Here is a 282,584-nt window from a genome sequence, read left to right as displayed (position 1 = left end):
ATCTTGATGCCACATTCTTTTTTCTATAGCCTAGCTTCTAGGATTATTTGTTCAGCATATAGATTGAATAAATAAAGGGAAAGAATACAATCCTGACACACACCTTTTCCACTTTTAAACCACACAGTGTCCCCTCGCCCTGTTCAAATGACTGCCTCTTGATCCATGTACAGATTCTGCATGAGCGCCACCAACTGTTTTGGAATTCTCATTCTTCACAACGTTATCCATGATTTGTTATGATCCACACTGTCAAATGCCTTCACGTAGCTGATAAAACACAGGTAAACATCTCTTTGGTATCTTTGTTTTCAGCCAAGATCCGTCTGTTATCAGCAATGATATCCCTTGTTCCACGTCTTCTTCTGAACATCCAGCTTAAATTTTGGCAGTTCTCTATCAATGTATGACCGCAGCAGTTTTTGAATTATTTGAGCAAAATTTTGCTGGCATATTAATGATATTATTTGATAATTTCCACATTCTATTTGATCACCTTTTTTTCTAAATAATTTTATTTGTGCTTTAAGTGAAAGTTTACAAATCAAGCCAGCCTCTCACATACAAACTTATACACACCTTACTACATACTCCCATTTACTCTCCCCCTAATGAGTCAGCCCGCTCCCTCCTTCCAGTCTCTCCTTTCGTGACCACTTTGCCAGTTTCTAAGCCAGCTACCCTCCCATCTCCCCTCCAGGCAGGAGATGCCAACATAGTCTCAAGTGTCCACATGGTGCAAGTAGCTCACTCCTCATCAGCATCTCTCTCCAGCCCATTGTCCAGTCCAAACCATGTCTAATGAGTTGGCTTCCGGAATGGTTCCTGTCCTGGGCCAACAGAAGTTTTGGGGGCCCTGACCACCAGGGACCTTCTAGTCTCAGTCAGACCATTAAGTCTGGTCTTTTTATGAGAATTTGGGGGTCTGCATCCTACTGTTCTCCTGCTTCCTCAGGGGTTCTCTGTTGTGTACCCTGTCAGGGCAGTCATCAGTTGTGGCCTGGCACCATTTAGTTCTTCCAGTCTCAGGATGATGTAGTCTCTAGTTCATGTAGCCCTTTCTGTCTCTTGGGCTCATAAGTTCTTTGTAAGCTTGGTGTTCTTCATTCTCCTTTGATCCAGGTGGGTTGAGACTCATTGATGCATCTTAGATGGCCACTTGCTCACGTTTAAGACCCCAGACCCCACACTTCAAAGTGGGATGCAGAATGTTTTCTTAATAGATTTTATTTTGCCAATTGACGTAGATGTCCCTTGAAGCCATAGTCCCCAAACCCCTGCCCCTGCTTTGCTGACCTTCGAAGCATTCAGTTTATTCAGGAAACTGCCTTTGGTTTAGTCCAGTTGTGTTGACCTCCCCCTGTATTGAATGTTGTCCTTCCCTGCACTTAAAGTAGGTCTTATCTACTATATAATCAGTAAATAACCCTCTCCCACCCTCCCTCCCTCCCACCTCTCGTAACCACAAAAGAATGTGTTCTTCTCAGTTTAAACTATTTCTCAAGATCTTATAATAGTGGTCTTATACAATATTTGTCCTTTTGCAACTGACTAATTTCTCTCAGCATAATGCCTTCCAGGTTGCTCCATGTTATGAAATGTTTCACAGATTCATCACTGTTCTTTATTGATGTGTAGTATTCCATTGTGTGAATATACCATAATTTATTTATCCATTCATCCGTTGATGGGCGCCTTAGTTGCTTCCATCTTTTTTCTATTGTAAACAGTGCTGCAATAAACATGGGTGTGCATGTATCTGTTCACGTAAAGGCTCTTATTTCTCTAGGATATATTCCAAGGAGTGCGATTGCTGAGTTGTATGGTAGTTCTATTTCTAGCTTTTTAAGGAAGCGCCAAATCGATTTCCAAATTGGTTGTACCATTTTACATTCCCACCAGCAGTGTATAAGTGTTCCAATCTCTCCATATCCTCTCCAACATTTATTATGTTGTGTTTTTTGGATTAATGCCAGCCTTGTTGGAGATGGAATCTCATGGTAGTTTTAATTTGCGTTTCTCTAATGGCTAATGCTCAAGAGCATTTCCTCATCTATCTGCTAGCCGCCTGAATGTCTCCTTTAGTGAAGTGCCTGTTCATATCCTTTGCCCGATTTTTTAAAATAATTTTTATTGTGCTTTAAGTGAAAGTTTACAAATCAAGTGAGTCTCTCACACAAAAACCGATATACACCTTGCTGCACACTCCCGATTACTCTCTCCCTCCTCTCTCTCTTTTTGTGTCCATTTCGCCGGCTTCTAGCCCCCTCCACCCTCTCATCTCCCCTCCAGGCAGGAGATGCCAACATAGACTCAAGTGTCCACCTGATCCAAAAAGCTCACTCCTCACCAGCATCCCTCTCCAACACATTGTCCAGGCCAATCCATGTCTGAAGAGTTGGCTTCAGGAATGGTTCCTGTCCTGGGGCAACAGAAGGTCTGGGGGCCATGACTACCGGAGTCCTTCCAGCCTCAGTCAGACCATTAAGTCTGGTCTTATGAGAATCTGGGGTCTGCATCCCACTGCTCTCCTGCTCCCTCAGGGGTTCTCTGTTGTGTTCCCTGTCAGGGCAGTCATCGGTTGTAGCCGCCTTTGCCCAATTTTTAATTGGGTCATTTGTCTTTTTGTGGCTGAGTTTTAGCAGAATCATATAGATTTTAGAGATCAGGCGCTGGTCGGAGATGTTGTAGCTGAAAATTTTTTCCCAGTCTGTAGGTGGTCTTTTTACTCTTTTGGTGAAGTCTTTAGATGAGCATAGGTGTTTGATTTTTAGGAGTTCCCAGTTATCTGGTTTCTCTTCATCATTTTTAGTAATGTTTTGTATTCAGTTTATGCCTTGTATTAGTCCTCCTAACATTGTCCCAATTTTTTCTTCCAAGATCTTTATTGTTTTAGACTTTAGATCTTTGATCCATTTGGAGTTAATTTTTATACATGGTGTGAGGTATGGGTCCTGTTTCATTTTCTTGCAAATGGATATCCAGTTATGTCAGCACCATTTGTTAAAAAGACTATCTTTTCCCCAATTAACTGACACTGGGCCTTTGTCAAATATCAGCTGCTCATATGTGGATGGATTTATATACGGGTTCTCAATTCTGTTCCATCAGTCTATGTATTTGTTGTTGTACCAGTACCAGGCTATTTTGACTACTGTGGCTGTATAATATGTTCTAAAATCAGGTAGAGTGAGGCCTCCCACTTTCTTCTTCTTTTTCAGTAATGCTTTACTTGTCCGGGGCTTCTTTCCCTTATATATGAAGTTGGTGATTTGTTTCTCCATCAACATTAAAAAATGTCGTTGGAATTTGGATCGGAAGTACATTGTATATATAGATGGCTTTTGGTAGAATAGACATTTTTACAATGTTCAGTCTGCCTATCCATGAGCAAGGTATGTTTTTCCACTTATGTAGGTCCTTTTTAGTTTCCTGCAGTAGTACCTTGCAGTTTTCTTTGCACAGGTCTTTTACATCTTTGGTAAGATTAATTCCTAAGTATTTTATCTTCTTGGGGGCTACTGTGAATGGTACTGATTTGGTGATTTCCTCTTCGATGTTCTTTTTGTTGATGTAGAAGTATCCAACTGATTTTTGTATGTTTATCTTGTAACCTGAAACTCTGCCAAACTCTTCTGTTAGTTTCAGTAGTTTTCTTGAGGATTCCTTAGGGTTTTCTGTGTATAAGACCATGTTGTCTGCAAATAGAGATAATTTTACTTCTTCCTTGCCAATCCAGATGCCCTTTATTTCTTTCTCTAGCGTACTTGCTCTGGCTAGGACTTTCAGCGCAATGTTGAATAAGAGCGGTGATAAAGCGCATCCTTGCCTCGTTCCCGTTCTCAAGGGAAATGCTTTCAGGCTGTCTCCATTTTGGATGATGCTGGCTGTTGGCTTTGTATAAATGCCCTTTATTATGTTGAGGAATTTTCCTTCTATTCCTATTTTGTTGAGAGTTTTAATCATGAGTAGGTATTGGACTTTGTCAAATGCCTTTTCTGCATCAATTGATAAGATCATGTGGTTTTTGTCTTTTGTTTTATTTATATGGCGAATTGCATTAATGGTTTTTTTAATATTGAACCAACCTTGCATACCTGGTATAAATCCCACTTGGTCATGATGGATTATTTATTTATTTTTTTGATATGTTGTTGAATTCTATTGGCTAGAATTTTGTTGAGGATTTTTGCATCTATGTTCATGAGGGATATAGGTCTGTAATTTTCTCTTTTGTTGTATCTTTACCTGGTTTTGGTATCAGGGAGATTCTGGCTTCATAGAATGAGTTAGGTAGTATTCCACCCTTTTCTATGCTTTGAAATACCTTTACTAGTAGTGGTGTTAACTCTTCTCTGAAAGGTTGGTAGATTGATTGCCTCTTTTTGATGGACATGAATATGAATCTTTTCCAGTCGGTTGGCTAAGTAACTTTCAAATTTCCTGATATAGACAAGTAAACACATCTGCTTGTTGAAGCATTTCAGTTGGTTCTCCATCAATTCCTGCAACCTTGCTTTTCACCAATGTCTTTAGCAGAGCTTGTACTTCTTCCTTCATTGCCAGTGGTTCTTGATCATATGCTACCTCCTGAAATGGTTAAGCATCAACCAATTTTTGGGGGGGTATAGTGGCTCTATGTATTCCTTCCATCTTCCTTTGATGTTTCTGCATCATTCAACTTTTGCCCATAGAATCCTTTAATATTGCAACTTGAGGCTTGAATTTTTTCTTCAGTTCTTTCAGCTTGAGAAATGCTGGTTGTTTTTCCTTTTGTCAGTTTGTCATACTGTGATGGCTTGTGTGTTGCTATGACGCTGGAAGCTATGCCACCAGTATTTTACATATCAGTAGGGTCACCCATGGTGGACAGCTTTCAGTGGAGCTTCCAGACTAAGACAGGCTAGGAAAAAGGTCTAGGAGAAATTTTTAGTGTATTACAGCAAGTGGTGATCTTAAAAGCTCCTAGTCCCCTAAGTTAGTCTCAATTTCTAATAAAGGCTGCTAGCTCCCTGATTAGATTTATTGTATACAGTGATCTTTTACTGAATGTTTGATAAATTAACCTGATAAACTACTAGTGGTCTAATAATTTTCATTGGAAAAATTATCTATTGTTCTCTTACTCAGTAAGTTATACAATTTTTTTTCTTTAATCACAACATCCAGGAATACATTAAAACAGAAATTAAGGTCATACTTCATTCTCTTTAAGTTGAACCTTCTCAGAAATTAAAGAAACTGCCCATTATAAGTGAAACAAACATTTCTTTGACCAAAATCAGTCAATTGGCAAGTCTTATTATTTGCTAACCCAAGTTTTGCATTTCTAGTTAAAAATTTCTTCAGATTCTTCTAATGCTAGTATTAGCCCTAATTACCAAAGTCACACATCTAGAACATTCATTCTCCTTTCTTCCTGGGGACCAGGTTTAAGGAAGAGAGAGAGAAAGGGAGAGAAAGAGGATGAGAGAGGGAGAGAGAGCACTTAAACCTGTGGCTTAAATTTTTTTGGTATCTTTCTTTTTTTTAACGGCAGCCTAATGGACCACTCCAAATAGGTCTCTGTACCTTTCTTAAATACAGACCCAGCTGTGTTCCCTGGTGTGCAAAAAAGACACTGTAGTGAGTAGAAAATACCATGTGAGTGGAATTTTCATTTAAAGGAGCTTAAAAATTGTGATGAGTAATAAAGATTTAAACAATTAGGAATTTGTAGGTCGTTAAAACCAAATTTAGAATCAAGTGAAGGGCTTGGGAAATAAGCAAAAGAAACATTGAATATTTAACCAAACAATCTCGGAAAAGGTCATTTTCAGATGCTGTCTTTGTTCATCCTGGAGAGGCACTGGGGGTCAGCCTGTCCATGATGTGGGAGGTTGGGTGTAAAGAAAAGCTCTCAGTCTTTTGCTGCTCACAAGAGTCATTTCTTGGGGACTGAGGACAGTTTATTCTAAAAGTGAAACATGGGGAGGGCTAGGGGAGAAGCGTGCAGCCAAGGGACTGAATAAGTGCACATTGCTCTCACAGGCTAGAATAACCTACGGGGGCAATGGTTTTCCAAGTTTCTAATAGGGCCAGGTTAAAGATGTTAAAGTCGCAGCAGCTGTAGCTACTTACTGAAGCTGGCACCGTGTCCTTGGACAAATAAATGCACACCTGAATTAAGGATGCTGGGTTGAGTTTGTCAAGAATCGCTCCCTCCCACCCCAGGATTTTAATAAATCATGGCAGAAGAAACCTTGATGCCCGATAACAGGGAACAGGCTAACTTAACATTGGCTCATCCCATCCACACGTGAATATTAGTCAAGCATTAAAAATTATATTTATGTGAAATATTATTCAGCTATAAAGAAAAATGAAGTTCTGACATGCTATGATATGGGTGAACCTTGAAAACATTATGCTAAATGAAATAAGGCAGAGGCAAAAGGACAAATATGATCCCTCTTATGTGAAATGACTGTAATAACTAAATCCATCTAGACAAAAGAAAATTGGGGGTGACCAGGGGGTGGGTGAGGGGAGAATAGGGAAGAAAAATCATTATAGTGTCTACTTGCAATTGGTGAAGTGTATTTTATATCCATGATTTCTCAATAAAGATTTTAAAAAATTTGCATATGTAAGTGATTTTTACTGACATGGAAAATATTTATGATGTAATGTTAACTGAAAAAAATTGTGATGCAAAATTAGTGTGTGGGGTATGAGCTCAGCTTGAAAGTTATACACGTAGAAAAAAAAGACTAGAGGGAAATACAACAGAATGTCAGCCAGACTCTCTTATCCTGGAGACAGTGATTAAATAAATACTCAGGCTATGGACTCAGGTTGCCTGGGACCAAAGCCTACCTGCTCTGCTAGCTGAGGCAAGTTACTGCAAGTCTCTGTGTTTCCGTTTCCCCGTACATTAATATACATAATAGTGCTCACCTCATAGGTTTGTTGTGAACATTATAACATACATATTGCACTCAGAACAGTGCCTAGCACATGATATTATCATCTCTGGAAGGGTGGAATCGTGATGATTTTAATTTACTTGTCTATATTTACTAAGGGAACCCAGGTGATTCAATGGTTAAGTGCATGGCTGTTAACCGAAAGGTTGGCGGTTCGAATCCACCAGCTGTCATGCCGGAGAAAAGATGTGGCAGTCTGCTAGCATAAAGATTCACAGACGTGGAAACCCTATGGGGTGGTTCTACTCTGTCCTAAAGGGTCGCTATGACTTGGAATTGACTCAGTGGCAATGGGTTTATATTTACTAAAGCAGTCCCTGGGTAGCACAAATCGTTAAGCGTTTAACTCCTTACGAAAGCCAATTCTTGGGAACTGAGGACAACTTATTCCAAAAGTCAGACTTGAGGTGAGAGGGAGCAAGGGGAGAAGAGTGCAGATGAGGTTGAAAGGTTGGCGGTTTGAACCCACCCAGAGGCACCTTGGAAGAAAGTCCTGGCAATCTGCTTCTGAAAGGTCACAGCCTTTAGTTAGTTGATTCGATGGCAACTAACAACAATAACAATACATTTATGAATATTTTTTCCAATAAATATATATTGTTTTGATACTTAAAGAAAACTATATATGTATGTATATTATAAAGTATACATTTATAGAAAATTACCTGTGTTTATATATTTTATATTAGTTCTCTAATGCTGCTTAACTAGTTACCTTAACATAAAACAATAATAAATATTTATTACCTCATAGTTTCTGTGCGTCAGGAACCTCTTAGCTGGGTGAGTCTGGTTCAAGGTCTCTCATGAAGTTGCAGTCAAGATGTTGGCCAGGCTACAGTCACCCGAAGCTGAAGCCCAATATGAGTCATTCACATAGCTGGCTGGTGCTGGCCGTTGACAGGAGGCCTCAGTTCCTTACCACATAAACCTCTTCATAGTGCCATTTGAACATCCTTACAACATGGCAGCTGGCTTCTTCTCATGTGAGTGATTCAAGAGAGCCAGGTGGAAGCCTCATGGATTTTTATGGTCTAGGAAGTCACTAACTGTCATTTCCACAATATCCTATTGCTTACACAGACCAACCCTATTCAATGTAGAAGAAAACTACACAAGGGTATAGATACCAGGAAGCAAGGATTAGGGACCATCTTGGAGGCTGGGTACCGCATATATGTAAATATGTCTGTATATGTCTGTGTATGTGTGAACATATATTTTTCCCTGAGCTGAAGCTGTACCTAGCGTCCCCGTATACATGCTCTTGTCTTGTTTATTCTGTTGAAGCAGCCCTTGGATCTCAACCTCTCTTTGGTTGCCTGGCACTTTGTCCCGGTAACCCCTTCCTTTCTCCCTCCTTCCTCCCATCTCTCACTTCTCCCTTCCTTCCTCCAAGAGATATTTGTTGTGTACCTATTAAGTGCCAGTGAATCACTTCTGTCTACTCCTTTGACCCTCTAGTCCTTCCTGCTCCCTGCCCTCCTTTAGGGTCCCCAACACCAGACCTTGTGTACTTGGCCGACTCAGCCTTCATATGAGTGCCTAAGGTTCTGCCTCCAGGCCTGCCTATTCCCAGGTGGCCCAAGCTCTTGTCCCTATCACACCCTCCTCGTGGTGGCCAAATCCCAGCCCTGTTCCTGCTGGACCTTGGAGCCCTGGGAAAGCCTAGCTTGCTGCAGGTTCCTTGTCATGCTAACACATCACTGCTTCCTGTCCAACTTAACTAGCAGCTGAGTCTGAGTGTGGTGCTCAGTATAATGGCTTAGAAATCAGAGAAAAACATGCCCGGAACAGCTTGAGAGGGACCAGTTAGCTTCCTGAAAATACAAACGTAAACCCAAGAGCCTAATATTTTATTCTGAGGTTCTTATTTTCCTATAACTATAAATCTCCAACGTTTAATAAAAACTCAGCTTGAGTAGCTTTCCACAGTCATTAGCAATCAGCCACTAATAAATACACAGTTTGGGAGGCACTTACGGGTTCACCAAAGGGAACAGCAGACCTACATATAGATCAGCCTCAGCCTCTTCTCAGCCCAGCAGAGAGGCTTCTAAAGTGCCTAATGCAAAAGCAGAGAAGCAAAACTGAACAGAAGAACCTAAAAGAGACTGAGAGGACCCCCCTCTGTGCTCCCTTGGCCCCGTGATCTTATCCTTTTTTGTAGCGATTATTACACTGTATTACAATTGTCAGGTCCCATGTGGTACAAACAGTGTGTGCTTGTCTGCTAACTGAAAGGTTGGTGGTTTGAACCCATCCAGTGCCACAGTGGAAGAAAGGCCTGGCTATCTGCTTACATAATAATCCCAGCCAAGAAAACCCTTTTGAGTGGGTCTACCCTGTAACACATTGGGTGGCACGCACTGGGACTTACTTGATGTATTGCAATCGTCAGCTAACTTGTCTCTAACCCCCTCTAGACGGGCAGCCACTGGATGGAGGAGAATATACTTGGTGCGTTGTTGATTCACAAGCATGCTGGAGCCAGAGTTGTAGGCTCTGGGAAGGTGTCCTCAGGTCTGGTGTTTTGCCTTTATTTATTTATTTTTTTAATTTTGGGATAATGTATTGTTAGGTGATGGGAAAGGGGAGGAAGGGGCGAGTTGCTACAGTTTTAAAAATATTTGAAACCATTGATCTAGAGGTTGTCTTAGGTTTCTTCCAGCACTAAACCTCAGAAACTACAAGAGGGAGAAAAGGAGCAGAGAGGGTTAAATGGCACAGGCATGGGCAGTGCCTAGTCGGATGCTCAGCACATGGGCGAGCATGACTCTGAAAGGGAGAAAGAAAAGAATGGGTATACCTGTTAGGATACGTTTGGCAGGAAACACAAATGCAGTTGAGCTGTAGTGTTGGTGAAGAATATTGACTATATTGTGGACTGCTGGAAGAATGAACAAATCAGTCTTAGAAGAGAAACAACAGGAAAGCTCCTCAGAAGCGAGGATGGCAAGGCTTCAGCTCACTCACTTTGGACACATCGTAAGGAAAGACTGATTGCTAGAAAAGGACATCATGTTTGGCAAAGTGCCAACAAAACTAGGGAAACCCTGCATGAAATTGGTTAACACAATAGCCACAACAATGGGCTCAAACAGCAATGATCACGAACACGGTGCAGGTTCTGTCACATACAAGGTTGCCATGAGTCCGAGCCAACTCGATGGCAATTAACAACAGTACAAGGAAGGGGTTCGTTTCCCCCTCTTTGGAAGTCTGGAGGTAGGCAGGCAGTCCTGGGCTCCTGCAGTGGCCCTGCTCTGTGAAGTTCTCAGGCACCCAGGCTCTATCCAGCTCCCTGCTCTGCCATCCCTAGGGTGTGGCTCTCATCTTCATGGTCTAGAGCTCTATCACACCCGTACTTCAGGCAGCCATTGGAGGAAGGGACAAAGAAAGTAGGCAGGCCGGCAGCCTTTGAGGGAAGGTTTCTTGAAGCTGGCATACATCGCTTCATCATCAATGAGGGCTTAGTCTTATGGCTACACCTAGATGCTAGGGAGCCTGAGAGGTGCGGTCTTTGTTCCACGGATGCCATGTTCCCAGCTAAAACATGGAGCTTCTCCACTTCTAATGCTGAGGGTAAAGGGGAGACCGGGAGCTGAAGGATAAGCAGCAGTGTCTGCCACATGGAGAACGACAGATTGCCTATAATCCATGCCTCAGGGCCCCTCCCTCTCCACTGAGTCTCTTTCTCACCCTCAAGTATATTAGCATTTATACTGTGTGTGACAATTGACAAAGAGATTTCACGTATATGATTCATTTTCCATTTATTGAATTTTTATTATAACAGTATTAAAATAATGCATCTTCCTTGTTAAATTAATTAACGTAAGGCTAATGTCTCCGATGATAGCTGCTTCCAAGCTCGGGCCCTTTCCAACCCCCACGAGCTGACTACTGTCATTGGCTTGGTGTGCATTCTGCCAAGTCTTTTTCTGTCAGGGCTGCCTTAAAGAGTTGCTGCTAGCCTTGGGAAGATGCCTGGAATCCTTGTAAAAGGGACTCAGAACCCTGCGCCTAGCAAAAATTAACCAAAGAATCCAAGCACGACTGAGAGGATCCCCCTCTGTTCTCCCTTGGCCCCATGTACCTACCTCTTTTGGTAGCAATTATTACGTTGTATTGCAATTGTTAGAGCCCTGAAGGCACAGTGGCTAAGATGGTGACTGCTAAACAGAAGGTTGGCAGTTTAAATCCACCAGCTGCTCCTTGGAAAACCTATGGGGCAGTTCTACTCCATCCCATAGGGTCGCTCTGAGTCAGAATCAACTCAACGGCAACGGGTTTGGTTTATTGTAGTTGTCGGGTGCCTGGATGGTGCAAGCGGTTTGTGCTCATCTATTAACTGAAAAGTTGGCAGTTCAAAACCACCCCGTGGCACAGTGGAAGATACGACTGCCAGACAACATTCCCTCCACACCTGTTCCTTGTCGCTTTCTCCCAACTCACCCGGCCTGCAGGAAATCTTCACATGGTCCCACCAGCTCAATGCTCTGGCCCTATTGCTCCGACCGAAGCAGGCTTTTGACCATGGTTTTCATTTCTCCTTCTTAGATCAGGTCTCTTAACAGGTAACTGCTAGGGTAACACATTCTCCCCAGCCCCATCTCAACCTGTGCTCCAAGCCTCCTTTCCCGTGCACAGCTGCCCACCACCTGGACAAACTGGGATGTCCATCTCATATGGACACTGTCTAATAGCAGCAACAGTTACTGTTTGCCATGTGCCAGGGACTGCTTTCTGTGCTTTAAAACTGCTAACTCTTCCACTGCTTTGAGAGGCACAGTTAATGAGCACAGCTTTATTAACAATGCCGGGTTCGCATATGGGAGGATGCTGATGTCTGTCCCTTGTAGCAACCTGTTATGGATTAAATTGTGTCCCCCAAAATATGTGTTGGAATCCTAACCCCTATACCTGTGGATGTAATCCTGTTTGGGAATAGGGTTTTCTTGGTTATGTTAATGAGGCCATATCAGTGTAGAAAGCATCCTAAACCCAATCATTTCTGAGTTATAAAAAAGAGCAGATTAAACACAGAGGCACTTGGGGAAGACAGATGCCTTGTGGGGATCACCAAGGAGCCAAGGAATGGCCAAGGCTGCCTATGAGGACTGAGTCAGCATCGCTGAGACCCTGCCTCCAGAACTGTGAGAAAATAAATTTCTGTTCTTTAAAGCCATCCCCTTGTGACTGTTACAGCAGCACTATGTGACTAACACATACCCAACCCCTATTCTGAACCATTTTTTTTTTTTTTTTATTCTGAACCAGTCCTGGTTGAATCAGTAGGTAAGCAAGGACCTTTAACCCCAGCAGCAGGAGCATTTGGCGTAGTCTAGCGCCTTTTCTGTGCCAGGCACCAGGCCATGGTCTGGGTTTGCAGAGATGAATAAAATGCGGTCCCTGGCCCAAAGAAGTCTGGAGACCAGTGGAGAAGAGGATGATCTAAAAGCCTGTACACCTGTTCTCCTTCTCTGTACAAGGCACGGATTTTCCACGTGCCAGTGGAGTTGGGACCACATAACGGGGACTTGTTTGTGTTGACATAGCACACACTTCAGCTCTTTGGTGCATCTTTAAAGTCATCCTTGAATACCTCTGTTTGTTGACAGATTGGTTAAGAACCAACCCAAGAAAAACTAGGTAAATACTGTGAGCATGGAGAACCTTGCTCTAGCTAAAATTCAAGTTTACCCAAATGAGCAGCCACGAGTACCCCTGCTTTGAAGCTCCTACAGAATGCGCCAATGTGAAATGGCAATTTTGAAAAAAAAGCAAAAAATGTCAAAGTCGCGTTGAAACCATTTCCAAACTCTTTTAGTTTAGAATGATAGACTTTATTTTGGTCTGAGTTATTTTAGTAACAATGACATCAAAGCAATTTGTTCTTAGATCAATTCAGTGGAGAAAAAGAGCCATCAAATTATTGAGAGATTGCTTTTTAAAATTTTTTTAAACTGCTTTAACTTTTTTAAAGCTACCCATTAGCTTTATGCTAATATCCTAGAAATGAGTCCTTAGATTCTGCATTCCCCCAAACAATTTGTGACGCATTTATTAGGAACTCAGACTGTATTTTCTGGTGCAAATAGCTAAAATAAATGGAATTAATTTAAATGGTCACCAGTCCTGAAGAGACAGGTCAGATAGTGGTTAAGAGTACAGTTTCTGGCACTATCTGCCAGGATTCAAATCCATCCTCTGCTACTTAATACCTGTGTGATCTTTGGCAAGCTACTTAACCTCTCTGTGCTTGTCTCTCCATCCATAAAATGAGATTAATAGTACTTATAGGATTGGAGCCCTGGTGGCACAGTGGTTAAGCACTCAGCTGCTAACCAAAAGGTCAGCAATTCTGTCCTATTGGGTCTCTATGAGCTGGAATCAAGCAGGCAATGGATATGGCACTTCATAGGATTGTTATGAAGATCAGAGGAACTAATGAACATAAACCCAAAACCAGTTGCCGTCAAGTCAATTCTGGCTCACGATGACCGTATGTGTTTCAGAGTAGAACTGCACTCCATGGTGTTTTCATGGCTGTGACCTTTCAGAAGCAGCTCTCCGGGCCTTTCTTCCGAGCCGCCTCTGGGTGGGTTCAAACATGAACCTTCCGCTTAATAACCCAGCGCTTAACCGTTTGCACCACCCAGGAAATAAAGCACCCGGAACCGTTCTGGCACAGAGTGAGGAGTGCTCTATAAGTAATAGATGTTATCACTGATTGGACACTTACTGTGTGCCACAGTGGCCACCACAATAGACTCACACATACCAACAATCATGAAGATGGCACAGGCCTGGGCAATGTTTTGTTTTGTACTTAAGGTCACCAAGAGTCAGAGCCAACTCAGTGGCAACTAACGACAGCAATGTACCTACTATGCCTGGTATGTACATCACTGAATTTACACCCCCAAACTCACCTCTGAGCAAGTATTATTACCCCTAGCTTGTAGATAAGGAGCTTATAAGTTTCATCAATTGAAATCATACACACAGTGCTTGCAACCAAAGCTTAGCCTATTGCTCCTCTTCACTACATATTAGCCTCCTACAGTAGAGCTGTGAGAAGCAAGAAGTGCCACACGAGCTATTAAATGTACAACAGTGTGATGTTGCAGGGTACCTGCCAGTAGCCAGCGTGGATAGAGCATGAGCCAAAAAAGAGCAAAGAGCAGGAATAATGCTGGAGAGATGGGCTGGCTTTGCCTTTGTATGCCATGAATGCATGCTTGGGAGCAGAGAAGAGCCACGGAAGGCTTTTCAGGAGGTGAGAGTTGTGATCATTTGTGCGCTTTACAAAGACTACCATAGACTAGGGGGTAGGGAAAGGGTAAAGGGAGGGAGACCAGTTTCAGGCCCTTGTAATAACCCAGGTGAAGGATAATAAGTGTTTGAGCCAGCGTGGAAAATGTGGATATAAAGAACAGAGGTCCTTGATATATTAAACAAGTAGAAACAATATGACTTAATCACTTATTATCTGGTGGGCATGAGGGAGAAGGTGAGGATGGTGCCCAGATTTCTGGCTTGGCCAAGTGGCTGGATGGATAGTACTGCCAGTCATCAAGATCAAGAGCACATATAAAAGACAATAGGTTTCCACCACTGACTGCTCTCACAGGGATCACAATAGAGGGTTCCAGACAGAGCCGGAGAAAAACGTAGAACAATATTCAAATTCACACAAAAAAGACCAGACTTCCTGGTCTGAGAGAGACTGGAGACAACCCTGAGACTATGGCCCCTGGACACTCTGCCAACTCAGAAATGAAGCCACTTCTGAAGTCCACCTTTCAGTCAAAGATTAGACAGACCTATAAAACAAACAGTAATACACATGAGGAATGTGCTTCTTTGTTTAACCAAGTAAAAAAAAAAAAAAGTACAGGAGACCAAATGGGCAACACCTGCTCATAAACAAAGACAAGAAGGTAAGAAGGGACAGGAAACCTGCATGAATGGACATGGGGAACCCAGGTGTAAAGGGGAAGGGGGACAATGCTGATACATTGCGGGGATTGCAACCAATGTTGTGAAGCAATTTGTGTATAAATTTTTTAATGAGAAACTAATTTGTGCTGTAAACTTTCACCTAAAACACAACAAAATTAAAAAAACTTCAGGTGGATCTTATCAAGCTTCTATTAGTGTTGGTAATAAGACTAGAATTTTCCCCAGTTAGTGAAATAAAATAAAAGCCTTATTTTCTAAATAATAATAATAATAAAAAGACAGCGAGAATAGGTTTGAAAGAGAAGGCAATGAGTCCAGTTTTGAAGGAATTGAATTTCTTCAAATTCTTGTACCTCTGAGATTCTGGGTAGAACCATCCAGAAGGCCATTAAACATACAGGTCCGCAACTCAGGTCTCCAGCCTACCCTGGAATTACAGTTTTGAGATGGTAGCACAGGTCACGAGAACAGTGTCTAGAGAGAGAAGAGATGAAGGACAGGGCCCTGGGGAACGAACTCTACATTTGGGAACAGGCCCGAGGCAGACACGCTCTGAGATGAACTGATTTGCAATGAGGAATTGCAGTTGTTGCTAACTTTGAAAGAGTTTTGGCAGGTTTCAGTCCTTTTTCAATTCCACACACGGACCAAAATACCAGTGCTGCTGTGTAGAACAGTATCTGTCAGAATCATTTGCTCTTAGAGGACAACCATTATTAGAGGGTGAGAAATAGACTATTTACCCATGTCTATTTATTTATTTATTTTTTATGGGGACTCGATGGCACTGGGTATGGGGAGGATCCACCAGCTGCTCCTTGGAATCCCTATGGGGGAGTTCTACTCTGTCCTCTAGCATCGCTGTGAGTTGAAATCGACTTGACGGTTTGAGTTTTGTTTTGGTTTTATAGGGAGGATGGAGCCCTGATGGTGCAGTGGTTAAGAGCTCAGCTGCTAACCAAAAGGTCAGCATGTTCGAATCCAGCCATTCCATGGGAACCCTATGGGGCAGTTCCACTCTGTCCTATATGGTTACAATGAGCCGGAATTGACTCGATGGCAGCATGTTTGTTTGTTTTTGGTTTATGGGAAGAATGGAAATCTAGATACCAGTTGGCTTTTGTCTTGTGTGAAGTTTCTCAGCATTGACTCAAGTATGTAATTTAGAACCTTACATACAACTTCCTTTATTTTCAGAGAGACTCGACATCACTGAAATAAACTTTCTTCTTTCCAGAATGTGAAAGCGCAGTGCTCTCAGACCCACCCACACTCCGGTTTTTCCTACCCTCTCTTAAAATCCTTTAGAAGGTTGTCTTTTTTTTCCCTTCCCTTTCTTTCATTTCTGTCTTTCCCAGCACTGTTAAGAATAGCATAATTTGGAGGGTTTTTGTTTTGTTTTGTTTTGTTTCTTTTTGGTCTATGTAAGTGGTCTGTGGGTTTATTTCATTCCAGATGTTTTTCACTAACTTGTCTTTTGAAAGAAACCCAGAATTATATTTTCAGCATAATTTGGGCCTTCCAGATAAAACAAATGTCCTAATTGTCTGTGGGTTCATAAGTGACTAGTCCTTGCTTGGGAGTGGTGAGAACAGAAGACATGGAGGCAAACAGGGCAGGTTCTGGGGACAGAGTGAGACCTCCAGGCCTGACCTTCTGGGGAGGCCGGACTCATCTTCCCCTTCTCTCTTTCTTCTTCACTTCTCGGCCATCCTAGTTCTGTCTTGCTGTTCCTCACCTGAGTAACCCACTTCTGTTCCATGAAACATATTGCTTAGGTGTTCTGTGGAATTTCTTCAGCATCCTTTTCCCCCCAGGAGCTAGACTGATGGAATGATTTATACCAAGATAACACCATAACATATCACCCCTCTGGTTAATACATTATTGGGATCTTTAATACCTTAACATGGTGCCTCTCAACACTGACTACACTTTAGAGTCTTCTAAAGAACTTATTAAATACAGATTTCCAAACCCCACTCCAGCTCTGCGGATTACTGTTATTGTTAGCTACCGTCGAGTTGGCTGCAACTCAGGGCAACCGCATGTACAACAGAACAACACAATGCCTGGTCCGGTGCCATCTTCATGATCGTTGACATGTTTGAGTCCATTATTGTGGCCATTGTGTATTTTGAGTGCCTTCTAACCTAGGGGGCTCATCTTCCAGCACAATATTGAATGATGTTTTGTTGTGATTCTTAGGGCTTTCATTGGCTAATTTTCTGAAGTAGATCACCAGGCATTTCTTCCTAGTCTGTCTTAGCCTGGAAGCTCCGCTAAAACCTGTTCACCATGGCTGACCCTGCTGGTATTTGATATGCTGGTGGCATGGTCTCCAGCATCACAGCAACACATAAGCCCCCACAGTATGGCAAACTGAAAGACAGGTAGTGGGATCTGGGAGTAATGTCTTGGAAATTGGACTTTTAAAAATTAATTTCTATTCTTAATCATAAAGGTAGCACATATTCATAGTTTTTGTTGTTGCTGTTAATGTAAACAGTATAGAAAAGTTTAAAATTAAGAGTAGAAAATTCCCTTCTCTTAGGTGTTCCAATTTCAAGGGCAAACACTGTTAACAGTTTTAAGTATCTCGTTTCAGACATTGCCTATGTGTATATTGCCAGATCATATATGCTTACGTTTTACCCAAAAGTGATCAGATTATCACGCTGTTCTGCCACTAGGAGCTCTAGTGACGCAGTGGTTAAGCCCTTGGCTGCTAACCTAAAATTTGGTAGTTTGAACCCACCAGCCACTCTGCAGGAGAAAGATGTGACACTGTGCTTGTGTAAAGATTACAGCCTTGGAAACCCTACGGGGCAATTCTATTCTGTCCTAAAATGTCATTATGAATCAGAATCAGCTAGACAGTAACGGGCTTTGGGTTCTGCCATTAGCTTTTTTTTATTTCCAATAAAATTGGAGAACTTTCCACATCACTCAGACCAACTTCATTTTTCCTAATATTTACATCACATTTCACCGTCTGGATGTGTCTTGGATCTCTGTTGACTGTGATGCTCAGGTGGTTGGGGAAACATTGAGTGGAAAGGGGGAGTATGCTGTCACTTTATAGAGATTGCAACTAGGGTCACATAATAATATGTGTGTGAATTTTTGTATGAGAAATTAACTTGAGCTTTGAACTTTCACCTAAAGCACAATTAAAAAAGAATTCTGCCTTGTATTATCCAGCAATTTGGTTGCAAATAAAAACCGTTTCCGGTTAACTTAAGCAGAAAAGGAATCAATGTGAGGAGCAGTGGGTAACTCATAGAATTAATGGGCAGGCAGGAGGCCCAGCTAGAGCAGGACCCAAAGAGGCACAGTTAAGAAGTTGCCTTGGGAGCCACCATCTTAGGAGTGGTACTCTCGCTGCACTTTCTGGCCACCTCAGATAATCCCTAACTGATCTTGTTCTTTGGCCTGTCACCCTAAAGGGTTAAAGTTTTAGCAACCAGACAGTAGAAAGAGGGAATATCTTCCCCTTGTCTTTGTTTCCATAGTGGGAGGTGGACCTCCTTCCACTTATATTGATGCTTGTGGTGGTCAATTTTATGTGTCAACTCAGCTAGACTATCATTCCCAGTAGTTTGGCCAAGTACTAGACTAGTTATTGTTCCATAATGCAATCTAATGCGATGTATTATAATTATTGTCCATAATGTAATGTAAAGGTGTAATGTAATATAATCAATCAGTTGAAAGGAGAGGTTCCTCAGGATATGTTCTGCCTCCAGACCATAAATAAGATATTGTGGCAGAATTCGTTCTCACTCTTTTTCTCTCTCTCTCCACTTTGCACTCTTCACCTGACCTATGAATCTTGGGATGCAAGCCTACAGGAGCCTCCAGCCTGATCTGTGGATTTGGGACTTGCCAGCCCCCACAGTTGGGTGAGCTAATCCTTTGAAGCAAATCTCTCTCTGCTTATGTATAATATATACATCACTGGTTCTGTTTCTCTAGAGAATCTGATTAAGACAATGCTTCCCCCAAATAAAAATTATACCTACAACTGGACAGCCATATGCAAGAGGTTATTTAAATTGAAACACGGATCTAAATATAAGAGTGAAAACTATGAAACTTCCAGAAGAAAGCAAAAATTAAGAATATCCAGATGCTAAGCAGCCAATGAAAAACACGTTGCATTGGGCAAATCTGCTGCAAAGGACCTCTTTAAAGTTTTGAAAAGCAAAGATGTCACCTTGAAGACTACTAAGGTGTGCCTGATCCAAGCTATGGCGTTTTCAATCACCTCATATGCATGCGAAGGCTGATCAATGATTAAGGAAGACAAAGAAGTGACGCCTCTAAATAATGGTGTTGGTGAAGACTATTGGATATACCATGGACTGCCAAAACAACGAACAGATCTGTCTTGGAAGAAGTACAGCCAGAATGCTCCTTAGAAGCCAGCATGGTGAGACTATGTCTCACATACTTTGGACATGTTATCAGGAGGGATCAGTTCCCTGGAGAAGGACATCATGCTGGGTAAAGTAGAGGGTCAGTAAAAAAGAGGAAGACCCTCAAAGAGCTGGACTGACACAGTGGCTGCAACAATGGGCTCAAACATAGCAATGATTGTGAGGATGGTGCAGGACCGGGCAGTGCTTTATTCTGTTGTGCATAGGGTCGCTATGAGTTGGACTGACTTGATGGTACCTAACAACAACAAGAAAGCAGCCAAAGTGACAAATGTCCACATGACTCCACCACCTACTAGCCATGTGACCTTGGTAAAATGGGGAAGAGGTCAATACTCATCCCTTGAGACAGCTGCATGAATTCAGCAGAAACAAATGTCAAACCTTAGCCCAGGGCTTGACGCTCCCTTCCCCCGCTCCTGTGCAGCGATGTTCTGAGCCTAACTTGAGGTTTGAGCATTCCTGATGGGTTCCTGGGTATGTATAGTATGGTTGTGACACTCCCAGCCCCACATCTATCTGCACGGAATGGGGTCTGAGAGGGCACAGATCATTTTGGCATCTCTTGGTTTTGCAGCTTTGAGAACCCGGAGATTCAGCTTCCTGTACAGGTTATGGGTTGCAGTAAGGAGCACCTGCTCAGGCACAGACTTGAGAGAGGAGATTATGGGGAGCCTCTCCTGGAACACCTCCAGGAGCTCCCTAAAACATCGAGGGTATGACTTAGGTGGGGGAGTGATGGAGGCCCTTGTCAGCTGGTGGGGACACAAGCCAGTGATACGTGCTAACGTGCATTCATTGTTGCTCTCGATGATGGGGCCTGAAAGCGTGTGATATACACATACATCCTGTCAATGGATTCTCCTTACATCCCTTTGAGGTGGACACAGCAAGTTCTAGCAGGCCTGTTGTTTCCCCTGGATTAAGAAACTGACATAGAAAAGGCTTTCTGACGGTCACTCAGCTCAGGCCTGTGGGCTCATTTTCCCAATCCTGAGCCCAGTATCCTCTCCACCATCCAACACTTTCCCTTTCAGAATATTCTTAGCTAAGGATGGGCAACATAAATAAACGCCCGGCCATTTCCCCACGTTCCCACACAGATTCACTGCAGATGGTAGCGCCCTTTCTCTGAACACAGAGTGGAAAGAGCGTGTCAGCTTCAATCGTCATGGAACAGCGGGAACTAGCTTTGCAGGTTCTGGAATGACTTCAGGGACGATGGGCAGCCTATGCCCGCCGTCAGGACACCCATAGCGATGGAAAGTCAGGGCTGCCACTCCAGGGCCTGGGGGAAGGGCTTCTGCTGTGCCAGGGAACAGGTGTTTGGACTCAGTCACCCAGGGTGAGTGTCGTCTGCTGCAGGAACTGGATGGAAACTCTGAGCACATATTAGTAGGTCAGGATCCTTCCTGGCGTGAAGGCCGAGGCCAATGCGGTGGGGGCAGGGGGGAGGGTTGGTGGAGTGGAGGCTGCCTATGAGGCTGGTCTGAATTGTCCATGCATTTATTGAGCCAAGGAAGAGGGACAAAAATAGACCCAGGAAATAAAAAGAGGTCAGTCACCAAGAAAAGTAGGCTCTTGTGTCAGGCTGGGAGACCGTAGTAGAACTTAGAGGGCCTGCGGTGCGTGGTCAATAGCCAGGGGGTTGAGGACTAAAATGACCAGCCTCTGCCATAGTGCTACGGTGCCTAGCAGAGGGGAGGCGGTCAACAGCCACTTGTTGAAATCATTAAGTAATGAATGTTCAGCAACCAAGGGCAGTCTTTTGAGGGTGGGGGAGGCTCCTAAAAAGGGTTGCAGTAGGCAGGGTGGGGCAGGAAAGTCTATGTGACTGAACCCCTTGGGCACCCCTTAAACCCCAGAGTCATGACTTCTCTGCCTCTGAGCTGCAGGGGCCTGGACTGCACTTCACTCTGCCATCAGGGAGCATCAGGCCCCCACGAAGTGGGTAAATCCCCAGGGAGCCTTCGTTTGTCAGCCAAAAAAGAAAAAGTAGGCACTTGCCTAATTTTGTGAAATTTTAACTCCCAAATTGCCTAGAAAAAAACTAAAAAAAAAAAAAAAAACAGGTTGACCTTAATTGATTGATTTAGATTTTAACATTTAGGAAACAATTTATATACATGCAGGGACAGCTTGTACAAATTAACAAATGCTTATCGCTTGTGAAAGTTGATTACTGTTTTGGCCCAATGAAGTGCATTCATTTTGAAGTGTAGGCAACTCTCCTTATCTGGTGTGTGACCTTGGCCGCCTGGTCCCAGTGAGCCCTCCCGTCACCTGCCGGGTGGGTGCACAGAAACAGACGGAAGCACCAGTCCCATCTCCTTTTCTGGCTGCCTGGGGCTCCAGGAGCCACCCACCTCTCTGGCCTGTAGTGGGTCCTCTGCCTTCAACAGCTTTGTTAGCCCTCACGGATGCCCCCTTAGCTGATGGGGCCCAGTTCCCACTCAAGTTTCCTTGCTTTCTTGACTTCTGTGGGATGGCACCACTTGGGGTCCTGTCAGCCAGGCCCACCTTGGAAAGGGGATTGTCTCGCATTTCACCGTAGCTTCCTTTTTTCTTCCTTCCTTCCATATAAAATGAGATACGTCTTAGTTACCTGGGGTGCTGCCATGACACAAATATCACAAGTAGGTGGCCTTAAAGAAAAGAAATTAATTTTCTCACAGCTCTGGAGGCTAAAAGTCCAAATCCTGGTCTCGGCCATGTCAATTCCTTCCTTGTTGGTAGATACAGTTATTCTTTGGTTCCTTGGCAATCCTTATCTGGCATCTGTCTTCCCCCCAAGTATGCCTGTATCTGTGTCTAATCTATTTTCTTTTTTATAATTCAGAGTGATTAAGTTTAGAACCCACCCTACTCAGGTATGGTCTAATTAACATAACAAAGAAAACCCTATTTCCAGACAGGATCACATCCACACAGGTATAGGGGCTAGGATTCCAACACATATTTTTTTGCGAGAGGGGAGGCACAATGTAATTCATAACAAGGTGATGGGACTGGACCAACTCCAAAATTGCTTCCTGCTCTGCCTGCCCCCTGTGGTCAGAACGATGATGACCATTGAGACATTTAGGCAGGGGCCTCTCTGTTGAAACCACTAAGGGAGCGTGTAGTACCTCCACATGCTGTCTCTAGACAGGGTTAGAAAGCCAAGGAAACCAGACAGGAAGGCATGGAGAATAAAGGCAGGTATTCAAGGGCCAACTTGCCATCTGAGGGCATGCAAATCAGACATGGGCTGTTTGCGAAGGGATTTGTGGAAGATTTGTCATCCTGTTTTCTCAGGCTTACAAACAGCTCACTGTTCTCAGAAAACAGCAGCTGCTTCTGGGGAAAAGTCAGTGTTTGGGTGTGGCAATGTAGGGACGCTAGAGTTCATCAGTAGGCATGAGGCTTTCCTCTGACAAGGACAGGGGATATCCAGCAGGAATGCGTGTATCAGTTTTCTGTTGCTGCTATAACAAATTACCACAAACTTTGCATTCCCACTGCTGTTGAGTCCATTCTGACTCATCATGACCCCATGTGTTACAGAGTAGAATTCTGCCCCATAGCGTTTTCTTGGATGTAACCTTTTTTTTTTTTTTGCATGAAACAAACATTTATTTAACTTTAATAGTAAATACACATCTTGGGCGTAATCTTTATGGAAGTAGATTGCCAAGCCTTTCTTCCATGGCATTGATGGGAGGGTTCAAACTACCAACCTTTAGGCTGGCAGTTGAGCGCAAACTGTTGGAGCCACCCAGGGATCTTACCACGAACTTAAATGACTTAAAACAACATAATGTGTTACAATACAGTTCTGTAGGTCAGAAGTCGCACACATCAGCAGGCCTGATGCCTTTCTGGAGACTATGGGGGAGGATCCGTTTCCTTGCTCACTTGGTTGTTGGCAGAATTTGGTTCCACGAGGTTATAGGGCTGAAGTCTCAGTTTCCTTGCAGACAGTCAGCTGGGGGCTACCCTTAGCATCTAGAGGCCTCTCTCTGGGTCTCATGCATAGCCCACTACATCTCAGAACCAGAACAGGAAGCTTCTTGAGCTGCCATCTCTCAGATCTTCTGTTGTTACATCTCTCTCTCTGACTACACCTGGGAAAGGTTTCTGCTCGTAAGGACTTATGTGATTAGATTGGACCTGCTAGGATAACCTAGTATAGTCTATTTCAGGAGTCTTAAGGGAACTCTAAAAGCCCAGGTGGCGCAGTGGTTAAGCACTTGGCTGCTAACCAGAAGGTCTGTGGTTCGAACCCACCAGTCTCTCTGCAGGGAAAGCTGTGGCAGTCTGCTTCTGTAAAGGTTTACAGCCTTGGAAACCCTATAGCGCAGTTTACTCTGTCCTACAGTGTTGCCATGAGTCGGAATCAACTTGACGGCAATGGGTTTGGTTTTGATTTGGAAAGGAGTCCCTAGGTGGCCCAAACAGTTCAAGCACCTGGCTATTAACCAAAAGGTTGGTGGGTCCAATCCACCCAGAGGCACCTTGGAAGAGAGGCTTGGTGATCTGCTTCAGAAAGGCCACAGCCTTGAAAACCCTATGGTGTACAGTTCTATTCTGACTCACATGGGGTCGCCATGAGTAGGAGTTGATTAGATGGCAACTAACAGCAACAGCAACTGTAATCATGGAGTCCCTGGGTGGTGCAAACATTTGAGTCCACCAGAGGTGCCTGGGAAGAAAGTCTATAGGTTGCCATGAGTAGGAATCAACTCAACGGCACTGGAAAAAAAAAAAAAAAAAAGCCTTAATCACATCGGCAAAGTGTCTTTTGCAATGGAAGGTACCATAGTCACAGGCTCTGGGGACCACGGCATGGCTATCTTTGGGGACCATTATTCTGCCCACCACTGTCAGGATAGGCTATGTGACCTCCTGATTGTCCGCTAAATCTTACGCGGAGACAGCAAAGCTTTAACAGGAGACTCTCACCTCCTGTGCACGTTGTGGAAGAGAGCTACATGGACTGTTGCAAGCCAATGCCAGCTGGTCGTTGTGCAAAGGAAGGCATGAACGGGCTCAGTCACAGGCACTTTGTGGTCAAGCACCAGGTAATTAATGTTCGCATGGCTTCGAGAAGTGCGATTATGTAGACTAGCTCGTAAAGCATTTCTACAGTATCTGACACACGTGAAACCCACTCGACCTGCTTTTCCTGTTCCACCTTTTCCAGGCACTCAGGACCATTATGGAACTTTATTTACTGCCAGTTCCCCACCTCCCTCCATCAGGGTGGCTTGGTTTCCTTGTAGCCTCTGACCTACAGGCTGAACCCAGAAAGGCAGTGTTTACAAGCCTCCTTGCATTTACACTTGCTGTTTCCTCTGCTTACAATGCCCAGTCCCTTCCAGCTCCCCTCAAGGGCCTAGCAACTCCTCCCTCCCATTCTTCTAGCCCCTCTCTACTCGAAGTATATCTGAGGACCACGTGGGACCACGTCACTGACAGCTTGTGAAAAATGCAGAATTCGAGGCCCCATCCCAGACCTACTTTTTAACAAGCTCTCAGGGGATTCATAGTACTTTAAAGTTTGAGCAGCTCTGGGCCTGCCAGGGTGAAGCCCTTTCTGACTGCACCTCAGACACAAATAAATAAATGCTTCTCCACTCTCATGAAGTGAGGGTAAACACTAAACCAGACTAGTTGCCATTGAGTCGATTCTGACTCATAGAGACACCATGTGTCGCAGAGTAGAACTTTTTGGAAACATATCACCAGTCCTTTCTTCTAGGGTGTCTCTGGGTGGGTTCAAACCACCAACCTTTAGGTTAGTAGTCCAGCACTCAGCTGTTTGCACCACCCAGGGAAGTGAGTATAACTGGAAACTAAACGCGACTTTTCTTGCTGTCTAAAATGTTCAGCAGAGGCCTCAAAGGCAGAGAACGAAAGGGTAGCTGCTGAGAAGCCCTACCTCCAGAAGGGGTGCCAAGACTCTATAAAGGAGAAGCTAATGGAATGTAAAGCTTCCTCTGCCAGCATTAGCCCTTCACTCACTTTCAGAGTAGGAAGGTGTAGGGATGGATTCTATGGAGCGGGCTGACAGGCCTGGGCATTCCCACCGCCTCCACCACCCCTCCATGGAGGGGTTCCAGTGCTTCCCCCTTGCCTCAGAGTAAGTAAGAAGAGCTTCAGGCAGAGCCTTCCTGTGCTTTTTTGCGTTTGGGAAAACCTGAGGACTGGTCTGTGGAGTCGTGGCTGCCTAGGGTCTAAGACACCCTGTCCCAGAGGGCAGTGGGTGAAGGTACGTGGTTCTGTGGACCAGAGACAGTTCATCTGAAATTCAAATTTAGCTGGGCATTCTGTATTTTATCTGGCAACCCTACGTTGGGAGATTTGCAGCAGAATTCCATGGCTTCTCCAAGTCCACAGAAACACCTCAAAGAGAAGGTAGCTATAGAAACCCAATGCCAGGTCACGACTGAAACAAATAAGATCCTTTTCCTCCTTTAGTCTTGTCCCTTCAACTTCCCCACTACCACACTACCCACCAGAAAGCCTAGCTACTGAGTGGGAGGTGGGAGAAGGTAGAGTTTGGGAGGGCGAGGTGACCACACCCTCTCTACCATCGCAGGCTTCCCAGCGTGAGGAGGTGGAGAAGCTTTAACTTTAAATGAAATTTAGCATTTTGATTATTATCTGGGGCAGACATACACTTACCGTTCTTGTGACTCAAAGGGACCTATGTTGCCTGCCCAGGACACCATGCAGGGGTGGGGAAAGACTAGACCCCGGAGTCAGGTTGAAAAAAACAACATACAGGTGTTCTATGATTGCACCTGCTAAGTGGAGCTTGTTCATAAAGTGATTTCTTGTTTGCACATCCATCTCTCTCACTGGAGTCTTATCATTCATCTCTGGGTCCCTAGTGCCTGGTCTACATCGTAGATGCTCATCAAATATCCGTGTGGTGAATGTTGAAATCTTCAGTGAATCAATTTATTTATTTATTTTTTGCCTGTAGGACCTATGAAAACAGTCTTTTTAGCATTGTATAATTGTGTTGGCTAATTTTATGTGCCAGCTAGGCTAGGCTATGATTCCCAGTGGTTTGGCCAAATGCTAGACTAGTTACTGCTCTATAATGTAATGTAATATAATCCCCTTCTATTATGTAATCCAAAGTGATCAATCAATCAGTTCAAAGGCGAGTTTCCTTAGGGTATGTTCTGCCTCTAGACTATAAACAGGTATTTTGGCAGAACTTGCTCTCTCTCCACTCTGCACTCTTCCTGTTGACTGACCAGCAGAAGTCTCCAGACTGCCACCTGACCTACAGATTTTGGACTTCCCAACCCCACAGTTTTGTGAGCCAGCAGGAGTTTCTAGTCTGCCACCTGACGTATTGAATTTTTACTTGCCAGCTCTCACAATCGTGTTAATCAATCCCTTGAAGTAAATCTCTCTCTATTTATATGTACATGTATCTCACTGCCCCCACATGTCTGTCAATTTGTTGTGCTGTGGGGGTTTTTATGTTGCTGTGATACTGGAAGCTATGCCACCAGTATTCAGATACCAAAAGGGTCACCCATGGCAGACAGGTTTCAGATGAGCTTCCAGACTCAGACAGACTAGGAAGAAGGACCCGGCAGTCTACTTCTGAAAACGATTAGCCAGTGAAAACCTTATGAATATAAGAACATTGTCTGATATAGTGCCAGAAGATGAGCCCCCCAGGTTGGAATGCACTCAAAAGATGACTGAGGAAGAGCTGCCTCCTCAAAGTAGAGTCGACCTTAATAACGTGGTTGGAATCAAGCTTTCGAGACCTTCATTTGCGGATGTGGCATGACTCAAAATGAGAAGAAACAGCTGCAAACATCCATTAATAATCGGAACCTGGAATGTACGAAGTATGAATCTAGGAAACTTGGAAATCATCAAAAATGAGAAGAAACATATAAACATTGATATTCTAGGCATTAAGGAGCTGAAATGGACTGATATTGGCCATTTTGAATTGGACAATCATATGGTTCACTATGCCGGGAACGACAACTTAAAGAGAAATGGTGTTGCATTCATTGTCAAAAAGAACATTTCAAGATCTATGCTGAAGTACAACGCTGTCAGTGATAGGATAATATCCATATGCCTACAAGGAAGACCAGTTAAACGATTATTATTCAAATTTACGTACCAGCCACTAAAGCCAAAGATGAAGAAATGGAAGATTTTTATCAGCTTTTGCAGTCTGAAATTGATCAAACATGCAATCAGAATGCATTGGTAATTACTGGTGATTGGAATGTAAAAGTTGGAAACAAAGAAGAAGGATCGGTAGTCGGAAAACATGGCCTTGGTGATGGAAACGATACCGGAGATCGCATGATAGAATTCTGTAAGACCAATGACTTCATTGTAAATACCTTTTTTCACCAACATAAACGGTGACTATACACATGAACCTTACCAGATGGAACACACAGGAATCAAATCAACTACATCTGTGGAAAGAGACCATGGAAAAGCTCAATAGCATCAATCAGAACAAGGCCGAGGGCTGGTTGTGGAACAGGCCTTCAATTGCTCATATGCAAGTTCAAGTTGAAAATGAAGAAAATTAGAACAAGTCCACAAGAGCCAAAGTACGACCTTGAGTATATCCCACTTGAATTTAGAGACCATCTGAAGAAACAGATTTTGACACGTTGGACACTTATGACCAAAGACCAGACAAGTTGTGGAATGTCATCAAGGACATTACATACGAAGAAAGCAAGAAGTCATTAGAAAGGTAGGAAAGAAACAACCAAAATGGATGTCAGAAGAGACTCTGAAACTTGCTATTGAACATCGAGCAGCTAAAGCAAAAGGAAGAAATGATGAAGTAAAAGAACTGAACAGAAGATTTCAAAGGGTGGCTCTAGAAGACAAAGTAAAGTATTATAATGACATGTGCAAAGAGCTGGAGATACAAAACCAAAAGGGAAAAACACACTCACCATTTCTCAAGCTGAAAGAATTGAAGAAAAAATTCAAGCCTCGAGTTGCAATAGTGAAGGATCCTATATAGAAGATATTAAACAATGCAGGAAGCATCAAAAGAAGATGGAAGGAATACACAGTCATTATACCAAAAAGAATTGGTTGACGTTCAACCATTTGAAGAGGTAGCATATGATTAGGAAACAATGGTACTGAAGGAAGAAGTCCAAGCTGTACTGAAGGCAGTGGAGAAAAACAAGGCTCCAGGAACTGATGGAATACCAATTGAGATGTTTCAACAAACAGATGCAGCACTGGAGGTGCTCACTTGTCTATGCCAAGAAATTTGGAAGAGAGCTACCTGGCCAACCGACTGGAAGAGATCCATATTTATGCCTGTTCCCAAGAAAGGTGATCCAAATGAATGTGGAAATTATCCAATTATCATTAATATCACAGGCAAGTAAAATTTTGCTGAAGATCATTCTAAAGCGGCTGCAGCAGTATATTGCCAGAAACTGCCAGAAATTCAGGCCAGATTCAAAAGAGGTCGTGGAACCAGGGATATCATTGCTGATGTCAGATGGATCCTGGCTGAAAGCAGAGAATACCAGAAGGATGTTTACCTGTGTTTTATTGACTATGCAAAGACATTCGACTGTGTGGATCATAAATTATTCATAACATTGCAAAGAATAGGAATTCCAGGACACTTAATTGTGCTCATGAGGAACCAGTACATAGATCAAGAGGCAGCTGTTTGGACAGAACAAGGAGATACTGAGCGGTTAAAAGTCAGGAAAGGTATATATCAGGGTTGTATCCTTTCACCAAAACTATTCAATCAGTATAAAAAAAAATCAACCCGTATACTGAGCAAATAATCTGAGAAACTGGATTATATGAAAAACAAGGCATCGGGATGGAAGGAAGACTCATTAACAACCTGAGTTACGCAGATGACACAACCTTGCTTGCTGAAAGTGAAGAGGACTTGAAGCACCAACTGATGAAGCACATACAGCCTTCAGTATGGATTACACCTCAACATAAAGAAAACAAAAATCCTCACAAATGGACCAATAAGCAACATCATGATAAATGGAGAAAAGATTGAAGTTGTCAAGGATTTAATTTTACTTGGATCCACAATCAACAGCCATGGAAGCAGCAATCAAGAAATCAAAAGATGCATTGCATTGGGTAAATCTGCTGCAAACGACCTCTTTGAAGTGTTGAAAAGCAAAGATGTCACCTTGAGGACTAAAGTAGGCCTGACCCAAGCCATGGTATTTTCAATTGCAACATATTCATGCGAAAGCTGGACAATGAATAACAAAGACTGAAGAAGAATTGACTCCTTTGAATTGTGATGTTCAGGAAGAATATTGAATATACCGTGGACTGCCAAAAGAATGAACAAATCTGTCTTGGAAGAAGTACAACCAGAATGCTCCTTAGAAGCAAGGATGGTGAGACTGCATGTTATATACTTTGGACATGTTGTCAGGAGGGATCAGTCTCTGGAGAAGGACATCATGCTTGGTAAAGTACAGGGTCAGCAGAAACGAGGAAGACCCTCAACGAGATGGATTGACCCTGTGGCTGCAACAATGGGCTCAGGCATAACAATGATTGTGAGGATGGTGCAGGACCGGGCAGTGTTTCGTTCTATGGTACATAGGGTTGTTATGAGTTGGAACCGACTCAACAGTACCTAACAACAACAACAAAAAACAATATCTCACTGGTTCTGTTTCTCCAGAGAACCCTAAGACAACAACCCTTCTCAAAGATACGTTAGCTGTGGACAGCATTCTTGTTACAAAACACGCCAGTTGTGATAAGGGAGAAAAACGAACAAATTTGGAATCTTCTCTAGAATATTTCCAAGCACTTAACATTCACAGTATGTGCTGGTTAATTTTGTGTCAATTTGGCTAGACTGTGATTCTCAGTTGTCTACCAAATGCTAATCTGGTTGCTGTCATAGAGTAGTTATATGTGATTAAATCAGTTGGCCTTGTGTACAGCAGATCACCTGCCATAATGTAATATAACTACCTTATATCCAATGTAATATAATGCAATTATTTTCCAGGATGTAGTACAACATACCCATCTTCCATAATGGAATCTAATGTGATGTAATTGATTAATTGGTTGAGGTCATGTGAGTGTGGGTGGATCCTAAACCTAATCACTTCCGAGTTATAAAAAGACATGAATAGACACAGAGACACACACACACAGTGTGTGTTGACAGGGGGTGTGGGGAGATAGACATCATGTGAGGAATAAGACTCTCTTAGCCTGTAGAACTATGAGAAAATACATTTCCATCTTTAAAGATCCCCACTTGTGGTATTTGTGTTACAGCAGTACTCAGTGACCAAAACATACTAGGTGCGCATCCAGGTTTATCGGAGCCTGAAGCATATACGACCTTAGGCCCTCTCTAAGAAAAATATCAAATTATGAAGAAAAAATTAAGTTTAAATGTGAGTATTAATTTAGAAGAAGAAATCACAGCAAATTAAAAAAAATTAAATTCTAACAAATACTATTGACATTATAAAATACAATATTTTTATTGGTTAACTGTTGGATACATTACCATAATACCCTTTCCTTCTACTTTTTTTTTTTTTTTCGCTTTTTCCTCCCTACAATTTTTGGGCAAAGTCCTGGTAGTAGTGACTCATTGTTAGTTTTATGTCATCTTTGTTGATGTCAATATTTTGTGGTTGAACTACCAAGAATGTAATCTTTTTTTTCAATATGTTTATGTGATCCACTCAGCTCATTAAATAGGGTTATTCAAACAATTTATTTATGCTAGAAATTTATCTTTTCCTCTTAATGATGTGCTGCTTTTGATATGATCTGATTCTTACAATCTTTGTTTCTCTTATCATTTTCATTATTTGTATTTTGGGGTTTTATGATTCTTTTCCTTAACTTCATGCTTTGGTCATCAAACATTTTTAACTTCTGTTGTGGTAGAAGAAGAGAGTTTTTGACATTCTGATGCTTCTTCGGTTTTTATCTTTCATTTTTTTCCCCTTCCGAAGCTTCCACTAGAATGCTTCCTTCTCAACACACTTGAATTTTTTATAATCAATAATTCTGAAAAACATATGCAAAATTAATTAAAAATAAAGACATTCTTAAGACAAATTCAAATACATTTAAAAATTATTGTGAAGTGTTATGCTGAGTTTCATATGTGTAATCGGTACTCTTGTGCCAAACAGATTCATCTATTGCTGAATATGTGCAGGGGTTTCATCGCGCTGGAATCCTTTCTTCCTGGGGTTCTGCTGTCTTGGTGGTAATTTGGTACACAGTTTCATCTGAAACCCCCAAGCTTCATCAGGACAGAAGGGTCAGATATGCTAAGGGGTGAATATTCAATTGAGACAATAAACTTGCGAAGGCATCACATGGGCAGTGGAATCTCCCTTCCTTTACAGAGCAAACTGCAGATACTATATTAGGTGAATAAGCATCCAACTTCCAAATTAAGACTTGGAGTAAATTGGTATAATCTTTTCGGAAAGCAGTTTGTCAAAGTGTATTGAAAGCTTTAAAAATACTTATGGACTGTCCTCAAAACATACAAGTACTCGTATATTTTGACTTTGTCCTTTGACTTTGGGGTATTAATCTTAAGGAATACTCCTAAACATGAAAAGAAAAGCGTTATGCACAAAGATGTTAACAATATACTTCTAATAAAAACCTAGGAATGACCTGCTCTAAAAATAAATGATTGGTTCTCTAAATTATAAAACGCCTCCTTGATGAGATATTATTATTACTGAAGCTTATAAAAACTTTGCTAACTGGTGCAAAATGGCTCTTACAAGCACATGAAAAAATGTTCAACATCATTAGCCATTAAAACTAAAACCAAACCAGTTGCTGTCGAGTCGATTTCGACTCATAGCCTTAACCATTCAAACCAAACCAAACCCACTGCCATCGAGTCGATTCCGACTCATAGAGACCGTATAGGGCAGACTAGAACTGCCCCATAGAGTTTCCAAGGAGCCCCTGGCAGATTTGAACTGCCGACCTCTCGGTTAGCAGCTGTAGCATTTTACCACTACCCTACCAGGGTTTCCACTGCATTAGCCGTTAGGCAGATGTAAACGAAAGCCACAGTGAGATATCACTTCATCCTCATTAGAACAGCAATGATAACAAAAATGAAAAAAACGAACAAACAAACAGAAAATAACAGGTGTGGTGAGGCTGTGGAACTGAAACCCTCATCCATTGCTGGTGGGAATGTAAAATGGTACAGTCATTGCGGAAAACAGTTATGCAGTTCTTCAAAAAGTTGAACATAGAACTACCATATAATCCAGCAATTCCGGTCCTAGGTATGTACCCGGAAGAATGCAAATAGAAGTCTGTACACCAGTGTTAATTGCAGCATTTTTTAAATAGTAGTCAAAAGGTAGCAATGACTGAAATGTCCATCGACAGATGACTGGATAGACAAAATGTGATATACACACACAATGGGATATTACACACCGATAAAGAAAAATGAAGTTCTGCCGCATGCTACAGCATAAATGAACCTTAAGAACATTGTGCTCAGTGAAATGAGTCAATTGCAAAAGGACAAATACTGTTAGGATTTCCCTTATATAAAATAAGCAAATGTATAGAAACCAAAGATTATTAGTGGTTACCAGTGATGGGAGGGAGGGTGGAATGGGAAGTTTTTATTTGAGGGGTATTGAGTTTATGTTAGTGACAGTGGAATATTTTGGAAAATAGGATAATGGTGGCATAATAAGAAAAATGTAATCAACACCTTTGAATTGTAAAAGTGGAAGTTGTATTGGCAAATGTTTTCTTGTGTGTATTTTCACCACAATAAAAGGAAAAAAAGGTTCTTACCTAATGTTAAGCAAAAAAAAGAAAGAAAGGGAGGGAGGGAGGGAGGAAAGAAAGAAAAAGAAAGAGGGAGAAAGAAAAAGGAAAAAGCAAGATACGAAACTATATATACCCTTTGATCTCAGCTAGATTGTAATAATCCCTATGCTCAGAAAACCCTGGAATATACATTATTTTAAAATGCACACCCTATGTGTAAGTGCACTGAACATCTTCCCATGTCAATGAATATAGATCTTTGACATTTTTAAAAATAATGTTTTATTGTTTACAGTTTTTAGTGAATGTTTACACAGCAAATTAGGTTCTCATTCAACAATTTCTACACAAATTGTTCAGTGACATTGGTTACATCCTTCACAACGCATGAACATTCTCATTATTTCCATTCTGGTTGTCCCATTTCCAGTCACCTGATTTCCTTGACCCTTTACCTTCTCCTCCTTGCTTTAATCCTTGGCCATTTGGTCTTATGTAAATGATTTTTTAAAGAAGCGTAGTACTCACAGGTGATATTCTTTATTTTGTGAGCCAGTCTGTTACTTAGCTGAAAGGTGACCTCAGGAGATAGCTTTGGTTCACGGTTTGAAGAGTATCTCAGGGCAATAGTCTTGAGGAGTCCTCTAGTCTCGACCAGTCCAGTAAGTCTGGACTTTTTAAGAATTTGAGTTCTGTTCTGTATTTTTCTCCCATTTTATCAGGATCTCTCTATTATGGCCCTGATCAAAATGATTGGTAGTGGTAGCTGGGCACCATCTAGTTCTTCTGGTCTCAGGGTAGATGGGGCCGTGGTTCATGTAGACAGTACTATAGACTAGTTTCTTCTTTGAGTCTTGAGTTTCCTTCTTTCTCTTTTGCTCCAGATAGGTAGGAACCAATAGTTGTGTCTTAGATGGCCACTTGCAAGCTTTTAAGACTCCAGACACTGCTCACCAAACTGGGATGTGGAACACAAACTTTATGAACTATATTATGCCAATTGACCAAGTTGTCCCGTGAGATTATGGCCCTGAGCCTTCAAACCCAGAAAACCAATCCATGAGGTGTTTGGTTATGTCTAAGAAGTATCCATAACTGTGCCCCCTATGTGCTTTATTGTATATATGAATATATGTGCATGGACACACATACATACATATAATGCCTATGTAAACCCACTGCCGTCGAGTCAATTCTGACTCATAGTGACCCTATACGACAGAGTAAAACTGCCCTGTAGACTTTCCAAGGAGTGCCTGGCAGATTCGAACTGTTGACCCCTTGGTTAGTGGCCGTAGCACTTAACCACTACAACACCAGGGTTTCCATAATATATTTCCATATTACCTATATATACATGCATATATACCAAGTGTACATACCTATGCCCATACGTGCATACATACATAAATATATACCCACACGTATATTTTTTGGTTGCTATTGTTGCAAAATTATATATGTTGTGGCATTTACCAAAATGTCCTTTTTTCTTGTATACATCTTAGTGACACGATTTACCTTGATCAAGCTGTGCTCACTTCACGCATATTCGGTGTTACCTTTCCCATCATCAAAAATAACAAGTGTCTACAATCTAAATAGTGATTTTCCCCTACCAATCCCTGGTAATCATCAATGAGTGTTGGTGTCTGTATATGTATCTATTCTTGTCTTTTTATAAAAGTGAGATCGCACAGTGTTTGACCGTTTGTGATTGACTTGTTTCACTCAGCATAATATTCTCCAGATTCATCCATGTTATGAAATGTTTTGGAGACTCATCATTCTTTATGGCTGCATAGTATTCCATTGTATGTATGTACCACATTTTGTTTAACCATTCATCTGTTAATGTGTACTTAGCTTGTTTCCATCTGTTTACTATTGTGAATGGGTTTGCATATGCCTCTCGTGTCTCTTCTATTAGATCTCTAGGGTGTATACCTAGAAGTGGAATTGCTGGATCATAACGTAGTTCTATTTCTAGTTTTTTTAGGAAGCGCCAAAGTGTTTTCCATAGTATTGTACCATTTTACAATTTCACCAGCAGTGGATAAGTGTTCCAGTCTCCCCACATCCTTGCCAACATTTATTATTTTCTGTTTTCTTCTTTTTTTTAATCAGTGCCATTTTAGCTGGAACAATATGGTATCTCATTGTAGTTTTGATGGGCATCTCTCTAATAACTAAAGATCATGAGCATCTTTCATGTGTTTGTTGGTCACTTGACTGTCCTCTTTGGTGAAGTGTCTGTTCATGTCTTTTTCCCATTTTTTAATTGGATTGTTTGTCTTTCCATTGTTCAGTTGTTGAAATTTTCTGTATATTTTAGAGATGAGACCCTTATTGGACATTACTCCTAAAGATTTTTTTGCAGTCTCTAGGGCGTTTTTAAACTTTTTTTATAAAGTCTTTTGATGAGCTGTAAAAATAGCTTGGGGCAATGTCTGACTTCCTCTAACCTCACAAATGGGAAGGAGAATCAAGATCAACAGCCCAAAGCTGATTCCTGTGAGGTAGAGGTCAGACATCCCTTCTCTCTCCACCATTTTAACCAACTGTGACACCAATTGTCCCTAACATGGCACTCTCTACTTCTCTGCCGGGTTCAATAATTCATTGCAATGGCCACACAGAACTCACAGGCCATATTCACAATTATGTAGTTTATTAGGGAAGCGACAGGTTACAATTCAGGCTCTGGAACCCTCAGGGATACAGTTCTTCCATCAGGACAACCTCTTCCCAGCCATGCTTGCAGGCTCTCTGGCCCTAGGCCTCTGCCCAAAGGCACTCAGCTTTCTCTCTCCATTGGCTGGGAATCCCACTGTGCTGTCTCCTGCTATCTGGTCTCTGCTGCTGGGTCTCTCCTGCTGGGTCTGTCCTGCCAGGTCTCTCCTGCCTCCAATTCTCAGCATCTTCAGGCTTACAGCTCGCTCTCTTTCTCTTGGTTTCCTGCTTCCAGGAGCTTCTCAGGGCAAGGATCTCAGGTCCAAAGGATGCGCTGGTTCCTGGTTGTTCTTCCTTTGTAGTAGTAGGATTCTTTTCTTCTTTCTTGCTTTTGGGGTGACTCATTATAAGCCCAGTGGGATGGCAAAACTAACCAATCCCCTTGGTGGGCCACAATTATCCTATCACACAGTTCTGCCCAATCATTTGAGTGGAAGTTACAAGACCAAGTCTAGAAAGGCCACACAAAAGCGATCTATGGCACTGCATGAGCATAAATATTTAATTTTTATAAGGTCCCAGTTATCTAATTTGTCTTGCGCAGTTTGTGCATTTGTAGTTGTGTTCGATCATCTTTTTTTTTTTTTTTTAAATTAGATCCCGTAGTTTTGTCCCTATGTTTTCTTCGAAGAATTTTATAGCCTTAGCTTTAACATTTAGACCTTTGATCCATTTTGCATTAGTTTTGTGTATGGTGTGAAGTATGGGTACTATTTCATTTTTCTGCAAGTGGAATTCAATTTTACCAGCACCATTGGTTAAAGAGACTGTTTCTTCCCCCAGTGAATGGATTTTGACCCCTTGTCAAAAATCCATTGTCCATAGATGGATGGATTTATTTCTGGGTTCTCAACTTTATTCCACTGGTCTATGTGTCTATCATTGAACCAGTAACAGGCCATTTTGATTACTGTAGCTGTATAGTATGTTTTGAGATTGGGGAGTATGAGACCTCTTACTTTGATCTTCAATATTGCTTTGGCTAATTGGAGCCTCTTTCCTTTCTGTATAAAGTTGGTGATTAGTTTTCCATTTTAGTAAAAAATGTTGTTGGAATTTGGATCAGGATTGCATTGTATCTGTAGGTCACTTTGGGTAGTATCGACATTTTTACAATATTAAGTCTTCCAATCCATGTGCATGGAAGGTCCTTCCATTTCTATAGGTCTCTTTTAGTCTCCTGTAGTAGTGTTTTATAGTTTTCATTGTGTAAGTCTTTTGCATCCCTGGTTAGGTTTATTCCCAGGTATTTCATCATTTTGGTGGCCACTGTAAATGGTATTGTTTTCTTGATTCCTTTTTCAGAATTCTTTTTGTTAGTATGACGGAACCCAATTGATTTTTGTGTGTTCATCTTGTACCCTGCAACATTGCTGAATTCTATTAGATCCAGTAGCTTGCTTGTGGAATCTTTGGAATTTTCTATGTATAGGATTATGTCATCGGCGAATAGAGACGGTTTCACTTCTTCCTTTCTGATTTGGATATCCTTTATTTCTCTTTGTTGCCTCACTGCTTTGGCTATTCATTATTACACTAATGAATAGGAGTGGTGATAATGGGCATCCTTGTCCCATTCTCAAGAGAAAGATTCTCAGTCTTTCTCCACTGAGAATAATGCTGGCTGTTGGTTTGCATATATTCTCTTAATTATGCTGAGGAATTTCCCTTCTAGTCCTATTTTGCTGAGAGTTTTTATCAGGAAAGGGTGTTGAATTTTATCAAATGTCTTTTCTGCATCGATAGTGATGATCGTGTGATTATTTTCCTTTTTTTTTTTTTAATGTGGTGAATTACACTGATTGATTTCTAATGGTGAGCCACCCTTGCATTCCTGGTATGAATCCCACTTTATCGTAATGTATAATCTTCTTAATATGTTGTTCAATTCTGTTCAGTAGAATTTTGTTGAGAATTTCTGTATTTCTATTCATGAAAAACTGGACTATATGAAGAATGGGACATCAGGATTGGAGGAAGACTCATTAACAACCTGTGTTATGCAGATGACACAACCTTACTTGCTGAAAGTGAAGAGGATTTGCAGCATTTACTGATAAAGATCAGAAACCAAAGCCTTCAGTATGGATTACACCTCAACATAAAGAAAACAAAAATCCTCACGACTGGACCAATAAGCCATGCATTGAAAAATGGAGAAAATATTGAAGTTGTCAAGGATTTCATTTTACTTGGATCCACGATCAACATCCATGGAAACAGCAGTCAAGAAATCAAAAGGCACGTTGCATTGGGCAAATGTGCTCCAAAAAACCTCTTTAAAGTGTTGAAAAGCGAAGATGTCACCTTGAAGACTAAGGTGCGCCTGACTCAAGCCATGGTGTTTTCAATTGCCTCGTATGCATGTGAAAGCTGGATGATGAATAAGGAAGGCCAAAGAAGAAATGATGCCTTTGAATTGTGATGCTGGCAAAGAACACTGAATATGCCATGGACAGACAGAAGAATGAACAAATCTGTCTTGGAAGCAGTACAACAAGAATGCTCCTTAGAAGCAAGGATGGCGTTATCAGAAAGGATCAGGCCCTGGAGGAGGACATCATGCTTGGTACAGTACAGGGTCAGCGGAAAAAAGCAAGAGCCTCAACGAGAAGGATTGATACAGTGGCTGCAACAATGGACTGAAGCAAAACAACGATTGTGAGGATGATGCAGAACCGAAGGACCAAACAGTGTTTCATTCTGTTGTACACAGGGTCTCTATGAGCCAGAATTGACTTGATGGCACCTAGCAATAACAGATTCATGAAGGATATTGGTCTGTAATTTTTCTTTTTTGTGATGTCTTTACCTGGCTTTGGTATCAGGGTGATATTGGCTTCATAGAATGAGTTAGAGAGTGTTCCTTCCTCTTCTATGTTTTAGAAGAGTTTCAGTAGAATTGGTATCAACTGTTCTCTGAATGTTTGGTAGAATTCTCCAGTGAAGCCATCTGGTCTGGGGCTTTTTTCTGTTGGGAATATTTTGCAGCCATTTTCAATCTCTTCTTTTGTAATGGGTCTTTTTAGATTTTCTACTATTTGTGTCAATTTAGGGAGGCAGGGTGTTTCTAGGAATTTGTCCATTTCTTCTAGGTTTTCAAATTTATTGGAGTACAGTTTTTCATAGTATTCTGTTGTGATCCTCTTTATCTCAATTGGATCTATTGTAACATCTCCAATTTCATTTTTTTTTATAGATATACTAACTTTTAATTGTGATTTAAGTGAAAGTTTATAGAGCAAATTAGTTTCTCATTAAACAGCCAGTACACAAATCGTTCTGTGACATTGGTTGCCAACACTGTGATGTGTCAACACTCTCCCCATCTCCACCCCAGGCTCCCTGCCTCCATTCTTCCAGTCCTCCTGTCCTTTCCTGTCTTCTCATCCTTGCTTTTGGGCTAGTGTGCCCATTAGTCTCACACACATGATTGAACCATGAAGCCCATTCCTCATGTGTGTTATTCTTGGCCCCATAGACCCATCCAATCTTTGGTTGAAGGGTACGTTCTATACATGTTTGTTAGGTCCAGTTGGTTAATAGTGTTATTTTGGTCTTCTATGTCTTCATTGATTTTCTTTCTAGTTGTTCTATCATCGAAAAAGATGTATTAAAATCACTTAGTGTTATAGTAGATCTGTCTATTTCTGTCTTTAATTCTGGTAGTTTGCTTTATAAATTTTTGAGCTCTAGTGTTAGGTGTGGAAACATTTATAATTGTTATGTCTTCTTGCCGAATTGACCTTTTTATGATTATGTAATGTTCTTCTTTGTCTCTTACAATGGATTTTGACTTAAAGTGTATTTTGTCAGATATTAATATTGCCACTCTTGCTCTCTTTTTGTTACCATTTGCTTGGTATGTTTTTCTTCCATCCTTTGATTTTTAACCTATTTATGTCCTTGTACCTAAGGATGTTTCTTGTAGACAACATATTGATGGGATATATATATATAAATATATATATATATATAAATTCTGCCTCCTGGAACATTTAATCCATTAACATTCAGTGTGATTAGTGATAGGGAAGAATATACTGCAGCCATTTTGTTATAGTTTTTTGTAATGTTAATGGTTTCTTTGTTCTTTACTTTCTGTAACAGGTTTTTTTTTGTTTATGGATTTTATTTTTCCTTTCATTTAGCATTTTTATTTTTGTGTTTACTGAGCCTTTTTGTTTTTCTTTATTTTGGTGTTTAGATTTATTAATTTTCTTTATGGTTACCTTAAGGTTTACATTTAACATTTTACACTTAAAACAATCTGTTATATCTTGAAATTGCCTTAACTTCCTCACCATATGGAAGTTTTATATCTACACCACTAATTCCCCCTTTTGTTTGATGTTGTTGCCTATTACAAGTTTTTATTCTGGATTCCCTGTAATCAATTTTTCAGCTTTATTTTACTATTGTGATGTCTTTACCTGGCTTGGTAACAGGGTGATGCTGTCATGTGTCTTTATCAGGTTGTTGTCTGATGTTGTCGGTTTTCTACCTGAAGGACTCCTTTTAATACTTCTTGTAGGTCTGGTTTGATGGTTACACATTCCCTTAATTTCTGCTTATCTGATAATGTCCTCATTTTGCCCTCATTTTTGAATGATAGTTTTGCTGGATATCTAATTCTTGGTTGACAGCTCTTTTCATTCTTTGTATATGTCATCCCATTGCCTTCTTACCTGCATAGTTTCTGATGAGAAATCAGGGTGTATCGTTATCGAGACCACTTTATAGGTGACATTTTGCTTTTCACGTGCTGCCCTCAAAATTGTTTCTTTGTCTTTGGTTCTGGAAAGTTTGATTTTGATATATCTTAGTGAATTTCTCTTGAGGTCTGTTCTATATGCAGTTCATTGAGCTTTTTGGATGAAAATCTTCTTGTCTTTCATGATACTTGGGGAATTTTCTGCCATTATTTCTTCAAAAATTCTCTCTGTATTTTTTTTCTCTTCCTCTTCTGGGATTCCTAATATGCATATATTATTCCTCTTGATGGTGTCCCGCAGAACTTGTAGGCTTTCTTCATTTTCCTTCAATCTTTTTTGCTGTTTGTCATCATACAGATTAATATCAAGATTTTTGTTCTCTATGTCACTTCTTATTCTTCCTTCCATTGTTTCAATTCTACTTCTGTGTCCTTTCTGTTCTTTTATTGTTAAGCTTCTGAATTTCTAGTTGTTATTTTGTAAGGATTCTACTTCTTTATTGAGTTTGTCATTTTGGTCTTGCATTTTTTTCCCTGAATTCTTCTAGACTTTTTCCCCATGTTTTCCTTATATCTTTTAGGAGAGTTAATACTAGTTTTTTTTGATGTCTTTGTCAGGTGATTCCATCAGATGTTCTTCTTCAGAGAGATTTTCTGTCCCTTTATTTTGTTTGCTTGAGCCATTTTTTCCTGTCTCTTCATATGATTTGTAATTGGCTGCTGTCTTCAAGACATTAAGGTTTTATTTATTGATAAACTTCTTTACTGAATGTATGTTTGGTTTTTCCTTATTTTTATTTTTGTTTTCCTTTGCTGTATCAGTAGCTTAGCATCTTCCCTTTATCTTTAGATTATGTCCTTTCCTTTGTATTATTTTAGTTGTTGTTTTGTGATATTGGTCTAAGTATGACTTTGGTGTTGCTGGCTGGCTGGGTGTGATTTCCTCCCTATACATTATTTTTAACAGTTGCATAGCATTCCATTGTATGCATAAAACAAAATTTAACCAATCCCCTATTTTAAGACATTTAAAAAATTTAAGTTGTTCCCAGAGCCCTGTTGGAGCAGTGGAGAAGAGCTATGGCTGCTACCAAAAGGTCAGCAGTTCATATTCACTGGCTGCTCCTTGGAAACTCTATGGGGCAGTTTTATCTCTGTCCTATAGGTTTGCTATGAGTTGGAATCAACTCAATGGAATTTTTTTTGGTGTTGTTTCTAGTCTTTTCCGGTTTTAAGTTCACCACAATGAATGATCTTTCACATCAATCCTTAGCCAGTTCTCCAATTATTTTCTCAGGATAAATTCTGAGAAGTGGGACTGCTGGGTTAAAGGCATTTTTAGGGCTTTTGAAACTTATTGCTCAAGGACCTTCCAGAGAGACCATAAATTTACACTCCAGACAGCAGTGTAGGAGTGTATCTCCATTCCCTGTCACCTTTGCCAGCACTGACTCATCAATTCACTTTAAAAATAATAAAATAACCTAAGAAAATATACCTGCAACAGATTTGAAACCTTAATAAAGTTTTAATTGTTGTTGTTAGGTGCTGTCAAGTCAATTTCAACTCATAATGACCTTACGTGACAGAGTAGAACTGCCCCATAGGGTTTTCTAGGATGTGATCTTTACGGGAGTAGATTGCCAGGCCTTTCTCCCATGGAGCTGCTGGGTAAGTTTGAGGTGCCAACCTTTTGGTTAGCAGCTGAGTACTTAACCGTTGTGCCACCAGATCTCTTGACAGTGTTCATATTAGCTAATATTTACTGAACAGTTACCGTGTCTCAGGTACTGTTATATAAGTTAATTGATGTAATCCTCCAGGTAATTCTGTAAGGTAGGTACCATTATTGGCCCATTTCACACGTGAGAAAATTGAGCACAGGGATGCTAAATAACCTGTCCAAGGTAACAGCTCCTGATAATGAGGGAATGAGCTAGAGATGAACCCAAGCGCTGGCCTTTACCAAATTGCACTATTTCTCTGTTGAGGATTCTCAGTAGGAGAACACCCAGTGGAACCTTCCAGTTTCAGATTTACCAAGGAACCAGAAACCCCTCTACTCCATATTTAAGGTTGGGCCTCAGTTTATGCAGAGGCCCCAAAAGCAGAGAACCATTTACAAGATGCCAGGAATCCACATCCTAGGGCAATACTTTTTTTTATACAGGACATGCTGAGAATATACACCTGGCCTGCCAGCTGTAGCCCACCAGCCTCCCCTGCTGAAGAGTCACAAGGAAGAGGGTCACTTTGGATAGAGCTGTGTAGTATCATGTGCCCACCTACCTTGGGCAAGGTGATTAACCCCTCCTGGTTTGCCTGGGACTGTCCCAGTTTTAGCAATGGAAGTCCTGCATCCCAGGAAACCTGTAAGTTTCAGGCAAACCTGGACATTTAGTCACCTTAACCTCAGGGGTGTGTTCTGGTGATTTTTCTCACCTCAAGGCAAGTGTGAGAGGCTTTGGGGCTCTACCCTGTAGCCACAGGCCTGGGGCAGAACTAACTCCTGTGTACCAGACACCCAGAGGACCCATGCCAGGTGGAGCAGCTGTGCTCCTTCCCCTCACCCCATCCTTCCGGGTCTGACCTCAGAGGCATCAGAAACCCAGCTAGTGAACATGGGACCTGGGAGTGGGGCCAGGAGAGAGGAGAAGCCAGCCACCACAGACCTCCCCCCACCCACTACAGCTTCTCAGCCTGAAGTAGGCCTTAGTTTGGGGCGGGGGGGAGAAGTTTCGATATTTTAGTCACTGAACTGAGACTTGAAAGGGCCCAGAAGCACTGTGGGCTCTGCTGGAGATGTCCCCCAGGGATGGGGAAGAATGATTCCAGAGGGAAGTGGGAAAACTGAAGCTGATTTGTGATTGCACAATGCTGAGTCCAGCCCTTTTAATAGCAGGGTTACGTGGACTAGCCACTGTGGGCCCGACTCAGTGCCTCCCAGGCACTGGTGGAACCATAGTTGCTCTCACTTCTACCGCCTAAGGGGCTGGGTGGAGGCAGGGGCCCAGAGGATTTTCTGCTGAGAACCCAGGGCCCCTCTGCCCACCAAGTCCTGGCAGGAGCCTTTCCCTACCCTAGATGCCCCAAACGGAGCTCCCTAGCTCTCCAAACTGCCAGAGCCCAATGTTTCCCTCCCCCAAGCAACATTACTGAAAGATAGCTTTTGTTGATATATGCAAGGCACTTGAAAAAAAAAATGTGATTTTTATCACATTTAATAGGTCCTTTATATGCATTGCCTTATTTTGTCATTATAATTTACCTGTGAGGTAAGTATTATTCTCATTCTCATTTTACAGAGGCTTAGAGAGGTTAAGGAACTTGCCCAGCTATTAAGTGGAACTTGAACTCTGCTCTGCCTCCATGCAAAGTCCACGCCCAGCTCATAGCTCTTCACGTCCTCCGAGCTCTTAGACAGTCGTGCCTCCCAGCTCCCCACCAGGCACCTGGAGGGACATCTTCCTGCTGAAGCTTTGGCGGATTTGCTGCATTTCCACTATTCTCTCTTGAAACTTGGGATGTATTTTTGCATGGAAACAATATGATGAAGGGTTGCTTTGAGTCCACTGTGGTTACTTATTGGTTAAGTTGGCCTTTGTGACTTGGTCTGGGGTTCAAACCATACTTTATCATGTGATTTCCCTGAAACACTCACACACACACACACACACACACAGGGTTCTAAATAGCCAAAGTCCAAACACACTGTTAGAATTCAGCTTTTTTTTTTGAGTTAGGAAAAGTCAGCCTGTAAACTATTTAATTTTGTATGACAAGAAAAATAAGCTGGGTTCTTTAATTTTACTGTTTGGATTGGTTGGTTTAAATATAACTAGAAGGAGTGGGGCTGCTCTGCAGTTTGCTCTTCTTTGTAAGCACATCATCTATTCGAATGATTAATTCTCTTCCGAGAGTTTGTGAACGGTCTGATGAAAAGTATATGGTGTCGTAAGTAAAGACTGGATAAGGAGGAGTCAGGTGATATGAGCCTAGTCCTGCCCTTGCTCTTAACTAGTCAGGTGATGTCATGGATTGAATTGTGTCCCCCCAAAATATGTGTCAACTTGGGTAGGCCATGATTCCCAGTATTGTGTGATTATTCACCATTTTGTTATCTGATGTGATTTCCTATGTGCTGTAAATCCTCTCTATGATGTTAATGAGATGGGATTAGTGGCAGTTATGTTAATGAGGCAGGACTCAATCTACAAGATCAGATTGTGTCTTAAGACAATCTCTTTTGAGATATAAAATAGAGAAGTGAGCAGAGAGACATGGGGACTTCATACCACCAAGAAGGCAGCACTGGGAGCAGAGTGCATCCTTTGGACTTGGGGTTCCTGCGGGGAGAAACTTTTAGACCAAGGGAAGATTGATGAGAAGGACTTTCCTATAGAGCCAACAGAGAGAGTAAGCCTTCGCCTGGAGTTGATACCCTGAATTCGGACTTCCAGCTTACTAGACTGCAAGAGAATAAACTTCTCTGTGTTAAAGCCATCCACTTGTGGTATTTCTGTTACAGCAGCCCTAGATAACTAAGACAGGTGACCTTGGGTAAGTCACTTCACCTCCCCAGACATCTACCCCTCAATCCGTAAAGTCAGAGGGCCTACACTGGAGCCTGCCCTCTTGTTCTCAGATTCCATGAAATAAAAAACACCCTCAGGTGCAGAATAACAGATGGGGTTTCTGCTCAGAAGTCCCTTTTCTTTTCATTCCCCTTTGTGACTATTTTCTTTCTCGGTAGTGATGGCCTTCCTTGAGTGGTAACAGAAGAAAAAAAGAGAAAGTTAGATTCTTTTGCGTTAAATGGAGCATTTAATGATGATAGATAAGCAGAAAAGATGCACGATGAGCCCTTTCTCACTTTGGCTGTTTGGCTAATCGATCACCAGACCCTGGCATCCAAGTGACAGCCTGCATTGAGAAGGGCGGAACTTGGCTGTCCTGTCGTCCAGCTGTGAGGGCTTGAAAGGGAAGCTATGGGGGGAATGTCTTTCATTTCCCCCTGGAACCGGGGGAATGTTCAGCTTAGTGTTGCCAACTGTGTAATGTGGGATCGCCTCTAAAAGAAGCCTGTTTCCTTGGAAGTCTTTCAGGCCGCAGTCTTCCCCTTGGCACCTCCCACCCGCTTGGAACAAAGCCTGATGTCACGCCTCGATGCCTCCCAGCCAGCATGGGAAAGACAGCCATTTAATCATGGGGAGAGGCCTGGGTACATCCTCAGTAGCTTTTTTTTTTAAGTTATGATTTGATTTGTCTATTTGTTTTTGCCCCACCTCTTGGCACCAACATGGCTGAGAGCCAGGACCCATACGACAAAATGCTGCTGGAAAAAAAACAGAGGTAGAGGAAAATCTCCCCAAGGAACACAGGGACAGAATATCAAGATCGCGTAAAAGAAGAACATAGTTGTTATGGCTGAAATTCAAATACAAACCCACTGCTGTTGTTGATTCTGACTCACAGCAACACTGTAGGACAGAGTAGAACTGCTTTCCAACTGGTTTCCAAGGCTATAAATCTTTATGGAAGCAGACTGCTACATCTTTCTCCTGAGGAGGGGCTGGTGGATTCGAACCACTGACCTTTTGGTTAGCAGCCTAGTGCTTTAACCACTGTGCCACCAGGGTTCTGAAATCCAAATATAGCTAGCTAAATTTTTTCCAGTGTCAAAGTAAAGAAACCCTATAGGACAGGGTAGAACTGTCTCGTAGGATTTCCGAGGCTGAAATCTTCATGGAAGCAGACTGCCACATCTTTCCCCCATGGAGCAGCTGGTGAGTTCAAACTGCTGACTGGTTGGCAGCTGAGTGCTTAACCCTCTGCACCACTAGAGCTCCTAAAAAATGGGCTACACAGGTAATTTCGTAATTATTAGTATTAAGGAGAAGGAAAGGGCTCCAGTTGTTACAAGCAATGTTACTTTGTTGATGAATAAGCATGTCTATTAATAAACGTCTATTAAACACTCAGCATGTGCTGGGTACCCTTGTGAGGTAATTGAAGACAAGCTCAGTGTCAGAGGGGGGCTGGGTGAAGGAACATGTGTGTACCTACTTTATGTCAGACACTGTGCAAAGTACCATCTCACTTAACCCTCATATTACAAACACTCATGTCAGACATTATTTTTTTTTTAAAAATAATTTTTATTGTGCTTTATGTGAAAGTTTACAAATCAAGTCAGCCTCTCACACAAAAACCCATATACACCTTGCTACACACTCCCAATTACTCTCCCCCTAATAAGACAGCCTGCTCTCTCCCTCCACTTTCTCTTTTTGTGTCCTTTTTGCCAGCTTCTAACCCCCTCCACCCTCTCATCTCCCCTCTAGGCAGGAGATGACAACATAGTCTCAAGTGTCCACCTGATCCAAGAAGCTCACTCCTCACCAGCATCCCTCTCCAACCCATTGTCCAGTCCAATCCATGTCTGAAGAGTTGGCTTCAGGAATGGTTCCTGTCCTGGGCCAACAGAAGGTCTGGGGGCCATGACCACAGGAGTCCTTCCAGTCTCAGTCAGACCATTAAGTCTGGTCTTACGAGAATTTGGGGTCTGCATCCCACTGCTCTCCTGCTCCCTCAGGGGTTCTCTGTTGTGTTCCCTGTCAGGGCAGTCATCGGTTTTAGCTGGGCACCATCTAGTTCTTCTGGTCTCAGGATGATGTAGTCGCTGGTTCATGTGGCCCTTTCTCAGACATTATTATCTCTCTTTTACAGATAAGAAAACAGACTCTCAGAGGTGATATAATTTTCCCAAGTTCCCATGGGTGGTAATTATTGAAGTCGGGACTCAAATCAAGGGCCATTCCCTTTTTTATATAGTGCGATACTGTTGGTCTTACAAGAAATCAGCCAAATGCTCCTTAGAAAGGAGGACAGTGAGACCACGACTCACTTACTTTGGACACGTCATCAGGAAAGACCAGTCACTAGAAAAGCACATCATATTTGGTCAGCAAAAATGAGGGAAAGCCTCAGTGAGATGGACTGACACAATGGCTACAATGAGGGCCTCAAACATACCAACGATCATGAAGATGGCGCAGGACCCGTTATACATAAAGTCATCGTGACTCAATGGCAACTAATAATAACACTATTGTCTTCCTTGAATCCATTATCCTTCCCTCCTCTTTTCCTAACAGAACCTCAACTTTATTTGGTTATGTGCCCATTGCCGTTGAGTCAATTCTGACTCATAAAGACCCTATAGCACAAAGTAGAACTGCCTATAGGGTTCCCAAGGCTGTAATCTTTACGTAAACAGGCTGCCACATCTTTCTGCTACAGAGTGGCTGGGGGGTTTGAACTGCCGACCTTTGAGTTAGCAGCCAAGTGTTTAACTACTGTGCTACCAGGGCTCCTTAGTTATTTACCATTCGTCAAAATAGCTCCTATGGGTCAAGGGATATTGAGCCTGAGGCAAAAGGAAAAGTTAGTAATAACTATTCTATCTTTATTTAAAAATTTGATATTTTGTTCATCATGGATTTTTTTTAAATTAATGTTTATTGTGCTTTAAGTGGAAGTTTACAAATCAGGTCAGTCTCTCATACAAAAATTTACATACTCCTTGCCATACACTCCTAATTGCTCTCCCTCCAATGAGGCAGCACAGTTCATCCCTCCATTCTCTCTCCTCGTGTCCATTCGGGTAGCTTCTGGCCTCATCTGGCCTCTCATCCCCCCTCCAGACAGGAGATGCCAACATAGTCTCATGTGTCCACTTGATCCAATAAGCTCGTTCTTCACCAGTATCATTTTCCATCCCCTATTCCAGTCCAATCCCTGTCTGAAGAGTTAGCTTTGGGAATGGTTCCTGTCTTGGGCTAACAGGAGGTCTGGGGACCATGGCTTCTGGGGTCCCTCCAGTCCTAGTCTGACCATTAAGTCTGGCCTTTTTACAAGAATTTCATCATAGATTTTTTTGCATTAATTTTCATTTTTAAAATAGTGCATTAAATATTATTTATCGAGACTTTTGGCACCTCATTAAATTTTACACCCTCGTTGAATGCCTCACTCCCACCCCCTAGTCCAAGCCCTGTTTTTACTCTTCCATCCTCAGCTATTTCTCTTCGTGGTTGTAAGGTGCCTGCCACAATTCCAGGCACAACAACGTCAAACAGAAACAAAAGAATATTTCTCCTGTGCACCTTTTTCATCAACAAGGACAGCTCTCCCCAGAAGTCCCCTAGCTGACTGTCCTCATTGGCCGGGATAGTTCCACATGCAAGTGTCTAAAATAAATACTGACAAAGGGAGCCAAGTGCCCATGCTTGTCTTGGGGCAACAGAGGTCTGTACCTGGGGAGAGTGTCACCTTCTCTGAGCACATGGCCTTATGGAGTTTGGACACCTAGTCAAGCTCAGAGCTTTTCCCCAAGGAACATATGCTATATAGAGTTCAAAACCAGTAACACTAATCTATGGTTTTTTTTGTTTTTTTTTTTTTATGGTGTTAGAACTCAGGAGAGTTGTCTTCTTTGAGGAGCAATGTGGGGGGTAGTGAATGGAAGGGGGCACAAGGGTGGCCTCTGAGATGCAAGTAGTGTTTTATTTCCCAGTGTTCACCACCAAGCTGTGTGCTTATGATCTGCTCACTTTCCTCTGTATGTTATACTCTTGCTACTCAAAGTGTGGTCCATGGACCAGCAGCATCAGCATCACCTTAGTGCTTATTGGAAATTCAGAATCTCATGTCCCACCTCCAGCCCTATAGAATCAGAGTCTGCTTTTTAACAAGATCACAGGAAAGTTTGAGAAACACTATGTTACACTTTGTTATGAACTGAATTATGTTCGGCCCTTGTACCTGTAAATGTGACCTTGTATGGGGAGAGTTTTTCTTTAGTATGTCAGTGAGGTCATACAGCATAGGGTGGGGCCTAAGCCTAACACTTTCTGAGTGGCATCTAATAAAGGGGAGTACAGACACAGAGATTCAGACACTCAGGAGGAAGAGGTCTTGTGAAGGCCCTTCCCAAGCCAAGGATAACCAAGGAATGCCCAGGAACACCCGGAATGCCCAGGGCAACAGACAAGGAAAGATTCTCCCCTAGAGCTGACACCCTGATTTGGACTTCTAGACTTCAAAACTGGGAGACAATAAATTTCTGTTCTTTGATGCCACTACTTGTGGTATTTTTTTGTTACAGCAGCCATAGGGAACTAAGACACATTTCAATTTGCTTTTACAGAAAATATCAGGGACTTGCCAGCAATGAAGAAGGTAGGGAGAGAATGGATTTGGATAGGAAACTAAAAGTCATAGCTTTATAGCTGATCCATGTGGTGACCCTCAAACTAAATTAGAAGCTCTTTGTGGCTGTGGGCTATGTCTAAATTCCCTTCTATTCTCCACAGGACTTATAAAGTGGGTATTTACCAACCTGTCTTAGTTTCTTAGTGCTGCTGTAACAAAAACACAAGTGAGTGGCTTTCACAAACAAATTAATTTTCTCACAGTTTGAGGCTAGAATTCCAAAATCAGGGTGCTGCCTCTGGGGGAAGGCTTTCTCTGTCCGCTCTGGGGGAAAACTCTTGTCTGCTTTTCCAGTGTTCTTTCTGGTGTTCCTTGGACATCTTGTGACATCTATGTTTCCCCATTTGTGCTTGCTTCTTTCTGTGCCTATTCTGCTCTTTTTATATCTCAAAAGTGATTGGTTTAAGACCTAACCAACACTGGTATGGACTCATTAACATAACAAAGAAAACCCTCTTCCCAGATGGGATTATATCCACCAGCACAGAGGTTAGGATTTACAACACATATTTCGGGGGGACACAATTCAATCCATAACACGATCCCTAAAAAAAAAAACTAAACCCATTGCCTTCCTGTTGGTATCGACTCATGACGACCTCACGTGTTACAGAGCAGAACTCCTGCATAGGGCTTCCTGGCTGTAACCTTCATGGGCACAGATCGCCAGGCAGGCCTTTCTTCCAAGGCTTCGCTGGGTGTGTTCAAACCACCCACTCTGAGGTTAGTAGTGGAACACCAACAGCTTGCACCACCTAGAGACACTTAATAATTTTTCTACGATTTCCCTCCCTGTCTTCACCTCTTCTTTTTTGTTCTTTCCTTCCCCCTCACAATCTATTTTTCTGGGCTTCTTCAGGGGCTCAGGGAGCGCCTGGGGTCAGGAACACACTGGATGCTGACCTGGCTGTGTGGCAGGACTGAGGACGTGGGGAATGAGATGGCAGTTTCCCGTGAAATGTGACTCCCGTTCCTTTGAAAGCAGCAGAGTTCTCCAGAGACTTTGGCGAAGTGGTAAGAAGCCTCAGGCCTCACTTAACCCATCCCTTTGAGTGTAACCAAGCGCTCACACATCCCAGCTGGATCCATCAGAGGGAAAACAGAGCTCCAGCCCCTGGTGAGGGGGCAGTGGTGGTTCAGTGGTAGAGTCCTCGCCTTCCACGTAGGAGATCTGGGTTCAATTCCCGGCCAAACCACCTCAAGTGCAGCCATCGCCCAGCTGTCAGTGGAGGCTTCTGTGACGCTATCATGCCGAACAGGTTTCAGCGGAGCTTCCAGACTTAGGCAGGGTAAGAAGAAAGTCCTGGCAACCTACTTCTGAAAAGCTAGCTAGGGAAAGCCCTGTGAGCACAATGGTCCGATCTTGTGGCCCACGGGGTCGCCATAAGTCAGGGGTGACTTGATGGCAGCTGGCAAAGACCCTGGTTAAAAGGCTTTTGCCCAGGGCTGATGGGGTGGGTGTGAGCCTATGGAGAGGGGTGTGTGGCGCCGTTTGTGGCTTATACAAATGAGGGGAAAACACTTAAAATAAACATCAACCTAACCATGATTCCACGGTAAGGATAGCAGTTCTGCCAGAGTATAGGTTTTGCCAGAAGAAACATAAACTGGGATTCTAAACTCTAGAAACGTAGGCATTTTACTCCTTTTGCTTAAGATAAAAATGCTCCTTATGCTTCCTGCCTACAATCGGAGCTCTCTCAGACCCCATTTGGGCCCCCACCTGCTGTCACTCAAGAGCCCCTACAACAGCAGGAGCAAATAGTTCAGTCTGGTGGAGTCTTCGCATGGAATTGCCCCGACCTCCGGTCCACCTCCCTCTACCACTTTCAAGGACCCTTGTGGCCCACCGGATAATCTCCCTATTTTAAGGCCAGCTGATTACCAGTCTGAATTCCATCTACAACCTTGATTTCCCTTTGTCCTGTAACTTACCATATTCACAGGTTCTGGGGATTAGGAGTGGACCTGGCTTTGGGCGGCCATAGTGCCTACCACACCCTGTCTTTTTCCTTTCCCCAGTCTATGGCTTTCCACTCTCAGTCTATCTTCCTCATTGGCATGAGTCTTAGTTACCTAGTGGGGCTGCAACACAAATACTACAAGTGGGTGACTTTAAAAAAACAGAAATTTACTTTCTCACAGTTCTGGAAGCTAAAAGTCCAAATCAGGTTTTCAGCCATGTTGATTCCTTTCTCGTCAGTAGCCTTGATGCTTCTTGGTTCTTTGGCTTACAGGTGACCCTCACATTGTGTGTGTCTTTACCCATGTGTGCCTGTGTATCTATTCTAGTTCTTTTATAAATTTAGGAACAACCTATATTGGTACACCCTCATTAACATAATAAAAGAAAAACCATATTTCTAAACAAGATCATGTCCACAGGTACCAAAATAAAAAACCCATTGCCGTCGACTCTGACTCACAGCTAGATCCTACAGGACAGAGCAGAACTGTCCTGTAGGGTTTCCAAGGCTACAGTCTTTGCGGAAGCAGACCGTTACATCTTTCTCCTGGGAAGTGGCTGGTGGGTTCAAGCCACTGACCTTTTGGTTAGCAGCCGAGTGCTTCAGCACTGCACCACCAGGGCTCCTTTTCCACCAGGGGGAAAGCATTTCAATCCAGAACAGCATGGTTTCTGCCTGCTGTTTTTCTTAGCTGCTTCATAGTAACCATGAAGGGAAGCTGCTGCAAAAAGGAGGGAGAGAACAAAGGGGAAGGAGAAAGAGGTTAGACAATTCCCATAGCCTCCCTGTTTATGATTTTACATTTTGAAACTTCCTTATCTCCACATTTGTTTAACAAACACTACTGTGCTTTACATACTTGAAGATTCAATAGAGATTATAACATTTGGAGAAAAAAACAAAACGAAAACTTGAGAAAATTGTAGATATTATTCCCATTGAGCAGGGACAACAATTGAGGTCCTAGGAAAAGGCTTTTTAGAAAGAGACTAGAAGAGAGAGCGGTTCTCTTTGCATGTCCTTTCACTTTTATATCTGAAATCTATGTTCTGGACTGGACTGATCATCCAAACCAACAAGCTCATTGCCATTGAGTGGATTCCAACCCCTAGCGACCCTATAGGACAGAGGAGAACTGCCCCACAAGGCTTCCAAACCTGTAGATCTTTCCGGAAGCAGACTGCCACATCTTTCTCCCGCAGAGTGGCTGGGGGGTTCTAACAGCCAACCTTTCCGTTAGCATCCCCGTGCTTAACCACTGCTTTCCCAGGGCTCCTTACTAATTGCCAAGACCCTTAACTTGCACCGTAAAGCCTTCCCTCTGCTCCACGCTCAGAGGTCAGGACCTCCTTTCCTTTGGGGTGGCGAGGCCTCTGGGCTCTGGCCGACTTTGCCCCACACATTCCTTCTGCAGCCTTTCTCCCTCCTGCTGGGTGCCGAGAGCTGCAAACAAGAACTCAGGCAGATTGCTGAGGGAGGATCCTGGCCAGGAAACCGTTGCCATCTGGTCTCGTACCCACATCTTTTCAGTAAATTTCTCTCAAGCATATGTACATATACAAATACGCCTTCTGTTGAAGACAATGAAATAATCTTTCCGCATGGAGGCTGGGGAAAATTTGCTGAACCATGAAATTGAAGCAATGCTTTCAGTCAAGGGCATTTTTCATGGAGTAAAGATCCTGTTATCACCACCACTGAGCAGGTCAGGACTCGGATATTCAGCAGGTTGAGCGGCCCCTGGAAGCATAATTCTGGGCTGAGAAGTCCTGATGGAACACGCTCCTCTCTCGTGTCAGCTCCTGGGACAGGGCTTCCCTAGCTACAGAGGCTCCACAGCCACCCATCACGTCTCCCTGTTTCGTTTTCCGCACAGTCCATCCACTCTCCGATTGCCTGATGTATTTGTTTACATGTCTGTCTCCCCTAGGAATGTAAGTGCCACAAAGGCAGGGATTTCTGCCCGTTTTGTTTCCTGACGTATCCCCAGCACCTAGGCCTTAGTGGATGTTCAATACAGACTGTATGAAGTCCTGGGTGGAGCAAATAGTTAAGCGCTTGGCTATCAACTAAAGGTTGGAGGTCTGAATCCACCAAAGGCTCCTTGGAACAAAGGCCTGGTGATCTACTTCCCAAAAGATCACAGCCATTGAAAAACCCTATGGAGCGTGCAATTCTATTTTGGCACACACGGGGTCGCCATGAGTTGGAATTGACTTGATGGCAACTGGCTAAATACAAACTGCATCACCCTGACTGTGAGTAAACCCTGTCTTTGTTCTGGACCTATCAGTCACTGCACCTGCCCTGCCCACAGGGATGGCACCTGCCCGTTGGGCCATTTTACCCCAAGAGTGGCTGTCTGACCCAAGCTCTGGTGCCACTCAGAGGCACCTCAACTTCTGGTCTGTCGGCTTTTCCCTCTGGCTTTGCTAGTTAGAGGTGACCTTGAAGGGACCTAGGCAAGCCCAAGTCACAGTGGACAGAAACCACGAGAAAGCAGAGGAAGCTAGCTCCTGCCAGGAGCTGGGGAGACAGAGAAGAGGGGCTGGGATTCCGTCCTTTGTGGTGCACAGTCAGTGAGAGACAACCAACCAGCCCCTTATAATCCAGTGCAATGAGTGTTCCCAAAGGGTCTGTCCCGGACCACTGAGGGGCACAGAGGAGCAAACGGCTTTCTTCCTGGGACCAATCCAAGAAGGCTTCCAGAGCAGAAGCTTGAAGAAGTGGGGGTCTGCGAGGGAATTTGTGAAGAGTGCTTTAGAGCCAGGGAGCTGAGTTCAAATCCCTTGTGCCTGCTACTCTGCTAACCTTGACTGTGCTTTCTGAGGGGGAGTGATCACAGCCTCTATGCTGTCAGGATTACAGGACTAACAGTGATGTCAGCAAAAAGACTTCGCTCCTGGCATGCAGGAGGCCCTGACTGGTGCAAATGGTTAGCACTAACCAAAAAGTTGGCAGTTCAAGCCCACCCAGAGGCACCTTGGATGAAAGGCCTGGCGATCTACTTATGAAAAACCAGCCACTGGAAAGCCTATGGAGCATAGATCGACTGACATGCATGGGGTCACCATTAGCTGGAACCACCTTGACGGCAGCTGGTTGTCCGGGCACTCACTTGCTGGTAGCTCTTACTCCAGGTGTGGGGGCAACACGTTTCCTGTCTTCTGTCCGACTTCCATCCCCTCCCTATTGCCTTGTGTGGGTTCAAATTCTCACCCTGGCCTGGGCTTGCACTTCAGCGCTTCACAGTTAAGTCTGATATGCCACAGCCAGGGCTCTGCCTGGTACCCCAACCAGTGTGACCTCTGACCAGCGGCCCAGGCTGCCCACTGCCTGTTTTCTTGCCTTTATCAACTGGACCTGGATCCTAGCAGCCCCCTTGGGCTTGCAGAAACCTAGCTGGGATGCTGGTAAAGCCCATCCAGCTCTGCTTGTCCTGTGGCCCGCCCCACTGATTGAAGTCCACATCCCAACCCCGAGCCAGGCTGGGTCTGGGGGACAGGGTAGATGGGCAGACTGAAGAAATGAGCATTCGGGTGACAGCCCATGATAGAATCTCCAGCTGCCAGTCTCTGCTGCTTTGGGGAAGTCACCCACGCTTGGTCCCCACCTTCTTCCCTCCCTTTATTCTGCTCAGGGTTCTGGGAGGAGGATTCATGAGCTCACGTCTCAGAAATGCTTTGAAGATGAGAAACACTAAGCATTTTCCCAACAGCCCTCAATTTACTTTGTCAGAATTCTTTCTGGGTTGTCAAGCCTTTGTAGTTATTTTTATAAATAGCAATCACTGGCTGCTTCCATTTTTACCCAGGAAAACTCCACCTCCAGCTGTAACTGGCTACCATCCTACAGCAGACAAGCCTCAGGGCTGGATTGGCCCGTTTCTCCTCACCAGCCCTTTCTTCCACGTCCCTCCCACTACTGCAGACCCCACCCTTGCTCTACTGTGTGTGTCCAGTGTGGACTCTTTCCTGTCACCCAGCCGCTGGTCTGACCCAACCACTCTTCTTCTTCACACAAAGCCCCAGTTGTCCAATATGGCACACGAGGTCCTCCGAACTCATCTGCCCAGCCACATCCCTGTCTCGTTCCCTACCATGTCCAGTGCTCAGACATCCTAAACCACTGCTGTTCCCTAAAGTGCCAGGCTAGGTCAAGCCTCAAGGCCAGGAGGGAAGCAGCTCATGGAAAATAGAGACTGAGTCTGGCAGTGGGCCTGCGCCGGTGTGGTAGAGACAAGAGACTCTCTGACTGATCGGTGTGTTTTAAAATAATATTTTAAAAATGCATGGGGAATAATATAATGAACCAACTAGCTTAAGAAGTGAAATGTTACCCTTATATCAACCTTTCCATTTACCTTCTAGCCTCCCCCGACCCGCACCACCCTCCCACCAGAGAAAATCACTATCTTAAATTTGGTGTCTAGTATTTCTAGAATAGTCTTTGGGTGGTGCAAAACTTGGCTGCTGACCAGAAGGTTGGAGGTCTGAGTCCACCCAAAGGTGCCTTGGAAGGGTTTTGGAGATCTACTTCCGAAAAATTAGCCATCAAACACTCTATGGAGCACAGTTCTACTCTGACACACCTGAGGTTGCTGTAAGTCAGAATCAACTCGACGAAACTGTTATTTTTATTTTTAAATACCTAAGTATTTAAAAAAAGGAAAAGAGGGAGACCCTCAATGAGATGGATTGACACAGTGGCTGCAACAATGGGCTCAAGCATAACAACAATTGATTGTAAGGATGGTGCAGGTCCAGCAGTATTTCGTTCTGTGGTACACAGGGTTGCTATGAGTTGGAACTGATTCAATGGCACCTAACAACAACAACAAGTAATATATAGTATTGTTTTGTGTGTTTTCAGGCTTTATATAAATGCTAGCTTTCTGTATGTATCTTTATGAAATTTACCCATTGACATTTTAGTCACATGTTCAACAAACTAATCCTTGCTTTCTTGCTGATTCTGGTAACATCTTATTATCACAGTCTTAACAAGAGTCATGTCAGCCAGTGATATACCAAGGGGAGAGGGTGAAGGGAAAGGCCCAGACAATGTCAGTTTTATCACTGACATTGTTTGGAGTTGCTGGTGCATGTGGGTAATAAAAAGTACACCAGTTTTTAGTGGTTTTATTATTGTTTTAAAAATTCTCTTCAGACAACGCACCCCTTATTGCCTGCATGCAGGGCAGACCGCTGTCTCCATCCCCATCCCTCGGCACGCCACTGATGCCAACACATTTCCCTTTTTAAAAATTGTAGAAAAGGGATGCATTCAGAGAAAATGTTCGGAGAACCCACCACACCACCTGTTCTGCCTCCTCTCAGCCCTCACCTGTCAGACTTGTCCCTGCCCAGGTCTTTGCTTCCAAAGATCTCTTCTCCTTGAACGCCCTTCAGCTTGTCTCCTTCCCCTCATGGCCTGGAGAGCACCCATTTGTCTTTCAAAGCCCAGCTCCAGCTTTGGCTTCTATGCAATGCCTTCATCTGTGCCCCCAGGGGCACAGACCTCCAGCCCAGAGGGCCCTGGGGCGCCATTCCTGGGAGGCAGCATTGGAGAGAGTCCATGCTTCAAGCCAGACAAACCTGGTCTCAAAATCTAGCTCCACTTCGTACTACCAAATTACTTCTCTTCTCTGAGCCTGATTCCTCACCTGTAAAATGGCGAGAACAATATCCACCTCATAGTATGGTGGTCAGGATTGACTGATTTATATGTGTGTGTGCAGGGGGAAGAGGGGCTCTCGCTTGCTGTTCTCAGGATGGCGTCTTTGAGGGGAGCTGGTGTGGTCCCCTGTCTCTCCTGGTTGGGCTTGGCCTCCTCTGGCTGCTGGGGTCCCTTTGCCTGGGGTGGGCTGTCTTGTGGCGAAGCCATGGTAGGATAGCCCCTGAACCCTACTGCCCCACAAAACTCACGGTCACTGCTTGGGCATGCCAGCTGCTGCACCTCAGACTCCCTCCAGCCCCACAACCTCTCTCCAGCCCAGAAATATGCTTCTTGCAGGCACCCACAATTGCAAGGGATGATTCTCTTGACTGGGGAAGGGAGAGCCAAGATATTCCCCAAACAGTGCTCTGCTCAACTGTGGGGGATTCCAGCCCTTTGCTTATGTAGCCTGAGGTGGTGGGAAGGCTGAGGTGTTGGCTGGGTCTACTGGAGTTGAGGTGAGCCCTTTAGTCCAGTTATTCAAAATTTTTGACATTTTTCTTTTGCAACAGCTTTCCCTAAGATTAGCTGGATGACCCTACTAGCCATCACCAAAGGCTGCTGGTGCCCAATGGACCAAAGGCTGCCTAAAAGTTCAAAGGGGTTGTAGTATGGAGCAGGGTTTGAGCCAGGAATCACCAATCATTAGCTTTCAACAACTATCTTTAAGTGGCCACAATTGTACTCACCTCTAGCAATTAAAAATCAGATCCAGAGCCGTATCTAACAGGAAACAGGCCTTTAGTGAGCATTTTCCACATTTCATAACAGTGCTAGATGCTATAGGAAAGACGGGCGCATGTTAGAGTGGAAAATCCACCAAACATGGATGCCTGTTCTGCTGCCAACTTGCCATGTGTTTTTAGATGAATTATTTTGCTTTCCTCAGCCTCAGTTTTCTCATCCATAAAATGGGCGGTAACGTGTACTGTTTATGTGATTTGTACAACTACAAAGAAGAAACTCAAGACTTAGACTAGATGATCTTAGATCTCTTCGGGGTCTAAAGTCACTAAGAGGCTTAGCTCCTATCTCTGTGTCGCTTTACATACTCTTTGTTTGTTTTTATTTATTCAATCATTTCTTTGTTTCTTCTTTCTTTTTTAAATTGAGCATTAGGTGAAGGTTTACAGAACAAATTAGATTCCCATTCAATAGTTTGTACACAGTGTTTCCTGGCCTTGGTTTCATTCTCCACAACGTGTCAGCTCTCCCCTCATTTCTACCCTGGCTTCCCTGTTTCCTGACTTTCTACCCCTTCCTCCCTTCTCATCTGTGCTTTTGGGCAAATATTGCCCTTTTTGTCTTGTATAATTGATTGTTCTAAGAAGCACATTCCTCTCAGGCGTTATTGTTTATTCTATGGGTTTGTCTATTGTTTGGCTGGAAGGTGTTCTCTGGGACTGGCTTCAGTTCAAGGTCAGAAGGGTGTCTTAAGGCCATACCGTTGGGGGTTCCTCTGGTATCTGTCAAACCAGTAACTGATCTTTTTGTGAATTTGGATTTTGTTCTATACTTTTCTCCTGCTCTGTCCAGGACCTCTACTGTGACCCCGGTCAGAGTGGTTGGTAGTAGTAGCCGGGGCGCCATCTAGTTCTTCTGGTCTCAGGCTAGTGGAGGCTGTGGTTTGTGTGGGCCATTTGTCTTTCAGATTAATTGCTTCCTTGAGCCTTCCAGGTCAGAAAGGTGTCTTAGGGCCCTAGTCTTGGGGGTTCCTCCAGTCTCTGTCAGACCAGTAACTTTTTTGTGAATTTGACTTTTCTACATTTTTCTCCTGCTCTGTCCAGGACCCTCTGCTGTGATCCCAGTCAGAGCCATTGGTTGTGGTAACTGGGCACCATCTAGTTCCTCTGGTCTTGGGGTCATGCAGACTGTGTTTCATATGGTCCATCAGTCCTTTGGACTAATTGCTCCCCTGAGTCTTTGGTTTTCTTCACTCTTCTTTGCTCTGGATGGGAAGAAATCAATAGTTGTGTTGTAGATGGCTGCTCATAAGCTTTTAAGACCCCAGACGCTATTCACCAAAGTAGGATGCAGAACAATGTCTTTATGAATTATGTTGTGCCAATTGATATAGGTGCCTCCTGAGTCATGGTCCTTTGCCTTTGAGCCCAGGAACTTGATCCCATGAAGTGTTTGCTTACGTCTAAGAGGTTCCCCTGACTGTGGCCCTTGTGTGCTCTACTGTCTATATTAATATGAGGAGCACCTACAGTCATATATGTAGAAATATCCACCGCCACACCTGTATCTGCTGGTGGGTGTGCTCCCTTACACTCTCGCACACAACTTGGCATATTTATCTACCTGTGTATCAATGCGAATCCTGGAACACTTAATTGTGCTCGTGAGGAATCTGTACATGGATTAACAGGCAGTCGGTCTAACAGAACAAGGGGATACCGCATGGTTTACAGCTAGGAAAGGTATGCGTCTGGGTTGTATCCTTCCACCATACCTATTCAATCTGTATGCTGAGCAAATAATTCGAGAAGCTGGACTATATGAAGAAGAACAGGGCATCAGGATTGGAAGAAGACTCATTAACGACCTGTGTTATGCAGGTGACACAACCTTGCTTGCTGAAAGTGAAGAGGACTTGAAGCACTTACTAATGAAGATCAAAGACCACAGCCTTCAGTATGGATTATACCTCAACATAAAGAAAACAAAAATCCTCACAAATGGACCAATAAGCAACATCATGACAAACAGAGAAAAGGCTGAGGTTGTCAAGGATTTCATTTTATTTGTATTTGCAATCAACACCCAGGGAAGCAGTAATCAAGAAATCAAAAGATGCATTGCACTGGGCAAATTGGCTGCAAAAGACCACCTTAAAGTGTTGACAAGCAAAGATGTCACCTTCAGGACTAAAATGTGCCTGACCAAAGCCATGGTGTTTTCCATTGCCTCATATGCATGTGAAAGCTGAACAATGAATAAGAAAGCCTGAAGAAGAATTGATGCCTTCAAATTGTGGTGTTGGTGAAGAATATTGAATATACCATGGACTGCCAAAAGGATAAATAAGTCTCTCTTGGAAGAAGTGCAGCCAGAATGCTCCTTAGAAGCAAGGATGGGGAGACTATGTTTCACATACTTTAAACATATCAGGAGGGATCAGTCCCTGCAGAAGGAGGACATCATGCTTGGTAAAACAGAGGGTCAGTGAAAAAGAGGAATACCCTCAACCAGATGGATTGACACAGTGGCTGCAACAATGGGCTCAAGCACAGCAAAAACTGTGAGGATGGTACAGGGCCAGGCAGCGTTTCATTCTGTTGTGCACAGGGTTGCTATGAGTTGGAACTGACTTAATGGCACCTAACAACAACAACATGCATCCATTCATAAATTATTGTATGTTAATACTATTTTTGCAGGATTGTCTTTGCTATAGTAGTTACCATAGTTGCCCTTGATTCTTGTGTTCCTCTCAGTGTCTTCTTTCGCCTTGGTCACATTGGGCTGGCTTCTCCCATATTGCCTTTCCCTTCACCAATTTTAACATGTGTCCTCTATCTATTTGGTAATTTTCCCTCTGTCCCCCTCCCATCCCTGGTCACCATCAAATAGTTTTTTTTTCCTACGTGTAAACTTTTTGTTGTTACTTTATAATGGTGGACTCATACAAAATTTGTCATTTTGTGATTAACTTATTTCACTCAGCATAATGTCCTCCAAATTCATCCGTGTTGTGAAACGTTTTGCAGATTTGTCATTATTTTTTATCATTGCATAGTGTTCCATTGTGTGTGTGTGTACCACAGTTTATAAATCCATTTATCTGTGGGTGGGCACTTAGGTTGTTTCCATCTTTTTGCTATGGTGAACAATGCTGCAATCAACATGCGTGTGTATATGTCCATTCGTTCTATGGTATTTCTATTTCTGGATCATACGGTATTTCTATTTCTAGATTTTGAGGAAGCGCCATACCATTTTTCATAGGGGTTGTACCATTTTACATTCCCACCAGCAGTGCATAGGTGTTCTAATCGCCCCACAACCTCATCAACATTTGTTATTTTCTGATTAGTGCCAGTAATATCGGGGTGAGATGGTATCTGATTGTAGTTTTGATTTTCATCTCATTGTAGTTTTGATTTGGAGCTCTCTCATTGCTAATGATCTTGAGCATATCTTTACATTTGTTAGCTGCCTGAATGTCTTCTTTGGTGAAGTGTCTGTTCATATCCTTTACCCATTGTCTTAGGCTGGGTTCTCTAGAGAAGCAAAACCAGTAAAGTGTATAAACATATATAGAAAGAGATTTACATCAAGGAAACGGCCCACCCGATTGTAGAGGCTGGAACATCCGAAGTCCTGGATTAGGATAGAGGCTTCTCCTGATTCACGTAGCCCCAAGGGCTGGTGAACCCAAGATCAGCAGGTCAGAGAGCAGGGCTCTTGCTCACAGGCTGTGAAGGTCAAGAAATTCCAAGATGAGCAGGTAAGCTGGTAGCTCAAGTCCCAAGAACTGGAGGGCAGATGAACAGGAGGCAGCTGCAGGATTCAGACAGGGCAAAAGCCAGAAAGTTCCCTTGCATTCTCCTTCAGCTGACTGGCTACTCACAGCAGATCCCATCATGGGGGTGATCACATATAAACATTGAGAATTGAGAATCATGGCCCAGCCAAGTTGACACACAATCTTAACCATAACGCCCATTTTTAATTGGAATGTTTGTCTTTTAATTTTTGAAGTATTGAAGTGGTCTCTAAATTTTAGAGATTAGACCCTTTCCAGATATGCCATAGCCAATTTTTTTTTTCCTAATCCGTAGGTTCTCGTTTTACCCTTTTGGTGAAATCTTTTGTTGAGCGTAAGTGTTTAATTTTTAGGAGGTTCCATTTATCTAGTTCATCTTCTGCTTTGTGTACATTTTAAGTTTGGTATTCTATTTATGCCATATATTAGGGCCCCTAATGTCCCTGTTTTTTTCCTCCATGGTTTTTTTTTTAATGTCCCTGTTTTTTTCCTCCATGATCTTTATAGTTTTAGGTTTTAATATTTAAGTCTTTGAGCCATTTTCAGCTAGTTTTTGTGTATAGTGTGAGGTATGGGTCCTGTTTCATTTTTTTACAGATAGATATCCATTTTTTTTTAAAACCAGTTTTACCAGCACCATTTGTTGAAGAGACTGTCTTTCCCATTTAATGGACTTGGTCCCTTCTTGAAGATCAGCTGTCCACACAGCTGTCCATAAGAGGATGGATTTACATCTGGGATCTCAATTCTGTTCCATTGGTCTACATGTCTGTTGTTATACCAGTACCAGGCTGTTCTGACTACCGTGGCTGTATAGTAGGTTCTGAAATCAGGTAGTGTGAGGCCTCCTCCTTTGTTCTTCTTTAATAATGCTTTACTTATTCAGGGCCTCTTTCCCTTCCATATAAAGTTAGTGATTAGTTTTTCCATCTCATTGAAGAATACTGTTTGGGATTTGGATAGGGATTCATTTTATCTATATATCGCTTTGGCTAATATTTGACATTTTCACAATGTTAAGTCTTCCTATCCAAGAGCATGGTATTTTTTTCCATTTATGTAGGTCTCTTTTGGTTCCTTGTAGTAGGTCTCTTAGTTTTCTTTGTGAAATCTTTTATGTCTCTGGTTAGATTTATACCTAAGGATTTTACCTTTTGGGGGGCTATTTTAAATGGTATTTTTCTGATTTCATTTTCAAAGTTCTCTTTGTTGATGTAGAGGAATCCAACTGATTTTTGTATGTTGATCTTGTATCCTGCCACCTTGCTGAATCCTTCCATTAGTTCCAGTAGCTTTCTAATGGGATCTTTGGGATTTTCTATGTATAGGATCATATTATCTGTGTATAGGGATAGTTTTACTTCTTCCTTACCAATTTGGAAGCTCTTTATTTCCTTTAATTGCTTTATTGCTCTAGCTAGGACTTCCAAAACAATGTTGAATAAGAGTGGTAATAAAGGGCATCTTCGTCTGGTTCCTTTTCTCAAGGAGGAATCCTTTCAGCCTTTCTCTGTTGAGGATAATGTTGCCTGTTGGTTTTGAATAAATGCCCTTTATACGGGAATTTTCCTTCTTGCCATTTTGCTTAGATTTTTTACAAGGAACGGGTGTTGGACTTTATCAAATGCCTTTTTTTGCATCGATTAAGACAATCATGCGGTTCTTTTTCTTTGTTTTATTTATGTGGCAGATTAAGTTGATTTCCTAATGTTGCACCATCCCTTGCCTGCCTGGTATGAATCCCACTTGGTCATGATGTATTATTTTTTGATATGCTCTTGAGTTCTATTGGCTAGAATTTTGTGTCTATATTCATGAAGGATATTGGTTTGTAGTTTTCTTTTTTAATAATGTCTTTGCCTGGCTTTGGTATCAGGGTTAAGCTGGCTTCCTGGAATGAATTCAGGAGTATTCCTTCCTTTTCTGTGTTCTGGAATAGTTTGAATAGAATTGGTTTCAACTCTTCTCTGAATGTTTTGGTAGAATTCTCCAGTGAAACTGGACCTTTTTTCTTTGGGAGGTTTTTGTTTTTTTTTTTCTTTTTTAATGACCCCTTCAATTTCTTCTTTTGGTATGGGTTTGTTCAAATTTTCTACCTCAGTTTGTGTTATTTTAGGTAGGTAGTATGTTTCTAGAAATTTCTCCATTTCCTCTAGGTTTCCAAATTTGCTGAAGCACAATTCTTTCATGGTATTTTGTTATGATCCTTTTTATTTCAGTTAGTTCTGTAGTAATGTCACCCATCTTATTTCTTAATCAGGTTATTTGCATCTTTTCCTGTTTTTTTTTTTTTGTCAATTTGGCCACTGATTTGTTGATTTTATTCGTCCTTTCAAAGAACCAACTCTTAGCCTTGTTCATTCTTTCTATTGTTTTTCTGTTGTTTCATTTATTTCTGCTGTAATTTTTATTGTTTTTTTTTCTGGCAACTGCAGGGTTCTTTTGCTGCTCTTTTTCTAATTGTTTGAGTTGCAGGGTTAATGTTTTGATTTTTGCTTCTTCTTCTTTTTTAATCTGTGCATTTATTTTTATAAAATGACCCCTGACCACTGCTTTGGCTGTGTCCCAAAGGTTTTGGTATGTTGTGTTTTCATTCTTGTTTGATTCTAAGAATTTATTTAAATTTCATCTTTAATTTTTTCTGTTACCCAGTAGTTTTTAAGCAGGGTGTTTGTCGTGGATTGAACTGTGTCCCCCAAAAATATGTGTATCAATTTGGCTAGGCCATGATTCCCAGTATTGTGTGATTGTCCACCATTTTGTCATCTGATGTGATTTTCCTATGTGTTGTAAATCCTACCCCTATGATGTTAATGAGATGGGATAGTTGGCAGTTATGTTAATGAAATAGGACTCAGTCTACAAGATTGGATTGTGTCTTGAGCTAATCTCTTTTGAAATATAAAAGAGAGAAGTGAGCAGAGGAATGGGGGACCTCATACCACCAAGAAAGCAGCTCCAGGAGCAGAGCGCATCCTTTGGATCCAGAGTTCCTGCACAGAGAAACTCCTAGTCCAGGGAAAGATTGATGACAAGGACCTTCCTTGAGAGCCAACAGAGAAAGCCTTCCCCTGGAGCTGACACCCTGTATTTGGACTTCTAGCCTACTAGAGTGTGAGAGAACAAACTTCTGTTTGTTAAAGCCATCCACTTGTGGTATTTCTGTTACAGCAGCACTAAATGATTGAGACAGTGTTATTCAGTTCAATGTATCAATTTTTTTCCCTTGTTCTTCCTGATACTGATCTCTACTTTTATAGCGTGGTGATCAGAGAGGATGCTTTGCGTTATTTTGATGTTTTTGAATTGTTGAAGCTTGTTTTGTGGCCTAAAATGTGGTCTATTCTGGAGAATGATCCATGAGTATGAGAAGAATGTGTACTTTGCCACTGTTGGGTGGAGGGTTCTGTATATATCCATGTGTTCAAGTTGTTTGTTGTATTTAGATCTTCTGTGTCTTTGTTGGGTTTCTTTCTAATTGTTCTGTCCTTCACTGAGAGAGATTTGTTAAATTCTTCTAGTATTATTGTGGAAGTGTTTATTTCTCTTTTCACTGCTGTTACAGTTTGCTTTATGTATTTTTTTTGCACTCTGTCATTGGGTGTGTCTGTATTTATTATGGTTATGTCCTCTTGTTGGACTGATCCTTTAATCATTATGAATGTCCTTCCTTGTCTTTTATGGTGGATTTTGCCTTCAAGTCTATTTTATCAAAGTTTAATATTCCCATCCCTGATCTTTTTTGTTATTATTTGCTTGATATATCTATTTCCATCCCTTAAGTTTTAGTTTATTTATACCTTTGTGTCTAAGATGTGTCTCTTGCAGACAGCATATCGATGGGTCATGTTTTTTAAAATCCATTCTGCCACCGTCCATCTCTTTACTGGTACATTTAGGCTTTTTACATTCAGTGTGATTATTGATAGGCGTGAGTTTATTGCTGTCATTTTGTTATGCTTTTTTTTTTTATGTGGTGTTGGTAGTTTCTTTTTTATGCTTAATTTTCTGTGCTGAGTTCTTTTCAATTGCAGATTTTTTTTCATTTCCTTCATTGTTTTTGGTTTTGCGTGTGCTGAGTCTTTATGATTTTCTTCTGTTATATTTTAATGAGTAGGTTTGTTAACTTTCTTTGTGGTTACCCTGAAATTTACCTTTGCCTTCTTAAGTTTAAAGCAGTCATTTACTTCTTGATTTCACCTTGACTTCCTCTCCATATGGAAGTTCTAACCCTATACCCTTTATTGCCCCTTTATAATTTGAAGTGATCAACAGTTAGAGATGGACGTATCTGGTTTCCTGTCTTTTAGATTCATTTTATTTTTGAGAATTCTTTATTTGGGTTGATATCTGGCTGGTGTTCTTGTGTGTTTTAATCTCAGGTTGTTGTCTGGTGTTGTTAGCTTTTTGTCCAAAAGACTCCCTGTAACATTTCTTATAAAGTTGGCCCAGTTTTTACAAATCCTGTTAATTTCTAGTTATTTGGAAATGTCCTAATTTCACCATCATATCTGAGGGATAATTTTGCTGGATATATAATACTTGGTTGGTAGAAAAAAGTTTTTTTCTTTTAATGTTTTATATATGTCATTCCATTGCCTTCTTGCCTGCATGGTTTCTGCTGAATAACCAGAGCTCAGCCTTACTGATGTCCCTTTGTAGGTGAGCTTTCATTTTTCCAAGCTGTATTCAGGATTCTTTGTCTTTGGTTTTGGAGATTTTGAATATGCTATGTCTTGGTGTTCTTCTTTTGCGATCTTTCTTATATGGGGTTCGTTGTGCTTCTTGGATGATTATCATCTCATCTTTCATGACATTAGGGAAGTTTTCTGTCAGCAAATCTTCAGCAATTACCTCTGCACTTTTTGTTGTCTCCTCCCCTTCTGGGATTCTGATCACGTGTAAGTTGCTCCCCTTGATAGAGTCCAACATAACTCTTAAAAACCAAACCAAACCCATTGCCGTCAAGTCAATTCCAACTCATAACAACCTAAAGGCTTTCTTAATTTTTCTTTTTTTTTTTTTTTTGATGTTCCTTGAACAGTTTAGCGTCAGGGGATTTGTCTTCTATTTTGCTGATCCTGTCTTCCATTGTTTCATTTCTACTCCTATGACTTTCCATTGAGTTGTCTATTTCTGAAATTTTATTGTTAATGTTTTAGTCATCTAGTGCTGCTGTAACAGAAATACCACAAGCGGATGGCTTTAACAAAGAGTAGTTTATTCTCTCACAGTCCAGTGGGCTAGAAGTCTGAATTCAGGGTACTGTATCCAGGGGAAGGCTTTCTCTGTTGGCTCTGGAGGAAGGTCACCAAGATGCATCAGTCTTCTCTTGGCCTGGGAGCATCTTAGTGCAGGAAACTCAGGTCCAAAGGATGCGCTCTACTCCCGGCACTGTTTTTTTGGTGTTATGAGGTCCCCATGTCTCCCTGATCACTTCTATTCTTTTATACCTTAAAAGAGGTTGGCTTAAGACACTATCTAGTCTTGTAGATCTCATTAATATAACTGCCACTAATCCATCTTATTACATCATAGTGATAGGATTTACAACACATAGAAAAATGACATCAGATGATAAAATGGTAGACAGTCATACAATCATACAAGGGAATCATGACCTAGCCAAACTGACAGATATTTTGTGGAGACACAATTCAATTCATGACAGTAAAGCTCCTGGATTTTTAGTTGCTGTTTCTGTAGGGTTTCCAATTGTTTATTTATTTTGTCATTTTGTTCATATATCGTTTTTCTGAATTTTCTAACGCTTTGTCTCTGCTTTCCTTCATTTTGTCTATTTTCCTTAGTTTTGTCTATGTTTTCCTTGCTTCCTTTGAGGGCCCTATACTTAAGTCTTTTGAATTCCTTATCAGGTAGGTCCACTACCTTTTCTTCCTCAGGGAGGTTTTCTTTTCTTTTCGTCACTTGCTGGGGTCATCTTGTCCTGCTTCTTTAGGTGGTTGCTACTATCTGTTGTCTCTGGGACATTAAGTAGTTATTATATTTATTTTTAATTGTGTAATTATTTGCTGGGTCCTGTTTTTTTGTTTTGTTTTGATGATACTAGCAGGCATGGCTGGTGTGATGCTCTGGTTGCTGGACTGGCCGTGCTGGAGTGCTCCCTATCTGTCTCTGGATGGGTGAGGTGGTGGGTAGGTTCAGGAGCTTGGGTCTCTGTTTACTGGTCTTGCAGGGTGGCTGAGGGTGGGTTGGTTGGGCTTTGGCCTCTGTCTCTCTTTAGTTCTGTGGTACAGGAGTGGGTAGTGGTGCTCTCTGTGTAGGCAGAACACCCAGTGTGGTGGGTGAGACCATGGTCATCACCTCACCAGTTTGGGGTGTGGATGGCAAGGGGGTGGCAGGCAGACACACATGGAGTCATGTTTCCTCCACCTCTTTCTGGGTACAGGGAGAGAGTAAGGAATGGCAGGTTGATGGGTGCTCAGTTGCACTGCATCCACCTGTTGGTGGGCGGGGAGAGAGAGGAAAGAGCAGCAGGTGGATGGGTGTGCATTCGTGCTGCTTCCATCTCACACTGGGCAGGGGAGGGAGGAAAGGCCGGGGGTGGGGGTGGTGTGTGTGTAGTTGCAGTGTCTCTGCCTCTCCCTGGGAGGGGTGAGGGAGGGAGGCGCGCAGGGCAGATGTGCTTACAGTTGTACCACTCCCAACTCACTCCAGATGGGGGGAGGGAGGAAGGGGTGGCGTGGGGGCTGTGCATGCAGCCATGCTGCTTCTGCCCAGTCCCATTTGTCGAGTGGGTGGGGGGGGGGTAGTGAAAGGGTCTGGGTGAGGTAGTGGGGAAGAGGAGAGGCTTATGTTGTGGTCACCTGGTCAGGCAAGGCAGTCAGGGTACAGGACCCTCTGCCACCTCCAATCAGGAAGATGGGGTGAGGCGAGTGTGTCCCTCCAGCTAGGATATGCAAGTACCGTGGCACCTTGCGTCCACTTCAGCCAGTGAACGGGAGCTCTCCCTGCTTGAGTGTAAGAAGGGGAGCCACCCATGGTCCAGCTGGGTGGGAGACCTCCCACCAAAACTCCAAGGGTCCACTGCCTCATGTGTGTCACTCACCCTGAGGTCAAGGGCCACCGCTCCTGAGTATCTGTGGTTCTGGATCCTGGCGTCCTCCTTGCTTCTGCTTCTCTCTGGGTGTGTCTATAGAGCTTCTCTGTCCCTTTGGGAAAGTTGTGAAGTTGCCTTCCTGTTTTCTTCACCTGGGGTCACTGCTGGCTTTGTTCCAAGATGGCCACTTGGGGCTGGAATAGCTGGTTGAACTCCTCCGTCCCATGATACTCCTCATTTGCTGTGTTCACTTACTTTTTCCTTCCATTTGGTGTTCGGTTCAGTTTTTAGACCTTCTTTTTTGATGTTCAGGGTTCCGGATTGTTATCTGCTCCTGTTTTGCTTGGTTTTTTGGGTGTTTGGTGCAGTGGGATGTTATGGTGCATGTGACTAAGCCGCCATCTTGGCTCCACCCTCCTTTGCATATTCTTAGGGAGACAAAACAAATGTGAGGGAAACAAAAAAGCATAAGTACCAAGCTGTGGCACAATGACTCTGAGTATGTAGGGGGCCAGAGAAGGGAGGAGAGGGTCTGTGCTCTGCAAGAGAAGGGCTGTGGGCTCAAAGTGAAGAAGCAGTTCTTATAAGGGGCTCTGTGAGACAGAAGCACAAGCAGACTTCCTCAGGGGCTCAGATGACACACTGTGTCACTATGGCCTGGGCGTGCATGTGTGTGCATATGTACATACACGTGTGCATGTGAGTGTGTGTGATCCTGTAGTGGGGGAATGGTTCAAGATTAAAAACATACAGGAAACATACCTACCAGATGCAATGTGTGGACCTTGCCTTTTTGGAACAACTGGGAAAATTTGAATACAGATTGGGTATTACATGACAATAAGGAACTCATGATAATTTTGGTAGATGTGATAATGTTATTCTTGGTGTGTAAGAAAATGTCCTTATTTTTTAAAGATACGTACTGAAATCATTTAGCAATGTGGTGTCTGAGAATTTTTTTTTCACAAAATAAAAAACAGATGAAGCGAATATGGAAAAATGGTAATCATTATTAATTCTATGTGGTATTTGGGTATTTATCGTACTATTTCTATCATTAGGATATTACCATGAGACAAAAGTCACTTGAGTATTTAAGACAAAGGGACTTGGATATACAGTATTTCTTATGCAGGTGATGGGAAATTGAGAAGCCAAACAGAGAAATTAGAGGTTGGCCACCACCCACCATGGTTTGGAGGGGCCGAGCAAGAAGGTGCTGTCACAGGAGAGCGCTGGGGTCACTTAGCAAAGCAGAAACCACAGCAGGCCTTCTAGGCAAGGTGGAGCCACACTGCTGTGGGGATATAACCCAAGGAAGAAAGGGAGGGAAACACATTGGCTTTTCTCTTCCTCCCACCCTGCAGTCTCCTGCCAGTGTTTTCCCTTGACAAACCCAATCTAAAGTCCAAATGAAACCATCAGAGTTTGGCCCCCTGCAATGCAGAGCAGGGGAGGGCACGTGGAATGGACCCAGTGCAGACAGGCCCAGGGCCTGCACACTATTCTCACTACATTCGTGCATGTTTAAAAGAGCATAGTTTGCAGGCCAGTATCTCACCCCACTAAGGCTTGCCATGGAGACTCCCTGCTGCCCCACCAGACTCAGACAATGGGGCTTTCTGGGAGATTGGCCATTAGTTCAATTTCACAACAGCTGCTAGTAACTCAACCACCTTTCTGGCAAGTGAACCAAGAACATTTCTCTGTAAGCACTGCCTGCTGACAAAGACCCAAAAAGAATCAACTGCTGTCACTGAAGTGCCCCCAGCCATTGCAGATCCCTCAGCTTTGAGAGACCATGGAGTTTGGCATAAGTCCCCACAGTGATCCTGCTGGTGGTCTTCCCCAAGCCCATGTTCCCGTCTTCCTAGTAACAGAACCTTGATTTTGTTCACGGTGGCAATGTGCCCAGCTAAAAACTTTACTTCTCCATGGTCTCTTGCAGCTATTGTGAAACATGGATACAATGACTGGTGATGCAGCAGCAGTCTTGTGACCATGAGGACCAAAGTTACAGGAGAAGGAAGAAGCCTAGAACAATGATGACATCTCTGAGCAGCTGCACTAGCCCAGGACAGCCTTGGGCTTCCTGTTAGGTCACTTTCATGCTCTAAACATAGTCGTGGGGATAAGAAGGGGAATTCTCACTTATTGGGCTCCCATAATGACCCAGGCACAGGGCCAGGCACTTTACACACAGCGACTCCATCAGTCATCACAGTGCCCCGTAAGGTATTTATTGTTATAACCATTTTACAGATAAAAAGCTGAGGTCACACAGTGGTGGAGCTGGAATTCTAAGAAATTAAGTCAGCTCCTCCCATTCTAAGCTGGGTTAGAATTTGGGTTAGGGAAAAACCAGGTCATCTGAGCATGTGGCCTACTTTACCAGGTCTTATTCTATTTTTTTTTTTTTTTTTAATCAGAAGCACTTTCTTAAGAATTAAGCACATTCTTAAGAATTCAAATAGCGTGCATTAAAAACACACACAGAATCTGGCAGTAACTTATTGCAACTTTTAAATGTAATAAATGTCTACTGTACCTTCTACACTTTTCTTTTGTCAGCATGTTCTTCTCCTTCCATAAAGACATTACTAGAATGTTCCTTCAAACCCTATTTAAATTTGAATCTGGAACCCACTCTCCTTCAGGCTGGCTTCCTCTGCACTGCTGTGAGGATTCATGAAACAATGCAGAAAGCATCAGGCCTTCTTTCCCCCCCATAAAATGTTCTGTATTCTTCTCTTTTTGCTTAACATGTGTATTGGTCAGAGTCCTGGCAGGACAATGCGTCCACTGAGATGGTTCGAATGCAGGGCAGTTGCTGAAGGATGATGCACAGAGGTGTGGACAGGCTTAAGGGACCCAACGAAGGCTGCTGAGGCACCCAGGAACTGGCAATATCAGGAAGCTGTTACACCCACAGAGCCCAGAGGGAACTGCATGCATAGAAGAGGGCTGCCTAGAGGTAGCTGTAGTCCTGGAGGCACTGAGGCAGGGAGGGCAGGGAGGGAGTGCAGAAGACATGTCCTGGCCTCTTTCTCCTCCACCCTTCCATCTTCTGCTGGTAGTTCTCATTGGCTGAACCCAACCTGCAGCCAGAAGGCAAGGGAGCCGGGATGAGGCAGTCCACCTGGAACAGCCTCCTGGGGTGCAAAGACGGGCAGGGAAGGGCAGAGGTGGCTCCAGGAAGACAAATGGAGAAAAACTAGCACATTGTATTGTAAGCATTCATCCATGTCATTAAATGTCTCTTGAAAACAGTGTTACTAATGACTGGAAAATATTTCCTCATATGGTGAGGCTGCAATTTTTTTTTTTTTTTTTAGTTGTTACTGTTATTATAGTTGCCATTAATAGTAGTAGTGAGGAGGACACTTGGAGTGGTCCCAGTTCAGTTAGTGCAATGGGCGTCTTTGTCCATAATCGTTTCTCTCCATCTACCATTTTTAAGTGACTCCACTACCCAGCCATCCCCGGAGATTCCTGGAAACCACTCTGGGTAGTACCTGAAAAAATATTCTAGAGAACAATGCAGGGCTGAGCCCAGAGTTGTTGGCAGATGGATGTTCAGGGGTGGGGCTGATGCTCACAAAGGTGTCCACTCCTTGGGATGCTATTAAATACAAGGAAGATCTTTCAGCCCTCTAGGTTTCTACCCACCCTTCTAGGCCCTGGGGCTCCTGCTGAGCCGGCCACCCTGGACTGCAGTGAATTTGCTCCCCCTGCTGGCCATCTAGGGACTCTGCTGGAAACAGTGCCCAGCCTGGCTTCTGTGGGCCCTGTGGATGTGCTGCCCTGAGGATAGTCACCAGCATGCACCCAGGCTCTGAGACCAGCCCCCTGAGAAGTTCCCAAAGGATTTGGGCATCCAAGGGATACTTGGGATATACCTGGAAAAGAGACCGTCTTGGTTAGAATAGGATCTCTCAGACACTGGGGGGAATTTAAACCGGTACAGCCTTCTGGAGACATCTTAGAAAATACGTATGGAGAACCTCCAGTTTTTTTAATCAGTCAGCTCATTATCACCTCCACTAGGAAACCGTTTGCTTTCCAACCAATCAGTGTGATTGACACGTCCCCTTGGCTGCTCCTGTAGCACTTTGGTTTGCCTCTAACTCAGGGGAACAAGAAAGACCTCTTTATTTTGTTCTAATTTTTACATTTCTATTTTGAACCCTAATTCCACCAGGAAGTTGCAATAACTGGTTTTCAATAACTTCAGAGGATCATGTCCTAGCCGGAGGTGGAGGGAAAGGGTAGAACTACATAATGCCAAGACACAGGCAATGTGCAGCCACCAGCCCTCTTCACCCTCTGTCCTCACAGGCACCTGCTGAGGTGCCCTGGGTAGCAGCCAGGGGTCACCACCAAGAGGTCCCTTGTCCCTGATTGAGGGCTCCTTTACATGTTACATTTGGACTCCTGGGAACCTCTCTGTGGCTCTGTCACTTCAGAGGGGCACAGGATTTTCCGAAAGACTCTATTCATCTTTTTCCCCCTGAGATCTTGCTGCTTCCCAGGTGAATGAAGGCCAGGTCCCTCTGCTGTCCTATTCCGTTGGCCCTCCTGGGGTCTTGCCACATTCCCCGGGCTTAGTTCAGGGAGTAGGGCACAGGGCCTATCTCTCGCCTCTTCCCCTCCAAATTATCCCCTTTGCCAACCCAAGGATACTTATGTTAGCCTGTTGTTTCCTCCCAGGTCTTTTGTCCACTTCCAAGTGAGCGTTTTCTGTTCCCTTAAAGGTTCAGGCCACCACCCATCTGTCCGTTTGTCGTAGTGTGGTGGCGTGCACGTTGGTGTGATGTTGCAAGCGATGCCACCAGTATTTCAAATACCAGCAGGGTCACCCATGGTGGACAGGTTTCAGCGGAGCTTCCAGACTAAAACAGACTAGGAAGAAAAGCCTGGAGATCTACTTCTGAAAATTAGCCAGTGAAAACCCTATGGATCACAACAGAACATTGTCCAATATAGAGCTGGCAGATGAGCCCCTAGGTTGGAAGGCATTATGCACAAGGGCCACAACAGTGACTCAAACACACCAACAAGCATGAAGATAGCGTAGGATCGGACGGCATTTCATTACATTGCATATGGGGTCACCAAGAGCCAGAGCCAACTCCATGGCAATGAACAATAGCAATAAAGACCTAGGAGGGCTTTTGGAAAACAAAAGCCAGGAAGCTATGGCCATTTTCCTGCTGTCTGCTCTCATGTGTCGTCCCGAAGGCAAGGAGCAAGGCCGCTCATATGGGGAGAGGAAAGGAAAAAAAAAAGAACATGGGGGTGGGGGACAGGGGAAGCCATCCAGCATTTCGAAAATATCAACACCCTACACATTCCTGCACTCGCCCATGCCTCCACCTTGTCCTTGTCCCCCCGTCCCTGGGGGTCAGTCTGGACCTCTCGTGGACAGAGAGGGAAGCTATGAGCCCCTTAGCGGCAGGGTTACCCCTGTAATCCCAGCCCCAGCACAAGCCAGCCCCTCCAGCAGATCCCTAGTAAACAGTGAACACATGGAATAAATAAGGGTCTTTAAGACAGCCAGAAAAGCAATGAAGCGACCCGCTCCCGGGGGCAGTGGGGGTTCGGCGGTGGAATTCTGGCCTTCCCGGTCACTGCACTCGTGAGCAGCCCCCGCCAGTCTGTCCGTGGAGGCTGGCACACTGCTATGATGCCAAGCGAGCTTCCAGGCGAAGACAGCGGAGCTTCCAGACTAAGACAGACTAGGAAGAAAGGCTTGGCGAGCTGCTTCCAAAAACGAGCCAGGGAAAACACTCCAGAGCACAAAGGTCTGACAGTGAGAGACAAAGGAAAAAAAAAAAAAAAAGACAGGTAGATCTCCTGAGAGAGAAATCTGGAGCTCTGCCAGGAGAAACTGCCTTTAGTGACATGAGCACTTGACTGGGAGCCAGGAGACCTATGTGGAGCGAGGCCTTCGAAATGTCGCTTCATTTTGCTACCAGGTCTTATCAAGTCTGGAAGGCAGAAGTAGAGAAAAGGTTGTGGTTTTGCAATTGATAGGGTTGTGACCGTGAATTTTAGCCCACTTGTGTAACCAGGGGCGGGTACTTAACCTTTCTGTAAGTCTTATTTTCCTCATTTGTAAATTGAAGACCAGAGCTGTAGTGTTGTGGGGAGTGAAGGAGATCCAGGATCCAGTATAGTCTGCCTGACACAGAGCAGCAGCTTTCCTCTCTGGGCCCTGTGTCTTCTGTCCGCAGTCAGTCCTAAACCACTCCTCATGGCTCCTTCAGTTTGCAGGTTCCTTAAGAGCAACAATTCAAGTAGTTTAAGTCAAGAAGCACATTTTGAGTATTGACTACATAATCACTGCTACTCAGAAATCTCTTGAACACCTCTCCAATAAAACCAAACCTGTTGCCGTTGAGCCGATTCTGACTCATAGTGACCCTGTAGTACAGAGTAGACCTGCCCCATAGGGTTTCCAAGGAGCACCTGGTGGATTTGAACTGACGACCTTTTGGTTAGCAGCCATAGCACTTAACTACTACGCCACCAGGGTTTCCATGTATGGCATTCCCACAAAATCAGAATTACTTTCCCTTCTGGAAGTTTCCAATGACATCAGTGAGAATGTTTTCAGCATTATTATAAATTCATTGATTTTTATACTTCGATGTGTTTCAATCCATTATAGGCATTACTGTTTCTAGTGCTCAGTAGGTGCCCCTCAGGTTGACTCCACTGTCCTTTCAGCATGACCCCATTAGTCTTTGAGGGCTTCCTTGGTTTCTGGCACAAGATGTCCTAGGCTTATATTGTACATTTCTTATCCCAGACCTAGAATCAGCCATTTCTCCAAGAAATGGCTTTTATTACTGTATTTTTAAGTAAATAACGTGTGTTCTACTTTTCTTTACCAACAGCGCCTCCCCCGGTGAGGTATTTTCGTAAGCACACTATCCTAATTTTTTTAAAAGCAACACGTAAAAAAAAATGGTGCTTATGCAAACACCTGGGGGGTGAGGCAGGAGGGCTCATTGTTGCCAATGTTATCATTACTTCTAGACCTTTCCAGTGGATAGAGTCAGGAAAAACACATTTTTTTTTTATGCCCAAAGAGGAAAAAAGTCATGAATTCATAACGATATTTCTAATCCAAACATCAGATTATGGTATTTGTATTTAACTTTTTTTACTTATAATATTCTCTTACGCTGAACGTCTTCATTCGTAAAGGTAATGATCCAAAACCCACTGCTGCTGAATTGATTCTAATTCTTGCTTTATCATATAATGTACCTAAAAGGGAGCGCTGGTGGCGCAGCAGTTAAGCATTTGGCTGCTCAGCAAATGTTTAGCAGTTTGAATCCACCAGCCACTCCTTGGAAACGGTGTGGGGCAGTTCTACTCTGTCTTATAGGGTCGCTATGAGTTGGAATCGATGGCAATGGGTTTATACCTAAAATAGTTTCAAAATAATAATACCAAAATCACTACAAATAAATCTAGTGGTAATAAAACTAATAAATGCAATTTAAAATCTGTTGTTCTTTTTGTCTTAAGACTATACGCCCACTAAAGACATACATTTAAAATATTGGTTTGAACTGCTTGAAGGATTCTTTTCTCTCTGTGGTTATGCCACCACTCTGGCATACAGGTAGATTCATTTGTTCCAGTTTGTTTCCAATTTTTAGAGTTGTATTTTTTTTCCTTTCTGCCCTCTTACATAGCGATGGGATCATTCTTTGCAAGGTAGTTTTGAACTGAATAATATGTCATGATGGGCAAAGCACTGAAGAAAGAGTCGGGCAGCTGGCTCCAGCCCAGCTTAGCCAAACTTTCTGGGCCTTGGTTTACTAACCTGTAAAATCAGGGGGTTGGGTGACATGATTCTTGAAGTTTAGTATTTCTTTGAAAATGTATTTATAAAGTTAAATTTGAAGGGAACATCCCATGAAGTCTTCAAAAGTCAAATTATATATTATCCCTTGTCTCTGGATTTTTTGGTGACCTCAGAGAGCCTCTGGGATGTGGTATTCTCCCGCTGTGGACAAACCAGAGTTGACCGTAGCTTTAAATGTCCAGGAAAGCCCAGGCAGTGCAATGGGACACAAATAAACAGACTCAGTAGTGCTGGGTTACGTGTGGAAGCTAGTAACCTGAAGACCCACGCAGTGTAGCCTTCTGATGAGGCCTGTTCCCTGCTTACTCCCCTTCCTTGCTCTAAGGCCTGAGTTCCCCGGCCCTCTGTCCCCTCTTCCTGTTTTACTTCTAGCCTGATTCCTCTCCATTCTGCTGTCTGGTCACCAGTGCAGTGAACAAACAATCTGGTTTCCTTTCCTCCTACTGAAGATCTCCTACTCGAGATCTTCTTATGCACCAGCCACAGTGCTGGGTGCCAGCGGTGCCTGAACAGGATAGACATGGTCTCTGCCCTCATGGAGGCTGCCGTCTGGAGGAGAAGGACAGGGAACTGCCCAACAGTGTGATTCAACAAGATGACAGAAATGGAGGGAGCTGGGGCAGCGCCGAGGGAAGAGGAGAGGGCATGGAGGACTCAGGCAGGGCTTTCTGGGGGAAGTAGGTCTGACAGGAAGGATGAAGGAGCCAGGCTAGGAGGGGGCAGGGGTTTCAGGCAGAGAGAAGAGCATGTGTAAATATGTGGAGGTGAGAAAGACTAGCCTACCGTTATAGATGGCTGGATCCCTAAAGCAGGGACGTGGGGAAATGAGGCAGAGCCAGCAGGGCCACACCGTGATCCCTCAGTCCCCATTAAGGGGTTTGGTTCCATGTGTTGATGTAGGGGAGCCCCTAGGTGGTGCCAACGGTTAACATGCTCAGCTGCTAACCAAAAGGTTGGAGGTTCGAGTCCACCCAGAAGTACACTGGAACAAAGACCTGGTGATCTACTTCCGAAAAATCAGCCATTGAAAACTCTGGAGCACAGTTCTACTCTGACACACACGAGGTCAACGTGAGTCAGAATCAACTCGGAAGCAACTGGTTTGGCTGGTGTGTTGTTGTGGTGTGCTGTCAAGTTGACTCCAACTCACGGTGACCCTACAGGACAGAGTAGAGCTGCCGCGTAGGGTTTCCTAGGCTGTAGTCCTTACAGGAGCAGATCGCCAGGTCTTTTCTCCTGCAGAGTAGGTTCGAACCATTCGTAGCTGAGTGCTTAACCACTGTACCACCAGGGCTCTTTCGGTTGGGTGTGACCTGATCCTCTGAGAACCATGACTTTGGGTGTCCTGGGGAGCCTGGGGTCCGCATGAGCTGCCAGCAGCAGTCGGCAGATGGCCAGCGCAGGCCCACGTCTGGCTGCCCATGTCTTCTCCAGGGCAGGCTGCTTCCCACAGGAAACAGGCTTAGCCAGAGACACAACAGATCTTGGCTATGGAGTGAAGAGTAAACAAAAGTTTCCAGATGAACTGGGGGAAAGCCCCAGTCCTTATTTCACAAGACCCTACACAATCTAGCCTCTCGCCCACCTCCCTAAGTGTCCCCCTGTCCCCAACACTGCCGAACCACACTGGCTCTGTGCTGTTTTTCAAACACACCAGGCACACCCCTGCCTCAGGGCTTTTGCCACTGTGGGTCCCTTTCCCCAGATTTCCATGAGGGTCTTTCCCTGGATTTCCACAAGGCTCACTCCCTCACTTCATGCAGACCTCTGCTCCAAGGTCACCTCTCAGGATAGGCATTCCCTGGCCAGACTGTTTAGGAAAGCCCCACTCCCCCTTCTCCCCCCAACCCCCGTCTTGCTCTGTAGCAGCACTTACCATCTGCTAACTACTTACTGTCTGCATCCCTCACTTAATTATAAGGGGAGGGGTTTTTATCCATCGCTATTTGTCCAGTACCTAGAACAGGGCCTGACACATAGTAGGTGCTCAATAAATGTACGTTGATGAATGGAGGGTTGTTGGTGGTGGTGGGGCAGGTGTGTGCCGAGCTGCCGTCCCTGGCACTGAGGACAGTGACCGTAGGGATGCCCTAGATGTCCTCCTAGGCCTAGTCTTCTGGGATTTATGGTTTCTTGATAATGCCCTCAACAGCTGTCTGCCCCACCATTCGTTCCCCAGGACTCAGCCTGTCAGGTCTGCCTTAATGCCTGAGGATGGCCTCTGCCTGTACGCTTCTGAACAGCTGGGATTTCTGGACACTGCCCCATCCAGGCTGCTCACCTACCCATTTATTCACTAAAGTCTCCCCAGCCAAGTCCTCTAAGATGGTCTGTGGATTCAGAGACGAGGCGGTCCCTAATCTTGCCTGCCTCCTCAGGCCTGAACCTGCCCTGAGATTCATGGTGCCTACAGACTTCGTGTTAAGCAAGTCTAGGTTGCAGGCGAGGCTGGGGCACTTTGAAAAGTGACACAATCCTCCATCCGACAAACCAGGATGCTGAAGTGTCTCACGGTCAGAGCTGGCTGGGCACAAAGCCAGGTACTCAAAGCAAGATGCGTGGCCCAAGGCCACGGCTTTGCTATTCCTCACGTACACTCTGTAAGCCTCGCTCTCTTCTAAGGTAAAACAAGGATAATTCGTGTCCAACTGATCTAGGCAGGGTGTTGTGAAGTCAAAAGAATAACATAAATGAAAGTGTTTGTAAACTGTGTCTTCCAAATCTGGACTTTTCCCCAGAGCCTTACACAGTGACTTTCACACAATGGAAGCTCAGTAAATGCTTTTGGGTTGAGTTGTCACAGGCCCACAGGCCCCACCTCTGCCGTGCTATCTCCCTACCTCTCTGCTGTTGCTCTGTCTTCCCACCTACCCCACCATCCAGTTACTGAGCACCTACAGTGTGCCAGGTGCTGGGCCAGGTGCTGGGCCAGGTGCCTGTGAGACGAGAAATCAGATCCGGCCCTGCCCACAAGGCATTCACAGCCCAGTTGGGAGAGACAGACAAGGAAGGAGACAAAATGCAGCGTGAAAAGTGCATGGCAGAAGCGGGCCAGGCTGCCATGGGAACGAGGGAGGGCTCACAGCCCCAAGAGTGAGCGGAAAGCAGAGCCTTACCTCTTCCCAGTGTTTACAGCTTCGCAGGGAAAGGGCTTGAAGGGGGAAGGTACAGAAGGTTAAGAAATGGAGTTTCCCCAATCGCATTTTATTTGCCTTCCTAAACTGTCACCTTAGTTGAGCTTATGCTCTTTCAATGGAAAAAGGAAGGATAAAGACAGGAAGGAGGAGCCCTGGTGGCGCAGTGGTTAAGCACTCAGCTGAAAGGTTGGTGGTTTGAACCCACCAGCCACCCTGTGGGAGAAAGATGTGGCAGTCTGCTTCTGTAATGAATACAGCCTTGGAAACCCTATGGGGCAGTTCTACTCCGTCCTGTAGGGTCACTATGAATCAGAATTGACTTGATGGGACACAACAAGAAAGACACTCTCACGCACCCCCAAGCAAAGCATTCTTAGCAGCTCTGTCTGTGTTGTGCAACTATTTCTTGGTGTTTGTTTTTCAGAAAGCCTTTGCAGCATCAGCTGACATGAGGCTGTAAAGGCCTAGGCATTAAGAACGTGCAGGTCTACCTCAAAGGAGCAGAATTCTCACCTCCTATTAATAGTTTTTTTTTTTTTTTTTTTATTAATGAGCCTCTTTACAACCCACTTCTAGTTTGGTGCCCAATCACAGGAATTGTTGAGGAAGAGTGAATATAACCTTTGTGTGGTACAGCAGCAGGATGGGGGAGGTGATGCTGTGGTAACAAATAACCCCCAAAACTGGGCCTTAAAATCACAAACGTTTATTTGTGCACTACACCCTGGTGGCACATTGGTTAAGTGCTCTGCTGCTAACTGAAAGGTTGGCAGTTCGAACCCACCCATGGGAGTAAGACCTGGCGATCTGTTTCCTTAAAGATTACAGCCAAGAAAACCCTATGGAGCAGTTCTACTCTGTCACACAGGGATGCTGAGTTGGAATCGACTTGATGGCACTCAACAACAACGTGTCCATCATGGGCTGGTGGAGAGCTCTGCTCTATATCATCCTTACTTGGGGACCCAATGTCTGAGTCCCACTGTGGGGAGGGAAGACAGAGAATGCCACCCTGGTTCTGGAATGCTTTCACGCGTGGAAGCGACACCTGTTATGTCCATTCATATTCACAGGCCAGCACGAGTCAAGTGGCTGTGCCTAACTCGAAAGGGGTGAGGAAGCAGGTGGGACCAGCTCACAGTGGGCAATCATGTTTACCCCAAGTGGTAAAGAGCATAACCCACTGGCAGCACTGACTCCATCCCTGGTGATCTCTGAGGGCCTCGAGGCTTCTTCGGGCCCCACTGTGAACAACCAACTCTCTCTGGACCTCTGGGTTAAATCCGAGACAGGATCTGATGGAACTGGTGAATTGATATCACTCTTTTTGGACTGGACTTACAAATGCTTTCTGGAATGGAGTATGTGTGTGTGCATGCGTGTGCACGTGTGTGTGCATGTGTGTGTCCTCAAGGGCTCCAGCAGATGGGCAGAGGTCACGTGGGTGGGGTCACGTGGCACCTGCAGGAGATCTTTGCTTCAGGCACGGCCTAGGCCTTTTCCCTCAGAAGGGGCTGCATTAACCTAAATGTTGGCTTATGGGAAATCAGTGATTCTCAAACTTGAGGGAGGAGCTTGGAGAAAATGCAGCTTCTTGGGTCTTGCCCATAAAAATTCAAAACCCAAACCTATTGCTGCCAAGTTGATCCCCACTAATAGTGACCCTAAAAGATGGAGTAGAGCTGCCCCGCAGGGTTTCCAAGGCTGTAAATTTTTATGGAAGCAGACTGCCACATCTTTCTCCCATGGAGCAGCTGGTGGGCTTGAACTGCCAACCTTTCAGTTTGCAGCCAAGCACTTAACCTCTGCGCCACCAGGGCTCCTTATAGGGTCTAATTCAGTAGTTTGCAGGTGGGGCCTGGGAATCTGCATTTAACAAGAGCACCGAGTGGGTCACAGGCCTCTATTCCAGAAAGCTGATCCAATGTGAACCCTCCATTTCCCTCTCATTGTAGGAGACTTCCAGGCCAGCAGCACCCAGGAACAGAATAGAGACCCAGGGGCTGAACTGCTCCAGCTGGGGCTCTTGGGTGCCCCATTTGCTACTGCTTCAAATCCATTCACCCAGAATGCCCCAGCAGCAGGGTGAGGCTCCTGGGGTCTCCAGGAGGCTTCGGTACTCCATAAGAGGGTGCTGATGTCCTCACTGTAGAAACCCCCGCCCAACTCTTCCCCACTGAGGCTGCAGCCTTGACGCAGAAACCAGCACAGGCTCTGCATTGGGGCGCCCTGGGTCCCAATCTTGGCCCCACCACTGACGGCTCTGTGTCCATGGCAGGTTACTTAACTGCTCTGGACAAGGAAACTGAGGTCTGTCTTTGTTTAAGGGGTTCGTTGTTGTTGTTAGGTGCCATCGAATAGGTTCCGACTCATAGCAACCCTATGCATAACAGAACGAAACACTGCCCAGTCCTTCGCCATCCTCACAATTGTTGTTATGCTTGGGCTCATTGTTAAAGCCTCTGTGTCAATCCACCTCATTGAGGGTCTTCCTCTTTTCCGCTGACCCTGTACTCTGCCAAGCATGATGTCCTTCTCCAGGGACTGATCCCTCCTGACATCATGTCCAAAGTATGTAAGACCCAGCCTTGCCATCCTTGCTTCTAAGGAGCATTCTGGTCGTACTTCTTCTAAGACAGATTTGTTCATTCTTTTGGCAGTCCATGGTATATTCAATATTGTTCACCAACACCACAATTCAAAGGCATCAATTCTTCTTTGGTCTTCCTTATTCATTGTCCAGCTCTCACATGCATATGATGCGATTGAAAACACCATGGGTTGGGTCAGGCGCACCTCAGTCTTCAAGGTGACATCTTTGCTTTTCAACACTTTAAAGGGGTCCTTTGCAGCAGATTTATCCAATGCAATGTGTCGTATGATTTCTTGACTGCTGCTTCCATGACTGTTTGTGGATCCAAGTAAAATGAAATCCTTGACAACTTCAATCTTTTCTCCATTTATCATGATCTTGTTCATTGGTCCAGTTGTGAGGATTTTTGTTTTCTTTATGTTGAGGTGCAATCCATACTGAAGGCTGTGGTCTTTGATCTTCATTAGTAAGTGCTTCAAGCCCTTTTTCACTTTCAGCAAGCAAGATTGTATCATCTGCATAACGCAGGTTGTTAATGAGTCTTCCTCTATTCCTGATGCCGCTTCTTCTTTGTATAGTCCAGCTTCTCGGATTATTTGCCCAGCATACAGATTGAATAGGTGTGGTGAAAGGGTACAACATGACACACACCTTTCCTGACTTTAAACCACTCGGTATCCCCTTGTTCTGTCCCAACAACTGCCTCTTGATCTATGTGAAGGTTCCTCATAAGCACAATTAAGTGTTCTAGAATTCCCATTCTTCACAATGTTATCCATAATTTGTTATGATCCACACAGTCAAATGCCTTTGCACAGTCAATAAAACATATGTAAACATCCTTCTGGTATGATTAAATGAGAAAATCATACCAGGGGTTCAGGGGTGATTAAATGAGAAAATGTAAGGAAGCAGCCTGGCACAGAGCAGCCACTCACTACAGCTATACTACTGTTCATGGAGGAAGCCCTGACGTGGGACTGGGCAGAACATGCCAAGGTGAAGACTCATTGCAGGGGCCTAGGGAGATAGGAGAGCTCTGCCCACCTCAGTAAGCACAAGACCCCAACTGTGCCCACTCTGCAGAGGGCCGCCCAGTGCTGGCCTGGTCGTGGGATGTCGGTGCTTTCACGAGGTGCTACGGAGTCCATGTGGCAGCAGCATGGTGGGTTCCTCCTTCAGCCACGGGAACTGCTGGCTGGGCCCCTTGGTTGTCTCTGGGCTTTCTCCTGCCCTTCCCCTTGGCTGCCAGTTCTGCCTTCCTCTGGTTAATGTAACCTGAATAATTTAGCAAATCTCCCCTTGCTCAAATAAAGATCTCAAACAAAATCAATTCATATGTATGCAAGCATTTTCCCAACAGCTGCCACCGGTTTGGGCAACCAGATGGCTCTTAACATTCATTTGGCTGTCAGAGAGAGCCTTAGTGCCAGATTCAAAATTCCTGGTGCGGGGAGCAAAGGGTCTAACTGGAGACCGGGGGTGGAGAAACAGCCAGGTCGCCAGGGTCAAGGAGAAGACAGCTCCAACAGGCTAGGGCATGGTGGGTCTCCTGGGCCTCTCTGCACCCCAGGGCACTGTATATACATTCTCTGCAAGGGCTGAGTCCAGACCTCAAGGCCAGCCCCCTTCCTGCCCAGGGCCCAGGACAGGACCATCGGGGGGCCAGAAGCCTGAGCAGAGCAGACCTGGGCAACAAGAGCTGAGGGTGGCTTCCAGCTGCTGCTGCTGGGAGCTATGTCAGAGGCGCTGTGGGCCCTTCTGAGATGCCTTATCCAGAGGGGACCAGACTGCGGTTTAGAGGCGTTGTCTCAGCAGGCTCTTCCTCACGTGGCCCCCTGAAAATGTGGGCTGAGCTCCACAGACCAGGGCCTCTGAGGTCTGCCCGCTGGTCACACACCCTCTCTCCTATCGCAACTGAGTCAGGTATTCAGCAAACACTTTGTCAGGTACTGAGTATGAGAGGGTGGGCACGGCCCAGTTGTTGCCCTCCGAGGAGTCTCAGGCTGGTGGGGCAGTCAGACGGAAGGAGAACCTGGCCAGGGGACTTGAGCTTACCTTACAGGGCAGTACCACTCACCCTCACCGTACATCAGAATCACTGAGGCGCTTCCACAAGTGTCACACTGAGCGGCTTTGGTTCGTGCACTTCCCAACAACTGCTTAGGGCAGCAATTAAACCCCCAAACCACTGCAACTAAAAAGTGAACCAAAATTATAGCCAACCCCCTGCATTAACTCTGCAAGGCACTCTTCTAAGTGCCTTACAAATATCAACTCATTTAATCCATAAAGCAACACTAGAAGGCAGGTGTTGTCATCAACCCCCCCAAAACCATACCCATTGCTGTCAAGTTGATTCCGACTCACAGCCACCCTGTAATACAGAGTAGAACAGCCCCATAGGGGTTTCAAGGCTGTAATCTTTACGGAAGCAGACTGCCACGTCTTTTTCCTGTGGATCAGCTGTGGGTTCAAACAACTGATCTTTTGGTTAGTGGCTGAGTGCTTTAACACTGTACCACCAGGGCTCGTTATTGTTGTTGGGTGCCATTGTGTCAGTTCTGACTCATGGCAACCCTGTGTACAACAGAATGAAACGCTGCCCAGTCCTGCATCGTCCTCATAATTGTTGCTGTGTTTGAGCCCATCATTGCAGCCACTGTGTCAATACACCTCGTTGAGGGTCTTCCTCACACACTTTTCAGGCCTGCAGGGCTGCTTAGAGCAGCGGGACCAGAAGGGGCCCCCTAGTCTGCCGGGCTTAGCTCTGAAGTGAACCTGATCAGGGCTCTTACGCTCAAGGACCTGAGAAAAAGAGGAGAGCTCGCTGTTGAGGACAAGGGATAGGACATTCGTCTTTCCACAGGTAGATGAAGTTAGGGGCAATTCTACACTGACACTGACTTGAGGTCTTGGGAAACCAACCTAGTGAGCAGATACATAGTATCCACTTGATTGGGCTATGCAAAAGTGAGTGTAATTATACTCATGCTGTGAACAGTCTGTGCCCAACACAAAGATCATTGTCAGTGTGTCACACTCTGGTAGGTTTTGTCTGAAGACAGCAATACAGTTGATGAATACAGGGGATATGATTATAAAGCCTACCCCACGTGGGCTCTGGCTCCATAGCTGTGGCTGATGTCCAGGTCCCAGACCCATGCCCTCCAGCTCTTCCCACCTTAGCAGCCTGTCCTTCCAACGATGCAGTACAACAGGTGGGGTGAAGGGTCAGGCGGGGGTGGGTGAGAACATGAGTCTAGATCCACTGATAAGATTTACCCTTGACCTCTAGCAGGGAGTAAAGCCTTCTGGGGAACAAATGTTCCAGGGGGCTGGGATTGCTTCCAGATGGCTTGCACCCCCTAGGCTTGTTAGAGTTTGGCTTGGCTGAGTTAGAAGGTGCAAAGGAGAGAGGACGGGAGAAGAGGTCCCTGAAGGGGAAGTGGACAGGATCACACCAGTGCACACTGGCTGCACACCTCCATGGCCTTTGCACTGAGCAGTCTTTGGCTGCTTTCAATGCCTTGTTTTCCTTCCTCGTACCCATTCTGCTCCCACGTGGGAGCTCTTGAGCATCTCTGGAAGCTGAAAGGCCTCAATCAGCAAAAACGGTCTTTACAAGGAGGCATGATCAATCCAGAAGGGACATCTCAGGAGACAGAGAGAGATGAGGACTTAGTTACTGAAAGTCCTGCAACCAGGAGCAGAAAAGGCAGAGGATTCAGCCAGTACCTAGTCTCCCAAGCTAGAAACCTGGAGACTCCCACGACCATGGACCCTGACCCTTCCTCTCCTGCAGCCCTCTGCCCAGTCAACCACTAAATCCCATCAATACTATCCCTAAATACAGTCCTAGTCCCACTTTTTTTCCAAATCCACTGCTGCTCCCAAGTCCAAGCCACCATTCTCTCTCCTGTGTTACTACAATGGTCCCCCCAACTGGTTTTCCTGCCTTTTGTCTGGCTTCCCTCAACTCACTGTCCACACTGAAGTCACTTTGTAAAATCCAAGCATGACCACGTCCTTCTCCAGCCATGAACTCTTCAAAGGCTCTCCACTGCACTGCCCCAAAGGCCCTGTGTACTCTGGTCCCTGCCAGTCTCTTTAGCCTCATCTCTCCCCACACTGTCCCTGGCACTCTATGCCACCCATGCTAGGTTCTGTTCTTTGAAAATTGTACCAGTTACCAATTTATTGCCTCTCAGCTCCAAAGCCATCCTTCATTGCCTGCTCTGAGAAAACATAGATGGGCCCTTTAAATATTTCTCCCCAGCTGGCACAATGTTAATCTTGGCCAGTAGAGGGTGCTTGAGGGACACTGGAGGAGGACTGGATTTTTCTCTTCCTGCTTCCAGTGTGCTCCTCCTGTCTGGGTCTTGCAGCACAGTTTCTTCAACACTGGGCTCCTCAAGCGTAGCCTCTCGGTGTCCAACCCCTGAAGTGTGCCCTGCCCTAGCAGCTGCCCTGGCACCACTCTGGGGCTTTGGCAGCAGAGTGCTGCTGGGGAAACTCCTCCCTGTGGATAGCTTCCCTAGCATCCCCTGGGGTGGCTTTGTATTGAGTTCAGTGATGTGGCACCTCTCTGTGAATGGTTTCCCTGTTACCCCAGAGGATGAATTTCCAGCAAGTTCTGTGAGTGTGGCACCTCAGCGACTTCCCTCCCACCCAGTGAGCCATGACTGCATTTCTCCAATGAGGTCTAGATCTCAGGCCTGGGCAGACGTACTGGGTGTTCCTTATAGCTGCTATTCATCTATTTAGAGTTGTCTTTACTTCTTATAAGCCAGTCTCCCATTACTCCAATGCCGTGTTATACTAGCAATAATAATTCTTTATATAATAACAATGCTATATACTAAACTTCCCCTGTTCAAATTATTACGTGGCTTCAGTTTCTGGCTGGACGCTGACTGATAAAAAAATCACACAAACTGTTTCATTTTGAACTTCTCTACAGGCTAGTTTCCTGGCCTGTTTCAACTAACTAACATGGTATGTGGTTCATAGCACAGATGCTATAGCCAGGCTGCCTGGGTTCAGATCCCATGTCCAGCTGGGAAAAGTTACTTAATCTGTCTATGCCTTGATCTCTCCATCTGTAAAATGGGGATAATAGAATTGTTGTGGGGATTGCTGTGAGTCAATATATACAAAGCAGGTGTTATATTATTCTTGTTATTTGGTGCCGTTGAGTTGGCTCCGACTCATATCAATCCCACGCACAATACAGTGAAATGCCCAGTCCTGCTCCATCCTCACAATGGGCTATGTTTGAGCCCATTGTTGCCGCTGCTGTGTCAATCCATCTCACTGAGGGTCTTCCTCATTTTTACTGACCCTCTACTCTACCAAGTAGGATGTCTTTCTGCAGGGGTTGGTGGCTCATGATAACATATCCAGAGTAAGTAAGATGAAGTCTCACCATCCTCTCTTCAAAGGAACATTCTGGCTGTACTTCTTCCAAGACATATTTGTTTGATCTTCTGGTAAAAAAAAAATGGTAGTCCATGGTATATTCAACATTTTTAGCCAACAGCATAATTTGAATGTGTCAATTCTTCTTCAGTCATCCTTGTTCATTCCTTATTCATTGTCATTGTGGTTTAAAATCAGAACAGGTGTGCATCAGGGTTGTACCCTTTCACCGTACCTATTCAATCTGTATGCTGAGCAAATAACATGAGAAGCTGGACTGTATGAAGAAGATCATGGCATCAGGATTGGAGGAAGACTCATTAACAACCTGTGATATGCAGATGACACAACCTTGCTTGCTGAAAGTAAAGAGGACTTGAAGCTCCTACTGATGAAGGTCAAAGGCCACTGCCTTCTGTATGAATTACACAACGTAAAGAAAACAAAAATACTCACAACTGGACCAATAAGCAAGATCATGATAAATGGAGAAAACATTGAAGTTGTCAAGGATTTCATTTTACCTGGATTCACAATTAATGCCCATGGAAGCAGCAGTCAAGAAATCAAATGACTTCAATGACAGACACATAGACCATTAGAATAGAATTGAGAACCCGGAAGTAAATCCGACCATTTATGGGCAGCTGACTTTTGAAAAGGGGTCAAAGTCCATTCAATGGAGAAAAAACAGTCTCTTTAACAATGGTGTTGACAAAACTGGGCATCTATTTGCAGAAAAATGAAATAGGGTCCATACCTTACACTATACACAAAAACTAATTCAAAATGGATCAAGGACCAGAATGTTAAAGCTAAAATTGTAAAGTTCCTGGAAGATAATATAGGGACAAAACCGTAGGACCCACTTTTTTTTTTCTTTCAGAAATAGGTTACTAAACACAACTACAAACGCAGGAGCAACAGAAAACAAATCAGATAAATGGGGCCTCCTAAAAATTAAATACTTATGCTCATCAAAATACTTTATCAAAAGAGGGAAAAAATAACCTACAGACGAGGAAAAAATCTTTGGAAATCACATCTGATAAGGGTCTAAACTCTAAAATATACAGAAAACTTCTACAACGCAACAACAAAAAGACAAGTAATTCAATAAAAAAAATGGGCAAAGGACACGAACAGTCACTTCACCAAAGAAGACATTCAAGCGGCCAAAAAACACATGAAAAAGTGCTTGTGATCATTAGCCATTGCTGTTGTTGTTGTTAGGTGCCATCCAGTTTGTTCTGACTCAGTGTTCCGTGTACAACAGAATGAAACACTGCCCAGGCCTGAGCCATCTTCATAATTGTTGCTATGTTTGGGCCCATCGTTGCAGCCAGTATGTCAACACAACTCACTGAGGGTCTTCCTCTTTTTCGATGACCCTTTACCAAGCATGATGTCCTTCTCCAGGGACTGGTCCCTTCTGATAACATGTCCAAAGTCTGTGAAATGAAGCCTCACCATCCTCGTTTCTAAGGAGCATTCTGGCTGTACTTCTTCCAAGACAAATTCGTTCATTCTTCTGGCAGTCCAGAATATTCAATATTCTTTGCCAACACCATAATTCAGATGCATCAATTCTTCTTTGGTCTTCCTTACTCATTGTCCAGCTTTTGCATGCATATGAGGTGACTGCAAATACCATGGTTTAGATCAGGCATACCTAAGTCCTCAAAGTAACATCTTTGCTTCTTAAGATTTTAAAGGTCTTTTACAGGAGATTTGCCCAATGCAATACTTTGTTTGATTTCTTGACTGCTGCTTCCATGGGCATTGACAATTGATCCAAGTAAGATGAAAGCCTTGACAGCGTCAATATTTTCTCCATTTATCATGATCTTGCTTATTGGTCCAGTTGTGAGGATTTTTGTTTTATGTTGAGGTGTAATGCATACTGAAGGCTGCAGTCTTCAATCTTCATCAGTAAGTGCTTCAAGTCCTCTTCACTTTCAGCAAGCAATGTTGTGTCATCTGCATTCACAGGTTGTTAATGCGTTTCCCTCCAATCCTGATGTTGCGTTCTTCTTCATACAGTCCAGCTTCTCACATTATTTGCTCAGCATACAGATTGAATAAGTATAGTGAAAGGATAAAACCCTGACACACACCTCTCCTGACTTTAAACCATGAAGTATCCCCTTGTTCTGCTCAAATGACTTCCTGTCCAGGTTCCTCATGAGCACAATTAAGTGTTCTGGAATTCCCATTCTTTGCAGTGTCTTAGTTTCTAGTTCTGCTCTAACAGAAACACCGCAAGTGGGTGGCTTTAACAAAGAGAAATTTATTCTTTCATAGAGTAGTAGACTACAAGTCCAAATTCAGGGTGTCAGCTCCAGGAGAAGACTTTCTCTCTCCGTCGGCCCTGGAAGAAGGTCCTTGTCATCAGTCTTCCCCTGGTTGAGGAGCTTCTCAGCACAGGGATCTCGGGTCTAAAGGACATGCTATTCTGGCTCTTGTTTCTTGGTGTATGAGGTCCCCCACTCTCTGCTCATTTTCGTTTCCTTTTATCTCTTGTAAGATAAAAGATGATATAGGCCACACCCCAGGGAGACTCCTTTTACATTGGATCAGGTATGTGACCTGAGTAAGGGTGTTACATCCCACCCTAATCCTCTTTAACATAATCTAATCTTGCCTCATTAACTACAGGTAGAGATTAGGATTTACAACACATAGGAAAATTATATCAATTGCAAAATGGAGGCCAACCACACAATACCGAGAATCATGGCCTAACCAAGTTGACACATATTTTGGGGGGACACACAATTCAATTCATGACAGCAATATTATCCATAATTTGTTATGATCCACACAGTCGAATGCCTTTGCATAGTCAATGAAACACAGGTAAACATCTTTCTGGTATCCTCTGCTTTAAGTCAAGATTCATCTGACATCAGCAATGATATTCCTTGTTCCACTTCCTCTTCTGAATCCAGCTTGAATTTCTGGCAGTTCCCTGTCGATGTACCACTGTAACCATTTTTTAATTCAGCAAAATTTTACTTGCATGTGATGCTAATGATATTGTTCAATAATTTCTGCATTCTGTTGGGTCACCCTTCTTTGGAACTGGAACAAATATGGAACTCTTTTAGTCAGATTTCTTGGCATAGATGAGGGAGTGCTTCCAGCATTGCATCCATTTGTTGGAACATCTCAATTGGTATTCCATCAATTCTCAGAGCCATGTTTTTTTTTGCCAATGCCTTCAGTACAGCTTGGACTTCTTTCAATACCATTGGTTCTTGATCATATGCTACCTTCTGAAATGAGTGAACATCGACCAATTCTTTTTGGTACAGTGACTCTATGCACTTCTTCCATCTTATTTTGATGATTCCTGCATCGTTCAGTATTTTGCTCCATACATGTTCAATACTGCAACTCAAGGCTTAAATTTTTTCTTCAGTTCTTTCAGCTTGAGAAATGCCAAGTGTGTTCTTCCCTTTTGGTGTTCTAATTCCAAGTCTTTGCATTTCATTATACTACTTTGTCTTCTTGAGCTGCCCTTTGAAATCTGTTCAGCTCTTTACTTATCGTTTCTCCCATTTGTCTTAGCTACTCTACGTTCAAGAGCAAGTTCCAGAGTCTCTTCTGAAATCCATTTTGGTGTTTTTTCCTCTCCTGTCATTTTAATGACCTTATGCCTTCTTCATGTGTGATGTCCCTGATATCATCCCACAACTTTTCTGGTCTTCATCCATTAGTGTTTAATGCGTTAAATTTATTCTTGAAATGGTCTCTAAATTTAGATGTGGTATAGTCAAGATCGTACTTTGTCTCTTGTGTTTTTTTTTTTTTATTTAGCTTCAACTTGAACTTGCATATGAGCACTTAATAGTCTGTTCCACAGTTGACCCCTGGCCTTGTTCTGACTGATGATATTCCGCTTCTCAATCGTCTCTTTCCACAGATGTAGTCGATTTGATTCCTGTGTTTTCTATCTGGTGAAGTCCAGGTGTATAGTTGCCATTTATGTTATTGAAAAAAGGCATTTGCAATGAATAAGTCATTGGTCTTGCAAAATTCTATCATGTGATCTCCAGTGTCATTTCTATCACCAAGGCCATTAGCCATTCCCAAAGCAAAAACCAAACCCATTGATGTCAAACAGATTCCAACTCATAGTGTCCCTGTAAGACAGAGGAGAACTGCCCCATAGGGTTCTAAGGCCATAAATCTTTATGGAAGAAGACTGCCACATCTTCCTCCCATGGAGTGGCTGGTGGGTTCAAACTGCTGACCTTTCAGTTAGCAGCCAAGTGCTTTAACCACTGCATGACCAGGGGTCCTTCATTAGCCATTAAAAAAACCAAAAACCAAACCCCGTGCCATCGGGTAGATTCCGACTCAAAACGAACCTACAGGACAGAGTAGAACTGCCCCATAGGGTTTCCAAGAAGCGCTTGGTGGATTCAAACTGGCAGCCTTTTGGTTAGTAGCCATAGCTCTTAACCACTACGCCACCAGGATTTCCTCATAGCCATTATTATTACAATAACTACTCATCCCTGCAAAAATGTTATGAATAAAAAAACAGATAACAAATGCTGGCGAGGTTGTGGGGGAGTCTGGAGTCCTTATCCACTGCTGGTGGAATTGTAAAATGATACAACCACTATAGAAAACAGTATGGTGCTTCCTCAAAAAGCTAGAAATAGAAATACCTTAGGATCCAGCAGTCCCACTCCTAGGTACACGTCCTAGAAACATAAGAGCAGCAACTCGAATAGACATATTCACACCTATGTTCATTGCAACATTATTCAAATAGCAAAAAGATGGAAACAACCTAAATGCCCATCAACAGATGAATGGATAAACAAAATGTGGTATACACACACAATGGAATACTACACAGATATAAAGAATGATGATGAGTCTGCAAAACATCATATAACATGGATAAACCAAACCTGAAGGATATTATGCTGAGTAAAATAAGTCAATCAAAAAAGGACAAATATTGCATGACTCCACTTCTTGAAAAAGACAAAAATAGGCATACATATAGAAATCAATATTCTTTGGTGGTTATCAGGGATGGGAGGGGAATGGAGGAGGAATCACTCTCTAGACAGTACACGCTTGTTACTTTTGGTAATGGGAAAGGCCATACCAAATGTGGGGGTGAGTTGTACAAACTTGACCAAGGTTAATGACACAGAAGTACACAACTATAAGGGATGTTATTGGTAAATGCTATAGCATACATACAACTTTACAAGAGCAGTAACAGCCAAAAAATATGTGAGTGGTTACACAGGTAGATATGTATGCTTGTATTTACACAGGGAGGTGTATGTGTGTATATACATGTGCAGGTGTATCTGTAGGCATATGTATAATACACGTTTGTGTGTGCTGCACATATATTCACACACATAGGGGGCACGGTCATGGATACTTCCCAGACATAAACACCTCACAGACCAGTCTACTGGGCTTGAAGGCTTAGGACCGTAGTCTTTGGGACAACTCTGTCAGTTGGCAGAACATAGTCTATAAAGTTCATGTTGTACATCCTGTTTGGTAAATAGTGTCTGGGGTCTTAAAATCTTGCAAGTGGCCATCGAAAATACAACTATTGGTCTCTACTCATATGAAGCAAAAGAGAATGAAGGGGGAAAAAAAAAAAGACTGAAAAAAGAAGCTAGCCTACAGGGCTAATTGCCTACATGAACCACAGCCTCAACTATCCTGAAACCAGAACTAGATGGTGCCCGGCTACCGCTGCTGACCGCTCTGACCAGGGACACAATAGATGGATCCAGATCAAACGGGAGAAAATTGTAGAACAAAACTCAAATTCCTAAATAAAGACCAGACTTACTGGACCAGTAGAGACAAAAGGAACCCCCCAGACTACTGCCCTTTAAACTTTGAACTGAAACCACTCCTGGAGGTTACCTTTCAGCTAAATAATAGATTGACTCATGAAATAAACACTATCACCTGTGAGTACTGTGATTATTAAAAAAAAAAAAAAAAAATCACCTATATGAGACCAAACAGTCAACATTTGCCCTACAAAAAAGATGGGAAGGTCAGTTGCGGGGCGGGGGGGTATGTGTGTATATACATGTGCAGGTGTATCTGTAGGCATATGTATAATACACGTTTGTGTGTGCTGCACATATATTTACACACATAGGGGGCACAGTCATGGATACTTCCCAGACATAAACACCTCACAGACCAGTCTACTGGGCTTGAAGGCTTAGGACCGTAGTCTTTGGGACAACTCTGTCAGTTGGCAGAACATAGTCTATAAAGTTCATGTTGTACATCCTGTTTGGTAAATAGTGTCTGGGGTCTTAAAATCTTGCAAGTGGCCATCGAAAATACAACTATTGGTCTCTACTCATATGAAGCAAAAGAGAATGAAGGGGGAAAAAAAAAAGACTGAAAAGAGAAGCTAGCCTACAGGACTAATTGCCTACATGAACCACAGCCTCAACTATCCTGAAACCAGAACTAGATGGTGCCCGGCTACCGCTGCTGACCGCTCTGACCAGGGACACAATAGATGGATCCAGATCAAATGGGAGAAAATTGTAGAACAAAACTCAAATTCCTAAATAAAGACCAGACTTACTGGACCAGTAGAGACAAAAGGAACCCCCCAGACTACTGCTCTTTAACCTTTGAACTGAAACCACTCCTGGAGGTTACCTTTCAGCTAAATAATAGATTGACTCATGAAATAAACACTATCACCTGTGAGTACTGTGATTATTAAAAAAAAAAAAAAATCACCTATATGAGACCAAACAGTCAACATTTGCCCTACAAAAAAGATGGGAAGGTCAGTTGCGGGGCTTGGGGGGGGGGAGGTGGAGGGGAAGGAAGGTGGGTAGGGAAGGGAGGGAAGCTAGATCAATGGAAACAGAACTAGAATGGAAACATCTAGAAAACATCATTGAACAGTATGTATAAAAAAGAATGGGAATCTAATTTACTGTGGAAACTTTGACCCGAAAAAAAAAACAAAAACCAAATGACATATGGAATTGGGTAAATCTGTTGCAAAGGACCTCTTTAAAGTGTTAAAAAGCGAAGACGTCACTTTAAGGACTAAGGTGTGCCTGATCTAAGCCATGGTATTTTCAGTTGCCTCATATCATATGCATGCAAAAGCTGGACAATGAATTAGGAAGTGTTATACAGTGTTTGATATTATCATCCGCTTCTTTCAACTCACCTTTAGAGGCTTCGGCTCCAGGGTCACTTCTTTTGGGAACTACTTCCTGACCACCTCCTGCCCCAGGCTGTGAGGTGCCCCCCCACCCACACTAACCTGGCCCTCACACACCTTCACTGCACTGATCTTCTGCAGGACTGCTAGCTCCATGTGGCAGGGGTGTGTTCCTAGGACCTCACGCTGCACCTGACTCAATGAGAAGTAACTGTTAGTTTGGGTTCTCTGAGAAAAGGACACCAAGATAGGATTACTTGAGTATGTGATGTATTGGGGAAAATGCCTGTGAAAGATAAAGTGGGAGGAAACAGAAGACGGCGGAACCTTCATACCATGATGCAGGTCTGAGACCTGAGAAGGAAAGGGGGAGGAAGAAGGATTGGGTAGGAAGAGTTTCAGACTTCAGCACAATTCTAAGAAAGGGTTGACCAGGCCATTAGGGAGTTCTTGAGCCAATCACCCATTTTAAGAATCCCACAACTCACTGGAATGGACCAGCATTAGTATTGCCAACATGTTTGGTCACTGACTGGAAGCAGCTCACGGAGAACATGGCCTCGGCTTGAATGTGGTAGATGCAGAGAAGTAAAAGCTGGGGCTTTCATCGATTCTTCACCCTGCAGCAGCAGATCTGAGCAGCACATCTTCATGGTTGCCACAGTAACTGACAGACTGGAGGTTGGCCATATCCTAAGGCTGCAGGGTAAAAACCAGTGATGCTCAGATCTATCACCTTGACACAGGGAGAGCGAGTGGGCTCACAGCCCTCTCTGAGCCAGCTTTCATATCTTCGTATAAAACAGGTTCATTCAGAACACAGTAGGGTTTAGATATTAAAATAAAGTCATTGAAAATCCCACCATAACAGAATCATCTTTAATTTTGTGAATTTCTTCCCAGGTCTTACCCGTGTTTACATTATTGCAATCATTATACAGATAGCACTTCGTATTTTTTAAAAATTTGCTATTTATAACAAATATTTCCCCATGTTTCTACCATAGTCTTCATAATTATTAGTGGCTGAACAGTATTAAAAAGTGGATGTATCATAATTTCCTAAACCACTCCCTTACTGTTCAAAATTTTCAATTGTTTCCATTTCGTTATAGCTAATGCTCATATGTACATCTCTGGGCATACACTATTTAGTTTCTACTGGATTGTATCTCCAGGATAAATTTCTAGGTATGAAGTTATGGGGTCAAAAGATAGTTTTGTGATTAAGTTTTGCCAAACTGCTTTCTAAAAATGTTTGTCAGTGCTGATTCATAATATGTATTAGTTTTTATTGCTACATAACAAATTACCACAAAACATAGTGTTTAAAACATGTATTTATTATCTCAGTTTCCGTGGGTCAGGTATTCATGCATAGCTTAGCTGGGTCCTCTGCTTCAGGGTCTCTCACAGGCTGCAATGAAGGTGTTGGCTGAGGCTGGGGTCTCATCTGACCCCAAGGAAGGACCCTTTTCTAAACTCACATAGATGGTGGCAGAATTCAGTTCCTTATGGGCTATTACAATTAGCTTCTCAGTCTTTTGCTGGCTGTTGCCCTTAGTTCCTTGCCACCTGGGCCTCTTCAACATGGCCACTTTCTTCATCAGACTTGGAATGCAATAGAGTCTGCTAGCAAAACAGAAGTCATAATCTTTTGGAACCTCATCACAGAAGTAACTGACCCTCAACACTGTCATATTCTATTGGTTAGAAGCAAGGAAAGCAAAGAGAGAGGATTATACAAGGCCAAGAATACCAGAAGCAAGGATCATTGGGGCTGCCTACCACAAACATCACCAAGAACATACCCCTGTATCAATTTTATCACAATGTTTAGAACACTGAGTGTTCTAGTATTTAAAAATTACTAGTACAGTAGCTGTAAAACACCATTTCCTACTTTAAAGACCTCTTTCCTAGTCGTATTTCTCCCAAGGTCCCCTGGGTCCTTTGATCTCCGCTGCTGCCAAGTAATGCCCCATTAGGTGTCATCTGACAGTACCTAAGGAACTGCCCTTTATGGGGCTTTGAAAAGTTATAAACACAGACCTGTATTAGGAAGGAGTGAGTTCCCAGGGAGGTTCCCAGTCTCAAGGAATTGCTGATATTTGTGCAGCAACTCTAAGGCCTGAATAACCTGGTACCTATACCACTTTAAAGGATTAACACTGAAGAAATCATTTTTTTTTTTTTAAAGCCTACCATATACTCTTACTGGGCATTACATTTCACAAACTTTATTTTACTTTAATTGTCAAAGCAACCCTGTAATATACGTACTAAAGACACAGTAAGACAGAGTTGGAAGCTGTAGGGTTCAGTTTCTCCCCTAAAGCAACCACTGAGATGGAAAGAATGACTGGAATCAATTATTTCAGGTCTCTGGAACTTGATCAGACACTTACAACAGCCAGAGTAGTGCTTGATGAAGGGAAAGGCTGTTCACTTTTCATAAAAGGGCAGCATGCATGAACCAGCTACCATCCCCATTCCTCAGCCTTGCGGTGGTTGTGGGGACAGGAGCTCACATTCCTGAGGTAGCTGACTACTGCCAAGGTAAGCAGTGGGGACCTCACCCTCCAAAAGTGTAGCGTTATGCATTCTGGTTGGCTGGTGGTGCCCTGAGGGACCGGCACAGATGCTTGTATTGGTTTCAGTTCTCTTGGCTGCAGAGGTTCCCCCCAGAGGCATCTACTGGAAGATTTAAAGGGCCCAAATCCCTTTTTATTCCCCTTTTTGAAGTCAGACATTTAAGGAAATCTTTGTCAGGTCACTAGCTAACTCTACATACAATAGGAAGGAACTTCAGTGATCACACACAACAAGGAATACACATTTGGCAAAAATAGTTTGGAAAAGTCACAGATGGATGGTTGCAGTCCTCAACAAGCTAAAATCAGCAATCCCTGAGGAGTGGAGGGATCAGATTTCCAGAGTTACCACATATAATGCTCAGAAGGTCCTGTTCTCAACAGAAAATTACAAAACATACAAAGGAATTGGAAAATATGGCCCAATTACAGGAAAAAAATAATTTGACAGAAACCATCTCTGACAAAGAGCACACATCGGAAATTACTAGTCTGAGATGTTGTTATATCAACTGTCTTGAATATGCTCAATGAGCTAAAGGAAACTATGGACAAAGAACTAAAGGAAATCAAGAAAATGATGTATGAACAAAATAAAAATATCAATAAATAGAAATTAAAGAAATCAGGCAGAAATTCTGGAGCTTAAAAGTACAATAATTAAAATTAAAAATTCATTTGAAGTCCAACAGCAGATTGGAGCAGGCAGAAAAAAGGATCAGCAAACTTGGAGATAAGACAATTGAAATTATCCAGTCTGAGAAGCAGAAAGAAAAAAGAATAAAGAAAAATGAACAGAGTCTAAGGGACACCATCAAGCATATCAACACATACACCTAAGGAGTTCCAGGAGGAGATAAGAAAAGGGGGTAGAAAAAAATGTTTAAAAAAACAATGGCAGAAAATTTCCAAAATCTGATGAAAGACATAAATATACACATCCAAGAAGCTCAACCAAATCCATGAAGAATAAGCTCAAACAGATACACACCGAGACATATTATAGTAAAACTGAGAGACAAAGACAAAGAGAGAATCTTGAAAGCAGCAAGAGAGAAGTGATATATCATGTACAAAGAATCCTCAGTAAAATAAACTGCTGATTTCTCAGCAGAAACCATGGAGGCCAGAAGGCAGTGGGATCACATGTTTAAAGTGCTGAAAGAAAAAATACTGTCAACCAAGAATTCTATATCTGGCAAAACTACCCTTCCAGAATGAAGGAGAAATGAAGACGTATCCAGATAAACAAAAGCTAACGTAGTTCATTACTATTAGGTCTAGCAAACTGAATTCAGCAGCATATTAAAAAGATTATACACCATGACCAAGTGGATTTATCCCAGGAATGCAAGTGTGGTGCAACCTACAAACCTCAGTGTAATATACCACATTAATGGGATGAAGGGGGAACTGTATTATCATTTCAACTGACGAAGAAAGGCATCTAACAAAATGCAACACGCTTCTATGATAAAACACTCAGAAAACTAGGATAGAAGAGAACTTCCTCAACACGATGAAGGGTATTTTTGAAAAACCCACAGCTAACACCATACTCAACAGCGAAAGTCTGAAAGCTTTCCCCCTAAGGTCAGAAACAATACAAGGATGGTCACTTTCACCACTTCTACTCAACATCCTACTGGAAGTTCTAGCCAAAGCAATTAAAAAGCAAAACAAAAAACCAGTAGCCATCAAGTCTGTTCTGACTCATGGCAACCCTATGTGTGTCAGCGTCGGGCTGTACGCCATAGGATTTTCAATGCCTAATTATTTTTTTAACATTTCAGAAGTAGATTGCAAGGCCTTTCTTCTTAAGTGCCTCTGGGGGGGACTCAAACTGCCAACCTTTTGGTTACTGTTTAATGGGTACAGTGTTTCTGTTTGAGATAATAAAAAAGTTCTGGAAACAGTGGTGGATTACATGACATTGTGAATGTACTAACAAAAATGACTAAAATGGCAAATTTTATGTTAATGTGTATTTTATCACAGTAAAAAAAAAAGAAAAAAAAATTCCCATTTAATAGGAAACTCAGCATTAGAGATGTGAAATCACTTGCTCAAGGTCACTCTGCTGAAGTGGCAGGGCTGGCTGCCCAGTCTGTCCCCCTGCCTTCTAAGGCTCCTTATTCTCAGCTGCGACCGCCTAGAGCTAATACTATGCTTTCCACCCTATTACCATTTGAGCACTAAACACAATACATTGAGTGGCCCCTTCCTCTTCAGTTAGCTGAAGGGATAGCCCCTGGAATTCCAGAAGGCTCTGCTCAGTGACCATTACTTCCTAATAAAAGAGGTAAGTCTGGAAACACTCCTAACTCATCATGGGAAGAAGGGCTATAGAGTTCACTCTACAAGTTTGTACCATAAAACCTTCAGGATAAATAAGGTTGTATAAACGAGGTGTTCTGGGAATGGAGTCTGGAGCCAGACCGTACATTTCAGATCCTGGTTCTGTAACTTACAAAGCTTTGTGACTGCGCAAATTTCTTCACATCTCCTCAGTATTTCCTCACCTGTAAAACTGACATTGCTATGTCCCAATTTGAAGATAAATGAGAAAATGCCTCTAAGAGTACAGTAAAGGTCCCATAAACATCACTATACAGACCTGATGGGCAGGAGACCAACAGGAGGCCCGTGTGAGGACTCATGTCTATGTGGGTCCTGGCCTATGCACACATGGAGACTGAGTGTTCCTGTGTCTGTCCATCTCCAGACGTGGCTGAGTGGGGCCCTACACTGTGGACATTGGGTGGGGACAGGGGCAATGTCAGCGCCATGACTCCTCTGCACTCTGGCTACCTCTGTCTTTCATGATGTAGCTCTCTGTATGTCACCCTAGTCTGGGTCTGTGTGTGACTGTTCTCTTTCCACATTCATGCCCAGAAAACCATGAACGTGGAGAGTGAAGGGACCACAAGTCACCAGGGACTCAGGGCAGAGCTCATCAGTGTCATGCAGCGGACACCTGAGAAGGAAAGTTGCAAGGTATGCTTACAGGGCGATTGCCCACCACAGGGCCCAGCGGCAAAGCCCTAGAGCATGCTAACCTTTCTGGGGCCAAACTCTGAGATCTTTGTGCAGGGGGACAATATATCACAAAATTTGGGGGGTTCACCTTTCTCCTACTATCCCTGGGGCTGTGGGTAGTAATCTGTGCCCTACAGGAAGTGATCCAAGCCTCCTGGTGTCTCCACTGAAGTCAGAAATCATGGAAGATTGGGACCAGACCCTACCCTTGGAGACTGCCACCAAGTTGGGAAGATAGGGTCAAGCATGTATCCATGATGCCGTTGCCCAGGGTGTCCTGCGGCACAGATCCACAATGGTGCTGTCCGCGGCGTCCTGTGGCATAGGCCCACGATGGGACTGTCCAGGATGCTCTGCAGCCTTCCTGTAATTGCTCACAGGTTTAGGGAGCCAGGGCTGTGTCTGTTGTAGGTTAAGAGTGCTGCTCATTTATTCAAAAAATGTTATGGAAAATATGAAAACAAAAACATTGCCGTCGAGTCAATTCTGACTCATAGCGACCCTACAGAACAGAGCAGAACTGCCCCATAGGGTTTCCAAGGAGCAGCTGGTGGATTTGAACCACTGACCTTTTGGTTGGCAGCCATAGCTCTTAAGCACTGAGCCACCAGGGTTCCTATGGAGATTACAGGAACAGTAAACAAGACATACAATCCCTGCCCCTGTTGATATTATATTTCAGCAAATAAAATGCTAGACTGCTAACTACGTGACAACTTACATACAGTTAGCAGTCAGAGCTAGGAAGAAGTGTAGTGTGTGACTGCATATAAGGGAATTCACTGTGAGATCGGAGAAAGTTCTGGGAGGACTGACACTAGTGTCACGTCATGTCCCTGAGTACCTCCTACAGCAAGAGCCCTAAGTAACTGAGCAAGGGGCTGGACAATGAGAGAGCATCCCAGATCACAGATATAGCGCAGGGGCCTGTGTGGGGAAGGGTATTATGGGACCAAGAGGCTGGCAAGGCTAGAATCCAAAGGGTCAGAGGAAGCGAGGCACCAAATGGGTTGGAGAGGCTGACCCAGGCGTGGAGATGGGGCATTAGCCAGAAAGCTAGTCATGGTCTAAAGGTTTTAAGCAGGAAAGCAACCTGCATTTTCAAGAGCTGGGAGAGGTGAGAACAGCTGGATGACTCAAGTGAAGAACTGTCTGGGAGGGTAAGGGTTTGAGCTGGGTTTGGTGGGACGTGCGGAATGCGTGAGGAGCAGCATTGTGCGGCCTGGGGTTCTGTGAGCCTCGGGTGCCATGAAAGGCATGTGTGGGCACTGGGGACAGCCCACCTGAGTGGCAAGTTTGTGAACTGGAGTAGGGGAAGCAAGAGCTGTTACAGGGCGCTGATTCCCTCCCCACCCCCACACTGGGGCACCCTTACCATTTGGGCAGACCAGCAGGAATGTCTGTCTTCATCTTGGCTCCTACAGTACTGAGTGGTTGGGATGAGGTTGCGAGGGGTGAGAAGGTGGAGCTTATCAGATCCCACACTGCACTTCTACAGCCAAGAATTAGGTGGCTCCATGTGGCCTTGTGGCCCCTGACCTGCAGCAGCAGCAGCAGCAGCAGGGTGATACCCTGAGGAGCCCATGAAGTGGCATTTCCCTGAGTATAGGCTCATTCGGCCATTCACTACCTCATCTACCCTTCCATACATTTGTCAAACCCAGGCCCTGCACCCGTCCTAGCACCAGGGACCTGAGAGCTGAGTAGGGGGCCCCCGGAACTCAAGTCTGCCCAGCCTGATGTAAGGACACATGGGCTGACACAGGACGAAGCCAAACTCCAGTTCAGGGGGAAAGACCCAGCAGGAAGGTACCATCAACCCCATCTGACCCTCTCCTCTCACATGTGCCACCTGTGCTGGGCTCCCCAGTCTTGCTGTTTCATGTCCTCCCAGGATGTGGCCTCATCCCTTTACCCTGAGTTACTATGGACAAGTCCTGACTTCTTCAGAACTCTTCCAGGGAAAAACACAACCTCCAATGAAAAGATTACACAAGTGTCCAAGTTGGGCCTAGCTTGCTGATCATGAGTCTCTTCACCTAGCCCTGCTGTGGTCTCCTCTGCTCAGCCCCCTCCTCTTTTGTCTAAGGTAAAGATCAAAAGTGGAGATGTGCTCTACCCACCACCTGATGGGCTCATGAGGAACAAGCAGGGCAAGGACACAGCCTTCCTAGGGATCCTGAGTGTGACCCCCAGGTGTGGTCCACTCCCCACCTCCACCCCACTGCCCGCTATGAACCAAGCTCACCCTCTTCTCCAGGCCCTGACAATGCTCTGGGCCCCAGGAGGCTGACTGTGCTGGCCTGCATCACTGAGCTCCCTGTCCTGGGCTCCCTCCCTGCATGGCCTTGGATTTAGCGATGGCTTCTTCCCCTACCTTCAGCGAGAGCTCCAGCCAGGTCTCTCACATTACAGATCTCACCAGATTCCGGAACACCTTCCCTCCCTCACCCAGGGGTGCTAGTGGCTTTCCTGGTGCCCCAGCAGCCCTGTTGGCTGCGCACACCTCTCTGAGCATGTCACTTGTGTCCACAGGGCCCTACTACCCTACCCTTAAAGCCCCACCTCAAGTCTATCTTTCCCAGCTCGCAGGCCCATGCTAACCTCTCATCATCTCTACACATTAGAGAATAATTGGATTTGGCAAATTATGAGGCGGTTCTCACTCTAATAGTGGTCACATCCATCCTGCAAGCATGTCTGGTGGGGAAGATATGGCCAGACTCCCACAGTCCACTGGTATTCAGAGACCAAGAAGGAAGGGCCTCCAGTTTATTTATGGAATGCTCTGCCAGGTGTTCATGATCTTTATGTTCATGTTTTCATACAGCTCTACAGTCCTGCAAAGTAGTTTTCACCATCTCAGTTTTACAGCTGAGGAAGTCAACACTCAGGTTCACAGAGACATGCCCCAGGTTACAGAGTTCACAAGCGGTGGGTTAGGGTAGACCTCAGGGTATTTAACTGCAGAGCCTGTGATGCTTCTGACGTTGGGCTGTGGGTGCTGAGGCACCAAGAGAGCCCCCCAGAGTCAATGGCAGGGTGGTACCTGCAAGACTGGAATGTCTTTGTGATGACCCCTCAGGACTGGCCTGGGCTGAGGGCCACCCTCCACATCTGCAGCACAGAGTCCCGGCGGACCGTATAGGGTAGATGTTTGATGCGGAACAAGTGTCTGGGGTTGATGTTTCCACTGGGCGTATACAGTTTCTCCCCACGTCTGCCCAGGAGACTGCGCAGGGCCAGGTTGCCTGACAGAATCTTCTCATAGAACTCCACGCCCCCTCGGGCATAGGCTATGGACAGGGAGGCCGTGCGGCGGTCCAGCCACGCTTCCAGGGTATGAGTGAGTGAGTCCATGGAAAAGGTATAGGCCACAAAGCCCACTACTGCTATCACCAAGTTGAACGCAGCCCGTAAGTTCATGGGGCCTCCATAGAGCCCCAGTGCCTGCTTGACACCCACACCCAGTGCCCAGGTCCCTGCCAGGCAAGCTGGGGCTGGCAGGGACTGCAGGGCAGCTGCACTGCTCTCCAGGTACACCACCTCCCTGGCCAAGGCAAACTTCTGGGCATCATGGGACAGGGTCAGGGCATCTCTCAGCCGGGCACCTTCTGGGCTGTGCCAGTCCACTCTTTGCCCATGTACCACCACAGGCTGGCCAGTGTTGGTCACTGTGCCACCCAGAAAGTTGGCAGGGATGCCCACCACGGCCCCACCTGGGAGCCGTGGGAAGCCGGCACTCACTGGCTGGAAGGTGAAGGTGGTGAAGGCCTTGTAGCCGTGGCCTGAGGGGACGCCCATGTCCTGAAGCACCTCCTGGAAGAGGCTCTGCAGGTCCAGGGAGAGTGGGGCGGGCTGGCCCTGAGGCCAGTACTGGTACAGCCACTGGACCACAGGATCTGGGAAGAGGTGATATGAGACTTGGGCCCCAAACAGTCCTGCGCAGGAAGATACCAAGACGCCTGTCCTGTGTCTCTGTATAAACACTGCAGCCCACCACAGGGGACCAGCCATGAGTGCTGCCACCGCTGACAACCTGGGCCAAGAGAGAGAGAAGTCAGCCAGAAGTTCTCCAGGTCTGCTTGCAGACTGAACATTCCCCAGGCCCATATCCTTTTTAATTAAGGCAGTACCGAATAGCCCTTAGAGCCAGACCTGCCTGGGTTCAAATCCCAGCTCCATCTCATACTAGCTCTGTGACCCTGGGGAAACCACTCAACCACTCTGTGCATCATTTTCACCAAATGGGTATGTGACCATGGCTTCCAGAATGTTTGTGATGCGTAAATAAATTAACACACATAAAACATTTAGTGCCTGGCACAGTGGCAGGCACCCCTGTGGTAACTGTTGTGATCTTTATTTTTATTCTCACGCTAGGCATAGCACTAAGTAGCTGACTGTCTCATTCAACTTATTCATCCCATAGTAAAGCCCTATGATCTTGAATTTTTAGATGAAATACATATGCTAATTTACATACTTAGTATATACCAGACTGAGTGCTTTAGATGTACAGTCATGTGTCGTTTAACATCCACGACACGTTGTGTGAAATAGGACGTTATGTGATTCGGCCGTTGTGCGAACACCGTATTAAATACAGGCAGTGCCCGGGTTACGACTTAAGGGCAATTCATACTAAAGAATGGACTGCCATAAAGCCTATTAAAAGTTTGAGTTCAAAATACAATGGTTGTAAAAACACATGTACTGTTTTGCGACATTCATGAAAACACTGCGCAGTTCAGAAGTGTTTTATACGCATATAAAGGTATATACTAAGGCAAACATTTGACTGACACTAAGAGCACCATGTACCTGTCTCGACTTATCCACAAACTCGACTTATAGACATACTTAGGAATCTCGTTAATAACCCGGGAACTGCCTGAAAATACATCAACCAACTTTAACCATCATCAGCTCACGGCCAATCCTGTTTCATCTCTACTCCCACCCACGCCCTCTCCTCCAACTGGTTTATTTTGAAACACATCCTGGACCTCCAATCATTTTATCCTAATTATTTAAGTAAAAATTCATAATTATTTAACTTTGGTTGAAGGATACTGCCTTCCTATCTAAGTGTTTTATTAGCAAAGAAATTGCTGCTAACAAGAATGGGTGTGCAGTGGGGGGAGGTATTACTTGGCCTATTTCAATAAAAAAACTCCTACGAGTGTCCATATGACCGATAAAGGGCCAACGAGACATTTTTTTCGATGGAGAAACTGAGGCCAGGGAGGGAAGGGTCTGGCTAAGGTCAATGCCCCCAGGACCACGGCCTTGCAGGCGGAGCCGGGCGGGTCGAGGAGGAGCTGTAGTGTCCTCGCAGGGGGCTCATCGTTCTGCTCTCACCTCCTTACCTACCTCCTGTGGCGCGAACAGGCTGCGAGCAGGGACGCTGGTGACGAGACACCACCGCGCGGGTCTGGGCGAACTCACCTCCTCCGCCTCTGTCCGGGCGCCGCGAAACGTGCCCGGGGCGGGGCCGGGCGCAAAGCACGCCGGTCCGGCGACGGGGCGGGGAGAGCTGGAGGCGGGCTCTTGGGGGCGGGGCCGGCCGCAAAGCACGCTGGCCCGGGGTCCAGGGAAGGGGTTGGGGGAAGAGGCCGCGGTGGCGCAGGTCTTCGCCGTTAGCCGTCCCTTAACTGAGCTCTTTGGGGTGGGTGTGCGACTTTTCTGTGGCATTGCTAGTGCTGGGCTGAGCAACGCCGGCTGCCTGCCTGGTTGTGTGAGGAGAGGAATCGGCGGCCCCGGGAGGGTGACGGCCCCGCGAGGGTCTCGGGGCGGTCTGTGACAGTGCCGCCGGCGGGACCCACGCCCGTCCGACTGCCGGGCCCGTGCCCTTTCCTCCCTAGAAGCGCTCACCGCCGGCGGATGTGCCGAGCTACATTATTGCTACAGCCGCTGCGCCCCCGTCCCCATCGCCTTCCCGGCAGCTCTGTGGGGTAGATCAGGAATCGGCTTGCCTGTGGGCCAAATCTAGCCCACTACCTGTTTTGGTAACCAGTTTTATGGAAGCACAGCTGTACTCATTCCTTTACAAATTGCCTGTAGCTGCCTTTTCAACGGGGGCAGAGTTGAGCTGCAACAAACAGCGTGGCCCACAAGCCTAAAATATTTACTCCCTGGCCCTTTACAGAAAAAATTGGTTGACCCCTGAAGTAGATTATTCTTATTTTACAGGTCCAAAAACAGGCTTGGGGCTTGTGCAGGTCGCATCAAGGCAGGATAGGAGCCTTTCCTTCGCATTTGCCTTCATCCCTCCTGCCTCCATGCAAAGTCACCCTAGTGGGCCTTGCCAGTTCTCCCAAGTGGGTCTTGTTCCGACTTACCTACAAATTTGACTTAAAGACAGAGTTAGGAACAGATCTCGTTGGTCTGATTTTTCTTTCCATTCCAGCTCCTCTGGTTCCCTCACTCCCATCCTGAGCAGAAGAGTGAGGATGTAAGGAGATCCAGAAGAGTGGGTCCTTGGGATTGGGCTTTGGAAGGTTAGCTGCCCCTTGACCATTGTGTCTCTAGACAAACCGCCAATGTAGTGACCAATGGAAGGGTTTCTTTTTGGGGTGATGGAAACGTTCTGAAATTAGGTAGTGGTGATGATTGCACAAAATTGTGAATATACTGAAAAACCGCTGTATTATACACTTCAAATGGTTAAAATGGTGAATTTTTGGTGAATTTTATCTCACTTAAAGATGCATATATTAAAAGAGGCCAGCCAACACCACTGCAGAGCTGATTTGTCACTCGTTCCACTAAAGCACCCCAGGAGCTTACATTTCCCCATGAGACATGTGTGTTTTGCTTAAGGCTGGGCTTCCCAATAACACTAGTATGTGGTCGTCTACCTTGCGTACTTAGGTGTGCAACTGTCCCCGACATCTCCTCACTCACCATTTCCTTGTCTGAAATGCTACCACTCACGAATTCATTATTCATTCACCTCCTACCCTGCCAAGTACTGGGGATGAAAGCATGGATAAGAAACAGCACAATGGTGAACCTTCTCGTGCAGACCCTTTCCTGAGTGTGGGAGTAGATAGAGATAAAAGAGTTGAGGAAGACCAGCCATAACAAGATGGGAGAGGCCCTGGAGAGCAGCCCCTAGGTGACTTTGAGTGTAGGAGGCAGGTTCTTGGAGTTGAAGCCTGCATGGCCTCAAAGGCCTTCTTACAAATCCCTAATGTGAGGCTGGAGTGTGGTCAGTATCTGGCCCTGTTAATAGAGGCTGCCCAGGCAGCCCTTAGTTTGGGAGGCTGCCAGATAGAGAAAGCCTTTCTCTGCTACTATTTGGCGGGACCAAAGAACAGCTATGAAGGAGTCTCTTGGTCCTTCTCCTCTGCTGGGATTCTCTTTCTTTTCAGGAATGTTCTGCTCCAGGTCTGGGAGGAGCTTGCCCGACTCAGGGTGGGCCCAGGGAAGTGGCAACAAGGATCTGTTCCTGCCACAGTGTCCCTGGCCTTCCCCTGCCGGCTGCCCCTGTCTGAGGACAGTGCCCAAGGGTGCATTCAGGGGCTGTGAACCAGACCCACAAACATGCCCCTGAGTGGTGCTCCTGGGTCGGCAGCCAACCAGGTGCCTCAGCAGCAGAACTGGTAGGCCCTGGCCCTGCTCCCTGAGGGACCTGACTCCTTGCACCATTCTTTCTTTCTGCTACTTGTGGGTATGACATTAACTTCAGCAAGGGTTTGCTTATTCAGTCAACACATTTATTTATTATTTTAATTTATTTAGCACCTATAAATATAAGAAAATGAGATCATTTCTGATAGAGATAAGGTTATTAAGGAAATAAATCTGGGTAATAAGGTAAAGAAGGTAGGGGAAGCCCTTTACCTATGGTGGTTAGGGAAGGCTCCTTGAAAAGGTGATGTTTGAGCTAAGTTCTGAATGATGGAAGGATGAGATGGAGATCCAGGTGAAAACGGCCCAGCAGAGAAAATCGTTAGTTCCCAGACCCAACAACACATTGCGTTGGGTAAATCTGCTGCAAACCAAACCAAACCCACAGCCGTCAAGTCGATTCCGACTCATAGCGACCCTATAGGACAGAGTAGAACTGCCCCACAGAGTTTCCATGGAGCACCTGGTGGGTTTGAACTGCCGACCTTTTGGTTAGCAGCTGTCGCTCTTAACCACCAGGCCACCAGGGTTTCCAATCTGCTGCAAAGGACCTCTTCAAAGTGTTGAAAAGCAAAGATGTCACCTTGAAGACTAAGGTGCACCTGACCCAAGCCATGGTATTTTCAATCGCATCATGTGCATGTGAAAGCTGGACAGTGAATAGGGAAGACTGAAGAAGAAGAATTGACGCCTTTGAATTGTGGTTTTGGTGAAGAATATCGAATATACCATGGACTGCAAAAAGAATGAACAAATCTGCCTTGGAAGAAGTGCAACCAGAATGCTCCTTAGAAGCAAGGATGGTGAGACTGTGTCTTACATACTTTGGAGATGTTATTGGGAGCGATCAGTCCCTGGAAAAAGACATCATGCTTGGTAAAGTACAGGGTCAGCAGAAAAGAGGAAGGCCCTCAACGAGGTGGATTGACACAGTGGCTACATTGATGAGCTCAAGCATAACAATGATTGTAAGGATGGCGCAGGACTGGGCAGTGTTTTGTTCTGTTGTGTATGTGGTTGCTATGAGTTGGAACCAACTTGATGGCACCTAACAACAACAACAAGACAGGAATGAGGTTAGTGTGTTTGAGGGGCAGAAAGCTCAGTGTGGCTGCAGTAAGGCAAGAAGAAAAGATAAGCAGGGAGTTGGAAGAAGTGGGCAGGGGCCAGATCACCAGAGTTTTGTGAGTCTGAGAGAGGACTTCGCATTTTTTCTAACTGCAATAGCAAGTCCTTGGTGACCTTGATAGGAGCTGTTGGTGGAGAGGTGAGCAGCAAAGCTTGACTGGTCGAAGAGAGAATGGGAGGTGAGGAATGGACCCAGGGAGTACAGACAACTCTTCAGCTGTGAAGGGGAGTAGAGATAGTGCTGTGGGTTGAATTACGTCTCCCCGAAAAAGATATGTTCAAGTCCTAACCCCTGATACCTGTGAATGTGACCTTATTTAGAAATAGAGTCTTAGCAGATGTAATCAAGTAAAGATGAGGTCATATTGGATTAGTGTGGGTCTTAATCCAATATGGCTGGTGTCTTTATAAGAAAGAGGTGACGGAACACAGGCACACAGAGGGAAAAGAGCCATGTGAAGGTGGAGGCAGAAATTGGAGTAGCGAATCTACAAGCTTAGGAATGCCAAGCACTGCCGGAAGTCACCCGATTCTAGGAGAGAGGCATGCGGCAGATTCTTCTCTGGAACCTCAGAGAGCGTGGCACGGCTGATACTTTGGTTTTGGATTTCTAGTCTTCAGAGCTGTGAGAGAACAAGTTTCTGTTGTCCTACACCACTTCTTTGTGGTGCTTTGTTACAGCAGCTCTGGGAAACTAACACAGATGGGGTGAAAGCTCAAGGCAAGCGTGAGGTCTGACAAGTGTTTTCTTTTTTTTTAAAGAGATAATATGGAGGCACGTTTATATTATAATTATCTCATTGAGAGAGAGAAATCGACGATGCCAGAGGCAGGACACTGTAGGCAGGAAGGAATTCCTCGGGTAAGTAAGAGGAGATGGGACCCAGGGCAGGAGTGGAAGGAGTGCCTAGACAGGAAGCACTGCTTTGCTGTAACAAGAGGGAAGCTATGGTCAATGGACGTAGGGATGGTAGGCTGGGCATTTCGTGGTGGGAAGATGAGGCTGTTCTTATCTGATTGCTTTTATTTCCAGTGACACATGGGGTGGGATCATCAGCTGAGAGTGTAGTGGGAAGGGGGTAGTGAAGGTTTGAGAGTGTAAAAGATGTAAAATTTCCATTTGAAGACGTAGAAAGAATCCACCAGGGAAACATGGTTGCCGTTCGTTCAGTGTCCACTTGAAATCTGTGATCAAAAATGCAATGTGAGACTTGTAAGGTTGTGTGATTTTCTCCAACGATGTTCAGGTGCTCAAGTGCAGGGATGTAGGTGGGTAGTTGGTATTAACCAGAGTAGGGTTTAGCCAGCCAAGAACAAATTGGGGAGAAAGAGAGAGAGAGAGAGACAAGGGGAGTGAAAATAGGTGCAAAGGAGTGATTATCTAGTGATGGACCATGAACTCCAGGCTAGTGAGGAGGATAGCAAGGAACTATGGGGGTTAGTTATCTATTAAACACTTAAATGGCGTGTACCACATGCCAGGCACTATCTCTAGGCAGGATCATTAGCCCAGTGGAATGTAAGGCTTACCATAGTAAGCCAAGTAGAAGTATAAGAAGGCAGTGGTGGGGTAGGAGACTTGAAACAGATGTCTCAGAGATGATTCTAACACTGATGATGACACGGTCAATGGTTTGACTCTGGGGGTGGATGGCTGAGATGGAGTAGAGGACGAGACTATTGAGAATTGAAGAGCTCAGTTAAGAGGCCAAGATGTTGGATGCTGAATGCTGAAGTTGGCAAAAATGGTGAAAGGGGGAGTAGTAAAGAATCCAGGTGCTAAAATAATTCAAGAATGCATACAAATGACCAGGAGGTGGGCAGATAATAGCACCAAAGATGGGTAGTGTAGTGGAATGGTATGAGGACATGCCCTTCCAAGGAGCTGGAGTTTGCTAAGGAGAAAACAGCCATGGGGAACAAAGAGGACACCTATTCTACTCTGATTTCCATAGAGCTTGAGGGAGAAAATAACTTCACTCAAGAGGGCTGCTGTGTTCTCAGAGAGGAGAGCCAAGTTTTGATTGGCAAGAGAAGGAGAAGTTCAGAGAAGGGGATGAAGGTATGGAGGTCTGTGTTCTAAGGATCACAGTGAAGTTTGGCAGGCCTGCAAGGGGTGGTTGATTGGGGCCAGATTAGGGGATCAATGGGAATAAATATGGGAATGAGCATCTAGGAAATAATGGATAACAGGGCATCTGATAGAGTTTTTAATTCTGAGGGGACTTTTATGTGTGTCAGGGATATGTTTTAATTACTATTCAGTTTATTGAAGTAGTAAGTTTAAATATCCTGTGTCTCCCAAGCCTAAAATCTCAATTTGCAAATATTGCTACTTTATTAATAAATCTGGAGTCCCTGGGTAGTGCCTAATGGTTAAGAACTCAGAAAGGTTGGCGGTTTGAGTCCCCCAGAGACGCCCTGGAAGAAAGGCCTGATAATCTACTTCTGCAAACCAGCCACTGAAAACCCTATGAAGCAACGTTCTACTCTGACTCACATGGGGTCACCATGAGTCAGAATTGACTCGACAGTAACTGTTTTTTAAAATTAATAAATCTAGTAATTTTTGTATAAAAATAAGACATTTTCTATTTGTTCTTTGATTAAACTTTATTAACCCATGGGCTTTACAGATTAAATCTCCCTTAATTACACCCCACTACTTCAGTACTTAATTGATCAAATTCCCGTACATTTTAAACCACGCTTTCAAATTTAATTTCGCTGATTCTCTTAAAGACACTAACCCCCCCAAACAAAGTAGTTTTTCAAATCTAATAAGCAAACATTTTCTAAACCTTTAAGCAACTCTTGGGAACCCAATAAAATAGATAAAAAATTTAAAATAGATTCTCCTACCTGTTTCAAACATTTTAAAATTGAAGCACACACGAAACTGTGGACTGATTATAAAACTTGTCATTACAAATAAACCTAACCAGCACCACAATACTAGAACCAAAACCAAGCCCGTTACCATTGAGTTGAATCTGACTCATAATAACCCTATAGGACAGAGTAGAACTGCCCCATAGGGTTTCCAAGGAGTGCCTGGTGGATTCAGACTGCTGACCTTTGGTTAGCAGCCAAGCTCTTAACCACTGGGCCACCAGGGCTCCCACAATACTATAACTCATAACCATAACCCATTTCTGTCGCATCAATTCCGCCTCATAACGATCCTATAGGATGGAGCAGAACTGCCCCACAGAGTTTCCAAGGCGGGCCTGGTGGATCTGAACTGCCGACCTTTTGGTTAGCAGCCGTAGCACTTAGCCGCTATACCACCAGGGTTTCCCCACAATACTATTTAAAACAAAACAAAACGAAACAAAAATTTTTTTTTTTTTTTTTTTTGGTATCAATACCACAGGTAGATTCCTTTATTCACCCCAAGCTTACAAATATACTCACCCAACCCATGGGCACAGAACCATTATCTCAGGCCACTTCACACTGAGACTCTGCAGATTGAGGTGCCCAGCACAGAGGTCCAGAGACTTCTAGATGATTCATCACGAGTTGGTGTTATTAGGCTGAATCTCTGTAGAAATAACTGAACTTTCCAAGCTTATGTCTTTTTTTTTGTAATAGAAGAATCTTTCCCAAGTTTTCACTGTCTGAGCAGAGCTAATGCGATGCTGCATCTCCTTTGAGATTGCAATAAATCTTTTTATTGTTTGGTTTGTAACGATGACATTTTGCTGTTGATCAAAACTTGACTGTAGTATGCACATAGTTTGGCTTGGTCGATACACGATATTTCCTATAAACGTCATTAAAAATGTGTACATGTCTTTCCTTTGGTGTGCCTCATGTGGCTCTGTACAGAACTATTACTTTCTTCCTAATGTCAAAGTGGTCACAACTTGACCAATGGGAACCCCCTTCAACTGCTTCCTTTATCCTTTAAAATGACCCTGGATATTTTTGGAAGCATATTGGCTTTCTGGAGACAACACGGTACTCCAAGTCCATCTTTAATTATCCTGGTTGCAAGATATTAACCAATTTTCAAGAATCCCCGATTACTTTTTCTGGAGAATTACATCTGAGATCAAAATCTGGGTGTTATGGACATGTGTTAGATCGCTCTACTTGGCACTGAGGGTGGGTGACACCAACAGCAACACCACTTTAAAGGCAGAGCCATAAAGATAGATTTTTTTTTTAAATGTCATGAACTCATGATACTGTTTGCAATTCAACTCCAACTTTACTGAGTCCATAAACTTACCTTGTTCAAATATAAAAGATTTTCAATTCTTTCTTGTCTTTATGAGATACCAGCTTCCCTTATTGCCACAATATACAACATTCTTTCACTCATTTTAACACACCATGTTAAACATGCTATATGTCATAGGATCGAACCACAGGCCCTGGATCAGACCCTGCGCCCCGCACCTCGGCCACGCTATGTGCCACCCCCCTTCTCCGTCATGATCCTTATTTTTCCCATCGACTTCCATTCTCCACCGTCTTTCTGACATCAGAACCTTGGACTTCCGGTGATGACTATAATTGTGAATCATTTGATTGAGGAATATCAGCTCACTGGGGTATGAATCAAATGGCTTTATTGTTCCAATAATTGCTACCAATTGTGCTCTTCAAACTGTCTGATTTCCTGCTTCGTAGCAGGCTTCCTTAATGATACACTATCCAAATCTGTAATTTGTCAGTTAACATCGGTTATTAAGACAGCTTCATTTTGGTTAAGACTCAATCTCATTGTTTTAAAATGTCACCCCCATATTTCACACAAAACTGCCCCCACCCCCTCAGAGCCCTACCCCCAATGTAGATTAGACTTGTGGTTCCAACTGCTTGAAGTGGGCGTATATGGGCTGATATCTTACATTTAACCTTTTGTAAAAGGATTTTTCATCTGGTAGGAAGGACTGAACGAGAAGAAAGATATTTTCTTAAATAACTGCTGTCTTCCTACTTGTGGGTCATAATGTGAACAGCCCGTGTTGGTGGTGGCCAAGTTCCTGTTCTCTGGTTAATTTCTCTGCTAATCTAGCTTGATTTTTTGGTGGTAGGAGGTAAACAGGACTGTGAGGCAAGATGAGATTAGTCCTGTAGATTTAGAACCCAAGGAAAGGTGGGTAAACAATTCATTTAAGGGTCTAGAGTGGTCAACTGGGAGTGACAGGAAAAGTCCTGAGAATCTGGTTAGTCTCAAGGTTGGAGGTGAGTGTATCGACCTGAAGTAAGGGCAAGAGCTTTAGGGGGCGGGTAGGGAAGGGTACAGCAAGACCATTGGTGCCCCAAGGGTGGCCAGCTTGGCACTCCAAGCATGGGGACCTTGACAGCAGCCTATCCTCAGGTCCAACCTTAACCCGGGGCAAGTTCTACCATCAAGTAGAGTAAACACATAGAGAAGGGCCTGCCTTTTTATTGTGTAATAAGCTCCCTTATGTGAACTTTTGCCCTCAGGTCTTTGGAAAAAACAGCTTGGGCACAGGTTTGGCTGGGGAGGTTGCCCAGGCCTGAGTTGACTGACATTTCCTGGGTAATCATGGATTGGTTGGGCTGCAATCCTACTAGGAAGGCCTTGCCTTGAAATTGACAAGAAATGGCTAACCCCACAGAACCGGGGGACCTCATGGTCAAGAGCCTTTGGACACAGGACCGTGCTGAGAACCTCCCAGACCCAGGCAAAGAAGCTGTAACACATCCAGTGGAGACAACGAATGGGCCCAGAGGCAGCAAAAACCCTGGTTGAGCTGAGATCTGTAACCTCAGTGGCGAAAGGCTGAAGTAGCCTACAGGGCAGAGAGGCAGCAGGGAAAGACCCAGAGGCAATGGCAAGGGGCCCTGGCCCAGAGGCTGGGAGAGAGGCCCAAGGCAGCTGCATGCGACCCTGTGCAGCAGTCTGTCCGCCAAGCCTTGGGCACCCTGTGGCAGGGGCTGCCCGCCAAGCCTTGGGTCCCCTGTGGCAGGGGCTACCCGCCAAGCCGTGGGCGCCCTGTGGCAGGGGTCGCCTGCAGAGTAGTTCTGTTTTCAGAGCTATTGTGATGCTGGCCTAGGGTTGGGGCTGGCCCAGGGCTATTCCGGGGCTGCTGGTTGAGAGGTAGACCAGTCAGCGATGGGAGCAGAGCAGGCCAAGAGGAGCTGCTGAGAGAGAGTGCGCAACAGCAGCAGCCATGACACACTTGCTGATACTGAAGTGGTGGTGTGAACTTGTCACCTGAAGTGTGGCACACCTGCTGACACCTGAGCCACAGCATAACCGCCCAGTGACGGAAGAGTGAACATCTGTTTTTGGGGAGGGTAAGTGGGTCTCCTTTGTGACATAAGCAGGTCCTTCTCCCACGGTGCAAAGTGGAGCAAGCATACAGGAATCTTCATCCTGCCTGGGCAGCTTCCAGAGCCCAGGGGGACCGGCTCAGCGCGGATCTGATCCTGTTCTTTGCCATCTGTTTTCTGAGTAATAAAATGGCTTTCACTTTGCCAGCACTGTGTAAATGTCTCGTGTGTGCAACTCCATCGGACTAGATGGGTGTAGCACCCATGAAGGGGTTTAATGCTACTGGCTGGGGTCCTCATTCTACTAGTCTCATCCCCGCTTAGATCTTAGGACTGCCTCTGGGGGAATCTGTGTGTGCACCGTACTTTTGTGGGGTTTAGCTGTTGAGATACAGATAGGGCAGACTCTGTGTGTGTGTGTGTGTAAGGAGCTTGCACTGTTGATCAATGGGAGAGTGAACAGTGTCTGACTACCATCTCTATACATCTCAGGGTCTTGATTTCATAATGCTTTCTCTAAAGTCTTTTCACAATGGGTTTAACAAAGTTCATTCAAACAGAGTACCAGAAACAAAAATTGTTTGTGAAGACACAGAACTTTTGGAGAATGTTTTACCAGACCTCTGGATTCATGCCTTGGCCAAGTCCCGAGAGCTGGTCAGGCTCTTTGGGTGGTAAACAACAGATTCCCTAAAGCTTTTTCAAGAAAAAGAGGGTTGTTTTAAGGCCTGGAACTGGGGCTGGCTGGACCTGGGGCAGCTCAGAGACAGGCAGGCTCAGGTTCCATCCTGGTCCATCTCGGTGCCTCTGGTTTTGTTCTGTGTGTTTTCCAAACATTATAAGCCCACTTCCTCCGTGCCTCATAACTTCAGCTGCTCACAGTCCAGCCTGGCTGCCCCACTTGTTTCTCTACTTCCTAAGTGGCCAGGTTCTGTCCCTGCTGCTAACATGCTCAGTCTCTTTCTACTCTTTAGTCCAGATTCCTGGGAGAAGGAATTTGATTATACAACCTATCTTTTCATGCCAGCATCCCTGGTCTGCCTGTTGATCAACACCCCTTGGATAAGGTGCATACTCTGACCTGATTGACTGTGAGGAGGGGAGTGAGCACCATGGACTCTCAGGCCTTGGAGGTAAGTGGCTGCCCCTTTCTTCCATGTTTCTGGATAAAGGGACCTCTGCAAGATGTCCTCTAGGAAAGCTAGGTCTCCTCGCCTTCTTGATGGACCTACTCTCTGTGGTCCCATCTAGTGAGAGAAAGGCACATGGCTGTGGTCTGACCTGGAAGGGGAAGGCTACAAGCTCAAGACAAAGACCTGAGACTCTCTCTCCTCCACATCTTTGGAAGGGATGTGAGAGAGCACTGAGCCCATCAGCCCGTACCTCTGCCTTCAGAGAGGCCCACCCCAAACCATCCCACTCTTAAACATTTACCTGAGCTCATCCCCCCAGAGGCTGGCCAAAGAGAGAGCCTTGGTGCTCTTCAGAGCAATGTTTCATCCCCTCACCATATGAACAAGACTCTTTCATGCCCAGCTCCCAACTTAGCTATTGGAAAATGGGAGATGGTTGGGTAGAGGGTGGGGAGGAGAAATGAGAAAGATGGGTGGTGGGTAATGAAGTCAGCTTCACTCCTTCAACAAATATTGAGATCCTAATAAGAGCCAACATTTATTGTGCACTTACTGTATTCCAGGGACTGTGCTACAAAGATTACCTCAGTTAACTTCACAACAATCCCATAAAGTCAATACTGTTAAGACTCCCTATTTATAAAAGGCGAAGAAACTTCATGAACTTGCTACATTTGTTGAGGGTGTACTCTGTGCCTCAGGAGCTTGTGAGGACCTTTGGGAAAATACTCCACCAACAGATAGTCCTATATAAGGAATCTATTAAAATTATGTGTAAAATGAAGGAACTGCAGGGGTTTCTCCTGAGGTGCTTTGGTTTTGTATTTGGCCTTAGAGAGAGAGAGAAGAGAGAGAACAATGTGATAATCTGAGTAAATGCCAGAGAGAAGGACCCAGCAGGTCTCCAGAGACCGTGGTTTGACCCTGTGAGCCTCATTCACTAGGCTAGTCCTTGATTATATCCATGACCCCTGGTAGAAGCTGAATATTGGTTCCACAGGGAGCCCCCAAACTCCATGGAGTCAATGATTTCCCTGAAGGACTTTTTTCTATGAGATTGATCATGGAAGAAAATATACCTACGGTTTCCTTGTCTTTCCACCCAAAGTTGATCTGAAAAATGCAAGATGATAATCCATATTTGGCGGGAGCCCAAGGCTTCAATTTGGGAGGGAGAAGAGGCCTTTCTTGTGGCATCCGCCAGGTGGCGCCAAATCTCCAACACAAGCAATACAACCATTCCGTGAGGGCCACAGCCTTATGATGGCCCTTGGAAGGTAGAGAGAGAAAGAAAAGAAATTGGCTCTTGTTTATATGTGGAGAAACTGAAATGGATGTAAATACATGCATTGATATGAGAACAGATTCAAAGTCATGTAACCAGCCCTGAACAAGAGAGTACACATAAATAATGCAATGCTGGGCCCAGGAAGAAGAGGCGTGGAGTGGGTGAAATTAGTCAGGGCTTAATTGTTGATTGGGTACTGCTGAATGAAGCAGGTGGACAAAGTAGTTTTAAATCTGGTTGTCGAGGGGAGCAATTCCCTGAGCAAGCACTGACTGGACCCACTCTGCAGTGGCAGGCGTTAGGTGCCCAGAGATGAAAGACTTAGCCCCTAGGTCAGAGGTAAGTGCAAAGCCCAAGGGGGCGAAGGCCCGGAAGCCTGAGCTGAGTACGGCTGTGAGAAGGTGGTGGAGGCTTAGGGCACACCATGTGCAAAGGCTCCCAAGCTAGCCTGCAAACTCTAGCTGCCCCACAATGTCTCCCCAGTCTCAGTGCCCTCTCACCAGTCTGCCACAGGCCTAGCTACCTGGGGTGCCAATGAACATGCCAACGCTGTTCTTTCTGGGAGTGGCTGTCAAAGCCAAAGTCTGCAGTGCTCAGGGAGCCAAGGGGGAGAAGGGATTCTTCCCCAAACCCATCCCGCCTCCAGCCCTGGGCCCCACACCTCCAAACCACTCTCAGGATGAGCTGTCAGGACTGGCTCCTAGCCCCTAATCACAGCGGCTCTCACCTTTCTCAGGCAGTTTTTGTTCTGGCACTAAGCCTTGCACCAAGAAGCTTCAAACGTTGCCATCATATTAATGACATTTTATTTTTAAAAAGACAAATTATACTTTAAAAATGTAATATCCACATTTCTTTTCTCTAGGAACTTGAACGGACAGCAGTGTCGCACAGAACGTGAACGAGAGGAAGTGACTGGTGGTGGGCTTTACACCAGGAGCAGGTATGGGTTGAGCGCTTTCCCCCGCAGATTCTTCATCTCCTCCAGCACCTTTTCTCCCGCCTTCTCAGGTAGCTGGGCTTGCTCTCTCACCTCTCTAAATATCAAAAACGTGACAAGGAACATGAGGACAATTAATAAAGTGCCCCTCTGCTGGGCCCAGTGCTGGCCGGGATACTCAGTGGAGTTTTTTATAAAAAAAGGTTTTAAACTATAATTATAGTGAAAAAATTCAGCTTGTAAGTCATGCACGCCTGGCTTCTGATCTTAGTTGCACTGGTTTCTTAGCATGGACAAGTCATCCCAACTTTTAGAGTCTCTGTTTCCTGTTGTATCAGAAAAAAAAAAAAAAAAAATCCAAACAAACCATTGCCGTCCAGTCATTTCCAAGTCCTGGTGACCTGATGTGTATCAGAGTAGAGCTGTGCTCTACAGGGTTTTCAATGGCTGGTTTTTCAGAAGTAGATCGACAGGTCTTTCTTCGTCTAAGTGGATCTGAACTGCCAACCTTTCAGGTACTAGCTGAGTGCTTAACTGTTAGTGCCACCCAGGGACTTTGCTGATGTATAAATGGTGCTGATTTCTATCTCCCAGCATTGTTGTGAAGGTAAAATGAGAAATCGCAGGCATTTAGAAGCATGTTGTCTTCTAAATGCTTCATCAGCATTAGTTGATTTTCCATTTTATGTATAAAACAGACACAATATCTCTAACCCCGACAATGACTCCAGAAGGCTGAGAGGGAGGGCTATGCACCTGGATTGCTGGGTGTGCAAGGCGGCTATTGGTTAGAACTTCAACCTAATGTGGAAATAAAATACGGCTGTCAATTAAGGGGTGAGAACAATTAGGGGCTGACAGGCAGGAAGTATCTGGGCTTCTTAGGGGTCAACTAGCCTTTTGGTGGGCTCAGGCCAAGGGTTAAGGTGAAGACAGAGACTTAACCGAGAAGTTTTTGTCAGGTTTACTACCATTCAAATATCTAAGAGGAAATGATGAATATATTTGGTTGAAAGGGCAGAAGTCTACAGACTGTGAGCTCAGCTGTATGATCTGCCTTGTAGAGTAGATAGAAGAATACAATATACAATGGCATGCTTCTATTAGTGGCCACTAGGAATGGGAGGGAGGGGGAAAGAGGGAGCTTTTGGCTAGGGGGCACTGAGTTTATGTTAATGGTGGTAGAATAATCTGGAAAAAAAATAGCGAGAATGGTTGCATGATGTGAACAATGTCATTAAATTATATATGTAAAAATTGAATTGGCGTATCTTGTGATGTATATATTTTCAACACAATAAAATATGGAAAAGACAAAACAAAAACTAAAAAAATTCCATGCTTCTAAAACATTTTCTAAAGAGGGTGAAATGTGAAGTCCTGGCAAATGCGACAGTTTGGGAAAACCAGAAATATCTGAAAATGGAGAATTAAAATGTTCCTTAATACAAGCAACTGAAAAAATGAGTTAGCACCACTTTAGAGAATCACGTCTAAAACTACACAGGTCACATCTGCCCTTAAAGGTATTAATGATTTGGAGAGACAGTGGTAATCTAAGGAGCATTCAATGATGTGTCCAGCAGCTACGGGCGATCTCAGTTTCTTGGACGTTTAAGGCTTTTCACAACATGGCTGCCCTTACTGGGTCTTGATGGGGCTGAAATCACTGTGGAGGCAGAAAAGAGTTTCTCAGATTAATTACAGCCACCAGGGGATAGCAGATAATTCTTTGCATCCGCAAGAATAAACGTTTGCCAGAAACCCAACGGATAGCAGTCTTCGTGGGGGAATTAAACACTGTTGAGGTGCTGTTCTCTTCTACCCCTGAATGTTTAAGCTCTGGCTGCGTGTGTGTCTGATGGTGGTGACGCTGTTGGCTTCTGGCTGTGGAGGCTGAAGGAGATGAGAAGAGGGACAAGGAAGAACAAAGAAGGCAAAACTGAATATAGGGTAATGCTTGTTATGAGTGAAGAGGATTTCAGAACCAAGTAACCTGTGAGAACAGTCTGTGGGATATCAACCTGTTGGAATACTCTGCAGCCAAAAAGATGATCATTCTCTTGACAATTTTGACACATGGAAAAATGTACATAAAATAATTTGAACTGCAAAGCAAGTGAACTCAGAATACCAGGGATATGCTGATGGCACATGTGTGAAATGCATGCAGACTCTGAAAAGCTGCAAAAATTGGAAGACAATTTGGTGTGCAGAAAATGTGTAGAGTTTGTTCTGTGGTAGTTTATTTTATTTTTATTTTTGTAAAGTAGTTGAAATTCATTTAAAAAAGGAAAAGAATGACACACTCCTTTGGGTGAATATATAAAGTAGTACTTCTATTTCATTTAATAATAATTTAATAATCAAGCGGCATTTAAAAGTAGCTCCGTAGTAAAAAAAGGTGAAAAAGCACTTCAGGTGCAAACGTATACACAGTATTGGACATAACCCTGCTCACAGGGCGAGCTGTTCTATGTTCGGGGTAATTTTTGAAACGGAAAATAAAGGGGGGTGGTATTTAAAACTCTTAGTCAACCATTTGAAACTTGAAACAAAAGACCAAGTGGATCCCATTGCTGAGGTGTAAGAGGTACTGGGTGCTATGCAGTTTAACAGGATATTTTATTGAATTAATTAACTGATCAAAGCAGATGCTCACTGAAATACCATTAACATTTTTCATTCCCTAAACCCTTTGCATGGAGCCCTGGTGGCACAGTGGTTAAAGAACTCAGCTGCTAACCAAAAGGTCAGCAGTTTGAATCCACCAGCGGCTCCTTGGAAATCCTGTGGGGCAGTTCCACTCTGTCCTATAGGGTCACTGTGAGTTGGAATTCACTCAATGGCAATGGGTTTAGTTTTTTTTATTAACTCTCTTTTGCCAGAAACTGCTAACTTTTGAGAAGTCTTGGTTGCTGTGGGCCTCTGAAATTATCACAGGCAAGCCAAGAAACCCCATCCTACTCCAGGATACTGGGCATTTCTTTCAGAAAAGGTGATGCCCCTACCCCAAAAACAAAAAACACCCTAAACAAAATTAGAAGACAAGCTGAGAAAACAAATTTGCAACCTATATAAGAAAAGGTAGTTATCCTTAATATATGAAGCACTCTTACAAATAAATAATAAACACTTAATATAAAATAGGCAAAAAGACCAAAAGTCCTCTCACAAAAGAAGAAAAATAGCTAGTAAGCACAGGAGACTTTAATAGCACTAGCAGTAAAGAAATGAAAATTAAAACAATAAGATAGTCATCTTTTTATCACATTGGTAAAAAGAAAAAAAAAAAAAAAAAGATACTAGTCCATGTTGTCCAGGTGTTTGAATTGCAGGCACTCTTTTTTGTTTTTCCAATTTTACTTATTTTGTTGTTGAGAATATACACAGCAAAACACACACCAATTCAACAGTTTTTACATGTACAATTTAGTGACATTGATTACATTCTTCGAGTTGTGCAACCATTCTCACCCTCCTTTTCTGAGTTTTTTCTCTCCAATTAGCATAAACTCACTGTCCACTAAGATTCTTATCTAATCCATCGAGTTGCTGTTATTGATTTGATCCCATATAACCCATTGCTGCTGAGTCAATTCTAACTCATAGCAATATCATACAGATAATTCTTAAAAGAGCATAATGCTCAAGGTGGACATTTTTCACTAGTTAAAGATAAACCATTGTTTGGTTTTAAGAGGACTTCAGAGGATATTTTTGGTTTAAGGTTTAAAGATTACCTCAGGGCAATGGTTTCAGGGGTTCATGAAGCCTCCATGGCTCCAGAAAGTCTGGAGTCCATGAGAATTTGAAATTCTGCAATTTTCCCCTTTTGATCAGGATTCTTCTGTAGAATCTTTGACTAAAATGTTCAGTAATGGTAGTCGGGCACCATCCAGTTCTTCTGGTCTCTTGGCAAAGTTGGCAGTTGTTCTTGGAGGCAGTTAGCTACCACTGAATGCAGGCGCCCTTGACCTGCTGGTACCTTGTTGTACTTTCTGGATGGCAATTTAGCAATCTGTCTTAAAACCTTAAAATGCACATTGATTTAGCATTTATGTTTTTATCTGGTAAGCTTTGCAGAAAATTCTGGCACAAAGATGTTTGCTGAAGCATTACTTATAATAGCAAAACACTGAAAAGAATCTATGTGCCCAATCACAGGGGTTGGTTAAATAAGTTATGGTACATCTACACAGTGAAATACAATGATATTTATATTTATAAATGCATATATATGATATATTGTTAAATACAGAAAACAAAAAAGTTTATTATGATTTATTTTTTGTTATGTGTGTATACATATGTATATAAAAATGTTTAGAAGGCCATATATCAAAACGTAAAAGTTACTACCACTTGAACCACAGCCTCCACCAGCCTGAGCCCAGAAGAACCAGATGGTGCCTGGCCATCATCTCCAAATGCTCTGACAGGGATCATGATAGAGAGTTCCAGACAGAGCAAGAGAAAAATGTAGAACAGAATTCAAATTCGCACACAAAAAACCAGAATTACTGGTCTGAAAGAGACTGGAGGAACCCCCAAGACTATGGTCCCAGATACCCCACTAACTCAGAACTGACGCCACTCCCGAAGTCCACCTTTCAGCCAAAGATTGACAGGCCTATGAAGCAAACAATAACACATGTGAGGAACGTGCTTCTCAGTTCAATCGTGTATACGAGACCAAGTGGGCAACACCTGCCCAAAAGCAAAGACAAGAAGGCCGGAAGAGACCAGAAGGCTGGATGAATGGACGCGGAGAACCCAGGGTAGAAAAGGAAAGGGGGAGAATACTGAACATTGCAGGGATTGCAACCAATTTCACAAACAATTTGTGTATAAAATTTTTTTTTATTGTACTTTAGATGAAGGTTTACAGAGCAAATTAGTTTCTCATTGACCATTAATACACATCATTTTTGACATTGGTTGACAACCCCACGACATGGACATATCAACATTCTCCCCTTCTCGACCTTGGGGTTCCCCGTTACCAGCTTTGCTGTCCTCTCCTGCCTTCTCATCCTTGCCCATGGGTTAGTGTGCCCATTTAGTCTTGTTTTGTTTTATGGGTCTGTCTAATCTTTGGCTGAACAATGAACCTCAGGAGTGACTTCAGTATGAAGTTAAAAGAGTGTCTGGGGGCCATACTCTCAGGCTTTCTCCAGTCTCTGTCATACCAGTAAGTCTGGTCTTTTTGTGTGTGTAAGTTACAATTTCTACATTTTTCTCCAGCTCTGTCTGGGACCCTCTATTGTGATCCCTGTCAGAGCAGTTGGTGGTGTGTGTATAAATTTTTGAACGAGAAACTAATTTGTGCTGTAAACTTTCACCTAAAACATAATAAAATAAAATGAAAATGTAAAAGTTACTTCCCTTGGGTAGTAGGATTATTTTTATTTTATTCTTTATATTTTTCTGTGTATTTTGATTTTTTTTATCAATAAAAAGGCATTTTCTTTTAAACAAGAAAGTTAAAAAAAAACTAAACTGTTTCAAACTTACAAAACATATAAACTATAGGTGGTTATTTAAATTACAACAGGAGTCTTAAAAAACCAGTCTTTTTCATGACTGTGAAGGTGTTTGCTTAGCTAGTTAGCCACCTGCTGGAGCAGCGAAGGAAAGAAGTAACATTTGCTGACCACCTGGTTCACACCAAGCAACTCGCTAAACGCTTTCACATCTGGCATCTCATTTAATCCTCACAACCACCTTGTGAAAGAGGTTTTATTGTCTGCATTTTACAAATCAGGCAAGAGAGGCCCAGGAAAGAGAACTAACTTGGTTCAAGGTCTCAGATATGATAAATGGTGGAGCTGGGATTCAGCCACAGGTCTCGTCTGGCTCCAGAGTCTGGGTTCCTTATGCTGAATGAAACCCAGTCAGCTATTAATAAGAAATAGACACATCTCTGTTTTATAAGAAATTAAATTATAAGCAAATGGAAAAATTGGATTCAGGGTTTAAAAGTTCACTTGCTAATAACAGTTGAAGAGGCACGATGTGCATAAAATGAAAAAATACATATATCTAAATATCATATATCTAAATATCTACAGCATCAGAAACGTGTCTGTCTCTACACCTGAGATATTTAGATTCAGACAACACAACCGTTTTGTACTTTATGTAGGACAAATTTTATCCAAGCTTACCTCCTAACAAGGCACAAAAACATTCACTTACTTCTCCTTCTTGGAGTCTTTGTGGTCCAACATTGGGAATTCCACCTGAATCATTTCTGGAGTCAACATAATGTCTATATCCTGTTCACAGAACTCACTGAAAAAGAATAAGATGTTTAGCTGAAACTGTTTTCCCTTTCCAAAGTAAAAATAGAATGAAATATTGTGATCATTTTAGAGTTACTCAGTTCATATGGCTTTCAACTGTTGTCCCATCTATTTTTGTTGAGTCTAAAAGCAAAGAGAAGTAGAAGCTGATAAATTGCTTTTGACCAACAAATGATAGTAGGAGTAACCATTTATAACCAGAGAATAAAAAGCAGTTTTTAAAAATGGGGTTACAGAATTTACATTCTTTTCAAGTGCACATGGAACATTTACCAAAATTCACCAGGTCTGTGGCCCTAAAGCAAGCCTGAATGATTCTCAAAGGCTGAAATCATTCAGAGCATGTTCTCTGACCACAATGGAATTAGGGTAGAAATCAACAGCAAAATAGATAAAACTAGAAAATCCACAACTTCTTTTAATTTAAGCCATATACTTCTAAACGATGTATGGGTCAAAGGAGAAAGCACAATGGAAATTAAAAACAAACAAAAGCATGCTGCCAAGAGCAATGCAGGGGCATTTCCATCCCTAGACTAGCCAGCCCTGCTGTGCTAAACACGATGGACAACATGGTCAAGTACAAACCAGTTCTTCTGGGCTGGCCTAGTATGGAAGACACAGGTACCTCCTCAAACAATCCACAGTACAAGTCAGCCTGTGACAAGTACCCACTGAATGAGGCTTTCAGGGTATAAATCAGGAACAGATGAGATGGTTGGGAGGAGGCAGGATTTTAGTTGGGTATAAAGGAGGGCATGAGTTTATTATATGGATGGTTGTTTTCGGCATAAAGAGCTTTAAAAAGCTCTCAGCACTCAAGAAAAGAAGAAGGTTTCAGCAGATTTATATGTCTTTTCCTTTAGAAAAATCTGCACTGAAGAACCACGGACATGCTGGGCCGTAAATACAGAAGAGGATTGAAAGTATCTAGAGACCACGCCCCATGCGTTTGCATATTTTGCACAATTCAAATATATACATTTGTTGAAGAACACACACACCCACCAGTTTTGGAGCAGAGAATAAATCAGCCTAAAAAAATCACTCTTTCTAGTAATTTAACTGAATATGAATCTCAAGCACATATGAGAGCAGTACTCAATGTTCTTTTAATCAGTTTTTAAAAATTAATTTAATATTTATGAAACATATATATAAGCGTGGTGAAACCAAGCTCTTCTGTTGAGTCACACACTCATACTTTATGACTGTTGGCAGTATTGCCTTTGCTGAAGTCTTGTGACTCATTCTGGGAGAGGATGACTTCTGGAACACCCACGAAGTGTGCTGCCTTTGACAGCAGACAGGCTTGTCCTGAACTCAGCACTTCGGTGAAAGTCATCTGGCTCTCGTGTCCAGGATCAGTTTATTGAACTGCTCAGGCTGCCTGGGTGCTGTGTGAACCTTCTCCTCCTCCCTCAGGGCCTGCCTCACTTCCTCCCACCACTTGCTCAGTGTATTAAGGAGGTGGGTTAAGGGACAAAGAAGTTTCTCCCTCTTTCAAGTCATTGCTTGAGGTAAGTATCCCAGATTTGTAGGTTGCTCTTTTTTTTTTTTTCCTGCAACATGAAGTCCTTTAGAGCTCTCAGTTATTTTTTTTTTTTTATCTTTTTGTGGTTCTTCTATCCCCTAGAGCAGGAATGGGTAAGCTTTTTCTGTAAAGGGTCAGATAGTAAATATTTTAGGTTTTGTGGGCCATATGGTCTCTATTGCAACTACCCAACTCTGCCACTGTAGTGTGAAAGGACACACAGGAAATACATATATGAATGGGCATGGCTGTGTTCCAATAAAACTTTATTTACAAAAACAGGAGGCAGGGCAGATTTGGTTGCAGAGCCTTTGTTGTTTGGTGATTAAAGCTGAGTCACTGCTTGTATGGGTTCCAGTTGGAGGAAAGGGGGAGAGACAGTGTGGAGGCGCCACACTCACTGTAAGGCCCTTGACCCCAGTGGTAGAATGCTCACATTCCATTGACACCTAGTGAAATGGCCAGCTTAATTGCAGGGGAGGCTGGGAAACTTAGTCCCTAGTTTCAACAACTCTATTACAATGGCAACGGTCTTTTTTTTTTTTTTAATTATTATTTTAGAAGAAGAGAAAAATAGTTTTTTTTTTTGATAGCAGTTTCCACCACACTCAGTTAAAGAGAAATGCTTCCAAGATCTATAATTATTGATACTTTTCCTGGCAAAAAAAGGCTTCAGAGTTTGGAATTACCAACAGGAACACTTTGCTCAGCAGTGATACATAAACTGAGATGGTCATAGCAATTTTGTGTTCAGGAAATACCCATGAAAAGTGCAAAAAGTTGTTTAATCCTCTAAGACTGAAAGCAAACTTTTACTGAGCACCTGCTATATGCGCATTACTATGCTGGTGCTTTGCAAACATTATTTCCTCATTAGCAGTTTCCTTATTTCTAAAGTATGAATAATGAGACCTCATTGTAGGGGTTAAATGAGACAATAATAGCAAAGCACTGTGCCTGGTACACATTAAAAAACCAAAAAACTAAACCCATTGCCATTGAGTTGATTCCAACTCATAGCAACCCTATAGGACAGGATAGAACTGCCCCATAGAGTTTTCAAGGAGCGCCTGGTAGATGTGAACTGCTCACATTTTGGTTAGCAGCCACAGCACTTAACCACTACACCACCAGGGTTTCCTGGTACACATCAGTGCTCAATCAATGTTAGCTGTCATTATAACCATCCTCACATTACCATTATCTCCTTTAATTCTGACAACCCTCTATGAAGTGGGTGCTATTTTATTCCCATGTGAAAGATGAGGAAAGTGGTGACAATGGTCTGCACATGAGTGCTGAATGAAGGAAGTGCTGACTATGTTTTGGTCTGCTGAACGTCTCCCTAGCGGGCACTGCCAGAGGGAACTTACTTCTCTGGCCCTGAAGGAAATGTGTATTGTGTTGTCCTGGCTGTGGTACTCTTGGGAATGTCCCCATGCAGTATCTTGAGTGGAAGGCACTCAACTTTCCTTTTCAGATCTGGACTCAAGTCCCTAGCGAAGTATAACTACATGTGGGAAGGGCTTAGAATAACTAGATATTTAAGCCTCAGACATTTAGGATTTCACTAATTATTTACCTGTAAAACTGCACTGAAAGTATTAGTATATGTTTGCAAAAGAAAATTATAGAAACAGTAATCAACTAACACCCATTTTTGAGGATATAAAATGTGAAACATGGTCTAGTGTGCGAGGTAATAAAGCATTTCCTGTGATCACATACATCTAATTTAACATGGCAGTGATAAATTGTTATCAGCACTCAAGTCATCAGAATTTCTTTGCTGCCATCACAACTGATTGTATAATTTAATGAAGTCCACGTTATCATTTTTTTCTTTTATAGATCCTGCTTTTGGTGCTGTATCTAAAAAGTCATTGCCAAATCTAAGCTCATCCAGATTTTCTCCTATATTATCTTCTGTCATTACTGTCAGGTGTGTTGAGTCGGCTCTGACTCATAGCGACCTTATTATGTACAACAGAACCAAAAGTTGCCTGATCCTGCGCCATCCTCACAATCGTTGTTTCTATGTTTGAGTGCATTGTTGCAGCCACTGTGTCAATCCATCTTGTTGAGGGTCGTCTTCTTTTTTGCTGACCCTCTACTTTACCAAACATAACGTCCTTCTCAAGCTATCGGCCCCTCCTGATGATGTGTCCAAAGTAAGCGAGATGAAGTCTCGCCATCCTTGCTTCTAAGGAGTATTCTGACTGTATTTCTGACTGACTGTTGTCTTCTAGAAGTTGTTTTGCATCTCACATTTAGGCCTATGATCCATTTTGAGTTAATTTTTATGAAAGGTCTAAGATCAAATGTCTAGCTTCATTTTTTTTACACGTGGATATCTAGTTTTTCCAGCACCATTTGTTGAAAAGACTGTCTTTTCTCCATTGACTTGCCTTTAGTCATTTGTCGGAGATCAGTTAACACCATCTGTGTGGGTCTATATCTGGGCTCTCTGTTCTGTTCCATTGATTTACTTGTGTATTCTTTGACCAATACTACACTTTCTAGATCACTGTACTTTATACTAAATCTTAAAGTTGGGTACTGTCAGTCCTCCAACGCTGTTCTTCAGTATTGTGCTGGCTATTCTGGGTCTTTTTTCTTTTCATACAAACTTAGGATCATTTTGCTGATGTTTACAAAATAGCTTGCTGGAATTTTGAATGGGATTGCATTGAAACTATTGATCAAATTGGGAAGAATTGACATTTCAATAATATCAAGTCTTTCTATCCATGAACATGAAATATCTCTCCATTTATTTAGATCTTCTTTGATTTCTTCATCAGAATTTTGTAGTTTTCCTTGTATAGATCTTGTACATATTTTGTTAGCTTTATGCCTAAGTATTTCTCTTTTTTTTGGTGCTAATGTAAAGAGTTTTGTGTTTTTAATTTCAAGTTCCAATTGTTCATTTCTGGTAAACAGGAAAGCAAATGACTTCTGTATCTTAACCTTGCATTCTGTAACCTTGCTGTAACACTTATTAGTTCCAGGAGAATTTTTGTCACTTCTTTGGGATTTTTCAACATAGACAATCACATTCTCTGACAACAAAGACAGTTTTATTTCTTCCTTCCCAATCTATATACCTTGTATTTCCTTTTCTTGCTTAATTGCAGTAGTTAGGATTTTCAGTACGATGTCAAACAGGAGTGGTGAGAGGGGATGTTCTTGTCTTGTTCTCAAATTTTGGGGGAAAACATCTAGTTTCTCACCATTAAGTACGATTTTAGCTGTAGGTTTTTTGTAGGTGTTCTTTATCAAGTTGAGGAAGTTTCCCTCAATTCCTAATTGCTGAGAGTTTTTATCATGAGTGGGTATTGAATTTTGTCAAGTGCTTTTCTTGCATCTATTGATATAATCATATCATTTTTCTTTTTAGCCTGTTGACATGATGGATTACATAAATTGATTTTTGAATGTCGAATCAGCCCTGCATTAAAAAAAAAAAAACTGCATACATACACTTAATTGTGGTGTATAATTCTTTTTATACATTGTTGGATTCTATTTGCTTATATTTTGTTGAGGATTTTTACATCTATGTTCATGAGACATATTGGTCTGTAATTATCCTTCCTTAGTAATGTTTTTGCCTGGTTTGGGTATTAGAATAATGCTGGCTTCATAGAATGAGTTGGAAATGTTGATTGTAGAATATGAAAGCTTAGATTTTTTTAAGAATGAAGATATATTTGAATAGTGGGAATAGTAAGTGCAAATCGGCATGCCAAAGAAAATTTTGGCAAATCAGGATGCCAAAGAAACAGCCAGTTAGAAAAATATATTGATAAATACAGTTCCTATAATATTTTTGCAAGTGATAGGAGTTAAATAATGAGAGTTTCATTTGTGAGGTAAACATTTTCAGAAAGACCATGTATAGGAACGATTCATCCCAGAATCATTTCTCAAATAAAAACAAAGGCATCCATCTTACAAAAGACATGCAGCTATACTTGAGAACACTTCTTCATCGCTTCAAGGCAAAGTGATACCTGGCAGCTGCCACCTGTGCAGGAGTCAGAATCACATGCAGGAACAATCAGGCAGACCCTGGACTGGGGACTTAGCCTGCTCAGTGAACAGAGATGAAACCCTTTATGCAAATATTTAACTCCAGTCAAACAGAAATGTGCAGGGACATTCAAAAAACCATTGTTTTTAATTTAGTTTTTGGTGAAATGGCTAAGCCAACTGTATGTGTTTTCAGCTTCTCACCATCCCCTCCTCAAAGTTTCCTCAGTCTCCCTAGTGGACCAGGAATCTTCCATTTCCACTTTTGCTCCTGCCACTCAAAGGCTCTGAGTAGCTTATACTGAGTTATAGGTGAGACTCAAAGTGTTCTCTGCCCTGAGATATTTGTAGTTTGATTAGAACAAAGTCCAAAGGTGAAGGAATGGCTCTTCAGTGATAGGCGTTCGGGAAATAGAGAGTAGAGAGAGCTTTTTGGAGCCAAGGGTCTTCTTGATGTGCCTGAAATCTTGTTGCATCGGACTGGTGGCCCTCTGAGCCACACTCCAGCTCTGCCAGTCAGAGACGCAGTATCACATCCAAGTGTTCTTTCACATTCCCCAAAGGTATTAAAAAAATCGAAGGTGGAGCTCTGCCTCAGTTTAAAAATGTCAGAAATATTAATTCATCTAGGAAACCTCTTGGGACATGACTATCTCTTCATTTGATATTTTGGACATATAACCGCATATCTTCTCTCTTTCTTAATTTCTCACATTGTTACTATCGTGTGATATGACATTTATTCCAAAAAGAGTCACTGCTTGCCTACCATGTACCAGATACTGGCAAGGGGTTTGGGACATCAAGGATTCAAGGAATAATAATAGCTTTCAATTATCAAGACCTTATGTGCTAGTCATCTGACAAAACACTGTATCAGTATGCATTGCTCAACATTCCCCACTTTGAGCTCCTGGAGGGGAGATCAGACACCAAAACATTTTAGACCTCAGCGTCTCTCTATCCCCTACCATGAATTTAACATGCTTTATCTAGTTAGTGGCATGGAGTCCCTGGATAGTGCAAATGGTTAACGTGCTCTGCTGCTAACCCAGAGATTGGTAGTTCAAGCCCACCCAGAGGTGCGTCGGAAGAAAGGCCTATTTCCCCAAAACCAGCCATTGAAAACCTTATGGAGCTTAGTTCTACTCTGACACACATGGGGTCACCACGAGTTTAAGTTGACTCGATGGCAACTGATACTGGTTAGTTAGTGGTATGGCTGGGTGTTGGCCTTCTCTTCTTATCTGGTTTTAGGCTCAGGCACTGTGTGCTCCTCTGAAATCCCTCACAGCACCTACCATATTTTTGGGAAACAGATAACATTAGAGACCAAAGGCAAAAAAGTACCGTTCCATGATTTCCAGTCTGTCTTCTTCTGGTAAGCCATGCACAACAGCAGGGACATCTACAGGAAGCATAACTGTGTTGAAGGAATCACAGCTGTGGAAAATCACACGAGCGGCCAAAGATGAATGATCACATTGGTAGTTTGGAGGTCTTTATATTATTTCCCAAAGCATTTTTACTTTACCACTTGGTTAGGCCTCTACCACTCTGTCCTCTCTCCCTCCCGAAAACCCACTGATATTTTCCAGAGGCAAAGGCTGGTGGTGGGATAGGCCTCCAGAAAACTCAGGAGAATGTTGTCAAATACAATGTTTTCCAGAGTTAGGAAATGGAATAAAACATAGAATCAGAATTTTTGAGTTGGTAGGGTCTGAAGTTACACCAGTTCTTTGAGGGGTAGGTAGTTAGATAGTTCACTTCTTGTACTTAATTTTTTTTCCCTACGTTTGTGTCCTTCCTTAGTCATTCTATTCAGTTTCAAACATTCCTTCCCTCCTCTTATGTATTGCTTCGTATTACAAGTTTAGAGCTTTATATAAAAATTCCTGGGTACTGATGACATTAAAATAATTTAGACAGAAAAATATATTGTTATTTTAAACGTTGGCAGCAGATTTTGTATCACGACGGTGGAACAAGCACTTACTTTATGTCTCAACTCCTTCCTTATTAACCTTTCAAATTATATTAAAGGGAAAAAAAATGGGCCTACAACAGCAAAGAAAACAGGAGAAAGGACATCAGTGAATCAAAGGTCTCAGTAATTTTCAGGAAGAAATCTCTGAAAGCTGGGAAGAGTGTTGTCTCAAGAAAAAGAGCCAAGAAAGAGGCGCTTAGGAGACACACATAAAAGGCTGCAGCAGAGGGAGAAGGGGGCTGATGTCCTGGCAGACCCCAGAGAAGCTCTGGGCTGTGGGTAAGGCTGGAGGCAGGAGTGGAAAACCAGGGGATTCACTGAAGATTCCTGGGTGTACACATATGCCTTCAGGATAGGCCTCTTGTCCATGTTTTACTTTTGTGCAAAAATGTACCTGCTTGCCAAGTATAGAAGACTGGTTGAATAAAAACAATGGTACATAGTTTTTATAGCTGTAAATAAAGAACGAGGTGGATCTCTATAAACTGATATGAAGTAATTTTCAAGAGACATTAAGTGAAAAATGTGAAGTGCAGAGGAACATATAGTGGTGCCACTTGTTGGATAAGAAAGAAGAGAAAATAAGGAAAATACATATATTCTGCTTAGCATCACAAATAGAAATACACAGCGACCCCATAGGACAGAGTAGAACTGCCCCCCAGGGTTTCCAAGGAGCAATTGGTGGATTACGAACTGCTGACCTTGTGGTTAGCAGACAAACTCTTAACCACTGTGCCACCAAGGCTCCAAATAGAAACATAAAAAAAAAAAAAAAAAAAAAATAGCAAGGATAAATTAGAAGACCAGGCTGGTTATCAACAAGGGGTGGAAGAAATATGAGAGGAAGTGACACTTCTTTGAGTATAACTTTTTGTGTAGTTTAAACTTTGGAAAACATGGTAAAGTTCCTGTTATTCAAAAAATAAAATTAAATCAATAACAAAAGGGAAGGAAACAAAAAAAAGAAACATAATATTTCACATAAATTTTACAATTATACTAAAAGGAAAAAAGAAAGAAAGAAACCAAGTAATTTGTAAACACAGTATTTGACTATATATACCCCACAGTGTTGGATTAGGGGAGGAGGAGAATTGCAAACAAATCCTGAACTCCATTTTGCTTGTTTAATGTAGTGGTTATGGGTGAAGGAATTCTGAAATTATTTTAGCTGCATTATAGAATTGAGCAAGTGGGTAAATGTGTTAGGAGCCAGGGTTCTCACGGTGGAAAAAGGGACATACAAATAGGAAATGGGAGAAGGAAAACAATAACCTTATGGGGATGAAGCCCTGGTGATGCAGTGGTTAAGAGCTCTGGCTGCTAACTTAAAGGTCGGCAGTTCGAATCCACCAGCCGCTCCTTGGAACTGCTATGGGGCAGTTCTGCTCTGTCTTATAGGGTCGCAATGAGTTGGAACCGACTCGACGGCACCTAACAACAACAACAACAATGGGGATGGAAAGGAATTGGAGGTATTGAGTATGAATCCCTGATTTTTTTGTATACATACGTGCATTTATGTGCACATGTGTATGTACATATGTGCATATACGTATGTGTTTATGCATTTTTACATGTATGTGTAGATATATGTGCCATTGTTATTGTTGTCAGGTGCCATTGAATTGGTTCTGACTCACAGCGACCCTACTATGTACAACAGAACGAAACACTGTCCGATCCCATGCCATCCTCACAATTGTTGATATGTTTGAGCCCATTGTTGCAGCCACTGTGTCAATCCATCTCATTGGGTGTTTTCCTCTTTCGCTCACCCTCTACTTTACCAAGCACGATGTCCTTCTCCAGGGACTGGTCCCTCCTGATAACATGTCCAAAGTACATGAGATGAAGTCTCGCCATCCTTGTTCTAAGGAGCATTCTGGCTGTTCTTCTTCAAAGAGAGATTTGTTCATTCTTCTGGCAGTCCTTGGTATATTCAATATTCTTCGCTAACACCATAATTCAACAGCATCAATTCTTCGGTCTTCCTTACTCACTGCCGGCTTTTTGCAAGCATATGTGCACATACAGGTATATATTTCCTGGCTTGTGTATAGTGACGTGTGCACCTAGCACCCAGATCTTAGTCTTTAATACATTTCCCCATTAAAAGAGACTGGGCTTCTTGGAGAGAAGGCTGATTCTAGGGTGGGGTAGGGTAGCTATAAGATAAACGTGGAATATTTTGTTATGCCAGAAAGTAAGAAAGTGCTCAAACAATGAAGGGTTATGTCAGATCGAAGCCGTCAGCTAATAGGTTCTTGTCAAGCAGACTAGTAAATTGAAGTCAGCCAGACGCAGGGTTGGAAGAACAGAAAGGCTTATTCACAGTTTGTAAACTGGGAGGCAGGCAGGCAGGGTCTCCTGACCTAAGGCTAGCTCAGCTTAACCAGGGTAGATTCGCTCCTTTTATAGAGAGGGACATACCTATGCACGAGCAGAGAGGGGAGGATCTTCAATCTTGTGATGCAGGCACAGTCTGCGTAATTTTTGTGAATGAGCTTTTGCACACGGCTCTAAAGATATTGTGCACAGCTCTAAAAAAATGGCGACGGCTCCCACTGCCACCCCAGGAAGGTCATATATTGGGTAAATTTGGAGTTAGTGCGCCTGCCCCTCTGCTTCCTGCTAGGAGAAGAGAAGAAACCTAGGGAACCAGCCAATCATGGTGAAGTGCTGTAAAGGTTGTAACAAAAACGTAGCAAGAGTAGACTTTTCTGAAGAATATGGGATACCTTTAATAACCTTGGAAACCCTGGTGGCCTAGTGGTTAAGTGCTATGGCTGCTAACCAAAAGGTCGGCAGTTTGAATCTGCCAGGCGCTCCTTGGAAACTCTGTGGGGCAGTTCTACTCTGTCCTATAGGGTCACTATGAGGTGGAATCATGGGTTTGGTTTTTTTTTTTTTAATAACCTTTTCATGGCTGCCTGCTTCAAGATGACACAGGAGCCACCCTAAAGGAGGGTGGTTGCAGGAGCACTCACGTGGGGATCAGAGTCCAGTTCTGCTGTGGTGAGAAGAGACCTGCTATGGATTGAAGTGTGCCCCCCAAAAAGGTATGTTGAAGTCCTAACCCCTGTACCTGTGAACGTGACCTTGTTTGGAAATAGAGTTTATCTTTTGCTATCAGTTAGCATGAGGTCATACCCAGGAGTAGAGCAGGCCCTAATCCCTTCCGAGTGGTGCCTTAGGAAAGGGGAGAACAGACTTGAAGACAGAGTCTCGTAGGGGGAAGATGCCACGCAAAGATACAGCTACAGACAGCAAAGGAACACCAAGGACTGCCGGGAGCCACCCGAAGACAGGAGAGAGGCATGGAACAGTTCCTCTCACAGATCCCTCAGGAGGAATCAACTTGGCTTATACCTTGATTTGGACTTCAAGCCTCCAAAACTGTGAGAGAGTAAGTTTCTGTTCTTTAGAGTCCCCACTTTGTGGTATCTTGTGATGGCAGCCCTAGGGGACTAAGACAAGAGCCTGTCAATCTGGGCCTCCATTTCTTCTCCTTATAAAGGACAGAGGTTTGACTGGGTGATTGCTTTTGTCCCTAGAAGCCTGGGCTTCCATCTGAGACAACATTTGTCTCCATGCTCTGAGAAAGGCACCTAGAGGTCACCCAGAAACCTCTGTGAAGGCAGGACTGTTCCTGTATCAAGTGGAGATTGTGCCATCCAGAAGGTTAGTGCTTTTTACTGACTTTATGACAAAGAATGTTGTTGAAACTCCACCGAAACTTTAGAACATGTGTGATCAGAGGATTTCTCCTGAGAAGAGGACGGAGGTGTTGAAAGGCTTGCCCACTTTCCAGAGACTAGGCTGCTCTGGGGAGATGGAATGGCAACAACCAAGACAATGTAGAGTTCTTCATGAAATAACATTTATCCAATTTTTAAATTTTGAGACCATGTTCCTCTTACCTTTTTTGTGTGTTTTAATGTATTCTTTTAAAAATGAGATGTGGAGAATGAAATCCTGATGCATGCCACAACGTGGATGGGCCTTGAAAACATCATGCTGAGTGAAATACCTCAGTGGCAAAAGGACAAATACTGTATGATCTTACTTATATGAAATAAGCAAATATACAGAAAGCAAAGATTATTAATGATTACCAGGGGTGAGAAGGAGGGGAAAAGGGAGAGTTTTTGTTTGGCGGCACTGTTAATGGTGGTGGGACTTGGGAAAAGGATAGTGATCATGGTGGCACAACATGGAAAACGTAATCCATGGCATCGAATTGTAAATGCGGAAGTTGCCCTGGTGAATGTTTTGGTGTGTATATTGTCACCACGAAAAAAAACAAAAAAACAAAGGAAAATGAGAAATGGCGGCAACAGTAGGTGGTGGGTTTTTTAAATGTTTGTTTTACTCTAATGTCCTTACTTGACAAAGTAAAACTCTGACCCTAAATCAGATCCCAAAACCCTTTTGGGAATTGGACTCATCTATAAAGTCTGAAAGTCTGAGAGTTACTGGGTTAGATGGTCTCTTTAGATGTTGTTGGTGCACAGATTTGAGGGGAGCCCATAGGAACTGAACACATTCTCTCTGAATTTATTAAAGAGTACAGAAAACCAAACGAGAGGTTTCTATGATTATGAATTAAAAGATGACTCCTAATAAACAAACACCACATAACTACATCATATGGTTTAACAACAAACAGATGATTTTCAGGAGCAAAAGATACAAAGGGAAACACCTCCTAAGTAATCGGAGGTAATTTATTCAGGCAAAATGGCTGCAAAATGGAAATGCCATTAAGGGATTTGTAGGGACTTAAAAAGGAACTAACATTATTACTTTGTAACTGCTTTTACAAATAAAAACATGATCCAGACTCTTACATCCAGTGGAAATCTATGAAAAGGAAGCATCGAATCCTATTTTGGTTGTATAATCTGTTAAAAAAATTTAATTTGAAACAAACTGGCCCAACAGAGCACTCAGGCACATGAGCGAAAAGTAACAATTCATGGTCGGAAGAGTCTTCTTTAATTCAATTAGAATTCATGTTTAATTCATGTTTGATGTTCAAGTCCAAGTTAGCTGCATTCTGACTGTATGTTGGAAGGACAATCTTGGGAGATTTTTTTCCAAGGACATTGCTTGGCGTGGGGGCGGGGGGGAAGGATGTTTTCTCCTAATTCTTCAGACCTGTGAATGTTGACAGTGGGTGGACACAGGCACTTCTCCATTTCTCACTGTTGCTCATTTTTGTCATCGAGTAGATTCCAACTCATAGTGACCCTATAGGACAGAATAGAACTGCCTGTAAAGCTTCCAAGACTGTAATCTTTTTAAAAAATATATAACTCTATTTTGTTGTTGTTGAGAATATACACAGCAAAATGTACACCAGTTCAACAGTTTCTACATGTACAATTCAGTGACATGGATTACATTCTTCCAGTTGTGCAACCATTCTCACCCTTCTTTTCTGAGTCCTTACTCCCCCATTAATATAGATTCACTGCTCCCTAAGGTTCCTATCTAATCTTTCGAGTTGCTGTTGTCAGTTTGATTCCATATAGATAGTTCTTAAAAGAGCATAATGCTCAAGTCAGACATTTTTTACTAGTTAAGTTTTTTCTATTGTTTGGTTTAAGATTTAGAGATTACCTCAGGGCAATAGTTTCAGGGGTTCATCCACCTTCCTGGTTTCAGGAAGGCGATAATCTTTACAGAAGCAGACTGCTACATCTTTCTTACGTGGAGCTGATGGTGGGTTCAAACTACCAACCCTTCAGTTAGCAGCCAAACACTTAACCACTGTGTCACCAAAAAAAAAAAAGTGTCACCAGGGCTCCTTCAATTTGTATTCACACACCACAGCAAAATGGTGTTCACACACCATCAGGGCAGCGGACCACCGTCGCCACCTGGTGGCAACGGAGTGGCTCCAGGGTTTACAGGGCAGGGCGTAGGGTAGGAGAGAACAGAGTTAAGCGTGCACCAGGCACGGTGCTAGACACTTCACAGACATCATCTTACTTGAATCCTCACAACAACCCCATGAGGGCGCGATCATCGCCCTTGCTACACAGGTGTTGCTTATGGGGTTTCAGTAATAAGTGACTTGCCCAAGGTCCTACAGCAGGTGACATGGTAGTGAGTAATGGAGGCAGTTCTGACTCCAAAGCTTTTGTTCTTTCTATAGTGCCACTGTTTCCCCCCAAATCTGGAGATTTCAGATTTCAGAAATACGTGAAAATGAACAACAAAGATGCTGAGTTTATTTTGGGATGGCAATGAGGTCTGAATGAACACAAAGAAAAGGATCTAATATTTTTGAGCTTCTATTTTTTTTTACCATGTCCCAGATCCCATACTGGGTGCTTCGTGTTTATCTCATTTTAATCTCCAGGCAAAGCAGAGTAGTAGAGAAACACTAAGAAAATAACCCGAAAGGGACAGTACACGGAGAAGCCTCTGGAAGTCAGGCTGGGTTTTAATTCCGGAAGAGCTTTTCCTGCTGGCAATAAAGGAAGGAGTCATGCACTGGATCCCAGCTATCTCCCCAGATACCTCGGGTGGGCAGTTGGGGTGTGGATGGGTGGTATATAGAGAGAGCTGTACAGTTGAGAAGCTTTCCTACTAAAACTAAAATGTCAAGACTGAGAGGGACCTTTGTAGCAAATCCAATTTCCTTGTAGTATCAACAAGAGAACCGGTCCCAGAGAGGTGGCCGAGGAGCGTGTGGGAGGTCACACAGCTCCTGGAGGCTGGGGGGCGTTCTTGGTGAGGGGAGGGATCTTAGGAATTTGGTTTTCTGAACCAGAAGATCCACCACACACCGGTGGCAGGGTAGGAGTGGAGTGGGGGTGGGGTGGCTATAAAAATTCTAGGTACCTCACCTGGTTGGTGACAGGGCTCAGGTTTTCTGATGTTTTGGGGCCATGACAGGACCCTGCCCAGCCTGGATCAGAGGAGTAGAACAAAGGTGACAACTGATGGTCATCATCTGGGGATATCAGTCACATTTCCTCACTGGTAACTCATTTAACTATAGTTATAAGGGCAATGGGCTCAGGAGAGGGTTATTGGCTGGGCAGAGCCCTCAAGAAAAGTCATCAGGCTATTTGTTTGATATCTTAGAGCTTTGAAGGGATATTAAATAAGCAAATTTAAAAGGTGTGGTTACTCTAAATTTCTTCTATCTTTGGTCCAACAGTATTCTCGTCCACCCATTGTAGGCTGTACCTGTAGCAGAGCTGTGTCCCCCCATGATTATAGCTGCGGGCACTCAGTTAATGTCAGGTCATGGCGTGAGAGAGGAGTGGAGCTTTGGACTTGGATGTAGAGTGTGGCGGGGGGCGGGGGGCGCAATCTGGGCACTCAGGGGAAACAACCAAATTTTAAAAGGGACTGAATATCTCAGCTGAATTATTGGATCAGCTGTCTACTTTTACAGAAGAGTTACCAATTAGCCACTTGTGACATTAATTTTTTTAAGTGTACCTCAATTAAGAGAAATTAAAAATATGCAAATCAGTGTTACATTGTCACATTTCTCTGAAGAGCAATCATCTCTCTGTATTAAGAATATAAGTTGACATACTATTGGCATTTAACTTTTCAGGGAGACAGCCTCCATCACCCACGCAGCACCTGCCTCTGTGGCACAAACATGGCTGGCTTACCTCCGTGTTGTCTCCGTCTTAGAAGTGTCGGGCAGGGATGACAGGACCAGTGACTGGAACTTCTTCCAGTGCATTATGCCAGGAATAATATCCTGTATGGAAGCCGGCACGAGACACTAAGTGTCAAGGAGCTGGTTAGTGAAGTAAAATCTAGCAAGAACTTCCAATTCATTCAGCCGCACTCTTTTTCGGTCTTAAAAGCTTAGTTCAAAAGTTTACGGTTTCATTAAGTTTGATTTCATTTTTCTAAAGCCAAAAAACAACTGCACCAGCAAAGGACATTAAGCAAGGCAACACAGAATTACAGTCGGGACGGAGCAGAGTCCCCCTCCTTCCTCGGGCACGTCAGGCACACGCGTCCTTATGCTGAAGGGCAGATTTGGCTTTGCAGCTGTTCTGACACGCGTGACTGCGCCGCCAGTGCAACCTGCGCAGAAGCGGGGCGGCTCACCCGCTGGCGCTCCGGACCAGGGGAACTGTGAATGCGAACACGTGGCCCCGTGCATGAGGGCGCCGTCAGGAGACCCCCGGCTTGGTGGGGTGCAGGGTACTATGGGGACTTATGGGCGAGGCAGGCAGATCCTGAAGGGCCTTGTGGACCAAACGAACAAGATTGGAGCTGCTCCTCCAGATGGCAGGGACCCACTGTGGGCTTTCAAGCAGGAAAGTGACATGATCAGATTTGTGTCTCAGGAAGATTTCCACAGAGGGCCAGTGGCTGCAGTGCGGCCATAGCGTGGGGCAGTTGGAGGGGGCTCACATGCTGTGTAAGGGGCAGACTGATGGAATCTGGTGATGGTCAGATATGGGGAATGAAGGAGAGGAAGGGATCAAGAGTGACAGTGAAGCCACTGCTGAGGCTTCCCCCTGCTCCACTGCAGTCTCCCCCCTCCCTCGCAGCCCACCAAGCTGCTGTTTCTAACTGCGGCTTGTCCAACTGTGCCATGGCCCTAACTGTGGTTTGAATTTGGTGCCAGAATCCCATGCATGTGCAAACCAAGATCTAGGAACAAGTGCAGGACCTGAAGAGCTGGTAGCCCTGAACTTGACCCTGGCCTCAACTTTACCGGAGAGGAAGATGTTCTCTGGCTCACAGCTGCACCCAAGCCCACTTGAAAAGCAAAGGGTCCCTTCCTTTGCAACATGACTCAGCACCTGGATCTCCAAATATGGGCACAGGAGGGATGAGGGTGTCAGATTTTGGATGCCAGTCCCTGCCCCTTAGGGACTGGAGGGCATAAAAGCTCCAAGCTCCCCTGAGGCAGGGAGCATGTGGTCTTTTGGCTGCTAGGCACAACACTGCTCCTTGTTTGTGCAAACAATAAATTGCCACTTTCTGTTTCCCTTGCAACTGGTGGTATGGTGTCCGTCTTATTTTGATTGGCTAATAGGACAGGACAAGAACATTTGTTCGGTTACAACAGAAGTAGCTGCACAAGTTGATAGAACAAAAAGGCAACTAGGTAATAAAGGAAGAATAGGCAGTTTTGGGTGTGGTCAGTGGAAATGGGCAGAGTTGGGGATCTTTTGAGCTCGAGGGGCCTGAGGGCAAACTCCAAGGGATGTCCTGAGACGGCTGGATATTCAGGTCAGGTCAGTCATCTGGTGGAGGAGGAATTTTTGGAGCCACTTCTCCTAGTGTGCCTTTGTCACCTCACCACTTGTCTACCCTTGATGTTTCCACACTTGGTGGGGCCAAAGAAAGAAGAGGTCAGACCATGGGGTTATGCTGGCCACGTGATCATTCTGACGTGGTTGTAATATGAATACAATGAACCATAGGAGTAGCCTTCAAGGGGAAAAAAGAGCAAGGCTACTGTGAAAGGGCAACACATGGTGAGAGGTGAGTCATGACAGGCTAGAGGTGCTAAGTCTCACCTCTTCCCTCTAGGGCTGGCTGTAGGAGTACATGCAAAAGCTGCAGTTGTTACCACTCCTGTTCTGCAGCTGTGGCCACGAACCTTTTTCTCAATTCCACCCGTGTCCCCTACCACTCCCTGACAGCGTTACCGTGTGATGGAGAAACTGCTTTTGGGTGAAAGGAATGCTGGAGCCTTCATGGAGCTCTCTGGTGAACTTGTACTTGGGGTGAGGGCAGAGGTGGTAATCTATTATGGTTTCTGGGTAGGTCAGAGGGTGCATCACAGCAAACAATCGTGGGCTGGGATTCTACAGAAGAGAGAGAGAAAAAAAAAGTAAGATCCTTTTCTGTTTACCACTTTCTAAGCCAGGCATAGGAAAGGCGTCAGCCAATGTTCTCCCCGTGGCTCCCACTAGCACTAACACGCCACGATTCCATGCCATCTTGTCTAAGGAAGAGAAGCAGATTGCAGGTTTTTAAATGTTACAATCATTCGTAAATGTCACTTTCTCAAAGCATTTTTTAAAAATGGTTTAAGAGCTTCATGATATGCCATGTGGGTTTACTAAGCTCACTGGAAAACAAATATAACTGAAATGACAGCATAAAATGGCTTAAGTATTTGTTTCTGAATGTGACGAATTCGGGGAATTATTAAATGAGCAAACTGGCTTTAAAAAGAAAATAAGCTTCTGGTTTTGAAAACAAAAATAGCCTCTTAAAAACCACTTTAAAGAGAAGACAAAGAAGAGGATGACATTTGATATCAGAAAATGTCAACATTTAATAATGTTTTTGGTAATGTTCTTAATTCAGGAAGGCTCCATTTGGATGTGGCATCTGGTTTTTAAGGAGAATTCCATTTTTTACTAATTTTCCGGCAGCACTGATGGAGGCACAGAGCAATTATTCCAAAATACTAAAATACAGAGCTTTTTAATGTTCCTTCCAGAGCCTGCACAACAAAAAATTTATTCCTGTCCTAAACAACAATATAAATAGCCTTTATCTACTCAGAGTTTAGTTACAGGTGTTTAAGAACTGCTGAGCTGAGGCTTTGATTTGTTTACTTGCTTGTTTGTGTGATTTTTTTTTTTAAACAACAAAACAATTCTAGATGGCCTATGGAAACCCAATCTTACTGTCAAGCAACACCCTAAAGGAAATGAAGCTGGATCAGGGGAGACATTGCAGCACAGATGAAAGGGGAGGCAGAACCTGGATGTGGTCCATGCACTAAGTGTGTTGGTTAGTTAAGAACCTTGGAAAGCCGATAAGCAGTGAGTGCAGAGAGGCAGATCTGCATCTAGGGCCAAGATGAGGGACTGGGGGAAAGATGAGGAGATGGCACTTGACTGAACTCATGGACATGAAGGAGGGAGGATGGCGGGAGGCAATAATGTCCACTGAGGGAGTTTGTGATACATATAGTAATGTAGAAAAAAGCACACACCTCAGTAAGTCTTTGAATTTGAGGATGAGCTAAGGTACATATACAAGAAGATGGTGTGACAGGGGATAGGGCTGGCCTATGGGGGTGGTAATGGAGCAAAGGTGCATACCACAAAAAGGGGAAAGGAATTGAACATGTGACCTTCAGGAGCATCTTCTACACTGGTTGACTACGGGTATGTGAAGCTGCCATTGGCCAACTCTCCTGATCTGCTTTGGGCCAAGTGTGATAAATGAGACCTTTTTGGAAATGGCAATATCATCTTCTCTAATGGCGTCATGATTTAGATCTCCCTGGGTGGCTGTCATTATCAGAAGTAAGTGGTCTGAGGGATCACATTATGATCACTTCAGTTTTGCTCCAAGTAATGCATGTATATAGTAACAACTCACCCAGGCTGGAAGAACTTGCCGTGAAAAGCATTAGAGCTCCTGAGGGCTCTTCCCAAAATGTATGAAGCAGACATTGACAGAATTGAAAGGAGAAATAGGTCGTTATACAATGATAATCAAAGACTTCAACACAACACTTTCAAAAATGCATAGAACATTTAGACAGAAGATCAATAAGAAAATAGAGGACTTGAACAACACTATCAGCTATCCAGACCTAACACACATATATAGAACACTCCACCCCCAACGACAGCAGAGTACACGTTCTTCTCTACAAAGTATCTTCTCTTATGACAATAGAATAAAGCTGGAAATAAAACTGGAAAATTTACAAGTATGCGGAAATTAAACAACACAGTCTTAAACAACCAATGGGTTAAAGAAGAAATTACAAAGGAAATTAGAAAACACTTGGAGTTGAAGGAAAAGCAAACATAACATACAAACTTGTAGGATGCACCAAAAAAAAAAAAAAATGCTTATAGGGAATTTATAGCTGTACAAATTAAAAAAGAAGAAAGATCTTAAATCAGTAACTTAATCTTCCATGTTAGGACACTGAAAAAGCAAAAACAAACTAAACCTAGCAGAAGGAAGGAAATAATAAGTATTAGAGCAGAGATAAATGAAATAGAGACAAGAAAAATAGTAGAAAGAATCTATGAAGCCAAAGTTTGGTTCTTTGAAAAGATCAGTAAAATTGACGAATCGATGGTAGGCTCACAATGAAAAAAGAGAGAAGACATAAATAACTACAATCAGAAATGAAAGCGGGGACATTACTATGGATCTTACAGAAATAAAAAGTATTATAAGAGAATATTATGAGCAGCTGTATGCCAACAAATTAGACAATCTAGATGAAATGTACAAGTTCCTAGAAACATATAAATTACTTGAACTAACTCAGAAGAAATATGAAGTCTCAACAGACCTATAAGAATTGAAGAGATTGGATCAGTAATCAAAAATCTTCCAACAAAGAAAAGATCAGGACCAGGGAGCTTCACTGATGAATTCTGCAAAACATTTATAGAAGAATTAACACTGATCCTTCTCAAACACTTCCAAAAAATAGAAGAGGAGGGAACACTTCCTATCTCACTCTATGAGGCCAGCATTACCCTGATACCAATGCCAGATAAAGACACCGGAAGAAAACTACATACCTGTAATGGTTAAGGTTGCGTGTTAACTTGGCTGGGCCATGATCCTCAGTGATTTGATAGTTGTATGATGGTGTGATCACTTCCATGATGGGACCTGCTGTGAGTAGCCAATCAGTTGAAAGGGAGTTTCCTTGGGTGTGTGGTCTGCATTGAATATAAGTGGATATTCTGGCAGGGCTTGCAGGAGTTTGCTCCTTCTGGATCCTGCAGCTAGCTCCTGTTCATCTGATCTCCAGTTCTTTGGAACTGAGCTAGCAGCTTACCTGTGGTCTTGCCTGCTGATCTGTGGGATTTGTCAATCTTCACAGCCTGTGAACAAGCGTCCTGCTCTCTGATCTGCTGATCTTGGGTTCACCAGCCCCCGTGGCTATGGGCATCAGGAGAAGCGTGACCCACAGACTTGGGACATTCCAGCCTCTACAACCTTGTGAGCCATTTCCTCGATATAAATCTCTCTTTTTTTTTTTATGTATATTTATATGCTTTACTGGTTTTGCTTCTCTAGAGAAGCAAAGACATCTGGTACCGAGAGTGTTTCTAGGGAAACAAAATTGTAAGGATGGCTTTTCTAAATTGGTTCTCAAGTTAGTCTTAAAGGTGTTGATGACCCTGCTTCCAGTAGTAAAGAGAGCACTGCTAACCCATGGTGTGAGGTGGCAATTCAAATATGCAAAATATCACCACCAATAGATCAGGTATGGGTGAAAGGTGAGGCTCTGAGTGATTGCATGTGTGATACCTTTCTACAATTTTGTCAGAATGAGGAGTATGAGGAAGCTGGTTGGTTGGTCCTACTTTCGCTAGACAAACTGGTGGAATTCACTGGTCTTACTATGTTCTCCATAATCCTGAAGCAGCTGCCTTGATGGAACGATGGAATGGCCTTCTAAAGACACAATTACTGTGCCAGCTAGGTGGCAATACCTTGCCGGGTTGGGGCAATGTTCGGCAAGGGGCTGTATACGCTCTAAACCAGCATCCAGTATATAGTGCTGTTACTCCCATAGCCAGGATTCATTGGTCCAGGAGTCTAGGGGTGGAAATGGGAGTGGCACCACTCACTACTACCCCTAGTGACCCACTTGCAAGATTTTTGCTTTCTGTTCCCGTGACCTTATGCTCTGCAGGTCTAGAGGTCTTAGTTCCAAAAGGAGAAATGCTCCCACCTGGGGACACATCACTGATTCCATTGAACTGGAAGCTGAGAATGCCACCTGGCCACTTTGGGCTCCTTATGCCTCTGGATCAACAGGCAAAGACAGAGTTATCATACTGGCTTGTGTGACTGATCCAGACTACCAAGAGGAAATCGGGTTGACATTACACAATGGAGGTAAAGAAGAGTATGTCTAGAATGCAGGAGATCCCTTAGGGCATCTCTTAGTACTACCATGCCCTGTGATTAAAGTCAGTGGAAAACTACAGAAACCCAATTCTGACATGACTACTAATAGCCCAGCCCCTTCAGGAATGAAGGTTTGGGTCACCCCTCCAGGCAAAGAATCATGACCAGTTGAGCTGCTTGCTGAGGACAAAGGAAATACAGAATGGGTGGTGGAAGAAGCTTGTTCTAAATACTACTTACAGCCACATGGACAGTTGCAGAAATGAGGACTGTAATTATTATTAGTATTTCTGCTTTGTGTGTGTGTTCATTGTATCGTGTTAGAGACAAGCATGACTTTATGGTTGCCTTTATTCAGAAACTACGTATGTTTTGAGGAGATGTGTACAGGTGTCCAGTTAACAAGGGGTGGACTGTAATTGTTAAGGTTGTGTGTCAACTTGGCCAGGCCATGATCCTCAGTGATTTAATAGTTGTACGATGGTGTGATCACTTCCACGATGGGACCTGTTGTGAGTAGCCAATCAGTTGAAAGGGAGTTTCCTTGGGTGTGTGGTCTGCAGTGGATATTCTGGCAAGGCCTGTGGGTTTTTGCTCATTCTGGATCCTGCATCTGGCTCCTGTTCAGCCGATCTCCAGTTCTTAAGACTTGAGCTAGTAGCTTACCTGTGGTCTTGCCTGCCAATCTTTGGGATACATCAGTCTTCACAGACTGTGAACAAGAGCCCTGCTCTCCAACCTGCTGATCTTGGGTTCGCCAGCCCCTGTGGCTATGTGCATCAGGAGAAACCTGATCCACAGACTTGGGGTGTTCCAGCCTCTATAACCTTGTGAGCCATTGCCATGATATAAATTTCTCTCTATATATATATTTATATACTTTACTGGCTTTGCTTCTCTAAAGAACTCAGCCTAAGACATTACCTTATGAATGTAGATGCAAACATCTTCAACAAAATACTAGCAAACCAAATCCAACAGCATATTAAAAGGAAAATACACCATGGCTAGGTGCAATTTATCCCAGAATGCAAGGATGGCTCAACACAAGAAAATCAATGTAATACACCACATTCATAGAACCAAGGAAAAGAACCACAGTGTCTCAATTTATGCAGAAAAAATGCATGACAAAATCCAACACTGTTTCATGATAGTAACACTCAGCAAAGCAGGAATAGACAGAAATTCCTCAAGATGATAAAGGGCATTTATGAAAAATCCACAGCTAACGTCATACTCAATGGTTAAAGAATAAAAGCTTCCCCCTTAGCATCAGGCTGAAGACAAAGATGCCTATTTTCACCACTGCTATTCAGCATTGTACTGAAAGTTCTAGCCAGGGAAATTAGGCAAAAACAAAAGATAAGAGGCAACCAAATCAGAAAGGAAGAAGTAAAACTATCAATATTCACAGATGACATGATCCTATACATAGAAAATCCCAAAGAAGTCACAAGAAAGCTACTAGAGCTTATAAAGGAATTCAACAAAGTTGCAGGATACAAGATCACCATTGAAAAATCAGTTTTGTTTCCATACACAGCAATGAACTATCCCAGAAGGAAATTAAGAAAACGATTCCATCTTTTCAACAGCATCTCAAAGGAATAAAATACCTAGGAATAGGTTTAACTAAAGAGGTGAAAGACTTGTACACTGAAAACTACGAAACATTGCTGAAAGAAATTAAAGAAAACCTAATAAATGGAAAGACATCCTATGTTCAGGAACTAGAAGACTTCATATATATAATTAGAAAAGATCATAAAGCTATTGCTATAAAAATGTATACTAGTATTGTTACAAGATAGAAACATTGATATTCTACAAACAATAAATGCTGGAAAGCAACTTCAAAGATAAGTTATCATTTAACGTTTGAAATTCCAAACAGAAAAAAAAATTCCCAATTAATGATGCTGTTTTCTTATAAAGTAATTGCTGAAATAAAGGAACCCAGAACAAAAACTTCTGCCAATTTTAACTTACAAAAATATAAAGTGGATCATACTCTGGAGATCTGGCCAAGGCTTCAGGCGGCTTCATGTTCAAGACTGAGGTCTTTCCAGAGGGCTGAGTTGTGGAGTCCTGTTTCGGAAGGACTATGATGGTGGTGACTTCATCCTGTACAAAGACCAACAGCAGGCATTAATCTTGACGCCAGGACAAGAGCAGAAATGGAGAGCAATTCTTGAAGGTGGAGGGGGGTTACCTCAGCTCCTTGTTTCAGGGTTCGAGCAAGCTTTTCAGGTTTGTAACTTGTTGAAGACTCCTGGACAGAGAAGGGTTTATACCCCATGATTTTGTACTGTTGAGGAACCTGGGGGCGAAAGAAGACAAGTGGCTGAGTATCCTTAGAGCCTGTTACCATTTTCAAGCGCCACTATAAATATCGGAGAGACTTAAAAGAGGTTGGTGACATCTACTTCTAAACAACAGCATCTCTGAGCATGGTAAAGGTAAAACAAGCATCATGTTGTAACCTCAAATTGGGGCCATTGCTAATTTGGATTTAGTGCTAGACAAGTCCCGAGCCCAGAGGTCCCCATACATGTAATTATTCTCCCATACCACACAGCTCAACTGTAGAAATATACCAAACACTGGTTTGTCAATTTGAAATATTTACATTTTCAAAAACAAAGTGGTGATAGACTTCAGGCAAGGCTGACTAACTTGTATTCACCTGATCTTGTGTTTTTTTCCTAAAGTTTCTAATATACGGAGTTCAGATAGCTTCATGTATGCATAATATATGGTATATCGAGAGTGAAGATACTGGTTTCCACAAGCCACATTAGGAAAAAAAAATACACTTCACACATGCAATGAAATGACAGCAGAAAAACACACACAGTATGCTACTCAGTATAATCCAAAACAGAACAAAACTAATAAAATAAAAAAAATTCAAGAATATTTTGTTTGCTTCAGATGAAACCCAATTAACTAACACCATACAATAGGTCTGACCTGCAAATTGAGGAACGAATAGGACTGCTTGATTTGAACTTCTGAAGATTTAATTGGGACCAGTCCAAGGCCGTCAGGTGCCTAAAATGTGAAAATTCAAATAAATGACACACAATCAACACTGAGCAAAAGCAGCTTTGCTTCTATTGCCACTACATTTTGAAACATTAAATGAACAGTTCTACTCTCAAAGTAACCCTTTCCATGACCACAGTTGCTCCTTGATGTGTGGGGGCACTGAGGCAGCACCCATCCTCTGGGAGGTATTTGATGCTCAGTTTCAGGGAGGACCCATGGTCCAGCTGGTGCTTGAAGAACACCAGAGATAACCTCAAAAATACATCCAAACAACCTAGCTCAAAATGCACAAAGAAGAACCAGGCTGGGAATTAAAATGGACACCTAGTTTTCCTGTCATTTTCTGCCATAGAAAAGTAGTTATTGGTAGTGCTGAAATAATTTGAGAGTAATTTTGGACCTTGTTTTCACACAGATCTGCTGAGATTCCTTGTCAATTTACTAAAGATTGGGCCCAATTCTACTTCTGCTATGAGAATACAGGTAGTCCCAGACTTAAGACAGGGTTCTGTTCCGTCAACTCTGTCGTAAGTTGGTTCTGATGTAAATTGAATCCCTCATTTTTTTAAAGAAGTTTTTATTATCAGTATCTTTATTTAATACATAATACATTAAAGAATACACAAATCATAAAAATTTTCTACAATGGTGAAGAGTTGGACGACGTTGGCGTTTTGCCAGCTGTGGTAATAACTCCACTTAGCGAAGGTTCTGGATCACCTGGGTTCTCCCTGGGAACTGAGATGGTGTTCCTAGTCAGGAAACTAGTGAGAGTTGTCTGTGTGGTCCTTTTGTTTCATCACGTATTTTGTGGTAACATCTCACTGCTTCCCGAATCTGCCTATTGACTTCAGCAAAGTGATCAGCGCTTGGGTCCACGTTTTCAAACAACTGAAGCCCCTGATTTAAATCTATACAGCAGTGTTTTGAACAGTAAATAATAAAATCAAACATCTGCAAGTGAACATCTGAGAATGATACCAGCAAATTACATGCTGCAACACTGTATGTAGTACATATTATTAACGATAAGATGTACAAAAACAAAAAACAGACGATTGTAAGTGCAGTTCATAACTTGAACACATTGTAAGTCGGGGGCTCCCTGTATACAGTTTGAATGGTGCTCTCTGAAGTGTTGTCACTTCTTGTCTAAGAAGTGATGTGGGTAGAGGTAGTATAGGTGACTGTACACCTGAAGTCCAAGTAGACAGTCCAGGGTTTAATTAAAGTCTCTCTTACGGGAATAAATGGGAACCCTGGTGGCGTAGTGGTTAAGCGCTATGGCTGCTAACCAGGAGGTCAGCAGTTCGAATCCTCCAGGCGCTCCTCAGAAACTCCATGGGACAGTTCTACTCTGTCCTAGAGGGTCGCTATGAGTCAGAATCGACTCGACAGCAATGGGTATGGGAATAAATGAATGGGCTTTCTTGATAAAGCAAGCATTTAGCCAGTTGGGTAAAAAACAGCTTACAAGTTCCTCCGTTCTTGTTTGGTATATCCTCACGAAGAAACAGTTGAAGAATTGGTGTTCCTAGCTCACTGATCTTGCTAAGGATTGGGGGTAAAGGAGAATCATAATGATGGTACATAATAGCTAACATATTTTGAGCACTTACTATATGCCAGGCAATGTGCAAAGTACTTTATGTGCATTAACTCATTTAATCTTCACAAGAGCTGATGGAATTTAATATCTTGTTTCATAGAGGAAGAAACTGAGACTCTAGAGAGTTAAGGAGTAGGTGCTTGGTGGCACCATCATTTAAACTCGAAGTTCTCTGGTGGTGTAAATGGTTTGTAATTGACTGCTAACCTAAAGGTTGGTGGTTCAAATTCATACAGCAGTGCCATGGAAAAAAGGCCTGATGATCCACTTCCATAAAGATTATAGCCAAGAAAACCTTATGAAACAGTATTACTCGGTCACACGTGGGGTTGCCATGAGTCAGATCAACTCAATGGCAATAGGTTGGGTTTTGCTTCTGTCTCCAAAACCCACACTATTCCCTTTCTTAAGCAACTGGCTTGTGGAGGCTGACCCCTCTGTGAGATCTTTCCGGATCTCCCCTCCCAAACGGGAAAGCTCCAGCAGCCAAGTATTTTTCATCTTACTTTTCACTTCCCAGAGAGTCACTAGTAGATATGTGGTTTAAGTTTTTGTTCTTCAGCTAGTGGATCGGTGTGGAATGGATGTGCACAATTGTTTGAAAAATCAGCCTGGGGAGGATACTAGCTACCTCTACTATCAAATCAGGGCAGGAACATAGAGATGATGTCTGTGGTGTAATTCACTGCTGGCCTAAGGATGTGTTCCTGATTTAAAAGCCAATTCTGGTTGTCCATGGAAAGAAAGAAGCTTCTAATTTCCAAGTCTATTCTTTTGTCTGGACTTTCTACTAGAATGAACCACACGAAATTGACATTTTTGAATGTAAAAAATAGCAATTCGATATGGTGCAACCAAGCATTTATGGAATTCTCCCCAAGGACCCTCTTTGAAAGGGGAATAATGATTGTGTATCAAAGTGGTCTGAATTTATGCTCTCATGTTTGTGAAAAAGGTCAATTAAAAAAAATCAAGCAATACAAAAAGTATAAAACGTTTCAAAATTCTAGTATGCAGATTTGGTGAACATGATTTCGGATATGTCTCAATGCCTATATACAAGTAGAAAAATGACAGTAATTGTTGACATGGGGTCCAAATACTGTATATGTGGTTTTAAAATTACAGAAAACATTAAATTAATCTTAATTTGAGTTTAATGGAAAAGGTAACTGAGATGAAATTGTAAAGAACATGCTAATTATTTTGTAGAATATCCCTCTTAAATCTCCCTTTTAAGTTCTTATTTCAGGGAGATAATATCATCTGCAATTTCTTTGAGCAGATGGAGAATTTTCCCCCTCCCCCTTGAACTCTTCCTCTGTTTCCTGGGTGAATTCCTCTTCTAAAGTATGTTTTTATCTGCACCCCCCTTCTCTTTTTTCTCCTCATCCTTCATTCCCACTTCTCACCACTCTGCCCACCGTAACTATGCAACAGTCCTCTGTTGGCTCCTTTCTAGTTAATCATCTTTGAATGGGGACAGTTCTACTGAGACCATTAGCTGCAGATTAGAGTGGAGAGAAATGGAGCAGGACGTAGCAATTTGGATTTATTGTCTTGAACACCTCATCACATTTGTAATGCCCTCTGTCCTGGATATAAGTCTACTTTTGGTTTACAGAGTTTAGAAGAGAAGCGTGGCTCCCAGTCACACTCCTTAAATCACTGCCACTCGTTGTTGTGATCTGATGGTTGCTCCTACCTTTCCCTCCTTCATGAGCCTCACTTCTGGCAGTTTCCTTTCCAACCTCCAAGGAGCAGTCCCACTGCTAACCCAAAGGTTGGCAGTTCAAATCTACCAGATGCTCCTTGGAAATTTTTGGGCAGTTCTACTTTGTCCTATAGGGTTCTTATGAGTTGGAGTCAGCTGAACAGCAATGGATTTGGTTTTTGGTCTGGTATAACCTACTTATAACATCAATCTAAGAATTCCTGAATGGGCCCTTCGGGAATGTGACACCTGTCCTGCCCCCACCTGCCAGCTACCCTTGTTTTTTTTCTTTTTCTCTCTTTTCTTTCTCTTTCTTCCCCCCATTTAGTCCTGTACATCACACCCCCTTGCCACCAGCCCTCACTGTGCCACCAAGCCTACAGCATACATGGCTCAGGCCTGCTGCTACACAGGGCCTGCACTCTCCCTCCCCTCCCACAACTTGACCAGCTGCTGAAAGGTGGTAAGCAAATCCTATACCACTCCCCATGTGACACTCCTGTCTATCTGACAAGGGGCTGTGAATGCTTCTACACCACTGGGCCAACATCAGGAGGCAGATAGCACCTTCCCAGTCCACCCTCAGACACCTTGTCAAACCAGTGTCCAATGAAGCAGGCTCGCCCTGTTTGTTGCTGCCTGGCCCACATGGACAGGTGGTGAGAGTTATTGTGCCCACAGATGACCAAGCAGCAAAGCATGCCCGGCCTGCCTGCCCCAACATATCAATACAAACAAACAAAAAAAGAAGCAGAATGAAACAAACAAATATACAATCAATAAAAAAAGAGAATAATACCCTAATGTCTCAGAGACAGGAGGCAATATAAAAAAATAAAAAAGCAGGACAACATGGCTCCAGCAAATGATCAAAATAAAGAATCAGATGATCTTCTGGCAGTGAAGCTACTCGATATGGAATTCAAGAGGCTGGTTAAGAGCTCAGGCTGCTAACCAAAAGGCTGGCAGTTCAAGTCCACCAGCTACTGCTTGGAAACCCTATGGGACAGTTCTACTCTGTCCTATAGGGTCGCCATGAGTTGGAATTGACTCAACAACAATGGGGTTTTTTTCCCCCCAAGAGATCAGTAAATAGATTAAGGAAAACACAGACAAAATCAAGGAAAAACAGACAAAACCAACGAAAACATAGCCAAAGCCAAGGAAGACACAGACAAAGCAATAGAAGAAATCATTATAAATCAATAGAAGAAAATAATACAAAAACAAATTATCCAAATAAATAAAAAATTAGAAATCACACAAAAACAGCAACAAGAAATCAAAAAGTTAAACAACAAAATTTCAGAAATGGATGACTCAAATAGAAGATTTTAGGAGTAAATTTGAAACAATGGAAGACTGAATCAGTGAGACTGAAGACAAATCCTTGGATGCCGCTTTGAGGAAAAACCAGAGAAAAGAATGAAAAAAATGAAGAAAACCTAAGAATTATGTGAGACACAATCAAGAGCAAAAATTTGCACATGATGGGAGTTGCAGAACAGGTGGAGAAAATGAAAAAACACAGAGAAGACTGTTGAAGACTTGCAGGCAGAAAACTTCTTAAACATCAGAAAAAATGAAAAGTTGATGATCCAAGAAGCTCAACGAACCTCATATAAGATAGGCTCTAAAAGAATGTCACCAAGACTTATCATAATCACACTTGCCAAAACCAAAGACAAAGAATCCTGAGAATAGCTTGAGAAAAATGGACAGTCACGTACAAAGGGGAAACAATAAAACCAAGCTCTTGGCAGAAACTATGCAGGCAAGAAGGCAATGGGATAACATACAAAACCTTGAAAGAAAAACAATTGCCAACCAAGAATAGCATATCCTGCAAAACTCTCATTCAAATATGATGGTGAAATTAGAATATTTCCAAATAAACAGAAATTAAGGGAATTCATAAAAACTAAACCAAACTTACAAGAATTATTAAAGGGAGTCCTTCGGTTAGAAAACCAACAACATCAGACTACAACCAGAGTCTAGGACACAGGACACTATCAGCCAGATACCAACTTAGATAAAGAACTCTCAATAATAAAACAAAACTAAAAGACTTAAGACAAGGAAACAGAGACATCAATCTGTAAATGATGACAACATCCAAACAATAAAATCAGGAATAAACAGTACAACTATAAAGCTTTCAAATGGAGAGAAAGTCAAGGCAATATCAATTAATAAAAGAATGCTTGAAACTTCAGAAGCTAAGGGTAAATTTCAAGGTAACCACAAAGTAAGTTAACAAATCTACTCATCAGAATAAAAAAGAAGAAAAACATAAAGTCTCAGGAAACACAAAATCTATAATAATGAAAGACAAGGAAATCCACAAACAAAAGGAACTCAGCAGAAGAAAGTAAGAGGAACAAAGAAAACATCAGCAACACACAAAAAGCACATCAATAGGACAGCAATAAACTCATACCTACTGATAATCACACTATGTAAATGGCTTAAATCACCTGTAAAGAGACAGAGAGTGGCAGAATGGATAAAAAAGCACAACTCATCAGTATGCTGTCTATAAAAGACATGCTTTTAAACACAAAGACATAAATATATTAAAAATCAAAAGATGGAAAAAAATATATCAAGCAAATAGTAACCAAAAAGGGGCAGAAGTAGTAACACTAATCTCAGATAAAATAGATTTTAAGGCAAAATCAACCACAAAAGACAAGGAAGGACATCATATAATGATTAAAGGGACAATCCACCAAGAAGATATAACCATAGTAAATATCTACGCACCCAATGGCAGGGCTCCAAAATTCATAAAACTAACAGCACTGAAAAGAGAAATAGACAGTTCCACAATAATAGTAGGAGACTTCAACACAACACTCTCGGTAAAGGACAGAACATTCAGAAAGAAATTCAACAAAGATACAGAAGATCTAAAGGCCAAATCAAGCAACTTGATCTCATAGACATTTATAAAACACTCCACCCAAAAGCAGCAAAGTATACATTCCTTTCTAGAACATCCAGAAAGAAACTCAACAAAGATACAGAAGATCCAAAGGCTAAAATCAACCAACTTGACCTCACAGACATATATAGAACACCCGAAAATGGCAAAGTGTACATTCCTTTCCAATGCACATGGAACATTCTCCAGAACAGGCCACATTTTAGGCCACAAAGCAACCCTCAATAAAACCCAAGACATCAAAATAATACAAAGCATTCTCTCTGATCATGTCATAGAAGTAGAATTCAATAACATGAACAGCAACAAAAAAAAATCAAATAAATGGAAACTGAATAACATCTTGCTTAAAAGCAACTGAGTAATAGAAGAAATCAAAGAGGGAATACGAAATTCCTAGAATTAAATGAAAATGAAAACACATCATACCCAAATCTTTGGGACAAAGCAAAGGCAGTGCTCAGAGGTCAATTTATAGCAATAAACACACACATTAAAAAAGAAGAAAAGGTGAAAATCAAAACGTTAGCCCTACAACTTGAACAAATAGAAAAAGAACAGCAAAAGCAGCCCACAGGCACCAGAAGAAAAGAAATAATAAAGATTAGAGCAGAAATAAATGAAATAGAGAACAAAAAATAATAGAATCAATAACACCAAAAGCTGGTTCTTTCACAAGAGCAGCAAACCACTGGCCAAACTGACAAAAGAAAAACAGGAGAGGAAGCAAATAACCCAAATAAGAAATTAGATGGGTAACATTACAACAGACACAATTGAAATAAAAGGATCATAACAGAATACTATGAAAACTGTACTCTGAAAAATTTGAGAACCTAGAAGAAATGCACAAATTCCTAGAAACACACTACTTGCCTAAACTAACACAAGCTAAGATAGAAAATCTGAACAGACCCATAACAAGTGAAGAGGTTGAGAGGTAAAAAACAAAAAAACTCCCTAAACACAAATGAAAAATCCCTGAGCTGGGCAGCTTCACTGAAGAATTCCACCTAACATTCAGAGAAGAGCTCATACCAGTACTACTCAAACTATTTCAGAGAATAGAAAAGGAAGGAATACTCCTGAATTCATTCTTTGAAGTCAGCATAACTCTGATACCGAAGCCAGGCAAAGACACCAAAAAAAGAAAGAAAATTACAAACCAATATCTCTCATAAATATAGATGTAAATATTCTCAACAAAATTCTAGTGAACAGAATTCAGCATCACTTTGTTACAGATTGAATTGTGTCCCCTAAAAATATATGTCAATTTGGCTAGGCCATGGTTCCCAGTATTGTGCGGTTGTCCATCATTTTGTGACCTGATGTAATTATTCAATGTGTGGTAAATCCTAAGCTCTACAATGTCAACGAGGCAGGATTAGAGGCAGTTACATTAATGATACAGGACTCAATCTACCGGATTAGGTTGTATTTCGAGTCAATCTCTTTTGAGATATAAAAGAGAGAATTGAGCAGAGAGGAGAGGGACCTCATACCACCAAGAAAGAGGCACTGGGAGTGGAGTGATTCCTTTGGACCCAGGATCCCTGCTCTGAGAAGCTCCTAGATCATGGGAAGATTGATGACAAGACCTTCCCCTAGAACCAAAGGAGAGAGAAAGCCTTTCCCAGGATCTGGCACCCTAAATTCAGACTTCTAGCCTCCTAGACTGTGAAGAAATAAATTTGTTAAAGCCATCTACTTGTGGTATTTCTGTTATAGCACCAAGAGGTAGCTAAGACACATATCAAAAAAATAATACGCCACAGCCAAATGGGATTCATACCAGGGGTGCAAAAATGATTCAACATTAGAAAATCAAGGAATGCAATCCACCATATAAACAGAACAAGAAAATCACATGATCATTTCAATTCATGCAGAAAAGTCATCTGATAAAGTCCAGTGCCCATTCCTGATAAAAACTCTCAATAAAACTAGAAGGAAATTCTTCAACATAATAAAAGGCATCTATACAAAACCCATCCCAGTGATACGTGCCCTAGTGACGCAGTGGTTAATGTGCTCTACCGCTAACTGAAAGGTGGTTCAAAACTACCAGTAGTTTCATGGGAGAAAGATGTGGTTGTCTGCTTCTGTAAAGATTTACAGTTTTGGAAACCCTATGGGGCAGGTATGAGTTGAAATCGACTTGACAGCGGTGAGTTTTTTTTTTTTAATACAAAACCAACAGTCAATGTCATTCTCAATGGAGAGAGGGCTGAAAGCATTCTCCTGGAGAGTGAGAACAAGACAAGGATGTCCTTTATCACCACTCCTATTTAACACTGTGTTGGAAGTCCTAGCTAGAGCAATAAGGCAAGAAAAAGAGATAAAGGTCACCCAAATTGGAAAGGAAGAAGTAAAACTATCTCTATACACAGATAACATGATCCTACCCATAGAGAACCCCAAAGATTCCACAAGAAAACTACTGGAACTAATAGAAAGATGCACCAGAGTTCAGGATACAAGATCAACATACGAAAATCAGTTGGATTCCTACACACCAACAAACAGAACTCAAAAGGAAATCAGGAAAACAATACCATTTATAATAACCCCTAAAAAGACAAAATAGTTAGGAGTAAATCTAACTTGGGACATAAAAGACCTATACAAAGAAAAGTACAAAACACGACTTCAAGAAACCAAAAGAGACCCGCATAAATGGAAAACATACCATGCTCATGGATGGGAAGACTCAACATTGTGAAAATGTCACCCTACCCAAAGAGATCTACAGATATAATGCAATCCTGATCCAAATACCAATAGCATTCTTTAATGAGATGGAAAAACTAATCACCTACACTATATAGAAAGGAAAGAGGCCCTGGATAAGGAAAGAATTATTGAAGAAAAAGAACAAAGCAGGAGGCCTCACACTATCTTATCTCAGAATCTACTGTATTCAAAACAGCCTGGTATTGGTACAATGACAGACATATAGATGAATGGAACATAATCAAAAACCCAGGTATAAATCCATCCACCTATGGTCAGCTAATTTTGACAAAGGACGAAAGCCTATTAAACGGGGAAAAGACAGTCTTTTTAACAAATGGTGCTGGCAAAACTGGATGTCCATCTGTAAAAAAAATGAAACAGGGCTCATACCTCACACCATATAGAAATAATTAACTCAAAATGGATCAAAGGCCTAAATATAAAAACTTTAAATGATAAAGATCATGGAAGAAAAAATAAGGGCAATGCTAGTGGCCCTAATACGTGGCATAAATACAATACAAACCAAAACTAACAATGCACAAACACCAGAGGAGAAGCTAGATAACTGGGGCCTCCTAAAATTTAAAAAATTACGCTCATCAAAAGACTTCATCAAAAGGGTAAAAAGAGAACCCACAGACTGGGAAAAATTTTCGGCTACAACATATCCGACAAGGGTCTAATCTCTAAAATCCATAGAATACTTCAACACCTCAACAACAAAAAGACAAATAATCCAGTTAAAAAATGAGCAAAGGATATGAACAGACACTTCACCAAAGGAGAGATTCAGGTGGCAGATACATGAGAAAATGCTCACGATCACTAGCCATTAAAAAATGGAAATTGAAACTACAGTGAGATATCATCTGGTAGGAATTACTGGTAGGACATTACTGGTAGGAATCATTACTGGTAGGAATTAAAAAAACAGAAAAAAATGTTGGAGAGGTTGTGGGGAGGTCGGAACTCTTATGCACTGCTGGTGGGAATGTAAAATGGTACAACCACTGTGGAAACCGATACGGCACCTCCTTAAAAAGCTAGAAATCCCACTTCTAGGAATATATCCTAGAGAAATAAGAGCCATCACACGAATAGACATGTTCACTGCAGCATTATTCACAATAGCAAAAAGATGTAAACAATCTAAGTGCCCATTGACAGATGAATGGATAAACAAATTATGGCACATACACACAGTGGAATACTATGCAACAATAAAGAACAAGGATGAATCTGAGAAACACTTTACAACATAGATGAATCTGAAGGGCATTATGCTGCGTGAAATAAGTCGACCATAAAATAACTAATATTGTATGAGATAACTATTATAAAAACCCAAGAAAAGGTTTACATATAGAAAAAAAAACAAAAACAAAAACAACCAGTCTTTGATGGTTACAAGGGAGGGGAAGGATAAGAAGAGGAAATCACTAACTAGATAAAACGCAAGTATTAACTTTGCTGAAGGGAAAGACAATACACAATATAGGGGAAGGCAACGCAACTTGACCAAAGCAAAGTCATAGAAGCTTCCTAGACACATCCAGACACCCTGAAGGACTGAGTTACTAGGGCCGAGGGCTGGGGACCACGGTCTCAAGGGACATCTAGGTCAACTGACATAATTTGTAACTGTTCTACATCCTACTTTGGTGAGTAGCATCTGGTGTCTTAAAAGCTTGTGAGAGGCCATCTAAGCTGTATCTATTGGTCCCATCATATTCTGAGCAAGGGAGAATGAAGAAAACCAAAGACACAAGGAAAGTATCAGTCCAAAGGACTAGTGAACCACATGAGCCACAGCCTCACCAGCCTGAGCCCAGAAGAACTAGATGGTACCTGGCTACCACCACCGACTGCTCTGACAGGGATCACAGCAGAGGGCCCCGCACAGAGCGGGAGAAAAATGTAGAACAAAATTCACACTTACAAAAGAAGAGCAGACTTATTGGTCTGACAGATTGGAGTAACCACCGAGACTACGGCACCCAGACACCCCGCTAACTTAGAATTGAAGCCCACCTTTCACCCAAAGGTTAAACAGGCCTATAAAGCAAACAGTAACACACGTGAGGAATGTGCTTCTTAGTTCAATCAAGTACAGGAGACCAAATGGGCAACACCTGCCCAAAAGTAAAGGCAAGAAGGGGTAGGAATACCAGACGAATGGACCCAGAGAACTCAGGGTAGAAAGGGGCAGAGTGCTGACACATTGTAGGGACGGCAACTAATGTCACAAAACAATTTGTGTATAAATTTTTGAATGAGAAGCTAATATGCGCTGTGAACCTTCTCCTAAAACACAATAAAATTTTTTAAATTTTAAAAAATTACTTTGCTTATGCGCTTTCAATACTGATTTAGCACACTTTTCAGTAGTAATTGCGTGAACTTGGGCCACATTTTATTAGTGGCTATGTGACCTTGTGCCTCTGTTCCCTCATCTATAAAATGATAAGCCTATCACATAGATTTGTTGAAATTGCCATGAGTTGATATAACTAAATCTCTTAAGATACTTCCTGCTACATGGTAAATGCAACGTGGAAGCTGTTATTTATATTATAATGCATCACTGTGCCTGTAGGGGAAGAGGGAGGAGCTATTACATCTCCTGTCACTTGTACAGAGAAAGAGAGGAAAGAGAGGTGAGTGTTGTGAGTCGGATGGGCTAGATATTCTGCGGCTCCCCCTCACAATGCCGTCGAGTCGATTCCACATTCCCTAATTACTAGATCGAGTCCCAGCAGTATGGACTCGCCCCAACTGCCCCAGCAGCAGAAGGGGCTCTGCTGAGCAGAGTCTGCTTCCTGGGGCCAGGCCCGGTCATCTGGTTTCCCTCTTTGCCCTTCTACTCTCAGACCTGGCTCTCAGCAGTGAGGAGGGGCTCAATGCTGGGTTCAGGGTTAAGAAGGACCGAGCTCAATATACCAGGGAGCTCTGTCCGGTATATAAGGACAAGTCAAATGGCAACAGTGGCCCTTGTTTCCCATTGGTCACTGTTTCCTGGGCAAGATCTCCCTTGGGAACCTCAGGAGGTGGTGAGGGGGTGAGACTGGGTTAGGGCTTGCCGACCACCATCGGATCACGCCCGGCCCCCACCCCACAGCCAAACCGCACCCACCAATTCGTCGAAGGCCTGAGGAGGACTGTAGGATGGGAAGGCGAAGGGCAGCACTTCACTGGGTGTCACAGAGAACCGGGAAGAATAACCGTTTTGGCTGATCCCAGGCAGAAAGAGGTACTTGGAGGATTTCTCTTCTATGGGTAAAAAACAAAAACAGTACTTTCAGGGGTTTCTTAAAGTTTTTCTGTAAAGCCACCATCTTTAGTTGCATATTTGCCATGTGCCAATTAGTTTACAACACAACATTTCAAAAAGGACACACACACACATATTTTTTTTCCATTTTTAGTTCCTCTTTCAGTCCTTACCTCAACCCCTTCTCCAATTTTTAAAAAATTTTTACTCCACAAAACTATAATTCCTAATTAAAGCATCTCTTACGAATATTCTTTGTTAAACTAAAGAAGAACATGAAGACCTTTTACAGATATCCACACATAATTTGCAGGTAAACTTTTCAATGCTTTTTCCTAAAGAGAGTTTCTTTATTAAAACTTAAATACCAGAGACAGAAGTAACAGGAGGAAAAAAATAAATAATTAAAATACTGCAAAATGTTTTGAAAAACAAGAACATACACCCGGATATTGGTGGAGAGAAAGGAAAGGAGAGAGGGCTTGCTGCCTGGGGAGGAGAGGAAAGGAAGCCTGACCCAGGCTCAGAGGGAAGAGGCGGTCTGAAGGATCAGGGCCTGCCTGTGAACCTGCATAAGATCCGCAGATTGGAAATGCATATATTGGGAGAAGATGGTGGTATAGATTTCGGATGCCCAGAAGCAGCTGAGACTAGACCTCCAACAGCCCCGGCTAATCTGGGGATCAAAGGGTTGAAATTTCTTTAAATGGCAAAGACTTATGTCCCACAGTATGAGATGAAAAGCTTTCCGTGCAAATGCTAGTCGAGACAACACCAGACTCAGTCCATCGGTGAGTATAAATGACGACAGTCCCGGTCTCCCTGGATTCAAGAGGGTTTGCACACAAAACGGGAGTTCGGAACCACAGATCTCACAGATATTACCCCTTGGCCTTCAGACCATTTGTTGACTATCAGTTGGGGTGGTGTTCCGGGAAAACTTGGCATGGAGGTCTGTCTGCATCATAGTGATGTGGTCAGCTGAGTAATGACCACCCCCACCCGCAAGATCTCCACATCTTAATCTCCACAACATGTGCATATGGTAAAAGGGACCATGCAGTTGTGGTTACATTAGGGATCTTGGGATGGAGAGATTATTCTAGACTATTTGGGTGGGTTCATTGTGATCACAACGGGCCTTATGAGAGGGAGGCAGGCGCTCAGATTCAGAGAAGGAAATGTGATGGCAGAAGCAAGAGGTTAGAGCGATATGAGAGAGGGGCCACAAACCAAGGGATGCAGGCAGCTTCTAGAAGCTCAAAAAAGCAAGGAAACAAATGCTTCCCTGAAGCCTGCAGAAGGACACAGCCCTGCTGACACCTTGATTTTAGTCTTCTGGCGTCTAGAACTCTAAGCCACTAAGTGTGTGATTTGTTACAGCCGAAATGGGGAAGTAATACACGTGATTTATGAAATCATTTTGTTTCTGCCCAGGTACCTTCATAACCAAGAAACTGCACATTCAAAGAAACCATCAGTCTAAGCATCACTGTGCTTCACAGGCACACTTTACCTAACAGCGATTTTTTCTCTTGACTGAATTGCTGCTTTATGGCCTCTCTGTCCATTTCACGAACAGCATCCAGCATACTGAGTAATCGTCGATGAACCATGACCTGGAATTGGAGAGAAGAAGGACTTCAAGTTATTGATACATGCTTATTCAGGCATTCAACTTAATTCACTTTCCCCCAGCTGCAACTGAGGGCTGAGACCCCCATTCTCAGTCGGAGTTCACAAGGAGAGGGGCATGCTGCCCCGGACTGAGACTACCGGAACTTCAAGGTCTGGGCAGTGTTGGCCCAGACCTTGAACACAAAAAAGACCGGCTTGTCATCTAGCCTTGTCCCATTGAATTTATGGGGCCTGGTCGACGGCACTGGGTTTTTTTTTGCTTGTTTGTTTGGTGGGTGGGTTTTCACATATTTCCAGAGTGGAAAGAATGACTAGTTGTATATCACTTCTTTTGGACATGTCTAAATAGTAATGCTACTGCCATGCTATTTTTGCAGTTGAAGGACAAACTACATGGATGATTCTGTAGAAACAGGGCATGATAACTGTGCACTCCTGCGCTTTGCATTCAGAGCAGATGTTATTGAACGTGTGTTTGACCTATGCCCAAGAGCTGGGGATGAAGGAATCATTCGTTCCATGATTTACACTTCTTCCCATTCTGTAAAGGACTCTTTTCTTTAACAAATATTATGAAGTGGCTACTCTGTGCCCAGGGGTAGCAGTGATTCCGTGGTAGATTTCTCGCCCTCCATGCAGGAAACCAGGTTCAATTCCTGGCCAATGCACCTCACGCACAGCCCTCTGTCAGTGATGCTGAACAGGTTTCAGCAAAGACTCCAGACTAAGATGGACTAGAAAGAAAGGCTTGGCAATCCATTTCTGAAAACCAGCCAGTGAAAGCCCCGTGGATCACCACGGTCCAATCTACAGCCAATCATGGAGATGGCGCAGATCTAGGCAGTGTTTCGTTTCATTGTGCATGGGTTGTCATGAGTCGGGGGCTGACTCAACAGCAGCTAACAGCAACAACAATTCTGTGTCCAACATGTGTGTTGGAGTAGAACTGTGTTCTATAGGGTTTTCAATGGACCACTGGAGATACAGTGGGAAGCCAACAAGGGTCCTGCTGCATGGAGCTGACATTTCAAGTTGACACGGAGGAGGTGGCGTGACAATAAACCCTTAGATGAATAAATAAGATAAATATGAAAGAGGGTAGATGGACGAGGGCAGGACTGGAGGGGGGTCTGCCCTCTGTGCAAGGATAACCAGGGAAGACTCTGAGGTGGTGATGCTCGACCTGAGACTTGAACGTTGAGGAGACCGTGATGGAAGGATCTTGGGCAGAGAGTTCTGAGCAGAGCACATCAGCCAGTACAAAGACCCTGAGGCAGGAACAAAGGAGGTGTGTTTAAGGGACAGAGAGAAAGCCAGTGTGGCCTCGTAGCTTTGACAGAAAATGTGGATTTTCTTCTAATTGCAATGGGAAACCTTTGGAGGGTTTTACCAGGGGTGAGATATTATCATCTTTAAGTTCTGAAAAGACCACTCCAGCTGCTATGTACCTGGGGACTGGTCCAGGCAAGAGATGATGGTGCCCTGGGCTGTGGTGATAGCTGCAGAGATGGCAAGAAGTCATCTGGCTAGGGACATATTTGGACACAGAACTAACAGACTTGCTGTGGGATTAAGGAAAAGAGACTGAGCCATCACTCAGAACAAAGTACAAAACTGTTGACAACATGCTTTTTCAGGTTGGAGGGCTTGCTGCAGAAGGGATAAGGTAGTCCCGCTTGTGGCAAGCCAGCCTGGCCAGTCTCTTGCTGTTGTTTGCCATTGTCAACAGCTGTGCCCTCCACTGCCTTCTTCTTCTCAATGAGCATCACGGGGCCACCTCTTCTCTGCATGTACACAGAGCATGCTCAGGGAAAGCCTCTCCAGGAGAACTGGTTCACTATGGGCCTCGCTTCTGGGCAAGTACCTCTCCCGACAGAGTGAGCTCCGCCTCTTGAAAGATAGTGTTTAACATAAACTTTCTAGAATTCTTTGCACATATTTGCTCATTTAATTTTCACAGCAACCCCATGAGGCAGGTATTATTATTACCTCCATCATACAGGTCTGGAGTCCCTGGTTGGTGCAAATGATTAACACGCTCAGCTTCTAACAGAAAGGTTGGCAGTTCAAGTCCACCCAGAGGCACCGCAGAAGAAAGGCCTGGTAATCCACTGAAAACCCTATGGAGCACAGTTCTACTCTGACACACATGTTGTTGCCATGAGTTGGGGCGGCTTGATGGCAACTGACATTTTCTATTGTACAAATTAGGAAACTATGTCACAGAGGTTAGGGAACTTGTCTAAGATCATAAAGCACCTAAGAAACAACACTGAGAATGAAGTGTTCAGGTCTTAACCATCGGATCTCCCCTGTTTGAGGTGGGGCTCCACTCTTCACCCCCTCTTGGGCAGCCACATTCTAGTGGCAGGGACAAGGGACCCACGGGCAGCATAAGATACAAGAGGCACGAAGGAAACCCCTAAGTGCTAAACCTTTCAAGGGCTGTTTGTTAGAGGAAAGGCAGACTTGAGCTGGGCCCAAGAGGCATTTTAGTTGGAGGACGAGGAGCAAAGACACAGGTTTATAGTCAGGATGCGCATGACGTGTTTGGAAGAAGATGAGGACTGGGACAGCAACAGGGACAGTGGGGGACCAGAGGGGTGTGGCTGCAGCCAAACAAGAGGGCTCTGTAAGCCCCCATTAACATTAAAGGCTAAGAAGCCTTCATTTTACCCTGATAACAGAAAGCCACTGGAGACAGAAATGTGCCAGGTGGAAGACCAGTGTGAGGGTGAAGGACGTGGCACACTCTGAAGGGGAAGGCATAAGCCTGGACCTTAGAGACAAGGCCCCACAGGGATTCTCAACTCTTCTGTCTAGAAATAGCTGATCCAAACCCCCCTGTTCTAGAATTACCACATGACCAGGCAATTCCACTCTTAGGTATATACCCAAGAGAATTCAGGACACACATCCACACAACCACTGGTACATAAATATTCATAGCAGCATTATTCATTTTAGCCAAAAAGTGCAAACTACCAAAATGTCCATCAAGTGATGAATGGATAAATAAAATACGGTATATCCATACAATGGCACATTACTCAGCCATAAAAAGCACTTAAGAGAGGAAAAAAAAAAAAAAAGGAATGAAATACTGATACATGCCCCAGCACGGATAAACCTTAAACATGTTAAGTGAAAGAAGGCAGTTACAAAGGGCCACATATTGTTATGTTTCCATTCTTATGAAATATCCAGAAGAAGAAAATACAGAGAGAGAGAAAGCAGTGTTTGCCTAGGGCTAGAGGGAGAGGGGAGTTGAAGAGTGACCACTAATGGGTTTTCTATTTGGAGTGAAGAAAATTTTTCAAAAATTAGATAGTGGTGATGGCTATACAGTTCTGTGAATATACTAAGTACTTTTGAATTGTACATTTTAAAAGGGTAAATTTTATCCCTGGAGAAGGGCATCTTGCTTGGTAAAGTAGAGGGTCAGTGAAAAAGAGGAAGACCCTCAACAAGATGGACTGACACAGTGGCTGCAACAATGGGCTCAAGCATAATGACTGTGAGGATGGCACAGGACCAGGCAGTGCTTCAAACTGTTGTACATAGGGTCACTATGAATTGGAACCAACTCAACGACATCTAATAACAACAACAAATTTTATGGTATGTGAATTACAGCTCAATAAAACTGTCATAAAAAATCTCGTTGTTCAATTTCCTTGTGCTGAAGGTTAAACAAATTAAAATTTCAATCTGGTGCTGAAGCTTACCTTGCGTGCTACTTGCTGAAATCGCCTTAGTGCTCTGAACCTGTTGGCCCAGGTATTGTTGATGAGTGGATCAAAACTGGGATGAAATTCCTCGATTTTCTGTGAACATAAAATATTGGCAAGCTTTAAACTTCAGCTCTCGGTGTAAGCATCTAAAAAAAAAAACCAGAGTACTGTTTCTGAGCCTGATCCCAAGTCAAATTATTATTTATCCATTTTGTCATGTAATGAGCATTTACTAAGCACTTTTAGTGTACACAGCATTCTAGGGGAGCCCTGGTAGTGCAGTGTTTAAGAGCCATATATGGTGAGTGACAGCTGCTAACCAAAAGGTCGGCAGTTCAAATCCACCATCCACTTCTTGGAAACACTGTGGGGCAATTCTACTCTGTCCTACAGGGTCACTATGAGTTGGAATTGACTCGACAGCAGCAGATAGCATTGTAGGGGATACTTCTTGAGTTGGGAGCCAAAAGCAAAAGGTGTGGTTTGGTTTTTAAGGAACGTAGTCTAGTTGGGGAAATTCAAACAAATACCCGTGACTCTGAGGACAAAGGATAAAAAGCCATGCAGAAGCCAACCCCCGTGGTGGGTGCCGCACAGCATCAAATCTGAGAAGAGGCAACTGTGAGATCCACCAGGGAACGAGCACGGCCTAGCTCTGCCCTGCGCGCCAACACACACAGCCCCTGCACGACGGGTCCCCGTGGGCCTAGAATCAGTGAATAAATGAGGAGGGAAGGGAACCTGGGTATGCTGACTCAGCCACCGCCAGAGTCTGGAGCAGTTAAACTTCAAATTTGCCCTTTTGAAGTGGCAAAAGTAAGAAAGTCGTTAAAAAAAAAAAAAAAAGGGTGGGGGAGAAGAACCATAAAACCTTGACATGATGGAAGCAAAGGGCCATGCCAAGGGACTGTAGACAGGGCCTGGGCTTTGAAGTCAAAAAGCAAATAACATTCCAGCTCTGCTGTTCCCTGCTGGTTCTCACATCTGTAAAATAAACATGTTCATACCGACCTCAAGCCTAGAAGGAGCAAGTAAGCTAACACAGGTGAAAGCATTCAGCACGTTACAAAGCTCTGGGCTCCACACTCAAACCAAAAACCTACTGCCATCGTCAATTCTGATTCACAGCGGCCCTACAGGACAGAGTAGAACTGCCCTATAGGGTTTCCAAGGAGCAGCTGGTGGATTTAAACTGCCGACCTTCTGGTTAGCAGCTGAGCTCTTAACCACTGGGCCACCAGGGCTCCTCAGTGGTTCTCAAATTTGCTTGCATTCGAACCACCTGGAGGGCTGGGCAAAGCACAGCTTGCTGGGCCCAGCCCCAGAGTCTCTGATTCATCAGGTCAGGGGTGGGACCCATGAATTTTCATTTTGAACAGGTTCCTGGGAAATGATGCTGCTGGTCCAGGAACCATGCTTTGAGAACCCCGGGTCTATGCAAACATTGACCAAGTTAGAGTAGACTGAGCTGATCAGTGTTCAGGAAACAACGGAGGTTCTTGAACAGAAAAATAACGTGAAGAAAAAGGGACTGGAAGTGAATTACTCTCAGGCTGGCACACGCAGTAAACTGCAGAGGAGAAGGAGCAGGCAGCAGTGTGAACAAACACCTGCTTGTTGGTTGGGGTGAGACATGAAGGGTGGATTCAGGTGTGGCCTGCGGAAGGGCTACTGGCAAGACTTTGCGGCCAGACTAGATGCAGGAGAGAAGAAAAGAGCTAAAAATAATTCAACTGTGGCAAACGCAGTAAAGAAAAGTGAGGACAATGGAGATGGGGAGATTAGGAAGAATTTTTTCACTGGTAAAATTTAAAATTTGGATTTTAAAAGGAAACGATACCACGAGAAGAGGGCACCAAGCAGAAGGGCTACTGGCCCTATTTTGCAGTTGAGGGCACTGAGACCCCAGAGCTAAGAGGGCTTCCCCAGGGCCCACGTCTGTGGTAGAGTGGGGACCAGACTCTGGCTTCTGGCTTCCGACAACCTAGTATCCTGTCTACCAAGGGGAGGGAGGCAATGAGCAGAGGCCCAGAGACCCACCTGGGGACCTGCAGACAGGGGCTTGGAAAGACACGGGAAATACGAAAGGAGAACAAGAAAGAGGAAGTGGAGTGATGGAAGGGAAGAACCAAAGCACATACTGTTGTTAATTTCAACGGAAGAATTAATTCCAAGTTTTGATGCTTTACTTACAAGTACATAGTAAAAAGCATTCTGAAAATGTGAGCATATTAAAAATTACTAGATAGCTTCTTGGTAAAATAGTTTCTATAGAGCTCTTTAGTTTTTTTTTTTTTTAATAAGCATATAAACAGTTGTCATTAATAAGATTATAAATAAAGTTACCCACGTCGTCTAGATTGCGAACGACCCGTTTGTGGCTAACTTCTGTCTGGAGCCGCTGAAATTCCTCGTTTTCAATGGGATCTCCTCGATCTAACTGGGTTTTTTAATCATGAAAAATATTAAAGTTAAATACAAGTGCATAAAACTTTGACTTTAAAACTGGTGGAAACCCATTAAGGAACTGGTCAAACCCACCCACAGAGTTAGCTCCCCTCGGGAGTGGTGGAGCCACCTGCAGGCTGCAATGTTCATTCTAAAGACGTCTAACGTTAAAAAGCGAGCCTTTACAGAGGTACAGGCCCGCTACCTTCTTCGTGTAAACAGAGGACAGTGCATCCAGAAGTTATTTCTGAGGCATTTAAAAGTCACAGGAAGAGTTTTAGGAAATCTTGTCATTCGGGAACTACACAGATTTCATTTAAAAGAAGTTTAATACCCCAGTGAAATTTTAAGCTGATAAAAAAAAAAAAATTTATTTTTACTTTTTATCCAAGTATGGAGTGTTGATGTGATTCCCCTTCTTTCTGAGAGGTGGAGGCTGCAGGTGCCTTCAGGGCCAGGAAGGGACCTGCCTCTGTCCTTGGAGAAACTGTCTCCACGTTGCCCTCCTTCCCCCACTTGCCTGTTTCCCAGATGGGCCTCTGGCCCAAGCTCCTCACAGCTGAGCTTTCTTTCCTGTTCCCTGAGAGCCACGATCACTCTGTGGAGGGCTGGCTGGGCCTGGACCAGTGTGTACACATGCTTGGCCTCTTTGCAAGGGGGACTGCATATCTGGTTAGTTTTGGCCAAGTCTCAGGGTGGTGCAAACGGTTACGCACTTAACTACTAGCAGAAAGTTGATGGTTAGAACCCACCCAGAGGTGCTTCAGAAGACAGATCTGGCAACCTGTTTCTGGAAAGAACTGACAACTACTCCTAATATTTGTTTATTCGGAAACCAGCAAAACTAGTTTGCCTCTTATGTGCACAGTTCATAATTACTTTTAAAGAATTAACTGGACAGAATGTGTCCCGATTACCACACGAACACCCTATCCAGATGTAAGAGGGCTGTATTATTCTCGCCAGGGTGGAGAGCTGTCTAGCTCCTTTAACACTGATTTGAACATACCAGAAGTTGAGTTTGAGATTGTGGACCTTAGGTTCAAAATACAAATTTCACGGGGACAGACCCAGACCCCCACAACTAAAAATAAAATAGGCTATTTAAAGAAGGAATTGGCAAATAGGTTGTCAGTTGGAACAAAGAGGAGGAATATAATATCTTTATATTAAAACTCTATTTATTTATGATGACCATTTCAGAATTTAATATTCCTGATCTTTTCCTCTGAGTAAAAAGCTCAGCATCCTTTAGGGTCTATGCCATCCGGCTGTAACGCTGACTCTACGCTCCACTCCTACCATCCCACCCCTGCAGTTTCTATTTTCCCCAACTCTCCACCATATCTCTGGGATGCTTCTTGCCACTGGTTCACCTGCCAGGGGTTAGCTGCCAGGCCAAATCCCCTGGATACAGAGAATAGAGTCTCTACAACACTCGGTCTCCAACTACACTGGGGCCTCAGGGTTGCCTGCTCATCCTTCTACTTGTCCGTTTCATCTATGATTATTCTTTACCCTGAGCCTATAAATATGCCCAAGTTGTTCCAATTTAGAACCCTTTCCTTGCCCTCTCATTCTTCTCTAATTGTCCTTATGATCATTCTTTGCCCCTGCACATCTCAACTTCTCAAGAAACTGTCTCTACTTCCTCACATCCACAAATTCCTCTAAGGAGCCCTGGTGGTGCAATGGTTAGGCACTCAGGTGCTAACCAAAAAGGTTGATAGTTCCAACCCACCCAGCAGCTCCACAGGAAAAATGACCTGGATTACAACCTAGGAAACCCTATAGGGCAGTTCTACTCTGTCACATAGGATCACTACGAGTTGGAATTGACTCAACGGCACACAACAACAACATATTCCTCAGTTCATTACATTTTGACTTTTTGCCTCCACAAGTCTACTGAAATGGCCATCCCTAAGGCAAATAATGACCTCCAAACTGCCAAACACAATGTGTATTTTCCGGCCTCATCATCTTGGAACCTTCTTTGCATTTGTCTGATCCCTCTCCTTTTACCTGAAGCTCATTCTTCCCTTTGTCTCTATGTTGTCCATTTCTCCTGACCTTTCTGACGATAAATGGTCCCCTCTGCTCTCCATTTAAATCATGAAGTTCTCTAGATTTCCCTCCTCAAGCCATTGCCTTTCTCACACTATTCACTTTTCTTGGACCACCACATTTGTTTTGTGGTCTCCTCTATCTCTGTGCTGATCACTGCTAAGTCTGTGTCTTCAGCTCAGACTTGCTCCCCAGCTGCCACCTAGATGCCCCCATTACCCCAAATGCACCATGTCTCAAATTAAACTCTTCTTCTTTCCCAAAGCCAGATTTTCCTCCCATATTTGAGATACCATTTAGAACCACCAACATGCATCCAAGCTGGAAACCCAGGAGCCATTCCATCTTCTCCCTTTACTTACCCCTCCCCTCCAAATTGTCAAAAAATTATATCTCTAACACTGCACTTAGCACATTTTAAATCATCTTGTTATATGTTTGTGCCTCTCTGGACTGTGCCCTTCCTCAGGGCAGGGACCATGGCTTAGTCACTAGTACTGAATGTAAACACACTTGTAAAAATAAACAGTTGCATTTGCCTGTCAACTAAATGCTGGCAATCACAGCCTTAAATTTCACATTGACCTGGCCATAGCATGTTTATATCACCGTTATGCCCTGGTGGTGCAGTGGTTAAAAGCCCAGGCTGCTAGCCAAAAGGTTGGCAGTTCAAATCCACCAGCCACTCCTTGGAAATGCTATGGGGCAGTTCTACTCTTTCTATAAGGTCGCTATGAGTCGAAATCGACTTGATGGCAATGGATTTTTTTTATCTTTAAAATGTTAGGAGATACTTGATATTTTGTTTGAAAAACAGCAAAAAATCTAAAAAATGCAACAAACTAAATCTAAATGCAAACCTATCATGTGCCTTTCCTAAATGCTAAAACTTAGCAATGTAGTATAATGATTTTACATTCTTTAGTTTGCCTTGTGAAAAATAAAAAAAAAAAAAGAGGAATTTATTCAAAGATTCTAAATCCAGGAAGGAAAATGTATTCTACATGAAAAACATACTCCTATCTGACAAGGTACATGGATTGTCCCTAATCCATCCTACCCATTGTTACCAAGTTAGTTTACCTTAAGTTTACCTACAGTCCCAAGCTTAAACATATGTGATGCTTCCACGAGGCCTACCAAGTGAGTCCAAGTGCTCCACCAGGGCCTTCAAAGTTCTCCTACATGGAGCCTCAGCCGAGGCCTAGCTCCCATGCCCCACGTGTGGCCTATGTTCTAGCCATTATGGCTCCTCCCAGTGTTTCCTGCACCTGCGCTGCACTCAGCCACCCATCTCCCAAGCCATGGGTGTTCCACAGTCCCCTAGTTCCTGTTTCTACCCACCCTGAACCTACAGGTGTGGCCCTCACCCAGTTTCCCCCTCTCTGCTCAGCCCCTTTGAGTGTCTCTGTCATGGAACTTTTTGTTTGGATCTGGTCTAGCTTGGCTCCTGGTCACCGTCTTTGGGTCTCTCTTGTCTTCATGCTTTGTGCAGCACAGACAGACGCACCTCAGGCACCTCAGTCCAGCCTGACTTTGAGTCATACCCTCCATCTGGAATGCTCTCTCCTCTTTGCTACTTCTCAAAATCATACAATGTCTTCCAGGAAGTCTTTCCAACTAGAGGAGCTCTCTTTCCCCTTTGGCTTCTGAATCCCCATAAACTCAGTACAGGCCTCTCGTGACATTTATAGCCAGCCTTGATTTATAGTTAGCAATTTACTTGTTATCAGCCTCCCCTACTCCCAACTTAGCTATAACTTCTCTATCTCCTAATATGGCATCTTGCATATAGCAGGAAATCAAAGTATTGAGTGAAGTAATGATATCAGGGTAGCAGTGATTCTGACCTTGTATTTTGTGCATGCTCTTTGATGTTCTTCAATAAGCTCTCTTTTTAATTTAAAAGATATGGGATCTTTACCAAGGTGCACCTGCCTGGGGAGAAGAAAAACAACTTCCAAAACCCATTGCAATACCATGGTCAGTTTCAGGAAGGAACGTCTCAGCTATACTCCACAACTGAAGAGGGCTGATGAGACACCGGAGGAGACGTCATGAGGGAGAAGTTGTAGAGACTTCAGCAACATAACCACAATGAAGAACGTATTCTATAAAATGAAGCTTACATTCTAGTGACACATACTAAAATATATACGAATAAGAAAATGTGAGTGCTCAACATCATTAGTCATTAGGAAAATGCAAATCAAAACCACAATGAGATACCACTTCATACCCACTAGGATGGCTATAACTAAAAATCAAAACCAAAACAAAATGAAACTAACAAGTGTTGGTGAGGATGTGGAGAAACTGGAACCCTCATACATTGCTGGTGGAAGACAACCGGGCAGTTCCTCAAAAAGGTGAACACAGAGTAGGGATATTTGCCATAATATGGATGAACCTTAAAAACATTACGCTAAGTGAGAGAAGGCAGACAGAAAAGACTACATATTGTATGACACCACTTGCATGAAATGTCCAGAACTGGCAAGTTCTTAGAGACAGAAAGTAGATTAGTGGTTGTCAGGGGCCAGGGGGAGTGTGGAATGGGAAATGACTGCTTAATGGGTTAGGGTATCATCCTGAGGGATGGAAATGTTCTGGAATGAGATAGTAGTGATGACTGCACAAACTGTGAATATACTAAAACCACTGAATTGTACACTTAAAAGTAGTTAAAGTGGTGAATTTTATGTTATGTGAATTTTACCTCAATTAAAGTAAAATCTGGTATTAAACACATCAGTCATGGAGCTTGGCACAGATCGCAAATAGCTATGATTTAAAAGGGGAGGGGAGGTGTCCGGAGAGCTTTTTAGAATAAAGGAGACTAAAAAGACATGAAAACTAAATGCAAATTGTATGCTCTTTGATTGACCCTGGATTCCTCTTTTCCATAAACAAAACCAAAAAGCCCCAGCTATAAAGGCCATTATTGGAACAACTGGGGAAATGTGCACATGGATTGATTATTATAATATTATTGATAGAATATTGTATCAATGTTAAGTTTCCTGGAAGCCATTATGGCAACAGAGGAGAATGTCTTTGCTCTCAGGAGCTACATGACGAAGTATTTAGGGGTGATAAATCATGACTGTCTGCAACGTACTTCAAATGCTCAGCAAAAAATGTGGCATATGTTTGTCTCTGTGTGTTTTTATAAAAAAGAAAAACAAAACCAAAACCACCGCCATCAAGTCGATTCCGACTCATGGTGACCCTACTGGACAGAGTAGAACTGCCCCATAGTTTCCAAGGAGCGCCTGGTGGGTTTGAAGTGCAGACCTCTTGGTTAGCGCCACAGCTCTTAACCACTACACCACCAGGGTTTCCATGTGTGTTTACAGAGGCGAGTACACATGCTGACAATTAGTGAACCTAGGTCAAGTGTATATGGGTGTAACTGTGGTTTACAAATCTTCCAACATAAAATGTTCGAAAAAAATATTAGGTGAAAACCACAGCATACAGAGTTAAATTTAAGTGTGATTTCAAGTATGCTACAAATAAGCCGAGAGGAAAGAAAACGCGCCGGTGTTAACAGTGGGATTACAACTGATTTTTTCCCCCTCCCTACACTTTTTAAAAAATATATTTTCAGGTTTTCAACAATGACAATGTATCAGTTTTATACATGGGGGAAAATTATTTTTAAAAATGGTCTTCAGTTACTTTGTGTACTTCTCATTTAACTGAGGCCAGACCATGAACACAGACTTTAGGTGGAAGCAGAGGGATTTCCGTCAAAAACAAAGGCCATTCCCATAAAAGCAGGATAGCAGCGTGGCGGAATCACCTTCTTGGAAGGCCCTTGAGATCAGGTCAGAGCGTATTCTTAGCTGTACAAACGAGGATGCCTGGTATGATCTGGTATTTTAAAAAAAAATTGTGGAAAAGGTTCCATTTTGAGCACAGAGGCATAAGTAAGAATTCTCACATCTGAATTTTAAAACCTCCACCAGGCCTCCCCCCACCCCCATCCCCACCCCAGGTTCATTACCCTGTATCACTGGGCTTTCTGGAGGGTATCGGGGGCACACAGCACACAGCACAGGGGCTCGCGATGGGGCAAGAGGTGACGGGCAGATTTGGGACACCCAAGTCACCCCGACCTGCCCCAGAGCCAGGGAGTGCTGGCAGAGGGAGCAGGGCCAGCTTCTCCCACAATTCAGCCTGGCTCTGCCACTGTCCAGTCACCCTCAGGAAACAGTACAGTTTGGTCACATTAATTTACTCCCAGTAGAAACTTCATTCTGCAATAAAAGGGTCAGTGGATAGGAGAGAATCATCACATTCCCCTACGGGCATAAAATGCTATTATATTTCATTGTGTCTTGTGCATAAAAAGTCATCACCTAAAAACAACCACGCTGCCACTTGGTACAAAAATGGGTGGATATTTACCACTTAAGGTGATTTTCGACTTCTTCACAAGTGTCCTGTCTGACTTTCTGTTCAAAGAGAGCTTCCTTCATTTGTCTCGTTTTGGAAATCTCATTGCCTTGGTCCAAAACTGAAGGCAGGAACAAAGAGTAATCGAATGAGAAGCATTTGCCCAGAGAAAAGTACATTTCTAACAACAAAACCCAACCGCTAGCTAACCGACTTTCGTAGTCGTTCGTCAACGGTAAGGGGGACGAGCAGGAATTCCTTCATATCTCACCCAGGTGCTGATTTATGGGGGATCGACAGGTTACCTTCTCTTAATTCTTTGATCTTCAGTTTTCCTGGTTCTTGGTTTAAAACAGTTGCCACGGCAAATGGATTTGATAAATCTACTGGAAATCTCAAGTTCTGGTATTCAATTTCCTAGGAGTCCAGACCAGGGGGGAAAATTAATTATTTTGCTTCTCCCTCAGCCCTTCCATCCTGTTTAGGATAACGCCACTTTACCTTCATCTTTTGAGGCTTTGCCTTCACTGGTAGTCTCTGAAAATTGATACGTGTCATTGTCTTTTCTGGAGGGACGTTTACTTTCTTAGAAAGAGTATTTAATCTTTCAAATTCTTCTACTCTATGGTTTAAAACAGATATTAAATTAGCATATAATCCAACAACTCAAGGCTCCTATTTTTATGGTCCTTCTGGTAATACCATGACTTACAGCCCACCAATTATTACAGCTCAACTGAAAATAAAGCTGTGTGCTCAACAGTGGTCTACTAAGACGATGCAATGTCAGTGTATCCGAGCTTAAGCATACACCAGAATAGCCCACCGATGGCTGTTTTTCCTTTCATTCTTAGAGAGCTTAGCGAGTGAAAACCATGATACAATGAAAATGCTCATGGTCTAGCATGATTTCTAGGCTGTTGGTTTTCAACAGCTAAATTTATTACGTTGTTAAAATCTTACACTGATTTACTTTTTAGTTAAAGAAAAATTATGCCCACTATTTGTGGCCAGACCTTTCAAAAGAGATCCAGGCTAACCGTCTGGATCTTTTCTCAACTGAAAACTGCCTTGTAACATACATAGCTAGAGACAGTGCTGCTCACATACCTACAGAAGCTATTCTGATGAACTGATTGCCCCTGAGTTGATTGTGACTCATGGCCATCCCATGCGGGTCAGGGTTTTCAATGGCTGATTTTTCAGAAGTAGATGGCCAGACCTTTCTTCTGAGGTGCCTCTGGGTGGACTCAAACCTCTAAACTCTCAGTTAGCAGCCAAGTGTGTTAACCGTTTGCACCACTCGGAGACTCCACAAATGTTATTAGGAGTTGTTTATAATGAGATGTAGTAAAATCACGTTATATTCAGAAATGCTACCAATAAGGTATTTGTTTTTTTAATTTTTATTGTGCTTTAATTTTTTTTTTAAGTGAAAGTTTACAAAGCAAGTCATTCTCTCATACAAAAACTTATATACATCTTGCTATATATTCCTAATTGCTCTCCCCTAATGAGACAGCACACTCCTTCCCTCCACTCTCTCTTTTCATGTCCATTTGGACACCTTCTGACCCCCTCTTCTCTCTCATCTCCCCTCCAGACAGGAGATGCCAAAATAGTCTCATGTGTGCCCTTGATCCAAGAAGCTCACTGTTCACCAGCATCATTTTCTATCCCATAGTCCAGTCCAATCCCTCTCCGAAGAGTTGGCTTTGGGAGTGGTTCCTATCTTGGGCTAACAGAAGGTCTGGGGATGATGACCTCCGGGGTCCTTCTAGTCTCAGTCAGACCATTAAGTATGGTATTTTATGAGAATTTGGGGTCTGCATCCCACTGCTCTCCTGCTCCCTCAGGGGTTCTCTGTGCTGTTCCCTGTCAGGGCAGTCATCACTTGTAGCCAGACACTATCTACTTCTTCCTGTCTCAGTCTGATGTAGTCTCTGGTTTACGTGTTCCTTTCTGTCTCCTGGGCTCAAAAATACCTTGTGCCTTTGATATTCTTCATTCTCCTTTGCTCCCGGTGAGTTGAGACCCATTAATGCATCTTATTGGCCACTTGCTAGCGTTTACGACCCCAGAAGCCACCCTCCAAAGTGAGATGCAGAATATTTTTTAATAGATTTTATTAAGTCAATTGGCTTAGATGTCCCCTGAAACCATGGTTCCCAAACTCCTGCCCCTGCTACACTGGCCTTCAAAGAGTTCAGATTATTCAAGAAACTTCTTTGCTTTTAGTTTAGTGCAGTTGTGCCGACCTCTCCTGTATTGTGTGTTCTCTTTCCCTTCACCTAAAATAATTCTTATCTAAAACCCATCTCCCTTCCCGCTCTTGTAACCATCAAAGAATATTTTCCTCTCTGTTTAAACTATTTCTCCAGTTATTATAATAGTGGTCTTATACAACATTTGTCCTTTTGCAACTGACTACCATCACTCAGCTTAATCCCTTCCAGATTCCTCCACATTATGAAATGTTTGATGGATTCATCATTGTTCTTTATCCATGTGTAGTATTCCAACTGTGTGAATATACCATTATTTATCCATTCATCCATTGATGGGCACCTTGGTTGCTTCCATCTTTGTGCTATTGTAAACAGTGCTGCAGTGAACATGGGTGTGCATATATCTGTTGGTGTAAAGGCTCTTAATTCTCTAGGATATTCCAAGGAGTGGGATTGCTGGATCGTATGGTAGTTCTATTTCTAGCTTTTTAAGGAAGCGCCAAACCGATTTCCAAAGTGGTTGTACCATTTGACATTCCCACCAGCAGTGTATAAGTGTCCAATCTCTCCACCATTTATTATTTTGTGTTTTTTGGATTAATGCCAGCCTTGTTGGAGTGAGACGAAACCTCATTGTAGTTTTGATTTGCATTTCTCTAATGGCTAATGATTGTAAGCATTTTCCTCATGTATCTGTTAGCTACCTGAATGTCTTCTTTAGTGAAGTGTCTGTTCATACCCTTTGCCCATTTTTAACTGGATTATTTGTCTTTTTGTTGCTGAGTTTTTGCAGTGTCATGTAGATTTTAGAGATCAGATGCTGATCGGAATTGTCATAGCTAAAAACTTTTTTCCAGTCTGTAGGTAATCTTTTTACTCTTTTGGTGAAGTCTTTGGATGAGCATAGGTGTTCGATTTTTAGGAGCTCCCAGTTATCTAGTTTCTCTTCTGCGTTGCTAGTAATGTTTCGTATACTGTTTATGCCATGTATAAGGGCCCCTAGCATTGTCCCTATTTTTCCTTCCATGATCCTTATAATTTTAGATTTAGGTCTTTGATCTATTTTGAGTTCGTTTTTGTGCATGGTTTGAAGTATGGGTCTTGTTTCATTTTTTTGCAGATGGATATCCAGTTATGCCAGCAGCATTTGTTAAACAGACTGTCTTTTCCCCATTTAACTGACTTCGGGCCTTTGTCAAACATCAGCTGCTCATATGTGGATGGATTTATGTCTGGATTCTCAATTCTGTTTCATCGGTCTATGTATCTGTTATTGTACAAGTACCAGGCTGTTTTGACTACTGTGGCAGTATAATAGGTTCTAAAATCAGGTAGAGTGAGGCCTCCCACTTTGTTCTTCTTTTTCAGTAATGCTCTACTTATCCGGGGCCTCTTTCCCTTCCATATGAAGTTGGTGGTTTGTTTCTCCATCTCATTAAAAAATGGCATTGGAATTCGTATCAGAGTTGCCTTGTATGTATAGATGGCTTTTAGTAGAATAGACATTTTTACAATGTTACATCTTCCTATCCATGAGCAAGGTATGTTTTTCCACTTAATGTAGGTCTCTTGGTTTCTTGCAGCAGTGCCTTGTAGTTTTCTATGTATAGGTCTTTTACGTCTCTGGTAAGATTTATTCCTAAGTATTTTATCTTCTTGGGGGCTACTGTAAATGGTATTAATTTGGTGATTTCCACTTTGATGTTCTTTTTGTTGGTGTAGAGGAATCCAACTGATTTTTGTATGTTTATCTTGTATCCTGATATTCTGCTGAACTCTTCTATTAGTTTCAGTAGTTTTCTGGAGGATTCTTCAGGGTTTTCTGTGTACAAGATCATGTCATCTGCAAATAGAGAGACTTTTACTTCTTCCTTACCAATCTGGATGCCCTTTATTTCTTTATCTAGCCTAATTGCTCTGGCTAGGACCTCCAGCACAATGTTGAATAAGAGTGGTGATAAAGGGCATCCTTGTCTGGTTCCTGATCTCAAGGGGAATGCTTTCAGACTCTCTCCATTTAGGATGATGTTGCCTTTGTATAAATGCTCTTTATTAAGTTGAGGAATTTCCCTCCTATTCCTATTTTGTTGAGAGTTTTTATCATGAAAGGGTGTTGAACTTTGTCAAATCCTTTTCTGCATCAATTGATAAAATCATGTGGTTCTTATCTTTTATTTATATGACAGATTACACTAATTGTTTTGCTAATGTTGAACCATCCCTGCATACCTGGTATGAATCCCACTTGGTCATGGTGAATTATTTTTTTGATATGTTGTTGAATTCTGTTGGTAAGAATTTTGTTGAGGATTTTTGCATCTAAGTTCATGAGGGATATAGGTCTGTTATTGTCTTTTTTTGTGGAGTCTTTTACCTGGTTTTATTATCAGGGATATGCTGGCTTCATAGAATGAGTTTGGGAGTATTCCATCCTTTTCTATGCTCTGAAATACCTTTAGTAGTAGTGGTGTTAACTCTTCTCTGAAAGTTTGGTAGAACTCTGCAGTGAAGCCGTCTGGACCAGGGTTTTTTTTTTGTTGTCGGGAGTTTTTTTTATTACCTTTTCAATGTCTACATTTGTTATGGGTCTATTTAGTTGTTCTACCTCTGTTTGTGTTAGTTTAGGTAGATAGTGTGTTTCTAGGAATTTATCCATTTCTTCTAGATTTTTGAATTTGTTAGAGTACAATTTTTCAGAGTAATCTGATATGATTCTTTTAATTTCAGTTGGGTCTGTTGTAATATCGCCCATCTCATTTCTTATTTGCTTCCACTCCTGGTTTTCTTTTGTCGGTTTGGTCAATGGTTTATCAATTTTGTTAATTTTTTCAAAGGACCAGCTTTTGGTCTTGTTAACTCCTTCAATTGTTTTTCTGTTTTCTATTTCATTTAATTCTGCTCTAATTTTTATTATTTACTTTCTTATGGTGCCTGAGAGTTTCTTTTGTTGCTCTCTTTCTATTTGTTCAAGTTGTAGGGATAATTCTTTGATTTTGGCCCTTTCTTCTTTTTGGATGTGTGCATTTATTGATATAAATTGACCTTTGAGCACTGCTTTCATTGTGTCCCAAAGGTTCTGATAGGAAGTGTTTTCATTCCCATTGGATTCTATGAATTTCTTTATTCCATCCTTAATGTCTTCAATAACCCAGTCGTTTTTGAGCAGGGTATTGTTCAGTTTCCAAGTGTTTGATTTTTTTTCCCTGCTTTTCCTGTTAATGATTTCTACTTTTATAGCCTTATGGTCAGAGAAGATGCTTTGTAATATTTTGTTGTTTTGGATTCTGCTAAGGCTTGCTTTATGACTTAATATGTGGTCTATTCTAGAGAATGTTCCATGTGCACTAGAAAAGAAAGTATACTTGGCTGCTGTTGGGTAGAGTGTTCTATATATGTCTATGAGGTCAAGTTGGTTGATTGTGGCATTTAGATTTTCCATGTCTTTATTGAGCTTCTTTCTGGATATTCTGTCCTTCACCGAAACTGGTGTGTTGAAGTCTCCTACTATAATGGTGGGGCTGTCTATCTCACTTTTCAATGCTGATAGAGTTTGTTACATGTATCTTCCAGCCCTGTCATTGGGTGCATAAATATTTAATATGGTTATATCCTCCTGGTATATTGTCCCTTCAATCATTATATAGTGTCCTTCCTTGTCCTTTGTGGTGAATTTAACTTTAAAGTCTGTTTTGTCAGAAATTAATACTGCCACTTCTGCTCTTTTTGATTGTTGTTTGCTTGATATATTTTTTTCCATCCTTTGAGTTTTAGCTTGTTTGTGTCTCTAAGTCTAAGGTACGTCTCTTGTAGGCAGCATATAGACAGATCATGTTTTTTAAACCAGTCTGCCACTCTCTGTGTTCTTATTGGTGCATTTAGTCTGTTTATTTTCAGCATAATTATAGATAGGTATGAGTTTAGTGCTGTCATTTTGATGTCTTTTTTTGTGTGTCGTTGACAGTTTCTTTTTCCCAGTTAATTTTTTTGTGCTGAGTAGTTTATCTTTATATACTGTCTTTTCTTCGTATTCTGTGTTGTTGATTTTGTTTCTGCTGAGTCTCTATTTTTTTCTTATATTTTATTTCGATGAAAAGGATAGTTAGTCTCCTTTGTGGTTACCTTAATGTTTACCCCTATTTTTCTAAGTTTAAACCTAACTTTTGTTTCTTTATATCACCTGTCTTCCTCTCCATAGGAAGGATCTATGACTTCATTTCTTAGTCCCTCTTTATTGTTTTAATGTTGTCTTCTTTTACATAATAACTTCGCTGTTTCCCTGTTTTGAGCGTTTTTTTTTTAACCTTGATTAATTTTTGTGATTTCCCTGTTTGGGTTGACCTCTGATTGCTCTGTCCAGTGTTCTCGTCTTGGGTTGATACGGTATTATTGATCTACCCAAAGAACTACCTTTAGTATTTCTTGTAGTTTTGGTTTGGTTTTTATGAATTCCCTAAACTTCTGTTTATCTGGAAATGTCCTAATTTCACCTTCATATTTGAGAGGCAGTTTTGCTGGATATATGATTCTTGGCTGGAAATTTTTTCCTTCAATGCTTTATGTAAGTCATCCCATTCCCTTCTTGCTGGCGTGGTTTCTGCAGAGTGGTCTGAGCTTATTCTTATTGACTCTCCTTTGTATATGACTTTTTGTTCATCCCTAGCTGCACTTAAAATTCTCTTTTTATCTTTGGTTTTGGCCAGTTTGGTTATGTCTTGGTGACTTTATTTTAAAATCTACCTTATGTGGAGTTCAATGAGCATTTTGGGTTGCTATCTTCTTGTCTTTCACGATATCAGGGAAGTTTTCTGCCAACAAATCTTCAACAATTCTCTCTGTATTTTCTGTTATCCCTCCCTGTTCTGGTACTCCAATCACTTGTAGGTTGTTTCTCTTGATAGAGTCCCACATGATTCTGAAGGTTTCTTCATTTTTTAAAATTCTTTTATCTGATTTTTCTTCAAATATATTGGTGTCAAGTGCTTTATCTTCAAGCTCACAAATTCTGCCTTCTACTTGCTCAATTCTGCTCCTCTGACTTTCCACTGAGTTGTCTAATTCTGTAATTTTATTGGTAATCTTCTCAATTTCTGATTGCTGTCTCCCTATGGATTCCTGCAGCTTATTAAATTTTTCATTATGTTCTTGAAGAACCTTTTTAATTTCTACAACTACTTTATCTGTGTGTTCCTTGGCTTGTTCTGCATGTTGCCTGATCTCCTTCCTGATCTAGTTCCTGATGTCTTGAAGAGTTCTATATATTAATCTTTTGAATTCTGTACCCAGGAATTTCAGGAAGGCACTTTCATCCAGAAGATCCATTGATTCTTTGTTTTGAGAGCTTGTTGAGGCAATCATGGTCTGTTTCTTTATGTGACTTGATATTGACTGTTGTCTCCAAGCCATCTATAAGTTATTGTATTAGTTTATGTTTGCTTATTGTATCCTAGCTTCTTGCTTTGTTTTGTTTTGATATGCCCAGATGGGTTGCTTGAGTGAGCTACCTTGACTATCTTCACCTTTGAAGCTCTGATGTCCTGTCACCAGATGGCTAGAACTGTTATCAGGTATATCAGTCTAGGAGTCCATTCACTTTTCTTGTATGAATTCAGCTCAGGTGTCCAGGTAGCTGATCATCAAGTGTGTGGTACGGGCTCTGTCCTACAGTCTTAAAGGGGCAGGTGTGATTGGTGTGGGTACAAGTATCTGAAGTGCGGGGTCATGCTCTGAACAAGGCAGGGTGCTAAGAACTGTCCCCCAAGTGTGTGTGAGGAAAGCATGTCCCTGTTCCCTACAGTGTACAGGTGGGTGGGTTCTGCAGATGGACCATGGGCACCCAATGTTTTTGGTTGTAAGGACTGGGAGATACTAGTTATTCTTGGACCACTGTCATGGGTGGCTGGGTGACTTGAGGGGAGCCACCAGTCCTTAGCCCCTGATGTGGGTAGATGAAGACCGTGTTTAATAGGTAAAGCAGTGTCAAATATCAAACACCCACGTCTCTACCGCACAGCTGAAACAGTTGCAGTCTGCCAACAAGGGCCTAGTCTCCTGAAATAGGCCCTCACAGGTCCATGCAGGGGTGAAAGGTATTCAAAGTCCATAGACCATTTATGCCTGGACAGGAGCCGCTTCTGTCCCGAGCTCCCCTGGTTGGTAAAAAAGTGGAGCTGGCAAATTATCTTTTCCCCCAATTGTGAATTTATTCTTACTCCAAGGCTGGGAGCATGGCTCCGGGCACTCAACAGGACCTATCTCAGTCCCAGGGAAATCAACAGCCACTGAAGCCAGCTTGGGGGCAGGGAGGCATGGTAAAATATCTGCAAGTACTTAGCTTTTGCCAAGAGTGACGTTCTTCTCTAGTTCCGGAGGTGTGAGTAGGCTGTGTAAGTGGCTGCTTCTCTCTGAAGAAACTGCGGTGGAACGCTACTATCAGCCCGCACCAGCTGCTTCTGGAAATGGTGCTTGAAGGATCTTGGCGATTCAGGTCCAGTAACTCCTCTCAGATTCTGAACTGTCTCTTCCTCCCCCTGCCGCTCAGTCCATTTTCTAACCTTGCCTTTGTTATTCAGCGCTTGTCATAAATATAATCGTTTCACTTGCTCTTTCAAGTCTTTGTTGTAAGAGGGATCTCTGGAAGCATCGGCCTATTCCGCCATCTTGGCCCCGCCTCTCAAGCATTTCTTTAAACAAGAATGTGTTTTATAGGATTACATAACTTATGATTGTAACACCTGTTTTACAGGATTATACATATCCATGACATTACAGAAGTTAGATAAGCTAGTTTCTGTGGAGCTGTCATTCTGATGTAGCTCACCAGGTCTTTCTTCTGAGGCACTTCTGAGTGGATTCTGTCACCCTTTCAGTTAGTAGCCAAGCCCTTAACTGTTTGCATCAGCCAGAAACTCCATACAGAAACTAGGTAGGAATATACTAAAATTCACTCATTCTGACAGTCAATATGCATTTGCTGAGTACCTACTGAATACACCCCACTGGATAATATGGGATATATGCTAGCAATCTCTGATTTAACATCCACCTGTTTAAGAGTGTCCTCAAAGGTCCATGGCATGGAAGAAGCTGTCATTTGGTGAAGCCCACATTGGCTGACATGTCCTCATGTGCAAGGATGAAGCGCAGAGTTGGGGACTGAGCTGCGGCCTAGCATCCACATCTCAAGTGAGCTCTGCCATCACCTCTGCCGTAAATCCTGGGAGCAGTATCGAGAGTGTGAAAAATAGTCTTGTAAAGAGATGTGATTGCTAGTGCTAGTGATGGAAATGAAGGGGTCTAAGAAAGTGATAAACTAAAGAGTTAAATGTGGAATTTGGCAGTGCAAAACTTAGGATGTGCGTAGGTCCACACACCCTGTTCTGAAATGAGAAAAGCAATCTCTGAAATTTTCCGAGGGTACTACAGCCAGTGTAATTCTTTTCCTTCATGGTAGAATCTGTATGTGAGAGTACTATCTGCAGTTTGGGGAGAAATGTAGGTCTTGAGACATAGCCCTTGAAAAAAATCAAAAGTGTATTAAATACGACACAAACTCTAGTTGGGAAACCAAAACACGTTACGGTGAAACCTGTAAGAGCTGGAGCTCGACGGGCCTTGTTTTCCCGGGTCTCGAAAGTTTTCCTCCTTTGACAGGGTGCAACCATCACTTTTCTATCACTCTCTATTAGTGGGAAATGTTTGCGTCTTCCTTCTCTGACAGGTTTCCACTTTACACAGGTTCCGGCTTTCACAGGTTGCACTGTAGTTTAGAAACAGTGTGATCTGCATTTGTATTGTGCTTCTACTCTTCAAGGGTGTGCTTGTGTATCTGAGAACGGGTCTGTGGAAGCACATGTACAGGTAAAAACCCCACTGGTAAGAAGCCATTGACACACTGCAGCACGTTACAAGAGAGGGCAAATAACACTTTTTTTTAGGCCAGTAGCTGACATCAGAAAAATGAGCACTATTCTTCATTTGTATTCAGTCCTACTTGTTTGTTGCCCAGGTGATTGTGGTTTCTTGCAGGTTTGGGTTCAGCAACCCACGCTAAAATCCCACAGTTGATTTAGGCTACTTTAAACATTTAGGAAGAAAATCATGGAATAAATGTATAATAAAGCATGGAATTTAATCATACTTTGGTATAAGATTGTTATTGAACTTTTAATATGCCCAGTGGTGTTAACATGTTATGTATCCCTAGTTATGAAAGGAAGAGGAAGAAAATTAAGGTATTTATTTTTAATTTTCCAAGTAATTTTAAGGATTTTTCAAGATTAGTATTTACATTGTGACAACTTTTCCTTTTAACTTTTATAAAAATCATGTGCATTAAGAAAAAACTTAATGTTAACCACATACATTGAGATATAAAAATATCAGCTCATATTCAAATAAAAGAGGATGCTCAGAAAAGATCTGTTATGGAGTAAAAATCCCATCTCGCGTCTTTCTTCTAACTCGAATTTTGATGGTGTTTATAAAAAAAAAGACACTTCTGTACAGCACATTTCAGTTCTGGTCTTCTCGTGTGTGACAAATTTCTACTTCTCTTTTGTATCTAAGGGCATGGGACATTTCCCATGGGGCTTTGCACTGGGCAGAGCACACAGCAGGCACTCAATTAGTTATAGTGTTATATTTAAACTCTAAAAACAGTTATTTTGTTCTAGCCTCATTATTAAAATTTTTGAATAGACAGCAACGTGGTCAAAAATTCAAATGGCATATCAGATGTCATCAGTGAAAAGAAAGTATGTCTTGAAAACCCCTTTCTCTCACCCATTTCTACCCCCTTTTGCAGAAGCAACTAGTCCTACTGGTACAGAGATATTCTATGAATTACTGTTATATTTCAAAGTATATTTTATGTTCATTTTAAGTAAGTGTTTGATGGCATTCTGTCACAAGAACGAAAAACAGAATGGAAGAAAGGAAGATTTGGATTTTCAAAAAACACTTTAAGAGTAAACCGAACATTCCAAAGAAGGCCTACTTTAAAGCCATGCTGGGGTAGCACGTCCCCGTGAACACACACTCGTAAGGCTGGGAGTTGAACTGGGAAATCCATAACTGCACTTTGATCTGTGCAGTCCCATACTGAAATGGTGTAAACTTGACAGTCACATTCACCTTCCCATTAGCTGGAATTATTCCTGAGAGGAAAGAAATGAGAAACCATGATAATCTCTTCCTGCCAAATCCAGTCAAAGAGGCCAACACATGCAATATACTCTATTATCTTTGCCTAGTCTTTTCATTAAATACTTCGGCACATTTACATTGAATCAACTTCTGCACATTTACACTGATCTTATTTATCGATTTCTACATTAGTCCTTTATAATAATTATTTGTGTCATATATATATTACGTAAAGACTAATTGCCATTGAGTCGATTCTGACTCACGGCGACCCCACGTGTGTCAGAGTAGAGCTGTGCTTCATAGAGTGTTCAATGGCTGATTTTTGGGAAGTAGATTGCCAGGACTTTCTTCCAAGCTGCCTCTGAGTGGACTTGAACCATCAATCTTTCAGTTTAGCAGCCAAGTGAGTGAACCGTTTGCACCACCTAGGGACTCCTATATAATATATATCTACATATACATATATATCAGCTGATATATATATTATACTATATATGGTATCTTATATATATGTATATGTAAGTATTAGTGAATCAAAAATAAAATCTTAGAACTGTAATTTGCAAGACCAACAACCAATGCATTGGAAACACCTTTTTTAACAACATAAACGGTGACTTTTCATTTTGACCTCACCAGATAGAATATACAGGAACCAAATTCAGCTACATCTGTGGAAACAGGTGATGGAGAAGCTCAATATCATCAGCCATAGCAAGGCCAGGGACCAACTGCGGAACAGACCATCAATTGCCTGTATGCAAATTCAAGTTGAAACTGAAGAAAGTTAAAAGAAGTCCACAAGACCCAAAGTACAACCTTGAGTATATCCCACCTGAATTTAGAGATCATCTCGAGAACAGATTTGATGCATTGAACAGTAATGAATGAAGACCAGATGAGTTGTGGGATTGGACATCAAGGATATCATACATGAAGAAAGCAGGTCATTAAAAGGACAGGAAAAAAAAAAAGACCAAAATGGATGTCAGAAGAGACTCCAAAACTTGCTCTTGAACATCAAACAGCTAAGAATGAAAGAAATGATGAAGTAAAAGAACTAACAGAAGATTTCAAAGGGGAGCTTGAGAAGACAAAGTATTATAATGAAATGTGCAAAGACCTGGAGTTAGAAAACCAAAAGGGAAAAACACACTTGGCATTTCTCTGGCTGAAATAACTGAAGAAAAAAATTCAAGCCCCCAGTTACAATACTGAAAGACTCTATGGGCAAAATGGAGCCCTGCTGGCACAGTGGTTAAAAGTTTGGCTGTTAACCAAAAGGTCAGCAGTTCGAATCCACCAGCTACTCCTTGGACACCCTATGGGACAGTTCTACTCTGTCCTATGAGTTGGAATTGACTCAATGGCAGCCAGTTTGGCTTAGTTTTTATGGGCAAAATATTGAATGAAGCAGGAAGCATCAAAAGAAGGTGTAATGAATAAATAGAGTCACTGTACCAAAAAGAATTAGCTGACATTCAATCATATCAAGAGGTGGCATATGATCAAGAGCCAAGGGTACCAAAGAAGATGTCTAAGCTGCACTGAAGGCACTGGAGAAAAACAAGGCTCCAGAAATTGATGGAATACCAATTGACATATTTCAACAAATGGATGCAATGCTGGAAACACTCACTTGTCTATGCCTTGTTCGAACAGAACAAGGGCATGCTTTGTGGTTTAAAGTCAGGAAAAGTGTGTATCATGGTTATATCCTTTCACCATACTTATTCAATCTGTATGCTGAGCAAATAATCTGAAAAACTGGACTGGCTGAAGAAAAACGGGCATCAGGATTGGAGGAAGACTCATTAACAACCTGAGAATATGCAGATGACACAACCTTGCTTGCTGAAAGTGAAGAGGACTTGAAGTACTTACTGACGAAGATCAAAGACCACAGCCTTCAGTATGGATTACTCCTCAACGTAAAGAAAACAAAAATCCTGACAACTGGACCAACGAGCAATATCATGATAAACAGAGAATAGACTGAAGTTGTCAATGATTTCATTTTACCTGGATCCACAATCAACACGCATGGAAGCAACAGTCAAGAAATCATACCATGTATTGCATCGGGCAAATCTGCTGCAAAAGACCTCTTCAAAGTGTTAAAAAAAAAAAAAAGATGTCACTTTGAAGACTAAGATGTGCCTGGCCCAAACCATGATATTTTCAATTTCCTCATGTGCATGCAAAAGCTGGACAATGAATAAGGAAGATCGAAGAAGAACTGACGCCTTTGAATTATGGTGTTGGCGAGGAGTATTGACTATACCATGGGCTGCCAGAAGAATGAACAAATCTATCTTGGAAGAAGTATAGCCAGAATGCTCCTTAGAAGCGAGGATGGGAGACTTCTTCTCACATACTTTGGACATGTTATCAGGAGGGATCAGTCCCTGGAGAAGGACATCTTGCTTGGTAAAGTAGAGGGTCATGGAAAAAGAGGAAGACCCTCAAGGAGATTGACTGACACAGTGGCTGCAACAATAGCCTCAAACAGCAATGTTTGTGAGAGTGGCACAAGATCTGGCAGTGTTTTGTTCTGTTGTACATGGGGTTGCTATGAGTCAGAACCAACTTGATGGCACCTAACAACAAGACAATAACTAATTACCAGATGTAAATGTAAATGCTATAAAGCAACAAGGAAAAACTAGAAATACACATAAGAATTTGTGTCCAATAATTCACTTCCCTATGTTTGTGTGAGAGCTTGGCCGCTAACCAAAAGGTCAGCAGTTCGAATCTACCAGCTGTTCCTTGGAAACCCTATGGGGCAGTTCTACTCCATCCCATAGGGTCGCTATGAGTTGGAATCAACTTGTCAGAAACAAGTTTGGATTTTTAAAAATATTTTTGTGTAATTTGGTTCTTTCATGTCTTCAGGATGGACCAGCAGTCACTCCAAAGTCAAATATCAAGCTATGCTCTATTCTTCCTTTATATCTCTGGTGCCAGTGGGACTCCGAACATGGTAACTGCTCAATAAACATAAAAAAGAAGGGAGGTAGGGAAAGATGGGTGAAAGCAGGTGGCAGAGAGGGAGGATGGATAGGTGTACTAGTGCTACCAGGGCTTATGTTCTCTCTGACTTCACTGAAGGCTCTTTGGTTTGCTTTCTGCCCTTGCACAGCTGGTCTCTGCACCATCCCCACAGAGGCCTGGTATGTTCCCTCATACATGCTCGGAATACCCTCCTCCCCGTCTACCTCTCCTCTGAGCTTTATATTACTCTTTTGCTCACTGTGCTCAGCCACATGGACCTTTCATTCAGCCATTCAGCAAGTATTTACTGAGCACTTATTGTGTGCCAGGCACTGTTTTAGGCACTCGAGATACATCAATAAACAAAATGAAGTCCCAGGTCTCACAAAGTTATATTCTAGATGGGCCTTTGAACTGGTTGTTCCCTCAGCCTGGAAAGCTCTCTCTCTAGATCTTCACAGGAATGACTCTGTCTCATCATTAGGGTCTTAGTTCAAATGTCACCTCCTCAGAGAGGCCTTCCCTGATTGCCCCATCTAAAGGGCACTGCCCCCCCATCCTCTGTCACGCTCTATTACACACATTACCTTCTTTTAGTTTCTTCATTGTACTTTCTAAAACTATTTCATTTGCTGTCTCTCTTCCCCTACATCAGAATGTAAGTTTCATGAAAGTAAGTGCCTATTTATTACCGTGTCCCCACTCAGTAAATACTTGTTGACTGAGCGAATGAACCTAAACTTCAAAGTCCACATCAGTCTACACACTCCATGAGACTCCTCCTGACTCACCAACCACAGACTGTGCACTTCCCTAAACTTGTCAGCTCTATAGTACTCATGTGTTACTTGAATCATTCCCTTTGAAAGTTCATATGTCTTCCAGCTAGACTGGAAGCCCCTTACACAGACACCAGGCCTCAGAGCTCTTTTCTCTTCCTGGATCTCTAGCATGGTGCTTCGGAAAGAGGTATTTGTCAACTTCTTAAGAGCAGGAGCCAAAATCTTTAAATGATTTTTTAATCATTTGGGAGTTCCTGGGTGGTTTTTGCAAACGGTTAACGCTTGGCTGCTAATCAAAAGGTTGGAGGTTCAAGTCACCCAGAGGTGCCCAGGGAGAAAGTCCTGGGCATCTACTTCTGGAAAAGCAGCCATTGTAAACCCTGTGGAGCAGTTCTATTCTGACACGTACGGGATCGCCAGGAGTCAGAACTGACTGGACGGCCACTAGCTGAGCCCTCTGCAGGGAAGAGTGAATTAGCAGAAAAGCTTGGCTCTCTCAGGTGACCTCAGCTCAGCTGAATGGAAGCTGCCTTTCTCCATGATACCCTGAAGTCCAACACCTTGACCGCCCACTTGGTCAGGAGATATACTTGTTTGACCCACAATTCATTTGGGACTTTAGACTAAGAACATTCTATTGCTCCAGCTCATTAACTTTAAAAAAAAAAAAAGAGCAAAGATTAATGGTTGCCTTGACCTGGCTGATTTATTTTTAAGTGCTCCAAGCCCAGACCTAATACATCAAGCATGGCTGTGGAGAGGTAGCCTAGGCAACCAGATAGCTGCTTTCTCCATTAACAAGGACACCAGCCCTGTGCAGGGAACATGGTTGCCGCTGATTGTCAAATGTTGACAGCTGTAAAAGGCGTGCCACGTAGTCACAGCTTGTCGCTCAGCAAAAGCTAACACTGGCAGAAAGGAGAGTGAAAGCTCATGTTATAAAAGTGTAGAAAGGCACCCTGAAAATTACTACTTCATTTCAGAACAAAAGCACCATTTTATGGTTTCAGTCCAATTTCGTCTGGCTGAAATTCCAGATTCTTGCCCTTAACGCACTCCAGGGATAATGTTAAATCACAGGGCAGGGAAGGTGGTGGGACAGATGGAGAGGAGAGAAAAAAATGAGAAATAAACCAAACTTAAAAAAAAAAAAACCCAAAAAACCTGATTTATTGATAAAATGAGTGTTCTGAAGCAAATGTAACAACCTTGAAAAATGATATAATGATAAAGGAAATCACCAGAAAATAATTCTGTGTCTTTGCCTTGATTGTAATTATGTAAAACATGTGCATAAAAATGGCCAGTTACTACAAGGAGATGGAAAACTAAAAGCAGATTATTTTTTAGGAGAATAAGGCCCAAATGAGGATCATTTAAAAATTTTTCCTACATGCCCATACAGTGTTATTACAATATTGTTATAGTTTTTAAATAACATTTTCTTCGAAAATCTCCAAAAGTACACATTATTCTCCTTAAATTGTCGGAGAGCCATCTAACCCACACACTTGAAGTATTCGTTTTAAACTTCCAAGACTTAGGGTTTCAATAGCTATGCGAATTTGAGTAAACTACTTAATCAAAATGTAACAGGTACCTAGTTTAAAAATAAATCACTTACAGGATAAGGATATTTTCACTGCAATAAAAAATTTTAAAATCATTCATAAACAAGCTGTTGACAAACTGTAACAGTGTTTTAGATTCAATGGATTACAGAAGGGAAGACTTCAGGGTCTTTCTTCCATCTGACTCATGTGCTAACAATTTCAGGCCACTGCCACCTGCCCAGTGGGTACGGCCAAGAGAAAGGTCTCAGAGACTACACAGACTCTGGCTCATATCCTTGTTCATCCTTGTATAAGCGCTGTGACTTAGTTTGTTTACTCTACCTGAGGCTCAGTTTTCTCATCTGTAAAATGCGGCAAGGTTTAAAGGAGAAAATAATATATGCCTGGCATACAGCGTGTATCCTTTAAATGTGTCCTTCCCGATGTTTGTGCCAAATAAAACGAGTAATAATTTACATATTAAATTATTATTAACATGTCAGGAAAAGGAAGTATTTCTCCAAAAAACTGATACTTGACCTACTTGAAAAAAAGTCTTAAAAAAGCAGAAGCAATTGCGTTACAATGCCAAGCCTCTGGGATGCGTTTCCCAAGGCACTAGGCCTTTCTGTTGCTCCATAAAAATGCCAAATGCAGGCGAATCTACAGGTCAGAACACAAGGACTGGGCTGACTCTGGAAAGGTCCCTTTTAAAATTTAGTCCTAGAGAATTACGGCAAAGAAATTAAATATAAACCTTGAGACTTTTGACTGCCAGTTCACTTTTACATTTCCTGGGAAGAACCAACTTTTGCTTAGCCACAGCAGGTAAAGACTCTGTGGCACAGATATTTAGACTACTGATAATCCTTGGTATCTGTCTTAGTCGTCTAGTGCTGCTATAACAGAAATACCACAAGTGGGTGGCTTTAACAAACAGAAGTTTATTTCCTCACAGTAAAGTAGGCTAAAAGTCTAAATTTAGGGTGTCAGCTCCAGGGGAAGTCTTTCTCTCTCTGTCGGCTCTGGAGGAAGGTTTTTGTTCTCAATCTTCCCCTGGTCGAGGAGCTTCTCAGGCACAGGGACCCCGGGTCCAAAGGATGTGCTCTGCTCCCAGTGCTGCTTTCTTGGTGGTATGAGGCCCCCCACTCTCTGCTTGCTTCCCTTTCCTTTTATCTCTTGAGAGATAAAAGGTGGTGCAGGCCACACCCCAGGGAAACCCCCTTTACACTGGCTCAGGGATGTGACCTGGGTAAGGGTGGTGTTATAATCCCACCCTAATCCCTTTAACATAAAATTAAAATCACAAAATGGAGGACAACCACACAATGCTGGAAATCATGGCCCAGCCAAATTGATACACACATTTTTGGGGGGATATAATTCAATCCATGACAGTATCTCATTCATTTCTATCACTTGCTTTAAGTAATCCTTGGCAATGATATATCTGTATGTCCCCGTTTCTCTACATAGTCATACAATCGGTAGACCTTTGCTGTGATGAGGCTATTCACCAATAAGCATTTTATGGGTCCTGCTTTGTGTGCTGGGGATCCAAAGGTCACAGAGTCCCTTTTGTTAAGTGTTTACTATCCCTTGATAATGGTGATCCGTCCCCTGCACAGTCTGTGCGGGGCTCTGAGGGTCTTCTGTCTCACCCCTCTGCAGGTGTATGGAGATGAGGGCAGGAAAAGCAGTGACAACCATCCCCCCATTCTTGCCTGGCTCTGCCTGGCCTCCTGGAGGCTGCTGGTCCCTGCAGGTGAGGGTTGTTGCACTAGCTTTGGAGCACGGTGATAAAATACCTCCACCAGGTGCCAAGAGGCCTTTGGAGAAAAAAGAGGCAAAAAAGGGAACTTTCCTTCAGAAATCTAAATTTTGAGGTGTGGGCAGCAGCACAGTGGCAGGGCTTGCCAGGAGTAAGAAGGAGTCCAGCTGAGACAACGTGATCAGACAAGAGCTCAGGTCCAGACCAGCCACCCGGGGCACAAAGGTGCATGAAGGTGCCTTGGGCCTCGATATGCAGGGTGCGGTGTCCAGGGCACCCTGGTCCTCATTCTGGGGGAAGGGGCTTGTTTTTTGCCTGGATGTGCTGCCTGCTGGATTGGTGGCCCTGGGCCTACGGGTACTGCCTACAGTAAAAAGAATCTAAGGTCAAGGCCAGGGCAGAGGCACTGGCCTTACCCCCAAATCAACATAAAGTTCTAAGAACTTTTTATTTTAAAAGAAAGGCAAGATATAAAATTACTTGTAAATGGCTTATATATTCCTCATAATTAAAAAAATGAGAGAAAATGAAAATATTGAAACTTCATACAAGAACTCTGGGCATATAGCCCCCAGGAGCCCTCGCATAACAAGTCCTTCTGTGTTACGATTCACCAGTTATATAAATTGGGTGCATTCCTCCTTAGTGGATGTGACACTAAGCAAACGTCCAGGATTTCAAAGTGGTCACAGGTAAACAAGTTCAACAATTTTTTACAGCATTTGGCTGGTCTCCAATACAAAGATCTGAGCAAAGTCATGTATTGCTGGCTCTCCCAATAATAACAACAGTTTTCCTGATGTTCTAATTTTATGTTATTTCTTGTCAGCAGTACAAGGAAGGTCACAAAACCTGTTACTAGTTTTTCCTGAGCGCGGGATAATTCTGGCTCCACCAGCAGATCCAGCTGTTGACGGCTACAATGCAAACCTGCATCTTAAGGATGCCTAGTGGGCAGATGGCCAGCTTAGTTACAGTTGAGGGCATGATATCCAATTACTATCTTGAAAATGGAATTGATTTTATTGACACTTGTTCATTTGTCAAGCCTGGCTATAAAATTTCCAAAAGGCATGGACATATGATGCTTCTAGCTCCTAAAGAAGGCGTGGTTTCATGGCCTGATGAACTACAGATGTCTCCACAAGTCTTTGAGACAATCATTACTAAAGACATGCCAGAGATGCTGTCTATAAATACACCTCTAGCTCTGTAAAATTAGCTCAAGGTTCTTTGTCTTGGGACCCAATTTTGTAAAACGGAGCTAGTAATGCCTTACTGCGACCTGCTGCTGTCCAACTCTAAGGCATATGAGTCAGGCTAGACTCCCCAGCAAGTCAGGACAGCCAGGAAGGGCACAGCCCAGCTGGTTATCTGCCAGCCCACGCTGATCCACTGTCTGAGCAGCCTAGGTGTTTCTCCTGGAGGTGGCTAAAAGTCATCACTAAATTCTACAGCCTCAAACACAGAACAGTCAAAGACGCACTGATACATAAACAAAGCGGGAAACCAAGAAAATTCCTGAGACTGGTGGACCGAAGAATGGACAAAGCCTCAGCAAATAGCTACCAGGAGTCTGAAGGGTCCAGCCTATTAAAATAGCTTGTAAAGTCATTTTAGCAACACCATACACACAACGCAGATCATTCCAAATAGCAAATTCAAGAGCCCTGGCTCCCCTTTATTCGTTCATTCATCATTCATTCGTTCACATCTTCTCATATTCCCAGGCCACCACAGTCTCCTGTTTTCTCCTGCTCACTGGTTACTCCATCTTGGTTCCTATTCCTGGACCCCCTTCCTCTTGCTGTCCTCTGAGTGTCTGAGCACTCCAGGCTTGTCCTCAGCCCACTTTTCTTCTCTATCCACACTCACTCCCTGGATGACCTTACCCATCAGAACCCAGGTGATCCCTAATTGTGATGCCCCCAGCTCTCACTTCTCTCTGGACTCTAAACTAGTATATTCAATTTACTTTCACTTTAAAGACAGAATTTAAAAAAACATGCAACAAGGCACCAGAACAACCAGAAAAGCCTATCATCAGGTGGAGCAAACCAAAGTATTTCATGTATCGTGTGCTTGTCTGAATTGTGTGGCTGTACAATTTATAATTTGAGACCCTGGGAAAAGGCCTGCATAATTTTTTTTTAAGTGTTTTACATGTAAGGGGAACTGAACTATGCTCGGCATTATATTTGCTTATCTATGTAGTCCCCAGGTCCTGAAAAGTTGTGTTTCAAAATTCCTTTTGTAGATTGATATTCTGTATCTTGGGACACATTTTCCAGAGATTTATGGCCAGGTCATAAGAATCCCCAGCTAGCCCTCCAGATCTCCATTTCTTTTCCTTGCCACTGACACCAGTTTAGTTCAGGCTCTCAAAGTCTAGATTATTTCAATCTCAACACAATATGTCTATTGTGAGAACATTACCTATACATAAAACAGGATCTCTGATGTCGTAGTTGTTAAGAGCTATACCTGCTAACCAAAAGGCTGGCAGTTCGAATCCAGCAGGCGCTCCTTGGAAACTCGGTGGGGCAGTTCTACTCTTTCCTGTACGGTTGCTATGAGTTGGAATATAAAAACAAACAAACAAACCCATTGCCGATTCTGACTCACAGCGACTAGGTAGGACAGAGTACACTGCCCCATATGGTTTCCAAGGCTAAAAATTTTTATGGAAACAGGCTGCCACATCTTTCTCCCACAGAGCATCTGGTGGGTTCGAACTGCTGACCTTTCAGTTCACAGCCGAGTGCTTTACTACTGTGCCACCAGACCCAAAACCCAGTGCCGTCGAGTTGATTCCAACTCATAGCAACCCACCAGGGCTCCTTTTATTAAAAAAAAAAAGTTATTACCTGTGCTTAATCGGAAATATTATCTTGCTTAGCATAATTTTAGTAACTACTTATTTTCTCTTATTTTGAAGGCCCAAACAGCTAAAAATAATAAATCTCTTGTCACTAGAAAGAAAAACAAGTCCTGTTTTATACAATATAGATAGCAGTTACCTTATATTTCAAAAACTTCAGAATGGCTCCTGGTGCTCTAGAAAAACCTATATACATTTCATAATAAAATTAATTTAAAGTTTCTTCTTTGAACATGCATTCGATGGACAAAATACTCATTTGCAATGATGAAAGAGTTGTAAATAAACGGATAAATACCCAGAAAAATGAAAACAACTATTTTAGAGTTCAGTGGAGGCCACTGTGGAGAGAAGTTAAATCCCAAACCTAAACATCAAGAGGCTGAAACCACTTTAGGGGAAAACTGTCACTTTCAACTGTCCTGAGCAGCACTGGGATCTCTGTGCTCTGGGGCATGCAAACACAGACTGTTCACACGACACGTGAGACAAAGTCATTAAGCCCTGCACAAAGATTCTGAAAACTTGGGAAGAAATAATATTCCCATTTTATTTGAAATTGAGTTGAAAGAAGAATATAAAACCAAGGCTGTACAAGGCGCAAAAAATTAGAATAGAACGGATTCATTTCTGGCTTCAAGTTTTAATCTTGGGACAGACATACCTGGACATTACTTAAAGTACATGTATGATACAAATAATACAAACATGTCCTTATTCTCAAGGGTCTGAATAAAATTTATATTATGTCAAATATGTAAAGTTCGTTAACGTTACATTTTAAAATAATACCTTCAAATGTTCCTTATTTTATCTGAGAGCTTGAGACCGCCTCCTTTCCAAACCCTCTGTTTGATCTGAGACCCCTAACGGAATCAGAAATTTGAAATTGTGACTCTCCTTACCTGATGTTGGCTCAATAGTAAAGGCTTGATGTGCCTGAATCAAAGTCACGTGAAACTCAAAATCTACAGGGCAGCTGCATTGCAAAGGAATAACGTAACTCTTGCTGCAAAACAAAAATGGAAAAAGTGAAAAATATTACTTTTCTTTATAACCGGCTCTTTTGGTAACTTAAGTTACATGATAAACTACAACAGTGACAGCCAACACTCACTAGGAACGAGTCTGAGCGTTTCCCCGTATTAACGAATTTAATCCGCACAGCAACCCTGTGAGGTCGGTACTCTGATTATCCCCATTTACGGAAGAGGAAACTGAAGCACCAGGGGGGTTAAGTGTTTTGCCCAAGGTGACACAGCTGGTTACTCAGGGGCAGACCATGGTTTAATGCAGGTTGACTGTCTTTGGTGTCAACTCTTAACCATTGTCCTTGTTGCCTCTTGATACTGTTAGGTTTATTCTATGGCTATTCACAGTGATAGCAAAAAGGCAATCTCTTCCATGCAAGTAGGCCTTGGGGAGCCCAGGAAATACTGAATAAACAGGACTTACAGAAAGTCCCCCTGGTGCGTCTGTCAGTTTGTCGTACTGTGGGGGCTTGCATGTTGCTGTGATGCTGGAAGCTATGCCACCCGTATTCAAATACCAGCAGGGTCACCCATGGTGTACAGGTTTCAGCTGAACTTCCTGACTAAGACAGACTGGGAAGAAGCACCTGGCAGTCTACTTCTGAAAAGAATTAGCTGGTGAAAACCTTATGAATAGCAGTGAACACTGTCTGATACAGTGCCGGAAGATGAGCCCCCCAGATTGGAAGGCACTCGAAAGATGACTAGAGAAGAGCTGCCTCCTCAGAGTAGAGTCGACCTTGATGACTTGGATGGAGTCAAGTTTTCAGGACTTTCATTTGCTGAGTGGTATGACTCAAAATGAGAATAAACAGCTTCAAGCATTCATTAATAACCGGAACATGGAATGTACAAAGTATGAATCTAGGAAAAATGGAAATTGTCAAAAATGAAATGGAACACATAAACATTGATATCCTAGGCATTAAAAAAAAATTAGTGAGCTGAAATGGACTTGTATTGGCCATTTTGAATTGGACAGTCATGTGGTCTATTATGCTGGGAATGACAGTTTGAAGAGAAATGGTGTTTCACTCATCATCAAAAAGAACATTTCAAGATCCACCCTTAAGTACGATCCTGTCAGTGAAAAGAAAATATCCATATGCCTAGAAGGAAGAGCAGTTAGTATCACTATTAATTAAATTTATGCACCAACCACTAATGCCAAAGATGAAGAAATCGAAGATTTTTACCAACTTCTGCAGTCTGAAATTGATCGAACATGCAATCAGTACATGTTGATAATTACTGGTGATTGGAATGCAAAAGTTGGAAACAAGGAAGGATCAGTAGTTGGGAAATACGGCCTTGATGATCAAAACGATTCTGGAGATCGCAGGATAGAATTTTGCAAGACCAACGACTTCTTCATTGCAAACACCTTTTTTCAAAATGTAAACGGCGACTATACACATGGACCTAACCAGATGGAATACACAGGAATCAAATCATCTACATCTGTGGAAAGAGACGATGGAAAAGCTCAATATCATCAGTCAGAACAAGGCCAGGGGCCGACCGTCGAACAGACTATCAACTGCTCATATGCAAGTTCAAGTTAAAATTGAAGAAAATTAGAACAAGGCCAGGAGAGCCAAAGTATGACCTTGAGTATATCCCGCCTGAATTTAGAGACCATCTCAAGAATAGATTTAATGCGTCAAACACTACTGATTGAAGACCAGACAAGTTGTGGAATGACATCATGGACATCATACGTGAAGAAAGCAAGAGGTCATTAAAAAGACAGGAAAAAAAGAAAAGACTAAAATGGGTGTCAGAAGATACTCTAAAACTTGCTCTTGAATATCAAGTAGCTAAAGCAAATGGAAGAAATGATGAAGTAAAAGAGCTGAGCAGATTTCAAAAAGTGGCTCGAGAAGACAGAGTATTATAATGCCATGTACAAAGACTGGTGTTAGAAAACCAAAGGGGAAGGACATGCTTGTCATTTCTCAAGTTGAAAGAACTGAAGAAAAATTCAAGCCTCGAATTGCAACACTGAAGGATTCTACAAGGAAAATAGTAAACAACACAGGAAGCATCAAAACAAGGTGGTAGGAATACACAGAGTCACTGTACCAAAAAGAATTGGTCGATGTCCAGTAATTTCATAAGGTAGCATATGATTAGGAATCGCTGGTACCGAAGAGAACGAAGCTGCACTGAAGGTGCTGGCAAAAAACAAGGCTCCAGGAACTGACAGAATACCAAGTGAGATGTTTCAACAAACAAATGCAGTGCTGGAAGAGCTCATTTGTCTATGCCAAGAAATCTGTAAGATTTGGCTACCTGGCCAACCAACTGGAAGAGATCCATATTTATGCCTATTCCCAAGAAATGTAATCCAACCGAATGTGGATATTATTGAACAATATCATTAATATCACATGAAAGTAAAATTTTGCTGAAGGTCATTCCAAAGTATCTGCAGCAGTGCATCAACAAGGAACTACCAAAAATTCAAGCCAGATTCAGAAGAGGATGTGGAGCCAGGGATATCACTGCTGATGTCAGATGGATCCTGGCTGAAAGCAGAGAATACCAGAAAGATGTTTACCTCTGTTTTATTGATTATGCAAAGGCATTCCACTGTATGAATCATAACAAATTATGGATAACATTGTGAAGAATGGGAATTCCAGAACGTTTAATTGTGCTCATGAGGAACCTGTACATAGCTCAAGAGGCAGTTGTTTGAACAGTACAAGGGAATACTGCATGGTTTAAAGTCAGGAAAAGTGTGCGTCAGGGTTGTTACCTTTCACCATACTTATTCAATCTGTATGCTGAGCAAATAATCTGAGAAGCTGGACTATATGAAGAAGAACGGGGCATCAGGATTGGAGGAAGACTTGTTAACAACCTGCTTTACAGATGAAACAACTTTGCTTGCTGAAAGTGAAGAGGACTTGAAGTACTTACTGATGAAGATCAAAGACCACAGCCTTGAGTATGCATTATACCTCAACATAAAGAAAACAAAAATCCTCACCACTGGACCAATAAGCAACATAAGGATAAACGGAGAAAAGATCAAAGTTGTCAAGGATTTTATTTCACTTGGATCCACAAATCAACACCCATGGAAGCAGCAGTAAAGAAATCAAACGACGCATTGCATTGGGCAAATCTGCTGCAAAAGACCTCTTCAAGGTGTTAAAAAGCAAAGACGACAACTTGAAGACTAAGGTGCGTCTGGCCCAAGCCATGGTGTTTTCAATCGCCTCATATGCATGTGAAAGCTGGACAATGAATAAGGAAGACAGAAGAGGAATTGATGCCTTTGAATTATGGTGTTGGCAAAGAACATTGAATATATTGTGGATTGCCAAAAGAATGGACAAATCTGCCTTAGAAAAGGTACAGCCAGAATGCTCCTTAGAAGCAAAGATGATGAGACTACATCTCACATACTTTGAACATGTTATCAGGAAGGATCAGTCCCTGGAAAAGGACATCATGCTTTGTAAAATAGAGAGTCAGAGAAAAAGAGGAAGACTTTCAACAAGATGGACTGACCCCAGTGGCTGCAACAACGGGCTCTAGCATAACAAGGATTGTGAGGATGGTGCAGGACAGGGCAGTGTCTCATTCTGTTGTACATATAGGGACGCTATGAGTCGGAACCGACTGGACGGCACCTAACAACAACAACAACAACACAAAGTCTGGGAAGCCCTTGGCCTTCACAGAACCAGGAACTAGACAGTGTTGAAGAACCTCAATTTGGGATGTGTTTGGTTTAAATATGCTAGAAACTCTTCACGAAGCAGTGTTGGTTCAGTGGTAGAATTCTCAGCTTCCATGCGAGAGACCCAGGTTCAATTCCTGGCCAATGCACCTCATACACAGGCACCACCTGTCTGTCGGTGGAGGCTTGCCTGTTCCTATGATGCTGAACAGCTTTCAGCAGAGCTTCCAGACTCAGATGGACTAGGAAGAAAGGCCTGGCAATCTACGTCCAAAAATCAGCTAATGAAAACCCTATGGATCACAACGATCCAACCCACAGCCGATCATGGGGATGGCACAGGACTGGTTCCATTGTGTGTGGGGTCGCCATGAGTCAGGGGCTGACTCGACAGCAGCTAACAACAGAAATTCTTTATTTGGTCAGATGTTCTCTCATCCGAAGACAAGGCAAGCCTTCTAAGTAAGCGTGAGGTTGTCGTATCCAGCACCACAGGAGCTGCTGTAGCAATTGCATCTCTCAGAGAGTCCGCCATGCTTTCTGTAATGTCCTTTCTATTAGGCCAAGGCCAAGATAGCTAGAGTTTGTGGACATGAGTGAGCTCCTCCCTTCTTCTCTGGCCACCAGCCAGTTTCTTCCCCTTTAACTTTGCAGTGCAATTATCTATTTCTAATTTTGTTGCCTATATTTTTGGTGTCATTATTAAGAACACAATGCCAAATCCAAGGTCATGAAGATTTGCTCCTATGTTTTCTTCTGAGTTTTATAGTTTTAGTTCTTAAATTTAGGTCTTTGATCCATTTTAAATTTCTGTCTTTGATCAATTTTTGTATATGGTGTAAAGTGTCCAACCTGCTTCTTTAAAAATGTGGATATTCAGATTTCCCAGCACCATTTCTTGGAGAGAATGTTCTTTCCCCATTGAATGGTCTTGACACCCTTATCAAATATCAATTGATCATAGACATAAGGGTTTATTTTCTGGCTCTCGATTCTATTTCACTGATCTATCTTTATGCCAGTACCACACTGTTTTAATTACCGTAGCTTGGTAGTAAATTTTGAAACTGGAATGTGTGAATCCTCCAACTTTGTTCTTCCTTTTCAAGATTGTTTTGGCTATTCAGGGGTTCCCTGAAATTTCATATAAATTTTAGGATGGATTTTTCTATTAATGTGATGTATTGCATTGACTGGTTTTCTTATGTTGAACCACCCTTGCATTCCTGGGATAAAACTCACTTGATCATGGTGTATGATCCTTGTAATATGCTATTGGACTTGGTTTGTCAGTATTTTGTTGAGGATTTTTACATCTATATTAATAAAAAATACTAGCTGTGATTTCCTTTTCTGGTAGTGTCTTTGTCTGGTTTTGGTATCAGGATAATGCCAGCCTCACAGAATAAGTTAGGAAGTGTTCCCTCTTCATCTATTTTTGGAAGAGTTTGAGAAGGACCAGCGTTAATTCTTCATTAAATGTTTGATAGAATTCACCAATGAAGCCATCTGGTTCTGGACTTTTTGTTTGTTTAGAGGATTTTGATTACTGATTCAATCTCCTTACTGGTCTATTCAGATTTTCTATTTCTTCTTGAGTCAGTTTTGGTAGTTGGTATGTTTCTAGGAATTTGTCCATTTTGTGTAGGTTATCCAATTGTTGGTGTACAGTTGTTCATAATCTCTCATAATTCATTTTATCTTGATAGTAATGTCTTCTCTTTCATTTCTTATTTTAGTAATTTGAGTCTTCCCTCTTTCTTAGTCAATCTGGCTAAAGTTTTGTCAATTCTACTGATCTTTTCAAAGAATCAACTTTGGTTTTGTTGATTCTCTCTATTACTTTTCTATTTCATTTAACTCTGTTCCTGTCTTTAATATTTTCTGCTAGCTTTGGATTTAGGTTGCTCTTCTATTTCTAGTTCTTTAAGGTGTACAGATAGGTTATTGACTTGAGGCCTCTCTTTATTTTTTATTGTGGTCAATATATATGTAACAAAACATTTGCTGTTTCAACAATCTCCACATGTACAGTTTAGAGACGTTATGTTCATCATATTGTTCAACCATCATCCTTATCAGTTCTTAAAATTTTCCATCACCCTTAACAGAAGCCCAGTGTCCCGGAACATTGAGTTCCCCTTTCCCCCTCCCTCCTGCCCACTTCTGATAACCACTGATTAAATTTGGTCTCTATACATTTGCCTATTCTAAGAATTTCATAGAAGTGGGATCGTACAATATTTGTCCTTTTATGACTGACTTATTTAACTCAGCATAACGTTTTTAAAGTTCATCCACGTTGTAGCATGTAACAAGGCTTCATTTCTCACTTTGGGTGAGTAATATTCCATTGTATGTATGCACCACATTTTGTTTATACATTCATCTGTTGATGGACATTTAGGTTGTTTCCACTTTTTGGCTATTGTGAATAGTGCTGCAGTGAACATTAGTGTACAAGTATCTGTTTATATTCCTGCCTTCTATTCCTTTGGGTACAGATCTAGTAGTGGAATTGCTGGATCATGTGGTAATTCTATGTTTAACATTTTGAGGAACTGCCATACTGTTTTCTGTAGCAGCTGTACTATTTTACAATCCAGTGGCAATAGCTGAAGGTTTCTGTTCCTCCACATCCTCACCAACACCTGCTGTTGCCTGATGTTTTCTTTTTTTTGAGCATACCCATTCTAGTGAGTGCGAAGTAATATCTCACTGTGGTTTTAATTTACATTTCCTTAATGACTAATGACATTGAGCAACTTTTCATGTGCTTATTGTATTTCTTCTTCTGTGAAATGTCTCTTCAAGTCCTTTGCCACTTTTTGCTTGGGTTGTTGTTAAGTTGTAGCAGTTCTTTACATATTCTGGATATTAATCCCTTATCTGATACATGGTTTCTAAAAATTTTCTCTCTGTCTGTAGGTTGTCTTTTCACTTTCTTGATGAAGTCCTTGGATGAGTTAAAATTTTTTATTTTAATAAAGTCCCATTTATCTATTTTGTCTTTTGTTGCTCATACATCCAGTGTTATATCTAAGAATCCACTGTTAACAACCAAGTCCTGAAGCATATTACTCATATATATACATATTTTTTTTTTAGAGTTTTATGTTTTTCAGTTCTTACATTTAGGTCTTTAACCCATTTTGAGTTAGTTTTTGTATATGATGTGAAGTATGAGTCTAGGCTCATTCTTTTGCTTGTGGAAATCCAGTTGTCCCAGTACCTTTTATTAAAGAAACTATTCTTCCCCCATTGGATGGGGGAAATCAATTGACCATAGAGGTATAGGTTTAGTTCTGCACTCTCAATTTTATTCCATTAGTTTTATGTCTATCATTATACCAGTACCAGACTGCTTTGATTACTGTAGCTTTGTAACATAATTTGAGATCAGGAAATGAGTCTTCCTACTTAGTTCTTCTTTTTCAAGATTGCTTTTGTTATTCAGGGCCCCTCACAGTTCCATATAAATTTGAAGACTGGATTTTCCATTTCTGCAAAGAAGGCTGCTGGACTTTTGATGATTGAACATTTAGACGCATAGGTTCGTGTCCCTCATCAAATTAGGGAAGTTTTTGACCATTATTTCTTCAAACATGCTTTCTGATCCTTTCACTCTCTCTCCTCCTCAGATTCCCATAATGCGTATATTGATCTGCTTGATGGTGCCTCACAGGTCCCTTAGGCTCTGTTCACTATTCTTCATTCATTTTTCTTTCTGCCCCTCAGACTGAATAATTTCTGTGGTCCTGTCTTTGAGTTTGCTGATTCCCTCTTCTGCCTGCTCAAATCTGCTTTTGGGACTCTCTAGTGAATTTTTCATGTCAGTTATTGCACTTTTCAGCTCCAAAATTTCTGTTTGATTCCTTTTCATAATTTCCATCTCTTTACTCATAGTCTCTACTTGTGGAGACATTATTCTCCTTGTTTTCTTTAGATCTTTTTCCATTTTTTAAAAAGCTCTTTGAGCATATTTAAGATAGTTGATTTAAAGTTCTTGTCTAGTAAGTCTAATGTCTAGGCTTCCTCAGAGACAATTTCTGTCCATTTATTTTTTTCTTCTGAATGGCCTATACTTCCTATTTCTTTATATGCTTTGTAATTTTTTGTTGCAAACTGGACATTTGGGTATTATAATGTGGTAACTCTGGAAATCAGATTCTCTCCCTTCTCCAGGGTTTGCTGTTCTTGAAGGATGTACTCATCTATTTGTTTTGTGACTTTTCCAAACTATTTTTCAAAAACTATTCCTTTTAAATGTGGTCAATGAAGTCTCTGTTCCTTTAGCTTGTGTTCAGAGTTTTGACAGCGATTTCCTTGAACACCAGGAGCTAAACAAAACAAAACAAAAACCTCTCCCAGTCTTTGCGGATTGGCTCTGTGCTAAGATATGCTTTTAACACTTAACCAGCTGTTTATAACTCTGCCTTCACTCCTTGCTTGCACTGGGCCTAAAGACCAGCCAGTGGTGAAAGCTAAGAATCTTCTCGGGTCTTTTCTGAGCACTCATTCTGTCCTGGGCATGCACTTAGCGTTATACATTCCCCAGCATACACAAGCACTTTTGAATCCTCTGAGTTTCCAAAGTAACTCTTTCCTTGGCTTTTCCTCCCAGGTTTTAGGTGGTCTTTTGCCCCAGGCAGCTGCAGGTTTTTCAGTTACCTTACAGAATTTTCAAGCAATGCCCACAACTTTTCCACTGTGAGTGGGTTCTGAGTTACGTAAAACAGAGATGGGTGCCTTGTATCAGTCCTTCATATAGCCGCAAGACAGGTTAGAACAGATAAACACAATTGATTGTTGAGTATTTTTTTTTAAGGTCTGCCCTCTTCTCTCCAGAACCAGGGTCCCACACTGGAAAAGTGAGCTGCCATTTTCAAGACTGCTGCTGGGCTGAGAGAGGACAAGGCAAAGGCACTGACAAAAGCCACACATCCAGCTTTAGAATATCACTGATATAATTTAGCAATCATGTTTTATTTCTTAATAACATGTTCACTTTTTAAAATGCGTGTTTTATCTCTACCTCAACTTCATGAGCCTAATAATTCAATTGGACATGTAAACAATTTTTACAATGAGTAACAAGGCTATTAAGTGTACTCGAATTCTCATTATAAATAAAACCCTTACCTCTCTCAAATCAAAGAAGTATGGGTATACTCATATTCTGCCTGAATTCTACAGTCATGAAAAGATTGATTTTTTTTTTTTTTGAGCCAAGGCATTCAAGAATCTTACATTAAAAATATCATTGCAATGCACAGAGACCAAAGTTCATTAGTTGTTACTAGAAGCTGGGGGAAAGACAATGGGGTTGTTATTGCTGAAAGGGTACTAAAATTCTTGTTTGGAGTGATGAAAACTTTGTGGCTTTTAAAATTTTATTTTACTAGAAATTAAGATTAATTGCATTCTCCATATTTTGCAACCATTGCCCTATATCCCAAATGTAAGACATGGAGAATGCAATTAATGTCACTGAATTGTACACTTAAAAATAATTAAAATGCCAAATATTTTATTATACATATTTTACCACAATAAAAGTTTTAAAAGCCAGAATGTTTTCAAGTTGTCCTTTTCTTCATTCACCATCCCCTTGGTTGCCATGAACCTTTGACTGTTTTCCAGCATTCTGACAAAGTTGGTCCTGACAGTTTGTTGGTTCTGATGGGGATGGATGTATGGAACTGCCTACCTTACCATTTTACTGACGTCACTCCCTTCATATTGTTTATCTTTAATCCTGGAAAATTCTCGCTATTAACTCTTCAAATGTTGCCATCCCCTTTGTTCTTAGAAGGAACTTTCATTGCACGTTTGTTGAGCCTCTCAGCCTAGCTTCCTTATCTCCTAATTTCCCTTCCATTTTTTAAAATCTTTCTATGATACATATATATATATATATATATATATATATATATATATATATGCTATATCCAGAGCCCTGGTGGCACAGTAGTTAAGAGCTCAGCTGCTAACCAAAAGGTTGGCAGTTCGAATCCATCAGCTGCTCCTTGGAAACCTTATGGGGCAGCTCTACTCCGTCCTATAGGGTCACTATGAGTCAGAATCTACTCAACAGCAACATGTATGCTGTATTCTGGGTGAATTCCTTAGTATTACCTTCCCAGTTGTTAATCTTTTCTTCAACTGTGCGTATGTAGTTTATCTGACCTTTTGAGATTTTAAAGTTCAATGGCTCTATTTTTAATTTCTAAGATTTCTAACTGAATTTTTTTGTTATTCATCTGTTCTTTTTTTAATTTTTTACCTATTTTTGTTTTATAATTTCTTGACATTTTAAAATAGAAGTTTGCCTTTATCTCACTGACTGTCCCAAGTGTATCTATTTTAAAGTCTTTATCAAACTGTTGGGGAACCCTGGTGGAATAGTGGTTAAGTGCTATGGCTGTTAACCAAAGGGTCAGCAGTTCGAATCCGCCAGGCACTCCTTGGAAACTCTATGGGGCAGTTCTACTCTGTCGTATAGGGTCACTATGAATCAGAATTGACTTGACGGCACTGGATTTGGTTTTTTGGTGTTGTTCAAACTGTTGTATAAAATTATTTTCATATAACCACATTCTGATTGTTGGGTTTTTGGCTGTCTTTCTTAGCATGAGATTTATTCATGTGTTTCGGAATTCAGATTCCAGGTTCATTATGAGTAAAAAATCATAATCTACACTGGGTTTTGTAATTGCATATTGGGGTTCTGCCAGGCAGTTATTTTGGGGGCTATGGTATACTCCGTCATTGGGCTCACATCTGGATTATAAGCTGGCTACTGTCCTCTCATCTTCCTCTGTTCACAACTGGCTACAAAGCCACAGCCCCCAACAACAGGTCAGCAGAGGTTTTCCAGCTTTCTTTCATGGAGTGTAAAGGTGAGAAGGCTCGCCCCTTCCCCTGGCTTCAAGCAATAGACCAGGTTAGGCTCTCCTGTATCACTGGGGCACTGTTGTTTCCTTTACCCCGTGGTAGTGAACTCCAAGCCCCGACTGCCTGCTTCATAACCTAGAGCCTGTAAGCACATGGCTTCAGCCTGCCCACCACCAGCATTTCCATTCTAACAGAATGTCAGCTACTCTGCCAGCACTGAGTAGGAAAAAAGTAACATTACAAGTTACACATGCCCCTCGAGATGCGATAAACTGCCCAAACACAAGCTCTGAGACTCAGGCTGGCAACTCATATGGCCACATGGGCTGTGTGGTCCTCGGTCAGTAACCCCAGGAGCCGGCTCAGCAGCCCTAGTGAGGGGAAGGCTGATACTCAGGGCTCTTCTCCTAAAAGCTGCACGTCTCCATTTTCCTGAACGGAAACAAAAGCTGCTGGGGCTTTTCCCATTGGTATTATATCCCCTGTGTTCAATTAATTTAGAGCCCTGATAATTCCCACGGAAAAGGTGTCAGGGTATTTGTTTAGTGATAATTAAATAAAGCCAAATTCCTGATGTGTTAACCAGTCTGGAAAAACAAACAATTCCCGAGGGGCACAAGATTCCAACTACCATGGTTCGGAAGGAGACATATCAGTGCAAATAATAAAAGTTTCTGTGAGATCACTGAACTTCCGTCATTGCTGTTCATATTACAGATGCTAGATTAGTGAGAATGGCCACCATGATCATAAATCAAGGTCCGTCTAGAAGAATTTGGGTCAAAGGAATTTTAGCACACATAAAGTTTGATTTGAGGGCAGTGATGGTTCAGTGGTACAATTCTCACCTTCCGTGTGGAAGACCTGGGTTTGGTTTCCAGCCAAAGCGCGTCAACACTCGCCTGTCAGTGGAGGCTGGCCTATTGCTGTGATGCTGAATACATTTCAGTGGAGCTTCCAGACTAAGACAGACTAGGAAGAAAGGCCTGGCAAAGTACTTCCAAAAAAATTGACCATTAAAAACCCTATGGATTATAACAGTCCGATCCTGTTGTGCATGGGGTCACCATGAGTCAACCACCAACTAACAACGACAACAAAGTTTAGCTTATTTTGAAGTTTTTAATATTTAAGAAAACAGAATCCTACTAGGTTTTGGTGCGAGGAGGAAAATAAAGACTCTAAACTAAATTTCCATTGCTAAATACCATTAAAAGTGACCTACAATTTTTAAAAAATGAGTAAATATACATATTTTATGCTGTTATTCATCAGAAGCAAATAGGAGCTTGAATTATTGAGTTATTCTATAACTTATAAGAGGTAGGCAATTAAAATATTAAAGCAGGTAAAAGTGCATTTGGGAGTAAACACAACTTTTTATCTCCTTTATTTCATTATTTAAACATTTTATCAACTACATGTATAAAGTACTTTTAAAGAATTGTTCCCTATTCTTGAATAAAATTCAATCCAAACCATTGAAATACTAAACTTTTATATTCTGATCATGTATGCCTATTAGAAGAAGATAGCACAGAATTGCCTTACAGGAAATAAATATAATAACATTATAAGTTCAAATTCATTTCCTGCTTCTTCTCTAAATAAATGCTAGTACAAGGCCAGCCATCACATTAATTTCCAGTTAATTATATACATTTCTTTTTACCTTACTCTGATATTATTTGTACCATTTACCTTAAAATTTAACATTGTGTTTGTCAAAGAAGTAATCAAGAGTTTTTTTTGAGAGAATGAATGATCTTGTGAACTTGTTGTAGATAATATAAAATCAAATATCCTCCCTAATTTGAAAATCTCAATGTCTGAAGTGTGAGTGAGCAGGCCATTCTACCCTAAATAATATTTGGCTCCTTCTCTGGAGAATCAAGGTGGGCTGACCTGGGTGACCAATGAGCATGTCAAATGCCAACTTACTCTCAGATGGCTGGGTTCAGAAAGCACAATAAATTAACTGTTAGTTATTATGTGGGCATAAAATTTGCAGGAAACACCATAAAGAGAAAGGGAAGTTGTTTCACAGAGATATATGCATAAGTTAAACTATAAGATAGACTATACCATGCAGTGATTGCTAAGTGAAGTCTAGACCCAAGTTTTTCATTTTAGGGTTAGGTCAACTTAGACAGGAATTTTCTTTTGTCAGCTGCTTGCTGATGTAAGATTCATTTATGGATCAAAAGATGTAAAAAAACAATGAGGTGTCTGTATAGCATTCTTTCCCTTTTAAAACGTAGAGAAGATTCATGAAAAGACTCATAGTGTAGGTAAGCTTTGGGGTCACATATTGTGACAGTTTTAAAACAAGTCCACAAAATTTTCAACACTCCTCCCATTGGTTGGTAGAGTCTATGTCTCCTTCCCTTTATCTAATATGATCCTGTACCAGTTTTTGAGCTTAGGCTTTAAGAAACTAGCAGTTTCCACTTCTCCTAGGAACTCATGCTGGAATCTGGCCACCATGTTGTAAGGAAGTCCAGGCATTGCGTGGAGAAACCCACATCGAAAGAAAGAGTCTCTCAGTCCCCAGCCCAGGCTGAGTTCTGATAATAGCCAGCCATGTGAGTGAACCATCTTGGAAGTGGATCTTTCAGTTCTCAATAGAGTAGACCCAGCTGACTCTGTGTGGAGCCAAAACAAGCTGCCCTCATCAAGCCATGCCCAAATTGTGGACCCATGAGCAAATAAATGATTGTTGCTATTTTAAATCATTAATTTTAGGATGGCTTGTTAGGGTTTGTTACATAGCAATACGTGAATGGAACCAAACAACATTCTATCTTTCCAATTTCATTTTTACTTTGGTGATAATTATCTTATTCCATTTCTGATTGCAATCTTAATTTGGCAATTTTAAAGTCATACATTCACTCACTCACCCACTCGCTCATTCATTTATTTATACGACACTTGTCTTTAATAAGGAGTCTATGGGTGGTGTAAACTGTTAAAAGCTCGACTACTAGCTGAAAGGTTGGTGGTTCAAACCCACCCAGAGGTACCTCAGAAGACTGGCCTGGCAATCTGCTTCCGAAAGGCCACAGCCTTAAAAACCCTCTGGAGCAGCTCTACTCTGCACACACATGGTTGTCATGAGTTAGAATCGACTGATGGCAATTAGCAACAACAGTCCTTAATATGTACTAGGCACTGTGCTTGTATAGGAGCCCTGGTGGTGCACTGGTTAAAGTGCTCAGCTGCTAACCGAAAGGTTGGCAGTTCAAACCCACCAGTTGTTCCCTGGGAAAAAAACATGGCAGTCTGCTTCCATAAAAATCCAGAGCCTTGGAAACCCTATGGGGCAGTTCTACTCTGTCCTGTATAGTCGCTATGAGTCGCCATCAACTCGATGGCAACATGTTTGGTTGTTTGGCTTTTATCGTGCTTATAACTCAGTTGCCCATTTTAACAACCCTATGAAATAAGTACTATTATTATCCCCATTTTATGGTTAAATAAACTGAAGTATACAGAGGTCCAAGGAAGCACAGTTAATAAGTGGAAGTGAGAAAAGCTAAGTCTCCAGAATCTGAGCGCTTAACTGCTATGCTGTATTATCTCCCCTAAACAAAACAAAACAAAACAAAACAAAACAAAAAGACCCACTGCCGTCCAGTCAATTCCAACTCGTAGCAATCCTATGGGACAGAGTAGAACTGCTCCATAGGGTTTCCAAGGAGCACTTGGTGGATTCGAACTGCTGACCTTTTGGTTAGCAGACACAGCTCTTAACTGCAGCACCAGGGTTTCCATCATCTCCCCTAGATCCCCAATATTAAGGACACCTAATGACATTTCATCGTCTGCACAGTAGTCCTCTTCTATACTGACATTCTCCTTGAAACTGATCCTCCTGTACTTTACTTGTTGAGCTTTTTAGATGACATTTCCTTTAGTCAATCAGCAAGAGAAGTCTATCTAATCCCAAGACCTTTTCTCAAATGCTACCAGCTTCCTCTGAAGTACTGACATGCATACAGAGAGAAGGAAGGAAATCTAGTAACTGGCAGGTTATTTGCATTTATGTTTTAGATATAAATTGCCATATTTAGAATATGACCAATGAAAATGGAGGGAAATTAAACACACGATTAATTGCCTGATAAGCTAGATTCCTCTACCCTATTCCACTCCAACCTCCCAAAAAAAAAAAACAACTTGAAAAGATATGAAGACATGAGAGTAAAAACATGTTTCAAATTTCGCAGAACGCTCTTTTATCTAAGATAATTTATGTTCTTATGAACGTTCATATGCTGCTTATTTTATTTTCAAAGACACAAGCCCACTGGAATTTGGGGCTCAAACCAGAAGCTTAATGGACACATAATCCTTAACAATATTGTCAAATAGATAAACACAAATTTATGTAACTAGATATTCATATAAACAAAAACCAGCTGTTGTCAAGTTGATTCTGACTCGTAGCAACCCCATGTGTTACAGAGTAGAATTGTGCTCCACAGGATTTTCAAGGCTGTGACTTTTTTTACCAACCATATTCTTCTAAGATCTTAAGATGCTTAAAGAGAATCTTTATATAATATTGTATCTCCTTCAAACACTTTATTGTACTTCAGGTGAAAGTTTACAGTGCAAATTAGTTTCCCATTCAATAATTTATACACCTAGTATTCTGTAGCATTGGTTGCAGTCCCTGCAATGTGTCAGCACTCTCCCCATTTCCACTCTGAGTTCCTTGTTTCCATTCATCTGGTTTTCCTACCCCCTTTCTGCCTTAAGATCTTTGCTTTTGGGCAAATGTTGCCATTTTGGTCTCATATAGTTTATTGTTCTAAGGAGCAATTTCCTCACGGGTGTTACTGTTTATTTTATACGCCTGTCTGTTATTTGGCTGAAAGAGGAACTCTGGGAGCGGCTTCTGAGCCAAGTTGGAAGGGTGACTAAATGCCATAGTCTTGGGGGTTCCTCCAGTCTCTATCAGACCAGTAAGTCTGGTCTTTTTATGAATATGGATTTTGTTCTACACATTCTCCGGCTCTGTCTGGGACTCTATTGTGACCCCTGTCAGAGCAGTGGGTGGTGGTAGCACCATCTAGTTCTTTGATTCTCAGCCTAGTGGAGGCTGTGGTTTGTGTGGGCCATTAGTCTTTTGGATTAATTGCTTCCTTGAGTCTTTGGTTTTCTATACTCTCCTTTGCGCTGGATGGGAAGAGACCAATAGTTGTATCTTAGATAGCTGATGGCAAGCTTTTAAGACCCCAGATGCTACTCACCAAAGTAGGATGTCGAATGTTGACCTTTTCAGCTATGTCATAACATTTGACTTACACGTTCCCCAGGATTATGGAAGGCTGTGACTTTGGGAAGCAAATCTCCAGGCTTCTCTTCTGAAGCACCTCTGGATGAGTTCAAATTGCCAACCTTTTAATTAGTAGTTGAATGTTTAACTGTTTGCATCACCAAAAGACTCCAAATGTTCAAATAACAGGTGTTTTAATTTACCTAGAGAATTAAAAACCACCCTCATTTTAGACTAAGCTTAGTCCAGTCTTAGAGACAAAGGGAATCAAAAGGTCAGGTAAATTTTAATTTTTTTCTCTTGGTGGCCTAACCTCCAAGCTCTTTCCTTGCCCTTGGTTCAATTCTTCCTCAACATACTTAGTCCTCTCTATTGATAAAACCCCTCATGAACTCTACCCCAGGGAGTTTGGGAAAAGGTGGAATTCCTGTGAAAAAAGTTACAACCTGAATTAAATGAGGTCACCTTTCCATACTTAAGAAGTTAAGCCATTTCTCTGAGGGCTGAAAAGGAATTGAATTCAGAAAAAGAATTGACTAGATGACATAATATTTGCCATTTGTAGAGATAATACATATTCTATTCATATTTCAAAAACATTTTTTAAAAAATGAAATATTAATTTAAAAGTTAAAAACTTTTGTAAATTTTTCATTTTAAAAATGAAAATATTCACATAAGTAATAAATTTAATAGAAAACATCACCTTACAACTCACCAGAGTTACAGATAACATGGGATAAATTCAGAGGGGGCTCATTAGAGATGAAAGCAGAGTCTTGGGGCTGGAGAGCAGAGAACAGACAGCGCTGCCTTCAGGAGTGGAAGCCACATGAAAGGAAAAGGAAGGAGCTAAACTGTGATGTGAAGGGAGATGAAAAGCCTCCTGCAGACTGACTTCATTTTTTTGAGAAAAAGATAGCATTCACTGGGAGAAGACAAGAGGATCCATGAAAAACTACCAATAGCCTTTTCTTCTTTGAGAAAAGGGGGTAGAAAAAAACAACATGCTGACTATATTCAAACCACACTCGTCAGAGCAAAATGGCCTATAAAGAAGTTTGGCCTGAGGAGCTGCCAGGTTATGGGCCTTGTGGTGTCCCACCAGCAGTTATTAGAATATTATTGTTGTTTTTTACTGTTGGTTGCCTTTGAGTCCTAGTCATGGTGGCCCCATGTGTGCTGAGTAGAACGGCTACATAGAGTTTTCAAGGCTGTGACCTTTTGGAAGCAGACTGCCAGGCTTGTCTTCTGAGGCATCTCAGGGTGGGTTAGAATGGCCAACTTTTTGGCTAGTAGCAGAGGGCTTAATCATTTGTGCCACCCAGAGACTCCTATAGAAAGACTAGAAGGCCCTAAACAAGAAAAATACTGCGTTTTTTTTTTCTAAATTTTATTTAAAAGGCAGGCCAAGATGGTGGAATAGACAGACGCTTCCTGTTATCCCTCTTACAACAAAGACCCAAAAAAACAAGTGAACCGATTATATATGACAACCTAGGAATAGGAACCCTTATCATTAAAGACAAAGCTAAAGAATCGGACTGAGTGGCAGGTGAAAGGAGAGACAACTGCAGTGGAAAAGTATACAGATCACGAGATTGCCAGTGCCCTGCTAGCTGAGTCTGTGCAGTGCACACGGGCTGAGCCAAGTGCAACATCTAAAGATGAGCTCCATCACATCGGGTGCAGCCAAGCAGCAAGGAACCTGCACGCATCTCCAGAACCACGCAGGAGCGACATCAGACCTGCAAAAGTTAAATGCAAGCTTCTAACCTACCACTTACGGGCAAAATAACCCCTCCCCCTCCCAGAGGTTCACAGCAGAGAAGTGCTTCCTTCCTCTCGCCCATCCCCTACCAAGCTCTGCTCCAACACCAGTCTGGCAGTATTCAACAACTGCTACAACCCCTAAGCCAGGAACACAGGGATCTCAGCACCCACACCAGTCTTGCGGCTTTAAAAAACAGCACGCCCCGTAAGCCGGGAACTCAGGGTGGGTTGGGAGGCCTTGCCCCTTTGCCCAGTTACTGGCATAAGGGGTCCAAGAACTTGCAGCACCCTTCGACCCTGCCCAGACCTCCATGGGCTGATTCAACACCCACATCCTCATTAGCATAAAACAGCTGGGCATACACCTGAAGCCCATTTTCAACTGCAGCATCCAAAGGGGAGCTGCAGATTCGTGACATTTGACACCATCCTCCCCCTTAAATAGGGGCCTTACCCATCCACACTAGGAGTGTGAGGGCTGGCGGTACCACCCATTCCATCTAGCCACCTGTGACAGGGGTTTGAGCATAAGTGGTGCCTCCCAGTCTCTCCAGTCAACAGCACCAGGTGCCCAAGGACTGGCTGCAATACACCCCCCACTATGCACTCTAGGGGATAGGGACATGTCCTCCACCCAGGCACCTGGGGGCAGCCGTCAGCCCCCTACCTTGCCCCACACATAGCCCCTACAGCAACAAGATACCTGTGCCTGCTCCAAACACACCTATGCAGCCCTGCCCATCAAGGACTGTAGGTGAGAGCCTGCACCACACACTTGGTGACTGACAACCTGGACACCTGTGCTGCACCCCCACAAGAAAAGTGAACACACTCCTGGGCTCACACACCTAGTAGCTGCTCTGACCATCTGGAGAAAGGGCATGAGAGCTTCAAAGATGCCAATAACCAAAGTAGCTCACATGCTCAGCCTACTTGGGCATATCAAAACAAAGAGCTAGGATGCAGTAAACAAACATACAATAAATAAACATAATAGCTTATTGATGCCTCGGAAACAACAGTCAATGTCAATCACATAAAGAAGCAGCTCAAGATGGCTTCAGCTAGTGACCAAAATAAAGAACCAGGAAACCTTCCAGAGCAAGACAAGGTAATGGAACTACCTGATATAGAATTCAAAAGACTAATATACAAAGCTCTCCAAGAGATCAGGAAGGAGATGAGGAAAAACTCAGACCAAGCCAAGGAACGCACAGACAAAGCAACAGAGGAATTCAGGAAAACAATCCAAGAATAAAACAACAAAATTACCAGGCTGATAGAATCCACACAGAGACAGCAACTAAGAACCCAAAAGATTAACAATTAAATTTCAGAATAGACAACTCCATAGAAGGTCATAGGAGCAGACTGAAGCAATGGAAGTCACAATTAGTGAGACTGAAGATAAATCCCTTGAAACCAATTTATTTGAGGAAAAAATCATTAAAAAAGGATTTAAAAAAAAATGAAGAAAATCTAAGAATTATGTGGGATGCCATCAAGAGGAAAAACCAATCAGTGATCGCAGTACCAGAAGGCGGGGGGGGGGGGGTGACAGAAAACACAGAATTGTTTAAGATTTGCTGGCAGAAAACTTCCCTGATATTATGACAGATGAGAAGATATCCAAGAAGCTCAACAAACCCCATACAGGGTAGATCCCAAAAGAAAGTCACCAAGACATATCAATCAAATTTGCCAAAACCAAAGACAAAGATAGAATCTTGAGAGCAGCTAGGGATAAACAAAAAGTCACCTACAAAGGAGAACCAATAAGACTAAGCTCTGACTACTCTGCAGAAACCATGCAGGTAAGAAGGCAATGAGAGGACATATATAAAGACACAAAGGAAGAAAACTGCCAGCCAAGAATTATATATCCAGCAAAACTGTCTCTCAAATACAATGGCAAAATTAGGTCATTTCCAGAAAAACAGAAGTTAGGGAATTTGTAAAAACCAACCAAAATTAGGAAATACTATAGGGAATCTTCTGGGTAGAGAACCAAAAATTTCAGACAACAAACCAAGATTAGAACAGATCAACCAGTTTGCAACCCAGGTAGGGAATTCACAAAAATAAATCAAAACTAAAAGACTGAAAATAGGGAACCAGATATGTAAATATGTAATTGATGACAACGTCAAAACAAAAAAGATGGAATAAACAGTATAATCATAGAACTCCCATATGAAAAGGAAGTTAAGACAATATCAGGAAACAAAAGATTGGCTTAAACTTAGGAAAATAGATGTAAATTGCAAGGTAACCACAAAAGAAGCTAACCTACCCATCAAAATGAAAAAAAGAAGAAAAACATAAAGACTCAGCAAACACAAAATCAACAATAATGATTAAGATGAAAAGAAAAAGAACTCAGCATAGAAAAGTGGAACAAAGAAACTGTCAACGACACACACACACCAATACATCAAAATGACAGCAATAAACACATGCCTATCAGTAATGACCTTGAATGTAAATTGCCTAAATGCATCTATGAAGGGACAAAGAGTGGCAGAATAGCTAAATTTTATTTACTTTTTTGCTGTTGAGAATATACACAGCAAAACACACCAATTTTAACAGTTTCTACATGTACAATTTGTTGTTGTTATTCTTAGGTGTCATCAAGTTGGTCCTGACTCATAGTGACTCTATGCACAACAGAATGAAACACTGTCCGGTCCTGCACCATCCTCACAATTGTTGTGCTCAAGCCCATTGTTGCAGCCACTGTGTCAATCCACCTCTTTTCCGTTGACGCTGTATTTGACCAAGCATAATGTCCTTCTCCAGGGACTGATCCCTCCTGACAACATGTCCAAAGTATGTAAGATGCAGTCTGCCATCCTTGCTTCTAAGGAGCATTATGATTGTGCTTCAAAGACAGATCTGTTCGTTCTTTTGACAGTCTATGGTATATTCAATATTGTTCGCCAACACCATAATTCAAAGGCGTCAATTCTTCTTCAGTCTTCCTTATTCATTGTCCAGCTTTCACATGCATATGATGTGATTGAAAGTACCATGGCTTGGGTCAGGTGCATCTTAGTCTTCAGAATGACATCTTTCATTTTCAACACTTTAAAGAGGTCCTTTGCAGCAGATTTGCCCAATGCAACGCGTCTTTTGATTTCTTAACTGCTGCTTCCATGGGTGTTGACTGTGGATCCCAGTAAAATGAAATCCTTGACAACTTCAATCTTTTCTCCATTTATCGTGATGTTGCTTATTGGTCTGGTTGTGAGGATTTTTGTTTTCTTTATGTTGAGGTCCAATCGATACCGAAGGTTGTGGTCTTTGATCTCCCTCAGTAAGTGCTTCAAGTCCTCTTCACTTTCAGCAAGCAAGGTTGTGTCATCTGCATAACACAGGTTGTTAATGAGTCTTCCTCCAATCCTGATGTCTCATTCTTCTTCATATAGTCCAGCTTCTTGGATTATTTCCTCAGCATACAGATTGAATAGTGTGGTGAAAGGATACAACCCTGACGCACCCCTTTCCCTGACTTTAAACCACTCAGTATCCCCTTGTTCTGTCCGAACAACTGCCTCTTGATCTACGTACAGGTTTCTCACGAGCACAATTAAGCACTCTGGGAGTCCCGTTCTTCGCCATGTTATCTGTAATTTGTTATGATCCACACAGTTGAATGCTTTCACATAGCCAATAAAACACAGGTAAACATCCTTCTGGTATTCTCTGCTGTCAGCCAGGATCCATCTGACATCAGCAATGATATCCCTGGTTCCACATTCTCTTCTGAATCCAGCCTGAATTTCTGGTAGTTCCCTATCAATACACTGCTGCAGCTGCTTTTGAATGATCTTCAGCGAAATTTTGCTTGCGTGTGATATTAATGATATTGTTCTACAACTTCCAAATTCGGTTGGATCACCTTTCTTGGGAATAGGCATAAATATGGATCTCTTCTAGTCAGTTGGCCAGGAAGCTGTCTTCTATATTTCTTGGCATAGACAAGTGAGCACTTCCAGTGCTGCATCCGTTTGTTGAAACTCAACTGATATTCCATCAATTCCTGGAGCCTTGTTTTTTGCAAATGCCTTCAGTGCAGCCTGGACTTCTTCCTTCAGTACCATCAGTTCCTGATCACATGCTACCTCATGAAATAGCTGAACATCAACTAATTCTTTTTGGTATGGCTCTGTATTCCTTCCATCTTCTTTTGATGCTTCTTCCTATGTTGTTTGATATTTTCCCCATAGAATCCTTCACTATTGCAAGTTGAGGCTTGAATTTTTTTCTTCAGTTCTTTCAGCTTGAGAAACGCCGAGTGTGTTCTTCCCTTTTGGTTTTCCGTCTCCAGCTCTTTGCACATGTCATTATAATACTTTGTCTTCTCAAGAGGCCCTTTGAAATCTTCTGTTCAGTTCTTTTACTTCATCATTTCTTCCTTTTGCTTTAGCTGCTCGACGTTCGAGAGCAAGTTTCAGAGTCTCCTCTGACATCTTGGTCTCTTCTTTCTTGTCTTTTCAATGACCTCCTGCTTTCTTCATGTATGATGTCCTTGATGTCATTCCACAACTCATCTGGTCTTCAGTCATTAGTGTTCAACGCATCAAATCTATTCTTGAGATGGTCTCTAAATTCAGGTGGGATGTACTCAAGGTCATATTTTGGCTTTTATGTACTTGCTCTGATTTTCTTCAGTTTCAGCTTGAACTTGCATATGAGCAATAATGGTCTGTTCCATAGTCGGCCCCTGGTCTTGTTCTGACTGATGATATTGAACTTTTCCATTGTCTCTTTCCACAGATGTAGATTCCTCTGCATTCCATCTGGTGAGGTCCATGTGTATAGTCGCCGTTAAAACTGGTGAAAAAGGTACTTGGAATGAGGAAGTCACTGGTCTTGCAAAATTCTATCGTTCGATCTCTGGCATTGTTTCTATGACCAAGGCCATATTTTCCAACTACCAGTCTTTCTTCTTTGTTTCCAACTTTCACATTCCAATCACCAGTATTATCAATGCATCCTGATTACATGTTCGATCAATTTCAGACTGCAGAAGCTGATCAAAATCTTCAATTTCTTCATCTTTGGCATCAGTGGTTGTGCGTAATTCTGAATAATGATTGTGTTAACTGGTCTTCCTTGTAGGCATACGGATATCATCCTATCACTGACAGCTTTGTACTTCAGGATAGATCTTGAAATGTTCTTTTTGATAATGAATAAACGCCATCTCTCTTCAAGCTGTCACTCCTGGCATAGTAGACCACATGATTGTCCAATTCAGAATGGCCAATACCAGTCCATTTCAGCTCATTAATGCCTAGGATATTGATGTTTATGTGTTCCATTTCACTTTTGACAATTTCCAGTTTTCCTAGATTCATACTTTCCAGGTTCTGATTATTAATGGATGTTTGCAGCTGTTTCTTCTCATTTTGAGCCATGCCACATCAGCAAATGAAGATCCCAAAAGCTTTACTCCATCCAAGTCACTTCTCCAGTTGTCTTTTAAGTGCCTTTCAACCTGGGGGGCTCATCTTCCAGCACTATATCAGACAATGCTCTGCTGCTATTCATAAGGTTTTCACTAGCTAATTCTTTTCGGAAGTAGACTGCTGGGTCTGTCTTCCTAGTCTGTTTTAGTCTGGAAGCTCAGTTGAAACCTGTCCTCCATGGGTGACCCTGCAGGTATCTGAATAGTGGTGGCATAGCTTCCAGCATCACAGCAACACGCAAGCCCCCACAGTATGACAAACTGACAGACGCTTGGGGGATGTACAATTTAGTGACATTGATTACATTCTTTGAGTTGTGCAATCATTCTTACCCTCCTTTTCGGAGTTTTTCCTCCCTTATTAACATAAACTCACTCCCCCCTATGGTAACTAATCTTTGGAGACGCTATTGTCAATTTGATCCCATAGAGATAGTTCTTAAAAGAGCATAATGCTCAAGGCAGACCTTTTTTACTAGTAAAGCTAAACTACTGTTTGGTTCTAAGATGACTTTAGGGGATATTTTGGTTTAAGCTTGAAAATTATCTCAGGGCAATAGTTTCAGGGATTCATCCACCCTACGTGGGTCTAGAGAGTCTAGAGTCCATGAGAATTTGAAATTCTGTCCAGCATTTTCCCCCTTTTGATCAGGATTATTCTATGGAATCTTTGATCAAACTGTTCAGGAACTTTAGCCAGGCACCATCCAGTTCTTCTGGTCTCATGGCAAAAGAGGCAGATGTTCAAGAAGGCAATTTGCCACACATTTCATATCCTCATCCTATTCCTGACTCTCCTTCTTCCTCTGTTGCTCCAGGTGAATAGAAACCAATTGCTCTGCATCAAATGACCTCTTGCAAACTTTTAAGACCCCAGACACTACACACCAAACTAGGAGGTAGAACAGAAGCTCTAAACACATTATTAGGCCACTTAACTGGGATGTCCCATGAAATCACGACCCTAAGCCTCCACATCAAGGAACCAGATCACATGAGGTGTTTGTACATAAGCAGCCTCAGCAGCTAGTCTTTGTTGTTGTTGTAAATAGATCTATCACACTTTTGCTAATTCAAAGTTTTACAAGAGTACAACTAACTTATTGACGACAATTACTATAACTGGCTGAGCAACCTTACCCTTAGTCCATGCGATTTTTCCATCACCGTTAATACCTGTTTCCCCCCTCCCTCCCAACCTTGGTAAACCACTAATAAACTTTGGTCTCAATACATTTTCTTTCCTTGTCTTTTTATGTAAGTGAGGTCATACAACATTTGTCCTTTTGTGATTGGCTTATTTCGCTCAGCATAATGTCTTCAAGCTCCACCCATACTGTAGCATGCATGTATCAAGACTTCATTTCTCCTATTGGCTGACTAGTGTTCCATTGTATGTATGTACCACATTTTGTCTATCCACTCACCTACTGATGGGCATTTAGGTTGTCTCTCCCTTTTCATTATTGTGAATAGTGCTGGAATGAACACTGGTGTACAAATCTCTGTTTGAGTCTCTGCATTCAAGTTTTTTAAGTATATACCTAGGAGTGGAATTGCTGAGTCATATGAGAGTTCTGTTTTTAGTTTTCTGAGTGTTGTGGATTGAACTATGTTCCCCTCAAATGTGTGTTGACTTGGCTAGGCCGTGATTTCCACTATTGTGTGATTGTCCACCATTTTGTTATCTGATATGATTTTCCTAATATCCTGCCTCTATGATATTAATGAGGCAGGATTAGAAGCAGTTATGTTAATGAGACAGGACTCAATGTGTAAGATTAGATTGGGTCTTAAGTCAATCTCTTTTGAGATATAAAAAAGGGAAGTGAGCAGAGAGACAGGAGGACCTCATTACTACCAAGCAAGAACCAGGAAAGCACACACATGTCCTTTGGACCTGGGGCCCGGCACTGAAAAGCTCCTAGAGCAGGGGAAGATTGATGACAAGGACCTTCCCCAAGAGTTGACACAGAAAGAAACCCTTCTCCTGGAGCTGGCACCCTGAATTTGGACTTCTAGACTCCTAAACTGTGAGAGAAAAAAATCCTCTTTTTTAAAGCCATCCACTTATGGTATTTCTGTTACAGCAGCACTGGAAGACTAAGATGCTGAGGAATCGCCACACTGCTTCCCACAATGGATGTGTCATTCTGCATTCCCACCAGCAATGCATAAGGGTTCCAATTTCCCCACATCCTCACTGACATGTGTTATTTATTTTTATCTTAGCCATCTTAGTGGGAGTGAAGTAGCACCTCATTGTGGTTTTGATTTGCTTCTCTCTGGTGGCTAATGACGCTGAGCATCTTTTCAGGTGTTTGGTGACCATTTGAATGTCCTACTTGACGAAATGTCTATGCAAGTCTTTTGCCCATTTTATGACTGGGTTATCTGCCTTTTTGTTGTTAAGTTTTCAGAGTTTTGTATATATTTTGGTTATTAGATTTTTGTTGGATATACGGTTTCCAAAGATATTCTCCCAGTTGGTAGTTTGCATTTTCACTTTTTTGGTAAAGTCTTTTGATGAACAAAATTTTTTAATTTTTATGAGGTCCCATTTATTTATATTGTCTTGCTGTTTGTGCTTTTGTTATTACATTAGATAATCTGTTGTTGAAAGCTAGGCCTGACAACACTGCCCCTGCTTGTTGTTCTAAGAATTTTATGGTTTTAGCTTTCACATTTAGGTCCTTAATCCATTTTGAATTTCTTTTTGTGTATGGTGTGAGGCAAGGATCCTGCTTCATCTTTCTGCATGTGGAAATCCAGTTTTCCCAGCACCATTTATGGAAGAGATCCTTCTTTTCCCATTAAATGGACTTAGTACCCTTGTCAAAAATCAGTTGACTGTAGATATGTGGGTTTATTTCTGGACTCTCAATTCTATTCCATTGGTCTATGTGTCTATTGTTATACCGGTACCGGGCTGTTTTGATTACTGCAGCAATACGGTAAGTTTTAAAATCAAGAAGTACAAGTCCTCTATTTTGTTTTTCTCTTTCAGCATTGTTTTACCTATTCAGGGCCACTTGCCATTCCATATAAAGCTGAGGATCAGTTTTTCTATTTCTGTAAAGAACGCTGTTGGAATTTTGATTGGGGTTGCATTGAATCTATAGATGGATTTGGGTAGTACTGACATCTTAACAATATTAAGTCTTCCAATACATGAACACGGAACATCTTTCCATTTATTTAAGTCTTATTTAATCTCTTTCAGCAGTGTTTTATAGTTTTTATTTAGAAGTTATTCATGCCCCTGGTTAGATTTATTCCTAGGTATTTTATTCTCTTAGATGCTACTGTAAATGAAATTGTTTTCCTAATTTCCCTTTCAGATTTTTCATTGCTGGTGTATAGAAACCCAACTGATTTTCGTTTGTCAACCTTGTATCCTGCAGCTTTGCTAAATTCTTCTATTAGCTATTGAAGATTTTTTGTGGACTCTTTGTATTTTCTATATATAGGATCATATCATCCATGAATAGAGATAATTTTATTTCTTCTTTTCTAATCTAGATAACTTTTGTTTCTTTTTCTTGTCTTATTGCTCTGGCTGGGACTGCCAATATAATATCGAATAGAAGTGGTGAGAGCAAGCACCCTTGTCTTGTTCCCAGTTTCAAGGGGAAAACTCTCAGTCTTTCTCCAGTAAGTATAATGTTGCTTCTTGGCTTTTCATATATGCCCTGAATCATACTGAGGGATTTCACTTCTATTCCAGTCTTCTTTAGGGTCTTCATCAAGAAATGGTATTAAATTTTATCCAATGCTTTTTCTGCATCCATAGAGACGATCATGTTGTTCTTTTCTTTTGTTCTATTGATGTGGTGTATTATGTTGATTCATTTTCTAATGTTGAACTATCCCTGCATTCTTGGAAAAACATCCCACTTGGTCACGGTGTATGACTTTTTTTAATATGCTCTGTTTGCTAGTATTTTGTTGAGAATTTTTGCATCTATATTCATAAGAGATACTGACCTGTAGTTTTTGTTTCTTGTGGAGTCTTTGGTTTAGGTATCAGGGCTATGTTTGCTTCATAGAATAAATTAAGGAATATTCTTTCCTTCTCCATTTCTTGGAAGACTTTAAACAGTATTGGTGTCAATTCTTCTCTAAATATTTGGTAGAATTGCAGATTGAAGGCATCTGATCCAGGACTTTTTGTTGTTTTGTTGGGAGGGTTTTTAATCACTGATTAAATCTCTTCATTCATTGTGAATCTGTTGAGACTCTATTTCCTTTTGAGTCAGTTTGGGTAGGTTGTGTTGCTTCTAAGAATTTGTCCATTTCATTTAGGCTATTCAGTTTGTTGCCATGCACTTGTTCATAATATTGTGTCAATGCTCTTTATTTCTATCAGGTCATTTGTAATGTCCCCTCTTTCATTTTTATTTTGGTTATTTACATCTTTTTGCTTCTTTCATTTGTCAGTCTAGCTAAAGGTTTGTCACTTTTATCAGCCTTTTCAAGGAACCAATTTCTGGTTTTATTGATCCTCCCTATTTTTCTGTTTTCAATTTTATTTATTTCTGCTCCAATCTGTTATTTCCTTTCTTTTGGTAAGTTTAGCCTTAGTTTGCTCTTCCCTTTCTCGTTCCTGGAGTTGTTTAGTTAGGCTGTTAATTTGAGATCTTTCCTCTTTTTTTATGTAGTGATTTATTGCTATAAGTTTCCCTCTGAGTACTGCCTTCACTAATCCCATAAGTTTTGGTAAATGACACCAAATGTCATTTTCATTTAACTCTAAGAAATTTGTGATTTTTCTTTTGATTTCTTCCTTGACCCACTGGTAGTTTAATAGTGTGTTGTTTAATTCCCATGTGTTTGTGTATTTTCCAGGATTTTTTTTTCCTGTTATTGATTTCTAACTTCATTCCATTGTGCTTAAAGAAAATACTTTGTATGATTTCAAACTTTTTAAATTTACCAAGACTTGCTTTGTGACCTAAAATGTGGTCTATCCCAGAGAATGATTCATGTGCACCGGAGTAGAATGTAGGGAGCATTCTATATATGTGTGTTAAGTCTGGTTTGTTTATAATGTCATTCAGGTCCTCTGTTTCCTTTTTCGTCTTCTTTCTAGATGTTTTGTTCAATATAGAAAATGGTGTATTGAAGTCTCCAACTACCACTGTAGCACTATCTTTTCTCCCTTCAATTCTATCAGTGCTTGCTTTATATATTTAGGTGCCGTGATGTTGGGTGCATATGTATTTATGATTGCTAAATCTTGATTTATTGACTCTTTTATCACTATATAACATCCATCTTTATCTCTTTTGACAGATTTTGTCTTAAAGTCTACTTTGTCTGATAATAAGATTGCCACTCCAGCTCTCTCTCTTATGGTTATTATTTGCATGGAATTTTTTTTTCTCATCATTTCACTTTTAGCCTATTTGTGTCCTTAGGTTTAAAATGTGTTTCTTGTAAACAGCGTACAGTTGGATGGATCATAGTTTTTTAAATCCATTCTGCCACTCTGTGCCTTTTGATTAAAGCATTTAGTCCATTTATACTCACTGTATTTACTGATAAGCAGTGACTTACTTCTGCCATTTTGTTGTTTTTCGTGTGTCTTAAGCCTTCTTTGTCTTTGTCCTTTAGTACTGCTTGCTTTTGTGTTTTGTTGCTTTATTGTTGTTAGCCTTTTTTGTCTCCTTCTTCTTTCCTTTTGTGTATGTCTTTTTTATATATTTTCTTAGTGGTTACCATGAATATTACATTTAAGTGCTTGTATTTATAACATTCTATAGTAAGGTCGTACTGAATTAACTTAGGTAACACACAAGAAATTCTATATATATATGTATATACCATTCCTCCCCCATTGTGTTGTTAACACTAATTACATCTTTATATTTCATGTGCCCTGTAACATAACTTTATCCTTGCCTTTTGTATGTTTGTCATTAAAAACATGAAGGACAAAACATTTAGAATTATCAACCATGAATACTTTATTACTAGCCCTTATATTTTTCCATACATTTCCCTTTATTAGGGATCTTTCTTTTTATGCATAGCTTTGAATTACTTTCTAGTGTCTTTTCCCTTCTATCTGCAGAATGCTCATTAATATTTTTTTCTAGGGCTGGTCTGCCTGCTGGATACAAACTCTCTCAACTTCTGTTTGTCTGGGAATGTTTTAATTTCACCTTCATGCTTGGAGGATAGTTTCACTGGGTATCATATTCTTGGTTGATAGTTTTCTTTTAGCACTTTAAATATATCATTCCATTGTCTTCTAGTCTTCAATGTTTCTGAGGAAAAATAGGAACTTAAATCTTATGAGATACCCTTTGTGTGTGACTTTTGGCTTCTCTTTCATTGCTTTCAGGATTCTCTCTTTAATTTTTGAGAGCCTAACTATGACATGTCTCAGCATAGATCTCTTTGGATTTTTCGTACTTGGGGTTGAGCTTCTTGGATTTGTAGATTTATGTCCTTTGTTACATTAGGGGAAATTTTCTGTCATTATTTCTTCAAATATTCTTCCTATCCCTTTCTCTCATCTCCTGGAATTCCCATGATATGTATATTACGTTTCTTCTTGTTATTCCATAATTCCATTAAACTGTGCTCAGCCTTCTTGAGCCTCCATTCTTGTTCATCTTCAGCATCTGTAATTTTAAGTATCCTCTACTTCACTGATTCTTTCTTCTGCCTGATTAAATCTATTGGTAAGTCCTTCTATTGTGTTTCTCATTTCAGTCATTGTCCGTTCAGTTGCAGTATCTTTTTTTAGATCCTCATTTTGTTCTTGCATTGTTTTCCTTATTTTTTTTAGCTCTTTGTCTATGTTTTCCCTTAGGTCTTTAATTATGTTTAGTATTGTTGTATTCTCCCCCTCCCCCTTTTTTTTCTTTCATTATTTCATCATCCCTAGATGCACTTTTACTCCTTTTGTTATGTTCATTAGGATGGGCTATTGTTTCTCTGTTCTTTGTGTGTCTTGTGATTTTTTTGTTGGAGCAGTGGATTTTGAGGGTGTTAACTTTCTCAGTTTTCTCCAGTATTTCGTGTTTTTGCCTGCACTACTTTCTGTAAGAAACTCTTAGGTGGGCAGAGCCTTCGTCCTTTGCTTACCATTTCCTCTCCCTCTCTGTGATAGCTCCTTCTCTCTTCCTGATTTAATTGGGATTCAAAAGTTCCAGATCTTGTTTTTCAATTTTCAATCTCTCCCAAACACACCAGAGAACACACTGTGGTCAGTCTGTCTACCAGTGGGCCCCACCACTCAGGCAAGATATTGTGTACTAATCAGTCTACCAGGGGTCACAGTTCCCCTCTTTGGTTATTACTCCCTTCCTTTCTCCGTGTCTGCAATCATAGTTTTAGACAGAAAACGCATACCCGGTGAACCCCCTTCAGGACTAGGTGTTGCCCTCTGGTCTTGGGTGAGGTTTTCTTCCATGCTCTGTGGGGGCTGCTTATATCTCAGCTGGCTTTCAGGGGAAGTACAGGCAAACTTTCCTCCATTTCAGGAGGAGGAGGGGCTGGCACTCCCCAGAACGACCTCTGAGACATTTGTCTTGTTGGTTTTGTCTTGTTGGTTTCAGAGCCTCAGCGGCCCCCTGGTGGTTGGGGGAACAGTCTCCACTTAGGTGACCCACCTCCTGACTTCACCGTAGGGAACCATCTGTAGGAGCTTGTATCAGTCCAGCAGCTGACAGTTACCAGTTGGGGGAAGAGTAATCAGACTCTGAATGGACACCCAAGCAGCTCTGCCTTGTTGCTATCAAAACCCACCCTGTAGTATGCTGGCTTTCGGTGTAGCCTCCACTCAGGATATCTACTTTCTAGCACAAAGCAGCCTCAGTCAGAAGTCCTCAGTGCTGACTGTAAGGGGGAACAGACAGACCCAAAATAATTCCCAGGGAGGCCTGTCCTGTTGGTTTCAGAGCCTGAGCTATGGGGCACACAGGGAGGCAGGCAGAGTGCTGACTACGGGACCAGACTCCACTGCAGGGGCCTTCTGTAGCAGTTTACAACAGCCTGGCAACCAGCAATTACCAGGTGGGGAAAGGGGCGTCACACTCTGGTCAGATCCCCACGGAGGTCTGCCTTGTTGCTATCACATTCCCCTAGTAGATTGTTGGCTATGAGTGCAGCCTCTACTCAAGACTCCTGTTTCCTAGCACACAGCAGCCCTCAGTGCCAACTGGAAGTGGGGGCAGACTAACCCTAACTGACCCCCAGGGAGGTTTGTCCTGTTTGTTTCAGAGGCTAGAGCTATGGGGTACACAGAGAAGCACGCAAAGTGCTGACCATGGGAGCAGACTCCACTGCAGGGCCCTTTTGTAGCAATTCACAACATGCTTGCAGGTGACAGTGTCTGAGGAGGGGGGGCTGTCATGCTCCACATGGACCTCCAGGGAAGTGTGCCTTATTGCTATCACAGCATCCCCTAAAGTATGTTGGCTGTGGAGTAGCCTCCACTGAAGATGTCTGCTTCTTAACATATGGCAGCCTCAGTCAGCAGTCCTCAGCAATGACTGAAACGAAGAGCAGACAGACCAGAACTGACTTCCCGGGAGGTTTGTCCTGTTGGTTTCAGAAGCCTGAGCTATGGGATGTGCAGGGAGGCAGGGAGAGTGTTGACTATGAGAGAAGACCACTGCATGAGCTTTCTCGGGCAATGTGCAGCAGGCTTGCAACTGACAGTGTCTGGGTGGGGGAGGTGTGGACATACTCCAAACGGACCCCAGGGAGGTCTGTCTTATTGATTTTAGGGCAGAAGCTTGGGGCCCCGTCTCTTTGTACAGGCAGGCGCTGTGGTGGTTACGGAAGCAGACTCTTTTTCTGGGGCCACTATCCCAGTTCATAGTTGCCAGTAGCCCATTTGGCTGAGGGAGGGGCAGGAGTGGTGGGAGAAGTGATTTTCCTACCATAATCAACTCAGTGTTGATTTGTTGACTCTGCCTGCCTGCAGTTCCCTGCTGCTGTCCTCTGTTCCCCGATTCAGAGTCCCTCAAAGGTAAACACCACTTCCTTATATTTCTTCCCAGAATTCAAAAATCCTGCATCTTTAACTACTGCTCCTGGTAGACATGTTGCTTTGTTCTAGATGCTAATCATAAATTTGTGCCGCTCCACCCCACTGCCCTATACAAACCAGTGGAGAAATTTTCCAAATCAAATATGTACAAAGTCTAAAGGAGAAAAACAGAGCATTAAAATTTTTAAGTTAGGCTTTAAGAAGATCCTCATTGGCTTTCCTCATTTTAGGCTTTTCAATGTTTTGATTGATTTTTCCAGAAGTGAAAAGTCTAGAATGAAACATTTTGTGAGAAATTTTTTTTTTTAATAAAAACTTAGGTCTTCGATTTAAAGTTCCCTTTGTTGACTATCTCAAGTTGGTACCCACTTGTGCTTAAAAAGGGAGAAGTATTTATACCTCTTAATACGATCCCTATGAATCAGGGTGAGATTTTTTTTTTTCTTGCTACTAGATCAGTATTAGGTCAGCAAAGGGATATTAAATGAAATAAATTTTAACTGCAAAATATGGGAGAATTTTTCACACAGAAAAAATTCAGGCTATTGTTAAGTGACAGTGATTGTATTTCTGCATATCAATTTTGAAGCAATTTTGAAATATAAGCTCACCTACTGCTCTAAAGTGAAGAGGATTTGAAGCACTTACTAATGAAGATCAAAGACCACAGCCTTCAGTATGGATTACACCTCAACATAAAGAAAACAAAAATCCTCACAGCTGGACCAAGGAGCAACATCATGATAAACAGAGAAAAGACTGAAGTTGTCAAGGATTTCATTTTACTTGGATCCACAATCAACAGCCATGGAAGCAGCAGTCAAGAAATCAAAAGACACATTGCATTGGGCAAATCTGCTGCAAAGGACCTCTTCAAAGTGTTGAAGAGCAAAGACGTCACCTTGAAGACTAAGGTGCGCCTGACCCAAGCCATGGTATTTTCAATTGCATCATATGCATGTGAAAGCTGGACAGTGAACAAGGAAGAAGTACTGATGCCTTTGAATTGTGGTGTTGGTGAAGAATATTGAATATACCACGGACTGCCAAAAGAACAAATAAATCTGTCTTGGAAGAAGTGCGGCCAGAATGCTCCTTAGAGGCAAGGATGGCGAGACTGCGTCTTACATGCTTTGGACATGTTGTCAGGAGGGATCGGTCCCTGGAGAAGGACATCACGCTTGGCAGAGTACAGGGTCAGCAGTAAAGAGGAAGACCCTCAACAAGGTGGATTGACACACTGGCTGCAACAATGAGCTCAAGCATAACAACGATTGTAAGGATGGCACAGGACTGGGCAGTGTTTCGTTCTGTGGTGCATAGGGTAGCTATGAGTCGGAACTGACTCCACGGCACCTAACAACAACAACAACAACTGCTCCATATACCTGAGCAGGGGCTGAAGTAAAGGACAAATGTGTTGATGAGCTCACGTCACCTCTGCCAGATTGTTCCCATAAAATGCTGCTGCTCCTTCAAATCAACTTTGAGTTTTGAACATGCAGAATGAGTCCCTAGTATAAGTACTGTTAGATGGGCGATTCAAACCCACTCAGAGGCAGCACGGAAGAAAGGCCGTTAATCTACTTCTGTACAGGTTACAGCCAAAAAAACCCCTATGGTGCAGTTCTACTCTGTCACACATGGGATTCCCTATGAGACCGAATCAACCTGACGGCAATGGGTTTGGCTTTTGTTGTTGTTTTTTAGTAAAAGTAGAGAGTGTGCTTTCTTTAACATGCTAAAAATGTGTATTTCTTCTCTTTGAGAAGGGAGGACTTCAAACAATTTTTCTGAAGATCAATTTTAAGTCTTGTCCTGACACTTAATATGAACATGTAAGTGTCAGGACAAGACTTAAAATTGATCTTCAGAAAAATTGTTTGAAGTCCATATAGGATGGATGAGATTGTATTTTGTCTTCAAGACCCTTTAAGACAGAGAGTTATTACAAAATTTCACAAGCCACGATGGTTAGGTTTGTCTAGTTATAAAGCACAGTTCAAACTACAGAAGGGTAAAAAAAAAAAAAAAAAAAGTAGGAGCTAAGAATTCTGCTTCCAGAGATTCTGGGTTTGATTTAGAGATGTTGGACAGAAACTGGAATGCAACTTCTTGTTATTTACAGAAGCTGTCAAAATATATTTTACAAGATCTTGAACCACCAAAGTTGTTTATAGGTAGTTGGCAGGTGTCCATGTGGAATCTTAGTAAGGAAATTTTCCAACAATCGAATTCAGCCAATGACAATTTAACTGATGACTTTATATACAAGTCCACTACGTGACCTTGTGGAAAAATGTACCCAGGCGCTATCTAGTCCCAGAAGCAACCCCAAATTAAGAAAGAAAATTTAATGGTGTTAAACACAAATCCTACAACATCTGGCAACTCTGTCCAAATCAATTTCATCTGAATTCACTTTTTGTGTTCTCCTATTGCCTTTGTCCTTCTCCATAAAGTAGTGTTTCTTTTTTAGCTCTAGAAATGGTGGCTGTACTCTGACACATAAAAGTATAAGTGCCATGGGAACCCTCATCTATTGCTGGTGGGAATGTAAAATGGTGCAGCTGCTTTGGAAAACAGTCTGGCAGCTTCTCAACATGCTAAACCTACAGTTTCCATATTGTTGTTAGGTGCCGTCGAATCAATTCCAACTCACAGCAAACCTGAGACAGAGCAGAACTGCCCCACAGGGTTTTCTAGGCTACAGTCTTTACAAGAGCAGATTGCCAGGTCTTCTCTCCTGCAGAGTCACTGGGTGGGTTAGAACTGCCAACCTTTTGGTTAGGAGCTGAGCACTTAACCATTGCATCACCAGGGTTCCTCACAGTTATCATATGACCCAGCAGTTCCCCTCCTAGGTACATACCAAGTGAAATGAAAACATATGTCTACACAAAAACATGTATACAAATGTTCATTGCAGTATTATTCATAAATCCAAGAAAGTAAAAACAACTCAAATATCTACCAACTGATAAATGGATGAACAGAATGTGATATATCCAAAACAATGGGATGTTACTCAGCCATTAAAAGAGAATGAAATACTGATACATGCCACATTATGATAAATGAAAGAGCCAGTCATAAAAGACCACATGTTGCATGTCACTTATGGTTGGGGGGTATGAGGGGTAAGGGGATGATAGCTAAAGGGTATGGGGTTTCTTTTCTGGGTGATGAAAATGCTCTAAAATTGATTGTGGTGATGGATGTATAGCTGTATGAATATATTAAAAACTACTGAATTGTGTATTTTAAATTAGTGAATTTTATGATATGTGACTCATATCTCAATAAAGCTTTTTTTTTTTTTTTTTTTTATGTATAAGGGTCAAGAGAAGGAAGTAGCTCTTATCTCTAAACCCACAGCCAGGCCCTCATCTCCAGCCATCTCTGCCCCTCTGTGGGACTGCTCTGGGGCCACACTCCACAGCTTGTGTACAGCCCAACAGCTACTTTGGGGGCTTTACACAGCCACCTTGGTTGGGTGTCGGAAGCCCACCCTCAGTTTGGCTGGCCAGGCCTCCCCTTCTAAGCCTGCTGGAGCAATTTCTCCACATGTTGTTGTTAATGTGTGAGCCAAACTAGCTGGATCTTATTTGTGGATTCTTTAGGTAAAAATCTCTTTAATATAATAATAGCAACAATTGCTAATACAAAGAACTAACTATATGTTAGGCACTCTTCAAACTACTATTAAGTATTGAAAACTTTAACTATTATTATTAACTATCAGTACATTCTATTTTAACTCATGTCGTCCTCAGAATAATTGTACAAGGTAGGTACTATTATTAGCTGCATTGTACAGAGGAGGGTATTGAGAAGCACAAAGAGGCTGTCATTTCCAAGATCACAAAGCCATTATTAGGCACAGCCAAAATTGGAATCCAAGCGAAATGGCTCCAGACCCGTAGGGGTCTGTGATGTTAAACATCACTGCATGGCCTTACCCCTTCCCAGTTTCTTTTTTGAAAGTCCTCAGGCTAGACAGGTAATATAAATAAGTGGATGGGGCTGAGTGTGGGGTGGCAGAGAGTGGTGGGGGCTGTGGTGAGCTGGAAAGGGCATTTCCCTCTAAACGGGGCAGCTATTACTTGGCCCCAGTTGAGCTAATTGTGCCATGCAGGAATGTTGGCCCAGTATTGCTAGATGATCCTCCCCATCTCATTTTTAAAAGAATTGGAAATCCAAATTTTTATGTGAAATCTCTTGATTTGTAAATGTGGGCAGCTAATTTAAATGTTTAGAAAAAAATAAATTACTACCATATGGGTGAAACCAAGCAGGTCGGGGGCTTCACTAAATCAGAGGTCACAAACTGGGGGCTAGCAGGCCAAATTCAGAATGGATGGATGGATGAGTGCATGAGTGAGTGACAAAGCCATGACAAGTGGAGACAGGACTTGAGGATTGATGGGCCACGGCTTCACTTCCCTCCAACAACAATCTGAAAACTCCTTAGAAAACCACTCTAGGGTTTAGACTTTGCATAAGGAGGTAGAAATGGAAAGTCTGAGGTTGAGGAAATAATGATGCGAGCAGAATGAGCCAGTGGCAACACTGCAAACAAAGTCAGGTGTCCCATCTCCACAAGACACAGGGGCGGGTGGGTTCCAGTAGAGCTGAAGGAGAAGCTAACCTGGGAGCTGCCCTCTGGGTAAAAACAAAAACAAACTCATTGCCATCAAGTCGATTGTGACTGATAGCGACCCAATAAGACAGAGTAGAACAGCCCCATAGGGTTTCCAAGGAGCAGCTGGTGGATTCAAACTGCCAGCCTTTTGGTTAGCAGCCTGAGCTCTTAACCACTGCACCACTGGGGCTCCTGGGTGGGGCAAGGTGGGTAGGAAAGACCAGTGACGCTGGGCACAGAAACTGCCAAATGGCTGCGACAAGTGCAGAGAGGGAAGCGTTCATGTTGTTGTGAGCTCTGATTTATGGCAACCGCATGTACAACAGAACAAAACGTTACTGGGTCCTGTGCCATCTTCATGACCATTGGTATGCTCAAGTCCATTACTGAGGCATTGTGTCAATCCATTTCATTGAGTATTTCCCTTGTTTTCATTGGCCCTCTATTCTACCCACTTCACAATTCACCCATTTCTGGTCTCATAGCCTGCTCTGACAAGCAGCCCCCTGAGGGAGATCCCCCCACAGGCCCTACAGGTAAGGAAATACGGTGATGTGAACAAAAATGAGAGTGGAAAGCTTGGAGACCACAGATCAGACTGTGATTTAAGGTGATCCCTTCTTCTCAAGCATCAGAGGCACAGGATGGGGGCAGTCTGTCCTTGCAAGGAGCAGTATTTTATCACTGGTAACATTTAGAATTGTTGGTGCACGGTGATATTAAAAAGCAGGTCATTTTTTAGTGGGTTTTATTGTTGTTTTTAAATTTTCTACAGAGGATGAACCCCCTTTATTGCTTGCATGTGGGGCAGACCACTCCCACCACCCACTTCCTAGTAGGCTACTGATTGGGGGTCCCGGGAGGCTGCCTGTGCCTCCTTCCTAGACTCGGTATGTCCTGGGGAGGGAAGGCAGCCCCAGTGGTTCCCCTAGTGTGCATCAGCCCTGTGCTACCCAATAATAACACAGTCCACCAGGAGATCACCTGTGCCAGGTTACAGCTCACATCAGCTCTGCTGCTCAAGGAATTCATGCCATCACACCAGAGAAGTATAATTCCAGAGGAAGATGCCAGATGGGGTGACTAGTTGAACGTGTCTGTCAAGGGCCAGTCTGCTTGCTGTAAATCTCTTTTTTTTTTTTTTAGTTGTGGTAAATACATATATAACAAAACATTTGTCACTTAAACAATTTTTACGTGTACATTCACGAGCCACATAACACCCATTCGGACCATGTCTGACTGTATATACGTTCATGGCCCCATTTCAGAAATCCCAATTGGAGAATGAGGCGTAGCAAATGCAACAGCTTCCCACACGCAACGTGTAGCTCATGTCTGTTGTATACAAAGCAATTGTGCTGGGTGTATAATGGTACAGTACATACATAACCTATAATATACATGTCTTGATAACCCACCAACCCCCCAAAAAAGTGTCTTGATAGTCATAATAAATGCCTATGTTACTAGCTTATGTATGTACTGTACTGTACTTTCTATCGTTATTTCTTTGTGTGTGTGTATGATTTAGGTGAAAGTTTACAGAGAAAACTAGTTTCCCATTCAGTAATTTATGTACAAAGTATTCCGTGACATTGGTTGCAATCCCTGCAGTATGTCAGCACTCCCCCCATTTCCACCCTGAGTTCCTTGCTTCCATTCATCTGGTTTTCCTGCCCCTTCCTGCCTCCTCATCTTTGCTTTTGGGCAAATGTTGCCCTTTTGGTCTCACGGAGTTGATTGTTCTGAGGAGCACTTTCCCCATGGGTGTTTATTTTATAGGCCTGTTTGTTATTTGGCTGAAAAGTGATCTCCAGGACTGGCTTTAGATCTAAGTTAGAAGGGTGACTAAGTGTCACAGTCTTGGGGATTCCTGCAGTCTCTGTCAGACTGGTAAGTTTGATCTTTTGCATGAATTTGAATTTTGTTCTACCTTTTCTCCTGCTCTGTCCAGGATCCTCTATTGTGATTCTGGTCAAAACGGTCAGTAGTGGTGGCCAGGCACCATCTAGTTCTTCTAGTCTCAGGATGGTGAAGGCTGTGGTTCATGTGGGCCTTTTGGGTTAATTGCTTCCTTGAATCTTTGGTTTTCTTCACTCTCCTTTGCTCCAGATGGGAAGAGACCAATAGTTGTATCTTAGACGGCATACACAAGCTTTTAGGACCCCAGACGCTACATAGAATGTTGACTTCATGAGCTGTGTTATGCCAGTTGACCTACATGTCCCCTAAGACTATGGTCCCCAGCCCTCAAGCCCAGTAACTCAGTCCCGTGAAGTGTTTGGTTGTGTCTAAGAAGTTTCCCTGACTATGCTCCATTGTATACATGACTATACCTGCAGCATACACTAATATGCATGTAGAAATATCCACAACTTAGTCTATATATGCACGAGTGTACTCCCACATGCCCATGCCCTCCCATACCTATTCAGCATACATATCTGCCTGTGTAACTACTTGTAAATTATTGTTTGTTATTACTATTGTTGGAGGATTGTATACATTATTCAGCACAGTTGCCTTTTATTCTTGCACACCAGTCAGTATCTTTCTTTGTCGTGGTCTTTTTGCGCTGACTTTCCCCATATTGCGTACTACCTTTCCCTTCACCAAAGTTAACATGTGTCTGCTATCTAGTTTGTGATTTTCCCTCCTTCCCCCTCCCATCCCTGGTAACCATCAAAGGATGTTACTTTCTGTGTGTAAACATTTTTTTTTAACTTTTTATAACAGTGGTCTCATATGATATTTGTCCTTTTATAACTGACTTATTTCACTCAGCCTAATGCCCTTCAGAATCATCCATATTGTGAGGTGTTTTGTGAATTCATCATTATTCTTAATCATTGCATGGTATTCCATTTTATGTGTGTACCATGGTTTTTGTTGGTTTGTTTTTTTAATCCACTCATCCATTCATGGGCATTTAGGTTGTTTCCATCTTTTTGCTATTGTGAATAACGCTGCAATGAACATGGGTGTGCATATGTCTATTCTTATTATGGCTCTTATTTCTCTAGGGTATATACCTAGGAGTGGGATTGGTGGATTATATGGCATTTCTGTTTGTAACTTTTTAAGGAAGCACCACATCATTTTCCATAGCGGTTGTACCATTTTACATTGGCACCAGCAACATATAAGAGTTCCAATCTCTTCCACAACCTTGTTTTCTGATTATTGGATCAATACCATTCTTGCCAGGGTGAGATCGTATCTCATTGTAGTTTTGATTTACATCTCTCCAATAGTTAATAATTGTGAGCATCTCTTCATGTGTTTGTTAGCCACCTGAGTGTCTTCTTTGAGTGTCTGTTCATGGTCTTTGCCCATTTTTTAATTGGATCGTTTGTCTTTTTGTTGTTGAGGTGTTGAAGTTTTCTATAAATTTTAGAGATTAGGCCCTTGTCGGACATGTCATAGCCAAAATTTTTTTCCCCGTCTATAGGTTCTCTTTTTACTGTTTTGAAAAAATCTTTTGACGAGCATAAGTGTTTAATTTTTAGGAGGTTGCAGTTATCTAGGTTATCTTCTACTATTTGTACATTTTCAGTTATGTTTGGTATTCTGTTCATGTCATATATTAGGGCCCCTAGCTTTGTCCCTACTTTTTCTTCCATGGTCTTTACAGTTTTAGGTCTTTGATCCATTTTGAGCTGGTTTTTGTGTATGGTGTGAGGTATGGATCCTGTTTCATTGGATCCTGCCAGTTCTGCCAGAACCACTTGTTAAAGAAATAGTTCCTTTTATATTGAATGGACTTCAACCCTTTGTCAAAGATCAGCTGCCCACAGGTACATGAATTTGGTTCTGGGTTCTCAATTCTGCTGCATTGGTTTATGTGTCTGTCATTGTACCAGTACCAGGCTGTTTTGACTACTGTGGCTATATAGTAGATTCTGAGATCAGGGAGTGTGAGGCCTCTGTCTTAGGCTAGGTTCTATAGAGAAGCAAAACCAGTGAAGCATCTATCTATTTATCTACATAGAGAGAGATTTATGTCAATGAAATAGCTCACACAGTTGTAGAGGCCGGAAAGTCCCAAGTCCATGGGTCAGGCTGGAGGCTTCTCCTGACTCACACAGGTACAGGCAGGGGCTGGCGAACCCAAGATCAGCAGGTCAGACAACAGGCCTCTGGCTCACAGACTGTGAAGGCTAACCAATCCCAAGATCACCAAGTAAGCTGCTAGCTCAAGTCCCAAGAACCAGAGGTCAGATGAACAGGAGCCAGCTGCAGGATCCAGAGCAAGCAAAAGCCCACAAGCCTTGACAGAAAGTCTACCTATTTTGGATGTAGGCCACACCCCCAAGGAAACTGCTTTTCAACTGATTGTCTACTCACAGCAGATCCCATCATGGAGGCGATTACATTATATCAGATCTCATCATGGAAGTGATTACATCATTATACAGACTGCCAAACTACATCATAACTGCCAAACCACTGAGGATCATGGCCCAGCCAAGCTGACACACAAGCTTAATGACAACAGCCTCCTACTTTGTTCTTCTTCAATAATGTTTTATTTATCCGAGGTTCCTTTCCTTTCCATATAAAGTAGGTGATTAGTTTTTCCATCTCATTAAAGAATGTCGTTGGAATCGGCATTGAGATTACATTATATTTGTAGATCACTTTGAGTAGTACAGTCATCCCACAGTATCCATGGGGGATTGGTTCCAGGACCCCCCACAGATACCAAAATCTATCGATGTTCAAGTCCCTATATAAAATAGCATTGTATTTGCATATATCATATGCATATCCCCCTGCATACTTTAAATCATCTCTGGATTACTTATAATACCTGATACAATGTAAAAGCTATTTAAATAGTTGTTAATGCTTACGCTAACACTTAATGCTTTCTCAGTCTTTGCAAGCTCAAACAACAAATGCTGGAGAGAGACTAAGGATCCTTGAAATGGCGGGAGGCTACAGCAGGGTATTCCTACATATCATTTCATTCACGTGGATTCAGCATACTACTTGGCGTGTGGCAAATTCAAGTTTTGCTTTTTGGAAAAAATTTTTTTCTGAATATTTTTGATCTGCAGTTGGTTGAATTTGTGCATGTAGAACCCATGGATACAGAGGGCCAACTATATTAACACTTTCACAATATTAAGTCTTTTTATCCATGAGCGTGGTATGTTTTCCCTTTTATGTCTGTTTCTTATGGTTTCTTGCAGTAGTGTTTTGTAGTTTCCTTTGTATAAGTCTTTTACATTCCTAGTTAGGTTTATTCCTAAGTATTTTATCTTTTGGGGGGCTATTGTAAATGGCATTGTTTTCCTGATTTGCCTCTCAGAGTTCTCTATGAATGTAGAGGGAGCTACCTGATTTATGTATGTTGCTCTTGTATCCTGCCACTTTGCTGAATCCTTCTATTAGTTCCAGAAGCTTTACTGTAGAATCTCTGGGATTTTCTATGTATAGGATCATATCATCTGTGAATAGAGATAGTTTTACTTCTTCCTTACCAATCTGGATGCCCTTAATTTTCCTTTCTTGCCTTATTGCTCTAGCTATGTCTTCCTGTACAATATCTGTAGATTTCTGAAAGATGCTGCTGTACTCTCCTTTACCAGCTGCTGCACCCAAGCCCCAGATGCTGTGGGTGTCTACCAATTCTCACCCTGACCTTGGCTGGGAGATTAGAACTTCCTACCCATCCCTAACTGGCCAACTGAATGAAGATATACAAACCTGGCCCCTTTGCTTCATAGCAGGTCAACTCTGGAGCTGCCAGAGTTTTTTTTTTTGGGGGGGGGGTCTCAGTCCCCTCCCCCTTCCTCATTCTGCTTCCCTTGCTCCTTTATGGGTTTTTCCTTAATAACTAATGCGTACCTGAATCCTCGTCTCTGCTTCCAAGGAACCTGACCTAAGACTGTGCTGCTGTATTTGGATATTTGCAACCATTGCCTATTTCTTAAGTGTCCCAGGCCTTCTTGTGTCTCGTGCCTGGCTCACTACAGCAGTCCCAGCCATGCCCACTCCAATTCTCTGCATACTGTTGCCAGATGAGGTTTCTGAAATGCAGACATGACTGTGCCATTTTTCTTGTGACTGTGCCAGGCATGTCTGGTCTCAGAGTAAAATCTAGATTTTACAGGAAACCCTAGGAGGCCCTTCCTTCTCAGATCTCTCCTGCTTCCTCTGCCCCTGCTCTTGTAAGCCATATCCAGTCACAAGAATTACACACAGTCCCACACGTGCTGTGCTACTTCACATGTCTCACTTTGCACGTGCTACTCCTCCGCCTGGAACATTCCCCTCTTCTCTCCTTCGCCCCCCCCACCCCCCCAACTCCTTCTTCTGCTGGTTAATTCCTAGTGGTCTTTCAAAACTCTGTTCAGACATGTTCTCTTCTAGGAAGTCTTATCTGAGCTCCCACGTTCCACCTGACCCATTCTTGCCTAAACAGAGCTGGATAGGTGTCCTTCCTTCATACCCTGAATTAGAATTGTCTGTTCTATCATGGAGCACATGGTGGCACAGTGGTTAAGAGCTCAGGTGCTAACCAAAAGGTAAGTATTTCAAATCCACCAGCTGCTCCTTGGAAACCCTATGGGGCAGTTCTACTCTGTCTTATAGGGTCGCTATGAGTCGCAGTTGACTCAATTGCCATGGGTTTGATTTTGTTTTGGTGTCATGGTAAAACAAAAAGCAAACCTATTGCCATTAAGCCCATTCCAACTCGTAGTGGCCCCATGTGTTACAGAGCAGAACTGCTCCATATAGTTTTCTTGGCTGTAATCTTTATGAAAGCAGACCTCCAGGCCTTTCTTCCACAGTGCTGCTGGGCAGGTTCAAACCACAAACCCTTAGGTTAGTAGTCCAGTGCAACCGCTTATGCCACCCAGGCACCTTCTATCATGGTACCATGTCTTAATCATTGCGGTGTCCTCAGAATCTAACATTGTGCCTGGCACAGAGCAGGCATTCAAGAAAGGTTTGCTGAAAAAAATACCAGACTTACTGGCCTGACAGAGACTGGAGAAACCCTGAAAATATGGCCCCCAAACACCCTTTTTGCTCAGTAAAGATGTCACTCCCCAGGCTCACCCTTCAGCCAAAGATTAGATAGGCCCATAAAACAAAACAGGCCTAAAGAGGCACACCAGCCCAGGGGCAAGGACTAGAAGGTAGGAGGGGACAGGAAAGCTGGTAATAGGGAACCCAAGGTCAAGAAGGGAGAGTGTTGACATGTCATGGGGTTGGTAACCAATGTCACAAAACAATATGTGTAAAAAACGTACAAACTGTTTAATGAGATGCTAGTTTGTCCTGTAAGCCTTCATCTAAAGTACAATAAAAAAAAAAAAGAAAGGTTTGCTGAGTGAATTAATGAATGAACACCGAATAAATAACCCATCCAAATGATAATCCCCCCCAAAGGTAGACTAGGATTTCTGGTGAAATACCACCTGTCCTGCTACCAGACATTTTATACTGAATGCAGTATAGGATGGTTTGGGTAGTTAAGAAATGGTAAAAAGCCATCTTTTAGGACACAGATTTCTTGAGAAGGCACAGCCTGCTGCCAGAATGTTTGGAGGAAATAATAGCACGCTTATCTTTTGAAAGATTTTTTTAAATCTCTCACCATTATACACAATAAATCATTTTAAGAAACTGTGTAGCTGAAGTTTTCATTCTGATTACAAGGGAAGAGCATTTTGTACAAAATAGCTCAGGAAAAAGCCTCTACGGAGGTTAAGCAGATTTTAAGACCTGAAGACCGATGTAAGGCATATTATTTTCACCAACTTCAGAAATTTTTAACTCATAAAACTGGCTTGCTGTCCAACCGAAAAGTAACTTGGTGGGGGTGGGGAAGAGAGGAGAGAGGAAAAAGAATTTTTGAACTAGGCAGCTGATTATTTCCTGTCACTTCGATTTTGGTAAAAATTGCTACATTTGCTCATTTAAAGGAGATGGCTATGTTTGGCCTCAAAATGCATAGAACGAGTGGGCCCTGCCAGGAGGGCTTCTCCGTTGTTGGACACTTGGGGCCGCTGTACATGCCACTTACTACTGAGGAGTGGGAGAAGTCAGGAGGGGTTGGCGGGCAGGGGTGATTCACTGGTAGAAGAAGCAGTGGGACAGTGTTCTGGCAGGATGTTCTGGGGAAAGTACATTGTCATGGACTGAATTATGTCCACCCCAAAATGTGTGTATTAACTTGGTTAGGCCATGTGTGGTTGTCCCCTATTTTGTGATTTTCCTATGTGTTATAAACCATAATCTCTGCCTGTGGTTAAAGAGGATTAGGGTGGGATATAACACCCTTGCTCAGGTCACCCCCTGATCCAATGTAAAGGGAGTTTCCCTGGGGTGTGGCCTGTACCACCTTTTATCTCTCAAGAGATAAAAGTAAAGGAAAGCTAGCAGAGAAGGGCGACCTCATACCACCAAGAAAGCAGCACCGGGAGCAGAGCGTGTCCTTTGGGCCCAGGGTCCCTGCACCTGAGAAGCTCCATAACAAGGGGAAGATTGAGCACAAGGACCTTCCTCCAGAGCCAGCAGAAAGAGAAAGTCTTCCCCTGGAGCCAATGCCCTGAATTTGGACTTGTAACCTACTAGCCTGTGAGAGAATAAATTTCTCTTTATTAAAGCCACCCACTTGCAGTATTTCTGTTATGGCAGTACTAGATGACTAAGACATACCTAGAGAATGGAATAGCAAGGAGCCAAGAATATACAAGTCATTAAAAAAGTAAAAGCCTGACAATACCCAGCGTTGGCAATAATGTAGGAGAAACAGGGATTCGCCTGCACTGCACGTGAGTGTGTAAAGGGCTGCAATCACCTGAGAAAGCAGTCTGGCATCACAGTAACAGGGAACTTGCGCTATGACTCGCAATTCCACTTGTAGGTATACGCTCTGGGGAAATTCTGGAACGCGTGTCCAGGAGACATGTACAAAGATATACAACAGGAGTATTTGCCATAACAAAATAAAAAAAAGAGGAGAAACAACTCACAGGTCCCTAAACAAGGCAGATAGAAAAACTATAGTAAATTCATACAGCGGATACCACAGCAGCAAACTACAACTACAGGCATTCACGTGGCCAAGCCACAAAAACGTGATGTTGGATAAAACAAGCAGATTACAAAATAATTTACCTACAGTATGATTCCATTTACATAAAGACCAACAACTGGCAAAGCTCAACAATGTTCTACTTAGGGGTGCACACATACGTCTTAAAGCTGCTAGAGTCAAGGAAATGGTTATCACAAAATTCAGAATAGTGGCTTCCAAGTTCTTGGTAATGTTTTAGGTCTTAAGATAAGTATTCATTATATTATTATTATTGTTTAAACTGTATGTATGTTATTACTGTATACTCCTGTGTGTGTATTGTTCATTTTACAATTTCTAAAGAGCTGTTTAAAGAGAAGTGAACAGAGATGGTGAGTCCAGAGCTCACAGGGGAGGTGTGCTGAGGAGGAGGAGGGCCACATATCAATTTGTTCATTCCACTCAAGGACAGCCCGAAACCAAAACCAAACCCACTGCCGTCGAGTTGATTCCAACTCATGGCAACCCCATGTGCTACAGAATAGAACTGCTCTATCTGGTTTTCTTGGCTCAAATCTTTGTGGAAGGAGATTGAGAGGCCTTTCTTCTGTGGCACTGCTGGGTAGGTTTGAACCGCCAACCCTTAGGTCAGTAGTCGAGTGCAAGCCATTTGCACCCCCCAGCGACCTTCTCAAGGACAGCAGGCAGTGCTAAAAAAAAAAAGAAGGACCCTAAAGCTCATATACACAAGTCCAAAAACCTGCCACCATCACCAAAAGGGTTCCCTTGCCCCTCTTTCTATCCACCTGGTCACTGGCAACTTGTACCCCTCTGCTCAGCGCTACCTACATGCTCACTTGACCTTGTGTTCACCCACATGAACAAGCTGGCGCCAAGAGGCATCTAGCAAATGTCACCTGCTGGAAGAATTCAGATCCTTCAGTGGTTCTTCATCACCTGCAAGATGTATATACCATGCTTCCGGCAGTTCTGAGAGTCCATGCTCTCCTGCCACTTACTATCCCCTGCCTGGAATGCCACCCACACATTACCACCCCGTGGTGTCCACTTAGCATGACCCAGATGTCATCTCTGGGGTGTATCAATGAGGGCTTTCCCACATGCTCCGGTCAGAGTTAAGTGCTTCCTTGCTTCCTCTTCTGGACTTACACAGGACTCTAGGTTTGCCTTTATTATATTACTTAGCAATTTGACTCTGAAACCTTCAGAATCAGAACCTTTGTCTATTTATCCTTTTACCATGGGGTAATATTCAAAAGATCAATCAATCGGGACTTCAGAGGCAGCAACCAACTAAAATGGACATAAGGTTGGACCCAGGTATTCCTTCCTCCCCGCCCCTCAACTGCTGATAATTATTTAGGGTCAACTCCTTAGTCAAGGAATCACTGGGAGGTGGGGGGAAGAGGAAGGGCCAGGAATGGGGGTACTCAGGACAGTGTATATTTCCAAATCAGTACAGCAGTATTCCACCGTTTAACAATTGGCACGGCTATATATATATATACACATATATATGCATCGAGGTCTACCAGCTCAATATCCATCTTTATATTGCTGGGAGCACTATTTCATGAAAGGACAAGACATATCTTACATTACAGTTGAAATCATCAACCATTTTCCCAACAAGAGGGCGGGGGAAATCTAAGACTTGGATTATATAGTGAATTTCTGCTGTCTTTGCCTTCCCTGCGTCCATTTCCCCCTTCATCCAAAAACAGAGATTAGTCAATGGATAGACACGTGGTCCAAATTTGTCCAATAAGACCCAACCCTGCGACTTCTGCTTGAATCTCCCCAGCCCCTCTAGCCCTTCCAATCACTCCCATTGACAGCTAGTTTCAGGAGCTTCTGGCAGCCATCCTGACCCCATGAGGACCATCTTGCCCCATCTTGCCTCTTGAAAAGAAAGCCTGCACAGGGCAACAGAGCCAAGACATGGAGAAAGTCAAATTCCTGCAATTTGATTTAACCCCTAGATCCAGCCATACCTGAAGATCTACCCTGCACCTTTCTGTTAAATGACCCAGTAAATTCCCTTTCTTGCTTACAAGATTTTGTTTTGTTTTGTTTTTGCCTTTCACGACTAAAACTCAGTCTAATTCAGCTGGAAGGATAATCTTCCATTAGGAAAACACAAGTCTAAGTTTCTATATATGTGACTGTGTCTTAGCTTTTCACAGCCTATGATATTTTGGCAGTTCATTTCGGTAACTCACCTTTCCCCCAGGAGAACATTTGATAGACTTATAAATGAGGGAAAATCCAGGGTATTCATGACAGGGTAGGCATGGATGGGAATCAGCAAAGTGTCATCCCCCTAAAATTAATGGAAAACAGGTCAAGTCTACCATACTGAAGATTAATTTTTTTAAAGATATACTTGTAGATGCTTTATTTCTTGTCTTATTTTCTACCACTAAAAAATACTTCCTTAAAAATTATCTGAGTACTTAAGTACAATATGAGAAATATTGAGTTTTCTTAGCCATAAGCAAAGTATAGAAAATTTTAAGTGCACTTCTTTGAAATGATCATCACTATTCAGAAAAGCTAAAGATAATGATAAACCAGCTGCATCGAGTCAACTTCGACTCATGCCAACCCCATGTGTGTGAGAGTAGAACTGTGCTCCATAAGGTTTTCAATGGCTAATTTTTCTGAAGTAGATTGCCAGGACTTTCTTCCACGGCACTTCTTGATGGACTCAAACCTCCAATCTTTTGGTTAGTAGCTGAGTATATTAACTGTTTGCAGCACCCAGAAGACTATTCTATTTCTAACTGCTTCTATTTCAGAAGATTGTAAGGAAACACAATCTTTATTGGCCTGACATAGAGAAACTACCACAGAATCAGTGACCCATGTAGCACTGTGTTGTGGATTGAACTGTGTCCCCCCAAAATATGTCAACTTGTCTAGGTCATGATTCCCAATATTGTGTGGTTGTCCTCCATTTTGTGATGTGTTATAAATCCTAACCTCTATGCCTATGGTTATGGTTTTGTTTGGCAGTAAGCTGTCCGTTATGTTAATGAGGAAGGATTAGGTCATGTTAATGAGGATTAGGGTAGGATACAACACGCTTACTAAGGTCACAGCCCTGATGTGGTATAAGGGGAGTTTCCCTGGGGTTTGGCCTGTTTCATCTTTTATTTTATAAGAGATAAAAGGAGGGAGAAATGAGCAGAGAGAGACCTGACCACCACCAAGAAAGAAGAGCCAGGAGCGGAGCGCATCCTTTGGATTTAGTGTCCCTGTGCTGAGAACTCCTAGACCCAAGGGAAGATTGATGCTAAGACACACGTAGATATCCAAGGGACACTGGGCCTACAGATGTTGAAAGGAGACAAGGACCTTCCCCCAGAGCCGACAGAGAGTGAATGCTTTCCCCTAGAGCTTCTGCCCTGAATTCAGACTTCTAGCCTCCTAAACTGTGAGAGAATAATTTTCTGTTTGTTAAATCCATCAATTTGTGGTATTTCTGTTATAGCAGCACTAGATGACTACGACACACCAAATATTAAAAGATGAATGGGCAAGAGGGTGCAGAAGCCTGCTTCTAGTCCCCACATAATCCGTGACCCTGAGCAAGACTTTCAAGCTGTCCTGGCCTCACTTCTTCCTTGCGAAACGGAGATATTTACACCTTTCCTTAGAGATGTTTATTAGAATTAAACCAGATGACTGCCTTATGAGGCTAAACGTACTGTAAAACTGTGAAGTGATACTATTAGCGTTACTATTAACTAGCAGGAAAGGTGCCCTGACATATGATGCCTGCCGTAGGGATTTTTCTTCTGCTTGGTACAGAATACTTCCTGAAAACAACATTCTGGTTTGTCATTTGTTTTCTAAACTAAGGCTCATGTGATATTAAAGCATACCCTTCCATTTCAGTTTTGAAGAATCAGGAATTTACCTAACCTTAAGGCTTCTCAAGTTGCAAGGGTTGGGCCCAGAAGGCAGTGCCGAGGGAGGTGTAATATGGACAGTTTTAAGAAAAGGACGACAAGACTCCATGTCGGTTCTGGCTGGGGCCAAAGAATGAACTAGGTGACTTACGCAGGGCTCCTAAGAGCTCAAACAGCAGAGGGATCTGGGGTCAAGCCACACAGGCTCCCACACCATGCAAACCCCCAGGGCTCCCTCTGAGGACATTCCCACATGAGACACGGTCCAGTCACCAGTTTATACCCACAGCTTGGGGTAGTTGTTAATTTTTTAATCCAGCACTTAATGGAGAGCATTTAAGTTATCTGAAAAGACGTCATCACCTCCCATATGATAAATCTGTTTTGGGGCACAGGGCAGATGGAAACCTGCCCTAAACAGGGTCTCTTGGCTGTGCCCCAGTTCTCAGGAGCCTAACACCTTTTGACTGGGAACATGCCCCTTACACAAAGCCTCTGTGCCCTTCAGACTGGCTACCAGGGTAACACCCAGGCATTTTGTTTAGAAAGGCTATTCTTTTCATGCAATCTCTCTTTCTCCCTCACTTGAGAATATACGTTTTTGTCCCTTGTCCCCCTAAAAATTTAAGAGACTTACCTTACAGTGAACACGGATGCAATCATAATAGTAGCGCCACTCATCTGGAGAAAATATAACAGTGACTGTGAGGGACAAGCCAGGGACCAGGCGGTGTTCCTGGAAGACAAGTGGCTTTGGTTAGGACAAGCCCCCAACCACGAAGAGGGCAGGACCGGGGGTGAACAACACGTCATACACCCACCCCAAGCTGCCCACGACACAGAAAACCCTAGCCCAACAAAGAACACATGGAAAGGACAGGTAGCCAAGGGACACTTACTTTTTTCACATACTGGATCTGAAAGTACTTGGTTTGTGGGGGTAAAATATGAACATGTATGTCTTCACCGGAAACATTGACCAGATCCTGTGGGAGAAAAACAAGCATTTAGAGTAAATACAACGTCTTGTTTGCATATTCGTCTCATTTATTTATACCTCATCTTATTTCTAAAGAAATTTGAAGATAAATATTTTTAAAAATTTTAAAAGGTATGAAATTTATCATCCACCATTTAAAGAATAATAAAATGAGCCCCAGGTGCCTACCGCCCAGCACAGCCCACAGCCCATGAGGGTCCCCCAGACACGTATTACCCTCCACCCACCATCGTTCACCCTAAACTTTTAAGCAGCATGTGTTTTTTGTTGCATTCTCTTTAGTCTGTGGTTTAACTGAGCTGAGAAGCCAGCCACTCACCAAGTCCCACAGGTTCCCTAATTGCATGCCACTGGTCTTGGGGACTGCATGACATGTAGGCAGTCAGAAAATCAGAAAAAAAGAGTGTGGCTTGGACAGCCTCTCCACCACCCATCTCCTAGTTTGTCGTCTGTCACTCTGTGGTACTGTGATGGTTTGCATGTCGCTGTGATGCTGGAAGCTACGCCACCAGTATTTCAAATATCAGCAGGGTCACCCAGGGTAGACAGGTTTCAGCAGCACTTCCAGACCAAGGCAGGCTAGGAAGAAAGGCCTGGCATTCTACTTCCAAAAATTAGTCAGTGAAAACCCTTACGGATCACACTACAGGTGCACTAGGTTGCAGGGGCCTGCCCTCTGCCAGTGGCCGCCTAAGGACTCGCTGCAGCACACACGAGAGAAGCACGGCCCGTCACGGGAGCCTGGGGCCAAATACCAAGTTAGTTTTTTCCTGATAGGCTTTACAGGGGTTGGTTTTTAAAAGACGAATTATATGTAAGTTGGATATTTGTAACCCAGGAATGGCCTGTACCACAATTTTTTGTGCCCCCCCCACTTTTTTATTGTGCTTTAAGTGAAAGTTTATGGTTAGAGTTAGTTTCTCATACAAAAACTTATACACACATTGTTATGTGACCCTAGTTGCTCTCTCTCCCTATAATGTGAAAACACACTCCTCCTTTCCACCCCGGATTTCTCGTGCCCATTCATCCCACTCCTGTCCTTTTTGCCTCCTCATGTCGACTCTGGACGGGAGCTACCCATTTAGTCTCATGTATCTACTTGTGCTAAGAAGCACATTCTTCATGAGTATCATTTTATGTCTTATAGACCAGTCTAATCTTTGCCTGAAGAGTTGGCTTCAGGAATGGTTTTAGTTCTGGGCTAAGAGAGAGTCCAGGGGCCTGTCCTCTGGGGTCCCTCCAGTCTCAGTCAGGCCATTAAGTCTGGTCTTTTTACTAGAATTTGAGTTCTGCACCCCATTTTTCTCCTGCTCTGTCAGGGACTCTCTGTTGTGTTCCCTGTCAGGGCACTCATTGGTGGCACCATCCAAGTTCTTCTGGTCTCAGGTTGATGGAGTCTCTGGTTTATGTGGCTCTTTCTGTCTTTTGGTTGTGACCCTTTTTTGGGCATATCTTCTTTTTTAATATGCTAGAAGCATAATGAAAAAAGTTGCCCAAACCCCTCTCGAGCTCTGAGGGGGCCCTGCATAAAGGGCAGTTGTGGTGACGGTGCACGTCCCTAGGATGGAGGTAGGAGGGGCCTGACCCACAAGAACAGTCCTTCCAAGAAAAACTGGAAGGACAGGTGAGCAGGAGCCTCAGGATTCCAGACCCTGTGCCCATCACACTCAGAGCCCTGGGGTGGTGGGCCCTGCCTGGGGACAGAGAGATGGACAGTTGGCCCGGGGCTGAAAGCCTTGAGAAAGAGTTCTGTTATGGAGGAGCGCTATGAAGGCCTGGAGCTGGGAGTCCAAGGAGAACTAGAACAGAAGCAGTTACATGGCCCATAATTTACTCAAGAGTAATTCAGTAAGGACCATGCCGCAAATAAGGCTGCATGAATTGGTTTTAATGCGTACCCCAGGGACTGTCATCTGCACTCTAGGAATGGCTAGTTGGCACTGAAAACTCCTAACCAAGGGTCCTTACTCCAGAAACGGCCACTAAGAGGGTTTTTATTATGCTCATTTGAAGAGACACTAGAGGGTCTGCTACTAGCCTAAGGGTGTTCAGGATAAATGAATTAACTAGAGATATCATCTAGGCATATCTGCTCTTGAACAAAAAGGGTATGAGAACCTGGTGAGCCTAGAAACTCAATGCCCTTTAGAGTGACATTCAAATGCCCAGTGCTCTGCATGTCCTGCCCGAGTCTGGCACTTAAAAAGCTCTGCCGGCCCACTCGGAAGGTCAGCCAATCCTGCGCGGGAACGTTGCTGCACCTGTTGCCAGCGAAGTCTCCCTCCAGGGTGCCCCAGCTGGGACTTCTCTGAGATGACTAGCATAATTATTGTTTTTTGCCTGCTTGCTAATAAGTGTTGATATGTGTGGCAGAATTTCTTCTAGGAACTGTTTTTATTGCAAAAAACTGGTAGCAGGTTGTCGGGGAGGGGACTGATGGCTCCCACCTCCCAACGTCAGTCTATCAGTCTATCAATATCAGTATCAGAAAGAACCTGATAATTGGAAATAAGTAATTTGATTTAGGTCAGTTTGCAACAAGTGGCATCACGGGCTGGAGACCAGAGTCTGAGCTCTGAGCTGCTGGGCTGGCTCAGTGCCAGTGTCTCCTCCCCCGTACTCCCCACATTGGTCCCAGGGGAGAGGGACATTGGAACTCCTGAGAACAGAGGTTCAGTCATCACCTGTGGGCAAGGGGCCAAGCTAGATCTTGATTTAGAAAAATAAAGAAACCAGATGCTTCCTCGAACCTGAGTGTGGTGGAACAAATCCAAATATACCCACCACACATTTGTGCATGAAGGTGGCATGGTAAAACTCCTTAGATAATACCTGTATTGTTAAGTGAGTCAAAAATTAACAATAAGAAAACATGGAATGATTTGCTTAAAGAATAAAACAAAATAGATCCCGCTGGTAATAGTACGGAGCCCTGGTGGTGCAGCGATTAAGAGCTTGGCTGCTAACCAAAAGGCTGGCAGTTCGAATCCACCAGCCGCTCCCTGGAAACCCTATAGGGCAGTTCTACTCTAAACTATAGGGTCACTATGAGTCGGAATCAATTTCACAGCAACAGGTTTGGTTTGGTTTTTGGTGATAGTACAAGATATATCATTTGGCTAATACTTTCCATAAAAGATGCTTTTTTAATTTTTTTGTGCTTTAGGTGGAAGTTTACCACGCAAATTAGTTTCTCATTCAAAAATTTATACAAATTGTTTTGTGACAGATTGCAATCTCTGCAATGTGTCAGCATTCTCTCCCTTTCCACCCCGGATTCCCCGTGTCCATTTGCCCAGTTTTCCAGCCCTTCCTGCATTCTCTCATCTTTGTTTGGGGCACATGTTGCTCATTTGGTCTGGTACACTTGACTGAACTAAGAAGCATGTTCCTCAGGTGTGTTATTGTTTGTTTTATAGGCCTGTCTAATCTTAGGCTGAAAGGTAGACTTCAGGAATGGTTTCAGTTCTGAGTTAGCAGGGTGTCCAGGGGCCATAAAAGATCCTTGACCTGGAATTGTTAATTTGGATCAATAGAGAAATAAGAAGTAACAGGATAAAACAAAAACTGAGACATTTAGGTAAAAGAAGTGTAGGAAGAGAGAGGACAAGAAAGTTGACTTTTGACCTCTCTAACAACAATAGCAAAACTTAACAAATTGAGTCAAAAAAATGAACAACTTGCTCTTCATGTTTTAGCAAACATCTAAGAGACTAACTTCAAAAATATACTGGGAGTCCTGGACAGAGCTGGAGAAAAACGTAGAACAAAATTCTAACTCACAAGAAAAAAAACAGACTTACTGGTCTGACAGAGACTAGAAAAACCCTAAGAGTATGGCCCCTGGACTCCATTTTAACTCAGTACTAAAGTCACTCCTGAGGTTTACCCTTCAGCCAAAGATGAGACAGGCCCATGAAACAAAATGAGACTAAGTGGGCACACCAGCCCCGGGGCAAGGAGAGGGCAGGAGGGGACAGGAAAGCTGGTAACAGGGAACCCAAGGGTGAGAGGGGGAGAGTACTAACATGCCATAGGGGTGGCAACCAATGTCACAAAACAATATGTGTATTGATTGTTTAATGAGACGCTAGTTTGCTCTGTAAATGCTCATATAAAACACAACTAAAAAAATATTGGGAATACTGGAGAGTACTAATTTTTCAGTTCTCAATTTTTTGTTTCAAATGCTCATTGGTTGCTATAATAATCCGTGCTCTTTGTCCGATCAAAGACTGTGTTGCCTGAGTCCTAGAAGGACTTGAAGAGGTTATTTAGCCCAAGCCCTTACTTTATGATGAGTATCGCTCCTGGTGTTATAGGATGTGAAGTGGCAGAGCCAGGTCTAGAACCCTAGTCTCCAGCCCTTTCCACTACATCCTAAAGTCTCAGCCCGACACATCTCAACGCCCAAACCATATTCCCTATCTTTCCTTTTACATTTCATCACTGAGTCAGTTCTATTTTTTAAACTGTTAAAAATAATATTCTTTCAGAGGAAAAAAAATGGTATTCTTGCCTTTCCATTTACAACTAAAACTAGGGAAAAAAATAATAATAATTCAAAGGAAAAAAATCTGGAGGAAATAAAGAAAATGTTAAAACCATGTTAGAGCACTTAAAAAGTATATTTTAAGTTAATACTAAAAGTTTATTTGAAAATAAAGCATGTGTAACCCAGTTGTTAGCTGGGGCCCCTCTGCCCCTTGTGGCAAGATAAAATGGCCTAAAATCTCCCCTTCTTTTCCAAGTCTGGGGTCACTGGAAGTCCCAAGCCCTCCAAAATCTCTGTTCCCATGGGAGCTGATCTTCTCCCGCTCCTGCCCCACAGGTTCCCACTTGCTTTTTGCTGCTTCCGCAGAGCACCATATGGACTCTAACAGGAAACAGCCCCTGCCCCCCTTAAAAAATTACCAACACAAAGCAGTCAGGAATTTAACACATTTACAGGGATTTCCCGACCAGGACTCACAGGTCTCTTCACTCTCCCTCCCATCTCTGCATCTCACACAATCCCTCTGCCTTCTGATTCCCCTCAGGAGATTCTATTCTTCTCCAGACACTGCACGGCAGAACCTGTCTGCCAGGGAAGCCTTGGCTTCGGATGAGGGGTGTGCACTGCCAGCCCCAAGCTCTTACAGTATTTTTCCAACTACAACATTCCAGCCTCCAAGCTGGGGTCTTTTAACACCTCCCCTCAGTGGTAGAGTTTCGCAAACTTTCTGCAGAGAAGACCAACACTTAATCCCAAGGATCTGGGGACAAAATTCAGGCAGCCCTGTAAGTTCTTTAAAGTGTTCTATCTTAAAATTCATGTTGATCTTACATTTTACTTCACATTTTTATTCTATAAAGTATTTCTCCAAAATGTGAGAGCAAAGATGCACTACGTTTATACTGGGGCTTCAATTCCCCCCTCCCCTGTACACTTAAATCACTGGATTTGTGACCGCCATTTTGATAAACAAGATCCTTGGGGGTCTGCAAAGGCTGTGATAGGGAAGCAAAAACTAATGTTACTATTTCATAAAACCTAAAGGAAATTTATTTAAAATCATACAGACTAACAATTTTGTTTTAGGCTATTAACAGCAACATTGGTCTTCTCATGGGAAAAATGGATTATTTACTTAATAAATATAGTTTCCCAGGCAGAATCTTTCCACAAAGAAAAAAATAATTTAAGGAATCTTTGGTGTTGAGTAACCTTGAAACCATTATTGCAAATTTTAAAGTAAATTGAAACACTGATTTCAATGTGAATCAAATATTTTAAATTCCCTAACCAGGTCTCGATCAAGATCAATCTCAAATGTTAATGAACAATATATTGTGGTTTCAAACGCACATACAATCTCAGTTCCTGGAAAATCTGCATAGTTTCCTACAGCAAAACCAAGATAAAAGTAGAGTGGTTGCCTTTTCCCCTTGTTTTGTAGGAATCTCCAGGTAACCGCCTTAGGCTTCTGCTTAACTTTGCAGGTTGAAACGGGAGGCTGACTCTCTCAAGACATCTAGAATATTATTATAATTAAATCATTTTGTACTTTTATCTATTTCTGTCTGTTTTAGTGTCTTATAGAAACAATATAATTAATTAGGCTTTAAAATGTATTTCCACAGAATGAGTAAGTCCCTGGCCAGTCAATCTCTTCCAATACAGTGAGTTCAGTTACATTCACAGGTGTGCACCGAGGGCCTTCTGTGTGTCAGGTGCTGTGCTAGGTAACGGGGAAGCAGGAGTACAAAAGTCAAACATGGCCTCTGTTCTCAAGGAGATGAAAATTGATTCTTGGGAGGGCAAACAAATCTTAGGTATTACAATGGCTTACGATCTTTCAAAGCTCAACCTTGCTCAACAAGATGTTACTCCTCAATATTTAGTTTCTCTCATTAATTTCTCCTTAGGGAGTGATAATGAACACAAGGTTGAGAACCACATCTATCCTCTAAACTTGCACTAATTTGATCTTACTCAATGCATCATTCCCCTGCTCAAAAACATTTCATTAGCTTCCTGCTGCTTTGTGAATTACACACAACTCCTTATGTTGATAATTTAGTCACAGCCCGTATTTCCCATCTTCTCTGCCATTACATCATTCCAAAAACCCTACAGTCCAGGTAAACCAGATTGCACACTGGTCTGCAAATATTCCTCATGCTTGCTCACCCTAAACTTGTCTTCATGTCTTCCTCTATACCCTGAATACCTTCACTTCACTTCATATAGCTTTTGGGTTATCCCAAATGCCTCCTCCCCCACAAGCCCTTTTTAAATTTTCCAATAGAGGTGAGATGGAGTCTCTGGGTGGTACAAATGCTTAATGCACTTGGCTGCTAACCAAAATCTTGTGGTTCGAGTACACTCAGAGGTACCTCAGAAGAAAGGCCTGGAGATCTATGTCTGAAAAATCAGTCACTGAAAACCTCATGAAGCACAGCTGTACTCTGACACACATGGGGTTGCCATGAATTGGAATCAAACTGACAGCAATTGGTTATTGGGTGAGATGGCATCGTCTCTCCACAGAGCATTTCCTTCTTACTCCGTCATGCCACCTTGCTTGCTTGTTATCATGTTCAAGTTGTTTGATGTTTTTAAAATGCCCTCTACTACACAGAAAGGTCCTTGACTTTATTTTCCATAATGCTTGGACTCCTTGCTTTGCACATACTGGATGCTCTTACTAATAAATATGGGTGGAATTGAACAGAAGGAAATCCTTAACTCTATTAAAAACAAGATAATATACACTAAAGAGTACAGTTTTATTGGGGATAACAAAATACAAAAAAGAATCCGTTAGAGAAAAATAAAGTAGTGGTTAATATAATCAAAATTATGAAGATGAAGGAATAATTTTAAATTTAGTAGCATTATTGGAATTACTGACATTATACTAAGCAAAAAATATATATATATACATACATATATATATATATATACCAGTTTAAAAAAGTTATGTCATGGCCCAAAAGAGTCATGTTATTGCATATTTTTTGTATGTTAACTTTTTAAATTACCAGTTGATTCTTATCAATTCTAATAATTGCCATCCTGGAAAGAATGTCAATTTTTCTTGAAATTAGGGACGTTTTGGCAAGCTAATGATGACTTACATGATTCCGAGAAAAGTCTATTTTAATAAAGCTGAGTCCTCCTCCCCTGACTCCAAAGAGATGAAAATGGCCTAATTTATAAGTAGTGACAAAATTACAACATCTATCATTAACTTAGTAGTATCATTAAAAAAAAAAACCAAACCCGCTGCCATCGAGTAGATTCCGACTCATAACGACCCTACAGGGCAGAGCAGAACTGCCCCACAGAGTTTCCAAGGAGTGCCTGGTGGATTTGAACTGCTGACCTTTTGGTTAGCAGCTGTAGTACTTAACCACTACGCCACCAGGGTTTCTGAGATTCACCTACAGATTCAATGCAATTCCTGTCAAAATCAAAGTTGGCTTTTGGGGGGGGGGGGGCAGAAATTGCCAGGCTGATCCTAAAATTCATATGGAAGTGCAAGGGACTCTGAATATCCAAAATGACCTTGCAAAAGAAAAACAAAGTCAGTGGACTCACAACTCCCAATTTAAAACTAACTATAAGCTAGTGTGGTACTGGAATAAGAATAGACATATAGGACATATAGGATCGTTGGGTAGAATTGCCAGTCCAGAAATAAACCATTACATTTCAATACATATTTATTAAAGGTGTCAAGACCATTCAATGGGGGAAAGAACAGCCTTTTCAACAAATGGTAGTGGGACAACTGGATACCAATACACAAAAGAATGATGCTGGACCCCCTATCTCAAACTATACATAAAAATTAAATCAAAATGAACCATAGACCTACATATAAAAGCTAAAACTATAAAACTCTTAGAAGAAAACACAGGAGTAAAATCTTTGTTAACTTGGATTTGGCAGTAGATTCTTAAATACGACACCAAAAGCACAAACAACAACAACACAAAATAAATTGGGCTTTATCAAAATTACAAACTTGTGCACCAGAGGTCACCATAAAGAAAGTAAAAAGACAACCCACAGATTGGAAAATATTTGCTATGATGGTTATGGTTGTCTGCCAACTTGGCCATGATTCTCAGTGGTTTGGCAGTTATGATGCAGCTTGGCAGCTATGTAATGATGTAATTGCCTCCATAATGAGATCTGACATAATGTAGTCACCTCCGTCACGGGATGTTATGAGCAGCCAATCTGTTGAAAGGGAGTTTCCTTGGGGGTGTGGCCTGCATCCAATATAGGTGAGCTTTCTGGCAAAACTGGCTCACTTTTGCTCGCTCTGGATCCTGCATCTGAACTCTGGTTCTTGGGACCTGAGCTGGCAGCTTACCTGCTGATCTTGGGATTCGTCAACCTCCGCAGCCTGTAAGCCATCAGCCTGCTGTCTCATCTGCTGATCTTGGGTTCACCAGCCCCTATAGCTACATGAGTCAGGAGAAGCCTCCAGCCTAACCCACAGACTTAAGATTTCCAGCCTCTACAACCATATGAGCCATTTCCTTGATATAAATCTCTCTCTATATAAATAGATACATACACACTTCACTGGTTTTGCTTCTTTAGAGAACCCAGCCTAAAACATTTGCAAACCACATATCTGATAAGACTCGTATTCAGAATATGTAAAGAACCCTTACAACCCAGCAGTAAAAAGGCAAATAATCCAGTTTACCAATAGGCAAAGGATTTGAACAGACATTTCCCCAAAGAAGATATACAAATGGCCAAGAAGCACATGAAAAGATACTCAACATCATTAGTCATTAGAGAAATGCAAATCCAAACCATGGCATACCACTTCATACCCACTAGGATGGCCATAATCAGAAAGATGGACAATAACAAGTGTTTTTGAGAATATAAAGAAATTGGAACCCTCACGCATGGCTGGTGGGAATATAAAATGATGCAGCCACTTTGGAAAAACACTTTGGCTGTTCCTCAACATGTTGAACACAGTTACCGCAGGACTCAGCAATTCTACCCGAGAGAAATTAAAATGTATCTCCATACAAAAACATATACACAGATGTTCACAGTGGTATTATTCATAATAGCCCAAAGTGGAAACAACCCAAATATCCATCAACAGATGAATGGACAAATAATGTGTGGTGTATCCATACAATGGTATATTATTTAGCTAGAAAAAGGAAGGAAGTGCTGATACATGCTACAACATGAACCTTGAAAGCTAAGTGAAAGAAGCCAGACATAGAAGAACACGTATTACGTGAATTCCTTTATATGAAATATCTAAAAAAAAAAATATCTAGAATAGGCAAATTCTTAGAGACAGAAAGTAGGTGTTTGCCTAGGGCTGGCGAATTGGTAAGGAGCCCTGGTGGTGCAGTAGTTAAGCGCTTAGCTGTTAACTGAAAGGTCAGCAGTTCAAACCCACCAGCCGCTCTGCGGGAGAAAGGTGGCAGTCTGCTTCTGTAAAGATTAGAGCCTTGGAAACCCTGTGGGGCCGTTCTACTCTGTCCTAGACGGTCGCTATGAGTCAGAATCAACTCAACAGCAGTGGGATAGGAGTGGGGGACTTGTGGGGAAATGAGGAGTGACTGTTAAGTAACATCTTTTTTGGGGTGATGAAAATGTTCTAAATTTATATCGTAGTGATGGGTGCACAATCTGTGAATACATGCTAAAACCCACTGAACTATAAACTTTAAATGAGCAAAATGTATGGAATGTGAACTATATCTCAATAAAGCTGTAAAAAGGAAGAAAATAAAATTCTCTTTTAGCTTTTGGTATACATGTGGCTTAAAAAGAATAATTATGAATAATAATGGTTTTAAGTTTACACTGTCATCACCATTGTTGTTGTTGTTAGGTGCCGTGGAGTCAGTTCCGGCTCATAGCAACCCTCTGGACAACAGAACGAAACACTGCCGGTCCTGCGCCAGCCTCACAATCATTGCTGTGCTTGAGCCCATTGTTGCAGCCAAGCCCAATAACCAGGAAAAGTTCCAAAATGAATTATTAACCATGGTCTTTGATGCTCTGTTCTCAGAAAGGTGCCACTGGAGGTTGATGGGTGAAGTTCCTATTCATAGTTTTAAATTCTAACTCTTTTCCTGAGAGGAAACACTTCACGTCTAATAGGTTCCTCGCCTGATCCCTCTAGTGACCTTCAAAAGCGTGAGGGACATGAAAACTGCGTGTTCCTCTGTTCATTACAGACGCCTGAGAGGAACTCACCTCCTGACAGCTTTACCATTTGTCAGCTCCCTCCTGTGACGTGAGGCTCTGCACTCTGCACGGTCTAATAAGACAATCAGCATTCCTTCCTAAACATCCACTCTAAGATCTGCACCATGCCTAAAAGTGGAGACCCTTGGGGTGGCTGAGCACAAGGCCAGAGGGCTATCATCACATACAAAGCCAAGTTCTCAGAGGGCCCACATGACAAGGCCCATCTCTACTCAGCTCCTACACGTCCTATACCAGTTTGGCTCAGATTTCGGGCCCATGCGGGGTAGTTCTGAGGTGTCCTGCCCAGTGCGAATTAGTGAGGTTACCGACTCAAATGGTGAGGTTCATTTTAGTATGGGAGCTTGGACTTTGTAGTCACGCAGAGCTGACCCCAGTCTGAACATCCAGGTCGATGAAGGGAACCCAGGAAGGACTAGACTTTGGTGTAGCTCTGTGGGACCCTGCAGTGGCTAATAAGCTTGGCTACTTTGCAGTCCATCCTTCCATCTGTCTCTCCCAGAGCCCGCTCAGTGGAAGTGACCCCCCCACCCCAGACCTGGCCAGGCAGAAGCCAGCATGGCCAGAATGACTGATTCAGGCATGGCATCTGGCTCAAGCCAGGCTAAAGAGAAGCCTCTCTGGAACCTCTCGGGAAAGAGCCCCCACTTCCCCTGGGGCTGCAGGCATGGAAGGAGAGGTTTGGAGGCAGGCAACCCATGAGTTAAATTCTCTCTCCATCACGTAGTAGCTGTGTCTCCTTGAACAAAGTATTTAACCTTCTGGAATCTCCGTTTCTTCATCTACATAATGGGGATAATAATATATCCTCCACAGACTTCTTATAAAGACTAAAATAAAGTAAAACACACAACACGGTACCTGGCCCCTAAGACTCACTCAGTAACAACATCTATTTGGAAACAGTGCTGGGAGGAGCCTTTGTTGGTGGGGAGGTACTTCTCAAGGACATCAATGCAATGTAAAAATTTCTCACCCCAGAGCTACCTTTCTGGCCCACCTGACACCCGTACTTCTGCTGATGCTGCTACTGTTCAGATGAATGAGTAATATAAACCCAGAACACACACGTGGTTTCATTATTGCGATTAATTATCCCACTTAGAAAGTACCTACCAGAACCTGTTGGTGCTGTTTTTCTACTTCATAGCCTCCAAAATGCAATATGCCAGGTTTTGCCTCTATGATCTTATTATTCAGAAGTTTTGCATAAACCTCTATAAAAAGCAATGTAGATAAATACATTATGAGACATAAAATGAAATATTAAGTTAAAGAAGATCCGATTAACATAGGCTGTCTTTAATTTGGGACATTTTAAGCACACAAAGTTTCAGGTGGGAGATGCAGCTGTCAACAAGATTAACTGTCTGCTCCTGATAACCTGGACTGCTTCTCCCTATCCATTTTTAAACATCACCTGGGAGATTTTACCATCATAACTAAAAACCAAAACCAAACCCAGTGCTGTCAAGTCGATTCCAACTCATAGCGACCCTATAGGACAGAGTAGAACTGCCCCATAGAGTTTCCAAGGAGCACCTGGCGGATTCGAACTGCCAACCCTTTGGTTCACAGCTGTAGCACTTAACCACTACACCACCAGGGTTTCCTTTACCATCATATATATTGTTTGTTACCTATTACAATTCTGTTTTCCACACACTTTGTTTAAATCTTTGTAATAAAACACCAGCTCCTTAAAAGTGCAAGCCTTTTCTCTGGTCTGCATAACCCTGCAATTTCTTATTATGTAACGAATACTCAGGTCAAAGATATAAGCACCAAGTGCTTAATTTTATTACTGAGAATTTAGCTTTTATTATTTGATTTCCTCTGAAGAGAATTACAATGTGGTATATAACAATTAAAGCTCTGAGTAACGATCGCTCTGGACAGCAAAGTCTCAGACAGCTTTTACTGTGGCATGTGCACCTTTTTTTTTTTTTTTTTTTTCAGTTCTGAGAACCAGGTTAAAACAGCTGAACTCACCAAAGTGTCCAGGTCTACAAAACGTTTCCCAGCTCTTTATTTAGGCAGGAGCAGAGACTTTTTTTTAGAGAATGGAGGAGAACTCATAATCCCCTTCTTAAAGGTTGGTGGTTCAAATCCATCCTAGGCACCTTGGAAGAAAGCCTGGTGACCTACTTCCAAAATATCCACCACTGAAAACCCTGTGGAGCGTAATTATACTCTGACACACGTGGGGCTGCCAAGAGTCAGAATTAACTCAACATTAAGTACTCTGTGCCAGGCAGGACTGTGTATACATTTGCCTATAATCTTCACGCCAATCCTATGACGTAGCTATTGTTTCTACTGTGCAGATGAAGAAACTGAGACTCAACAAGGTTAAGCAACTTGCCCACAGGAGGTAGTTAAAAATCAAGCCCAGGTCTGTCTGCTTCCGACCACGACACTAAACTGCTCCCCTCAACATGAAGGCCCTGTCCAATTCCTTACAAATGATAACCATTCAACTTTGGCTGTATCCAAATCACGTGAGCCACAGACACACCTGCAGTGGCTGTGAAATGATTTGTGTGGTTGCCCCTCACCAGGTGACCCGCTGCGGTCCTCAGCTTTGGGCCAAACTGAAGGGTTGGGATGGGGACTGTAGATCTCTGGAGGTTATTCTTTGGTAATTTTTTAAGTGCTGAAATTATCATTATTATTATTATTATTTTAATGCTGAAAGTTTTGTTTTGTTTTTAGGGCCACAAAATAGATGTAAAACTGGCCTTTTTCTGCTAATGCCCAGAAATGGGCAAGTATACTAATTTGTACTCTGCAAAAGAGTCACAGAAAATTTTCCATTACAGCATTTCAGATGGGCCTTGGAGAGTGAGTGGGAAGCAAGAGAGCATGACAGTAGAGAGCCTGGACCTGGGCTCCAACCCCTGACCACCAACTCCGCGCTTCTTAGTCGCACCACCTGGGAAGACTCACTTGACCTCTCTGAGTCTCAGCTTCTCCAATAGTAAAATAAAAATAGAATGTACCTTTCATGAGGTTGTCATATGGATTCAATGAGAATAACAAGCAAAACTATTAGCTTTTCACATAGTAACTATTGGATTTACCAGGTTTTCTAGGCTAAAGGATGTGCATAGAAAAGGTAAGAAGGTGTAAAATGCACGTGGTCTTGAAGGAGTGAGGAGTCGCATTGTGCAGCTGGAGCCGCGGAGGAATGCAGACAGTGTGGAGATGGCCCTGGATGTGCAGGTTCAGATCAGACAGTAAAGGGGTCCAAACGCCAAGGGAAGAAATAGCAACTCTATTCTGTATGCAAGGGGAATCACTGAGAGTACTGGGGCTGACAGAAACAAGGTCCAGCCAGGGTTTTAGAGAAGAAATGATAGAGATGTAAAGAGTGGTCTGGGGGTATGTCCAAGGAGGAAAGCACCACAGTAGTCCCGGCGATAGGCTGAGGATGAGAAACAGGAAGTGGAGACAGACAGGAAGGACACTTGAGGAAGTGGAAGCCACAGAACTTCGTGGCTAATTTACACCACAAAATCTATCAGTTAAAATAAAACCATTGTTTTTAATTTAAAAAACTGTTATGAGCCCACAAAACAATATAAACACATTAGTGCCAAGAATCCCATTACGCTTTCTGGACTTTGGATTCTCTGGGAAAATGTTGCTGTGAAGTGAATCTGTTTTCTAATCACTTACTTGATTCTAGGAGGTGATTAGGTACTTCTGTTCTTTTCTTGGGCTCCTCCACTAGGTTCCTCAAAAGGAGGGGTGATACCTTACTAAATGATTCTTTGGCATTCTTTAGCTCGCTGCTTGGGGTATTCACCACTGCCATTTTATCGTGAAAAATGAAGTCTTCTTGTTAGAGCCAAAGGTCATTTCCTGGGATGAAAACAGTAGCAGCATAATCATCTATGAGAAACCACACACATTCTTCTCTCAGTCTTTGACAAATGTGCTTCTTGTCACTGCCATGGGTTACAGTCCCTTCTTTGCTGGCCACTCTGTTCCCACACACAGCTGCCCCATTAATTTTCTTACATCACACATCACAACCCAATATCATGCCATTGCTTGAAACCCCTCAATGGTCCTTAACTCTCCTCAATAACTTTTCCTAAAATGTTCTCCATGAGATGTTCCTTGAGCTATTACTAGGGCATGAGAAGAAAAAAGTAAGGAATCTCACCGTCAAGTAAGTTTGGAAAATATTGAAGTAAACAGTTAAAGAGCCCTCTTCTATTCTTGGATTTCCCCAAATCAGTGTCTTAGATGTATGTGACCTGGAACCCTTTAACATTTGGGGACACTCTTTGCTGTCCCTGACATTTATGAGGCACGTTCCGGACCACCTCTCCAGTAGGGGGAGACGTGGAGGTGGGGAAGCCTACAGTCATCCGCTCGCGCTGGTGCTCTTCCCAAGAGCCCTGTGGGCTCTGCCTTATGCTACACTTGTTGCTAGCTTTGTCTTCCCTTCACCCACTCATTCCAAGTTCCACCTTCTTCAAAAAGTCCACACCGATCCCCACATCCTTTAAAGCTCTTTAGCAAGTACCGCCTTTACTATTCGTTTGACATTAACAACATATTGCCTTGAGATGGTATTTTACAAATCTCACACTAATTTACATCTTCCATAGCAGAGTCTCCTAACTTGCGGCCTCTGGACGGGCTACTGGGCTGCTGTGCGACAAGACTGAATGTAAAATCACGTGTGCATTTGTGTGTGTGTGTGTGTGTTTTGGAGACAGCCCACGACTTTAAATTCCTAAACGAGTCCAAGACCTAAGATATTTTACGAGCCTCTTCCCTACAGCATCAAGCAAAATACTGTGAATATACAGAAGGAGGTGTTTAAGGATCTGCGCTCATCTCACCTCCCACCCTCGCAGTAGCCAAAACCAAACCAAACCAAACCCATAGCGTCGCTGAAAATCTCCCACGCCCCTCCTTCATTCCCCTCTCCAGTCCCTCTAGCAACTGGCCCCAGCTCACATTCCCACTCCTTCTCTCCCTAGTCCCGGCATAGTCAGAGCGAGCTAAACCGTTTTCACACACGCTCCGATGCTCTAAGGTGTTGTCACCCTTCTGCGTGCGCGCGCGCGCGCACACAGCCTCAGTCCCTCCACCCCCTCTTCTACGGGACGGGCCCTCTCACCCTTGCCAAAGGCCTTCTCTCCTCGGGGCCCCCTTTTCCCATCCTTTCTTGCTAGGGTGCTACCCAAAACCCAGTGCCGTCCAATCGATTCCGACTCATAGCGACCCCATAGGACAGAGTAGGACTGCCCCATAGAGTTTCCAAGGAGCGCCTGGCGGAGTTGAACCGCTGACCCTTTGGTTAGCAGCCATAGCATTTAACCACTACGCCACCAGGGTTTCCGTGGTAGGGTGCTAGGGGTAGGGAAAGACTCCAGACGCAGGCACCACCCCCAGCCTCGTTCAACCCTCTTAGGGCCGACCTCCCCGCCGACCTCGGGCCAGGCTGACTTGCGGAGGTACCCCCCCCCCCGCCCAGGGCTCGGGCTGCCCCGGCAGCTCGGCGGCCGCCCCTTGGCCACCCCCGGCCCCGGGTCCGAGGCCCTCACACTGCAGACGGCTCCCGGGGCGAGATTCGGCCGGCCGCAGCCCCCGCTCCGAGCTGTTGCCAGGACGACGCGGACGCGCCTCACGGTCGGCGGCCGGACGCGACCATGCTCCCAAAGCCGTGGGGGGAGCCGGCGGCCGCGGCTCGAGGACTGCAGACTGCGGGTGACTTCTGCGGGCTCGGCGCAGCCTGAGAGGCCTGTGGGGAGGAAAGACGGAGCGATTTTCGAGGTGTGAGACTAATGCGTTCCTGAGGAAATGGGGAAGTTGGGAGACACGCTAGACTGGAAACCCGGAAACGGCCGCTCGCGGGCAAGAGGGGTCCCGAAAGGGGCGGGGCCTCCAAGCGTAGGGGGTGGAGCTTCCCCTACTTTTTCAAATAGTTTTTTGGCTTGTTTTTTTACATTTTTATTATAGTGTATTTCAAACATACATGAAGGTAGGCAGAATAGTATAATGAAACTTCAACACCCAGCTGCAACAATTATCAAATCCTGCCTAATCTTGTTTCATCTGTTTCTCCCTCCACTACTGAATTATTGTGAAGCAAATCCCAGATAACATTTTATCTATAAATATGCCAAAGTGTACCTCCAAAAGACAAGGACTTTTTTTTTTTTAAGATAATCACAATGCAAGTACCTTAAAAAGTGACAATAATTTTTAACATCTTCCAATATTCAGCGGTCAATGGTCTCATAAACGTCATAAAATAGCTTTTTTAGAGTTTGCCGGTTGGAATCAGGATTCAAATAAAAGTTACACATTGTGATAGATTGGTAGGCCTTCTAAGTCTCTTCTGATCTGTAGGGTCCTCCTCCATCTCTCACAACTCTTGACACTGCTCTTTGCTCACATTGATTACTCAATAACTGTTGAAGTGGGTGAAAAATTTATTTACTTACATAATAGGTTGCCTTTGGTCTTTCTGTTTTGTTGCCAGCGCAAGGATGTACATATCAGGACAACAGATACTGTCTTCCATAGCTCCACAGCTTTCCACTCCAAACTCAAATCATGCTTGGTTCCATACACTTTTTGATGGGTGTTGGGTAACACTAGTTAACATGGTACTTAACTGTTTTCTTAGAAGGATTGCCAAATGTAGGTCTCTATATAATCAATTAACTAAATTATATGTTACAAATCAATTAACCAAATTCTATGTAACAGTGTAGGGGACACTGCTGGCTTCTTCCACTTTCTTTCTTGCTAAAAGAACCCCAGCTTTGCTCATGTTTCTCACCGTATCCCCATACACCCAGTTCCCCAGTTCCAGGAGTAGATCCTGATTGTTGTTAATTGGTACCCAGTTGGCTCTGATTCACAGCGAGCCCATGTACGACAGAATGAAACATTGCCCGGTGCTGCACCATCTTCACGATCATTGGTATACTCGAGCCCGTTGTTGCGGCCACTGTGTATTTTGAGTGCCTTCCAACCTAGGGGACTCATCTTCCAGCACTCTATCAGATAATACTTTGTAATGATCCATAGGGTTTTCACTGACTAATTTTTGGAAGTAGATTGCCAAGCCTTTCTTCCTAGCCTGTCTTAGTCTGAAAGCTTTACTGAAACATGTCTACCATGGGTGATCCTGCTAGTATTTGAAATAGCAGTGGCATGCCTTCCAGCATCACAGCAACACACAAGCTAGCACAGTATGACTGACTCTATGCAGTGGCTAATCAAAGAATTCTTGCTCTCCCTTCTCAGATTGGTTTAGGAACGGCAACATTAGGGAAAGTCTTCCAGAAACCTCTGAACAAGCTTTCCTCCTTCCTAAGAAAGAGACATAGATAGTTGCAGTATCTTGGCCCTCTGGACATAGTAGTCCAGAAGTGATTCCTGGAATGGCAGCAACCGTCAGAGGCCATAAGGAGCCCCCTTGATACAGTGAATCTGGTGAAGAAAACAGCAGAGCTGGGAGACAGGAAGAAGACCCGGGATGATGTCATTGAGCTCCTGGTTGTTTGGTACCTGGATCCCATCATCTGTTTCTTATAGCTGAAAATGTGCTGACATACAATGATTTCTGAACACTCACTACTCAAAAGTGTCAACTGTGGCAAAAGACCTCTTTAGAAACTCAGGCTCCTCACCTACTGAAACAGGACCTGCATTTTAATAAGACCCCAGTGAGACTCATAAGCACATTAAAGTTTGAGAAGCACTGAACTCACGCCCTATAATTATAGCTGTCTTAGGTACTTAGTAATTAATCAATTCATTTAGGTATTCCACATTTGTTTCACATAGCATTTATATGAACAGAATACGAAAGTGTCCCAGCCTTTACCAACACTGATACAATGAGATGAGTGTGCTACAGGCACAGAAGCTATAAACTCCGGTAGCACAGGGAATAGAGGCGTGGACTGAGGTGGGTCAACCAGGGCCTTAAAGCCATGGAAGCTTGGGTTCAGGGGCGTGCCATGCTCCTGTGGCCCCTGTCATCAACAATTTTGGGGTGCCTGTCTTCTGCCCCACTAGACTGACAGCCCTTTAAAGGCAAGGGGAAAAAAAAAAAAACCTTGCCACCAAGACGATTCTGACTCAAAGCAACCCTACAGGACAGAGTAGAACTGCCCCACAGGGTTTCCAAAGACGTAAATCTTTACAGGAGCATACTGTCACATCTTTCTCCCATGGAATGGCTAATAGGTTGAAACTTCTGACCTTTCAGTTAGCAGCCGAGCGCCCTAACCAATGCACCACCACTCATATATATATGAATCTAGGAAATTCAAAATTCAAGAAGTCCAAAAGCTCCTTCCTGGCTTTCTCTGTCCTTTAGCCACCAGGCTTTCTTTGCCAGAGGTAATCAGTGTTATCAGATTGTTATTTGTCTTTCCAGGGATATGTTATACACATACAAGCATGTGTATTCTCGTATATCTAAGACGTTTACCCCTTGTTTACAATGACAGTTAGCTTACTCTTCTGACTCTTGCATTTTCCCTTAAAAATATATCTGGTGATCATTCCGTGTCTGTGCATTGACGTGCCTCCTTATTACTTTTTATGGTTGCATAATATTCCATAATTGATTGAACCAGTCCTCTATTGTTGGATATTTAGGTTGTTCCTAATCTGTTGCTATTATAAACAGTGTTGTGTGATTTTTTATACAAATTCATGCATCATTTCTACTAACTTGTACATACATCATTAGTTCATATACATATGTTTATATCTGTAGGAAAAACCCCATAGAAGATTGCTAAGTCAAAGGGTCTGTGCATTTGTAATATTGATAACTATTGCCAAATTGGAAGCCCTGGGGGTTAAGTGCTACAGGTGCTAACCCAAAGGTCGGCTGTTCGAATCCACCCGGCACTCCTTGGAAACTCTATGGGGCAGGGCTACTCTGTCCTATAGGGCCGCTATGATTCCAAATTAATTCGACAACGACGGGTTTTTTTATTGCCAAATTACCCTCCATGGGCATTGTGTTAAGTTGTACTCCTGCCAGTAATGCATGAGAGCGCTGGTTTTCCTATGGCATCACCAACAGAACATATTATAAAACTTCTATACTTTTGCCAATCTGATAGGTTAAAAAAAAGTATTTCCGTGTGGTTTTAATTTGTATTTCTCTAATGATGAGTGAAGGTGAGCATGTTTTAATGTGTTTAGGAGATGTCTGTGTTTCCCTTTCCGCAAGTCCATGTCCCTTACCCATTTTTCCATTGGTTCTTGGTCTTCTTCTTATTGAGTTGTTGGAGCTCTTCAGTGTTAGACAGACTAATCTTCTCTTCTGTGATATGTGTTGCAAATTTTTCCCAGTTCAATTTCTGACTTTGCTGTTAATGGATTTTGCCTTGCAGTATTGTTTAAAAATGTTATGGTGTATTCATTAGCTATTGTCCCATAGCAAATTATCCCCAAACTTAGTGGCTTAAAACAACTATAATTATTTATCTCTCATGGTTTCTGTGGGACAGGAGTTCAGATGAGGCCAGCGGAGATGGCTATGTCTATTCCATTAAGTCTGGGGTTCACCTAGAAGACCTGAAAGTGAGAAAATGGAATTATCTGAAGGCATCATTTGGTGTTTGATGCTAAAACTCTGAGCTGGGAGCCTAGATGAGGCTTTTGGCTAGGATGGCCTTTCCATGTGGCCTGGATTTCCTCACAACATTGTGGCTGGGTTTCAAGGGCAAATATGCTAGAAGAAAGCCAGGCTTAGGCTGTGTTTCCTTTTATGATCTAGCTTTGGAAACTGTGCAGCATCATTTTCACCTCATTCTACTGAGCAGTGTAGTTACAAGGGTCCACCCAAGTATATGAAGAGGGAACACAGACACCACTTTTTGATGGAGGAGCGTCAACATCTTAAGAGAGTACCACATTCTCTCTTCTTATGCATTGATTGTGGATACAAGGCCCAGAAGTGCTGTAGCCATCTTGCTACCAGCCTGAGGCAATCCAACTCACAGAGGAGGGCAGAGCCAAGAGAACCATGGAAAAACAGAGCCTGAGCCATGCGTTCGTCCACCCTATCTTCACTCTATTTCTGGACTCCCAGTTACATGAGCCAACACAGATGCTTCTGTTTAAGCCGGTGTGAGTTGTTTGGCTATCATTTGCAACCAAGGGCATCTTAATTTGTATAATTGGATAATTTAATTGCACTGACTTATTTCTAACATGGCATACTGAAAGGTGGACATTATTTGGCTTAGAAAGGTAAAGTAACTTGCCCCAGGTCACATGGCTCTTGATGACTAAGTGGGGATTTGAACCCAGATTTGTCTCTTTCCACCATTCTTTGCTTTATGCCAAATTGCTTTATCAGGCAGAAATGTGGGACCTCTGGGAGGCTGGGGTGTGCCATGAGAAGCTGACCTTTCTTTGCGCCACACAGTGATTAGGAGCACTGGCCACATTGTCTTTCAGATATGGCTTTATTTGCTCTTTTCTATTTTATTTGTTTTAACTATAATATTTTATAAAAATATTCAAAAGGATTCTGACAAATGGAGAAGGAAAATAAGAAAAGTAAAGGGAAACTGCTTTCCTGCGAAAGCCAGCCCGTATTTCCAGAGAGTAAACAGTAAGCCTGCACCATAAAAAACCTCATTAAAATGTCAGCGTTATACCTTTGTACTTCGAGACTGAAGAGGAAATCACGCTTGCCCCATTATTTATGGCTCATCAATAATACATTAGCTCAGCTCCCGGTAAAGCTCATGCTCAGGAGAAGACAGGCCTCTGTTTGGTTTATGTAGCACCCGAGGGGCAGAGCAAGTTCACTGAACTTGAGTAGTCATTTGGTCGAAGCCCCTAGACTTAAACACCCAGGGGACGCCAGTTCCTCGCACCCTCCCAGTGCTCCCTTCACCCCTCCCCAAACCAGCCCCTTCAGCTCACAAGTCACTTCCCCGTGGAAGCCTTCCTTGAGTACATGTCAGGACTCCTGCAGTAACCAGTGAGGGAAAAGTGGCCAAAGTGCCTTGTTTAAAAACAAACAACCAGCAAATAAAACAAAATTACCTGCTTGTGTGTATTAAAAAATAAAAATTAGACCAGCGGCCGTCAGCCCGACTCTTACTCGTGTGACCCTACGTGTGTCAGAGTGGAATTGTGCTCCGTTGGGTTTTCAATGGCCGATTTTTTGGAAGCAGATCACCAGGGCTTTCTTCCAAGGCACATCTGGGTGGACTCCAACCTCCAATCCTTCGGTTAGCAGATGTGTGTTAACTGTTTGTGCCATCTAGGTGCCAGATAAGTTTGTCTCTCATCTTCTCTTGGATCTCTCCACTCTGTGTGGACTTCATAGTCAGCCAGGATCTTTCATGTTATGGAAAAGCTAGATGACAATCTTGTTAACTAGCTCGAAGATAATGCCAACACTTAAGTTTGTTGGTACTACTCCTATTGGCCAGCTTGAGTCATGTGCTCATACCTGAACCAATCACTGAGGTTAGCTAAGAAGGGAGAGGTTACTGTCCTCATCCAAGTCTGGATCACATGCTTATGGGGGGGGAGGTGGAAGAGGGGACTGCTGTTCATGAAAGCCCCACCCAAGCCACATGGTCTGAGAGTTGGTGCGGGAGGTTCTTATACTAGACGAAGAGGGAATGGAGACTGGACAGACAAAACCAACAGATGTCTCTTAGGTTACGCCTTATAAAATTATTGATATTCATATGTATTTGGCCTACAAAAATGGTCAATGATATAGCTTAACCTCGTACATTAACCCTCCAGGCTTAGTTACCAACCAAAAAAAAAAAAACCCAAACCTGTTGTCATCAAGTTTTGACTCATAGTGACCCTATAGAACAGAGTAGAGCTGCCCCACAGGATTTGGTTAGGTCTCCTATTATATGGTCTCATAGGATTTATCACCAGTTTGCAATATCATCCACAGTTTCTTATTTCAACCAACCAATAGGTCTGTTAAATGTGTGGTTGTGCAAGCCTCTTAAGTCTTGAACACCAGCCTCAGTCATCTTTCTGGGCCTCCTGGGAAGGGGGTCTACAATGGTAGATAACATCATGGCTTTGTGTATAGGGCTGAGGTTGCCAAGAGCAATTCCCTAGGCCTCCATCCTTCTAGCAGAGCACCTGGAACAGGGCAGGGAGTCAGTAAATCTTCATCACATGAATGTGCTTGATTAGTTCTCTAAGTGTTTATTTACCGTTGGAAAAATGCAAAACTAGTATGTTAAGACATGATTTCTTGTTGGGGAAATAATTAAAAATAAAATCTCTTGCTAATCCAATAAATCCTCTTCACAAAATGTAGAAAAGAATGAGACAGATTTATTCTTAACTAAACATTAAGCCAGACTGTGATGCACATCACAGGCCATCCGCAAAGCAGATTGCAAAGACAAAAGAAATCTCACGCTCTTACATAGCCAGGCAGGTGCAGTTCATTCCATGCATCTTAACTGTCTTCACCTGAAGGAAAAATAAAGCTTCTTATATCTTTTTGACAAGCAGGAAGTGACAGTGTGGAGCCAAGCACCCAGGCTAACTTCCCAGAGACAGGAGACAGGGTACCACCCCTCTGGATGGTCCTAGCCTTGTCTGACTGCAGCTTCAAAGACATGGTTCCAAGATCTCCAAGGAAGACATTCCTGGGATGCAAAACTCATAAAAGGCTCATTTAGCCTTTAAAAAAGATTTACATACATCTCAAAGAATCAGAGAAAGGATTTATAATTACATGTTTTCTAAAGGAAATACTGATAGAAAAGGGAGCAGGGAAAGTTCTCTTTCCCTTTTTAACCCAGGGGTTTGTATTTACCCTTACATTCTATCTGACTGGGGTGATAAGAAAATAAACCCAAACAAACGTGTTGCTGTCAAGTCAATTCCAACTCATAGTGACTCTATAGGACAGAGTAGAACTGCCCCATTTTCCAAGGAGCATCCGGTGGATTTGAACTGCCGACCTTTTGGTTGGCAACCATAGCTCTTAGATTGTTATGAGGGTGAGGAGGGAGGAAGAGGGGAACTCATTAACTAGATATCGGACAAGTGTCAATTTGAAAAAGGGAAAGACAACACACAATATAGGGGAAGCCAGCACAACCGGACCACAGCAAAAGCATAGTAGCTGGGGCTGGGGGCTGAGGACCATAGTCTCAGGGGACATCTAGGACAACTGGCAAAACATAATTCATAAAGAAAATGTTTTACATCCTACTTTGGTGAGTAGAGTCTTGGGTCTTAAAAGCTTGCGAGTGGCTATCTTGCATCATCTACATCTACTGGTCCCATCCCATCTGGAGCAAAAGAGAAGAAAACCAAAGACACAAGGAAAATATTAGCCCAAAGGATTAAAGGACCACATGAACCAGAGACTCCAACAGCCTGAAGCCAGAAGAACTAGATGGTGCCCGACTACCACCACTGATGCCTCTGACAGGAATCACAGTAGAGGGCTCTGACAGAGGTGGAGAAAAATGTAGAACAAAATCCAAATTCATGAAAAAAGACCAGACTTACTGGTCTGACAGAGACTGGAGGCACCCCCGAGACTATGGTCCCAGATACTCTGCTAACCCAGAACCAAAACCATTCCTAAAGCCTACTTTTCAGGCAGAGATTAGACAGGCCTATAAAACAAAAAATAATACACATGAAGAACATGCTTCTTAGTTCAATCAAATATATGAGATCGACTGGGCAGGAAGGGACAAGAATTGAACAAATGGACACAGGGAACTTGGGGGGAGTGTGCTTGCACATAGTGGGAATTGCAACCAATGTCACCAAACAGTACATGTATAAATTTCTGAATGAGAAATTAACTTGAGCTGTAAACTTTCACCTAAAGCACAATAAAATAAAATAAAAAATTTGAAAAGCAAGGAAAGGGGGAGAAGATCAAAGAGATAGCCCCCTTTCTGTTGCTCATGGGGATTATAATGAAGTGTAAAGGGTGTACAGTGTGGAAAACGAGGGAAACTCAGTGAGATGGATTGACACACAGCCTCAACAATGGACTCAAACACACCAACGATCACAAAGATGGCACAGAGCAGGGCAACGTTTTGTTCTGTTTTGCATAAGGTCACCATGAGTTGGAGTTGACTCAATGACAACTAACTGCAACAACAAATCATGGTGTTTCCCCACAGCAGCGGTAACAATGTTTATGGTCCCAACAACTACTTTAAAGCATACAGGAGATGGTTTGGGATGCGGGGGTGGGCAGGGAGTTTAAGTCAATGAGAATGAAACAACTAGAACAGAAATAACCAGAATGTTGGCACAATATGAAGAACGTAACCAATGTCACTGATCATTACGTCTGGAAACTGTTGGATGGGAGCAGGTTTTTCCATGTATATTTTCACCAAAGATAAATAAAATATTTCTTAAAAACAATATTTATGGTCTCACATATTTTCTAGAACCTTCCCCCTCTCCCATCAAGAAGTAGAGTCTAGGTCACCTTCCCTTGAATCTGGGCAGGTTTTGTGGTCATCATGACAATAGAAAGCAGCTGGAGTGGCATCGTGTGTGACTTCCGAGGGTAGGTCATAAAATGTGATATGGCTTCCAGCGGGCTCTCTCTCGGGACACACACCTTTGAAACCATGAGCTGCTATGTAAGAAGTCCATCCTCCCTGTGAAGCTTCCACAGTGGGATGACCACATGAAGACAGCAGAGAGAGATGCAGGAGGAGCCCCAGCTGTCCAGCCCAAGCCCCGACATACAAGTAAGCAAGTCTTTAGGTAATTCCAGTCCTAGCCTCGTCTGACTGCAACCTAAGCAAGAACCATTTGCATGAGCTCAATCAACCCCAGAACTCTGAGATAATAATAATAATTTCTGTTGTTTTATGTCCCTAGATTTGAGTGTAATAGATTTAAGTGTCACAGAAACAGCTCAAGGCTGAGAACCAAAAAACAGAGTTCAAGTACCAGCAGTTCTACCTACTAGCTGTGTAATCTTGAGTTGGGCTTCTCAAATCTCAGTTTCCTCATCTGTTAAGTGGGTATAATGACATTACCAAGTGGGGTTATTCTCCTTTTGTAAGCTCACCCCCTCCCAAATCCATTCTCTACCTTCTTCACCCAGGGGGTTAAACTTTTTTATGGACAGTTTCTCCCTATCTGCCTTGTCTCTGGCTTCTGAGTGGCTCCACGATTGGAAGATATCACCACGAGATCCGTAGACAGAAGAAGAGGGAGGTCAGGGTATTTATTTCACCACCTGACCCCCTTGCCAGGCCACAGTTCTGACAATGTCTGCATTCCTCTATGACCAAGCTGCCAGAGGTAAACCCTCTCCCAAGGACAGCTCTTGTCAGATCCTGGGGACACCGTTTCCTCTTCTTGCCCCTTCAGCCCATTGTTACGAATCCCTGGGGCCTCACCATCCCTTGCTGGTTCCCTTAACCCTGCCCACACCTCCGTACATAGTTTTGCTATTATACCTCTTCAGTCAAACCGTTTGATCAAGTGAACTTTTCTTCTGCCAGGACCCTGCCAGCTACCTCACAGAGTTGTTTTGAGGATAACAGAGTTGTTTGAGATAACGTATGCAAAAGATCTTTGGAAGGTCCAAGGATAAGGAAGTCATTTTCATGATTGAGAGGAATCTTAGTACAGTGCAAAGGGCATGTGTTGAGCCCTGTCCTGGGTTCAAATCTTAACTCCACCCCTTGTTAACTGTGTCAATGAGGGCAAGAGCTTATCCTCATAAAGTCTCATATTCCCACGATATAGTCTTGGAGGATCAGCTATGATAAAGCACCCCAAATTCCTAACAGACTCTAGCACATGGCAGGTGTTAAATACATTGTTAGTCCCCCAATCCCTTCTCTTCCCCTCCTATTGTGAAATTCTTTTCTCAGACAAGCTCTATGAAGCCACTAGCTGCATCCACGTCTTGTACAAGGGCCTCACACAGGGCCCTTCAGGCCCTTTTCTCAATGGCCTGAGAGGCAGAGTCCCGTTTAAAGGATGGCTTTCAAAGGGCCGGAAATTTCTTGAGTTTCCCCGAACAAACGTTGATATGGCTTTTTCACTGGAGATCATGAGGCTCTGCTATAGGGCACGGATTGCATTTCTGTGCTTTCTTTTTATTCCTTTCAGTCAGTAAAGCAATTCGTGCAGTTGCTACAGAAGACATTCAAGCAGCACAGAAATCTCTACAGTGAAAATCATGTCCTGTTTTCTAATGCAGTTTAGGGTGTTGGGCCTTCAGGGAGCCCAGGAAATAATATTTTTCTTTCCAGCCTGAATCTTGAACCAATTGAGAAATAAGATTAGGATAAATGAGGCCAAATATCACTTGTATTAGTGATAGAGTCATTCTTGGAGGATGGGCTTTATACTCACGGGCAAGTGGGTTTTCTAACACTGAACCCCAGAATTAGACAGACCTCCATCCTGTCACTGACAGTACTGAATCATAGCCAGCAGAACCTTGACCATCGCCCAGAGGCTGGCCCAGGGCAATTGAGTCACAGAGTCTCTGCAGGTAGCATGCTGTCAAAAAGCAGGGAGAGAAGGGACCATAACTATGCGTGTCAGTTCCTTATTCCAAATGCATCATTTTGTGTGTGTGTGTGTGTGTGTGTGTGTGTGTCGAGGGGCTGATGAGAGAGTAGGGAGAGGTTGGAGTCCCTGGGTGGTGCAAACCATTAACACACTCAGCCGCTAACAGAAAGGTTAGTTCGAATCCACCCAGAGGCACCTTGGAAGAATGGCCTGACGAGCTACTTCTGAAAAATCAGCCACTGAAAACCCTATGAAGCACAGTTCTGTTGTGCCACGTGTGGGGTCGCCCTGAGTTGGAATCAACTTAACGGCAACTGATAGGTGTCAGGGAGTTTGTACCAACAGGCGATTCCCAGGAGGAAGAAAAGACGAGAGGTGGGCTAAGTGTTCTTCCACATACGTTATCACCGGCTCTCCGCTGCTGTAATAGTGCTTCCACAAACATCCTTGCTCGTACATCCTCGGGCCCCCTGGGTAAATATTTCTGTAGAAAAGTTCCTACAAGAGAGTCAGTTGTTGTGTATTCTTTCGGTTGATGTGTACTGAGTATTGATTTTGGACCTGGCAGTTGAAAACATTTTTTTTTTCCTTCTCTTCCTGCTGTGATTTATCAACTTCACCTTATTAACACCCTCCTCCAGCAAGGAAGGCTGCTACGGGCTAGGACATGATGTTACTTTAACAGCCTAAGCAGTCTAAGCAAAGCCAGTTACAGAGAATCAGGGCCAGCCACAGAAGTGTAGAGCCAGGCTTAGGGTCTCAGCTTCTAAGCTGCACGTACCTGGCAATGCCATTGATCCTCCTTCACCCTCATCGCCCTCCTCTGGCAAATGGGCATTGTCTTTGTCATCTAGTGCTACCATAACAGAAATACCACAAGCAGATAGCTCTAACAAAAAGAAATTTATTTCTTCACAGTAAAGTAGGCCAACAGTCCAAATTCAGGGTGTCAGCTCCAGGGGAAGGCTTTCTGTCTCTGTTGGCTCTGGAAGAAGGTCCTTCTCGTCAATCTTCCCCTGGACTAGGAGCTTCGTTGCACAGGAACCCCACGTCCGAAGAATGCACTCTGCTCCCCGTGCTTCTTTCTCGGAGGTATGAGGTCCCTAACTCTCTACTTGATTCCCTTTCCTTTTATCTCTTGAGAGATAAAAGGTGGTGCAGGCCACACCCCAGGGAAACTCCCTTTACATTGGCTCAGGGATGTGGCCTGAGCAAGGGTGTTAAATCCCACCCTAATCCTTTTTAACCACAGGCAGAGATTGTTATTTATAACACACAGGAAAATCACAAAATAGGGAACAACCACACAATACTGGAAATCACAGCCTAACCAAGCTAATACACATTTTTATGGGCGGGGGGGGGGGGCGACATAATTCAATCCATAACAGGCATAACACCACCTAGAGGGTATTGAAGTATTAAATGAGCTGATACTTAAGTGCCTAGGAGAGAGGTCAAGATAGGAGGAGAAAGAGAAATGAAAAATTCAGTCTTCAAGAGCTATTTGGGGTGCCTTGTATTGAAAGGTCAATGCCAACCTCCAGGACAGTGGATCAGGCTACCAGGAATATCTGCCTGATGCCTGAATCACTTCCCAGGGACTCTAGGAAAGTCAAAGCCTCCAGGTTGTTCATCTTCAGCGCAGCCCCCTCAGTGCCTTGTGTATCAGACGATCCTCTGTGGTCTCCCCAGATCACAAAGCAGAATTGTTTTCCTGTGTGAGGGTGCTCAGCAGAGCGAAACTTCTGGAAAGAGTGTGTATGACTTTAATAAAAAGAAAAATACAGTGAAAATCGGAAAAGTGGAAGGGAGCTGTCCCACTGAATACATATACTATGCGTTTACACAGCAACCCTACCTAACAGGCACTAATTCACTACTCTTTCAACCCCAACCTTGGTATTATTAATGTATTGTTAGAGATTAGAACCCCGACGCACAGATATAGGCAGCATAAATTGCCCATGGGCACCGATCAAGGTCATGGCAGGGCAGATCCAGAACTTAGGACCCAACGCTCTTCCTGAATTTTAAGGCCTCTGCTTGGAGTATAGGTCCCTGGGTGGCGTTAACGGTTTGCTCTTGGCTAGTAACCTAAAAGTTGGCTGTTCAAACCCACTCAGTGGTGAGCATCATGGAAGAAAGGCCTGGCTAACTGCTTCTGTAAAGATTACAGCCAAGAAAACCCTCTAAGACTGTTCTACTCTAACACATGGGGTCGCCATGAGTCTGAATCGACTCCACAGCAAAGGGTTTTTGATTTGGGGTTGGGCATGGCAGCCTGGAAGGCTTTGCCAGCGTGCCCTCTCCTGGTCTCCGCTGCCCGGGAACGAGCCTGCGGGAGCCAGCTCCAGGTTCCCGCGCCCTCACTCTGCCTCCTCCCCTGCCAGCCTCCGCGCGCCCGCCCGCCCACCGAACCCCGCCAGTCCCGCTGGGTGGAGGCTCGCCCGCCGCGCCGCGTCCTTATCAATGGGCCGGGCGGCTTAGCGCGCGCAGACACCTCCCGGAGGAGTAGCAGCCCCGGCCCGCCACAGGTCGGGTGGCCCAGCCATGGCTCCTCAGCGCGCGGCGGCCAGCCGGGGCTTAAGACCCTTCGGGAGGAGTTGAGTTCCAGAGCCCTCCAAGGGTACAGACCCGCAGCCGTCGGGGCGCGGCCGGAGGAGCGCGCTGGGCACCATGCCCCCCCACCTGCTGTCACTGCTGTTGCTGCTTCTCGCCTGTTCCGAGCACGCGGTGAGTACGCACCCCTTCCTCAGGTGCCCCTGCGGGGCAGGGGTCCAAAGGGGGAGCCGTCTTGCCGCCTTTCGGGTCCCACCCGGGATGGTGTGGAGGAAGACCAGCACATATTCGGCTGAGGGGCTTCGTCTCTCCCTCTCCCCGCTGCCCCTGCAACTATCATCTACCAGCTCTTCTCAGAGGACTTCCTCCCTCAAAAGTAAAGACAGCGTGCGCCAGGCTAAGGCCGCTGTGATAAATCCCCTTGCCCTGCACCCGACCCCACCCTCCAGGCTGCGCCTCCAAGTCCCTTCTGGATAGAAATTCTGGAGCTGTCCCTGGCAGTGCCTATTCTGTGCTAGGCGCTTTGCCTCCATTAATTCATTGAAACCTCATACTCACCTTTCGAGGCTGGTGTTATCATAACAACAGCAAAAAAACAGCTGAGGCTCAAAAGAAAAAAAAAAAAACACCCACTGCCGTGGAGTCGATTCGTAGTGACTCTATAGGACACAGTCGAATTGCCTCATAGAGTTTCCATGGAACACCTGGTGGATTCGAACTGCCGACTTCTTGGTTAGCAGCTGTAGCCCTTAACCACTACACTACCAGGATTTCCCAACTGAGGCTCAGAGAGGCCAAATATCTTGTCCCCATGTCCGGATTAAAACAAACAAACAAACCCATTGCGGTCCAGTCGACTCCGTAGCGACCCTGTAGGACAGAGTTGAACTGCTCCGTAGGGTTTCCAAGGCTGTAAATCATTAGGAAGCAGACTGCCACATCTTTCTCCGCGGAGGGGCTGGTAGGTGGGTTCCAACTGCTTCGATCTGCCGATATTTCGGTTAGCAGCCGAGCGCTTAACCACGGCGCCACCAGCGCTCCTTATGTCAGGATAAGAGGATTGGAACCGGCATCTGTCCGCTCCAAAGCCTTGACATTTTCACTTGCACCGGTGCGCAGATGGGAAAACCTCCTAAAACTCTGCCTGGAGCTTCCGGACCTGTGATGGGGACCGTTTGTAGCTCCCTCCCTCCTCTCCGCTGTGGGATTTGGCCTCCTAAAGTCTACGTATCAGGGGCTCCTGGAAGTAGTTGGTACCCACAAACCGGGTCCAGGGAGGAGGGCTGAAGAGAAAAGAGAAAGCAGCAGGGTGTGGGTGGCTTTTCTTTCCCACAGAAACTCCTAAGAACCCCGGGCCTTTCCCTCTGGGAGATTCCTGAATGAGAGACAGCTGGATTGGGGCTGCCAGGCTGGAAGGCTCCAGGGACATTCCAGAATTACCCCTCCCACCAGGATTCCAAACTGGCCCCTAAGGCCCCTGTCCCAAGAAATTCCCCTAGGAAAGTGCGTGGGGACCGAATTCTGAGTCTCCAAGCTCTGTCCAGGGTAAGTTCATGCATGTGCAGTGATACATTGCTTCCTATAGGCCCCTGCTGCTTGATTCTATCAAAAAATCTCTGCTCCCCAGCTGGATATCTGTGCTGACTCTCAGGAGGTGCCCATCTTTCTGGTAGCACCATGACAGTCCAGCAGCAGTGGTTTGGAAGAATGGAATTTGGGGATTGCCCCCAGCTCCCCGGTAACCTTGGAGCCTCCTCTCAGTGGCAGTACTGGGGGAACGCCTCCTGGGACAATTTAAAGCCAAATACAGCCTGTTGTTACCTGCCATCCAGCCGGCCGCCAGCTCGTGGCAACCCCATGCAGGATATCAGACCCTTCTGATCCAGAGAGTTTTCATGGGCTGATCTTCCAGAAATAGATTGCCAGGCCTAGTCCACAGTCTAGAAAGCTCTGCTGAAATCTGTTCTGCATCAGAGCAATACCCAAGCCTTCACTAACAGACAGGTGGTGGCTGCACCTGAGTTGCATTGGCTGGGAATCGAACCTGAGTCTTCCACATGGAAGGCAAGAATTCTACCACTGAACTCCACTGCCCCCAAATACAGCCTAGAGGCATTCCAAAAACCAAACCCACTGCGGTGGATTCTGTCTCATAGTGACCCTACAGGACAGAGTAGAAAGGCCCCACAGGGTTTCCAAGGAGCAGCTGGTGGATTTGAACCGCCAATCTTATGGTTAGCAGCCAAATGCTTAACCACTGCACTACCAGGGTCCCATGCCTAGTGGCATTATTCATGTTATTCAGTGCCCACTGGTGGAAGAGGCAATAGTGCCCTCCTTTTGACCTTCCCAGCCGGGAGACCAGCAAGGTAGTGGTAGAGCTGGGCACAGAACCCAGACCTCTTGATTCCCAACCACTTGGGGTTCTGTCTATTACATATTCATGTAATCATTGAACACTCATGTACTGTCTTGTGTTACCACGAGGTGGTTTCCTGTGTTTCAATCTTGGTCCTCTGGTTACTTATGGGCTTATCCAGACCAGAGGTCGTGCTCACACTTCTTGCCAGAGAACGCCTCTGATAAGTAGAAATAGAATTGACCTACTTTGCTTGGAACACGTCCCAGCCTCTGAACCCTCCTTTCCTTCTGTTTGTTTGACTCTGGGTGGTCAGACACTTGATTAAGAAATTTAAGGATATTCATATAATTTTTTTTATTATTCCTTTGCTCCCC

At 42.8% G+C, this 282,584-nt stretch overlaps 2 protein-coding genes across 4 annotated transcripts; both read right to left on the bottom strand.

Annotated features, from left to right (window-relative positions):
- Positions 1-96,754: 96,754 nt before the first annotated feature.
- TMEM177 (transmembrane protein 177) lies at positions 96,755-106,557 on the bottom strand. Of its 3 annotated transcripts, none has more exons than XM_064287292.1 (2): positions 106,442-106,557; positions 96,755-105,104 (listed from the first exon to the last, which is right to left on the bottom strand). In XM_064287292.1, the coding sequence occupies exon 2, from the start codon at positions 105,080-105,082 to the stop codon at positions 104,147-104,149; it is 936 nt and encodes a 311-aa protein (XP_064143362.1). In that variant the 5' UTR covers positions 105,083-105,104; positions 106,442-106,557; the 3' UTR covers positions 96,755-104,146. The 3 variants fall into 3 exon arrangements, with proteins under 3 accessions (XP_064143362.1, XP_010594703.2, XP_064143363.1); XM_010596401.3 differs by having other exon boundaries at positions 106,438-106,550; XM_064287293.1 differs by having other exon boundaries at positions 106,430-106,543.
- A 12,380-nt stretch (positions 106,558-118,937) lies between these two features.
- On the bottom strand, positions 118,938-266,595 carry CFAP221 (cilia and flagella associated protein 221). Its single transcript, XM_003416675.3, has 24 exons — positions 266,312-266,595; positions 264,423-264,638; positions 261,858-261,958; positions 249,879-249,965; positions 249,617-249,715; positions 247,285-247,385; positions 199,088-199,191; positions 188,047-188,206; positions 177,325-177,445; positions 177,129-177,240; positions 176,836-176,944; positions 174,270-174,357; positions 170,255-170,344; positions 167,899-167,997; positions 164,049-164,151; positions 162,395-162,531; positions 150,169-150,249; positions 149,408-149,515; positions 149,185-149,319; positions 142,980-143,138; positions 140,970-141,061; positions 132,681-132,773; positions 125,655-125,750; positions 118,938-119,550 (listed from the first exon to the last, which is right to left on the bottom strand). The coding sequence occupies exons 2-24, from the start codon at positions 264,559-264,561 to the stop codon at positions 119,442-119,444; spliced, it is 2,523 nt and encodes an 840-aa protein (XP_003416723.1). The 5' UTR covers positions 264,562-264,638; positions 266,312-266,595; the 3' UTR covers positions 118,938-119,441.
- Positions 266,596-282,584: the final 15,989 nt, after the last annotated feature.

Source organism: Loxodonta africana, chromosome 6 (assembly GCF_030014295.1).
Source record: "Loxodonta africana isolate mLoxAfr1 chromosome 6, mLoxAfr1.hap2, whole genome shotgun sequence".
NCBI lineage: Eukaryota > Metazoa > Chordata > Mammalia > Proboscidea > Elephantidae > Loxodonta > Loxodonta africana.
This window is presented reverse-complemented; position numbering and strand designations above follow the sequence as displayed.

Bases quoted from the DNA above. Each gene is read 5' to 3' on its own strand.
- TMEM177 (XM_064287292.1), bottom strand. From the start codon at position 105,082: ATGGCTGGTCCCCTGTGGTGGGCTGCAGTGTTTATACAGAGACACAGG.
- CFAP221 (XM_003416675.3), bottom strand. From the start codon at position 264,561: ATGGCAGTGGTGAATACCCCAAGCAGCGAGCTAAAGAATGCCAAAGAA. The intron at 132,774-140,969 runs GTAAGCCAGCCA...GATTTTCCACAG, and splicing joins AAGACGGAGACAACACGGAG to CTGTGATTCCTTCAACACAG. The intron at 119,551-125,654 runs GTAAGTGAATGT...TTTGATATTTAG, and splicing joins AAAGACTCCAAGAAGGAGAA to AGAGGTGAGAGAGCAAGCCC.